Source organism: Crotalus tigris, unplaced genomic scaffold (genome assembly GCF_016545835.1).
Source record: "Crotalus tigris isolate CLP2741 ecotype Arizona unplaced genomic scaffold, ASM1654583v1 scf7180000018550.1270297659:1495590, whole genome shotgun sequence".
Classification (NCBI taxonomy): Eukaryota; Metazoa; Chordata; class Lepidosauria; order Squamata; family Viperidae; genus Crotalus; species Crotalus tigris.
In genome coordinates, this window is record NW_024097073.1 from 1,259,545 (window position 1) to 1,547,902 (window position 288,358).

The 288,358-nt window shown below is 41.8% G+C and overlaps 5 protein-coding genes across 10 annotated transcripts; 1 reads left to right on the forward strand and 4 right to left on the reverse strand.

Annotated features, from left to right (window-relative positions):
• Nucleotides 1-34,288: 34,288 nt before the first annotated feature.
• On the reverse strand, nt 34,289-52,797 carry GMPPA (GDP-mannose pyrophosphorylase A). Of its 2 annotated transcripts, XM_039354412.1 has the most exons (13): nt 50,538-52,797; nt 49,316-49,413; nt 49,062-49,165; nt 46,584-46,776; nt 46,326-46,385; nt 46,010-46,140; nt 45,867-45,881; nt 45,466-45,600; nt 44,072-44,169; nt 43,388-43,434; nt 42,472-42,564; nt 38,338-38,506; nt 34,289-38,161 (listed from the first exon to the last, which is right to left on the reverse strand). In XM_039354412.1, exons 1-13 carry the CDS (start codon nt 50,575-50,577, stop codon nt 38,061-38,063), a joined length of 1,284 nt encoding a protein of 427 aa, XP_039210346.1. In that variant the 5' UTR covers nt 50,578-52,797; the 3' UTR covers nt 34,289-38,060. The 2 variants fall into 2 exon arrangements, with proteins under 2 accessions (XP_039210346.1, XP_039210347.1); XM_039354413.1 differs by lacking the exon at nt 45,867-45,881 and having other exon boundaries at nt 50,538-52,794.
• A 1,088-nt stretch (nt 52,798-53,885) lies between these two features.
• SPEGNB (SPEG neighbor) lies at nt 53,886-60,730 on the reverse strand. Its single transcript, XM_039354414.1, has 5 exons — nt 60,581-60,730; nt 59,933-60,054; nt 57,722-58,029; nt 54,981-55,122; nt 53,886-54,522 (listed from the first exon to the last, which is right to left on the reverse strand). The coding sequence occupies exons 2-5, from the start codon at nt 60,052-60,054 to the stop codon at nt 54,384-54,386; spliced, it is 711 nt and encodes a 236-aa protein (XP_039210348.1). The 5' UTR covers nt 60,581-60,730; the 3' UTR covers nt 53,886-54,383.
• Nucleotides 60,731-68,640: 7,910 nt separating this feature from the next.
• Nucleotides 68,641-202,940, reverse strand: SPEG (striated muscle enriched protein kinase). Of its 5 annotated transcripts, none has more exons than XM_039354417.1 (43): nt 156,627-156,929; nt 153,540-153,579; nt 151,858-151,887; nt 147,807-147,896; nt 142,917-143,091; nt 134,255-135,621; nt 132,329-132,472; nt 131,330-131,512; nt 126,183-126,391; nt 125,843-125,931; nt 124,310-124,485; nt 119,849-120,109; nt 116,534-116,692; nt 115,558-115,747; nt 112,372-112,601; nt 108,958-109,077; nt 108,436-108,540; nt 105,118-105,324; nt 103,022-103,145; nt 101,591-101,763; nt 101,126-101,238; nt 100,495-100,663; nt 99,223-99,316; nt 96,088-96,288; nt 95,790-95,850; nt 93,810-93,887; nt 91,230-91,402; nt 90,145-90,171; nt 89,671-89,823; nt 88,087-88,129; nt 87,747-87,815; nt 84,613-86,773; nt 83,400-83,555; nt 82,483-82,599; nt 80,786-80,953; nt 80,534-80,656; nt 79,046-79,210; nt 77,358-78,084; nt 75,276-75,515; nt 74,332-74,555; nt 72,915-72,990; nt 72,470-72,619; nt 68,641-71,426 (listed from the first exon to the last, which is right to left on the reverse strand). In XM_039354417.1, exons 1-43 carry the CDS (start codon nt 156,657-156,659, stop codon nt 71,222-71,224), a joined length of 9,798 nt encoding a protein of 3,265 aa, XP_039210351.1. In that variant the 5' UTR covers nt 156,660-156,929; the 3' UTR covers nt 68,641-71,221. The 5 variants fall into 5 exon arrangements, with proteins under 5 accessions (XP_039210351.1, XP_039210352.1, XP_039210349.1 ...); XM_039354418.1 differs by having other exon boundaries at nt 151,858-151,892; nt 156,627-156,928; XM_039354415.1 differs by lacking the exons at nt 151,858-151,887; nt 153,540-153,579; nt 156,627-156,929 and adding an exon at nt 202,091-202,940 and having other exon boundaries at nt 142,749-143,091.
• Nucleotides 202,941-210,239: 7,299 nt separating this feature from the next.
• Nucleotides 210,240-221,867, reverse strand: DES (desmin). The gene is made up of 9 exons (XM_039354421.1): nt 221,244-221,867; nt 217,363-217,423; nt 216,354-216,449; nt 214,847-215,008; nt 214,591-214,716; nt 213,933-214,153; nt 213,259-213,302; nt 211,922-212,004; nt 210,240-211,559 (listed from the first exon to the last, which is right to left on the reverse strand). The coding sequence occupies exons 1-9, from the start codon at nt 221,795-221,797 to the stop codon at nt 211,518-211,520; spliced, it is 1,389 nt and encodes a 462-aa protein (XP_039210355.1). The 5' UTR covers nt 221,798-221,867; the 3' UTR covers nt 210,240-211,517.
• A 42,390-nt stretch (nt 221,868-264,257) lies between these two features.
• LOC120312989 (aspartyl aminopeptidase) lies at nt 264,258-285,002 on the forward strand. Its single transcript, XM_039354422.1, has 15 exons — nt 264,258-264,378; nt 264,598-264,676; nt 267,477-267,565; nt 267,740-267,853; nt 268,187-268,312; nt 273,162-273,292; nt 275,027-275,111; nt 275,417-275,521; nt 276,446-276,523; nt 279,623-279,706; nt 279,970-280,130; nt 281,742-281,781; nt 282,402-282,503; nt 284,142-284,309; nt 284,841-285,002. Exons 1-15 carry the CDS (start codon nt 264,373-264,375, stop codon nt 284,889-284,891), a joined length of 1,419 nt encoding a protein of 472 aa, XP_039210356.1. The 5' UTR covers nt 264,258-264,372; the 3' UTR covers nt 284,892-285,002.
• The last annotated feature ends 3,356 nt before the right edge of the window (nt 285,003-288,358 follow it).

Sequence of the window (288,358 nt, forward strand, 5' to 3'; positions counted from 1 at the left end):
AGAACAGAGAAAATAACATAGTACTTAATATATATATATATCTCCTAGCTTAGTAGTATTTATTTTCTTGAATTTCTAATTCTTTTTAATTGTAGTTAAATATATTTAATCTTTAAATATTCTATTCAATAAATCTAATCATCTAATCCCTTAACTCTAATTCAAAACATTTTATATGTATTATATATATTTTTCTTGAGTTCAGTCACCTTTAAATATCTAAAATATTTCATCCTTCTTAAAGTGTTCCAATATTCCTAAACAATCATCATCATATTAATACATTTCTTTTAAAAAAAGTGAAAAAGAAGAGAGGAAAGCAGTAATAACAAAACATAAGAAATAATATAGTACTTAGAATATATAGCCCTCCTAGATTAATTGTATTTATTTTCTCAAATTCCTTATTCTTTTCAATCATAGTTAAGAATATAGTTAATCTTTAGACATTCTATTTAAATAAATCTAGTCATCTAATACCTTAACTCTAATTCACTTATATATATATGTACTTTTCTTGCATTCAATCACATTTAAATATCTAAAACATTTCATCCCTCTTAGAATGGTGTGTTTCAAATTTTTTTCAATTTCTTGAACCATATTCAAACACGTTCAATTATCTTTTTTCTTAATCTCTTTTTTTTGCTCCGAATCTTTCTTGATCAATATACTTTGCTGGATCCAAAGATTTTCCCATACGATCATAGCTGATCCTGTAGATGTAGAAAGTAAATCAATATCTCTGTCCTGTGCACTTGCACTCTTTTTTCCATTAGAATCCCTTCTCTTGTCTTCCAATTTGTTTTGTGATGTTGAAGTATAAATTGTCTTTCCTTCCACTTGCATTAAGTCATACTTAATTTTGTAAAAGTCCATCTGTAAGCCTTTCCCCTCTGATTTATATTCCATCATCTCTGCTGTGTTCTCCTGAGGATTTTTTTTGAAGTGAGCTGAAATTGGAGATAAGTTGACTTATACTTTCAAAGTTGTTTTGTATTTCTTTATGGTGTAAGATCATTGTCCTTTGAATGGATTGCAGCATATCCTATATTTCCTCTTGTAAAACATCCATTGTTTCTGTAAATATCACTTTCTCTGAACAGCTGTATTTTAAGATTTTAAAAGCCACAAATAAAAGTTTTATAGCTCCTCATCCACCAGGTGCCAGTGTTGGATCATTTTTCAGTTTTCTTTCTCTCCTTAAAGAGTTAAATTCGCCGCTTGGAATAGCCAAAAAAAAGGGGGGGGAAATCCCTCCCCTTTTTTCACTCTCAGAGGTATTTATGCTTCTTGGGAGTTCTTTTTTTTCCCAGGAAAATAAGTAGGATAGAGAAAATTAGTTCTTACCCAGCTTCAAACACACTGTTTACAATAAGTTTAGGTCAGTGGTTCTCAACCTGTGGGTCGGGACCCCATTTGGGGTTGAACAACCATTTCACGGGGGTCACCAAACAATGCAGTCCGCCATTTTTTCCCCTTTTCCTTAGCTGTGCTACTCCCTTTTATTCTATTGGCTTTTGAAAGCCAATAGAATAGACTCTCTTGAATAGAGTCTAATTCTATTGGCTTTCAAAAGCCCATAGGAATTGTCCAGGCTGTCTCTGCCCTGCTGAGCCCGCCAAAAGTCCTATTCTGCAAACGGTGCTGCACCAGTTGAGTAGTCCTCGACTTACGACCGGTTGGGGGTCGTGACATTAAAAAGGTTGAGAACCACTGGTTTAGGTAGAGCTTCTTGACTTCCGTTTACTTACAGCTAGGACTAGACAAGGAATTAGCTAGCCTTTCTTCTATTGGTTTCTGGGAGGCTTCTCCTGGACCGATCGGAGAGACCGCCGTCTCTCCTAAGTCCCTGGAATTACCTTCCTTCATTGCCACCTCTCTGGGGTGGCTTCTGGCCCATTTAGGGTCCCCAAACCAGAAGAAACTCAACTGAAGAGCTCGCCATCCCAAGTCTCCCAGCCGATGCTGCTGCTGGCGGAAACAGGAAATCCAGACCTCTGGTCACTTCTATTGTCCTGAATTAATTTTCATCTTGATTTTTATGGTCTTGTGCTCTCTGCACTCTTGTGGTAAGTCAGTCCTGCTGCCTTACAAGACCTTCCTGCTCCTTCTGCTGAGTGATATGGTTCTAGACATTTGCTCAATGAAATATAATAAATACAATGGACAAATCTGCAAAACTAAAATGATTGTGAGAATAGCAGTAACAAATCCAAACACTCTTTCAAGTATTTGTGGGACCTTCCTTTTAATACAGATAGAAGTTCATTTATATACAGTCTACACCATTTGATTGATGTACATTTCATCTTTCCATTCCAGTTGCTAGTCCAGGTGGCTAACAAGTTTTTTTTTAAGCAAAGCAATATAAATGCATAAATTAAAATGAACACTTCGGGGGATACTATTTTAGAGAAAGAGATCCTAAAAATGAAGAGAAGGGTCTCTTCTAACTGCAAAAATGCAGAGCCTTGAAGACTGTTTTGATGATGCTGGACTGAGAGGTTCACCCAAAATGCCTACCTCATAGCTGACCAAAGCTACTCTTGCCAACCAAGCCAGGCTTTGAAGGAGGCTTTAATTGATTATTCCAACCTAATCAGTTAAAGTTAAAGTGGAATACTGATCCTGCTTTGATGTCTCCATTCAGAGTCCCAGATTAAGCAACATGTACAACCATTAATCCTTGGTTGCTTTAAGGGGGCAGGGGGGGTGGAAGGAACATAGCAGTAGAGAAGAAAAGACCAAAAGACGAATTTAGTCCCATTAAAAGGCTGCTTTTTTCTTCCATTCTTTCTCTTTCTCCCAATAACATACACACACATCTACCTACCTTCCTCATTGTACCACCTAGACTGATTGTTTTATGTACAGAAGATTTGCTCTAATTCAGAGGCTTCAAAACCAGGGCCAAATGCCCTTCACAAAGAGACATTTCAGCCAGATGCAAATAGCTGGGCTCTTTCCCCTGTGAATCTGCCTGTTTTGGATCTGCCAGATCCAGGCAGAATTACTTTATCAAGGCTGTGCTTGTACTGTACTTGCTGCAGAAAGAAACTCTCACACGTGCATGAAGGCCAATCCGATGGGGCCACTAAGATGATATTGCTTACTCTGCTCTGGTTTTCTCCCTTCAGATTCCACGCTTTCAGTTCCCTCTACGCAAAACATCATCTGCAAACTGCTTTTCCTGCTTTGATTAATTTCTTTGATACCAAGTTTGGACTGGAGCTTCTCGATCTGGTTATTTTTCCATGGAGGAGTGTATCTGGTGTATGTGCCATGGTCATCCTATAAGGCAGTATTTCTCAACTTCAGCAACTTTAAGATGTGTGGACTTCAACTCCCATAATTTCCTTCCCAGAAGATCAAGGACTCTGTGGATTGGGTATACTAGCTGTGAAGAAGTTCTGTCTAAAAGCTCATAAAAACTGAAGTCACCCTGAAGCTATGAAATTCAGTATCCAAAGAAAAGTCCATTTCAGTTCAAATTACAGACACAAAAAAACTAGACACATTTGTTTTTGTTCTGAATTTATGTTACAATCAAGTCTGCAATTGCTCTAAAGACCCTGCTAGCAAGATCTGAATAGTGATCAGCAATAAAGGAAGAAAGGGAGCTAGGATTTGCACAGGGTAACCAAGTGGGGCAGGAGACAACTGAGAGTGCTAGTTGGCTGTTGCCAAGATTGCATTAGCAATCTTCTTCCCCTTTCTCCTCTAATATTGCTCAATTGATACAACCATCTGTCCTGGAAAATGAGAGGGGTGAAATCCTAGCATATCTGGAGGGCAGCAGGTTGAGAAGATTGGGATAAAATGCAAGATGATAGAACAGCGAATGGCCTGCATCATCTCCAAGTGCAGAGATGGGAGGGGGAGAACCAAGTTACTGAATGCTGCCAGGTGCTAAAATCTCCTGGCAAATAGAAAGATAGAACAAGGGATTCATGACATGGCTGGAACTTTTCACTTCAAGATGTTAATTTTCTTTCTTATTTTCTATCTTCTATCTGATAGGGAAACATCAAAAAATATACCCTTGGAAGTCTAAAAGAACACTGTCAATTCTATTACTCATTCTGCTATTTTCTGTGAATAGTTCTGTTCCTATATTTCTTTCAACACAGGTGGTCCTGTCTTAGTGACCACAATTGGGATTGGCAATAGTCACTAAGTAAAACAGTCACTAAGTGAACCCCTGACTGTGCTTATGAACATATATCAGTTTTGCTTTGCTTTACAGACCTGCAAAGGCTTGGTCACAAAATTACTTTTCCATCACTGTCAAAACTGTGAACAGTTGCTGTGTGAGGTAGTCTCTAAACGAGGACTAGTTATATGGTATATAAACGGAGGAGAATTGTGGCAATTGGTTATATCTCCTAATGTTCATGGATTTAACATAGATTGTATTCAACCCTGTCTGGCTTATGCACATGCAGAGACTCCTTTTGCAGACTCTGTGAAATGTCAGGATGTCAGGCTTCCCTTATTTGATGTTAGAATTTGAAGTTGCACCAGATACGAATCTCCAATAGATCAATTAATTGCAAGACAAGGAAAGCCATTAAGAAAGGAGAGCAGTAACTGCTAGGCATAACATACAAGATTTATTTATAGTGAATTCACAATTTAGTTATTTTCTCAGTGTAATGGGCTCTTGGAGCCTCATTTTTGGACAAAAGAAGGAGATCAGTACCTATCTTTTGTTACTGGAATGGACTTGACTGATTTCAGGCTGGTGTTTCTGATATTGCCAGACCCAGCTCTCTCAAGTCAACATCTTTAACTTAATAGTCCTTTTTGGGTAGGATTCATATATTGAGCTAAACCATAATATAGATTAATTGTTTGCAGTCCCCTGTGTTTTCAACTGGTTTGTAATTTGTGCATTTCATAGAGTAATCATACTCTGGACTCAACAGTATAAAGAAGGAAATTAATCTCTTCAGCATCTCATATGGCCTTGGGAAAATTTATCTTCTGAAAAGTATTTGTTTTGAAGCTGGGAGAAATTGTAAATTGGCACAGAACCTTGATGTTGAAAGGAAAACTCCTCTTCCAGTTCAAATAATATTTTTTAGAAGAGGAGTTTTCGTAGGATCTCAATCATTATTACCCCCTCCTCAAATGGACCTCATTCATACATTTAATTATCTTCAGATGCCTTAACAATTCTGTAGAGCAATCCATAACAGCTAGTTACTATGGCTAAATTGTACCTCCAAGGGCAGAGGCAGTATACTTCACAAAAGCATTTGATTGGGTAGAGCAGTGGGGTAGAGAAAGGGCTGCCCCATTTGGGATCCTCCCAGGAACATCTAGGTCTCCAGGGTTAGAGAATAAGATGGCAAGACTATCCAAACTTCAGAAAACATCAGAATAGATATTTTGGCTCCCCGCTCCCTGAGGGGTGAACACAGCATCTTGCTGAAGCCCAGGAGAAAAAAGAACAAAAAAGAACTGTAGGCTACTTTAATGAAGCAATTGGGAGATAAGTTGGGATTTACGATTTTCCAGGGCAGAAATGAGGAAAATGTCAATAATCACCTGCCAGCTAGCATGAGAAGTGGCGTGTCTGATAAGTCAAGAAAAAAAATTGCCAAGTTTAAATCCAAGAGATAGAAGGTAAATGCAGGCCTTCCTTATCAGGAAATAGGAGGAGGAATGATACAAGAACTCCCATTGATAGGCCCTAAGACGGCCCACAAGACCTGAAAACTCACAGAAATCCAAAAGGAGAACCATTTTGCCTCCATTTTAAGTTAATTAGTCAAAAATAACTCAACTGGCTATGAGATTAAGCCAGTAAACACCTGGAGGAAAGCTCTTATTGGCAATGAAATAGCCAATGTTTGATTTTTCCCAGGTACAGCTCACAACCACGCTGAACTGAAAAAGGTCAGAGCAGATTTATGGATGAAAGGAGCGCAGAAGATAGAATTTGCATTTAAAAATTGGCCAAAGGAGAGAATCAGTGACAAATGAGTCAAGAATGAATCTCTATATAGTTCCCAAGTTGGGGTACATATATCTAAAAGATTTTACAGTCCCCCCAACACCTGAATAAATGTTTATGTCTTTTACCTCCTTGTGCGCTTCTCTGTCATGTTAATGAAAATAATTCCCAAGACCGATATTCATTGCTTGGACGCATAACGTGTAATTCCAGTTTCTTTCCATTTGCTAAAATTAATGCATTTTTCCCTCAGTGGGCCATTAATTAAGTATTAAGATGTAAGGATTGGTTTGCTAAAATTCAAACATTGTTTCTTAGGCTCTGTACGAAGGCATCATGAGGCTGTAATAATTGTCATTCAATTTAGGAAAAGAAGGTGAAGAAACTTCAATCTCAGAATGCCAGCCTACAGCACTTCTGATATGAAGGAATGAACTGTTTTTTCAACCAATGAATACTTCTATTCAAAACTCAGCTTCTTCTGGACATTTTGGATGAGTTCTAGGTTTTTAGGTTCCTAACTTTTAAAATAAGAACTTCTGATTGAATTTGCATGACTTGTGGAACTAATTTGTCAAGAGATTGACTATGGCTTGGGTCTACAATAGGCCTACTATTGCCAACACAAACATGTAAAATCAGAGTATCTTATATCCATGTCATCTTTTAACTAGTTGGCCTTCTTTTGCTTAGTTTTCCTGTTTATCCTATTAAATGTCTTACAAAACAACCCATTTAGGGGTACCAGAAAAGGGTGGCAAAATTCAAGATGACCATTAGATGGCAGCAAAGCCAAAAATGTACAGAAAAACCAGACATTTCTGACATCTAGTGGTTACTGAGATTTTTGCAGTTCAGATCTAGATGCCATTAGGGCTTTTGTTTCTGCCATTGGTCTCCTAGTTCAGGGGTCTCCAACCTCCGGTCCGTGGACCAGTACCGGGCCGTGGCATGCTAGCAACCAATCCACACAAACAAGCAAAGCCTCATCTGCGGGATCCAGGGAGCACACAAAACCACACACCCTCAGGCCCACAGAAAAACCTCTCTCCATGGAACCGGTCCCTGGTGCCCAAAAGGTTGGGGACCTCTGTCCTAGTTTCTGATATCCAGAGACAGCACTATGCTGACATGATCACACAGTATTGTGATTAGCTAGAAAACATGATTTTTATTACTTTTCTTGGAAACCCACCCATATCTTTCTTTTTCATCTGTGCTGTTCAATACATATGTGGCTTCATTGTAAATGGCTTGATATATATATATATATATATATATATATATATATATATATATATATATATATATATATATATCTGATGTTTTCGCGGGTATTTGTATGTAGGTCTTTGGTTGTTCGGGTTTTCTCCCGCGTAAAATTGGAAGTGTCTTGGCGACGTTTCGACGAAGTCCCATTCGTCATCTTCAGGCTGGTGTTTTCAGCTTCGTGCTTTGAGCAGCAATGTGTGGTCTTAGCTGTTTCTTCCTTTTAACTACCCCCACTGGCAGTTAAAAGAAGAAACAGCTAAGACCACACATTGCTGCTCAAAGCACGAAGCTGAAAACACCAGCCTGAAGATGACGAATGGGACTTCGTCGAAACGTTGCCAAGACACTTCCAATTTTACGCGGGAGAAAACCCGAACAACCAAAGACCTACACATATATATATATATATATATATATATATATATATATATATATATTCAAATTCAGAAATTCCCTAACCCTGTGAGCACAGAAAAGGAATGCAAAGTTTTTGCTTTGCAACTGGGAGACTGAAATTCCCTAACCCTGTGAGCACAGAAAAGGAATGCAAAGTTTTTGCTTTGCAACTGGGAGACTTTTCGTGCAAATCTATCAGTGATGCAATTCAGCCAGTTCACACTAGTGGTGCAATTCAGCCAGTTCGGTAGAACTGGTAGCTAATTTTTTGTTGCCCAGGCCCAGAATAGACTTCTGGAAGCGGCATCCACACAGAGAACCAGTAGTTCACATATTTGAATCCCACCACTGAAATTATGCTAATTGCAAATATTTTTTTCCTCCACTGAGATCTTCCTGTTCTCTTGTGTTTATGGCTGGCTGTACATTGCTCAAGAAATACTTGGGCTCCTGGGCAGCATGTGTTGGCTGGTCTTTGGGAAACACAGTTGGCTTTCATTGTACCTTTATTTCAGCTGACTGGCTGCTTAAACTACAAAGGATTCTCTCTAATTAGTCCATCTGTTACCTATGTGAGTTCACTTGGCCTGGTTTTATTGAACACTCTCCTTATTACAACACTTCTTGGGCTCATCTGGCACCTAGTTTCCTGGAAAGAAGTGGAGTTATTACTCCCTCTTCAGCAAGAGGAGCTATAGTGAAATTAAACTGGCCATAGACTTAAGACCCCAGGTGATAGCAAGAACCTCTCCACTGCACTTGCCCTGGAAACAAATGATACTGATGCCTCCAGATGACCAGGCTAACTGGTATTCAACAACTTCTGAATGGCCGAAGTTGGCTGTTAGCATCATGCATACGCCCTTTTGTTTAACTCTAATGTAAAATACCACATACACTTTACAATCTGAAGCAAACAAACATATTCAAAATAAACAAGTATCAAACCATTTTTTTCTTGTTTTTCTCATACTTACACCCATCCCTCATTGTTCTATTGTTCTAAATTCAATGTTTTCCTCCCTCTCTTTAGACAAGTTTTTGACTTTATCCTTTTAATCCTTCTTCCAAACTTCATTCAAGTTTTCTATGGTTGGTGATACTGAAGAGATCATTGTTGATTTCAGAAAAGGCAGGCACAGCCACACTTCTTTGTGCATAAATGATTCACCTGTGGAAATGGTTATCAGTATCAAATTCCTGGGTATGCAGTTAACATGTAGGCTGGCTTGATTGCTCTACAGCGAGACACTGGTGAAGCAGGCACAGCAGCGCCTGCATTTTCTGCGTCGCATGAGAAAAGCACATATTCCTTCTCCTATCCTTATGACTTTCTACAGCATCACAGTCTGGTTTGGAAACAACACTGCTTCAGACAGGAAGGTGGTGCAGAGAGTGGTGAGGATGGCCGAAAAGATCATTGGTAATTCCCTCCCTCCCATCCAGGACATAGCACAGAAGCATTGCTTGAGCAGGGTCCGTAAGATTGTCTGGGACACTACACATCCTCTTCACAACCTGTTTCCCTTGCTACCTTCTGGGAGGAGGCTCCGTGGTATCCAAAGCAGAACATCCAGATGAAGCCATAGTTTCATTCCATACAGTATAAACCTTGTGAACTCTCCAAGCTTTCTCCTTCCATTATATATTCAAGATGGACAGTGTTTAATATTCATATGTTATGTATATGTAGGGGAGAGCAACAAAGATGATTAGGGGACTGGAGGCCAAAACATATAAGGAACAGTTGCTGGAATTGGGTATGTCTAGTTTAATGAAGAGAAGGACGAGGGGGGACATGATAGCAGTGTTCCAATATCTCAGGGGCTGCCACAAAGAAGAGGGAGTCAAGCTATTCTCCAAAGCACCTGAAGGCAGGACAAGAAGCAACGGATGGAAACTAATCAAGGAGAGAAGCAACCTAGAACTAAGGAGAAACTTCCTGACAGAACAATTAACCAGTGGAACAACCTGCTTCCAAAAGTGGTGAATGCTCCAACACTGGACGTTTTTAAGAGAATGGACAGCCATTTGTCCAAAATGGTATAGGGTTTCCTGCCTGAAACTAGATGACCTCCAGATGACCTCCAAGATCCCTTCCAACTTTATTATTATTATTATTATTATTATTATTATTATTATTATTATTATTATTATTATATGTTGTATATAGTGCGTGTATGTTGTACATAGTATGTTTAGGTGTGTGTCATGTATGTGTTTCACTTTGAGAGCAGGCAACTAAATTTCATTTTTGATATGTGTCGTGCCCACAGTAAAAAATGACAATAAAGGTTATCTTATCTTATTAATCTATTTGTACATATTACCTTCATCCATACTTTCCCTTTCCTTCCATTCTCTTGTTATTTTATTGTAAGATGCTTGGATTAAGAACCTACTCAGTTTCTTGGTTTTCTATTTTTATTTAGTTTTGTTTTAAATATTTTAAACTATCACTTGGTTTAAGCCAGCATACAAGTTAAATAAATAAATAATGATAAATAAATAAATATTTGTCTATTTCATTTCTGGTGCCATTATAGTAATAATTTAATATTTTTACTGAAATTTAAAATTATAAAGAAAAAAATTGTAATACAAACCAAAGAGAATATAAACAAGAAAAAATAGAAAGTGGAAAAAGAGGGAAAAGGGGAGAGGGGGAAAGGGAAAACTATGTAAAAAATAAAAATATATAAAAGAAATAACTTTCCCTTTTATCAATATAAGTATACACATGTTCAATAGCTTAACACATCCTCTAATATTTCAACCAAACTCACTTCATCCATATCTCATCTTTTATCTATTGGCAAATAATAAAACTTTATATTTCAATCAGCAAAAGTCCATTAAGAGCTAACATAAATAACAATATTATATGACAGGGTGCACATTCAAGGTAAAATCTCCTCCCCCTGTCTCTCTCTCCTGATACAGCTGACAAAGTGAGAAAGAGCCTGTGGCCTAGAGGTTATAACAACTGCCTAACATGCATATAGCCCAGGTTCGAATCTCAGAAGAGTAAGTCTGGCTGAAGAGAGTTAAAGGAACTCGAAATAGCTATACCAGTTCTCTCTTTATTCTTTGTTAGCAACCTAAAAATGTAAAATGATGTCGCAGTTGGCGACTGCTGCTTGTGGATGGCTCTGGATTGAGCTGATACAGGCAAAAGAAAAGAAAAGAAAGAAGATTTCTTTCTCCCATATTTGGGCTGACAGGGTGCACATTCAAGTTTATATATATATATATATATATATATATATATATATATATATATGTGTGTGTGTGTGTGTGTGTGTGTGTGTGTGTGTGTGTGTGTGTGTGTGTAGGTCTTTGGTTGTTCGGGTTATCTCCTGCGTAAAATTGGAAGTGTCTTGGCGACATTTCGACGAAGTCCCATTCGTCATCTTCAGGCTGGTGTTTTCAGCTTCGTGCTCCTCGAAGCACGAAGCTGAAAACACCAGCCTGAAGATGACGAATGGGACTTCGTCGAAACGTTGCCAGACACTTCCAATTTTACGCGGAGAAAACCCGAACAACCAAAGACCTATATACAAACACCCGTGAAAACCTCAGAAAACACACACACACACACACACACACATATATATATTAACTCTCCTCTTTTGGATTACTACCTTGTCGTGGCGAAGGGGCTTGCGTACTCAATGAAGCTATAAGCTATGCCGTGCAGGGCCACCCAAGACAGACAGGTCATAGCAGAGAGTTCTGACAAAATGTGATCCACTGGAGAAGGAAATGGCAACCTCCAGGTATCTTTGCCATGAAACCCCATGGACAGTACTAAAAGGAAAAAAGATATGACGCTGGAAGATGAGCCCCTCAGGTTGGAAGGTGTCCAATATGCTACTGGGGAAGAGCAGAGGGCTAGTACTAGTAGCGCCAGAAAGAATGAAGCGACTGGGCCAAAGCCGAAAGGACGCTCAGCTGTGGATATATCTGGTGGTGAAAGGAAAGTCCGATGCTGTAAAGATTTTTTCTCCATAGGAACCTGGAATGTAAGATCCATGAATCAAGGCAAGCTAGACGTAGTCAAAAAAGAGATGACAAGACTGAACATCGACATCTTAGGAATCAGCGAACTAAAATGGACAGGAATGGGTGAATTTAACTCAGATGACCATCAGGTATACTACTGTGGGCAAGAATCCCTCAGAAGAAATGGAGTAGCCTTCATAGTCAATAAAAGAATAGGAAAAGCAATACTGGGATACAATCCCCAAAATGACAGAATGATCTCAATTCGAATCCAAGGCAAACCATTCAATATCACAATAGTCCAAATCTATGCCCCAACCACTGGTGCTGAAGAGGATGAAATTGACCGGTTCTATGAAGCCCTACAGCACCTTATAGAATTAACACCAAAAAATGATGTCCTTATCATCATGGGGGATTAGAATGCTAAGGAAGGAAGCCAAAAGATAACCGGAATAAAACAGGCAAGTTTGGCCTTGGAGTACAAAATGAAGCAGGGCACAGGCTGATAGAATTTTGTCAAGAGAATACGATGGTCATAACAAACACTCTTTTCCAACAACCCAAGAGAGGGCTCTACACATGGACATCACCAGACGGTCAACATAGAAATCAGATTGACTATGTGCTCTGCAGCCAAAGATGGAGAAGCTCTATACAGTCAGTAAAAACAAGACCAGGACCTGACTGTGGCTCAGATCATGAGCTTCTCATTGCAAAATTTAGGCTTAAATTGAAAAAAGTAGGGAAAAGCACTAGGCCACTACAGGTATGAACTAAATCATATTCCTGATGAATATACAGTAGAGGTGACAAATAGATTTAAGGAATTAGATCTGATAGACAGAGTGCCTGAAGAACTATGGATGGAAGTTCGCAACATTGTACAAGAGGTAGCAACTAAAACCATCCCAAAGAAAAAGAAATGCAAGAAAGCAAAATGGCTGTCTGAGGAAGCTTTGCAAATAGCTGAGGAAAGAAGGGAAGCGAAAGGCAAAGGAGAAAGAGAAAGATACACCCAATTGAATGCAGAATTCCAGAGAGTAGCTAGAAGAGATAAGAATGCCTTCTTAAATGAACAGTGCAAAGAAATAGAAGAAAACAACAGAATAGGGAGGACCAGAGATCTCTTCAAGAAAATTGGAGATATGAAGGGAACGTTTCATGCAAAGATGGGCATGATAAAGGACCAAAATGGCAGAGACCTAACAGAGGCAGAAGAGATTAAGAAGAGATGGCAAAACTACACAGAAGAACTATACAAGAATGAGCTTAACATCCCAGATAACCACAATGAGATGGTCACTGACCTCGAACCAGACATCCTAGAATGTGAAGTGAAATGGGCCTTAGAAAATCTGAGCAACAACAAAGCTAGTGGAGGTGACAGTATTCCAGCTGAGCTATTCAAAATCTTAAAAGATTTTGGCGCAGCAGTTAGAGTGCAGTACTGCAGGCCACTTTAGCTGACTGTGTTCAGCAGGTCAGCGGTTCAAATCTCACCAGCTCAAGGTTGACTCAGCCTTCCATCCTTCCGGGGTAGGTAAAATGAGGACCCAGATTGTTGGGGGCAATGTAAATATATATATACATTGCTTACTGGTGTACACTGCTTAGAGAGTGCTTGCATTTAAAGCGGTATATAAGTCTCATAAATAAATAAATAAAAGACGATGCAGTAAAAGTGCTACACTCAATTTGCCAGCAAATTTGGAAAACTCAACAGTGGCCACAGGATTGGAAAAGGTCAGTTTACATTCCAATTCCAAAGAAAGGCAATGCCAAAGAATGTTCAAACTATCGCACCATTGCACTCATTTCACATGCTAGTAAAGTTATGCTTAAAATCCTACAAGCTAGACTCCAGCAGTATGTGGATTGAGAACTACCAGAAGTACAGGCAGGATTTCGAAGAGGCAGAGGAACTAGAGATCAAATTGCCAACATACGCTGGATCATGGAGAAAGCTAGGGAGTTCCAGAAAAACATCTACTTCTGCTTCATTGACTATGCAAAAGCCTTTGATTGTGTGGATCACAACAAATTGTGGCAAATTCTTAAAGAGATGGGAGTACCAGACTATCTCATTTGTCTCTTGAGAAACCTATATGCGGGTCAAGAAGCAACAGTGAGAACTGGACACGGAACCACTGATTGGTTCAAAATTGGAAAAGGAGTCCGGCAAGGCTGTATACTGTCGCCCTGCCTGTTTAACTTATATGCAGAGCACATCATGAGAAAGGCAGGGCTAGATGAATCAAAAGTTGGAATTAAGATTGCCGGGAGAAATATCAACAACCAAAGATATGCAGATGATACCACTCTAATGGCAGAAAGTGAAGAGGAATTAAAGAGCCTCTTGATGCGGGTGAAGAAGGAGAGTGCAAAAGTTGGCCTGAAACTCAACATTAAGAAAACCAAAATCATGGCATCCGGCCCTCTCAATTCCTGGCAAATAGATGGGGAAGAAATGGAGGCAGTGACAGATTTTATTTTTCTGGGCTCCAAGATCACCTCAGATGGGGACTGCAGCCAAGAAATTAAAAGACGCTTGCTCCTGGGGAGAAAAGCTATGGCAAATCTAGACAGCATACTAAAAAGCAGAGACATCACCCTGTCAACAAAAGTGCGTATAGTCCAGGCCATGGTTTTCCCAGTTGCAATGTATGGCTGTGAAAGTTGGACCATAAGAAAGGCTGAGCGCCAAAGAATTGAGGCCTTTGAACTATGGTGCTGGAGAAGACTCCTGCGAGTCCCTTGGACTGCAAGGCGTTCAAACCGGTCAGTCCTAGAAGAGATCAACCCCGACTGCTCTTTAGAAGGCCAGATCCTGAAGTTGAAACTCAAATACTTTGGCCACCTAATGAGAAGGAAGGACTCACTGGAGAAGGGCCTAATGCTGGGAAAGATTGAGGGCAATAGAAGAAGGGGACGACAGAGAATGAGGTGGCTGGATGGGGTCACTGAAGCAGTAGGCATGAACTTAAATGGACTCCAGAAGATGGTAGAGGACAGGAAGTCCTGGAGGAACGTTGTCCATGGGGTCGCGATGGGTCGGACACGACTTTGCAATTAACAACAACATATTAACTTTAAACAAGTAAATCAGTTTTATAATTCTTTCCTGCAATTTACACAACCCTTTGTCACTTTCTCTAAAGCTCATTTTTCCATGTCTTATTATCATATCTGAAAACCAATCTTTAAAACTACATTTAAACTTAATCAAGAAAAATTCCATTAAGAGGTACTAGAAACACCAAATTGAAAATATTAATCCTTAATACCTTCAAATTATGTTCCACAAATTATTTTCTTATCATCTTCTCGTTCTCCTCTCAATTACATCACTTTATCTAAAAATACAACAAAATTCTTTTTTCCCCATATTTTATTCATAAACAATTTTTTAAAAACTTATTATTCAGTCTTAACCAAGAAAAACCATAGAAAAGCAAGGATCATATACCGTTCAACCATTTTGTATACCTTAGTTTTAAGGATCTTTATTATTACTTTTTAGGTCATGTCCCCAAAGCTGATTTCTTCTCTTTTTTGCTTTTCTCAGGAATTCCTTCAAACTTTAAAAACATCTTTTGTGTAACTCCAAAGGAAGAAAATTGTCCAAATCACTTTTCTGAGTTAAGATCCATGTGTCCAAGTCATTCTCCTGGTTTATTATTTATGAGTCACTTAACTATTAAAATTCACCAAATTTCATTTATTATTCTTATACAACATATAGTATTTGTCAATATTATTCTTATATCCCATCAATTTTAAATCCATATTCAAATCCATATTCAAATTCTAATTTTCAGCTAAGAAATCTTTTTTTAAGCACCTTGCTGCCAAATATCCTTAAAATCTACCAGAGTTAAAATATTTTTCTCCATTCTGTATTAGTGAGAGTTCTCCTATAATTATAATCTTTAATTCTAGTTGACTCACGCAGCTTTCACGGTCTCTTCTGATTACATTTTTCTCTCATCCAGAACATTTCCCAGGAAGAGATCTTTTTAAACTCAAAACTTACACATATTTAAATAGTATTTTAAGCAAACAAGAAATATTCTTATAATTTTTTTAAAGACTTGTTTCCAATCAATCTGGCCCCTTAGTCTATTTAAAAACTTTCCAAAATCAGCATTCCAATCACGCTTTTTGCTGCTTACTTCCAAATAAATAAAAGTTTTTCTTTAGCACCATCAGTTTTTAAACTTACATAAATCTTTCACTGCGGGTTGGAGGGAAATCACCTTGTGTAATAAAACTTGTCTTTCTAGGGGTTTTTAATGACCAAAAAGCAATTTATAAGCCATTTCAAATAAAAGTGATTAAGAAGGGAAGTCGGTGAACCCACTTTCCTTATGAAAGACTTTAACTGTAGCTTGGTTAAAGCTATTTCTCCCAATTCCCAGAGCTCTAAAACCCACTGAGGACTGCTCCTTTATGGTCCTGTCAAAGGGAACATCTGCAAGGAACACCCTGGGCGATCACAAGTCCCCTTCTTCTCTGGAGAGGAATTCAGGGAGCTGATTCTTTCACCATTTCCTACTTGATTGTTGGTTCTACTAAAAGCAAAGCTGTTTTAGTCTGCCACTACTCCCCATAGTCATCAATTTCTGGTTGATTAGTTGATTGATTGGTTATGTGACATCAAGTGAATGTCAATTCTTAGTGACTATATAGATTTTATCTAAGATGATCTGTGCTCAACCCGATCTTTTATGTCTCTCAATGAGGCACCCATTGCTGGTCAGGCTCAAGACCAAGAATAACATGTGGTAATTCTTCCAAGCTGAGTTCTTTTTTTTCTTTCTTTCACACCCATAGGCAAAATCTTACTAGACTGAGGATTCTACTATCTGCATCTACAATATACTCTGTGAACTATTAGGGAGGCACTGCTTCACCTCTTTCTCTCACATGTAACATCTGGACTGAGTTGCCGCTTACTCCTCTGGATTGCATCCCCTATTTCCTGGAAATCCACCTCTTTACTAATTCCATCACACTGTTGTCCTTATTGAGACCATCCACCTTGCGGCCAGTCATCCTCTTCTTCTATTTTCTTCCTTTTTTTCCCACCATTAAGAGTTTTCTCCAGAAATATATGTAGCGCTACCCCCAAAAGGGCCATTTTGTACCGGGCAAACTTTTATAAGTTTATTCTACTGCCCATACCATTGGAATAAGGAACTGGCCTTCATTGTTCCAGCCAATGGAAGGATTGTAAGTGGACTTTTGCAAAAGAACTGACAAAGGAACAGAATTAACTTGCAGGTGCAAGTGCAATGTTGATATTAAGACCATTAGAATAAATAATTGAAAAAAAAACCAAAGTTGGTTATTCTCTGAGGCATAAATCTCAGCCAGTGACTCTGTACCAGTTGCTCTTTCTCAGCTTATCTACTGCATGGATAAAGACAGGAGACTGGTAGTGTGGTTTATTCATAGATGCAGACACATTCACATGTGCACACATCCCAAAGCAAATATGAGATTAAAGAAATCTTTCATAGAGATGTTCTAAATACATGACACTACATTTCAACAGCATGGAGGAAAAGCTGAGCCAAGAACAGCTGCTGAGAATTGATATGGTGTGCTTTATTTTGCCACAAATCTTTTACAGAAAAGATTATTTAATTGTAGGGACTCTGGCATGTTGCTAGTAGGCGTACAGGTTTCCGTAAAGGCTTCCCCAAATGCCCCCCAAATCATAACACAGTGTTTGTTCTGCTCGCCAACTTTCCTACTCTCCTTTTCAAGGCACAAGGAACAAGTAGTTTCAGCCTTGAAATCTAGAGCTGAGAGATGAAATGAAAAAGAGGGAGGTTTTTTTGTGGTTGTTCAGTCTGAGACTGATGTCTGAGCTAAAGCAACATAGATATTGTAATCTAAGTACTATATTGTGGGGGGGAGGGGGAGAGAGAGATTAGTTACTTAGGGGTACTGTCAGGCCTGCCATCTTCCGCATACTCTACTTCACTGGCATCCTTCCATAAAATGAAAGGGAAGGGCAGGCAACTGGGAAAGTAAGAAATGGGCATGGGAATGAGCAGGAAAAGGGGAGGGGGATGACAGGGTGACAGGAACAAGAGGCATCTATCTGGACTAAACCAACAGATCAAGGATGAAGCCTGAGAATGGAATGCAAAACCACACCAGAGAGGCACCAACCTTCAACGCCATTCCCAAATCATCAAAAAGAAATGCTATTGGACACTGATGAACTGGTCAAGAGGGAGGGCCAGAGGAAGGGGGAAATTGCAAACTTTGTGCGGGAATACTCAGATCCAACTTTGCTTTCGCTGTGACCACTTGTCTTTAGTAAAAGAACCTTTCACTTCGAAGAATGGGAGTCGAGGGTCTTTCTTCCCTAAATGTCAAAGTCGGGACACATCTGACATCAAGCTAGAAACTGGGAGACCATGAATTAAATTGCAGGGACTGATCCAGCCAGTCACCAAGAGACAATACTGACTTGAAGGCAGATATACATACATAACACAAAAAAGCACTATAGAGATGTCTAACTAAAATACAGTTAAAAGAGAACAATATACAATGTATAGTCTTATTAAAGTAACTAATATTGAATTACAACGGAAACGGCCCTTTTCTTAATACTGCTTATGCAGTTTCAGATTGTAGTACTATTTTGGGCAGGATCTCTTAATTTCCCAAAGAGGCCAGCATGGCTGCTCAAAGTCAGAGAGAAGGTTCTTTATAGCACAGGGTTTGGGTGCAGTCAGGAAAGCAAACTGGGGCCTCTTATAGCTGTTTGAAAGGCCGTCGGAACAGGGAAAGCAGGAGAGCAGATGGATTACTCCATGGATGGCCAAAGTGGGGGTGAAGAATTGGTAATGGCAACAATAATTGACAACTTTCCTCAGGGATTGAAGGAAAAGCAATATTATATATTGTACTAATAGGATTGGGTTGGCTTGACTTAGCATGTTGTGTGAACCTAACCAGTTATAGTTTGTTTAATAAACTATGGCTGAGCAAACTAGCACGATGTATGAACTCAGACAGACCTCTTTCAAAAGGAAGATATTGAGTAATAATAGGATATTCATCAGCTAGAGAACATCTAGCAAATAGTACAGAATGTGTTTATAGATCATCACTCAGACCTTGCTCCCAAAATTCCCATACCCACCACCCAACAAAACATATTCAGATGCACAAAGACTTGACAAGTTGCCAAGATAGGAAGTTGATAATTTCCTGACTTTGCCTGTGACAAGCTGCAAGATGGGGATATTCAACCTCTCTATCTAATTAAAAAGTCATGCCTAAGATAAGTCTTATAACAATCTTTCTGATCTGTGGCCACATAAATCTAGATAACTTTTTCTTTCCATCTTGTTTTTGAGCACACCCTTAATCAAAAACCAATCCTTTAGGATGGGGGAGACAACTCAGACCAGGGATGATGAACCTGTGTGTTAAAGAAGACACAGCATGATGTTTTGGGTTACATTCCAGCAGACTCAAGTTAGGCATTTTCAGAATTTTTGACATACCAAGTCCAAAAGTTCACCATCACTGACTTAGACTTGAATTTCAATCATCTCTAATTAGCATCATCAGTGGCTTTGTGTTGCAACAATTGCATAATACATCTGGTGAGTACCAATGTGCCTATCATTGCTTTAAGGGAAAAAAAGTACCAATTTGTCTATCTCTATCTTCCCAGTTTTACATCATTTTATACAGAAGGCATTTGAGGTATCTTGTTATTTAATCAGTACTTTCCTCAGCAAACAATTGGCTAAGGCCTCCACAGCCTTACCACCAATAGTGAATATGTTAAGCAAAATCTCTTTTTCCTCTAACATGATAAAGGATTGCTTTCTCTGGCCAACTGCAGGCTCCTGTGAAATTGAAACAACCTGTTTCCTGGATAGCAATAAAATAAATCGGATTCACCCTGTTGCTTCATGTCTACAGGCCACATTAGAAAAGGTAAATGAGATTTATAATAGTCACTTCTGTTTCTTCATACATCTGTCTGCACTCACAAATTTAGATACCCTTGTATGATTTTTTTCTATGTTGATACAAAGTGTATATAACCACATATAACAAATCAGAAATGGATCTCCCCCCCCCCAGTATTCAATAACTGGATAAATAGTGAAAGAGGTAAAAAAATACAGAGAGTAATGTCAATAGTATTGTCAATTTTCATGTCTCTTTCCATGTTTGTTTCAGTCACTACTGTGGTGTTTTCCACTCCTGCATTCTTAGTGACACCTGTATTTCAGATGGCAGGTCTCTGAAGGCCAGGGGATTGAAATTGCTCTCATATTCCTCACTCCTCCTGATATACCAGTGGAATCATCGGTACTGACCCTATATACTTCCACTTTCTATGTTCATAGGTCTTATTTGTCCCCTTCTTGGCAGTACCATAAGTAGCAAACCAAGGGAAGGCCAAACTGTTGGCCTTGAGAGATGAAGTGGGGCAAGGTTCCATGAGTACTTTTCCCTTAACAAGTTTACACTTCTGGTTATTCGCCATGGGAAAGCAATTCCCACACACCAAGGCAGATGTCTGTGAAAGGGGCCTTAGGCCAGTCTTGAGAGAGAGGAAACATGTAGTGTTGCAAGAAAACTGGAGCTCCTTCTTCTCATTCTCTCCTCACCCCTCCCTCTGCCTCTGGCTGCCACTCCATTAACTCCGCTGGGATCAGTCGATAGCAGCGTAATTGTTCCCTGCTAAAACGCATTCCCGCTGTTTAGAAAGGCTAATCCAGAAGCTGCAAAGGTCAAGTGCTGACATTTCCCAGTGCGGTTCCTAATGCAGAGGCAGAGCCACTGGAGTGGGAGGGGGGAGGGAGCCCCAAAGGAATCAGCTCCACAGATGGGTGTCATAAGCATGCAGGCAATACTTTTCACTCCACCGTTTTGGGAGCCACAGCCTGCTTCTCTGACAGGCTCTGACAAAAGTTGTCTGTGCTCCAGGAAAGTGTTTCTCAATCTTGACAACTTTGAGCTGTGTGGACTTCAGCTCCCAGAATTCCCCACCCAACAATGACTGCGTGAAGTTCTGGGTGAAGTTCAGAATGCTGGCTGGGGAATTCTGGGAGTTGAAGTCCACACAGCTCAAAGTTGCCAAGATTGAGAAATACTGCTCTAGGAAAATTGAATTTTGCTTGGTATTTGGCAATTTGGGTTACTAAAGAGATGATGATGATGATGATGAAGATGATGATGATGATGATGATGGGTCAAAGGATAAGCCTGGGTGTCTAAGATCTGCTCAAATGCCTACTTTGTCTTAGGAATGTTTTGTTTACCCAATGTTCCTTCTAAACATATTGAAGGAACATTGGATGTGACGCCATCACATTTTACTATAAAACTGGACAAATGAATGATCAGCCACACCTATAAATGCTATGGACTGCTTTGATTTCAAGGGCACATACTTTCCTGGCAATAATTGCAAGATCAGCTGCTCCATCAGTGCCACTGAAATGCCGCTTTTACAAATAACTATCATTTAGTAGACTTATTTGTTTGATAATTTAAGAAATTTATATAGCCAACTATCTATCCAAGGAACTCCAGGGGATGGACAAGACTCAGGACCATCTAGGATCCATTAAAGGGAAACTTGACTGTGGCCCCTAAAAACCCGATTATTAATTCATCAAAACAAACCACATCCACACCAGAGCTCTATCAATATCCATCAACAATTTATCATTATCTCAGGTGAACCACAGGTGTCACTTCGGAGAAGTACAATCAGAAAATCAAGGGGAATTACAATCCTGTATCCTCCTAGGATATTGTGCTGTTAAATAGCCGATGGCTTAGTTAAGGGTAAGCATCCATAGAATTGCACTGAAAGAGTCTCTGTGTGTCAAGAGATGAAGGCAGCTACTTATGTCTTCATCCACCCCTCCTCTGGCTTATCTCAGCTTCTGCTGAAACCTTTTGCTCTTAATGGAACAAGGAAGGGGAAGCTAGCAGAGAGTGGTTTTATGCACACCCCTTTCATAGCAGCTCTGCTTTGGGTCCCATAGCCAGAAGGCAGGAAGGCTGAAGAATGGAACTGTCAGGCCCATCTTTTGAAAAAGCTCAAGACCTTCTTTGTACATAAAGTTTGAGTGCTTTTTGCACATTTTAAACTGTTTTTTTATTATTTTGGTGGGGACTTTTTTTTTTTTTTGCCTACTCTATCTTTGTTTCATGGCCCTCCATAAGTCCCATAAGAGTAAAACTGGGCTCCTTGCTGTTCCCATGTGGTTGAGGACAAGACTTGCTTGGCTTTGATTAATCCCTCCCACGTCAGCCGAGACCTTCCTCTGCACCTTGTGAGGTAGCTTATGTCTGGACACAAGTCCAGTGCTCTTTCAGAAGAGCGCTAAGCCTATGTTCAAAAATAGCATGACTGGCAGGTCCTGTGCATTGCTGGCTGTTCAGCAATTTGACAGGGAGCAAAACAGGCCATTCCAAGTGCCCACCCATCCTTGCCCATCTTAACCTGGTCCACATTGGTGGAAACACTTGGTATGTGAGAAAAAATGAAGGTGGGTAATGCACCAATCGCTTCCTTTAATTCATTCCACATTTAAGCAGTAAGGATAGCATCGGCTGGAGCCCTTATTCCTGAGTCAATATAGGACTTGCAATTGGGGCAGCAAATTTATGTAGCTCGAAGACTGGTGAATTGCACTCTAACTCAGCCATCTGGGCTGTTCCCTTATATTTCATGATTATACGAGGGATGATGAGAATCAATAATGCTGCTTGTTCGGGGGTGAGAAAGAAAGCAAGTAGTACAGAATTTAACTGTGTTTTCTGCTCCTGTATAGCTTGCTATACACAAAAATAAATAATACAATATATCAAAATTTGAAAGGTGTTTTATCCATTCTTCACTTGATTTAATCAATGTCCATTTCAGTTCCTCCTTTGTAATGACTCTGCATTCATCTAGCTCAGGTGTGTGTGCAATAAAAAGGCTGTGGGCTATTTCTGTGAGCCCCAAAGCCCCCAACATGTTCTCTGTCCTCAATGAATTGAAGTGAAAGGTCCTACTGTTTGGGGGAGCGGAGGAGTAAATCTAAAAAACAAAGAACACCCCCCCCCTTCAATCACTTGGAAATGCCAGCTTTGTGACACTGTGATCTCACAAACCCCCACAGTTTGCCTGCTTTAGAAAGTACTATAAACCCCCCTCCCCCCTTTCCCTCTGCCCTCACTTTTTCTGTGAGATGCAGAGCACCGACCCACACATCGCACCCACACCGCTGGGGCAGTCCTGCTTCATGGTCTCTGTGAGGTCATGCCCTCTGTACAATTGGAAAGGCTGACTCAGTTGCCCATCTCATTCCTAGAGCGGGGCAAGGATGTCTGCCACTTGTGGGGACCTAGTCAAAACATCTGCACCCCTTTCCAGTCCCCCCTCCCATATGACACATTGCAATAATTCTTGACTTGGATCCCAACTGGCACTTGCACTGCACAAAATCTCCCAGGGAGCATAGCTTGTCCGGCAGGCAGAGACTGATGCCCCCTGCCTGCTGTCATGGCAACCAGACTCTGTCAGCATGGGGGGGGGGGTCAGTGCAGGCCCATTGTCTTGGTGATCATCTCTGGTAAACTATTGCTGTCAGAAGATCTGCTGCAAGCCACTCCATTCGTATCGGGAGCATTTTACAGTCTTTTGGGTAGCCAAATCAAAGAGAACCCCCCCTCCCAATTGTCCAGGAAAGGCATTCTGCAGAAGCTACAAAGCTGGGACATACCACTCCATGGTGAGACGTCCAGATTTCACTGAGCTGTTCTGGGAAGGGATTTCCAGCTCCTCACAAGCAGTTCCCAAAGGGTTAACTCATCTGCACTCCGTGCCCAGCGCCAGCCAGGATTTTCACTTTTATGGGCTGAATTGGGCTTGGAAACTCTATTTGTGAGCCCCCCAATTATTCCTGGGGAGATAAACGCAGTGGCCTAGGCACCTTTAGATGGGAGTTTGCTGGTGCAATGTACATTGATAAAAGAAAGCAGCTGGGAGACACAGCAGCCACTACACTCCAAGCTATGTAAACACATGCACCTACACAATATAGCCACATGGATTAAGTCATGCACATGTACCCACACCTATTGCTTCGTGCAAATGGACTCACGCATCAGCCTTTTCCCCATACGTTTAGCTGAATCACGAGGAGAAGAGTACATAGGCATCTGTGGGGTGGGCAAATGGCAAAACATTTATGATGCAAATGTCATCTGCAAACACCTAATAGTGGTATTTGCATGATGACATTCCATATGGGGGTTATTATGCTTAGCTGTGAATGTCACTGGAAATGTACAGTGAACAGTCTATCCCAGACGACTAGCCCAGCACTTCAGTACATACTGTATGCCTGTCTGAAATCTTACCAAATCAGCAGTATTATAAGTTCAGGCATTGGGGGCAGAAATTTAAAATCCCCCATTTTCAAAAATGAAGGGACTAAACTTCTTTTCAAGAGCATGCCACGGTAGGAGATTATGCGTAAGCAGGAAAGGGTGGCTTCCTCCAGTCTGTGAAATGGCAGGCAGGACTCACTTGCCTGAAGGGTAAATTGGTTCTTCCATTGTGGCACTCCTCACTTCAATCTTTCTCTTCGTTGCTCTTCTTCTGCCTGTTGCTGCTTTGCTTGATTCCTTTCTCCAACCCTCTTCTTGACACTGCCATTTTTCCTGCCTCCATTCCACCCTTTGGTCACAGAAGTAGCCAAGACGCTGGTTTGATTTGTTGTGACAGCAAAGCGTCAAATTCTCAGTGGGGACCTGTGGCGTCTCCTTATATCTTGTCCCCATCATCAATCTGGGTAAAGTCAGCCCACGTTGGTCATGGGTGGAAAGCCAAGGTCCAGGATGGTACAGAGGTAGAAATGGCTTTTGAAGGGGCAGGGGCTGCTTGTTGCAAGGAGAAAAATATGAGGTCCACAGTGGGGGAATCAACCAAGTGGACTGTGCTATTCTGCCTTCCAGATCCCCACCTTTATTCACAAGCGTAGCAAGCAAGGAGGAACGTTTGAACTAAAGAGGCTCCCCCCCCCTCTGAAAGATGCAGTACTCAGACAGGGTACTCAGCCTGGGCTATGGGGGACAGGGGCCCCACTGCTTCTCCATACCTTCTGTTCCAGTTAGTGGTGGCCCAGTCTCCTGGAGCCAGCTAATGGATTCTGCTTTGCTGAGTACAGCCTATTGATCCAGCAGTAATTAAAGTTGCTCCAAATTCCTATGCACATTCAACTTTCCGCAGTTGGGATGTGTGCAAAACACACCTTGTCTATGGGGGGCGGGAGGGAGAGAGAAAGCTGATCCCGAGTTTCTTTGGATCTGCCGGAAGCATGGCCTAACGCTGTTCCTGCAATCCTTCTACAGCTCTTGGATCGTAATTTCCAGAATGCTGGCTTCACATCTGTGGATTTTATTCCAGAGGGAAGACTTTGGAAACTCTTTCCTATCTGGAAGAGGTGAGCATGGTTGCTTATGTTCCTTGAACCCCATGGACTAGGAGAGATCCCCCCACCCTGAACCCTGGTCTGATTCACATACTATATAGAGAAGGACGAGGGGGGACATGATAGCAGCGTTCCAATACCTCAGGGGCTGCCACAAAGAAGAGGGGATCGACCTGTTCTCCAAAGCGCCTGAAGGCAGACAAGAAGCAACGGATGGAAACTAATCAAGGAGAGAAGCAACCTAGAACTAAGGAGAAACTTCCTGACAGTTAGAAAAATTAACCAATGGAACAGCCTGCCTCCAGAAGCGGTGAATGCTCCAACGCTGGAAGTTTTTAAAAAGAGACTGGACAGCCATCTATCCGAAATGGTGTAGGGTTTCCTGCCTGAGCAGGGGGTTGGACTCGATGACCTCCAAAGCCCTTCCAACATCATCATCATATTATTATTACTATTATTATTATTATTATATTCACAAACATGCTGGAAGTAGGATGATGTAAATCCTTACGGCCTGCAAAGTGTTTTGTGATTATTACAACCACAACCTCGTTTTTTTTTTTCCTCTGAGGAGCTCATGGCTGTAAATGTTTATCTTCACAATAACCCTGTGAGGTCGATTTGAAAAGGAATGATTTGCTGTGCTCAGGGGCAAGCTGGTTTTCTATTGGAGAGCTGTTGCCAACTGCACAGCCCTGAAAAAGCCAACTATTTCAGGAAAACCGTGTTCCCTGATGTGGCCATTGCTTCTGCTGTTTCATATGAATACTCCTGAAAACCCTTGAGGAAACCTGCCCATATGGAGCCGCTGTGAAAGACAGCAACATGGAGCACCAGCTAAAAAAAGAGGTGACTTTTGACAAAAGGAACAAAGATGTCATGAATTTCATTCTAATAAGCATTAAGAAAAATAAGAACAAAAGCAAGCTGACAGGAGGTGTCATGGATGGGGAACAGTTTGAGGAGAACCTCATCCAAAATTCTCCCAAGAGCCGTTTTTTAAAATCTTAATTTGGAGTGAGTCATTGCATCCTTAAGGCTGGTGAGGGAAAGCGTTTTCTCCAATGGGACAATTAAAGCCAACTGAGAGGATACAATCCAAGAGCAGGCAAGGGATCCACAATTGAGGGATCAAATGGGTGTCTCAAAGGTGGACCATTGTGTGTGTGTGTTGGGTGTGCAGTATGGAATTGGCTCTTCATTGAAAGAGGAAAGGAGCCACCATGATTTATTACCTGTTTTGCAATGGGATAGGTTCCCCCTTTTTGCTCAGGTTGAAACCTTAAAGCAGGTGATGAGGTTAGTCCTCTCTATGTTGTAGAGAACCCTCCCCCCTTGCAATCCTTTCTATTGTGGCCAAGACACATAATGTTTCTATCCACTATCTCCCCCCCCCCCCCAGTTTACTCTTCTTTCAGAATAAGGGGGATTGAAATGAGAAGTATTTTGGAAGTAGAGCGAGGGGAATCTGAGGAATGTGAATGAAAATTGGAAGAGATGGAAGAGTCATACCTCACCATCCCCCATATATACCCATCCTGTTCTACTGTCCCTTCACGCAACCACTTATCATGCAGAGGGATGCCTGTCCCAGAGATGCCAGCCTCACTGGGGGCAAGCACGCATTGTTTCTGTGTGGCAGCCAACACAGCACTCAGCTCCAAGGACGACCTCTCCTCCAGACACAAAGCAAGGGCATTTGTCTCGTTGCCTTCCATGATGGAACCTCCGTCCAAAGGCCAGCCCTCTTCTAGGAGATCCTGGGGTTGGCCTAGATTCCCTCCGCTCCAATTCAGCAAGTGTCCTTTGTGCCATATGCTGCTTTTCCTGCCAAGCTGGAGCTTGAGGACTTTCCCTTCAGTTGGTTAGTTAGAGCATTGTTTCTCAACCTTGGTAACTTTTAAGACACAAAGACTTCAACTCCCAGAATTCATGCTGGCTGGGGAATTTGGGGAGTTGAAGTACATACATCTTCAAGTTGCTAAGGTTGAGAAATACTGAGCTAGAGGATGGAAAGGAGGGAGGGAGAGAGAGAGAGAGAGAGAGAGAGAGAGAGAGAGAGAGAGAGAGAGAGAGAGAGAGAGAGAGAGAGAGAGAGAGAGAGAGAGAGAGAGAGTTTTGAGGCTGGTCACTGGTGGCTTCTCACTGTTCTCAACAGCTGGCAGACTGCAGGAAGCTTGTAACGCCCCATGGCTAGATGAGAATCAATTAATTGTTTGGATCCTTTTTGTGTGTGGGTTCAGTTAAAGGTGGGATTGGGACAAACCATTCCTACTGTCACCCTGAACTACCTATTCCTTCTCCCCACCTCAAATTGTGCCATCAAAAGTGTTGAGCATCAAGGTAAGATCATTCTGTTTTCCTCCATGGCAATTAATACCCGATGACTATTGCTGTTGTGTGGTTTTGAGCTCACAATCACTTGCAGAGAGTCCAGTTGGAGAAATATAGCCCTAGAGCTCTTCTTTATCATCTTGATTGTACAACAAGGCTGATTAAAGTGTGTTAAGGAATAACTAATCTGTACTGGGAATTAGAGGGTGTACCTAAGAAAGATGTCTGCTTCTATCCTTCACTCTCGAATAATATGTCCAAAGAAGGTTAGTTGTATAACCCCAGTTAAACTGACATATAAGCCAGGGAAACAAAATAGCATGTGGTGTGTGTGTGTGTGTGTGTGTGTTTGTGTGTGTGTGTGTGTGTGTGTGTGTGTGTGTGTGTGTGTGTGTAGAAAGAAATGCACACAAGAGAAGCAGGCTGGTTGTGTTGTGCTATTGTGTAAGTAAAATTCAATACTCAACGAAAAATCTAATGTTTAGCGAATTGGCTAATAAAAATCTTAGTATGGCGATACTGCCCTCTGCTGGCACTTTGTAACATTGCCAATTCAAACCCAGTTTAGAAACTCATTTGGTACCTAAAAGCAAAGAGAGAAAAGAAGCAAAATGAGTTAGATGGGAAAGCATTTGCCTGTGAATCGAGGTGAATTTAATAGAATGGAATAGAATTCTTCTGATAAGCACAAAAGAAATTGCTGAAAACAAAGGAACGAGCAGCTATTCTAAGTTGCTGCTGAAAAGCATAGATTAGCCTGAAAATTAGACATGGGGGTGGAGATGGGAGCTGCCTCTCAGATGAATTAATTCCTTTTTGTATCTCTTAAACAGATCTTCCCCCTCCCGTTTTCTTCCCTTTCCATTTACCAGTTCCTTTCTCCACCCAGTTTTCTCCTTTCTCTTTCCATCACTTTATAGTGCAGCGTTCATTTTCCTCCCTGCATCTCCACTTGGTTAGGTTTTCTTTTCTCCTTCTCCTCCTCTTTGAGTGGTGTGCAAGCCAGAGTGTTTGGTTGGCTTAAGGAGATGGGAATCAATTGATTATGTAAACGGGGCGTTATACTTTGTGGGCTATTGATTTTAATTCATTCTTTTTTTCTCTTCCCTTTTTACAGTATATTCAGGCAAGAACACATACATACATACATACATACATACATACATACATACATACATACATACATACATACATACATAGTTACTTTCTATAGGATAGCTGGTTTTAGTTAAAGATGGTAACTCTGGTAGAGTGGGGAAGCTGGCCCTTGCTCACAAGATAGGAATGTTTGATAGATTAAAAGATCAACTTTCCACCTACTCTTCGTGGGGGGGGGGAGGAATCTTCCAGACAAATACTGCAAAGGTAAATTGAGATGGCTGAGTGCTGACCCAATCACGCCACCAATAATTTTTTAAACATTGCTTTGGCAAAAAAAAAAAAACCCTGCTGGAAAAGAAGAGAGCCAAGCCAAGCTTATTCCCCAAGTTTCCTTACTTGGGGAAAGGACTGATGTGATTGTCTGACTGTTCCCTCAACCATTTTGGCGGGAAAGATGCTAGTCTCCCAATGGCAGATGATGGTAAAGGTTTCATTCATGCACACAAGAGAAGCATGGCTGGAATCTCATTCTGGCTTGACAATCACTACGGTTGAATAACTTAGGTATGCAGATGGAACAGTAAGACTACATTCTGCTTTTTTATTTAACAACTCAAACATCAAGACAAAACCTCCCTAAGATTCATCTTTTGTTGCTTCATTGATATTTAATAGAGTTGAAAATGGCTTCATCTGAAAAATTGACGTCACGAAAAAGAGCTTTGAAAAGTCTTACCTTGAAAAGTCTTGTTCAAAATTTGGTCATATTTATTTATTGAATTAACAATATTTTTCTTAATGAATTGCCTTCCTTTGTACAATAAAAAGAAAGAAAACATTGTAACAGGATTTTTAAAAAATTATCCTTATGATCATATAGGTGAGCATGTGAATGCTTCACAGAACTGAAGGGCTGCTTCGTTTCAACGAAGAGGTTTCTTGTGAAGCAATGCATATGAGCCAGTGAAATCCCTTTGCTTCTGAAAGGGAATGTTACTTTTTTTGGGGGGGGGGGGGATATCTCTTCTGAGGAATGAATTGCCCACCAAAAATCCCAGAAGGAACATCAACCAACTTGTCAGAGGAAAGCATTTTTGCCCATTCAGTTATAATGCTCTCCCAAGCACTTTCCTGTATTTAATTTTTCAGAATTCCCTACTTTATTTGCTTTTCAATAAGTATCAGTTAATCTGACATGATAGTCTTTAAAACATATCCAACTTTCCAGTTTTAGGATTCCTTGCCTAGCATCATCTGATAAAAGAAAAAGAAGCTATAGAAAGTAGGTGAAAGTTATACAAATTTACCTCTTTCACTCTACTTTTTTGTTGTAGTTCAGAAAAAGTGGTCCTTCCTTCCTTCCTTCTTTCCTTCCCTCCTTCCTTCCTTCCTTCCTCACACTCCAGAAGATGACACTATAAGGCCAGAATATAAACCTTCCATATGGTTGGCAGTGACATGAGATTCACCCACAGATTAAATTGATGAAACAGTTCTCTTCTGCACTGTTTTTATTGAGAAAGATAAATTAGCTCCTTCATATGTATTAGAGCTCCAGTGTCTTTAGCAGCTTCTCGAAATGTTGAAATTTGAGACTGCAGTTTTCCCTAACAGATGCACAATACTGGAAAAGTTTCCCATCCTTGCTTTTTCCTACAGCTCTTGGACATAGCAAGGTAGTTCAATTATGCAGCAATATGTCATGTTATGCCATTCAGTTCCCAGTACAGAGACAATGTCAGGAGGCAGACACTGACTCAGAACTGGACTGATGGTTTCTTGCAACCTAATGTGATTTTCTTGAGTTATGTTTACACAGGAGAGGGTGGAGGGAGGGAGGGAGAGAGAGAGAGACAGAGAGAAAGAGAGGGAGAGGGAGAGAGGGAGATGGAGACAGAGAGAGGGGGAGAAGGAGAGGGAGGGAGAGGGAGATGGAGACGGGGAGGGGGAGGGAAAGAGGGAGGGGGAGAGGGACAGAGAGAGGGAGAGAGATGGAGACAGAGACAGGGAGGAGAGGGAGAGGGACGGAGACAGAGGCAGGGGAGGGGGAGGGAGGGAGGGGGAGAGGGAGAGAGAGAGAGAGATATTATGTGTTATACACAAGGGGAAATCCAAGGAAAGGAAGAAGAAATCCTGCTTGGAGTAATAATCCTCTATTCAAAATCATGCATTGTTACCCCTGATCCTATCCTAAATTCCTACAATTCCCCTATCCCATTACAAATCAACATTATTCCCCCCCCCCTAACAACTTTCTTTATAATGGTTGGTTATAAAAGGGGAGGGCAAATGCCAAGACCTTTATGCGGTTGTGGCCAAAGAATTCAAATTTTGTCTTAACATTTTAAAGTGTTTTTATTTCAAAATGTTTCAGCCTTACCAAGGTTTTTTCCTGCAAATTTAGACAATGACTGTTGAGGTTGGAGAAAGGGTTTCCTTCTGAAAATTTTTCCATGCAGATCACTGTGGGAGAAGCAACAACTGGTGGACGACCACCCCACTGCTAGCTTTTTAGCAGGTTGTTCCTGTGATGTATGAGTTCTGTTTTTGCTGATACAATCAGTTTGGGGGCAATTCTGGTAGATGTTTTTCTCAGTCTTCAATCTATTGTCCTAAAGTCAGTGAAGAAACTGAAGCAGCAAAGAGGCTGGATGTTTCAGCAAGACAAGTATTTACACTGTACCTCCAAATCAACCATGAAGTACAAGAAAGATAAGGGCATGCAAGAGGAACTAAGAATCCCAAAGGTGCTTTTTCAAAAGGCAGCTGGATTTTGCTTTTCCTTGAAGATGTTTCACTTCCAAGAAACTTCTTCAGTTCTGACTGATGATAACTGAGAATCCCCATAGGGCCTAAGAATATTTCTGAGCTAGGCAAGTTCTGCAAGGAAGAGTTGGAAAAAAAAACCCAGAGCAAGACTAGAATGACTCTCGCCTAGAAATACAAATCATTCGGAAATTATTGTTGTTTCTGCAAAAGGAAAGTGGTGACCGTCGAAGTGTCGCAACTTCTGTACCTGCTGTATTCACTGGGGTTTTTTTTCACCATTAAATGCACAAAAACCATCAACTATGCATTCAAATTTACAGATAGATATTAATTTTGCTCAGTGGAAAAGTTGTGTGAGCTTCTGTTCACTCAGGGAGTCAGTGGAATATACAAATCAATAAGGTTTACATAAACTTTTACATACAATGGTGTGTGTGTGTGTGTGTGTGTGTGTGTGTGTGTGTGTCTACCTGTCTGTGTTTCTGTGTGTAAAACTCGTATCCATTTCAGAAACTGCCCCCTTCTCCCCCACAGTGGAAAGAAGTGAGTGGAGGAAAATACAGTTGTTGGCAACTTTCCTTCCCTTATTCCTCTACCCTCTTTCTAGGTTTTGTTTTCACAGAAAGCAAAGACAAAGCTGTTGGTTTTATTTGAAGACTATTATTGTTCGTTTATTTTTATTTCGCCCAGCTTCTTTGCAAATGCCCTTGCTGGTTGGTTCTTTTTTTCAAGATGCTGGCAAATTGCCCCATCTTGATGGACTCTGGAATGAGCCATGGACTTAACTCTCTGTAAATATGCCTGGGACCAGAGTGCTGCTTTTCTTTTTATTAATGGACATGGCCAATTCTAAACACAGTAGCTGAAGCTATTCCCTCCTCCCCACCACCCGCCCCCATGCACTGTGCAGAATTTATCAACTCTGCATTTCATTATGCACTCTCCCACTGTTATAAGATCCCCATGGAACTCCTTACAATCTGCTTTAGATTTAACTATGTTGAATAATTTATCATCTGCAAATTTTGCTACATCCCTGTTCAATCCCTTTTCCAAGTCATTAATGAATGTGTTAAAAAAGTGCAGGTCCCATTATAGATCTCTGAGGCTCCCTACGGTTTATCTCTCTCTGCTGTGCAAATTGACCATTTATGCCTGCCTTCTATTTCCTATAATTCAGCCACTTGCTTATCCACAAAAGGATGTCTCCGCTTATACCAGAACGACTTAACCTGATACAGGGGCCTCTGATGGTGGACTTTATAGCCTGCTTTATGAAAAGTCTAATTATACACATCTTTGCTCATGTATTCACTGACATTCTCTCAAGCGTTCAGCAAAGTTCTGAGCCACGTTCACCTCATTTCAACCCCGCTCTTTCCTCACTTGCTAGATTTTGCACCTGGAAATCAGTTTATATTAGTTTATAAAAATAATTGCTATTCCCTCCAGGGTTGGCCTACCTAGATAAGGCTTGGCCTGATTATCAGAAGCACCCAGAGAGCCTGGTGGGCAAACAAGCCATTTGCCACATGGCCAGAGCTCAGAGCAGAGAAAGACTTGCCCACCCCAGCTCAATCCCCGGCATTTTATTTAATTCCTCCCCACCCTGAGCCTTAGCAGTGTGTTAAGTACTTTATAATCCCCCTCCCCTCCAGATTCACAGTCCAGCATTTTATAGAAGCCTGCATTTTAGGGAAGATAAAATTCATAATTCCATCAGCAGGGCAGTAGTGGCCAAGGATTAAAGCAGGCCAGCTGTCGAATAGGGCAGGGGTGGGCACTCATGAGATGATAGGAAAAGGATCAGATGGGGCTCGGGGAGGGTCAAAGGCCAAACTCACAACCAAGGACCCAAAGGCTCTGTCTGGGCAATGGGTGCAAGTAGGTCAACAGCTGCATTAGTCATTTCTGTCAAAATGCCTCTATCAGAAATAAAGGGGGAGGCGGCCTCAACCAAGATACCCATAATGTTATCATTTGTTCAAGAGTTTGGAGCACCCTTCCTACACTTTCTCCTGCCAACAACTACACTCCCTAACAATTACCCTGCAAGGTAGGTTGGGCTGAGAGTGCGACTGACCCAAATTCACCCAGTGATTTCTATGCAACCTGAAGCTGGCTCTCCCCGATGTCTGTCGACTTCATTACTGCTGATTAAATTTAGGCATTCGTATTGTTCCTTCTTATATATTTAGTTATTATACTGAATGGCCTGCGAACAATTCTAATGATCAGAATGTGGATGAGGTAGGCTTGCATGTTATGTTCAAGATGGCTATTAGTGACAGGAATCATTCAGAAACTGGTTCCCAGTTAACGTTTTGAGGATGGGATTTCTGAGGGCGAATGGCAGGCCGAAGGCAGCTCTGTGTATGAAGTGGAGCTGATGATTGTGGCTGAAAAGAGGGGCCGATGGGTAGATCAACTCCTTTAACCATCTCTGGTCAAAGAACGGACTCAAGATCTCCCAAGCTGCACTTCATATGGTTGCTTCTCATATGGAGCCTACACAGTAGGGGTTTCTGGAGCATGGGAAAACCAGGAGCACAAGGGAATTTGTCACATTTGCTCCATCCACAATCAGAGCCTTTCAGAGGACACCAAGCTTGCGCTTCCTTCGCTAATCACTTTTGGACATTGGCTATTAATTCTCTAAATAAGTTGGACACTTTCAAAATGACAAGGCTGAAACACCGAGTGCCTTCAATTCTTAATATAAGAAAGCGAAACTATCTTCATAAGCTTTAAGAATTTAAAATAAACAACAAAAATCAAGATAGGTTTTTTTGCTATAGAACGTTTTAAGCGGACTAAAAGCTCAGAACAAAATTAGAATATTTGATTTTGAATATTAAGATTTCAAAATTAATTTTTAAAAAATAAATGCACTTTTATGGGAGAGAAAAAATTAGTTTTGATATTGGAGACATAACAAGGTGACAAGTTCGGAGACATTTTTGAGGAATTGCGTCAGGACCTTTAATCAATAATGTCAGCTGTGTTGTGTGTTCTTAGGAACTGTTTGTTCCCAGAAGAATTTGTTACAGAAAAAGATTTACAGCAATATTTATCTGAAAGCAACATGGACAACAATTTGTCATTACACATACAAAAAAAATTGGATGAGGCTTTAAAAATTAATAGGAAATAAACATGCCAATCCCCAAGAGCAATTGGAAAAAAAATTCTTGCTAGACCTATAAAAGAGGCTTGTTAACATCTTGAAAAAAAATAGAGACAAGGATCAATAATCTAAATGGACTAAAGAGTAAGATTATTTTACGCAAATGGAAGGAACACAAACTTGGTTTATTTGATCAGGGTTAAAATGGGACATGTTATTTGGGGTGGGGTTTTTTGGGGGGAATTTGCTGACATTTGGACTGGAAAAATGTTGTGTATTGAATTTGCTTACAATTGACATAGCGCTTAGGCCTTTTCCCCTATACCAGTGTTTCTCAACCTTGACAATTTTAAGGCATGTGGACTTCAACTGTTGAAGTTGAAGTCCACATGTCTTAAAATTGTCAAGGTTGAGAAACACTGCCCTATACTGTAGTCATTTTATGTAATCTGATAGTATTTAAATTGCTTTGTATTGAATGGTCATTTTACTTAAAATAAATTTCTGTGAGCTTGTTCTTCTTAAAGGAGAATTTGTCCCTCTTGCTATCTTAAGTATCAATCTTTTCTTCATAGTAGGATACTGAGACCACTTATGCCTTCTAAATGTGCATCTGCTGTTAAGATTTGAGATATGGTGAGAATTATATCTGCTAATTAATGTTATCACTTTAGGGCAGTTTGGATTTTTTGCTAATACCCAGATTGGAGATGTTACTTATTGGATTTACCTATAATTAAGAGTTATGGAATGAGGTATTTTGTATCTGCTAATTAAGAGGAGGTGAAGAAATAATGAAATTGTTTATACTTGTCATGATTAAAATGGGAAATCACTTAAGGGTTTTTTAACATTTAATATTTTTTTTGCCTTCTTGCACCTTTTATTCTATTTTTTTCTTTTCCTTTTTAGTTTGTATTATTTTTTTTACTATTGTAATTAAAATATCCTTAATAAAATAATTAAAAAAAATGTTTTGAGGGTCACATTCTATTTTGATAAGGCCAAAGTTAAAGTAGCTAAGTATGTAGGTGTCATGTGTATGAATGCATCCAGAAACAATCAATAGCATTATTTGCATTTCCATGTCCTCTGCATGTCTACTCAGAAGTAAAAGCCAGGGCAGCCAGAAAAGGTCTGCAAACATATTCAGAAGTCTTACTAGCTTCAGTGTGATTTCCAGTGAAGCAAGTTGTAACCTCTTTGTAGAAAGTAAACAAAAAACAAACCCTCAATGAATTATAAGCCACAGGTCTTTGCATCATTCCTTCTCCAATTTTTCCATCTAGTACAAATCCATCTATGAACCTTCTATTTTCTTAGAGAAAGTTTGGAGATATTGCTACTCAAACGATACAATCTATTTAGAGGTGAATCCAATTAAGTTGGATTATTATCACATAAGAGAGTGGCAGGATTTCTGCTTTCTTAAACAGAATTAAATAACATGAGCAGAATCAGAAAGCGCTGATTATATTTACAACTCTGATGCAGCTCTTGTAAAAAAAAAAAAAAAGCATCCTTCACCACTATCTCCCCTTCTAACAACTGGCTTTGCAACAAAGCATCCTCGAGAATAACACATTGATAATGTGTGACTAATGCTGCAGGCATCAAACCCTTCCCAAGGATTGCTAGGCTCATTTGCCATATCGGCCTATTCTATTTCTAGTCATTACTTAAGCTCTGAGGCCTCAGAGGCAAATAGAAGGCAAATAGGAACCTCATTTGAATTGAGCCCGACTCCATCATGGGCTCCAGATAGCAGAAACTGCATTTCCTATGGGATGTTTTTTGACATCCCAGTCTAGGCTTCCCAGGCACTTTCCAGGACTAACCAGACACGACCTTGCTCAGCTTCAGAGCCCAAATGATATCAGAGGGTACTGCAGATTGGGGGAGGGGAGCAATGAAAGATTACAGGAAGCAATTAGCTAAACTTGCCAATTTACCATTATCGGGTTCCCTTTGCCATTAACCAACTACAAAGAAAATCATGCTTCCAATAGCAGGAGAAAGATAAATCCTCTTTTGATAAATGGGTATCCAATGATCACGCCAGGGGCTCCCTAGTGGGACTCGAAGAAAAACCAGCAGAGATGGATCAGCACAAACCTGATCAAGGGACAGGTATTGATTTCAGCTGTTTGGGACCCAGGATTCTGTAGTTTGCTGCAAAACATCACTTTGAAAAATGCCACCTCAGAACATTTGGGCTGGTCAGGGGGCTTCAATTAGCTTATTACAGGGACTCAAAAAAGCCAGTCAACATTTGGTTAGATTTAACCCAGAAAGCCCTGAAGGTACAGAGTTAAACTAAGCTCCCCCATCAGCCATGACTTTGAACATGATGAGAGTTAAACCAGGGTGACCATTCATTCATATTCTCACTGCTAGCACCGAGATGATAACATGGAGAATCCTTGCAAAAACAGGGTTTTTCTAGGCGTGGTTGTTTTAACTTTTCTGCTTACAACATGGACTCGACTCCATCATGGGCTCCAGATAGCAGAAACTGCTTACAACATGGATAACACAGGGTGGGGAGGAAAGAGAGATATATTTCTCCCCACCATCTATGTTTTTCAAAGGATATTTTTCTCCAAATAATAATTGAAAAAGAAGACAGCTAGATGCATTGCATTTGCAGCCTCAGTTCTTTTATGGAAAGGTAAAACTGATGGGTAAGGATTTCTTTCTCCAGGGCCACGAATGAAAGTCGGGCACCAAATGAATCTAACTGCAATGTGGTTCTGTGTTGGGAGTCCCTATCTGTTTCCTTTCCCAAAAGCCTCTGAATAGTAGCAGCTCTTGTTCCAGGCCCTATGGGAAGCCATTCCATTCACTGGGATGGAGGTAATACCACCCAAAGCTTTCCACAATATATGTTTATTATTGGTGATTTCTTACCACCACTTTCTCATTCATTTCAAAGTTTCAAATTGTATTAGAACAGGGAAACAAATCAGTTCCTCCACCTTGTAAACAACCAGAGGCAGACAGAGGTCTGGCATCTGGCAATTTCTTTAGTGCACAAGTTCACAAGGCTGGGGGGGGCGGAGGGGGGGAAGGGGACACTACATGGAAGGGAAGGGAGAATTACAGGTCTTTCTGCCATGTGAGCTGCAGTACTTGATCTGAAGTACTTGATCTGAAGTTGCCCCTAACTCTGTTTCATAGGTGGCATGAGGAATGGAGCTCTTGGGACTGATGGGATTTAACTGGAGGATGAACAAAGGCATCTGGGAGCCACAGAAGCCTGCAGAGATGCGTCCTCTCAGCTACACACCTTTCTGTGTCAATGGCCTTTAGTGAGGTAAAGTTCAGGCAGGCCTCTTCCTTGGAGAGGTTTACTGGCAATCAAGTCACGGGGAGAGGGGGCAAGTCAACTTCTTCCAGCCTAGAAAGAGGCTCATATTCATATTCCCATTCCCTGAAAAAGCCCAGAAGAACATTGCAGATGACACCAAAGCCGTAGATCTTGGCCTACCCAGATTGAATGAGGCTTGAGAGTTTAAGTCTGATGGTCACAAATTACATTATTATGACACTCTTGAACTTTCTGTCTGGAAGTCACCAGTGGTGAAGTCATGGCTCATTAAAGAATGATCTGATTCTTGAAGCTACGACTGAGTTCCTTGTGAGGAAGCACGATGGAGTTCAGGATGACCACTTCAGCGGGAATGGTCACATTGCATCCTGTTGGCGGGGTGGGGTGGGGTGGGGTGGGGTGGGGTGGGGGGAGAGGTTTCAAAAGGATTAGCTCAGAAAGCAGGCTGGGGAGGAGCTGTAATCCCACAAGGGACTCCTGCTTAAAAAGGCAGGAAGGTCCCAACTGTTTATTGGGGAAGGGAGAAACAGGATACAAAACTTACCCAGAATAGTGATAGATGGAGTCAGACGGCCATCTCGGAAGAGTGTCTCGCTGTTGATCTTGGCATAGGGATCATTTGGATTGGGATCACTGGGGGTACCCTCTACACGAGCCCAGCGTCCAATGGTGCTGTCCCAGCCGACAATGCTGTTGAGCACACACGTGTGATCCTATGGAAAAGAGAGTGGGGCATTCTATGGGGAGTCAGCCACACATTGCCCAGAGCTGCCAAAGTTCAGGTCTCCCACAAATCAAGCGCACCACAGCCCCTGCAATTTCTTTCCTTTTTGAAAGAACTGCAAATAACCGAAGCTTCCCAGGAAAGGCTACATCCCATGAAATTTCAGTGAACTTGTAGAAGAAAGAAAATTAAAAATTGGCTCCTTCCCAGCACTTGGGGCATTTTAAAATGAATGCCTTATGTTACTGAACCACAGACTTTTGCTAGGTCCAATACAGATTATCCTTGGATGTTGAAAAAGCAGTGCAAGGAGCAACTCTCCAACAATTCAGTCCATGCATTTAACAAGAAACAGGCAAAAAGGACAGAGGCCACAGGGGAAGAAAAAGGAGGAAAGACTTAGTTCTTTGATACATTTGCAGTTATCAGGCAACTGGGAAGCAATTCAGCCTTTATGAATGCCCCCCCCCCCACTGCCTGTGAAAAAGAGATTCCCGCCTCCGAAAGTGCAGTAGCAGACATTTTAAGGGCTTCAGTTCATTTCCTAAGACCCTACATCTGATCCAGAGAATTGTAGGCCACAGAACCTGGGCCACAAGTACATAGCCCCACAGGAGATAGGCAGCAAAATAATAAGTACCAATAGTAATAGGCTTCTTGGATACAATCCCAAAACAACTGGAGCACCACTTGGACACCATTGGCATTGACAAATTCACCATCAATCTATTGCAAAAGGTGGCCTTATTAGGAACTGCTTCCATCCTGCGACGATATCTGTAATGCTATCAATTCAAATATCTACGTCTGCCTATCCCAAGTCCTTGGTAAGGACTCGATAGATAGACAAAAATGCCAAATCCAGTTGAACATCTGGCTGACTGTGCAATGATCGATGATGATGATGATGATGATAATCTGTTAGCTTTGAAGAGAACCAACAAATGTCTTTGTTCATTCAGTACAGTACTCTTATAAACATTTACAGCACAGTAGCACCACCTGCTGGGCAGTAGAAAAATATGAAAAGCAAATAATCTGTGCAAATCCACAGTGGAATAGGACAACTTGCCACAGACAACTCACTGCGGGACAACTCATTGCAGGACAATTTATATCATTGTAACTCTTGTCCTGCAGTGAGTTGTCCTGGCTGTAGTGAGTTGCCTGTGGCAAATTGGCTGTGGTGAGTTGGCCTCAGCAAATTGTCATATAACCCTCTAGATCAGTGTTTCTCAACCTTGACAATTTTAAGGCATGTGGACTTCAACTCCTAGAATTCCACAGCCAGCAATGCTGGCTGTGGAATTCTGGGAGTTGAAGTCCACATGCCTTAAAATTGTCAAGGTTGAGAAACACTGCTCTAGATGACTTGTTATGAAAACCTGTTAGATATAGCATTAATCCCAATGTAACATTCCCATGTGATACAAGGCAAGATTATCATTGTGTTACTTCATTAATATCCTATCTTTTCTCTGAGTTTTCAGAGTACCGTAGGTTGTGATTCTCTCTTCATTTGTTCTTTTGAATAAGATTCCTCTCATTATGTGTTAACAACTCGTAGGTTGGACCAAGAAATAGGAACTGGCCAAAAGGCACCCAGCAGGTTTTATGGCTGAACGAGATTTGAACTAAGGTCTCCATGATTCCAGGCCATATTTTCAATGCTATATTATATTGATTCTATGTATAGACCTGTCCAATTATAGTGGATTTCATCAATTCCAGGCAACATTGCTTATGGTTAGGAATGACAACAGTTGCATCCATTACAAATTGTCCTTGCTTACTGACACTAACTAGGACCAAGAACTCCATTACTAAGTGATGTGATCATGAGATGCAGGGTCACGTGACCATGCCAGCCTATGAAAGCAGTTCTGGCAGTCCCAAGAGGCATTATTAGGCAAATCCTGTGCAGCTGCAGCATCCCACAGTCATGTGATCACCTTCTGTGACTTCCTGCCAGCTTCCCCATTGACTTTGTTTGTCAGACGCCAGCAGTGAAGGACCCAAATGGCAAATATGTGATTGTGGGATGATGTGACACTGTAACTGCGAGGCAGCTAACAGTACCTGATCGCAATCATATTTAACTATAGGAATGCGGTGATAACAGCAACTACTGTAGGACAGGTCATAAGTGTCCCTCATCCAATTCAGCTGTTGTTGCTGAATGAATGGATGTTAAAGGAGGATGATCAGGCTTGTAGTAGTACTCTGAGCAAAGCTGTGATCAAGAGTCTGGTGCAAAGCCTCTTATTTATTAAATGTATTAATTTTTTATGCCTCCAATCTCCTCTATAAGGTGGCTCTGGGCAGCTTACAAAACAAAAAATAATAATTAAAATATTAAAACTACACAGATTTAAGATGACAAAAACTAAACTAAAACCAGAACTGAGAGAGGGACGGGACAACTATGCTCAGGAGGCATTTTTGTTGAGCCACCCTCAGTGCTTCCAGGTGGGAGCATCTGCACAGGCAGCATCTCAAAGTAAAATGTTCCAGCACTCGCAACACCATTTCACTCAACATCTAACATACAGGTCGGCAACCTGCGGCTCCGGAGCCACATGCGGCTCTTTGAGCCTTCCCCAGTGGCTCCCAGCCTCCTCTGCCATTTGCAGAGAGAGACAGAGACAGAGAGAAGCAATTGCGCTTCCCTGCTTCTCTCTGTCTCTCTCTCTGTCTCTCTCTCTCTGTGTTTGTGTTTGTTTGTGTGTGTGTGTAAAAGAGAGTGCACTCACAGTGTTCTCCGAGGAGCTGAAAAGCTTATTGGGCAGAGCTCCTTCCTTTGCTGCATCTCTGCAGGAAGCAGGAAGGGCAGGAGAGAGCTAGCTAGCCCAGCTATGCTGACTCAGGAATTCTGAGAGTTGAAGTCCATGAGTCATAAAAGAGCCGAGATTGCCTACCCCTGAGCTTGTTGGAGAACAGCTTGAAGCCAGCTTGCCAGGTGAGCAGCAGATAGGAGAGAGGGAGACAGGGGGAGAGAGAAAGAGAAAGAGGAAAGAGAGAGAAAGAAAAAGAGTGGGGGAAGAGGACTGGCAGACCAAGGGCAGATAGAGAGAGAGGAAGGGAGAGAGAGACAGAGACAGAGAGACCCTTTTGACATCTAAAATGAAGTAACACTGCATATATCCTTTTTTACCTGTGTGTGTGTGTGTGTGTGTGTGTGTGTGTGTGTGTGTGTATACACATATACATACACACACACACACACACCTATAATAAAGGTAAAAAAGAATATATGCAGTGTTATCTTCATTTTAGATATCAAAAGGGTTTTGCGGCTCCTAGTGTTTTGTTTTCGGTGGGAAATGGGTCCAAGTGGCTCTTTGAGTGTTTTGAGTTGCCTACCCCTGATCTAACATATAAAGTGGGAGATGATGGATTATCTTTCCCCCCATTTCTTAAACGGGACGCATGGAGAGGAAATGAAAGTGGGGAAATGAAATTGCACTGTCTCAGAGAAGACAGGAGCTTTGTTTAATAATAGACATGCTTTTCTTTTTTATTGTTTCGTAAGTAATCCAGTATCTAAAGAACCCCAGAAGAACGCTCACTAATAAAACACACTAATATATTTTTTTTAAAGCATCAATGGGGCAACGCTTCTATAATTAGTGAAGACACGGCTATAGGTTAAGTAAGAATTAGACTGAGGAGGGTTGCCGTATGCTAAATAAATAAATAAATAAGGGATAAGGATTTAATTTTCCATAGATGACATGCCGTTATTTGACTTGCAGGAAGTTTATGGGATGCCCAGCAACAAGGATATAAAATGACTGCATAAATATCAATCCTAAAAATGCAAGTCATGCACATGCTAGGTCAGGGGTAGACAACCTCGGCTCTTTTATGACTCATGGACTTCAACTCCCAGAATTCCTGAGTCAGCATAGCTGTGCTAGGTTATGGCCCATAGGATTTTCAGACAATACCTACCTGGAGAGATGCTCCATGCAGAATGATGGATTCACGTACTCGCACTCCTGCACCAATGGTCACTCCTTTCCCAATTGAGACCTTGGGGCCCAGCTACAGGAAAAAGCCAAGGGAGAGATGCCGGTGGTCACTGACCTGGCAGGCAAGAGTCCCTCCTTAGCCCCCAGACTTCTTCTGTCCTCAGGGGCAAAGACAAGGACTGGATGGAACAGACTCTAAAACCCAGCCCTGCCCCACACCTGCTAAAGTGAGGGTGGTGAGGGGGATTCTTTTTAAGAAGTCTCTAAGTGTCAGCTGAGGCTTAGCCCTCCCCCCACCTTTAAACCCTCTACCAGTGCTTTTTAAAATCCTATTCTTGGGAGGGGAAAAGGGAGGGGAAAGGAAAGACCAGTCATCACTTCCTGTCAGCACTCTGAGGTAATCCAGACAAGAAACCAAAACCAGGAGTACTAATACCTTTATTGTGGATCTGGCCAGTCTGAAAGCACTTCTTCCTTTCCCTCCCTTTACTTTCCAGAGGAAGCTCCCTTCTGAGGCTCTTTCCCTGCCTCTGTTCCTTCTGTGAGCTGAGATAGCTTTGGTCTGAGTTTGCCTACACTCCTTTTCCTCCTGTCTGCCAAGGTTATTCTCGCAGCCTATTACACACACACCTTCCCGCCCCAATCCCCTCAAAGCATCCTTCCCTTAATACTGCAATTAAGCTTGAGGGGAAAGAACTAATTTGTTTATAGCATGCAAGCATACACAGGTGTAAATAACCTATTTGTGCACAGGGGAGGAAGGGAGGGAGGGGGGAAATGGCAGGCCTACCCTATAGCCCTGGCTCTGGCCCTGCTCATGCCCACCAAGACACTGTGACCCTGGGTCCTCATTCTTTTGTGGGAAGCAGCAGGTATCACCCAACCCACAGACTTACCACAGCACTGGCATCCACCGAGGCCGTTGGATGAATATAGACATTCTCTGTATGGAAAAGCAGCAGCAATTATTTCTGCTCTCCTCTCTCCTCTGTGAGACATTTCCATTCTTCTGAAGGCTTTGCTAGAGGAGGTCACCTGCTTTACAATGTGGACTTTCCAGCTCTAGCACTGAGTTATTTCGTGATCCCTGGACACACACCTCTCAACATCACTTCTGAATGCCTTTCCCCACACAGGGCTCAGCTGCTAAAATTACCTCACAACTGAAACTTGTGGCAAAGCAAGGAAGGTTCTTGCCAGAATACTTGAGATTTTGGAACCAATTATATGGGGAAAGCAAGACAAGTCCCCAACTTAGGTAAAAAAAAAAAACACTTTCAAAAACATTTCGTCCAAAACAATCCTAACAACAACAATGTAGTATTAATAAATGAAATCCCCTCTGATTCCCCCAGGAACTGAAGAAAATATGCCAGACATTTGGAGTCCTAGGACAGATAGGATAGCTTAAGAAACTGATCTGCTATTAAGGTCTCTCCAGCAAGACATCTACAGGACTGATGGAGCTGGATGAGATGACAGTTTTACCCATAGGGACCACCAAAAGTGTGTGCCTTGTTCCTGTCAACAGAATGTATTGCTGTTTTTGCCTCACAATGTAATGTGGAAGGAGGAGATACCTCGGATGCTGGGCCCACCGGGTTGGTTCTGGGCAAGTCTCTCCGGATGACACTGGCTGTAGCAGCTCAGATAAAGACGATTGGCATAGATGGCAGAGCTGGCAAAAAGAACATGGGAGCTATTATGTTTGGCCCCCAATTCTCAAACATCACACTTTACCTGTATTGCCAGCCTCATGTAGACAAAACAAGAAATCAAATGACTCTCATCAGGAACACGTAAACACACACACACACACTCAATTATAAGAAAATGACATCTACCTGGCACGGTATCCATATTTACATTCAAAAATTCAGATTTTCTTTCTTTTTTGCTGGGGTCCTGCCATTTCTCTGACAAGCCACAGATCTAAACCTGATGGATGCTAACCTACAAAACCAAGGCTTCACTTAAAGCAGTGTTTCTCAACCTTGACCATTTTAAGGCATGTGGACTTCAACTCCCAGAATTCCACAGCCAGCAATGCTGGCTGTGGAATTCTGGGAGTTGAAGTCCACATGCCTTAAAATGGTCAAGGTTGAGAAACACTGACTTAAAGTGATGCACATCTTAATTAATTTGGATACTCTTCCTTTTCTACAGACGATTTAGACAAGAAGAAGCAAGACAGAGATTTACAGGGGCTCTACAGTCCATGAAACAAAATGAGCAGCCAGGCTCATAGTCTCTCATTTGCTCTGACTTGTTACTTCAAACAAAGTGAATGGTTTCTCTTACCACTGCGACACATATTTTTCATAGTGCATTCTGAAGTCTCTCCCTCATTTGCATTATCTGCATGTTTGCTCAAGGAAGAAATAGTCAAGTTTTATACAACCCAAAGTCATACAAGACAGCTGAGTCAACCTGTGTTCACAGATACACTCAGCTCCAATTTGCAACCACTGCCTGTCCACTAAATGGGCCACTGAATACAGGGAATCCTTAACTGATAACTACAATTAGGACCAGAATTTCTATTGCTGGGCAAGGTGGTCGTTAAGTAAGTCACACCCAATTTTTACAACTTTTTTTTTTTTGCCATAGTTGTTAAGCAAATCACTGCAAAGGTTAACTGAATCGTGCAGTTGTTAAGCAAATCCAGCTTCCTCCATTAACTTTGCTTATTGGAAGCCAGTTGGGAAGGTTACAAATGACAAACACGTGACCCCAGAACACTGCAGCCATTGTAAATACATGCCCGTTGCCAAGCACCTGAATTATGACCACGTAAGGGTGGGGATACTGTGTCGGTTATAAATGCAGGGACTGGTTTAAGCCACTGTTTTCAGTACCATTGCAAACTTCAAATGGTTGCTAAATGAATGGTTATAAGTTGAGGACGACCATGTACGAGTCTGGCAACTGCTACCACCTTGGGTGTCAAATAAAGCCCCTCCCTCTTCCTCACCCAGCAGATTTGATCTGGCTCCAGAACCCTTCTGTTCTGTAGGCAAAGAGGCGTCCCTGCCCAGCAAGGCCTGTAAAGATGTCTTGCTCCAGTCGGATGGCTTCAGCCCTCTGCCAACCGTTTGTGCTCTCCTCTCTGTGGGAATGAGACAAAGACAAGCTGAGGGGCAGCATGTTGCTTCCTAGAAAAAGAGGTAGAGAGTACATATCCAACCAGAAAACGAAGGTCTCAAGCCATAGGAAGAATGAATCTGGGAGCAGCACAACTTCCTCCAGCAACTGGGAAACTGATAAAAAAAACCCTAGATTTCTATCTAGTGTCTAAGTTCTATGGAACCGAAAAGAACATCAATGACTCTTGAAAAATGCACATGCAGGATGAAGGGAGAGATGGACACTTACCCAAGGTATGAATACCTGCATGAGGGCAAAGGTTGGCAGGAGGAGGAGATGAACAGAAAGAGAGAGAGAGAGATGGTAGATGAGTGACCTGCCGTTATGCAGAGCAGGAAGGACCCAAACATAACGCTGGAAAGGACACTCACAAGAGCAGCTCCTGCTGGTTACGTTGGAAGACTTCCCCAATGTGATGGAAGATGGCTGGGGTAAATAGGTAGATGCCACAGTTGATGAGCTCGCTCACAAAAGTGCTGGGCTTCTCCACATAGTGCAAGACCTGCAAAAGGGGACGTAGGTGGAAGTGACAAGAGCCTTGTCAATGCTGTGCACGGTGCTGAAAAAGATTCCTGAGAGGAAACCTGGGATCTGGCAAGCAGAAGGCAGGCCTTCTCTTTTCGGCTCACTAGTGGGTCCTCCTTCTCAGACCTCCCCCCCCTTCTGCCTGGCTTCCTACCTTCATACCTCGTGTGTGTCAGCATTTGCCACAATACAGCCATAGTTCAGAGACTGCTTCCTATTGGCCTGCAGAAAAGAAGATTGGCATGGATGCACTGAGGGGACAGACACACTTGAAACTTCTGGAAGGTTTCAAAAGAAGATCTTAAGAAGGGCCCAGGCTCTCGTGCCTGGTGCCCTGGGACTCCCCAGTTAACTGAGCCTCTGTCTCCCAACCACTCCCTCATGACTGACCCAGTTTGGGAAGGCAGGGCTGTCTCCTACCGTGGTGCCCAGCATGAGGAAGCTGTCAGAACTGCCACGCTGACGATGGAAGGCAAGCATCTCTTCGAGAGGGAATTCAGAGCAGACATCAGCATTGAGCACAAAGAAGGCTGCAGGGTTACCTGAAAGGATCTGGTCACGGAAGTGGTAGATACCCCCACCTGTGCCAAGCGCTGCATATTCCTGGAGATACCTACAGAAATTAGAAATTAGACGGCCATTGGAGCCTCCTACTTCCAAATAGTGGAAGCTTATAGGCTGACTAATAATGGAAGCTTATAGACTGACTACTTTTTATTTCAGGATAATCGTTCAAATACTACATCTATTTCATCCAACATGAGGCACAGTTAGGGAAAATTACATATGGATACATCCAAAGGAATGAAAAACTTGGAATCAACTGGTAAAACAGAATTCAGCTCCTGAGAGTGATCGGGCCTAGCATATCTGGAAGGACCTAAGACAAGACAGATTGAATTACAGCTCAGATGTTTGCAAATATGATAACAATGTATTGGCCAATGCAACAGGGCATTTTTTTAAAAGGCCAGTATCTGAGTGACGGATAGCACTGGATCTGCTTTTACATTTTTCTTTTCAATAACCACTGGCCACCTTAAAATAATACAAGACATTCGTGAGAGAGGTGGACTCAAGGTACCGAATTTGAAACTGTACTATGATGCAGTGGTTTTAACATTAATTAGTGATTGGGTTAATCTAACAAATGTAGAAATACTCCTCCTGGAGGGCTGGGATTTACTTTTTGGATGGCATGCCTATTTAATTTTTAATAAAAAAGTTGATAGGGTTTTTAAATCTCATATTATAAGGATTTCTTTATTTCAGGTTTGGAGGAAATATTATAGAAGTGATTTTAAAATTCCATTATGGGTTATACCTGGGCATGCGATAGAGGGGATAAGGAGAGGAGTTAAGATGGATGGTGTTTCTTATTCACAACTACTTAGATGGGATGGTAAAAATTGGCAGTTAAAATCTTTGGAAAATCTAACACAAGAAAATATTAAATATTCATGGTTTCAGTATAGACCAGTGGTTCTCAACCTGTGGGTCGGGACCCCATTTGGGGTCGAATGACCATTTCACGGGGGTCGCCAAACCATGCTGTCCGCCATTTTTTTCCCTTTTCCCTAGCTGTCCTACTCCCTCTTATTGGTGGCCACACCCACTTGGGGGTCACCACAACATGGAGAACTGTATTATGGGGTCACGGCATTAGAAAGGTTGAGAATCACTGATATAGACAAATAGTGGATAGATGGAAGTTGGACTGTAATGTGGGTTTACTTAGAGAAGATGAAAATTTTCTTAAACAAGTAAAAGACCAAAGACGAACTCATATCAAGAGAATTTATGGGATGCTAGTAGAATTGGATTCAGAGGCAGAATTAATTAAAGATTGTATGATTAAATGGGCACAAAATTTTGGTGAACCAGTTTTATTAGATACTTGGGAAACTATTTGGGTGAGAAATGTTAAATTTACACAAGCCCAGAATTTAAGGGAGAATTTTTATAAAATGTTTTATAGATGGCACCTTGATCCACAAAAAATGTCTCGTATGTATCCTGACTTACAGCCTAAATGTTGGAGATGTGGATGTTTGGATGCTCCCTACTATCATATCTGGTGGTCGTGTAAAAATATAAAAGCTTTTTGGATTAAGATATGGTGGAATATTCAAAGAATTTTTAGAAGGAGGGTAAAATTTACACCACAATTATTTTTGTTAGGTATTGTTACTGATTGTGATACTAAAGAGATTATATTGATGTTAAATTTAATTACAGCCGCAAGGCTGTTAGTAGGGCAATGTTGGAAGAAGGAATCTTTGCCTACTTTGCAAGAGTGGTTTTTTAAAGTTTCTTATCTGGCGGAAATGGCAAAGATTTCGGCTTTCTTGAAGGATCAATCGCAGGAGAAGTATTTTGCGGTATGGAAAAAATGGATAGATTTTATACAATATAAGTTGGATATTAAAAAATACTATTTAGTTTTTCAATAACTTATATTTAAAATTTAAAATATTTTATAGATTTTATTCTTTTTCTTTTTATATATATATTTTCTTTTATCTTTCTCTTTTTTCTTTTTCTTTAGTCTTTTTTATTTTATTTTATTTTATTTTTTAAGTATTATTTTTCTGGTATTTATGTTTTTTTTATATACATATATTATCGTTAATTATCTTATAGTTTGTTTAATTAATGTATTCAGTATTTAGATTTACTCATGGTTTATATATATATATATATATATATATATATATATATATATATATTTAGATTATTTGAAGAAATCTTAATTAAGCCTATGTTCAGCTCTGGGAAGGTCGGGAGAGGGAATGGGAGGGTCGGGGAGGTTTGGGGATGGGTTGTTTTGTTTTTGTAAAATTTTAAAAACTTAATAAATATTTACAATAAAAAAAAAAATAACCACTGGCCACCCACCTGATTGGGATTTTGAACTCTTGCTGGGCAGACACCAGGAAGTGGTTGAGTGCCTCATTAGGTTGATAGAAGCCAATCAGAAGAATCTCCTTCATGTTGGGTACCTGTTAGAAATGGCAGGAAAAGCATCAGGCATAGCTGACTTCACTTTCCTGCTTGCTTCATTGCCGGACTATGTTTTGTTTAAGGTAAGGCAACAAACTGACAGGTGCTGCCCTGCCCTTCCAAGTTTAATCTGAATAAACCCCCCTTACCTTAGTGCATGCCTCAATGTGATGCTGTATCATGGGTACCCCTGCCACTGGAAACAAGGGTTTGGGCACTTCAAAGGACAAGGGCCGGAAGCGGGTCCCTGAAAAAGCAAGACAACGCTAGAATCAGGAGCCAACTCTGCCCAGAATTTGCCCTTCTTTTGGTCTGGCAATCTTCTGCCAGAAGCAGAGAATAGACAGTAAAACACAAAAGGGATTACAAAGTGTTATAAGAGGGAAAGGCATCATTGCTAAAAAAATATATATGCATCTTTTAGGGCAGTATTTCTCAACCTTGACAATTTTAAGGCATGTGGACTTCAACTCCCAGAATTCCACAGCCAGCATTGCTTAAAATTGTCAAGGTTGAGAAACACTATTTTAGGCAGTCCTCAAAAGAAGCATGGCCAGGATTGTGGAAATCAGTTCTGCACTCCACAGATTGCCCAGCATTTTAGGGAGCCCATTAACCAAGGGGAGCCTATCCAGTACGACTGTGAAGAAGGGTTAAAGACGCTGGGAATGTTTAGCCTGGAACAGAGAAGGTTCAGGGGAGACATTACAGCCATCTAAAGCAGTGGTTCTCAACCTGTGGGTCGGGACCCCATTTGGGGTCGAATGACCATTTCACGGGGGTCGCCAAACCACACTGTCCGCCATTTTTTTCCCTTTTCCCCAGCTGTCCTACTCCCTTTTATTGGTGGCCACACCCATTTGGGGGTCACCACAACATGGGGAACTGTATTATGGGGTCACGGCATTAGAAAGGTTGAGAACCACTGATCTAAAGGGAGGTCCTTCCGAAGAAGAGGCCCGGCTATGCTGGACAGGAGGAAAATCAGGGGTTAATAGTAATAATAATAAAGTTGGTCCAACCCCCTGCTCAGGCAGGACACGCAATACCATTTCAGACAAATGGCTGTCCAGTCTCTTCTTAAAACCTTCCAGTGTTGGAGCATTCATAGCTGCTGGAGGCAGGTTGTTCCACTGATTAAGGATTGGGAGGGCAGAAGTCAGCTAAGGGTTAAGTATACTCTTACACGTAAAAGCTATTGGCTAAAGAAACACGTGAAACCCGCACATCGTAGGCTCGCTTTTTGGGGGGGCTGGGGAAGAGATTTCAGCAAATTGTGGGCTCGCTTTTATTTCTGCAAAGGGGCTGCTCTACCGCCTCCAGCCCAAATGGGCATCAGCTTCCGGACGATGTCAAGGGGTATCAGCTCACCTTTCTGGGGACCCCCGATTAGGATCACGGCTTTCAGCATGGCCCTCTTGGGTCTGGGCGGTGGAGAACACGGTGTCAGATAGGCTCCTCGGCACTATCCCTAGGACAAGACCCCGAGGCGAGATCTCCCCGCTGGAACACGGCCTTCTGCTTCCGAGCACGTGAGAATGCCACGTCACCGGTTCCACCTCCTCATGGAACTAAGGCTAAGCTCAGACTCCGGGCGGAGTCGCACCCTTAAAGTCGCAGGAGAAGAGGCGCGGAGCGGGAGAATCGGGATTCTCCAGCCGAAATGCCAGGAAAGCGCAAAGCGTCCGCATCTTTTCCCGCTCGCTGCCGCATTCCGCCTTTGCATTCACGTCCCCGCGAAGTACCGGGGCCGCGGTGCGACTCACCCCGAAGCACCTGCCACGACTCCAGAAGGCCCATAATGCAGTGCGGGCACTGGCTTCGTTCTCACTAGCCCTTTTCGGTTTTTATTCCCTGGCTTCGACTCCTGGAGACTCAAGAAACAATAAACCGGGACTAAGAAGGTTTTGCCTGTTTCTGACTTCTCATCTAGCCTGTCGATTTGGGGCTATCAGGAATAACCCTACTTAACCCTACTTAAAATGTTTTGGACCCAGCCAAGATAAGGTAGATCAGGGGTAGGCAACCTTGGCTGGCTCAGGAATTCTGGGAGCTGAAGTCCACAAGTCATAAAAGAGCCAAGGTTGCCTACCTCTGAGGTAGATGATGCCACCTGCTGTAGATTCCCGCTCAAGAGGACTGATCAGGTTGACCTGGATCAAAGATGAAAGTGTCGGATTTATTTATTTTATATGCTACCTTTATTATTTCTATAAATAACTCAGAGCCATGAACTTATCTAATTCCTTCTTCCTTCCTATTTTCCGTACAACAAGCAATAACAACCCTATGAGGTGAGTTGGGCTGAAAGTGAATGACTGTCCGAAAGCCAGATTCCGAGTGGTGCTGATTCCTGTTGCTGAACTGGGGAGCACAATGAAGAATTGCTTTTCCCTGGATTGACTTCTCAGCCTTAACAAAGTCAGAAAGACAGAATAGTTTCCAAGCATGTGCAAATGGCTTTTCCTTCCCATGTTTAGCACTGAAGACAGCTAACTGCCACGTGTGAGATTGGGGGAAACAGAAGAGGCCTGCAGCAGTTCTAGATGGGAGTCTGCTGTGTCCTTTTTCTAGGATGTTTTTGCCAAACTCTTTCACTCACACACACACACACACATCCCAATAATTTGTCCATCAGCATTCCAAGGACATTTTCAGTCCTCAATGTTCTTGGGCTACCTCGCTTCATCCCCAATTTCCCCCATTCCACTTGGAATGATGGTGAAATATTTGGGTTTCAGTGGGCTTCCTACTACAGTATTTCATGAACTGTTTGTAAGTTTTTGCGTCCAGAGAAGACTAGCTTTGAATGGATATTACAAGGCATCTAGGGTGTCATGCAAGACAGATCACGTGATGTCAAGAACCATGAAAAAAAGCTTGCAAGAGGACAAGGAACAAATGTGCTATTTTGCCTATCCTGAAATGTCAGAAATAAATTCAAGTTGCTGAGGCTAGAGCCTTCTTTAAAACCTACCTTTAGTCTTTTCCCAGCTGATTGATCTCCAAGACTTGGCAGGCTTATTTGTAATAGATCATCCATTGGCTAGTAACACAATCTAAAGTGTGTCGTGAACGTTAAATCCCACTCCGCTAAGAGTCCTGTAAAGCTTTATGAGTATGAGAGAAGTTGCTAAGTGTTTTCAGACGAGGCTTTTATTATGCAGTTATCACTTTGCAAAATCAGGATTTTCTGAGGCGTGGGAAGGGTTCACCACTGTTAACTGTATGTTCTTGGTTCTGTGCCGTCTACAGGAAATCTTTTAAGTAGGGAAAGCAGGAGTAGCTTTGCGGTGTCTTTGAATTAACAGCATTAAGAAACTATCTGTCAGGAAATCTGCTTCTGGATGCAAGTCAAAATCCTGGTTATCACTTTTAAAACTCTACATGGCTGGGGGCCAGGTTATTTGAAGGACCGCCTCCTCCTTATTGAATCTACCTGGTCCACCATGGTAAGAAGGCAGGGCATATCACGGGTCTCATAAAATAGGGATTGTCATGAAAAAGAGCCTTCTTGGTGGTGGCCCCTTCATTATGGAACATCATTCCCCCCCTGCCAAAGGGCCCCCACCCTATTTTTCCAAAAAGCCCTAAAAAGATAGTTTTGTCAGCTGGCCCAAAACCCACTGATGGAGATGGAGCCGATCAAATAGTTGATTTGATTGTGTTGCTGCCATGGGGGTGGGTGGGATGGGTTGTTTTTAATGAGTTTGTATTCTATACATTTTATACCAATGTGTTTAATAAAGAAATAAAATAAATGTGCACTATTTGAACCCAAGCTTTGTCAAGGAGCGCTCATAGCACGATTTGGAAGGAATAGAGTTCATCTTCTCAACTTCCCCTCATTTCAGTCCTGTCATGTAGACAAGATGACGAGGAAAAGTTGGAGACTGAAACAATGCCCAATATGGTCAGGAAGAATTATTTATATCTCCAGAGCAGCTGACTGGAAAAGGGATCCTGCAGTGTTTCTGAGCAACGGCAGGAGGCAACATTGCCAAGAGAAAGAGGGCTAGCCTCTTAGCCTCCAGAAGGTGCCTTCTTCACTGAGAAGTCCCAAATGCTTTTGGTCTTCAGGAGCCTGCTGTAACCCACAGCCCTTTGCCCTAGATATTCTAGGGCTGCAACTCCCATCACCCCCAGCAAACATATACTAAGTGCACAGGTTGGGAAAGTCACAGAACATGGACTCGGAAGAACTGTAAAATGTTCTGATGAATCTGCTTAGGTTGCTTATCCAAAATGTAGGTTAAAATCTCAGCTAATATCATGGGCAACCGTGAAGCATTTATGCAAACTATTAATCCTAGTTGATTCCTACAATACACTAAGTCACAAAACCTTGGTTTTCAAGCCACACTGGGTTGACACATTACATAAAGCCAAGTCAAATCATTTCATAGCTCAGTGCAACATGGAAAACCAGTCCCAGCTATTAGGTTATTAGCAGCAGAGCAGATCCAACCACAAAGCCAAGGAAGCATACCAGTTCTTATCCATGGCAAAAGTTGTGTCAGGAAAAAAGGAAAAACGCTACAGCTCTGGAACAGCTAAGGATGACTTTTAAGTTGCCAGAGGTGTGGACTGGGACTGAGGTAAAAGTTATGAGGAAAAGTTTAATGATAATAATGACTCGGTAGATGGACAAATATGCCAAATCCAGTAACATCTGACTGACTGCAATGAATCGTCATCATCAAAACTCTCAAGACAGTATAGAGTCATTTGGTTTTATTTAATTTGTCAAGCAAGAAAATGGGCCCAGAAGAATCTGGAGGCTTCTGGGATGGCTTACTATCTTGGCAGCTCTGGGGAAAGACCACTGGTGTGTAGTCTCTGCGCTGCCCCTTTCATGCCCCCACCTAGATGACTTTTCAATGAACATTGCTTATGACATACTGATGGCAAAGCTATTGATAAGCTGATCATCCTGCCTGCCCAAGAAATGGATTGAGCCCTGGACCAAAGTGTGTGTGAGGGGGGGGTGTTGTAATCTTGCCAGCAAGTCGGGGAAAAGTTGTATCCTTATTGAAACTGTCCTGTCTGAGTGAGAGACCCAAAGCAGCAGTGAGAGGTGTAGCTGGGCTCTGGGGTATTGCAGGGGAACAAAATATCCCTATTGCTCCAGTTTGTTTGTTTTTAATTGCATTCCCCCAGCTGTGAAAGGAGAGTTTCTTTGGGGGGGGGCGTGAATCAGACTGAGGTGATGGGAGCTCAGTTCACGTCAAGGCGCGCAAAGGACTGATCCATGCCCAGGCTGTTCTCCACAAAGATCTCATACTTCCCAGCATCATCTGGTGTCACTTTCTTGATGGTGAGAGTTGTTGAGTCACTGCCAATGTTATAGTACACTCTGCAGAGGAAGGAAAGGGAATCAGAACTCAGGGACCCATTTTAAGACCTACAATAGAAAGAAGTTTCTTCCTGACTTAATCAGCAGCATATAAGAGTGCTCGCTACTAGGGAATCAGCAGTTATCTGGACTAGGTTGCCTTCTCCTTCATGGCCTGTCAATGCAAAGGATCCTCAACAAAGGGTAACAAGCTCTTTTTAACCTGACAATCACTAGAGAAAGAACTGGAGAAGGAGGAGGAATAATGATTATACTATTGGAAGTTCACATTATACACTGTACTATAAACTTTTAAGCTATGGCATCATCTATGCTTTTTCTCCGTGCCTAAACGTTACCAGTAAGGGCTTGTGTGATGAAGGAAAGAAGATCAGAAATTCTTATTATATCTCCATTCTAACTCGATTGCCTCTGATCTGAGGCTACCCATGTGGTACCCAGGGCTGGGCTTCACTCACCGATCATCCTCTTCAATATCCTCCCCATCCTTGGCCCAGCCAACATCAGGGGCTGGCTCCCCACTGATGTGAGCTGTCAAATTGACTGTGCTGCCTTTCTTGGCTTTTATACTCTCCGGGCCTTTTTCTATCTTGGCAGGTACTGAAAGAGAAAAAAAGGTAGGATCAGAGCTGGACCCTTTCACCAGACATCTACCTGGGAAAAACCTATCCTGGGACCCAGCACTCTAATGCTGTGAGATGTGAGTCTTCTTCCACATGTTGGCATTGCTTTTCTTGTAATGGTTGTTAACTGCTGAGTAATTGCAACTTACCATCGACAGATGTTGTTAGGGATTATATTGCAAAGAGAGCCACCATAGCCACTTCTCAGTGCATCAATCAGAAAAGATTTCTGCATACTTCGAGCTAATTTAACTATTTTCTCTGTCTCCCCTGAACACGATAGTGGCTATGGGCACAGAAAAAGGTGATTATCCATTTATTGCCTGTATAGTCTTCTTTTAAAAACAATTTAACTTGCATTCTAAAAGTGTGAAATAATCCAAGTATTCAATACAACTCCTTTTATGAATTCTTCTATCACTCTTATTTAAAACATAAGAGAGTGGAACTGCTATAAAGTACATTTGTCGAATGGTGCTTCTATTGCTAGTCTTTTCTGATAAATTGTTAAAAGGTAAAAGGGAGAAATAAGATGTTGGCTGATAATTAACAAAATGCAATATTTTTAAACGTCTCTATGACATTACTGGAAGAAACTATTGCCAGTTCATATTAAGACCCATCCGAAAGAAATTCTGAGATTATTGGGATTGTGAAAAGTGACTCTGCTAAACTTTTCCTGGGGGCAAAAGAGTTCCTCTTTAGAGCATGGCTAGCCTTTCCCAAAGATAAGGCAGGACAGGAATCCTGTTCTGGGGTTGCTGTTTTTTCTGCTAAGTGTTCCTGAAGGACACTTCCTAACAGTGAGAACAATTGATCAGTGGAAGGACTTGCCTCCAGAAGTTGTGGGTGCTTCATCACTGGAGGTTTTTAAAAAGAGACTGGACAGCCATTTGTTGGAATAGTATAAGGTCTCCTGCTTGAGCAGGGGGTTAGACTAGAAGACCTCCAAGGTCCCTTCCAACTCTGTTATTCTGTTATTCTGACACAATGGAGGGAAGTAAATTACAGTAGTAAATCCCATTTTCATTTTTTCTACAATGTTTTAGGGGAGACCTGGGTTACCTTGGGGCAAACTTGAATTAGTCTGCAGCTATTCTGAGTTATTTGGCTGCTTAAAAAGATGGATTGTGCAGTCCCTTTGCCTAACTCCATTTCCTCTCTCCATTGCTCTCTCTGTTCATCCAACCATTGCAACAGACAGATGCATGATTATGCAGAAACTATTCTTGGGACTTATACTGTAGTTAGAACACCCTAGAATTTAGGATACCTTCTTGAGATTATCACTCCATTTTGCTTGGTCGTATTCTTTTACTAAGTAATAAAAATTCCCATTGAATTGTTGGTATATCCACCAAGGAGCTTTCAAGACTTCAGGTTCAGTGCAATAACATAGAGCAGTGGTTCTCAACCTGTGGGTCGGGACCCCATTTGGGGTCAAACGACCATTTCACGGGGGTTGCCAAACAACGCAGTCCGCCATTTTTTCCCCCTTTTCCTTAGCTGTGCTACTCCCTTTTATTCTATTGGCTTTTGAAAGCCAATAGAATAGACTCTCTTGAATAGAGTCTAATTCTATTGGCTTTCAAAAGCTAATAGGAATTGTCCAGGCTGTCTCTGACCTGCTGAGCCTGCCAAAAGTCCCATTCTGCAAACGGTGCTGCACCAGTTGAGTAGTCCTCGACTTATGACCAGTTGGGGGTCGCGGCATTAAAAAGGTTGAGAACCACTGACATAGAGGAAGACACACTGGAGTTAGTTGCCTTCTCTTCTTCTGTAGCGTCTGGGCAACATTTAGTCATGTAGCACTCAAGGTGTGCCCACACAGCAGTTTTTTCAGTTAATTCAGAGTTGGAAAAGCAGGATATTACAGGATCTACATGCTTTGTAACTTAAGTATCAGCTTGTATAAATAAATACATACCTGTTTTGTTTGTAATGTTCCCTGCTGACTTAAGAATGATAGCTCATGTAAATCAAGACCTGACTCGAATATCAGTCTCAAAACTCAGTCTCTTCCCTTGGTGACTGAACTATTCTGAGAATTCATCAGCAAATTCTCCCACTGCCTATCCTGCATCTCCATAGGACCATGAATAGCTAGACCAGGGGTAGGCAACCTTGGCTCTTTTATGACTCGTGGACTTCAACTCCCACAATTCCTGAGTCAGCATGGCTCAGCTTGGAAACCGCTCCCTTTCCTCTCAGCATGGCTGGCTCAGGAATTCTGGGAGTTGAAGTCCACGAGTCATAAAAGAGCCAAGGTTGCCTACCCCTGAGCTAGACAAACAACATCATTAGAGGTAAAAAAAAAAAAAAAAAGAAGAGAAGAAGGAAGGCAGACAGGCTCTGTCTTGGCAGAGTCAGGGCTAGAGTTAGGAGGAGTTGGCTTTTTGCATTATGATTAGACAGACCTGGCCTTTGAATAGAAAATGGGCAGGGCTACAATTTGAAGCAGTGGAGGAGACAGTGAAGGGTGCCAAAGTGACAGACTTTCTTAGAGAATGTCTTCAATGCCCAGGAGATGCATGGCTCTATGTTTAGCAGGGAATGTGGGAAGAGGGTTACATTACCTTCTATGAGGATTCGAGCTGAGTCAGAGCACTCTCCAAAGGGATTCTTCACAGAGATGGTGTACTTGCCCAGGTCAGAAAGAGTTCCATCACGCACCACCAGGGCCACAATGTCAGGATCCTCAAAGATGTAGCGGTACTTGGGCCCATCCTTGAGTTCCACACCATCTTTGGACCAGCGGATAAAAGGATCAGGGAAGGCACTGATACGACATTCTAACTTGGCTGCGCTCCCTTCTATCATCATCACATCTTTGAGGTTCTGGAGTACACGTGGAGGACCTTTGTCTTTCAGTTCCTTGCGAGACCTGAGAGTGGAGAAGAGGAACTGGAACAGCAAGCATGCAGAACTTTGCTCACAATCTTATAGCTCCATTTTTCCCCCCAATCCAGTGGTCTCTGAATGAGTTAAGATTGCATCTCTCAGAATACCCACGTAGCATGTTCATCTAGTCGGTTGACTAGGAATTCTGGGAGTTGTAGTCTCAACAGATCTAAAGAATAACCTGCTGCCAAACTGTGTTCTCATTTCTCGTTCTCACGAATAGTGCAATGGCAAAGTGTCATGAAGAGTGATCTGCAAAAAAGGCGAATGATAACAGCTCCCGGGCAAAACAAATTATGTGGCCTTTTTTATATATATATTGGAATATTTGGAGGGGGTGAATTGAACACTTAGACAGCAACTTGTCTCTGCACTTAAAAATTAGCATTATTAAGCTGCAGTTAATTGAGCAACATTGACACCAAATGCTTTAGATATAAGTGGGCAAAACCCAACTAATTATAAATCCTCTTGTTAGATACCTGTTCTTCTCTGTTCCAAAGAATTAACACTAATAAAATTATGGGAGTAAATATTATTAATGAAGATTAACTTAAATTTTGTTGGAGTTTGAGCTTACTCTTGAAATGGAATGGCCCAGTTTGTTTATTTTCTATGGATAATTCTAAGCCTATAAGAGTGTTCAACAGTTATGTTGGGTGCTTAATTGTAAACGACTAAAACACTGGGTGTGTGATGATAAGAACTGGTCCTAAGGCTTCATCAAGGTGCTGCATTATAAATAAAGTATTCAGTCTAAATGCTGAAGTAAAGGAAAAACTCTTCAAGGAAGCAAAGTCTGTGTAATCCTCTCTCGGGGTGATCTCTCAATAACAGGAAGAATTTAGGATCTTTATGCTGTTGAATCCCAGATTTTGGAGAGTACACTGAATTGGATTCCTATCCTTCATGTCATCTCTCTTTTTTTTTCGATTTTTATTATTTTATTTTCATTACAATCATAAGAAAAAAAATTCAGATACATAAGAAGTTAAAATACAACCAAATTCCAATATTGCTCACCCATTTCCCCCCAGACCGCATCCCCCTCTCATCTCTTCACTTCCCCCTTCCTTCTACCTTCCTTCTCATGTCATATCTCTAACACTAGACATTACATCACAGAATTGAAAAAATTGGAAAGGGTCTTGGAAATAATCCATTCTAATCCTTTGCTCATGGCAGGAATTGAGGTAATTCCTGCCACTTTCCCAAAACATCAAGAGATATACTATCAATCTTCTAAATTTCCCTTTCATGTGCCTTGTATTTGTTGATCTTGTCCAAATGACTTTTGAGTCCAAAAGTATAATTCATACAAAGACAACAGTAGTCAATGATAAAAAAAAACTAGTAATAGCATAAAAAAGCAAGGACTGCAAAGGAATCGCTGATATAAATATCTTTCTCCAGACTCTGAAAGACTACAAAAGAAGCAAGGGTGTAAGCAATGGGCTGGAATGCTTCACATTTGGAATGCCTCCTTTGAGAAGATTCCCTTTTTGGTTGTAAAATGCTGGAGGAGGAGGAACTCCAAATTACAAGCTAACACAGAGGCAGGCTAAGGTGGAGACAAGTAATCCCAAACTTTGGAGAATGATGATATTAGGAAGCAGCACCAATCCTGCCCTGGAATTATTTCTTCATTTCTAAAATACTTGTGTACCACCCTGTAGCCCAGAAATGTATCTTATGGTTGCTGTAATTTTAAAAATGTGTGTGTGTGTGTGTGTGTGTGTGTGTGTGTGTGTGTGTGTTAGAGAGAGAGAGAGAGAGACAGACAGACAGACAGACAGACAGACAGAGTCCTCCCAGACTAATTTTTCAAGAACCCCTTTTCTTACTATCAGTGAAGATACCATCCTTCCACTGGCTACTCTCCTCACCTGTGTCCACGATAGGAGGCCTGGATGCGAATGGCGGCATTCTGCACCTGAGGATCATTAATGTCCAGGGAGCATCCTGGTGGGGGAGGGGCTACTGCTTTCTTGGGTGCAGCTTTTGACATCTACAGTGCAAAGAGGCGAGGAGAAGGAGGAGGAAGAATGACATGTTAACATGGGAGAGAAAATCCCCATTGCCAAATGGTACAAACTCCAGCCCTCTCTTTGCTTCCATCACCACTGACTCCTTCTGACTGTCTGGGGAGAACATTACATTTCCAAGTATGTATCCTCCATGCACTGCCAAGAAATTTCAGTGGGTGCTCTCTTCCCAGATCCAGAGTCTTCCAAAATCATCAAACTGGAAGGGAGTGACCTTCCAGGTTAGAGAGCTTCCTTTTGACATTCATACGGCAAACTTAGCATAACTTTGCATGAGGCAAGGCTGTTAAGGATCCCATCCATCTCCGACATCATGAGGGCAAAATTTCCTTTTGAAGCAAGGAAGAAGGATAAGACAAGGCTCCATCCGGACCCGCAATTGGAGAGGAAGGTTCTCAGGTAGGTTAATGTTTGGGGGAGAGTCATTAAATTGGGGCAGAAGTCCTAATGATCTATTCTTTTTCCACAAGAAAAGTTGGAATCTCTTACCGTCAATTCTACCAGTGTAGCTCTGCTGGGATGGAAAAGGCCACAAGCCTCTCATCCCACTCAAATTTATATCTCTGGAGGGGAGATCTCAAGTCTGTTCATGCCCCCAACTGCATTCCTGCCCAGGCATCTCCTTCTTTGGCTGGGGTGGGGGGTGGCAAGTGAGCCCCCTGCTCAGAGGGGAATCTTGGCACTCCCTTATATAGTCTGCTGCCAGGTACCTGTGAGAATTGGGGCCGCGCTGATTGCAACCCAGTGCTGTGTAATCACATTGACCAACCCAGAGAGACTGGAGCAGCTGTACCATTCCTGTCCTTTGCTGAGAGACAGAGAAGAGGAGTGGCAGACTGACAAATACACACCCTCTCCGGGTTGCTACCAATACATGCTGGTGTTGGAGGACCAAAAACACTGGACGGGAGCGAGCTCCAGGTATTAGGATCAAGGGCTAGTCAAACAGCTTGTAAAAGTCAAGAGATCTACTCCAATGCACATATTTGGTCCAGAAAAGTGACTGAAATTTGCCTTTCACAGATAAAATGGATGTCAACCTGCTTTCATCATACTGAATTATTTCATTGGACAGGTCAGCCTCAATAAGTGGTAATAACTATGTTATTGCAACGCTTCCAGTTATGTACTGTAATACGAGGCTCTCAAATGGAGGGTGTTTCCATACAGTATCTTTGCATATTCAGGGTCAGTTCTCATGAGCCAGTTAGATCCAGCAAGGAGTTACTTTATTGCTGGCTCAGCAATAATTGATGGGGTCTGCAATTTTGAAAAAAAAAAACCTACTATTTTTCCCTGAAGCCTTGCAGTTCAATAGAACGTTGGGGCAATCTCTTCTCTCCTTGATGGAAATTCTTGCTTCATTCTACCTCCTGGCCTCTGCTTCCTCATAGAAATCAACCTGTGATAGCATTAATTTCACTTTTTTCAAAGTTGTTGGGGGAAAGGCTACATTTGAAGGATTATGGAGCAGAAATAGTGATGACATAGTGGAATGACATAGGAGAGGCATGTGTGGTCAAAGAGTCTGTCATGCGGAGCTTCAATATGTCTCCCCTTACATTTTGTTCATTTATTCAATTTCTATAGCCACCCAATTCAACCACACGACACTTGGTTGTTTACAGTTCTAAAACTATAAAACAATTATACAATAAAAACATAAATACATACAGCAGCCAAGATAATTAACCAAGAAAAATACCATAAACAGTAAAGCCAAGAAATGGGACCCTTAACACACCTGAACCCCAAGCCCAGGTACGTAGCCAGGTTTTAAAGCCTTGAGAAAAGCCAAGAAGGTTGGGGCCATTCTAATTTCTAAGGAAAGGATATTCCACAAGATAGGCTAGAGCAGAGAAGGGCTGTCTTCTAGTTCCCATCAGTCAATACCCTTGACTGATAGAATCTGCAGCATGTCCAATCTGCTAGATTGAATTGGATGTGTAGAGAGATGGTCTACACATGGAAAAAGATGGTCCTCAGGTAACACAGTCCCAAACTGTCTAGGGCTTAAATATGACAACCAGCATCTTGAATTGCACCTGGAAACACACTGGCAACCAGTGCAATTCATGTAGTTAATTTAGGCAAGAAAAACCAAATGCACAGGTAGTATAGGTGTATAGGCTCAATAGTAGTAATTGTGAGAGGGATCTTGGAGTCCTAGTGGGCAATCATTTAAATATCAGCCAGCAGTGTGGTGTAGCTGTCAAAAAAGCCAAAACAGTCCTAGGCTGCATTAACAGAGGGATAGAATCAAGATTACATGAAGTGTTAGTACCATTTTACAGTATAATGCCCTCGTAAGATCACACTGGGAATATTGCATCCAGTTTTGGTCGCTACAATATAAAAAGATTTTAAGACTTTAGAGAAGAGCAACAAAGATGATTAGGGGACTGGAGGCTAAAACATATGAATAACAGTTCCAGGAATTGGATACGTCTAGTTTAATGAAGAGAAGGACGAGGGGGGACATGATAGCAGTGTTCCAATATCTCAGGGGTGGCCACAAAGAAGAGGGGATCGACCTGTTCTCCAAAGTGCCTGAAGGCAGGACAAGAAGCAATAGATGGAAACTAATCAAGAAGAGAAGCAACCTAGAACTAAAGAGAAATTTCCTGACAGTTAGAACAATTAATCAGTGGAATGACTTTGTGGATGTTCCAACACTGGAAGTTTTTAAGAAGAGATTGGACAATCATTTGTCTGAAATGTTATAGAGTTTCCTGCTTGAGCATGGGATTGGACTAGAAGACATCCAAGGTCCCTTCCAAATCTGTTATTCTATTAGTAGTGGTATTACATGTGTTGTGTATGTGGCATCATTTACTATATCTACAGTCACCTTCTGCACCAGTTGAAGTTTTCAAATACTCTTCAAGGGTGGTCCCATGTAAAGCATGTTGCAGTAATCTAAGGGCAATGAACAGGGCCTCCTGGTCCAAGAATGGATGCAACTGGCACACCACCTGAAACTGTGCAAAGGCTCTCCTAGCCACAGTTGCCACCTGTGCCTTGAGTAGGAGATGTGAGAATAGGAGAACCTCCAGACTGTATACTAGAGCTGTATACCCCATCCAGACTTAGAGATAGAAGCACCTTGTCTCCAGAAAGTCCAAATACCCATAGTTACTCAGTCTTGCTAGGGTTGAGTCGAGGCCCGTTTCTTCCCCTTTAAACCTGAAGAACCATCAGACACTGGGATAGGCTATCCACAGCACCACTCAAGGGGCCTGAAGCACAGATATAAAGCTGGGTATCATCCACATTAAAAAAACAACATAAACAAATCAAAAGGCCTAAGTCTACATATCAGATTAAAAATTTAGCCAAGGGTAAAACTAAGCAAGCTTAGCCTTCTGTGCAAATGCATCCACTATTGTTTAAAAACCAGCTTGGTAAATTTTATTGTGTGACATGTAGCCAACATATTGAAAAACTAATATCTATTTTGCCATCAAGTGAAATATTGAAAAACAGACACTAAAGGTGCCTTTTGAAAGATAAGTAAATTATGAAACTATATTTATCTAACTTTATAGATAAAAGTATATTATAGTTAGTGTGTGTGTGTATTTTCATTGATTCATCATTGATTGATTGATTGATTCGTTCATTCATTCCTGGATATTTATGTCCCTGAACAGTGGATCTACTGACTTATCTACACATTTCCAGGCCTCTCCCATTTTACCATCATCATAGATAAGAGAATACTCCATTGTCAGTCCACCATAGAAGGGGATTCTAATCCAAGAAATCCAATGTCATCATAAATGTATTGGCTTTTAGGATGCTAAAACATTTTGCTGAAGTTCCTCCAACATGGTTAATATGATTACTGAATTAACCATTGGGGTATGGGAGTTTCACAGCATGTTGTACCACAGTATAATCGTACAAGTTGAGTTCACCCAACTTACAAAAGCAGAAAAAAAGAAAAGAAAAACTGAAGACTAACCAAGCTGAGCATGTGTGCAATCTCAACCTTTGATCAACTGATTCACATAAGCTTGTTATGCAAGCCCATCCTTTGCTTCACCATGCAACAACAGATGAATGAAACAGTTCTTCTGAAGTAACTACTGTATGAGCTCTGGGGCTGTTTTTCAATTAATTCTGTTTTTTAGTTAAAAAGATAAAATAATTTGACTTGCTTAAGAAAACTTTTTCACTAGTTTGCAGTTTCAGTATAGCTTGTTTGATACTTTCCGGAATGTTCTTTGGTTCAAAAGTAAATGTAAAGGACATACAATAGTTCAAATGTCTTAAAGGTGTTTGAGAAGTGTTGAGTGTACCAGATTTCCAGAATGGCATCTGAGCCGCATTCCATCTGTCCTTGCAGATACAGCTTCAAAGAGTTGGAAGGCTACCTTTGATTTACTCATGTGAGTAGGAGAGTGGGCATGGGTGTCATAATGAGTTAGAATTTTGACTCATCTAGTTAGTGCTGAACTTTCCTGATTAGCAATTCTTAACATAGTAATAAAGAGAGTTCCCAGCATAATAATACATTGCCCTGGCTTCTTTGCTCCATCTGCTTTGCTGATTTCTTTTGTGGTACAGAAGATAACAGGGTAATGTTAAAGAAATGATGGCCTGAGAGGGAGACAGGACCGGGTCAAGGGGATATGGCAAAAATTGGGAAATTCATACTCTTCTCCATTAGTGTAAATGGAGTGTAAACCAAAGGCAATAGGCTCATTGCCTACTACACTAACTAATCGAACCTTTCCAGGATTTTAAACGGAAATTTAAAGGCCCGAGTCTGTCCGGAGTACTGTAAAGATTAACCTTGAGAACTTCTACATGCTAAAGGTGAAATCTCTAATACTGTGATGGAATGTGCACTGAAGAATCAGTGGAAGCAAGTCTAGGCAGCTCAGAACTTTTCAAGAGGGGGCAGTACATTCCCTCAAAGAGAAGCCTGAATTAAGAGACTTCGCAGTTCAGAGTTGAATGGGGAGGGGAAGCTGGATGGGGTCAGTTTAGCCACCCCCTAGAATATCAGGATATACAGTATCTGGTAGTTAGAGGGTTAGCGTGGCTCAGCTTGGAAACCTCTCCCTTTCCCCTCAGCATGGCTGGCTCAGGAATTCTGGGAGTTGAAGTCCACGAGTCATAAAAGAGCCAAGGTTGCCTACCCCTGCCCTAGAATATCAGGATATACAGTATCTGGTAGTAAGAGGGTTATAACTTGAGTTTGGCAAGACTCTGTCCCTTAGGTGTAAACCAGGGGTAGGCAACCTTAGCTCTTTTATGACTCGTGGACTTCAACTCCCAGAATTCCTGAGCCAGCGTGGCTCAGCTTGGAAACCTCTCCCTTCCCCCTCAGCATGGCTGGCTCAGGAATTTTGGGAGTTGAAGTCCACGAGTCATAAAAGAGCCAAGGTTGCCTACCCCTGCCCTAGAATATCAGGATATACAGTATCTGATAATTAGAGGGTTATAACTTGAGTTTGGCAAGACTCTGTCCCTTAGGTGTAAACCAGGAGTAGTCAACCTTGGCTCTTTTATGACTCGTGGACTTCAACTCCCAGAATTCCTGAGCCAGCACAGCTGGCTCAGGAATTCTGGGAGTTGAAGTCCACGAGTCATAAAAGAGCCAAGGTTGACTACTCCTGGTGTAAACAAATAAAGGATTTCTTAGACTTTATGGGATTTACCCACAGAAGCAAAGACCATGTGAACGCTAGCCCATGAAACACCTTTTTTCTTTCCCTTGGCATATCTGAGACAAGCTTGAGTACTGTGAAGAAGAGCCAATAATATGTGTTTGGGGTCCACTCAGAAACTAACTCCAGAGCAAAACATTCTTGTGTGGCACAGGCTGTTCCCACATCACAACAACACTCAATTAATTAGTCCTATATTTTCAGCCTCCATAGGTTTCCCCTGGATTTCTAGTGGCATCTTGAGTAAAAGTAGGAACTCTTGCCAGATGAAGGTTAAAAAATGTGTACTAGGAAGATGATTCAGGACTCTGAGCAGTGTAACTTTACTTACTTACTCATCCAGAGTCTATGAGAAATTAAAAATGCAAAGAGTATTTGTTTCACTATAGTACCTTTTAAAATCAGTTCTTGGATTATTGTACATCTAAATCTGACTTGGGTTATAGCTAATAACTGATTTTTTTTTTAACCAGTTTTGTGCTGATCTGACAAATGAAGGATTCTGTTAGGCCAAGTTACATAAGGTAGTGAGTGGGTAGTCCAATTTTGTTCCTTACTTGCCTGTTTGATCCCGGCACAGAACCTAATTTCAAAAGCCCTTCTTCCATAGGAGCCAGCCAATTTAAGGTCACCATGTTTCATCTCATAAGAAGAACCTCATACAAAATTGGGTAATTATTGAAAACGTGTAACAAAAGAATTGCCAACTGAGTTGTTTCCATTTATTCTGGAGAGGTGGGGCTAAAGAACCCTTTATTTATGCCTGAGCTCAAAGGCACGGATCATTGTGTTCCTTCAACCTGATTTAATTTAAAGCAGAACTTCTAACATTTCAGACTGGTGGTGGATAGATTTGTGTGCACAGGGAGCCTGAACTACTCAGAATCATGGAAGAAGGGGACTGGGCCATACCTTGCAATTGTGTAACTGTTGTCTCTTGTGCGAGATCCTTTTGCATGTGGGTGACGCTCAGCAAGTTCAGGGAAAGGAGAGGGTGAGGACAAAAAGAATGCGGTGAGGAACAAGTATGTTCAACAGGCTATGAAACCAGGAGACTATTAGAAAGCATGTAAAACCATGTTTAGGGGTAATAAGCTAATCTAAATGTCATGAATGGTTAAGAACAAATGGAGAATTATAAGCTGCCTCCATCCCTTGCACACATACCATTACTCCTGCCACCACTGCCACCCACTCCTCACCCCACTCACCCGCACACATGTACCACCAATACCAACACCACCTTCTACTTATGGTGGTGAACAAGATTTTCAAGAATCAGTTGAAGTTTTTCACAATAGGTTAAAGCAGACATGTCAAACACAAGGCCCGGGGGCCGGATGCAGCCCGCGAAGTGGTTTCATGTGGCCCACGAAGCCATCCTGGAAATAGTGAGGGAACGTCCCCCTTTGCCTTGGCCCTGGCTCAGGCCAGCCAGGAACCAATGTACAATTTTGTGGTGGCCATCTATGCTGAAACACATTCAATCTTAGCTCCTCAAGGTGAGGAACTAGGAGAACCTTGAGCAGCAGCCTTGAGGAAGTGGGGCTGGGCTTGGTGCCGTGGGTGCTCAAGGGCCAGGCTGGGCATTTGACCTCTGCTTCCCAGGTCTCCGGGCAGCCCGCACCACCAACCTCCTGAGAGGAACAGTGAGGCTCCTCCAATGGACTATACCTTGGTCCCACCCCCTTCTGCCAGAGACCCTCAGATTTGTCCCACTCCTGCCCAGGACCCCACAGGCACCCTTGACGTGAACAATGTAGAGCTGGCCACGCCCACCCAGTAGGCCACACCCACCCGGCCTCCTGAGGGCATCCTCAATGCTGATGTGGCCCTCAATAAAATTGAGTTTGACACCCCTGGGTTAAAGACACCAATTTTGGTTCTCTTGTTAAGTCCAGCATTACTATGGGCTATCTAAGTTTTGTCTCTACCTTTTTTGGAAGGGTTCATCCTGTGGGTTGAACTCAGCCTCACTTTCACATTGCAGAATGAAAACTTATTTTGCTTCCTTCTTCCCCATTAGTCACAGTGTGAATTTGTGTGTGCATTTTTTTGTATGCACTTAAAGTGCCATTTGTATTTATGGATTTAAAGTTAATTTAATACTACTGTATGTAGCCCTGGGTCAATTCTTTGATGATGCATTCTGAGAAAACGTGTTGCATTTCTCTCTCTCTAAATTTGTACCTAAAGGGGAAACAATGCATATCAGACCAAAAATAATTCCATGGCAACTCCACTCGTTTTTTTCTTTTTTATGATCCTTTAATGTCTTTATTCTGGGTGGAGTCAGGGCTCACATTCGCAACAGGTATTTCTTCTTTGCACCCTGGGAGAGAAATATCTGCCATTGCCTAGGATTGAACTCTCAACCTTCCAAGTGGGAGGTGAGCTTCTTCACCTCTAGGCCACTGTGCTGCTGAGCAATGCCATTCATATTTTTAGATAAATTCAAAGACATTCCGAGGGGTCTCTATTGGCATTCATCCTTGTCTTTAATAGAACATCTAGATCGGGGTAGGCAACCTTGGCTCTTTTATGACTCGTGGACTTCAACTCCCAGAATTCCTGAGATAGCATGGCTGGCTCAGGAATTCTGGGCATTGAAGTCCACGAGTCATAAAAGAGCCAAGTAAAGTTATAGCTTTACTTATAACTGACATTACAACTTGCTAGAGAAACAAGAAGGGTGAATTATGTGCTGGCTCAGGAATTCTGGGAGTTGAAGTCCATGAATCATAAAAGAGCCAAGGTTGCCTACCCCTGACCTAGATTAACCAGCTCAATATTTTTACTAAGAGAAAATACAAAAAATATACCTTTCATTTGTAAGCTTCCATTTTCTCCATGAATCACATCAAACCATTTAAATTATTGTGTCTTTATTTTTACTGGTGAACTGCTTCCACACAAGGCATTTATTGCAGATTTCCCCCTTTTCATTCACCCTTTGGGAAGGAATTCAAACATTTGTAACTTTTTCATGTTTCCCACTATTCATTCTTTTTCTTTCTTTCTTCCTTCCTTCCTTCCTTTCTTTCTCTTTCTTTCCGAAAAAAGACTAGCACAATGTCAAAATGTATAGAGGGTTGTTTTTTTTTTAGACCTATCTTCAGTTTGTGTAATAGGGTATTGGAAAAGCTGTACCCCTTAAATCTCAGCATACTTTTAATATAAACTGCGTGGTAAGCATCCATTTGTAAACCTTATTTTTTAAAAATTAGTGCCAAAATGCTTTTCCAATTATATATTTTAAAAATGTTAAAATACCGCTATACTAATTTTAAAAAGAAAAGCCTTTCCAAACTTTTTTGACATGTAAGAAGCGCTTAGCACTAATAAACGGTTTCTTTTAATAAAAAAGGTTACTAGGATATCCCATCCCATGATTGCTCAGGTGAATATAAATTTTTTTTCTTTCCACCTACAGCATTTATGCTGTAGCTTTGGATAGACCTAGAAAAGAGTGAGATGAGTTTACAGGAAGACTGCAATATCCATGATAATGTGGAAAGTCGTGTGTGGTTCCATTTATAGTTGTAGCAGAAGAACAGCGATTGATTCGTGATAAACCATCCATCTGGAAGAGGTTTGTTGTTTTGCTTTTCCTGTGCAAGAGGGAAAATGTGCATTGTCTCCATATTTAAAATATATTGGACAGGGTGAGAAATGAACTTGGGGGAATCAGAGGCGTGCATTTACACACCCAAGGCAAGACAGGATAGTTGCATTTACGCCCTAGATCAGGGGTAGGCAACCTCGGCTCTTTTATGACTCGTGGACTTCAACTCCCAGAATTCCCGAGTCAGCTCAGGAATTCTGGGAGTTGAAGTCCACGAGTCATATAAAAGAGCCAAGGTTGCCTACCCCTGCCCTAGATGCCTGGGTTCAATGTTCTCTTCTGATCAACTGTCAACATCTTATTTCCACTATCCTACCCAATCTAGGTTTGTAACTCCTCTCTACCCCAATACATCAGAGATTCTGTAGATATGAGAACCTGTAGATTCTAATGTTCAGAATGGCTTCCATCCTTTTCAGTAAGACCTGAAAGGTTGATTGCTATGGATACTATACAGGCCAGGCAGGGTAGAAAACAGACGACCTGCAACTTCATTCCTTGGGAAGGGAGACAGCTAGAAATATTCCCCTGACTATGTTAAGTGGCTTCATTAGTGAGTTTCTATGGCAGCGGAGATAGAGTCAGCTACCTTCACCACAGCAAGGCTAACAAGTATAAAGGACTGGGATGAGCACAGAGGCCATTCCATTCCCTTCCTTAACAATAAAACCAACACACAATGTTGTACATCCTGAGAAAGCCTACAGCAAAAGAAAAAGCTGCATAAAAGTGGAAGCTCTCTGCCTGTTTGACCAGGTGTTCTGCAGGTCCCAAGATGTACTTTGGCGAAAGAGCATTAAGGAAAGAGTCTTGTATAAGTGTAAATACTTTGAGGAGGTGGAGTTGTGTAGAAAGTCTATACTTGATTCATGAAAGTGGGCAAGAAGACAAAGTGTCTTCTGCACGAGTTCTGAAGGGGAAAAAAAGATTATACTTTCAGAAAAGCATGTGCAAAATGCAAAGGAGAGATTACGGTGAAAGTTCGAAGATGAAAGATCTTCTAATGGCTGTCTTAACATCAGTGTTTCTCAACTTTGGCAACTTTAAGATGTGTGGAGTTCAACTCTCAGAATTCCCCAGCCAACGTACATTGGGTTGCTGTAAAATCCTAAGACCACAAAGTTGGAAGAGGCCACTGAAACCCTTGAATCCAACCCTACTCAGTGCAGAAACACAAATTAAAGTTTCTCTATCTAACAGATGTAGACTTAATGCATGACCCTCCTTTCCTATTTCCTGCCTTGGGAAACAGAAACAGCCATGATGATGACAACAAATTATCCCACGACTGCATTGCGTATCGGTTACACGGGTGGCGGACAAAGTTTTCCCTTCCTGTTGTGCCTTCACACAAACCTAATCTAGCAGGGCTGATCCATCTTTTTTCTTTCCCAGTTCAGGTTACTTTGCAAAACAAAACAACGGGCCACTCCTCAGGGCTGTGTACCAAGGAACGGAGGGCTGTCCATTAGACACAATGCAGAAGGAGTCATCTGAATCTTCCAAGGAACTTTCTTCTGATGAGCAGAGGTCCCGGCTTTTGCCTCTTCAAAGCCCTTCTCAGATTTCCCAGACCACATCACCCCTTTGCGAACCAACCCCCACAGTCGCATGTCTTGTCACCAGGCACTATTTCATTCCCTCTAAACCAGCTTGCCCTGCTGTGAGGATTGTGGGAGAAGGGGAAGATCAGCAGCCAGTGCTGATGACTCTTTTTCATCCATGAGGTATATCAACCAGTCCCACCCTGGCTGGGAGGACAGGTACTTGGCCCATTACGCCCCCTGCTGGAATGTTTTGTGGCTCCTCCGGCAGGGCAGGCGGCTAGGGCACGTGGCTGCTAGCGCCATGGTAGGAGCGCAATAAGACCTTGTGCTTGGTAGCCACTTCATTGCGCCGACGCTGCTGCTCCACCAAGAACTCTTTCAGGCGACTCGTGGTGAAAGTGAGGGTCTGACGCCGCAACTTCATGAGATAGGCATCCTGGAGCCACGGATTGGCGAAGCAATCCTTGAGAGTGGGACGGCTCCTGCAAGAGATAGGTTTATGAGAAGGAGCTTGTTATATTCAGGATGGAAATAAAACCCCAGACTGAAAGTCAGGTAGAATGTAAAATGCACAGGGCGCCATTTTACACTAATGCAGACTCCTGGGCCTTCATCCACTTCTTTACACTGATGGGTTGCTGCAGCTCTCCAGAGTTTCCAACGAGAACTTTTCTCAGCCTTACCGGGAGATATCTCAGCCTGTACTTGAAACCTGATTTGTATAAATTATGCACTCTGATATTGAACCCAAACATGACATATCCAGAATTTGCAACAGAAATAAGGCACGACTAAGGCAGTTCCAACATCTTGCTCCTTTTTAAAGCCATGCCGCTCCCATTCCACAAAACCACTGGTGAAAGGTACACAGGATGGATTTTTAATTGCAGGAAAGGATATTTAGAATTATGCTACTGATGGATTTTGTTTGCAGGAAAGGATCTTGAGAATTATGCTACTGATCACATCTAATGACTGTTCTAATATTGGCCGTGAATTTCCCTGACCCTAGTGGTCTTCTGTAAGGTGCTAAAGATCAGGTTTTCTCCTTAAGCACTGGGACTGGAAACACTATTGGTTGGTTTGCCTGCTGCTTGTCTCTTTGCTATTGATTTGTAAGATGGAAGGATTTAGCTGGCCCTCTGGGACACGATAGATTAATTGTTGCCATAGCTTCTTTCTTTTTTTAAAAAAAAAACAAACATTGGAGTCTTTACACTTTTTATGCTCTTAATTCATTGTTAGCTGCTAAGTCCCAGTGGCGAGGCGAGGCGGGCAGCCATACACATTGTTTAAGTAAACATGCAAAGAAACGAACAATTATTTGCTTCCTCTTGCAATCCTCCAAGCAAAGCCCTGTGGATATCCTAAAGCTTATAGTATGTTTAATAACCTTCACGCTTACACTACGGTGATGCTATTTGGAGTTCTCAATCAAGGTAAGCTTCAGATGCTGCTCAACTAGGCTGACAAAACCTGCGCTGCTCTCAGGTTCCGTCATTTTCTTTCCCCACAATTCACTCACCACGGATGAGCAGAGAGGACTTTGCGGATGAAAAGTGCAGCACTCTGGGAGACGTTGGGGTAGAGCTTGAAGGCATCGTAACGCCCTGCAAGGATCCTGCTCTCTATCTCCAAGGTATCTGCTTCAAAGAACGGTGAGCGACCACTGAGCCTGATGGGAACAATTGAGAATGGGAGCAATGGACAACACAAATGATCCGCTTGTCTATGGAGCTAACATTCCACAGTGAGGTACCAATGTGTGATTGGAGGCTTTTGTAAGACGCTGGTGCCTTTAACACTTTACAGAGCATGTTATTTCCCAGCTCAACAGAATATCAAGGAAACAGAACTATGGGCTCCAATTTGGTATACTTTTAATGCAGGAAATTAATCAGAGTTAAGATCTTTAATTCCACTTGACACACTCAACTTCCTGCCATCACTCATCTCATTTCCATACTTACATAATATACGTGAGCACTCCTATGCCCCAGATGTCAGCTGCTGAGCCAACGGGATCCCCCTTCACCATTTCTGGAGCTGCAAAGGAAAGAAAGGACTATACTTCTTTCTTCTTTGCAGATGACATGCAAGGCCAAAATCCATATTGTGCCCACAAGGGCTTCCTCTTATTATTAAAAAGTTTTTATTTTCCATTTATTCATACAAAATAAAATAAATTCCTAACCATTGGTACCGTCTGCCCACTCCCCCCAGGCTGTGTCCACCCTCTCTAATCCTTCCCTACTTCCCTCCTCTTTCTCTCCTCCCCTCCTACTCTCTTCCCCTCCCCTTCTCCTCTAACCATCCTACTTCCTCCCTACTCCTTCCTCCCCTCTCATCCCTCTCACACACATGAACGCAGCACAGGAAGGGCTTCCTCTTAATATACTGAAGAAACCCGTGAGAGGCAGGGAGAGGGAAGGAGGGAGAGGGAGAAAGAGGATGAGAGTTCAGAGCAAAAATATTTCCTCAGGCCCATCAGAGACAGAGTAAAAAGGAACTCAGACTATAACCAAGTAAAGTGTGGTCACCAAAAGGCTGATACAGTGTTTTTGCACAGTTATCCGGTCAATCTTCAAAGGGGTATCATTCCACTGATTATTTATTTTTTTAGATTCATATCCTGCTTTTTTCCGTAGGCCCTCCAGCTGGTGTGTGTAGTGTTCTCTCCTCCCAATTTTCTTCACAACAGCAGACCTGTGTAGTAGTTGGGGTGAGAGAGAGAGAGCAACTGCCCAAAGTTATCCAGTGAACCTCTATGGCTGAAAGTGGACTTGAACCTGGATCTCCCGACCCCTAGTCCAGCACTTAACCATTGCTCCTCACTAGCTCTGGGTTATTCATGCTCAAATATTGCAAGCTGTCCAGAGTTGTGAGATGAGCAGCATATGCATTCATTAATCAATCAATCAATCAGAAATGTAAGACGTATGTATAAATTGTGGGATTTTCCATGCCTTGAGATTTCTGGCTACGAGAAGATAACCTTAGCAGGAAGGTATTTGCCTGGCAGCACAAGCTAAGTCCTTCTTCCACCTCCCAATGTCAACCATTCAGAAGAAAAGCATTTTTACCTCTGCCCTGGGCAAGATGGAACAAACGTAGAGTTAGGGTCTTACCAAATGCTCTGTAGCTAACTTTCATAGTTCTTTCCTTCCTGCTCTGCTTTCAGTCTCCTTAGCAATCTGATTGTCTGCCACTCCATTCCATTACCTACATTTCTAGATCAACCTAGGTATCTCATGCCTCTTCCAAAAGCGATTTGTTTTCCTCGTCCTCTTGCATGATATATCTGATATATATATATATATATATATATATATATATATATATATATATATATATATATATATATATATATAAAAAACACAGACTCACCCATGTATTCTAAAGTGCCAACACGACGCCCTAGCTGTCGCAAAACTATTGGATTGTATGTCTGGGCACTACCAAAGTCAATAATTTTTACTACATTTGTGGTGGAAACAATGATGTTTTCAGGCTTCAGGTCAAGGTGAATGATATGTCGTCCATGAAGATATTCTAGACCTTGAAGGATCTGCGTTATATACCCCACCACATCATCCTCTGAGTATCGGAACCTATGGGCATAGAAATGAAGTGAAAGGATGGTTGGGAATTCAAAAATCAATTCTAGATGTATGTCCTAGTATAATTGTACCATACTTCCTATTTGAAAACAATTAGCCCTAAATAAGCATATTGGAGGGTTTTTTTGCTAGCTTTCATCCACCCTTCAAGTATATTGAGAGTACAGCTCCTAAAATTCCCAATCTGTGGCCCCTTCTCGAGGGCCTTTGTTTGGGAAAACTTGCCATAATGTTTTTCAGTCATGGTCATTGTATTACAGTATAATTTGTCATCATCATATTACATAACTATTTTAAGATAAATGTAATGCTCCTTCCTGCCTTGCTAAGGTGAGATTTTCATTTTTCAGATTATGACCTTGCTAGTATTCTGCTTGACATCAGCTTAACCAGTTTATGTTTACATAGTTGGATCAAGCAGAAATTTCCCTTCAGTGGGACAATTCATTGCCCTGCCTTGAATAAATGATAATCTCCATTATCAATTTCCCTGCTAATTGAATCTGGTTCAGGTTGCAAAGGATTTGTTGAGAATAGCCAACACGTTTGCGACCATATTCTTCCAAAGCTCTTTAACCTTGGCCTGATGTATTTCCTTACGGAATTCTTTGCTTGCTGTCCAAATCCTGCAGATTCCTGTTTGCCTGTCTTGGACGCAAGGATCTTTCTAACCATCTGAAGTCTCATTCTCACCATTTGCCCCGAACAAACCTGTCCACAAGGTGGAAGAGGATCTCTTTCCCAGTGCAATATTCTGCGATCAGCACCAGATAGCGAGGAGTAATGTAGGCTTCGTGGAGGGTCATGATGCGTTCGTGGTGCAGACCCTTAAGGATCTCGTACTCCTGCAGGACATTTTGCTTGCCTTCTGCCTCATAGGGTACAATTTTGGCCAAAAAACACTTGCCTGTGGCATTCTCCTTACATTCCCGGATCACTCCGAAACGGCCTCTGCACAGAACCATGTAATATACATTTAGTGCATGGCTGGGTGCTGTTTAGTGCAATCTAGGACCACCTTCACATGCAAAATCGATCAATCAAGAGTCCGGGGCCATTCCATGTAAAAACTTGGTGAATCAGTATTGACTAGCTCAGGGGTAGGCAACCTTGGCTCTTTTATGACTCGTGGACTTCAACTCCCAGAATTCCTGAGCCAGCATGGCTGGCTCAGGAATTCTGGGCGTTGAAGTCCACGAATCATAAAAGAGCCAAGGTTGCCTACCCCTGGACTAGCTTTACTTATAACTGACATTACAACTTGCTAGAGAAACAAGAAGGGTGAATTACATAACCTGTTTGTCACACTTCTTTTTGATGTCCTAACATGTGTAATCCCACAGAGCCCATCAAAAGGGTGGAGATAAAATAATTATGTTCTGGACATTACGAAGGATAATACGAAATGGGAAACAGGAAATGTAAACCCCTGTTTTTGGTTTCTCTCCTACAAAACACATCTGAAGTTGTTTTGAGCCTTACAGCTCAAGGGCAATGTTGAAAATGCTTAGTTAAAGAAAAGGGTGATTGTGCAGCATATCAGCAGATCATACAAGCTCCTTGCAAACTGTGCATACTGCCGCACAGTTCCCAGAGACCGGTGAGGTCCCACAGATTGGGCCTCCTTCAGGTCCCGTCGGCCAGACAATGTCGGCTGGCGGGCCCTCGGGGAAGGGCCTTTTCTGTGGTGGCTCTGACCTGGTGGAATCAACTTCCCCCCGAGGTTCGAACTACTCCCACCCTGCCGGCCTTTAAGAAAGCCATTAAAACTCTCCTGTTCCGGCAGGCCTGGGGCTGATGTCCCCGGGGGGGGGGGGGCGGGATATGATCGGACACGCTGTATGAATGTATTTATTTTATTGTTTTATTGTCATATTATTGTTTTAATTTTGTACGCCGCCCTGAGTCCCTTGGGATTGGGCGGCATATAAATTTTAGAAATAAATAAATAAATAAATAAATTTTTGTAATACAGAACTATAGGTCAATAATCCCCACAGAATCTGAGAGATTAGCAACAGATTTCACATGGTTACTCATAAGCTCCCTGAGATTTTGGGAGCTGTAGTCTTATAAATATTCCTAATGAGGAAACTAGGTATTTATTTAGATATTCATCCTTAAAAAGCCTGGACAGAGGTGTGAGAATGCTCTTCCAAGTACCTGAAAGGATGCCAGAAGGAAGTTCTGCCTTCCTGAAGCACAGGGTATGAAATCATGGTAAGTTATAAAATAGCAAATTCCCACTGAATATTAAGAAAAACGGGTAAAGCAATTTCATCAGTGAACCCAATTATCACTGAGGGATCAAGTTGCCCTTTGCTAGATTTGTTCAAGAAGCTGGATAACTTCTGTCAGGCATTTTGATCTGGATTCCTGCATTTACTAAGGGACTGAACATGATGGAACCAAATTATCTTTGACTCATCCATGAAATAAACAAAGAGGGGAAACTTCTCTGGAGTTCAGTTCACAGTATTGCAATGATCTGGGAGCTACAACATCTATTCAACTCAATCAGCCCCACTGTGGCCATGGTAAAAAAAAACCCCTCTGTTATTATTTACAAAGGTCTGAGGCTGCATACCATCTAAAACACCGTATTGCAGAAATAATTCCATGAAAGATTTCAGTCTCAGTCTCTGACATCTCTGGCCAAAAAGCTCCAGGGGAAAGGAAAAATGTCATCTTATGAGCCTGTTGGACACCTTACTTGCATGTGGAATACTGGGCTAAATGGCCCAAGGTAGGATTCAATATAAGGCAGCTTTGTTATTGATATGAATAGCTTACCTCGCTTTCTCATCCAAGAAGGTATATGGTTTTTGAGGCACTCCTTGGCGCAAAGCAGATTCATCTTTTGAAGTAAGACTGCCCCGGGCTCCACTACTAGTATCCTTAATGGAGGTAACGTTCCGCCTTAGAAAACGTGTGCGGGAAGGCATTTCTTCTGTGGTGGGGGTGACCGAGGGGCTGGGGGCATCCTCTTTTGCGATAGGTGGTCTCGGTGGGATGGAGACAAAAGAGGTGGCAACATATGGCACGGTTTTAGGAGAGATGGTCCCTGGTGAGTCCACTGTAGACGTTGGAAGTGAAGGCTGGACTGGGGAGAACTCGGAGACAGAAGAACCAGGGGATGATGCTGGGGCAAGCAAACCCTTGGTGATAGTCGGGACATTGTGAGTGCTAAGGGAAGATATTGTCCTGGAAGACTTTAATGTTGGTTCTGGGAAAGGAGCCTTTGCCATGGATGGACCTTCCAAAGAGGGGGAATCCTGGGAAGATGGAAGGAGGGCTGTAATTGGGAGCTTTTCTTTCTCTGAAGCCACAGATGTCTCCTCACTGGCTCGAATCACCTGTGGCACTGCAGGAGCCTGTCCTAAAACTGGCTCAGGGATCGACAGAGGACCAGTGCTTTTCATCCTTGGTTGGGGAGTCTGATCAGGAAGTGTCTGAGTAGATCTGGTTGAAGCTGTTCTGTTCTTCTTGGCAGGAAGACCTGAATGGGCAGCTGTGGGTTCTGAATGGGAAGAACGCGAAAGTGAAAGTTTCTAGGCTCACTTTCCTTCCAAAAGCCAGTGAGAATGCTGAGTTGACTCCTCTCCAAGATAGGAATGCCAACTGTGATAGAACGGGATGAAGGAGGAAACATTCTCTGCATTAAAGGCAGCTGCATTTTGCTACCATGGGGATGGATTTACAGACAGTTGAAGGCACAATCCAGAATGTGGAACTATATGGCAAGCGCTAGCCACCCAGGCTGGAACAAGGGGTTGGCTGCTATAAGAAACAAGCTGGATGAGATGCCACCAAACAACCTCTACTGGTGTTTGCCTCCTGCTTTCTGAATGATTCACAGAAGGACTTCTCAAGAACTGTATATCACTCTGAAGTGTGGCGATAAGAACGTGGACTAAGCTTAAAACTTAAAAGGTATTGCCGCCTTGCAGCGAAGCAGACGGCAAGCAAATTCAATAAATAAGTAAAATAAATAAAAAGGTATTTACTTATTTAATAAATAAGTAAAATAAATAAAAAGGTATTAACAATAGAAGAGAAATTGCCAGTTCGGAAAGATAGAAGCAGGGCACATCTTATTTTTTAATATGAGTAGAATCAAATACAGAATAAGAAAATTCCCATCCATCCAGATAACTATCTCATCATGTTTCCCCCCTCCCCCTCAGTCCTTTTTGATAATGTCGTCTTTTTGACCAGGGGTCTTCAAACTTGGCAACTTTAAGACCTGTGGACTTCAACTCCCAGAATTCCTCAGCCAGCCCTGGCTGGCTGAGGAATTCTGGGAGTTGAAGTCCACAGGTCTTAAAGTTACCAAGTTTGAAGACCCCTGCTTTTGACTGTAAATTGGAGGATAAGGACTATTTTATTATGGATACTTGTAAATGGTTCTGGGAATTTTATTTCACTGGAGAAATAATGTAAGCTAGCATAATTTAATATGAGGCTTTCCTCTTTCTCACCTGCAGTCTCAATGAACACTTTCCCTGAAGGGTTGCTGTACGGGCCTTGTCCCGCTTTGTTGGCACAGGCAACACGGAACTTGATGGTGTTTCCAACGGGAAGAGCCGTTGCGTTGAAGTAACAGTCAGCAATGCCTGAGCTAATTGTTTTCCAATCATGTTCTCCTGAGGGGGAGAAAAAGGAATTAGTTTTTTTTAAAAAAAGCAGATCCCGTGAATGATCTTGACTGTCATGTTTCATTTTCAACCTCATTTGATTTGCTTTGCAAATCTAATGTGAATATGTACATTGGTGGGCAAATGGAGGTGAAGAGGCTGTGCCAAACAACAAAATATTTCTAGTCTCAGAAACTTCCAGCATTCCAGAGAGTTGGATTTTGTTTTTGGCCACTGGTCAAAATCTGCTCTTCATACTTGGACTTAGTCCACTGAATCAGAGATGATAACCCACAACCCCAGAGTTCTTTCTGTCACCAAATTTCAGAAGCACGATTGCTAAAAATGGACAGCATGGTTTTCTCCCATTCTGAAGCAGAAAACACCTCAGCTGCAACGTAACAGATAGTCAACTAAGATAACCTTTATTATCATTTTTTACTGTGGGCACAACGGCACACATCAAAAATGAAATTTAGTTGCCCGCTCTCAAAGTGAAACACATACATGACACACACCTAAACACACTATGTACAACATATATATATAGACCAGGGGTAGGCAACCTTGGCTCTTTTATGACTCATGGACTTCAACTCCCAGAATTCCTGAGCCAGCCATGCTGAGGGGAAAGGGAGAGTTTCCAAGCTGAGCTATGCTGGCTCAGGAATTCTGGGAGTCGAAGTCCACGAGTCATAAAAGAGCCAAGATTGCCTACCCCTGGTATAGACCCACACCCCTACATATACATAGCAAAAAAATATTAAATATTGTCCATCTTGAATATATAACGGAAGGAGGAAGCTTGAGAGTTCACAAGGTTAATGCTGTATGGAATGAAACTATGGCTGAATCTGGATGTTCTGCTACGAATACCACGAAGCCTCCTCCCAGAAGGTAACAAGGAATAACTAATACTTTGATTTAGACTGCAAAGAGCCACATCCCAAGTGCGGAAAACCCACCCCTTCCAATACACGACCATTTTGTGACACTGCTCTTTTCACTGTCGCTTCTCACACCCCTCCCCCCAAAATGGCACGAATTCCAGCCATCAAAGACTTGTGCAACAGATGAGTTTTACTGAATGCAAAGAGCCAGAGAAGGGAGACCATCCTCTCTTCTTTGTGTTGCACCACCAGTGGTTTGGAAAAGAAGAGAAAAATCAAATCAGATAGGAGGGGGCAAGCAATTAGTGACAGACTCATAAAAAAGAAACAGAATTCTTCAAATAAAAATGCAAGAATACTTTAGGTAACAGTTCAGGAGAACAGCTACTCTTGAGAATCTCTGTAGCGGATACACACTCTGCCACATCCAATAGGTACATACCATCTATCTTGCATTCCAGTGTGTATGTGCAGGGCGCCTGAGTGTCTGCTGGCCTCCACAACACCAGGACTGTGTTCCTGTACTTTTGTGGAATTTCTGGAGTGCCTGGTCTCCCAGGAAGACCTGTTCCAAATGGGTTTAAAAAAAAGAATGAACTGAGGAACACGAACAGCAACTATATATATGGCAGAAATACCAATATTGATTCGAGGGGGGGGGAGGAATTTTTAGAAAACCTTTGTTTATTCTTACGTGCCACAGCAATGGTGCAGGAACTAGTTGCAGTGCCCAAGGCATTTGTAGCATTACATTCATACAGGCCTGCATCCTTCTTGGAGACTTTGGAAATGGTGAGTAGCTGACGGCCATCCTTACATGCCACAATATTAAGAACTCCCTCTGAAACCAGGGCACGTTTATCTGTGGAAGACAGAAAATAGTCAGCTCAACCAAACTAGAGACACTGATGATTCAGACTGCGCTTTATCAGACTTTCACATTTATGCTCCATTGCTATGGCTTCCCACATCTGATAACAATGTAGTCAAACACATTTGATACAAAGCTGAAACATGTCCTCCCCCCTTACTCTTCAATTTCTGGTTCTGAGTTTGCCAGGTGGATTTGATCTAACACTGAATGACTACAGGAGTGAGTTAAGCTTAACAAGGTCATTTCTAGATCAGGATCAGTCCTCCCAGGTTACTGTTTCCATGTTACTAGTCTTAAATTAGCTAGTTTGTATCATATGAACTCAGAAGACTGGTTGATTGAGTTGATTCTCCTGTCCACCACATGGAGTTAGAAGCCTTGTGGCCTTATAGAATGGAGGGTTTCTTTTTATTGTGTTTCTTTAGTTGCTTTTGTTTTTAATCCCATATATGCACACATTTTTAATTACATACAGTTACATGAACCCAGACAGAAGGGTATCAAACTACAGGAAGGAAGGAAGGAAGGAAGGAAGGAAGGAAGGAAGGAAGGAAGGAAGGAAGGAAGGAAGGAAGGAAGGAAGGAAGGAAGGATGGAAGGAGGAAGATTATAAATAGCATAAAAGAGACAAGGCATTGGCCAAGATGACCACTGTCCATATAACAAAGAGAAGGACAAGGGGGGACATGATAGCAGTGTTCCAGTATCTCAGGGGCTGCCACAAAGAAGAGGGAGTCAAGCTATTCTCCAAAGCGCCCGAAGGCAAGACAAGCAGCAACAGATGGAAACTAATCAAGGAGAGAAGCAACCTAGAACTAAGGAGAAACTTCCTGACAGTTAGAACAATTAACTGAATGCTCCAACACTGGAAGTTTTAAAGAAGAGACTGGACAGCCATTTGTCTGAAATGGTGTAGGGTTTCCTGCCTGAGCAGGGGTTGGACTCAATGACCTCCAAGGTCCCTTCCAACTTGATGATGATGATGATGTGCTACGTCACAGAAAAAAACAGGGGTCATGGAGGCTGAGTCAGTTGTGTCATGTAAACCCACCCAGAAAATTGGATTTAACTGAAAGGGCTTGTTGTTCTTGATGCAATTTAATTCTGGATTCCAACTCTTTGCAGTCACTGGGATGGCAGTTCAAGCCAAGGATTCAAGACTTGTGCCATGGGATTCTAATTGAGCCACTTCATCTATTTGGGCTACAGTTAAGTCCCCTTTCTGATAAATTTCAGTTCAGTGATGAAGTTTCAAGGCTGAATACTACTCAGCTCGGCCAGCACCGCTATCACCTGCTGCCACCACAGCCAATGGCAGAGCTTGCAGAGGATGATGGGAGTTGCGTACTCCCACACATTTGGAGAACACGAGATTGGAGAAGGACAGTATAGTCCTTGCAAGGAGACTCAGAATGAATCAGGTTCCCCCTTTCTTGACCTTGCAAGATCTGGGTAGCTCCTTGGCCTATCACAGCCCACACGTAGGAGGCAGGTTCTCCTTGTGGTGCAGAACTTACCTTTCATCCACAGAATGCAAGGGGCGGGGCTGGCGGCAGGGAGGCAGCAAAGTTGCACTGCCTCTCCCTCCAACAATACCTGGTCCTTTAATTTTATGTGGAAAACAGGAGGGAAATCTGGTAGGAAAACAGATAAGAGGCATTCATTGGAAAAGGCTGTGAAATGCCACCTGGTTGGTCCTGAAGGATTTGGCAGGAATCTAATTACTGGGACAGGAATAATTCCCTCCAGTGAAGGCAGGTGATTTACAATCCTGAGCCTTTCTTGAGCTCCCTTCCTGAACTGCAGCCATAAAATTAAGTGGCAAATTGTGCAAAATTGCCATGCCGCTTCCTGCCAATTCCTGATGGGAAAAACTTAAAGTGGCCAAGTGTACTGGGGTGAACTTAGCGCACCTAAAATAGAACAGAAACAATGAAAAAAAAAATATCCTTAAAGTTTGGAGGAAGAAAAGCAAAACAAAAACGGTTCCATCCTCTTACGGGACACCCTACCGCAGTGTTTCCCAAACTTGACAATTTTAAGGCATGTGGACTTCAACTCCCAGAATTCCACAGCCAGCAACGCTGGCTGTGGAATTCTGGGAGTTGAAGTCCACATGCCTTAAAATTGTCAAGTTTGGGAAACACTGCCCTACCGTAATAGGATGACTCTGCCTCTCCTCTGGTGAAAAAAAAAACAAACCCATGTTTTCAAGAAGTGCAGGTTCCAGTTGCTAGCAAGCAAAAAAAAGAAAAAAAGTCACCTGTACAATTTCAGGTGACAAAAACAAACAGTGTGAAAAAAAGCACTTCCAAGGTGGAGCCTTCAATATTGAGGGGCTTCCTGCCACTGTGAAAACTTTGTAACACAGACAAAATAGAAGTGAGCAGCCCCGGCGCTCTCTCTCCCTGACACTAAATGACATAAGACTTACCCGATTCACTCAGCATGTAAGGTTGATTGACAATAACGACACCTTCCCCTCTCAGACTGGCAGGGAGGTTGGGCTGAGAGGCCACCTTGTCCTTCTTGGCACGGGATAAACTCCAGCGATCCCAACGAGAGCTGCGTCGGTGGCCATCGTTGGAAACTGTAGGGGCAACAAATACGGGCTGGCTCTTTCCTGACCAGAAGAACAGAATTAATGCCTCTGGAGGAGGGCAAGTCTGTCTGTCTGAAACCCTGGCTTTTCTTGTGGTGGATGTACAAAATCAAGGCTTACACACACTTGCTACCTGTGCTCTGCTCCACCATAGCTGTATTTTTATCTTTTGTATACCCAGTTCTTCACTTTTGTCCTTCAGCCCTTCATTTTTGCCCTAACATCACAACATAGGAGGTGCTACTCATAATCCTCCTTGGGGTATTAGAGTCTCTTCTGGGCTTTTACTTAATTGCATACTGTGGCCATCATTCCCAAAGAGCTGAAAGCCTGGGGAATATTTTCTCATATTTTTCTTATTGTGAATTGTGCCCTTCCAAATTTTGGGGACTGAATAATGCTTGACTATGTTTTGTGCTGATTGAAATTTATGGGGTAGAGTGCAAAACACATGGAGGCTTCACAGTGGCCTGTCAAACTCCAGGTGGCAAAACAAAGTAAAACAAAACATCCATTCGGGTCAGGTGAAGGCTTCTCACACTGCATTTGAACAGTATGCTGAGTGTGTTAGTGTTTACTATGGCTATTTTTGTAAACCACCACCAACTGCTGCCTCAGGAATTCTGGGAGTTGAAGTCCACGAGTCGTAAAAGAGCCACGGTTGCCTACCCCTGGTCTAGAGTATTATGTGAACCCCCCAAATAGTTAATTCAGCAGTCATTGTGCACCAAGATACAATGTTGGTTGCTAGACTACATCATTTCAATCTGCAAGGATATATATGGCTCGGGAATATTTGAATGTGGTCACAAAAAGTGCCTATACCTGCAAAATTAACACGTTGGGTACATTTGCTCTTCCCTGATAGGTCTTCAGGAATAAAGATTATTTGAATATGGTGAAAGATGTGAATCTTATCAAATGCATCTTCCAAAATACAGAACGCAATAGCAACAGCACTGAGGCAGAGGTGTGCCTGGCCATAAGTTCCATTTGCCGTCCTTCCTCTTTCCCTTCCCCTCCCAGGTAATGACGTGTAGCTCACCATTGCCTGTGGACGACTCAGACTGGAACGATTCTGTGGAGGGGACCTTAGCAGACTGGGCTGCCAGCTGGTTCTGTGGGATGCCCACCTGGCGCAGGTTTTCACCCTCAGAGGTTGCACGGCGTATCTGAGAGAGAAAGGGAGCTCTCTTCTCAAGCTGCCTGATCCGGTCACCAGTAGCAACAGGATGGTCGTCATCAGCCTGTTGCTGTGAGTGGCTACGTAGATGTGTGGAGAGGCGGCCTACTGTACTTCCAATCTTCCGGCGTACGGCCATAACAGGGGATTCACTGGAGCCAGGCTCTGTCTCCTTTTTGTCCTTGGAAGCCAAGCCCCAAGAAGGTCTACGCCCCTGGCCCATACTCCCTGAGTCCTCCTCCTTGACCTTCTTTCTCTCGGCAGGGGGAGTCCGACGCAGGCGCATTGACATCCTGCGAATGAAGCCTCCTTCCTTCTCCACTTCATGCAGGTCCTGTACTGAACGGGAGCGTGCTCCTAGCTGCTTGGGGGCCGTAGACTTGGAAAATTCTATTGGAGCACCCGCTGGTCCTGGCCGATAAATGCCTTCTTCCTGCACCAGAGGCTTGGCCAGGTATCGCTCCTCAGATCTGGAGATTAGCTTATAGCCTCTGCTGAAGGAGCCTTCCCTGCCTCTCTTGAATTTGGCTTCAAAGACTTCTTCAGAGTCAATGTCCGCAATATGTTCAGCTGAGGAAGGAAGTTCTTTCTCTTTGTTGGAGACCACAGCAGAAGGTGGCATTTCTGTGGGGGATTGCTGAGGCACACCTTCCGGAGCAGCAATGGAAGGTTCAGGGCTCTCCCTCTGAGGGCTTTGGGAAGATTCACCAACCAAGGATTTCATGACATCGGCATAAGCGGAACGTTTTGGAGCAGAGCTGCCGGGGATGGGTGAGATTTGCCTGGATGGTATCAATTCCCGTTTGGAGCTCATGGTTTTCCCAGCCATTGGAGTATCAAGTTTAGGAAATCTGACTGATGGCTTCTCCTCAGACTGTCTAGGGATAGGTCTCCTCAGGCTAGACCTAGTGAGGGACTTAGTTCCTACCTCCATCTCAAGGCTGGGCACTTTGGAGAGAGTTTCATGCGGTGTGTGAGGCCGGGACTCATTCAATGCTGAGAGGGATGGGGTCTCTTTTAATCTCTGAGTCTCTGCCTGTGGCAAGGGGATTTCCAATGGTGCCCCAGAGCGCCGGTGCAGGGTGACAGGCTCCCCATCACCCTGGCTGAAGGAGCTACTTTTTTGGAGGAGGCGTCCCTCTGGGGGCAAGTGCTGTGGGGCTGTCTCACTAGAAGCTGCACGCACCATTTTATGCCCTGGGGACATTTGTTTTTCTAACCGGGGAGGCCTCGGGACCTTCTTCTCAAGGCCAAGGGTCTCCAACAGGGGCCCCCGCAAGCCGCTCAGCTTGCCATCCACAGGACTGCCTCGCAGTAAGCGCTGACGCATGAGCTCCAGGCGCTGAGCATATTCTTCCTCAGGGAGGCCACCTTTCCTACGATACAATGTGCCAGGGCTGGGGCTGCGACGGGGCAGCTCCATGGAGGCCGCTTTGGTCAAGATTGGACGGGAGGGGGACTCAGCGTCATCTGAGGGAAGGTTGAGCAAAAGGGCACTATCTGCAGAACTGCCTCGGCGCAGCCCTCCCTTCTGTGAGGCTTTGTCAGATGCATCTGGAGAGTCCAGGCTGGAGCCTTTCTTCATTGCCCTCCTTTTCTCTGGCCTTTTCTGGATGTCACTAGTCTCCTCTTCAAAAGATCCCAGTGTGTCAGCCTCCGTGGAACGTTTTTGGGGCAACATGCTCGTATGCTTCCTCATGGATGACTCTACATCTTCCTTTCTCTGCTCTTCATCCTGCCAATCCATAGATGTATCCTCCTCCGTTAGAGCCCCATCTGGACCCGCAGACTCCTCCTCTGTGGGAATCTCGGTGAGGGACATGCGGGAACCCGAAAATTCAGGCTGGTGGGGCATAGGAATGTAGGGCAGCTCCTCAGGGTCATCAGAATCTGAAGAAGAGGACAGGACTGATGTTTCCTTTAGAAGACGTGGCACAGCAATAGATAAGTGGGTGGATGTGTCCTCAAGAAGCTCAGGGATCGGTCGTGGCACCATGTTACACTTGTAGCTAATCTGGGAGCGCTGTGTAAAAAAAGTATAGGAAGGACAGAGAGAAAGAGTGAGCTGGGATTCAGGCAAAAATGTAGAAATCTCCCATCTCTTCCGCCTTATAGGTTTGGTTGCTGTGCCTGTCCAGTAATAATATCCCCCATCCTGTTCTGTACAGACTTAAGCAGGCAAAATATTTGCTAGGCTAAAATATTTTTTCAAGACCCATTTAAACAGAATAAGCGGCCCATCTTTAAAACAACACAGTTTTGGTCAGCCTTGGAAAAAGCAAATATGTCTTCTACAAACAAGTAAAACCACGTTTGTACTTTTTCTGTATTAATGTTTTCTAAAGAGGTCCATGAAAAACACATGAAAAGTGTGACATATAATAGAGAATAAAAAGTACATGACCTATCAGCATTCTTGGTTATCAGAAGGTAGATTTGCAATTAAAAGTCATTGACCAGCTGTGCAATTCTGTATTTTGATCTTTTCTAATTAGTGGCTATCCACTACTTTTCTAATTCATTGTTTTATAGTATTTAACATCAAATTTAGCTACTTTTAGTCTACGTTACTCTGAATGCTGTCACCGCATACTTTAAAGATATATAAAATATAATTCAGAATTTTGTTTTGCTGTATTTAATGGGGCATTCAGGGTATGAATGAAAAATTGTGTTGGGAGAGAGGAAAAGTGGGTTTTTGCCTCTGTGATGCCATGCATTAATAATAAATTTGTAAACGAACACGAGGATTACAAATCGTTGCAATTTATTGGGATTTCTCAGTTTTCCCATTTCTCTGTATGAATTTTTCTAAAGTACAGCACGGATGTCAGAAACGGAATTCATTTTTTTCTTGAAGAGCAGCTGTGAGCTGCTGGAATTATGCCTAGTAGAATCTCTCTGTCTCATTCCTTCCTTCTTTCCCCATTATTTTTGGTTGAGCAAAATGGCAACCCCCAGTCAAACTGCCAAAGAAGGAGATATTTTTTCTTTACCTGCCACTTCCTGCGAGATATGAACAGCTTTAGATGATCTGTGCTGATACTCTTGCCCTTGGCCAGTGTCTGGAAGGGAAAATGTGTGGTAAAGAGTGAAGCAACTGGACACAGTGAGTTTTGTTCTCAGTGTTTATGGGAGAAACCCAAGCCTGCTGAGCTTCTGAGAGGGAGGGAGGGAGGGAGGGAGGGAGAGAGAGAGAGAGAGAGAGAGAGAGAGAGAGAGAGAGAGAGAGAGAGAGAGAGAGAGAGAGAGAGAGAGAGAGAGAGAGAGAGATCGCCCAAATAGGCTCCCCAGTTCTTTCCCAAGAGGCAGGCAGATTATTTTAATAGGACTCACCTTGAACCAGGGATGCTCCAGGGTCTGCTCCGCATTAGGCCTCCTATTTGGAAAAGGTAAGAAGGATTAATGTGCAGATTAAGTGGCATTCATTAGTACAGGCTAATGACAAAGTTGGAGTTGGCTGCATTCCAGCAAATTTGGTCATCCCCAGCTGAATATCTTCTTTGTTTTATCAAAAGGAGAATTTCTCCTTGCACAACTTTCCAGGGGTGGGAAAGAAATTGCATTATTTCTCACTGGACTGTGACTTTATTTCATGTCATATGTTATAACCCTAGTTAATGCATGGTTTTAAATGTTGTGACATTGTTTGCTAAAATATTAAGGAAAAAAATCTGTAAAATGTTTGTAAGAATATGCATCTGAGGTAAGACTGCTTGCTTTATTGTTTGTTTGTTTGTTTGTTCATTTAAACTTGTATGGTACCCATCTCACCAGAGGTGACTCTAGGCAGCTTACACACAATTAAAAAGCACTATTAAAATACTAAAACAGTCATGAGGGATCTTCAATTTAAAATTCAATTAAAATAAAACTGATATGGATGGAGAGGGAGGGAGCAAAGTATGCACAAGGAGGAGGTGGGTTGTTATATACTTATTAGCCATCTCCGAAATGCCACATCCCCATGCATATATTTGGGGAAATATTCACCGAACTTCATATAAAATTTAGCAAAAATTATTTTAAAAGATCAAGGCCGATGAACTGAAGTCAATAGTACGCAAAGGAATGAAAAACTGAGAGAAAACAAAGTTCATAAGCTCATCCAATCCTTCCTGAGGCTCCAATCAATTGACTTTATGAAATGTCTCTACCTTTTTAAAGGTACTTGAAAGTCCCAAAGTTTGGGACGATTATAATAAATCTCGCTTAAAACACGTTGATTTTTGATTTGTGTTTTATTAATAGACAAGATCAAATGGCAATAAAGGTAAAAGTAAAGGATTCTTCTGTCCAGTTGTATCCGATTCTAAGAGATAGTGCTCACCTCCGTTTCTTAGCCAAGGGAGCCAGCATTGTCCAAAGACACTTCTGTGATTATGTGGCCAACCTGACCAGCGGTATATGCTGAGGTGCACGGATTAATGTTTTCCTTCCCACCAAAGTGGTACCTATTTATCTACTTGCATTTGCCTGCTTTTGAACTGCTGGGTGGGCAGGAACTGGGGCAAGTAATGGGAGCTCACCCCGTAACACGGTGTCTTGAACCTGGGCTGTCAGCTTTCAAGTTGACAAGCTCAGCATCTTTAACTGCTGAGCCATCACACCCCTTAAATGACAGTAAATAAGTATGTAAATACTTTAAGTACTGATATATATTTATAAAAACCTGATATATATATTCAGCTAATGGGCGGCCAAAGAAATTGTAGTGAAAGTATCAGTTGTCAATACACTCGTCTTCTTTAGGATTTTAACCTCTGAATTATCTGGATTTTGTTTTCACCCAATTCAGAGCTTGTGGCCCTGTGACTTTGGGAGAAGTTTCCTTTCAACCCGTCTATTAGTATGGGGAAGTGATGCAATTTACACTCCCCCACACAGACCACCATATCCCCTGTAGCAACTGTTACTTACAGGCGATCATTAACCAGCACCTTGATAACAAAGCCTTTGGCCTCCCTGGTCAGTCCTGTGAACATGCTCTCCTCAAAAGCCACGTTGTAGTTGCGGATGTTCATGAGTGTGGTCTTGTCATTTTCACCCACAAATGGGGAGATCCCTGTGAGACTAGGAGAGGGAACAGTCAGCAAATCCTTAGCAGGCGCTCAAAATGCATTTGTGAGATAAAGTCTGGGGCTTCCTTATCTGCTCAATGTATACAGCAAATAATTCTAGACTGGGGCCAATAAATTGTAATAACTTTTCAAGGTTTCCCCAAGCCATAATCTGCAGCATGAGAACACTCCAAAGAGAAATGAATGCCAGGCCAGACTATAATCAGATGAACAAGGAAAACCCCAATCTTGCTCATTGTGCCACTTATTCACTATTATATGGGAGGTGGAAAGGTTCTGAGTGCTGGATTAACTCCCCAAACTTGGGGCTTACCATAGATATGTCATGACTCCCACAGGCCTGTAAAGAGAGATGAGAGAGAGAATTTCACTGCTTTGATAAGACCATCTAGTGATGGCATCTATATTTTTTTAAAGCTGATCAATATAAATTCAGAAGTCCTGAGTTCTGAGTCCCTGGGATTTTTTTTTAAAAGGTTTTGAAGGAAAAAAAATCCAACTCTTAATTCAAACAAGCACATTCTAGCATGGTGAAGAATGCTGTGTAGCATGATCTCATTCCGCAATCTTGTCTCACATTTCCCGAGGCGGTTTCAGTTCTGACATAAAAACCTGATTTATGTCACCCCCAACGGCGAAATTATGAATGCTAAATAATCTGTGGCACTGAGCCATTTGGCATTTTCTCCCATCACCTCCATCCCCCAAGCTCTTCATGAAGCTAGCGATCTTAAGCAGAAATACAAGAACATTGCCCTAAGCAGTCATCGCTCTACAACCATTTTTGAGCTGTGGTTGTTTTCCAATATCTTAAATATCTAGATCAGGGGTGTCCAACTCGCAACGTCACGTGACATGTTGCAACATATCGTGACTTTTTTCCATTGCTGGCAATGGGATGGGTGTGGTTTCGCCATGACGCATCCGGCCTATGGGCCAGCAGTTTGACACCCTTGCTCTAGATCAGTGGTTCTCAACCTGTGGGTCAGGACCCCATTTGGGGTCGAACGACCATTTCACGGGGGTCGCCAAACAATGCAGTCTGCCATTTTTTCCCCCTTTTCCTTAGCTGTGCTACTCCCTTTTATTCTATTGGTTTTTGAAAGCCAATAGAATAGACTCTCTTGAATAGAGTCTAATTCTATTGGCTTTCAAAAGCCAATAGGAATTGTCCAGGCCGCCAAAAGTCCCATTCTGCAAACGGTGCTGCACCAGTTGAGTAGTCCTCGACTTATGACCGGTTGAATAGTCCTCGATTTACGACCGGTTGGGGGTCGCGGCATTAAAAAGGTTGAGAACCACTGCTCTAGATGATACTCTTTAAGTCCCTTCTCCACATCTACATTCAGGGATGCGCACAAAGATAAACATCACATTGTATAAGTTGCCCCAATTTACCAGACATCGGTGACCACGGACACGGGACTCTGGCTGACAATCTCAGGACCAACAAATTCGGGGGTGCCATATTTGCAGTACTGTGGTTCATCTGGAGTCAGTTCCTGGGCATTGCCAAAGTCACAGATTCTCACCTGATCACTGCCTGGTTCAGCCAGCAGTATGTTTTCAGGCTACGGGGGAAAACAAAAAGGAAATAATTTTAAAAAGTTAAAATAGCACTCCAGTCAAAACCAGATATTAGATTCCTGTTAGCTGACCAGAGGTTACCACAGTTACTTAATTCTCCAGAGGATTTCCTACACCTTCTTTGCATTATTCAGCCCACGGACACTGATAAAGGTGCATTTCTTAATGTCTGTTTCTGATCAAAATTGGAGGGAGTAATAGAAATTATCATCGATTTTGTTTCTTCTATATCAGTGTTTCTCAACCTTGACAATTTTAAGGCATGTGGACTTCAACTCCCAGAATTCCACAGCCAGCAATGCTGGCTGTGGAATTCTGGAAGTTGAAGTCCACATGCCTTAAAATTGTCAAGGTTGAGAAACACTGTTCTATATCTTACTTAAAACTTTTAATGCCAAACCTTTTTTTACTAGAAAATCTCAGAAACTCCCTTGTCAAGCAACTTTTCATTTTCTCCCAGTATGCTGAACAATCCAAGCTTCTGCAATTTGACAAAAATGCTTTTGAACTATTAGTTTTCCTTGCTTCAGGGCTAATTAATTATTCCAAATCCACACTACCATTGCCATTTCTGATATCACAAACATCTGATAATGGGAAAGAAAAGAGGAGGCCAAAACTGTGAATTGTGCCATAGGCAAGAAAACATGACCAAAAAAATGTAACCTAGGTAGCAGGAGAAAAAGCCCTAGTTTCTTTCCCAAAAGAAAACTATTTATGATTGGCCATTTTTATATGTCAACCATTTGTGTGATTAATTCTACAGTCTGCTCCCGAAATTCCAAATGTATAATATTAGCTCAAAATGTTGGTGCGCTTCTTTCTCTACCAGTTATATTTCACCTTCATGAACTCTGTTTTTTTCCAGAACTCCCTGAAATTCTGCCTGTAAATGCAAATTAGTGCCTACTTGCCACAGGAGGCGTAATTCATATAACAGCTGAAACACTATTTCTATGTTATCCTGTTCTCTTAGAAACATTTATAGGAAGGAAAAAAAACAGGACATGGGTGAATAAAATGGTGACTCCATTTCAGTTCTACCATTCATCAAATAGCAGCCAAACCAGCAAACTATACTTCAGTTCTTCCTACATATCCATTTAGCTTTTCTCTGCAACCTTTAGCAATGTAATTTGAGGCAATAGTTCATAAAAGTGGTTGCCATCTTGAAATGAGAAAGAGTATTGCAATGCCCGTGTTCCTGAAGGCCCACTTTGTTCTGTTTGATAGACGTGAGGCAAAATTTCAATAAGCTTTATTTTAAAGCAAAAGCTTGCACAATAGCAACTAATTTTTTTCAGCCATTCAAGACCTGTTCCTTTTTGCTTATATTCAAATTACACTTCCCAACAAGCACTGTGCTCAGTCCTATTAAAAGGATAGACCAGGGGTGCAGAATTTCTAATTCTCTCTGCTTAATTTAAGATGCCTCTGCAAGGAATCGGCTTGTATATCTAGCCGTAGGAGTAATGTTACTTCCCCACTAACTCATAAGAGGAGATGAAAAAGCTCCAAAAGAAAAGAATATCAGAAAATGAACAAAAGATAAAAACCACCCAGTTTGGGTTTTGTTTGTGCCCTTTCTCACTCTCATACTGTATCTGAGGCAATATAGCCCTAGAAATAAGGAGAGAGAGAAGAAACAGAAAATCATTATTTATATTTATATACAATTGATTTTTAAAAGTGAAGTTTCATCATTAGCTTTGGAACCTTTTTTTTTCAGAAAACAAGTTAACATTAACTTCAGTTGGCTTTTATTTCCTATGTTGATCAGAACTTTTTTACAGACCATTCATTAGCCTAGTATTCCTCAATTTTTCCAAGTTTAAGATAAGTAGACTTCAACTCCCAGGATCCCCCAGCCTGCACACTGAGGTCCACACTTAAAGTTCTGAGGATGAGAAACACTGCATTAACCTACTGCAGATCTGGTGGAAAAGTGACATGTGTCCAACTGAGAGTAAATCCAGCCTATTTCTTCCTTTTGCTGAACAATGAAGAGTAAGAGAAACCACCCCAGATCCAAAGCTTAGGAAAGCAATAAGCTTTTCCAGATACTCCTAAGCAACTGAATTATTTACGGACTTGCCATGCCTGCCTGCTAGATTGTAGCTAGCATCATGGAACATTAAGGCATGCCCATTTTGACATATGGTTTCTCTGTGTGTGTGTGTTTGTGTGTGTGGTCAAAGATGCTAGCCAACCAAAAGTAAGATTTAGCTGGTAATTTCTACTGTCTCTGCAGAGAGAAGAACTGCATTCACTGAGTTCTTATGTAATATGCAGTGAATGTGTTAGCTAGCCAGGATATTATACTTTCATGCCAAAACAGGTTAAACGTTCAGAAAACCAAGTGAGGCTGCAAGCATGCTGGAGCAGACTCACCTTAATGTCAAGATGCAAGATGCCATTGCGGTGGAGGTAACAAATTCCCGCCAGGACCTGCCTCACGTAGCAGCGGATCTGCATTGGGGAAAAAAAAAACCCAATGGCATTAGAGGTGTCCATACGATCAAATGTAACTCCATGTTCACTTTCAAGAAAACAGGTGCTTCCCCTTCCTATCCCTCACTCATCTAATACTTTGTGCTGAGACTGGTGCTGAATTTACTTTGGTTGCCTAGCTGAAACCTTTTCCTTGAGGAGGAGGAGAAGAACAAGTGTTGCTTGTTTTTCCCCCCCAGCTATCTGCATTATTATCCTTTTGGATAACCTGTTTGCAATTGGAGCAGGAACTCTGGTTTGTCTGGACAGACCTTTCCAAAATTAGTGTCAACAGAGTGCTGTTCTGCCCAAAATTCAAAATGAGGCATCCTCAGTTCTTCTAAATATCTCCATCTCTAAATTTCCATTCGTAGGATGCAATTCATATGATGTCACCTAAAGTTAATCTACTGTCAGAGATTAGTCATAGAGACAAATAACAAGCAAACCAATCCTTAATCATGACGAGGCAGAGGTTATAATAGTAGTGGGAGCTTCATCCAGCATGAGAAATGGCACCGCCATCCCTCTGACCACATTCATAATCTTGAATGAGAGCGGATATGGGGCCTAGTTGTGCAGAAATAGCCTAAATGCTTAAGTTCTAGTAACCTTTTGGGGGGACTTTTGCAATATGTATTATCAGTTTTTAAAAGCCAGTTTGATGTAATAGTTAAAGGCACTGGACTAGAAAGCAGGAGACTGGCTGACTTTAGGCCAGCCACTTCTCTCTCAGTCTTGGGAAGAGGGAATGGCAAATCACTTTAAAAAATGTTGAGAGAAAATTGTATAGACCTGTCCAGGCAGTCACCAGAAGTAAAGACTGAGTTGAAGGAGGGAGGGAGGCAGGTGAGAGAGAACAACAACTCCAAGGGCTTCTGATCCATTCCCAACCAAAACCTAAATGACTCTGGATACTTAAAAACCACATCAAAATTAAGATCCTTCTTGGGTTTTTGACCAGGTCTTCCTGGCACTGAAAGTAGAGCAGATGCAGTGGTGGGATACAGCCAGTTTGCACCAGTTCGGCAGATTTTTTGTTGCCCAGGCCCAGAATGGACTTCCAGAAGTGGCATCCACACAGAGAACTAGTTGTTCACATATTTGAATCCCACCACTGAAAAGATAGTGTTATAGAGTGCTACACCTAGTATTTTCTTTGTTCTCTCTTTTTTGCACAAGATTAAACATCTTTTTAATTTATTAATTGCTGATTAGATCTATTAATCCTGAATATAATCTTACACAGGAAGATAATCTGCACGGTTTATATTGTGATTTGGCACAAAGGCTCTTTTGCATTCTCAATTTACTACTTGGGATGCTTTATTGATAAATACTGGGGATTTTTTTTTTATTAAAAGTTTTACAAATTACAATATAAACCCACCCATCCCCTCCCCCCCTCCCCCAGTTCCCAGAGCTGATTACAGGGTAACAAATAAACAAACATAATCTAGCTAACATAAACCAACTAAACTATCAATCAAAACCATAATACACTTTAACTCCTTCTCAAAACAAATATTAACAAATTAAAACAACAATAATAATACAATTAATACTATTAATAATTATCTAAAATCTATTCAAAAGCAAGATAATACTTTTCAGTTTCATACTTCTTCTGAATATAATCAATCCATCTTCTCCAAACCATAATATATCTTTCTTGTGAATGATCCTTCAAATAGGCGGAGATTTTCGCCATTTCTGCTAAATTAGATACTTTAAGTATCCATTCTTCCAAAGTAGGCAATAAGTTTTTCTTCCAATATTGCCCCACCAATAATCTTTTTTAAAAAAAAAAATTTTAAATTAATAATTTCCAAGACAATGAAAAAAGTAGAACCTATATTGATTATTTGAGCTGGCACTTACTTCAGATTCGCTCACAGAGGACTTCCTGGCAATGCGCTCAAGCAGTTCTTCTCCAGTGCAGCTAAAGAGTCCATTAAAGGAAACAGTGGCTTAAAAAAGCTAGTGGCTTCCTATAGAAGAGGCCCCACACAGTAAGTTTCCCTTGGCAGTGTCTTAACTTATAGATGCTTAGAAATGTCAGGGCCAGAAACAGCATATCCAGGAGCATATCCACATACTCCTACCCAAATGATACCAAAACAGGCTATTGCCCAGATCATTGCACTGCCCACACAGCCCTACAAATGAAAGAGGATACAGTTCTGTAATGATGATGAGGGCATTCCTTTTCTCAAAGGCATCATGGAAGTAAACAATACGTTCATGGTCCAACTGAGCTAAAATGCCAAGCTCACGACGGGCTGATTTTTTGGCTTTGGCCCGGCATGGGATGAACTTTGCAGCAAAAGCCAAGCCGGTGCTTTTCTGGGTCACTCGCCGCACGTATGAGAAGGCTCCCCTAGAAAACAAGACATCATGAAACATCAGGCAACTATGCTCCCTTATTGCTGTGCTAGTTTTGCTAAGCCATGTCACTCTGCTCTGGCTCCGTGCCAGTGAAGTGGAAGATGGAGTGAAAAGGTGGGGACGTTGAACAAAAGGTTACATTCAGTTTGGATGGAGCTTTGCTGGCTGAGGAATTCTGGGAGTTGGAGTCCACAAGTCTTAAAGTTACCAAGGTTGAGAACCCCTGGCTTAGAAGAGCACAAAATCCAGGTTATCCAGCCCTCACTAAGAAACCTCTGAACTGAAGGATTTCACAAAAATATTTTTCCCCCAGTGCGTCACATTCATTAATAGGTCAAATGACATTGCATAGGGCTTGAGCTATGAAGCACTGCCACTGTAGAAATAGCTCTAGAACAGTGTTTCTCACCCTTGACAATTTTGCTGGCTGTGGAATTCTGGGAGTTGAAGTCCACATGCTTTAAAATTGTCAAGGTTGAGAAACACTGCTCTAGAAAATGAAATGCTGGCCATCTTTCCTTTATTTTAGCCGAAAACTATATTAATTAAAACTATACTATATTATGTATTTAATCAGTGGAACAACCTGCCTCTAGAATTTGTATTTTTTTTTTTGTATTTAATTTTATTTATATGCCACCCAATCCCAAAGGACTCAGGGCGGCGTACAGAAGTTGTGAATGCTCCAACACTGGAAGTTTTTAAGAAGAGATTGGACAGCCATTTGTCTGAAATGGTATAAGGTTTCCTGCCTAAGCAGGGGGTTGGACTAGAAGACCCCCAAGATCCCTTCCAACTCTGTTATTCTATTCTGTTCTGTTCTGTTCTGTTCTAATACTATTAGTATGATTCCTGGTGACAACTAGGACAGGTTCACACAATTTTCTTGGCAATACATTTTCAGAACAGGTTTGTCTTTGCCTTGTTCTAAAGGCTGAGAGAGGGTGACTGTGCCCAAGGTATTTCATCTGGTTTCGTACCTAAGGCAGGACTAGACCTCATGGTCTCCTGGTTTGTAGTATGCTATCTTGACCTCTACACCACACTGGCCATCTCCATCATTGATACCTATTCTGCCTCTATTGGCTCTGTCTTAAGTCACTGCAAAACACTCGATTCCCCTCCAAAGCTATAGATGTGAAAGCCTGGCAGGTTTTATGTACCTTGAAGCTGATTTAAATGGTGTAACAAGAAGGGGGAAGATACCAGAAGTAGGCCTCACTTAGCAACCACAATTGTGTCCGGCAACTTGGTTGCTAAAGGACATTGCGCTAAGTGAAACATCGCCTGACCCTGATACGCTGACAACCTTACTTTGCCTTCGGCTATTTTTTTTTTAAAAAATGCCAAAGTCACTAACTGAAACATCATGTGACTGCAACTTATGATTTTATTTCTGCCTTCTCTATTTGCTTGTTATGAAGTTCCCAAATGGTGATCCCATGACTGTGAAATGCTGCAACAGTCATAAATGAAAGGAATTGTTCCAAAGCACTTGACGGTAGGACAAGAAGCAACGGGTGGAAACTAATCAAGGAGAGAAGCAACCTAGAACTAAGGAGAAACTTCCTGACAGTGAGAACAATTAATCGGTGGAACAACCTGCGTCCAGAAGCAGTAAATGCTCCAACACTGGAAGTTTTTAAGAAGAGGCTGGACAGCCATTTGTCCGAAATGGTGTAGGGTTTCCTGCCTGAGCAGGGGGTTGGATTAGATGACCTCCAAGATCCCTTCCAACTTTACTATTATTATTATTATTAAACAAGGCAATTGGTAAGTGAGGACTAACTGTATCTTTTTTTTTAACAAAATTTTATTAAATTTATATAGATGAGGAAAAATAGGAACAATACAGGTATGGTAAAGGGAGGGATGGAAGGAAAGGGGAATAAGGAATTAGGGTAAAATAAGGATAGGTACAATCACATATTTCAACAAACAAGCTACCGTCTGGATCATAATAATGAGTAAATATCATATTCAACCATTTTTACCGAAGCTTAGACTATAACATATTAAAAACAATTAGTAAATAAATACGTTGATCTATTAAGTAAACACTGCTAATAACATCTCAAAACATCCTAACAATCAAAAGTAACAAATGAAAATCAGTAAATCAGGAAAAATAATCATATCATCAAAATGTTAGTTAGAACTCGATTAAAAATCAGGACTAACTGTATCTTAATAGGAATGCAGTTATAGGTAGTCCTCAACTTACAACCATTTATTTAGTGACCGTTCGAAGTTACAACGGCACTGAAAAAAGTGACTTATGACCGCTTTTCATGATCATTGCAACATCCCTATGGTCAGGTGATCAAAATTCAGATGCTTGGCAACTGGCATGTATTTATGACAGATGCAGTGTCCTGGAATCATGTGATCCCCTTTTGTGACCTTCTGACAAGCAAAGTCAATGGGGAAGCCAGATTCACTTTACAGCTGTGTCACTAACTTTTAAGTAAGTTTTAAGTACTAACTATTTAAGTATGACTAGGGAAAAACTTTCAGTTATTATTCAGAAATCAAGTGGGAATACAGGTTAAAACGCAGTTTTTCTGAGTAACCCTATGCTTGAAGATGAGAAATATCAATTCAGATTCACCATGTATGTCTGAATCTACACTACTGGAAAACAGAAATGGATTTCACATTATTACTATCCAAGTGCTAGCTCAGGAGAATGGGACACTCCCAAGCCACACTGATTGACAGCTCTCCTACCCATTGATTAACATTTTTAGAATAGTTTGGAAGGAGGCGGGTTGTTGACACTCCCTAAACTTTAGAGTCCTAGGCCAGTGACTACTCAGCCTTAGCCTAAACCTGTCCCCATCTCCATCCCCAGTACAAAAAGTCCCAACCCAACTAGTCACAGTTGCTGCCTATCTGAGCTTCCTCCTTTCCCTCTTCCTCTCACCTGCTGATCTCCTCATGGACATCATAATAGTCAGCAAGACGGCGGGCTATGTGTGATTCTTCTTCTGCCCGTGCAGCATCCGAGTCTGGTATGGCTGGAGATCAATAAGACATCAAAGTGGTAAAGGAGAGATGGATGGATGAGAGGAAGAAAAGAATATTTATTACAAAAGCCCAGGAGTTTTCCCTCCAGCTTCTTTTTAAGTTCTCTTGGGCATCTTTAACTCTTACTACAGTATTACAGACGCATTCATTTGAATTCCAGCCTTCCTAAACCACATACAGTTGACAAGTTATGAATGGGATAGTGATGACATGAATCCTCTACAGCAGGGGTGTCAAACTCAATTTCATTGAGGGCCGTATCAGCATTGTGGTTGCCCTCAGGGGGCCAGATGGGTGTGGCCAGGGTGGGTACGGCCTACTGAGTGGGCGTGGATGGAATGGGCATGGCCTACTGGGTGGGTGTGGCCAGTTCTACATCATTCGTGTCAAGGGTGCCTGTGGGTGCCTGGGCAGGAGTGGGATTGATCTGAGAGTCTCTGGCAGAAGGGGGTGGGACCAGGGCAAGTGCCAAGACATGGTCCACTGGAGGAGCCTCACTATTCCTCTCAGGTCATGCGGGGGGGGGGGCTTATGGAGCTAAGACTGAATGCGTTTCAGCATAGATGGCCACCACAAAATTATACATTGGCTCCCGACTGGCCTGGACCAGGGCCAAGGCAGAGGGGGCCATTCCCTCTCTGTTTCCAGGATGGCTTCACGGGCCGCATGAAACCACTTCGCGGGCCGCATCCGGCCCCCGGGCCTTGTGTTTGACATGTCTGCTCTATAGGATATTTGTTAATTATCAGTGACTTGGCTGTAGAACTATGAATCTTATCACTTGCTTAAAGTTCAGTGAGAAAACCCACTATTTGATGTCTCAGTCAGGTTATAAAGAATTACCTCTGATATGCAAGAGAGCTGTCATCAGTCACTCTGTAGGTAAAACTAAGAAATTTAGGTGTTTCCACATTAATCTAATCTTCTGCCCTTAATAAAAATAATTGGAACTTTTACCCTCCAAATTCCGGTTTTGAGCATCTAGTTTCAATAACTGGCCTCAAAAACACTGGGTCCGATTAGAGCAGCAAAAATCTTCACACTTTCCTGATATCTATCATGCTCCAGGAGCAACTAGGAAACAAAGCTGTTTGCCTATTCTTGGTGTCCAGGGCTTCCAATGAGCTAACATTTGGATGCTCATCCCTGCTAGTACGATATCACATACTTGCATGAACCACAAGTTCAGCCTTGCAAGACACTTCTCCAGCCAGATTGCGCGCAGTGCACGTGTAGACTCCATTGTCCTGCTCTGTTGTGTTCAGCACAACTAAAGAACATTCGCTTTCCTCATATACGAAGCTCAGGTGATTACTTTCAGTCAGGAGCACCTCATTCTAGATAGATTTGGGAGAACAAAGGACCTGTAAAAAATAGTCTGGAAGACTGAACTCTTATATTGTTTTACTTTGCTCTCACACATCCACTGTTTTTTAGGAAGGTGCAGGAAATGGGTTCCTTGAATCCCACTGTCTAAAGGCTTCCTCGACTTTTGCTCCATTGTCTTCTCCCTTGAAAGATCTGGATCTTTCGGTTAATGTTTCATTATTCCCATTTCAGGGGAGAAGGGTATTAGAAATCAACCAAATAACATTTCCTCTGTGTCGGTGTTTTGATATGTAATGAAATTTCTCAGCCTGGCTGTTAACATCTCAACTGTGCTAATCCAAGAAAATCTAGTAGGAAACAGACCCCACTAGTTAATATTGAGAAGCACTATTAAGAACTTCTTAAAATCTGAGAACATTCTGCAGGTATTCTTAACCCAAAAATCTCCTCAAAATTAGACACGTACTCACCTTGTACCACATGATATCTGGAAGCGGTTTGCCCTCTACCACCACTGCAAACTGTGGTGTTTCACCTATTCCAACTTCAATATCTTCCATGATTGATTCAAAACGTGGTGCCTCTGGAAACAGAAAACGCATACTCAGTTGGAGCAGGGAGAAGTGGACTCAGCTCTTTGATTAAGCAAAAAAAATATATCTTCCAACAAGGTTTGCCAGAAAAGTTCTCACACCCTTCCATGGGGAGTATTATTCTAAAACGTGAGGAAGTTCAGGGCTTTATTAACAAACTGGATCAGGAATCTCTCATAGCTGGTTACTCTGTACTTGTGACATGGGTTTGTAGGGTGTGCATTGCCATAACCCTACTTATGCATTACAGAATATTTTGAAAAACAGCCATCTCCTAATAACTTGATAAAGAAGGATATGGGACAGTTTTCAGATGGAATGAAGTGGGATGATCTCCCATACCTGCCAACTCCATGCTGATGAAGCCATGGTCATATCCATGCTGGTTGCTCACCTCGCAGGTTATTTCCCCCACATCCCCCCTTCCCACCCGGAGGAATCGCAAGGTGTGCTGATCATCATCAGGCATGCTCATCTCACAGTTGGGATCACCATCCTTGAGCGCCATGCCAGCCCTGGGAGAAGTAAGGAAGAAGAGTTTTTGATAGAAAGCGAATGTGTTCAATATGCATCCTGTTGTTGAGCCTCTTCCATAAGCAGCAGGCTTCCACCAATGTGCTTTGTCAACAAGTATCACCACTTGACTTTAGGATCTGGAGCCTATTTGTAACTTCTCCTTTCACATGTCCCAAAACAGGCAGGGTTTCCAACCACCTTGGAAAGCCTGTCTAATTAATTCCACAACTAACTTGGTCCATGCTCCTGGAGAAACGCTGCACAATAGCTTCATAGCACTTCCCTGGAGCTGTAGGATGGAGTTGCTTCCGATTGGCAGACAGTCTTGCCTTATCCTGTCTCCTCTCCTTGGGATTCTACTCTCTGTCCAGAAGCCAGGGGACCATGGTACCTTGACTGGGGGAATGTGGAACCCCATTTCTGTACCAAACAGAGGAGTAGTGACAGTGATGGGCTCTTCCTACTTCCTTCCCATAAAAAGCTAACAAAAGAGGTAAAGTGTAAAAACAGACTTGGGGTGTAACTAGCTCCACTTTTTTAGCTCCACTGGCTAAATAAAGTGCTGGCTTCTGTGTGAAGGGGAAGACGAGGTGGGGGGACAATTACTAAGCAATTATAGTAAATACCAGTGTGGAAGAGACTTGAAGCTTCGTATGTATGAAAACTCAGCAATAATTTATTAATAAAATTTATTAATAAAATTTATATGCCGCCCAATCCCTAGGGACTCAATCCCAATCCCTAAGAACACAATTCACGATTCTTCTACATTTTAAGACCCTAAAAGGCACCGTTACTACTGCACCATCTTTCCCTGGATCTTTGCCACCCTCCTGCAAAGATGCATAACAGTTGCTCTGTCATCTCTAGCAGCTTCTGAGTCTCCTGCACACCTCACCAGGGCAAGCGTGAAGTAGACTTAAAATACAAGCGCCTGAAGGCAGGACAAGAAGCAACGGGTGGAAACTAAGCAAAGAGAAAAGCAACCTAGAACTAAGGAGAAACTTCCTGACAGTTAGAACAATTAACCAGTGGAACAACCTGCCTCCAGAAGCGGTGAATGCTCCAACACTGGAAGTTTTTAAGAAGAAACTGGACAGCCATTTGTCCGAAATGTTATAGGGTTTCCTGCCTGAGCAGGGGGTTGGACTAGATGGCCTCCAAGGTCCCTTCCAACTTTATTATTATTATTATTATTATTATTATTATTATTATTATTATTATTATTATTATTATTACATTGGGTGGCTGGCCTACCTCCTCCAGGTGACAGCAGCTTCAACATGGTTGAGAGTTATAGTGATGGAAGCCGACTGTGCTTCCACTGCATACACCACATCTGGCTTGTCCAAGATGATAGGAGCCTCCGCCATATACGGACCTGGAAACACAGCCCATTGCATTAGTGCCCCAGCACAGATCCAAGAAATTCTACACTATCACTGCAGGGAGAGATTTCATGCTTCTCAGTTCGCGGGGCTAAATTTCCTTGAACTACATAAAACAGGAATAAAGTTCACCCTGGATACCCCTTCCATATGCAGGTAAGCCCTCGACTTATGATCACAACTGAGCCCAAAATTTCTGTTATGAAAGTGAGACATTTGTTACGTGGGTTTTGCCCCATTTTATAACCTTTCTTGCCACAGTTCTTAAATGAATCACTGCAGTTGATGAGTTAGTAACCTGGTGGTTAAGTGGATCTGCCTTCCCCATTGACTTTGCATGTCAGATGGTCGTAAAAGGGGATCACATGATCCCGGGACTCTGCAACCATCATAAATACGAACCAGTTGCCAAGCATTCAAATTCTGAACACGTGGCCATGGGGATGCTGCGGTGGTCGTAAGTGTGAAAAATGGTCATAAGTCACTTTTTTCAGTGCGGTTGTAACTTTGAACAGTCACTAAATGAACTGTTGTGAGTCGAGGATTACCTGTATTTCCTTTTTCTTAGCCCCTGGGCCTGAATTATCTTTCTTAGATCAGATTGTACCAAAGGCATTCTTAGATGGCATCTCAGTCAAATACTGCGCTGGGGAAGACTTCTTACAATTCTTATATAAAACTTGCATTATAAGAAGAATGTGCTTCACAACTTTTTCTAATATGATGCATTCCAGACGTGGTGAGGACACTGGCTAAGAATTCTGGGAGGTGTAGTCCAACACACTTGAAAGGTGCCATTTGGAATGTCCGGTTTGAAGAAAACATTTTCAAAGGTCCATTTGAAAAGCAATATTATATATATTTGTGATAGAATTCTAGAAACAATGGGCTACTACTGTACTAAAAAGCTCCTGCTTGTAATGTTGACCACTCCTGTTTATAATTTAATATTCAGCTACCAGTAGGAATAAATTCCACAAATAGAAATAATCCACCTTCCCAACTAGGAAAGAAAACTTTCTATCCTCAAACAAACAATTGGATCAACCCGAGGTAAGGCAGACACATTTTTTTTTATTGCTTATTTAGAGCCTCCAGTTACTAATAATTTTTTTTATAAAACCAAGGCTCTCAGATGGCAAGAGTTCTCAAAATATTTGAGTACTGGCATCACCTTCATATTTCAACAAAGGAACAAAGAGCAAGTTTCTCTGAAGAAGGTGCTCGCAGTCTTTTGAGTGAAATCTGAAGTAACTGTGAATTCTTCTGAACTGGAACTTGTTCAAAATCTTTTAGGCTAGCTACAAACACATCTGAGAGAAAAAAATGAAGAAGGAGAAACATACATTTTTCTTCACTTGTTATAAATGCCTTTGATCCTCCCGGTTCTAAAAAGACATTTATTGGGTAATCATTAGAGTGTAGGAGCTGTGATTCCTGAGTTCAAATCCTCTTCCTAGCCAACAGTACGTAAATTTACTGTTAGTCACAATTCTGGCGACAGATGAAATGACACCTCTTCGTCCTCTCAATTCCATTCTTCACCATCTCTTCCCCTTCTCCTTCCTCTCCCCCCCCCCATTTTGCTCCTCTTCCACAGACTTACTCTGGGGCAGAAAAGGAACAATTTCCTTTTGCCAAGTGGTCCCATTTTTTTATCTTGGGCTCCCCTGTTACTTCAGCATGGACTACGAATCATTGGATTGTTTTCTTTGGTTTCCTTTGTGAACTTGGGCTCACTCCTGCCTCTGTGTGGACTTTTTAAAGGTCGCACTGTGTGGGGAAAGGGTGAGGATTTGAGAAAAGGAGTGGGGTAAGGAAAGAGGTGATGGAGGAGACTTGTTTTTTGTTCACTGCATTTTGTTAGCTCAGCTGTCTCTGCTTCCAGGAGAAAGTGGGAGGACTTTTAGGAGGGTTTTTATTCTATAATGAAAAATAGCCATTTACTCGCCCTTTATTCCTTACCATGATCAAGGAGCTGCACCGGTTCTGTGGGTGGAGAAGGCTTGCTGTTCGCCTTAGCCGTTGCTGTAAGTACACGGAACATATAGTAAATGTTTTTCTTTAGAGCCAGAATGGTGTGGCTGGTTTGTTGCAAGCCTGTAGTAACAACAGTCCAGTGGCTGGACCCCAGGATCTGCTGCTGGAGAATATAGGTGACAGAGGCAGGGTCTAAGAATAGAGGAAGGAAAATGCCGGTGAGCTAAAACTCGTACATGAGAGCATTCTGGACTAGATCACAGGAACACATGAGATAGATTAACATTTCATGAGTAGTAGGAACCTGCCACAGTCTGCAATATGGCAGTGCATGAGAGAAACTATACCAGTGATGGCAAACCTTTTAGAGACAGAGTGCCCAAACTGCAACCCAAAACCCACTTATGCATCGTCGGGTGCCGGGTGGGTGTGGCCCATTGGGTGGGTGTGGCCCATTGGGTGAGTGTGGCCCATTGGGTGGGCGTGGCTGCGGTGGTAACAGCAGATTGGGTGGGACTAAAAAGTTCAATCAATCAATCAATTCCAACTTTGCAAGATCTTTTTTTTTCCCACGAGAAGTTGAAATTGACTGATTGATTGAACCTTTTTATTTTTTTGTACACAGCAGCAGAGGCCTAAAGCGAAAAGGTTTTATAAAACCCAGCTGAAGGCCTAGGACTGGGGCGACGGCGCGCGTGCCCACAGAGAGGGCTCTGAGTGCCGTCTCTGGCACCCATGCCATAGGTTCGCCACCACTGAACTATACAATGCATATTCTGTATAAAGTGTTTCCTTTCCCCTAATGAGCACCCTTAGATCATTATGAACCTCAGGTTTTGGAAAAACAACAAGTTTACACTACAGACTACAAAGGTATGTTTAGAAATATGTAAATGCCTACTGAAATATTAGGATAGCTGAACAAGATTTCTGCTCATAAGATTTATTAGCCAGCCCTAACCATTCCTATAACAAGCAGAACCTAAATAAATAATGGACAACAGTGTTAACTGCAGAAAAATATATGAAATAATATAAATATTGCAAATGAACTTAATTTATGCCACTTGGTACAGGCCACAAATTTCATAACAAGGTAAGGAAGGCCTCCTGGATTAGTCCACTTGCTCTCTAGTGCAGAAAACTAAGGTACCAACGATAGTCCAATCCACAAAGAATTTGTCCAGTTCCCTTTTAAAACTATCTAAATATCTGATGGCAGTGAATTCCAGTTCAGCTAAGCATTATGTATAATAAGAATGGTTGATCCTGGAACTCCCTGCCATTCAGTTTTAATGGGAGATTCTCACTTCTGTCATTATGAAAGAGGGGCAAAACTATCCACGTACTTTATGCTTTTTCATGATGTTTTAATACGTCTATCATATTTCCCTTAGACATCTGTTCTCTGAGGGGGACTTCAGCCAGCTGGACCTATGGAAATAACTGAGGCATATCTTAGCTTGGTTATCTTGGCAAAGTCTCAGCTGGTTGGTCCTGAGGAAGTGAGTAGGATCCACAGACAGCGAGCTTGGCCACCTGTGCTCTGGACCCATGTTATCTTGGCTGGTCAAGGCCTTCTGAGACGTGGCATGTGGTTGGATGCAAGTATTGGTTAATGCCTCTTTGGAAGAGGGGGTGATTCTTCCTGTCTTGGAGAAAGCAGTGGTCTGCCTCCTTCTTCAGAGGCCTTTCTTTAACCCAGTGCTTCTCAATTATTTTCTATCATGCCCCCCCTAGGAAGAAGAAAACATTTCGCGCCCCCCCGCGCGACTGTCTATCCAATCGGATCCTTTGCGTGTGTCACGTGCGTCCAATATGACAGTATTTGCCGAGGTCAAACAAGCCCCCCTTTACGGAGCCTCGTGCCCCCCCACTATTTGAGAAGCACTGCTTTAACCCAACTATACTGCACTGTGTAATTTTCATCCAGTTTCCAACCTTCCCTTTTTAAAGAAAGTTTACTCACTCCAAACAGGAAGAAGATTTTCTGGATTCTTTTCAGTCAGGGCTCAAGCCAGGTTATAGTACACTGTGATAGGATATCTATGTGGATGACTTTTGGGAACCCGGGATGGAAGTGGTGCACAGATCTTAGCCCTGCTGGATCTCTCAATGGCCTTACTGCCTATCTCAAATCAGTGTTTCTAAGTGGTGAAGAAACATAAAATCATGGTATATTTCTGTATCAGCTTAGGGGGCTGGGAATGGGAGGTGCTGGTCTGTGGTCGTTCTACTTTCTCTGTAGTCATGCCCAGTTGGCTTTGGTGGGTGGTGAAATATCTAGGCCTGGGTTTTAACCATTCATCATTCTGTGTGTCATTTCTTTTTGTACTTTTCCAATTAAGTAAGGCGACAGGAACTTCATCTAAGGCAGTGCTGCTATACATTAAAGAAGAGCAATGCTCTCTTGGCTGCCTTGTATGCATTCCTCTTAATCATTCTAAGCAGGGAGTTTGTGTTTTTCTTAAAGCATCCTTACATAAGGCAGACATTTTCTAATCTGATTCCCAGAATCCTTTTCCCGATCAGAGACAGTTCCCATCCCATTAATATATCCAGGAAGTTTGATTTATTTTTTTTCTTCCCACCAATATCTACTCCTTGGCACTTTTTTTTTGCACTGAACTGTTTTTGTTATTTTGATGTGCATTTCTCAAGTTTGGAAAAATCCTTCAGACATTGTTTGCAATCCTGCTTTGATTTTATTATGCTGAATGGTTTTGTTTCATTAGCTAACCTGACTGCTGTGCTACTCAACTTCTAATTTCAGTTCATTTCTCAGCAAATTATATAGCTACCACCATATATCCTGTCCTTGTAAGCCAGGACTTCTGCTGAATCTGAAAGGAAGCCTTGGTGATGAACCTTATCAAAAGCTTTTTCTAAGTCCAAATGCACAGGATCCGTTAGATCACCCTTGCCCATAAATTTCTTGAAAGGTTCATATCTAGCAAAGACTAGACTATTAACAAGATTTTACTTTGCAGAAGGCATCATTTTGGAGAGCAAAAACCACTTATTGCGGATATGGACATATTTGCCAATTTAATGCTGCTGAGTAATGCCCTTTCCCTATCAGCAGGTTGAGAGGGATGCAAAACACACCTCAATGGCAGCTATCAATTAGTGGGGACCTTTGTCACAAAGAATACCACAGATTGTGCATACAAGTGCCCAGGAACAACCACCTGTTTCCTCAGCATATTTTATGGCCTGTCTTTGAAAATCCACTAAACTCTAGTAGAATCTGGGAGTAAAATTTTCCCTTTACATCCCTGTTGTCTTCCTGTCCCTGCCTACCAATAGCTGAATCCAGCCACTTTGGCGCGTTCCATTTCAGTGTGACACTTCTGCCAGTGACAGCTGCTACGGTGGGTGGACCATCAGGAGGCGTGGGTACCACATCTGTAAAAGACAAGACATAGGGAAAGGGGAAAAAAATAGGGCTTTACTTTCTAATCAGAATTACCTTTCATCTCTCCTCCTTCATCAGCTGTATCAGAATGCTATTGTTTCATTGCTAAGTCACTTCAACTATTTACTGTGCCCAAGTACTGTATACTAGGTGACTTTCTACAAAGATGAATCAAGAAGTAGAGAGCTAGGCAGAATCTCATGTGCTTTAGGAAGGTAATCTCTGCTAGGGTTACAGACCTCTGGCAGAAGGAGGACATATCCTCCTTTTTATCCTCCTTTTTCTCCATCCGGGAGGCATAGCCTTAAAATCAAATAGGTGTAGCCTAGCATACCTGGAATGCATAAGCAGAATCTTGTCAAAAATGAACAGGAACCTCTTCCCATGGTCCCAACTTCTTTCCTTACCTGTGACATAGAGGTGCGCATAGCAGGTAGCTTTGCCCACTTTGTTGGCAATAACACTTTTATAAACTCCAGCATGGGCATGACTGACAGAGCTGAAGACCAAACGGTGTACATCCTTATCTGCAAAGAGGAAAGAAACATAGAGAGGTGAAGGGGGGGAAAGGGACACAGAATGAGATTGTAATATTTGTAGGAATTGGTTACAAAAAGTTTTAGGAACAGGCAGCCAACGTAACAGATACAGAGAGACGGTAGGAAAATACTGCTGAGGAAATAGTATGAAGACTATACAGGCAAGCTGGCAAGAAAGGAGTATTTCCAGGGCTATTTTAAGAGCATTCTTCCTTACAAATTTGGAAGCTGAACCATAGAGTCAGGTGATAACAGAGCTGTGAGTTACGTTACTCGGCCAGCTATCCCTCATCCAATCCTGAAGCAAGTTGTAGCAGTAACAAACTCAGGCAATGAATTTTGAATGCCATGAATAGGAGCAAAAAATAAATAAATAAAAAAATTAAGGATACTTCCACATTCATCACCACTTCCATTCTTCATCCCTCAAAAGCAGCTTGCACTTTACCTGTGGTCATTTTCATTGTGGCCAGTTCTTGATATTTTCAAAGCACCATTAGCCAGTCAATATTCCCTCCAACTGACCAATCAGAGAATAGCATTCGTCAGTCCTCCAACCCCCTCCCATCTCTTTTTATTTTCTGTTGTATACAGTTTGGTTTGAGTTTGGAAGTCACTAGTCAAAATGTTTAAACTGACTAGAACTTTCCTTCCTATTAGCAGGGAATGCTGCATATGACTGAGGTGCAAGTAAGACTGAAAATCTAGAGCAGTGTTTCTTAACCTTGGCAACTTGAAGATGCATGGACTTCAATTCCCAGAATTCCCCAGTACAATTTTTATATGGTGAGTGCCATTCAGGTAAAATAGTAAATTTCTATTAGGAGAAAAACCATAGCATGTGCAAGATTGTGACCAATTTGGAAAGCTAGAGGACTAAATGTTAAAGAATTAATTAATCAATTAATTGATGAACTAGAAGGAAGGAAAACAGATATTTGCTATATTAGTGCAATAAGAGAAATAAGTAGGATGTAATAGATATGAATGAATCGATATGAATCTTGTAAAATGGAGTGATGGATATATATGCAGGAAAGTTAAGGCATAGATTTAATTATGAATGAAGGAGCTAAATTATATCAGGTGATATGAAGTGATATCACCTAATGTTGGGGAGATGCATATAAAAATAGGGATTCATAGGTTGGGGATAATTGTTTGTTAAACTCCAGTGAACAGTGATAATTAAAGGTGTGCAATATTTAGATACACGTAGACCAGGTTTATTTGAATCTAGCAGTGGGCACCCTAACTATAATTGGATGCTCTAAAGGAGCCAGATCTTTCACTAGATTTACAAAGGAACCACATGGGATCAGGAACATATATTTGAGTTACGGAACTGATGCTAAGATGGTGACTGTCACCTCTTTACTGCCTTCTAACTCAGAAGGTGACCTTGACAAGTATTCAGAGTGTGTTGAGGCTATCACAGAAGCCAATTACAAAAGTCACTGAAGGAGAACCCCAGCTCCTGAATGCTGCACACAATCTGATCCAGTGCCAGCACTTTGTCAAAGGCTACCCATGTCCATGCAGAATGGGATCAAATGTCACTCTCCTCAAATTTGCCAGCAATCCCTCAAAGGGATACAACTCACAGTTTGAGGACCAGAAGCAAGAACGTATACAAAAATTGCAGGAGTATTAGTTTATGAAGTATGCTTAGGGTAAAATTGTGTTTGAAAAGGTATAATAGGTGACAATGTGCAAGTCTGGGAAGTGGAGTGAGGCTTTATGCCAGGCAACAAATGTGCAGACTCTATTTTTGTTGTTCAGCAAATCATAGATAAATAGAATAATGTGTGAAAGAAAGTTTATTTTACATTTGTCAATTTGGAGAAAGACTATGATAAAGTATATAGACATGAATATGGCCTGTACAAATATGGAGTTGAAGATGGGGTGCTATCTGTGGTAAATGGAAATATAGCATATAAATGGAATGTTTACTGAATAGATAATACTAAACAGGAAGTAAAACTTGGATGTTTGTCACTCTTTGGTTATTGAATGGATTTATGGATGATTGTTTAAGAAATGCTTAGGATGTCATTAGAGATGCCTTGGTTGGGGGTGTGAAGCTATGTGTATTTTTGGATGCAGATGATATGGTATAGTTGGCTGAGAATTCAAATGATTTGCAGTGAATGGTCAAGTAGATTGTACGATGCATCAAAGAATACGGATCTGAAAATTAATATATCAAATAACAAGGAAACTATGTTGACAGGAAAGTGGAATAATTTGCAAATTACAGATAACGGGCAATATGTTAAGTAAGTAGATGACTTTGTGTAACTAGATAGAATATTTATTAAATATGGGGAAATAAAAAGTTTATGACTTGCAAATACTAGTTAAAATGTAACAGTATGGAGTCTGTTGCAAGAAATGAATGTATTAATATTTACATCAAATATAGACCAGCACCCATCTCACCAACTCAGTACAAAGTATAATTAAAAATATAAAAACCCTGTAAAAATATTATATTTCAATAGGAGGCAGTTAAAACAAGAATAGAATAATTAAAATTAAAAAGGCAAGAGGAGGGCTTTCAAAGTGCTAACTAACCCCAAGGTTGCATTATACTGAAAGAAGCAAAAATGGGCTACTTCTAAGAACTTGCTTCTGCCCATTTTACGTAAGGGAGTAGGGTATCTTAGAAAAACATACATGTAAATTCAATGCAGGGGAAATGGATACTGAAGACAGTGTAAGTGTGGGAAAAGAAGGAGATAGACTCAAGAACTCTAGTGAGTATGGAATACAATTGAGTGACTACACTTGGTGTGACAGATAGAATGAATGAAGAGCAGAGGTATTTATGAATGACAAGTGAATGGATACAGAGGAAGGCTGAGAAAGTCATAATTGGGTAGAGCTGATGAGATCCTATAAAAGGGAGAACTTAGAAATTTAAAGTAAAAAAAAATCAACACATGAATTGGCAGATGGATATATCTGTTCACTCAGTCCAGAGTACATACAAAAAAATGGTGGTATGAAGAAAGAAGCAGCTGCTATATAAGCCTAAATGTTATTGCTATTGCTACTGCTTGTTCATTCACGCCCAACCAGCTGGCAAGGAAGCAGTAGAGCTCAGGGCTAGAAGTAGACAAAAAAAATCTGATGGCTATTAATGACAAAGATGGCAGAGCCCTTGGGAGGTTGCTTGCCCAAGGGTGTCCCCAAAACCTGGAACTGACTATTTCATATAGGAATTCCCTAGTGTGCAAAAAAAAAAAAAAAAAAAACCTGTAGGATGGAACATACACTGTGTCATTCGACGGTCCTCAGAGCTCTCAATGCGCCGCCCATTGTGGAACCAGGTAATGGCTGGATAAGGAAGGCCAGCCACTTGACACTCTAGCCCAGCTTCTTTAGATTCCACCACATCCAGATCATGCAGGGGTCGCAAGAAGTCCGGCATGGTGAAGCGTTCAACTTCACTCTCCCCTTGTTCTGGTTCTTCAGGGATCGATGGCATCTTCTCCAGCTTGGAACTGCGAGAGAAAGGAAGAAGGGAAATCCCTCAAATGCATCAACCAATCCAGCTACTGGGTTGCTTGCATATGCATCTTATTTATCTGCCACTTAGATATAAATAAAAACTTTTCAGTGGTAAGATCTCTACAGCAATGGTACAGTCTACCTATGGAGGAAATGGTTCCCCAATCTGGGAGGCTTTAAAGAAGAGGCTGAATAGCCACCTCTTATGGATATTTTGAATAGTTCCTTGCACACTGTAGAAGGTTGGACAGGAGGATCCTTGGGGTCATTTCCAACTCTGTGGCTTCAGGTACAGGTGTGATGTTCCCTTTTCCTTTTGAGCAAAGAGAAAACCACCTCCTATGGACAAGCCATAACTATGCCTCAGAGGAACAAATATGGGAAAGGCAAATATCTATTTCTAAAATACATCATATAAAAAAGAAGAAAAAAAACAAAGGGAAATCTGTTGCAAACATTCCCCAAGGAGAAAAAGTATGAAGAGAAAAGAAATTGAAAGACTTTTCCTGGTTAATGGAAACTCAAGCAATCCCAAAGGGACTGAGTACGAGTCAAGTAAACGTGGGTTATGACATTGTCGTACGGAAAATATGCTGGATCAATCCTGTCCTTTAAATGGAGCATAAAGGCCTGGCTTTTCTCCCAACCTCTGGGTTAGATGCAGGATGTGTCCCCCATGTGTCATTATGTGTTCTGTTGGATATATTGGTTCCCTGGTTATCACCTTTTTAAATTTGTTTTGTTCTATTTTAAGTTTTAAACTTGTATGCTGTTGAGAATTACTGTGAATTGGGTGGCTTTATAAATATGATTTATCAACCAATACATTTTATCCTGTTTTGACTATGTGGGGATGGGATAGGGAACATGAATCCACAACTGATTTATTTGGCAATGTAGTAATATTAATAGTAATAGTAATATTAATAGTAGTAAAGTTGGAAGGGACCTTGGAGGTCATCTAGTCCAACCCCCTGCTCAGGCAGGAAACCCTACACCATTTTGGACAAATGGCTGTCCAGTCTCTTCTTAAAAACTTCCAGTGTTGGAAGTTTTTAAGAAGAGACTGGATATACGGAATTACAAGAAAAATCAACCAAGTTTGGGATTATATATTAATGTATATTAGGAGACTGATAGGAAAATCTTTAAGTGTTAAAAGATATTGATGTAATGTTGGAAGATGGAAAAACTAATTATATTAAGAAATTGGAAAAATGATATTATTCTAGATGTCAAGGAATGGTTGTAGGAACTGTCTCATCTGTTTTGGAAACGTCAACATTTTCTACCAATCAAAGGATGCAGCAATATATAATATTGTAGCAAAGATTTTAATCATATCTTACAGCAGTGGTTCTCAACCTTTCTAATGCTGCGACCCCATAATACAGTTCCCCATGTTGTGGTGACCCCCAACCACTTATACATCACCGGGTGCCAGGGGCGTGGCCAAAGAAAAGGGGGAAAAATGGCGGACAGCCTTGTTTGGCGACCCCCATGAAATGGTCATTTGACCCCAAATGGGGTCCCGACCCATAGGTTGAGAACCACTGTCTTACAGTAATATCTTGTATTGTTTATATTATTAGTGAATTCATTGGTTAACCAATGATCATTGATAAGTATAAATTATAAGACAGACTTTTTCCTTCTTAGTTTGTATCTTTAATTTTTTTTAAGTTTTAAAGTTTTCTGTATAATTATTGTTTGTTACAAACAATACAGCAGGTAAAGTCAATGCTGATGTTCCTCTCAAGCAACTCTTTAAAAAAAGGAAATTATAGTATTTTAAGATAGGAAAAAGTAGTCAGCATCTCCATATTTTCCTGGAATTATGGATAACATATAGCTAGTGAAGCTGTTTTCAATAGCTATAAGAGAGTATTCAATTGCATTCAGTACATGGATCCTATGACATCAAAATGATTTGATTGTTGTCCACACTGGAAAGGGGAACCATTGTCAATCAAAAATATTTGTTTTTAATACAAGATAAGGAGATTGCCCAACCAGATTGATTTTTTGATTATCTGACTAATACTTTCCATTATGCACACTACCTAGAAAACCTTGGTTTTTAGGCAGTGGCAAGGACATTCTTGGAGACAACTGATTCACTCTTCAGGGCTCTTTTTATATTACATGTAATTGGTTCAATTGGCCTTAATAGAAAATGTCTCTATTTTGTCTTGATAATCTCCCTGGTCTCAAGCAAGCTAATTATAGTTTGCTGATGCATCAGAGGTTCTATAAAATCTGGAACTGGAAAACAGGAAGGGAATCCCCTGAGAAAGCTTGTAAAACCCACAAGCAAAGCTGGTTCCCACAACTTCTGTCTGTCTGTCTGTCTTGGGGTTTTTGTGTGCATTTAAAAGCTACACACAGTATTTTAAGGCAAGCAGCTAGGGCCATGTTGAAGTCCATCTTCCAGAATTGCACATAAGGCTGTGTTAATCATAACAGTAGTCCAATTTGGTTCCCAGATTTGAGTACAGAGTGATCCCCAAATTTAAGAACTCTAATTTCAAGAGTTGTTATTAATTCTCCCATTGGTTTTATACCTGTCAACACAACAGCCTATTTTAATGCACGAGCCTTCCTATGGTTCACTGGCTAATGGAAAGGCAGAGATGGAATGAAAATATCACTGGGTCAAAACAGAAACCCAGTAAAACAAAGTACACTCATCTTTTACCTAAGAGAATTTAAAATAACCAAAGAGAATTAGAGCTCCATGACTGGGGATCAGATCATAAATGTCTTGCCATAACTAAGGATGCTTAGTTGACTTTCTGGCAATGTCATATTCAATTGCACACAAGTCTCTAGGACTTTCGTATATCTTCATTGGATGTTTCCATAACCAATCCCGTTTCACCCCTTTTTCCTCCTCCTCCTCCTCCTCCTCCTCCTCCTCCTCCTCCTCCTCCTCCTCCTCCCACTCACATCTGGGAGCTAGCTGCTGGCCGCGGCTCCTCCACATACAGCTCTGCGGTGCACTCAGCTCGGCCGTGCTTGTTGCTGGCACTCACCCCGTACTGACCCTCATCCTCGGAGCTCACATGCAGGATGACCAGAGAGTGGAGTCCCCCATCTTGCTGTATACGCATGGTTTCCCCCTCTTGTACAGGCTGGCCTACATCAGACACATGACAGTCAGAGTCTGACCCAAAAGGGAGGAGAAGAAACAGATGGGTGCCAATTTATATGAAAGTTAAAACCTAGCATTCAGGGCCCATGGGGGAAGATAATAAAATATAGCTCTCTAGGTCTTGGACCATAATTAAGACCACCGGCAGAATACAGCAAAAAGAATCTTCTTGTTCTCTTTCCACAACCTTGAGGGATAGAGAGCTATATTAAACTTTATGGCATGGCAGCAACCATATTTTTTCGGCAACTACTGTCATAGTCAGTGAGTGAACATATTCTCATTACCAACTGGTAGATTAACAGGTGATTTATCACCCCAGAATAAAAGCCAAGCTTTGCTGAGAAATGGCTATGCCGAAAGGCCACTGCAAAGAGACATGTTAACAGTGAAGGGAAGGCTGCAAGATGTGGATATGGGTAATGTGGAGACTTGTGATCTCAGTAGATTCTGGGGGGGATTCAGGCTCAATGATGTCTGTATACTGAAGCCAGGGCATTTTTTTCTTAACAGATACATTTGATCACCAGGAGACCAAAAACTGATTTATGATGTGGCAGCTTATTGCAAGTCTGGCTGTTCTACAGATGTTCCCACAGCCTTTTGAAAGAGAATAATAAGATTTTGGCTTCCTGCCTCTTTACCACCATGCCTGGCCCAAGTAAATGGACAACGATCCATATATATTGACACTCCCCCCGTAGCCATGCTGCCTGATCTTAGAATATCTTGTAATCCAGTGTCTCTGAGCTGCAGGGTGGAGACAATTACCAAAGTGGGTCCAAACGATGGTCGGTGGGGGTTCTCCACTGATCTTGCAGTCAAGCCGCGCTGTTCGTCCTTCCACCACAGCCACAGATTCCAGTTTGCGGGTGAAGAGGGGATGGCGTGAAGGCCACACTGTTAGCTTGGCACTGCAGGTCAGCTCATCTGCAAAGCACAGTGGACAGTCAACGAAGAATCCACAGGAATTCATCTTTTTCTTGCCTTTAAAAGCTTTGGAACCTAGCAAGACTATAGGGCAAGGAAAGCAGCTTGCTATGCAGTTGGCTTTTCCTGGTCTTGAGATATATGAGTAAGCATGGAAAGGTATTAGGAGGAAAAAAAAAAGAGCTAGTTTGGTGTAGTGCTGAAAGTGCTGGCCTAGAAACCAGGAGACAATAAGTTTTAGTCCCGTATTAGGTATGAAAGCCAGCTGGGTGACTTTCTCTCAGCTCAACTTACCTCAGCTCACCTCACCTCACAGAGGTTTATTGTGGAGAAAAAGGGGAAGAGGAAGGAGTATTATGTATGTTCATTACCTTGAGTTATTTGTAAAAGATATGAAAGGCAAGATATTTTTTTTAAAAAAAATAACCTCTCCAAAAGGCGAGAATATCCAGAAAATGAAATGAATTTTTTACCCTTTCTGTACCCTTCTTAAATGTTGTTTCTTGCTCTGAATCCCAAATTCTTCTTGGAAATTGAACTCTAGAGATTGGCATTTGGCTATGGGTCCACTCTTGTATTTTAAGTTACACTTTTCCTGACACATGAAATGAATTATCTGATAAATGTCGGCATGGCAGATTGTTAGTTAAGGCCAGATCAGAACTAATTTCATGGCAAACCTGCTTGGAGCATTTCTCCCAATTCAGAGCAACTCTTCCTCCATTTCTACAGTAACAGAATCCATTCATCCGGTTGTATTAAGACAGGCATAAAGTTTGCCAGATCCCTTCCAGCTTTCTGCTTTACAAGATTTCCCCCGCCCCCCTCCGTCTGGGAATCAAATGTAAATAATGTGTAAATTTTCTCCCTCTAAGAATGCTACAGCTGCCACTACCACAGCAAGCTTGTTTATTTAAATGATTTCATAATATTACTTAAATATGTAATCTCTAACTGAATTTATGTTTACCTGGGGTGGTCTGCATCAAAGTATAATGTTACAATAAAAATCAACCTGCTATAAAGCTGCTATAGCTTGTCACAAGATGAAGGAACTTTGAAATACAGTTTTTAGTATTTGCCTTGTTTTCTCATGCTGTATTGCTCCAATAATCTGTGAAACATATTTGACCAGGGGCAAAATCAGCATGGAATGTAGAATTATTTTCAAATGCTTGCACTTAAAGCGGTATATAAGTCTCATAGATAAATAAATAAATAAATCATTTTGAACTTCCTATAAAATCTACAGATGCCCTTCAGTTTGACAAGCTCTGGAGGTAATCACACTTCTGCAATATACTAAGCAGCTACACAGGAGATAAAGATTCCTAAGAGGCAACTTAGATGCTAGTTTTTTTAGTATTTTGTTTTATTATTGATCTGAACTTCTGTATGTGCCATGTATCAGACTAGAAGACACGTGAGGATGTTTATGGACACCTCTGCTTTCCAAAGGAATGTACATCTGATTCCAGTCTTGCTTTCAATCCACTTACTGTAATTGTTTGGTGCATTTTATTTAGGCTGTTTAGCCAAGCTACATGTTTTATACTGCTGCTTTAGTTCATGACCTTACAGAGTCTGTGTGCATGTACGTTTTAGTATACTTGATTGTAAGTTGACTTATGATGATTTCAGCTTCTAAAAAGGGGAATAATAATGGCTTTTAAAAAGCAGAAATAAGCAAGAGTGCAAAATCATTTCAAAATAGTGCTTTTACTCCAACATTTTCCAATGAAATAAAAAGTTGCCAGAAAAATACACTTTGAACTCTATTTCACAGAGCTTCTAATCAAGATGTTCTGTCTACTTTTTGCTTCCCAACTGATTTACTGCCCGGAAGGAGAGATACATAGAGAGGAGGAAGTTAGGCGTCTTGCATATGTATATTTGTTTTTAGTTAGATTTGGGCATGGGTGCATCGGAAGACCAAAATACAGTCAGCACAAACTCTAGATTCTGATAATAGCAGCAACTAATTGGTCTTGGCTATTTTTTCAAAAATAAAATCCCAGGGTTGTGAACTTGAATGGGAAGTTGACGAAGGAGTGTGGAAGAAGGAGACAGCAAGCTACTTTCCCACTAAGAAAACGATAGATGTGCTCCTGGAATCACTAAGACTTAAGCACAACTCAAAAGGGACATTGTTTTACCTTCAGTGTAAGCCGGTGAACTACAAAAGTCAAATGATTCCTTGTACAAATATGTGCTCAGGAATTTAACCTCAGAAATAATAATCTAAACATCCATTAATAAATTTAGTTCTGGCTATGGGAATCATTTTACTTTTCTCTTTTCTCAGTGTAACCCTTTTCATTTTGTAAACAAATGTCAAGGACTACCTATATCACAAAGATGGGGCTTTCCAGCTGTTGCTAAACTGTTCCCAGCTCCAATTCCCCACCCTTGCAGCATAACCTTTCACAATGTGCCCTGTCTACATCCATCAAACCACAGCTCAAACACTGTAAGAAGGATGGAATTATATGCTCCAGCATGACTGGAGGTGATTTGGTTCTTTACCAGCCCCCCCGCCCATTGAGCTTCTCTTTGCCCACATTCACAAGCTGCTCCTCCTCTGCAGCCTTTGCTACTTATTATTGGCATTCCAAAGCTGATGTTTGTATCTGTGAGTGTGTTTTAAACCATCACGGTTGCCACCTGGAAGTAAGGTTGCTATTTGATAGAAAGGGGAGAGAAACAAACCAGCCTGGCTTGCTCTTATGCTTTTATAATTGGAATTTGAAGTGGAAAAATCAACACCGACACTTTTTAAAAATAAAATAAAAAAAAACAACCTTGATTTATCAGACAGATGGAAAAGACAGGTTTAGTGACTAGATGGGAAGTTAACACCTCAACCCCCAAGTGTTCCATCTATGGCTTATTTTAGGGATAGGATTGATATCTCAAAGTTGGAGGGTTCTTGGGGTTTTGCTTAGTATGTTATGTGAACACAATCACTGATTTGTAAACTATGATTTGTGACTTACAAGAATTATGCGTCGAAGAGGCATAACCTCAGTTACATTTATTGTGTGAACCCGGTCAACAAATCATGATTACATCAGTTTGCCTTAGTTCAGTGTGTGAACCCAGATCCTTTCTCCTATGTCTTGACCTCTGCTTCCACAGCATTTCCACCATCCTTACCTTTAGCTGTGCTTAACTTGCAGGTGTAGATACCACTGTCATCTTCATGCACAGAGGTAAGCAGCAGCTTGCACTTGCGCCCGTCAAAATGCATCTTGCACTGGAGCAGGGCAGGCTGCAGAAGGCGCCCCCGCCACAGCCAGTCCACATCCACATCCGGTGGGCCAGAAACCAGGCATTCGAAGATCGCTGCATCCCCAGCCCCCACCACCACGTCCTGCAGCGGGGTCAGCACTGCCAGGGAGTGTGTCTCAGGGTGCACTGGGAAGAAGGAGGGAACAGGAAGAGGAAATGGAAAAAAGAGAGAAAGAGATGTGTCTCTGAGCAATGGAACAAAATGGGACAGGATGCAAAGGATAGGGTGTGAAACGCATGCAATGGATATTTTATGGTTAAATTAAATTGCCATGTTGCTACAACCGTTGATCTGTGAAGTTAAAGCCTGGATTATCCTACCCTAGCTGGCAACTGTTACACACTGCTCTCCTAAAGAAGTTAAATGCAAATCTGAATTTCAGAATTATTCTCTGGCCTCAGGTGCAGATCATTCACTTGCTACATTTCCAGGAATTCTGAATGTCAGTTCTTCAAAATCATAAGGGAGACAGAAATTTATGATCCTGCATTCTTCCAAGGCAGAGAAAACTATCACTCCCCCCCTCTTTGCAGATGACCTTAGATGTTCAAAATGCAAAGGAACAGGAAGCATGTACAACCTAACAGGCCCTTTTCTTCCTATACCAGTAGTGGCGAACCTATGGCACGGGTGCCAGAGGCAGCACTCAGAGCCCTCTCTGTGGGCACGCGCGCCGTCGCCCCAGTCCTAGGCCTTCAGCTGGGTTTTATAAAACCTTTTCGCTTTAGGCCTCTGCCACCGTGTGCAAAAAAAAAAAAAGGGTTCAATCAATCAATCAATTTCAACTTCTCATGGGAAAAAAAAAGATCTTGCAAAGTTGGAATTGATTGATTGAACTTTTTAGTCCCACCAGTCTGCCGTTACCACCGCAGCCATGCCCAGCCAATGGGCCACACCCACCCAATGGGCCACACCCAGCTGGCACCCGACGACGCATAAGTGGGTTTTGGGTTGCAGTTTGGGCATTCAGTCTCTAAAAGGTTTGCCATCACTGTCCTATATCCTAAATATCACAATACCTCACAAAAGGAAAATGTTATCAGTTTTCCAGTGAAGCCTTTCCTGAGCCAAGAGGAAACAACTAACTTACAAATTTCAAAACTGGAAGATTTAGAGCAAAACAGAGCAACATTTTATCTGTGTATGTACTCTATTTTCAATATCTCAGTTAAATGCTATGAACCAGGCTTGTTTCTCCTTTCTAAAAATGAACAGATTGTTCAGCTGTGGAAAAGCAGCACAGTTATTTATGTAGATCAATATTTCTACCCCGCACTTCAGATGCAAACAGACCAGTTAGAATGGTTTTATCCTAGTATAGCTGGCAACTCATTAACCACTGCAACAAAACATGAATGGAGACAAAGCGATCATAATCCAAGGCAAACTCAATCTGACTGGGAAACCATGACGGGGTATGGAGAACACAAGAGCATAATATGGAATAAGAAAGGGACGTGGGGAGAAGGGAAACAAGGATCTATGCTAAGAACAAACCACACAGTACTTTTACCAAACAAACAGACTTTATTTCATCTACAAAAAGAGGATTCTCTATAGCCCAGTTCCTGTGAGATACTCCCAGAGTGGGAGCAGAATGATGGAAAGAGACAGCATCCTTGGCCTCCACTGAAGATATCTGGAGAACAAAGTCTAGTGGCCTCCCATTATTTCCAAAAAAACCCTCTCCATTCTACATAGTTCTGGGCAAAAGGGTCTTTCTTGGTCACTTTATGTTTCCCAGAGGTCGTGGTTGGATAAAGATGCCGAACTAAGTGGCCTTCTAACTGACGGGTCTTGGAGCTGAGGCATAACAATGTCCAGATGTGGCCTGTTCATTTCAAAGCTACCTCATTTTAATGTGTTTGCTCCATGGATGAGCAGAAGCCTCTTGAGAGACCAGCAGGGAAGAGGACAAGCTAGCATTCTGCTCTAAGCCCCCAGGAAGAGGAGTGGGCAAAGGCAGAGGAGGCTAGGAGACATGGACACATGAAGAAAACAGCACCACACACTGGCCATAGTGTAGGCCAGACAGCAGTGAAGGCCAGAATGGGCACTGTCCACCATCAGCACCTGGGTGGGAAATGCCTGTTATGCAGGCCTGCTGTCCACTTCTGAGATTCTGTGCCTAGCACAGACCATATGGAGATTCATCTGGTTAAAAGCTCCCTGCCCAAACACTAAGGAGGTGCCACAGATTAATTCAGCTCTTGTACCCACAGGAAGCTCAGAACTGCTCAGACAGCTAAAGGGAGTCCCCCAACTACTTTCCCACCCACTGTGTCCCATTCCCCTAGCTGCAATCAGGCTTTGCATCCAAGGTGAGTCTCAGCGCTGGCCATCCAGAAGCCAAGCCTTGCCAGCCTGGTTTGTTCAGTCGTGCCGGGAGTAGAGGCAACTGCCCAGGTTGTCTGGCTAGAGTGGCCCAGGGGCCAGGAGTACCTTAGCTCACTCTCCCTGTACAGACAAAAACACAGTCAGCAAGCAAAGGATTAGTGTAGCATGATGGACATAAAACAAAGCACAGACAAATTCATACATGCTCAGTCTAAGCAAAAGATGGTCACCACAGCACAAACACATTTGTAGATAATGGCTGACAAAAGCAAATGCATCAACACAAAGCAGTTGCACACATAAACTCTCACACCTATCTCACAGTATCATCTTCTTCGTAAAAATCAACCCCAAACTGAAGCCGGGCAAAACAGTAGATTCTCCTATTGCTGGCTTGGAAACCATGTCATCGAGAAACGTTTTGCAGATCCACATAGTGGGTCCAGTAAGCACTTTTGTTCAAGTACTTGTAAGAGAGCCTGCTTCTATTTTCCCAAGAGAGATGCAATGAATCAGACTAATGGGCTGTTACTCAGCAAAAGAAGGCAACAAGAAAACAGGTTAAAATAGACCAGGGAAATCCTCAAAGGGCAGCGGCTAATTTAATGTAGGAACAGTTTCTATTTACTTATACTTCTATCCCACGTTTTTCATTTGGTTAATGACTCCAAAATGGAGATAGTGCAAACGCCAAATTTTCTTAACTGCTAGAAGAGTGCAGATCCAGCTCCTTTCTTGTTACACTGCTGTGGATCAGAGCTAAACCAAATATAGGATCGGGCAACTGAAACCAACCTTTTTTTTACTAGAAGCTATGAAAAAAGACAGACCTATGGTAGCTATGCATCACCCATTACACCTAATTTGGGGCTCCAGGCTCCCTTGCCTGAGGAAGATGATGCTCTACGAGGAGGATGGAAACATACTTAAGGACCTGATTCCTGATGAGTATTAACTGGAAGGAAAGAGGCAAACCTGGCATCCATCTCTTAAATAACAATAAATAAGTTGAACAGGAAAAAAAAATCCTGCTAAGTCGTGGGAAAATATGATGGGATATGAAGTCAGGCAGATTATTATGTACCCTACTTCTTTTTGCGAATGGAGCTCACTGATGTAGAAGGCATTATCAAAAGTGCCAATGAAAACTGGGAGACTACGAGTTCTAGTCCTGCCTTATGTTTGAAGCCATTTGATACCTTGGGATCAGTTACTCTCTCTTAACGCTAAGAAGCAAGCCATGACAAACTATTCCTGAAATCTTGCCAATTTAAACTGCAGGGGCTATCCAGGCAGTTGCCAGAAGTCAACACACCCAAATGTTACATCACATGTGTAACCAATATAGAAATTGACCTATGAGTAAAGTCATTCTTGCTTAAAATTTCTCTGTTGGTAGCAAGCACAAACTCTTATAAAGAAAAGAAGGAGGAGGAGGAGGAGGAGGAGGAGGAGAAGATAGTCCCTCTTAGACCTCCAAGTGCAATATGAGGGTGATCCTGAGCATTCCTCAAGGCTGTTGTGAAGATTACCAAAAGCTATTTTATCAAAGACTGTTTTATAAAATGGAATTTACTTTTGTACTCCTGAGTGTTTCCTTGTTTTCATGTGTTCCCCATCCTTGCCCTCAAGATGGCTTTAGTCCAGGGGTTTCCAACCTTGGCAACTTTTAAGACTTGTGGACTTCAACTCCCAGAATTCCTCAGCCACCCAAGCTGGATGAGGAATTCTGGGAGTTGAAGTCCGCAAGTCTTAAAGTTGCCAAGGTTGAGGGACCTCTGCTTTAGTCAATGGCCATGAAGCAGCTATTGGTGGCTAGAGAGATAGTACCAAGATTATGAGCAAACTGCAAGCATGTTCACATCGGGGGAGCAGGATGGTTGATGAGTGGAAGAAAGAAGCAGACATGCAGGGGGGGATCTCTGGGATCATCACATGACTGGCAAAGCATTACTATAATTCTCATGCTCTGGAATTCCCAAAGATACCTTGTATATCAAGCTTGGCTTCACACTGTTTGGTGCCATATTCATTTATGGCCTTGCAGGCATAATAGCCAGCATCTGTGCATTCCACCATGCGGATGTGGAGGCAGAACGATCCATCCTCTTCTTCCACAGCAGAAATGCGTCGTCCATATTTTACCGGATGCCTGTTCTTCAACCTAGAGTTCAGAACAGAGAGTCTGAAAGCTTGCAGCGCTTAACATCACCCACCTTTGAGAGATAATTCACACACTTGCTTCTCCATCACTGCATACCCAGAAGAATACTGCATATTTTGGTTCTGCCATTATCCCTGTTTTGTTACATTTTGTTCTTATACTTCAGGCAGGGCAATCCAAGCCAGAAGACTAGATGTTCATTTTTTTCTATTTCTTCTAGCCAACTTAATATATATCAGAGTTGAAACCACTATTTTAAAAAACAGGGTTAGGGTACCATTTGTGCCCCTTCTGGTAGCAGTCCAGATTCACATATTTCCAGGAGCACAAAACATTCACACCCTTTCCATCCACCTACTGCATCTTGCAAACATGGAGCAAAAGAGAAGGACCTCATTATGCTTCCATTATAAGCAACAATGGAAAACTAATGGGTTTGGCTCTTTGATAGGCTGAAGTGGGGAAGAAAACAGATCAGATACCTGCATTTCTGCTATTGCTGGCAGTGGAAATGCAACAAATTTGAATGCTAAAATGACTTTTTTGGGGGCATTTTAGTACCATTGCTGAATTTTACTGGCAACAGGGAATCCAAGATTACACTTTCTCAGGCTTATTCCTGTTCTAAAGATACACCAAATCTTTTTTTTCCTTTTGTATTTCCACCACACAGATATAAATTAACCTTTCTCATTGTGAATTAGTGCCTTCTGGGAATGAAAAACCAATAACATAATTCTACAAACCTTTTAAAACAGTGGTTCTCAACCTTTTTAATGCTGCGACCCCCAACCGGTCGTAAGTCGAGGACTACTCAACCAGTCGTAAGTCGAGGACTACTCAACTGGTGCAGCGCCGTTTACAGAATGGGACTCTTGGCGGGCTCAGCAGGGCAGAGACAGCCTGGACAATTCCTATTGGCTTTTGAAAGCCAATAGAATTAGACTCTATTCAAGAGAGTCTATTCTATTGGCTTTCAAAAGCCAATAGAATAAAAGGGAGTAGCACAGCTAAGGAAAAGGGGGGAAAAAATGGTGGACTGCGTTGTTTGGCGACCCCCGTGAAATGGTTGTTCGACCCCAAATGGGGTCCCGACCCACAGGTTGAGAACCACTGTTTTAAAATATCACGTCAACTGACACATTATATAATGGTTAATTAGTTGTGAAACACTGATGGATAGGTTGAGAGGGGGAAAAAAAGTATAAAGGCTTGCTTGGCTAAATGTCCGAAGGCAGTTGTTGTTTTGCGGGACTGGAGATACTCCCATCACTGCCATCTTATCCATTAAGAACAGTGTCTGGAAGACAGGACAGGAATACTTTTAAAATCATACTGAAACATGTGACCCACTTACCAGTGCACAATGGGTTTGGGCTCTCCTTGCACCCGAATGCGCAGGACCACATCTTGTCCTTCCAGTACCGTCTGGTCACTTAGTGCTATCTACAAAAGAGAGCACCCAAGATCATGACAATTGACAAAGGGAGTTCAAAAACTTCCTTCCTTCCATCCTTCTGGGGAAATATAAGAGGCTACAGCTTGTTTCTTGCCGCATGCAGCAAACAGACCCAGATTCCACTCCACTCACAATCCAGAGTATTGTTTACAGCCTTACACCCTTGGATGACTATTATCCAAGTAGGTCAAGGCTGCTGGCTTCTTTTCTTTGCTCTCATGCCATTTTCTAACCTCACCTCAAAACATGGTGCAGCCTTGAAGTTAAGGTCTGCGTGTGCTGCGGTCAGGCCACTCTCAGAGCGGGGTTGAACTTTCATAACAGGGTGGTGCTGAGGGGTGACCGACTCGGGGAACTCTTCCAAAGGGCTCAGGTACTCTTCATCTGAGGTGACAGGGCTGATGACTTCACGGCGGGGCATCAATCGGCTGTGGATCTCTGGGGGAGCTGGACAAAATCAGAAGAACGTAACAGTACAGATTGGGCAGAGCCCAGCAAAATAGGAGAAAACAGAGCCAACAGAGAGCCCAAACAAATAGCAGGCAACTGAGTCAGTCACATATCACAAGCAAAATCTAACTTCTTAAATGATATCCCACGGTATTTTTCTCCCCCATCCCACAGTTCTGAGAATTAAGGTATCTTCCTGCCTTATTTTATCTTATGATTTAATTTAACTGTATCTTATGATTTATGATTATTGTATTTTATGATTATGATCATGATTTATGCACCGGAGACAAATTCCTTGTGTGTCCAATCACACTCGGCCAATAAAGAATTCTATTCTAAAGAATTCTATTACTAAAACAGCATGCTTGGGAATGCAAACAAAACAAATGAGGGACTATTTGCCTGCCTGGACTCTTTTTGAAGTAACTAGAGTAATAATGTTCCCACACAGAAAACAGGAATTCATCATATCAAGGATGATTACTTGCTTATATCATGGTTAATGATTAATCAGAAAGGGCAAATCTCTTTCTCTTTCTTACAGAAGTACTACCCTTCACAAAGATAACTGTAGCTTTCCTCACTGCTGAGTTAATGCTCCCTACTTTGGCAGAAAATTATACCGGGATGAAATTTGCTGCACCTATTGCTGATCTGAATCTTGTCACTATTGCTTCTGTCTCAAGGCACTACAATCACCTGACTTCCCTCCATGAATAAAGGATTTTGCATCCTTTGAGCCTACTGTAAAGCAATGCTAGAATACAGAGGGAAATACTATTGAGCTTCAATACAGCTACTTAAGTTTGTCTCATTCATGAAATCTGAATTTCAAAAGAGTATCAAGGGGGCACAACAAGAAAAAAAATACGTTGCTAGGGAATGCTTATGCCATTCTTCAGTTCATGTGGGGAAAGCCCATAGTCATACATATGAACAGGTTCTTCAAAAGTGTATTTTTCTTCAACCATAAGAAAATTAAGGCATAATCTGCTCAGGTCTCATGCAGTGTCTTATTATATAAAAAAGTAAGAACTATGTGTGCCCTCCATAGTTCCCTATTTTACTCTGTGGGATACAATTATATTATTCACTCTTCCCACGTGAATTTCCCTACTTGACTATTTACCAGAGAGTTGTCATTGAGAGAAAGTCAGGAAGGCAGACACAGTATACTGTTACAATCCCTCTTAACAAACATTGGCCCGAAGAGCCTAGGCTAGATTGGCTTTGTTGCTTTTACTCTGTCCCTTTCCCAGGATGTTAACTGCCAATTTTTTTTTTTTAACCTCTCTTCAAGCCCCATGGCAATCATTCCCTTTCTTTCCTTTGAACTATTCCACTGGGTTTTAGGATGCAATTGAGTACGCTGTAAGAAAAATGTCCACCTTCAAGCATCCCCACAGGCCATTGTACTGCTATAAAAAATATTATCTCAACAAGACTATTTTCATTTCTATTAAAAGAAGTCTACTGGTCGATGTGAAGCAGAACAACAAAATCAGAAATGTTATACAATATGCAATCCTCCCAGGCCTGGATGTTTCATAGCTGAGATGCTCACCTGTTGAAATGCTACCTCACTGGAAAAGTAATCTTACCACATATGTACAAAAATTATATTTCAGATAAAAAGCTAAAGCTAAACGGCCTCTCCTAAATATACCAGTATTTGACAAACAGGTAGGGTTTTTTTTGCTAGACTATGACAGTACATTTAAACATGTCATTTCCTCCATCTTGATCCGTAAGTGATTATTGTAACATTTCCTAGTAAGACCTTTGTCTGAAGTAATAATAATACTAAACTTGGAAGGGACCTTGGAGGTCATCTAGTCCAACCCCCTGCTCAGGCAGAAAACCCTATACCATTTCAGACAAATGGCTGTCCAGTCTCTTCTTAAAAACTTCTAGTGTTGGAGCATTCACCGCTTCTGGAGGCAGATTGTCATCACTTCAAATTTATCAATTCATTTTTTGTAAACAAATTCACACTCTCATCTGATTACTGACAGTTCAGAATACTAGTTAACAACCAGGAAGTCTCCTCAACAAGTCAAGCTTCCTCAGTCAGACCTAATTTCGTCAGCAGATGTGAGGACTACCAAGAACTGGGAGAAAGACCAATGTCCTAAATTCTTCCAAGCAATGTATTCGGGGAAGTGTACAATACTATCGTCCATTTTTACACATCACTTCAGACTTCACACCAGCAGAGTTGACCCACACTCAGTAGCCAACTGCAGAAATTTCAAATACATGAGTTTTTTTTAAAGATTTTTTTATCTCACTTTTATTGTTTTTTATGAATAACTCAAGGCGGCAAACATACCTAATATTCCTTCATCCTCCTGTTTTTCCCACAACATTATAAAATGTTGGGCTAAAGAGCATGACAGGCCCAAGGTTACCCTACTGGCTTTCAGGCCTAAGGCAGAACTAGAACTCACCATCTCCTGGTATCTAAGCCAGCACCTTAATCATTACACCAAACTGGCTTTATTTTTTTATTGTACACAAAATAAACCAGACAGCTTAGTATAAAGTATAGGGATCAAGTATGTGTTTGTGTAGGTATCTGGAGAGAGAAAGAAAGAGAGGTTTCAGAGACAGGGTTTAAATCGTAGGCCTTTCCCCCCCTACCTTTTTGCATTGTATTTTAGCTGTTATTTTATCAAATCAGGAGGTCAACATCCACAACAGTCTTTTATCTTAGCCATAGTCCAGGCCTTGTTGGTGTCAGTCCTTATGTATGGGTATAAAATGAGAAACAACTTCTAATATAAATCTGATGTGGCTATAACGTCATGTGAAAATGTCGTCCTTTCAGAGCTACGTATATGAATTAGTCAACAGAATCTAATGTGATCAAATTACAATTTGGTATAAAAGTAGAAGTTTAGAACAAATGCAAAAATATGTAATTATAGAACTTGCCGTAAGGCCTTCGCTATTCAAGAAACAACATAAGCACTGTCAACAATTCCTTCTTGTAAAATATTTCAAAAGATACTACAGCCAATGCTTTCAGAGGTTTCCATTATTCATGGTTGGGTGGCAGAAAGAATTATGGCCAATCCATATCAGCAAAGAAAAAGATATCAGCCAAGAATAGGGCACTCCAATCTTGGATAACTAACATTATCTGTTCATGCTGGCAGCAGCATTTTTGGCGTGCTGTCCCTGAAAAGGGCCAAGGTGACATTAATAGTTTGGACAATGAAAGCTTGTACTAAACTGGTTGGGCAGAGGAGGAATAGTTCTGATCCTGAACTTGATGGGAGAAACCAGTATAGTGGATATAGCTGGGGGTATCAGGCCAAGAGAAAGCAGAATATTGTGATACTCCATGGTAATACTATCCAATGCTGCCCTATAAAAACAATAGGGAATTATTTAAAATAAATATTATTTATAGGGGCAGAGGAACAAAGAGGAGCAATATACTGATTCTACCTAAGATCCAAAAACTATATGACTTCTCAACTCTTTATTAAAACTGACTAGCAATCAGAGCATTTTCCTCAGATTACCCCCTTGTGACTTGGAGAAGTTGTGCTGTAATTTCCTTCATCCTCAACTCATCACTATAAGGTAAAAAGATTGGACTGCAAATCTCTCACAATTTGATGTACCCCAGCAGCAGGTGAAGTTAATCAGTTCACAAAATAAACTAAACCCTAAAGTTGAGATAAATAAGAAACCATAATTCATCGAATACGCCTTGCCCACAAAAGGTATATCTTGGCTTAACATGACAGCCATGTTTAAACAACAATATACTAAGGTAACAGATTCTGTTCCAAAAACCTAGCCTACTTTAACTATGTGGTGTTCTAGGTCGAATATACTGCCTTATTACTGAAGGTTTTGGAAATTCACTACGGTGGGTTTTTGCTTATAGGATATACGTTTTGCTACCACACATTCCTCACAATTCCCCTTCATCCAGGTGACTACAAAGCTACAATGAAAACAAAATAAACCCTCCTTCGCTCTTTCCCCTACTTCCTAAATCCACTTTCAGTAAATAAATTCCAGCTCCAAATTAACCTCACGATTGCCATGCTATGCAAACATACCTGAAGTTAAACGCCATTTAACCCAGCGGACTTTACTTTTGTGAAAACGAGCACAGGATTGCGCTGCGGCAAGAGCATCGGAAAGGGACGGCGCGTCCCTCCTGCGCCTGCCATCCCCGCAGTAAGCGGACTCTTGCAGACATCGCCGCTGTGCGATTGCTTTGAACTGAGGCCCCCGCTTCGAGCTGAAGCCCCGGCTCTCTTTATAGGGGATCTCCGCCACGAGGGGAGAAACGGATCCGGCTAACAGGGTGGAGGAGAGACGCCAGAGCCGGGCCAGCAGCCAGCGCGCAACCCCTTCCCTTTGCTCCTCAGCCGAGGGCGGCGTCCGCGCTCCAGAAAACCAGCCCAGCCCCGCTGGTCCCCTCTCTCACATTTCGGACCAATCCATGGAAGGGCTGATTTGCATCCTTTCACAAAGTTTACTCGCACGTGCCCAGAAATCACAACTCTCCGCCCTGCATTGTAGAATTGGCGGGCCAGGAGCGATAAAGACGCAGGCCAAGATATAGCGATCGCCGCCCCTCCCGATCCCGCCACCTCTGCTCTGTTGGAGCTGGTCGTCTCTTCCTTCTCTCTTCCAAGCCTGCTGGCTGTTCGTCAGACAGGCTGGCCTAAACCGAGCCTTGTAGGGTAAAGGCAGCCTCATGCCTCGTTATTCAGCGGGAGCAGAAATGCTGGCCTAAGCGCCCCCATCCAGGACACTGAGAATCAAGCCTGACGCTGCTTCTCACATGCTCATGTGGGAATATGAACCTCTTAACTCCTCTGGCCTTAAGGCACCGGCCTGGCTGCAGTCTCCATGGCAGACTGGCTGCTCTGGCATCTCCCCCCTCCTCTTTGCCCTTACCTGGCCGCACAGTTAAGATGGCACTGCAGCAGGTGTCAGCCACCTCATTGCTAGCACAGACGGTATAGAGACCGGCATCAGCCATGCGGGCACTCCTAACCAGCAGAGTGTGGCGTTCGCCCTCCGCTTTGATGGGACGAGTCGTGCTGCTCCGAAAGGGGATGCCATCTTTCCTCCAAGACACTGCAGAAAAGACCATAGTCAGGGGAGATGTGGTATGTGAAATCTAGTGATGATTCTGCATTTGTCAGTATTAGTTCTGTAGGAACAGTTGGTTATGAAATCACATATAGTTCTGCCTTCCCTACATTTCATCAAGAGACAGAATATACGTTTATCTTCTGTCTTTTTCCTAGAACATTTCCATGTCCTCACGAAGAACATAATTTTTGTTAAGGGTCATGTTGTAGACTTTGTGGAGGAATGCGGAAAGCTGAACTTGAATGAGGCAAGTGGAAAAATAGAATGGATCAAAATATAAAGTAGGGGTGTAAGAATATAAAACATGTTTTAATCCATTTTTCGTCAGTTCATAAACTGCTGAGTGTAATAGATATCAACAACAGCAGCGTATTGCTGCCAGATAAATAACCCTTGCCACAGGTTTGGGTGTGCACTTCTCTCAGCAGGTTTACTTTTTATAAGGATAGTGCTCTTTTGAAATAATAATTTACTAAATTTTTATTTTGAGGGAAAACTAAGTATTCCAGGAATGAAGCCCAACAGACAAAGTCCGGTATTTTCCATATGTAAGGTGAAGCATTATTGGAAGTAGATCAGAAATGTAGATAAAATAAAAATAGAAAAATGTGACATGTTCCTAAGCAGGATTTATCAATGCAAATTGGACAATATAAAAATCATGCTTGAAATAATATAGTATTTCTTATACCTATGGGAAGAGACAACTCTGGGCATGAGACAATCGGAGAGCTAGGAGTCTCCAGACTCCACACATTCTCATGATTTGCTCTGCGTGTGGTACCCCTATGCATTTACCTTGTGGAGAAGGGTTGCCCGTGACGATGCATTTGAACAGCACCTCAGTCCCTGCTATGACAACTACATCATGGATGGGGATTTCAAAAATGGGAGCCTCCAGGGGATCTTCACCCGCTGAAATGTAGGAGTCATCAGAAGATTCTGCACAAAATGATGGAGAAACAGCAATTACTAGAAGACCTGCAAGGAGGAGGACTAAGAGTCTGCAGACAGATCTTGCGCTCCCCTTGCATGAGGAATGTATTAAACCGTAGCATCTTTTCACAATAAGGAAGATAAAGGACTGCTTCCAAAATAAAATCCTGAAGGAATCCTTATTTTGGCTGGCATAGATGCTCAAAACGCTTAATCTCCTTCAATATGTCTTCAGTTTTTGAATCATAGTTCTTGATATGATGCTATCCTCTTGTAACCACTAAGTCCCCAAAAGCAATAAAGCTGGCTTATCACATTCTAAGTTACATATCACTTTTTAATTATGTGGAAAAGCATACAATCATTTTCAGTGCTATATATTAGTGCAGGGATGTCAAACTGTCAGCCTGCGGGTCGGATGCGTTACACCAAAACCCACCCCATTGCCGGCAATGGGAAAAAAGTCACGATACATTGTGACACATTATGTGACGACGTGAGTTTGACACCTGTGTATTAATGTATAAAATAGAGAAGAAGGCAAAGAAAATGATTCAGTCTGGAAATATAAAATTACTGATCTATAATATTGTTACCATATTTCTTGAAGCCAATTGATTCACAGTGGCTACATCTCTATACTGTACAGCAACGGACCCCAACCTTTGTGGCTTGGCGGCCTGACTGGGTGGGGAGGAGAGGGGAACTGGGCCATGCACACGCTCTGGTGACCCAATTCTGACCAGGGGTAGGCAACCTTGGCTCTTTTATGACTCATGGACTTCAACTCCCAGAATTCCTGAGCCCAATAGTGGGCCACAGCCCTGGGAGTTGGGGACCAATTCTGTACAGTACTTTCCCTCCCTGCTTTCGCTTCCACCCACCCCCCACACACAACTGATGAGTTGTGTTCTGATTCAGAGCTCTTAGTCCTCTTACCATTTTGAGCAACAATTTCTACTATTTTCCTAAATCTGAATTATAACTAGCAATAACAGGAGATAACTAAAAGGAACCTAGCACGACACAAACTTTTTCACCTTCACACACACAAGGACATTAAGAGGCTTGCCAGCAAAACTCTGTTTTTAAAACAAACAGCTGAAGTGCAATTGGGCTCAAGCTTGACATAGGCAGCTAAAAACAAGGGAGTATTGTTTAAGTCAGTGGATCTCAACCTGTGGGTCGGGACCCCATTTGGGGTCGAACAACCATTTCACGGGGGTCGCCAAACAACGCAGTCCGCCATTTTTTCCCCCTTTTCCTTAGCTGTGCTACTCCCTTTTATTCTATTGGCTTTTGAAAGCCAATAGAATAGACTCTCTTGAATAGAGTCTAATTCTATTGGCTTTCAAAAGCCAATAGGAATTGTCCAGGCTGTCTCTGCCCTGCTGAGCCCACCAAAAGTCCCATTCTGCAAACGGTGCTGCACCAGTTGAGTAGTCCTCGACTTAACGACTGGTTGAGTAGTCCTCGACTTACGACCGGTTGGGGGTCGCGGCATTAAAAAGGTTGAGAACCACTGGTTTAAGTATACAAATCTATATAGAGAACCCAAAGAGGTAGACAGTTGGGAAAGTGAAAAAATGAGGGAGGGAAGAGATGAGAACATGTCCTCAGCATTTGCTAATTTTTTTCGCAAGTGCATCCTAGGTACCTAGGATGCCATGTATTCAGTCTCTGCAGAACCCAGGGCCTCTTCATGTTGTGTGGGAAGATGAGCCATTTCTGCATGGCTTTGTCAGGTTCTTTCCCAATAGACACACAAAACTTATTCTTATTCCCTACCTGGTTCTGGTGACATTTGTCGTGACCGTCGGCCTTTGCCTCTGCTCCGTGCACTCGTCCCTTCTTGAGGTTGCAATGCATTGTCTTTTTTTTCTGTCACTTTTCCAATCTTTCTGTCAAATTCTCTGCTTGTACCATGGATCCCTGCTTTTCTTCTGTCTGGGCCAGTTTCTGTCTTGGCCCAAGGCAGAGAATGTCCATCCTGTCCTGATTCCCGTTTCCGGCCATGTGAAGCTTCACTTAGACCCTTTGATTCATAGCTGACTTTTGCTGCATTCAGAGGCCCTTTATCTGTGCTATCCTGGCTATTTAAAGCTGATGCATGCAGCAAGTTTTTGTGTCCCCCTGGAGTAGCACGGGAGAGTGGACACTGCTCCACTTTCTGCCGCAGATCTTGGCCATTCAGTTCAGGCTCCTTTTGACCTCTGTTCTGTTCTCCTACCTCCTCAGTCATGGCTGCACTCCTCGACAGAATCTTTTGGGGTTTTTTGGGCTTATCCTTAGGTCCCACTAGTCCCACACTGGACAGAACCAGCTGCTGTACACCATGTGCATTTTCTGTAGCTGGGAAAACTTTCATTGGTTTAAGTTTCCGTGGCGGGGGAACCTTGGGGACAGATGACTCTACGGAGGTAATTGTAGTGGGTGACTTGAACAATTCTTGGGATCGCCGCAGCTGCTGTTGAGACACGGTACGTTTGATGCGCCCCAGTTCCTCAGTAAACTTTTGTTCCATATCATGTACATGACTGGAGAAACGGCCGCGCTCATCCAAAGAGGCTGCTTTCTGATGGAAGATGCGACGTCGAGAAAATACATCTCCAAGTTCTGAGCGAGTATCCTCTTGAAGGTCTTCGTGAGAGCCAACCGAGAGGAAGGGACTGGCATCCTCAAAACCAGCCTGATCAAAAGAACGTGACTTGCGTAAGGGTTGCCATGTGTGACCTGCAAAAGGATTGTCATTCTGCTCCAGACTTTTCCGCCGCTCTTCAAAAAATTTGAGCTTGTCGACAATCTTGGAGCCTGACCGTGGCAGCTTGGGGGATGGGCGAAGGATGGACACACGACTAGAAGCCTCACTCAGTGGTGTCTGGGGCCGTGACTCTCCTGTGCCAACCTGAGAGTAGCCAGATGATTTAGGGCGCTTCAGCTTCTCATCAAATTCCTCAGATGCCGTGTCCTGGAATTCATTGGGCATCAAGAGTTTTCTTCGAGGAACCACAGGTGGTGTGGCACCATGGCTGGTTCCAGGTGGCTGGACTGGGCATTGCCCTGCTCGGGGGGTTACTGGGTGTTGGAGAATATCTGTGGTGGTTTTGCTGCTGCTATTGACATCATCCCTCCGATATCCACCATGGGGGAGGCTGCTGTGGTTGGAAAATAAGATAAGGTAAAGTTTGCTAAGGCAGGAGATCCTAAGAAATCGAGAGAAATGAGCAAAAAGGATCAGATACTTATAGGAACAATGAACTGTGATCATGAGGATCAGAGCTTGCAGTGACATCTGGGTTCAAATTACCTAGGTCAGTGATGGCAAACTTTTTAGAGGCCCCAAATCCACTTATTTATCGCAAAGTGCCAGGGCATTGTGGTGCCCTCAGGGGGGGCATGGGGGTGTGGCCTATTGGGTGGGCGTGGCCACCTTGATGCTGCTCATGAGGGACACCTTTGGGGGCCGGGCAGGGATGGGGGAGATCCAGGGGGTCTCTGGTAGGTGGGGTGGTGGGCAGGAAGCCCAGCATAGATGGGGGGGAAGTCATGCAATCCTAGCTGGGACTGGGGGGCCATGGCGCCGATGGGGATCCGGCTTTCCCTGCTCAGGGTGGCCTTTGATTTGCTGGGTGTGGACATGTTCTACCACCTCTACTCAAGCTCGCAAGCTGGCCGCTTTGCCTCCTTTGTGCTGGGTGTGGCTGCCGCCCAGGGCAGCAGAAGCAGCCTAATGGACCTGCGCAAGCTGTTGGCAGCGGCGGCACGCGTGCCCACAGAGAGGGCTCCGAGTGCCACCTCTGGCACGCGTGCCATAGGTTCGCCACCACTGACCTAGGTGAAAGAGAAAAAGGGCAAAGGAAATTGTCACTTCATTGAGAAGAAAAAGAGCTGTGACTATATTTTACATGAATACATTAACCTAAACTGAAATGTTAGTTCTGTGAGAATTTGTTTTTTTACAGCATCAGTGTGGCTTTGGAGTCATTTAAATGTTAAGTTTTTGCTTCGGATTCAGTCCTGTAAAGCTGCTTTGGTGCACAGGAAGAGGTGGATTCAGTATCTGTCTGCAACTCTTTAAAAAAACTGTCTTTTCTTGACTTTTAAGATTCCAGAAAAAGATGCAATAGATTTAACAAATTTCAGGCAGATGCCTGTACCTTTACCCACAACTTTTTAGAAATGACTAACTTAAGACTACACAGCCCTAATAAGTATGTATAAAAAAGGACACACTTATCTGTCTTCTTCTATATCACATAGTTTAGCTAGGTATGTGAGTCTCCAAAGTCTGTTCCTTCCACATTTAACATCCTGTAATTTGTATTAAATAAAGATAGGTTATGCTTTCTAACCAAAGCTTTTGTTCTCTTTGAACAATATCGTTCTATGAGTAAAGCAGGGAGAATCCACCTGTCAATCTTATTTGCTAAATGTGATGCATCCAGTTAGTATCCAAGTTGGAAAAAAATATGGAAATCAGCCAATTCAGCAGTGATATATTAAGTTATTGGGAGTAAGGCTGGATTGAGTTGTTTGGAAAGAGGGGAGATATAGGGAAGCCCTTGCACAGTCAGAAAGTCAACAGAAGGGAGGAGAATACACAGCTGTATCCTTTTCAAACATGGTTTTTTTCTACAGACACAATTAATTCAATGGTACATACAAACAGACATTCATTGCAATGTCATCTTAATATGTTCCAAGAAACATAAGTACATTCAGATATGTACACAGAGTCAAACAAACAAGGACAATGGTGCATGTGTCTATGATATCACAGCCTTTTCTTCACTTTGTTATAGCAGGCAGGCTGTATTGATGATAAGCACGAGGAAAAGGTGGGGAAAGCAACCTTAGGAAGGAAGAAGTGGCAAATGAAGGAGTCTTTAAGCATCACTTGTTCTTCTAGACCAGACATGTCAAACAGAAGGCCCGGGGGCCGGATGCGGCCCGCGACATGGTTTCATGTGGCCCGCGAAGCCATCCTGGAAACAGTGAGGGAACAGCCCCTGCTGCCTTGGCCCTGGCCCAGGCCAGCCAGGAGCCAATGTACAATTTTGTGGTGGCCATCTATGCTGAAACGCATTCAGTCTTAGCTCAATAAGGCAGTCTGGAAACAGTGAGGAACCAGCCCCTGCCATGTCGGCCCTGCCCCCTGGGTGCATGCTGGGGAGGTGTCATCCTTTGTGAGGAATGAAGAAATGCACCATGCCTTGGCACTTGCCCCGGTCCCACCCCCTTCTGCCAGAGACCCTCAGATCTGTCCCACTCCTGCCCAAGCCCCCACAGGCACCCTTGGCACGAACAATGTAGAGCTGGCCATGCCCACCCAGTAGGCCACACCCACTCCATCCACGCCCATCCAATAGACCGCACCCACTCTGGCCACACCTACCCGGCCCCCTGAGGACAACTACAATGCTGATGCGGCCCTCAATGAAATTGAGTTTGACACCCCTGTTCTAGACACATCACTTAGTTCTACCCACAATTAGATTCTAACTATATTTTCACTGCTTCTGCAGTTCATCAGCTTTATTGTCATTTTCAGTATCCACTGAATCTCATTTTTCATTTTTAAGGAAAACAGCTGGCCACTTATTATAACAGCATTGAAGAACATGCTAATAGCTCAGAAGTTAGAGGGAATCTTGAGGGGAAGAAATTTGGCCGTCATAGCTCCATCTTAATGAGCTCTTGATTTTGATTCCTTGCCTTGCTACTTTTCTGACATTGTATATAGATTTGTGTTTACCTATTTTATTTATTTGTATCCTGCCTTTATTATTTTTACAAATAACTCAAGATGGCAAACATATCCAATACACCTTCCTCCTTCTATTTTTCCCCACAACAAGGACCCTGTGATGTAAGTGGGGCTGAAAGAGTGACTGGTTCAAAGTCACCCAGCTGGCTTTCATGGCTAAGGTGGGACTTGAACTCATGGCCTTCCACTTTCTTCCACCAGTGTGCCTGGCTGAGGAATTCTGGGAGTTGAAGTCCACAAGTCATAAAAGGGCCAAGTTTGAAGACCCCTGCATTAGACCAAACTAGCTCACACAACTAACCTATGCTAACAATACTAAAATATCATGACTATTCAGGTTCATTGAGTCACATCTCTTAACTACCAGCAGCCAAACACTCTTCCTCACACTGACATTTTTGGAAAAAAAGTGATGAGAGTCTACCTAGTTAAAGTTCATCAAAGATTTCTTTCTCAAAGTTTATAGAATTTCCTCTTGACTTCATTTAAGCCAAGGGTAGACAATATGGTGTTTTCTGAGTGTTTTGACTAGAACTCTCATCATATCTAAGTACTATACATACATCGATGCTTCTTGGAATGTAGTCCAAAATATCTAATGGCCACTGTTCTCCAGGTCCACGAATCTTTAAGTCTGCAGTAACCCATTTTTTTTTACTTAGCTCAATAGAGCTCCTTACCGCATTGGGTAAATTGGTGACGGCATTCTGAAAACCCTGAATAAGCAAATTTTTTGTTTTTGTACCTCAGTATTCAATGCAAATGTAAGCAGTTTCCCACAATATATTATCCAGTCAAGATTGGCCTTTCTAATCATATAAATGCAGCATCCTTAAAAGTGGAGCTCAAACCATTCAATTACTTTCTGATTTGCTGGTATGAACGTTGACACTCGAAATGGAAGTTGGCATATTAATCAGCAAAGCAACAGTAAGAATTGCTTTTATGATGTCAGATCCCGACAATGTTGTTTCATTCTCTCTGAGGTCTGTATCTGACTGTGATCTGAAAGCCAATCTTTAATATTGTTGTTAAATGATATTTAGAGAGCCAGTTTGATGTAGTGGTTAAGGCATCAGGCTAAAAAGTGGGAGGACATGAATCCTAGTCCCACTTTAGACATGAAGTCACCTGGATGATCTTGAGCCAGTCATTATGTGGCTCATCTGATGCCAGCTGCAAAGCACAGGCAATTTGTTGCAAACTATCAAGAAGTCCAGGCAGCTGGTCACCCTTCGTAAAGCAGGATTAGCCTTCTCCTGGTACTTCAAGAATATTTGTTGGTCCATCTTTGTGTTTGTAGGGCAGAGTAGCTGCATGTTGAAAGCCCAAAAAAGTTCATATCTCTCCACCACGCAATGAGAAAAACGTGCGTGTGTGTGTTTTTCTTACAAAGTTCTCTGTCCTTCCTTTCCCATCTCAATCCAAAAACAGTCATCTCTATTGAAGTGTGATTTTGCCAGAAGGAAACATGGGTTTATAATACCTTTTGTTTGCAGTGTCCTGGCTATATGCTCAAAATCAGCTGGGTTGTGGGAGTGCAAGGCTCGTGAATTCTATAAAATGATTTGATTATGGATGAGAGGGCTAACCCTATTATCAAAATTTGGCTGGGCGTGTGGGGTGCGCGTGGGGATGCTTGCAGTCAGGCTGCATTCATGTCTCTTATAAAGCACCCTGGTTTAAAAGTAACTCTAGGAGATGAAACAATACAACAGGTATGTAGAACATTGCTGGTGGAAAACAAAGAGCAAATGCACTCCAACATAGGAGAGAGCCTTCATTGGGAATTATTTTGTGGCAGTAAGAGCAACAAAGAGGCCTCATTTCCCTTATTGCAGCCACAAATAGCCAGCTAAGGGCCCTGTTTCAAGTGACCAGGTCCTTGTAGAAAGGGACCAGGAGAACCCCTGTGGGGCTGCTGTGAGAGTTATTCTAAACATCTTTTGGATGCTTAGATAAAGTCACTTGGACTTTGCTTTTGAGTTGGACTCAAGCTGGATGGATCCTATGGGAATGACTTAGGCATGTCTTTATTTAATTATCTGGGCAGAGGTTCAGCCAGTTGGTCCTGAGAAAGTAGATAGGGTCCTTGAAATTCTGAGCTCTCTCCCCTGCATCCTGAACCAATGACCCTCCTTTTTGGTCAAGGCCTCCTGGGTCCAAGTGGTGCTTAATGCCAGTTTGTGGGAGTGGGAGAGGGAAGGTACATGTGTTCTGCCTACTTGAAAGAGATGGTGATTCACTACTTCCTTCTCAAGAGGTCAGCCATGAACTCAGTTGTATCTAATCCACTACTTTTAAGGAAGGTTGTTGAGAAAGTGTTTTTTAATTTCATGCAGGATCCAATATGAGTCAGCCACTGGGACTAGGGATTTAGTCCTCCAAGCTTTCAGACTTGTTCTAAACCAGTGGTTCTCAGCCTTTTTAATGCCGTGACCCCCAACCGGTTGTAAGTTGAGGACTACTCAACCAGTCGTAAGTCGTGGACTACTCAACTGGTGCAGCACCATTTGCAGAATGGGACTTTTGGTGGGCTCAGCAGGGCAGAGACAGCTTGGACAATTCGTATTGGCTTTTGAAAGCCAATAGAATTAGACTCTATTCAAGAGAGTCTATTCTATTGGCTTTCAAAAGCCAATAGAATAAAAGGGAGTAGCACAGCTAAGGAAAAGGGGGGGGGGGGAAATGGCAGACTGCATTGTTTGGCGACTCCTGTGAAATGGTCGTTCGACCCCAAATGGGGTCCCGACCCATAGGTTGAGAACCACTGTGCTAAACCCTTCTTTTTAATTTCATGTTTTTTTATTAATTGTACATCTGTATAGTATATCCCAGGATGGTCACAGGAGTATTTTATATAATACAGGCAGCCACAAAAAAAATTTCTAATGAATAAATAAAATTTGAGTCTGAATGACCAAGAACTGGGAAAGAAAGATCAGTGATAGAAGTTATCCAAAGAATCAGTGCCAATGCTATGCAGTTCAAGAATCATGAATACTGTATTGAAAACCTTTAATATTAAATACGAGAAATGCATAGCAAATGATATTTTTTTTGTTTCTTTTCCTATTTGTGGATTTTTATTCCAGACAGATATAATCTGATTTGGTTGGGAATTCTGACTTATCATACACTGTAATTTGCCGGTACAGTAATTTTGTGACCTCTTGATGTTTTGGACTTCCATAAACCTCAGCCAGTATGATCCATAATATCAAATCATAACATTTGCAATTCAAAATACCTGTTGGGTCCCAGTCCTTAATCTAGAGCAGAGGTGTCAAACTCAATTTCATTGAGGGATGCATCAGCATTGTGGTTGCCCTCAGGGGGCCAGGTGGGTGTGGCCAGGGTGAGTGTGGCCTACTGGGTGGGCCTGGACAGAGTGGGTGTGGTCTACTGGGTGGGCGTGGCCAGTTCTACATCATTTGTGTCAAGGGGGCCTGTGGGGGCCTGGGCAGGAGTGGGACAGATCTGAGGGTCTCTGGCAGAAGGGGGTGGGACTGGGGCAAGTGCCAAGGCATGGTCCACTGGAGGAGCCTCACTGTTCCTCTCAGGCCATGCAGGGGGGGGGGGGGGCTTATGGAGCTAAGACTGAATGGGTTTCAGCATATATGGCCACCACAAAATTATACACTGGCTCCTGGCTGGCTTGGGCCAGGGCCAAGGCAGAGGGGGCTGTTCCCTCACTGTTTCCAGGATGGCTTCGCGGGCTACATCCGGCCCCCAGGCCTTGTGTTTGACATGTCTGATCTAGAGCTTTTAAGGAATGCAGAAGAAAAGATGAAATAAAGCTTTAATCCTTAATACTTTAAACAAGTAACCTATGTGCGCTTAATTTGGCCTGGGATACAAATTGATATTATATGTTTGTTCATGTGCAAAGATACCCACACATTTCTAGATTGAAATGGTACATTTAGTCATAGCAATGTTTTTGTTGGCTCCCTCTACTATTATCAGGCATGTTAAGATTAAGACAGTTTACCACACTTGAATTCAAACCAGAATATAGCACCACCGTTTTATAGATATCTGGATTTCTTTTCTTTTTAGTTTGGAATGTGAGGTTTAATGAAAATAATGCAGGAACTAAACTACAAGAGCAAAGGAGGAGAGCTAGGGTGGGATTGATATGGGAGATGACAGGCTTGCAAGTGGGTGGGTGGAATAGTAATACCTACCTCTGTAATTTTTTTTGCCTCACAACCACAATCTTTAAGAGTGATAGCAGGACTGTAGGGGTAAAAAAAGAGACTGCAACAAAGGAGGGTGTAGCAGAATAAATGACATCAGAGTATAGGAAGCTTCAATGGGTTGAGAGTGCAGTCAGGGCTGTGAAAGGAAGGCGCTATGAAGTGTGGAGGAGAGTGAGATTGGGATTAGAATGAAGGGGCTCAGGAGGGATTTAGTGGTGCATAATTGGGGATTATGACTGGGGATTAGGGAAAATGATGATCCCAGCACAATGGCCCCTGCACCCCACTCCACGGCCCCGTGGCTACTTACACGTGCAGCGAGAGGGCACGGCCCCGGTACAGGCTGAAGGCACTGCCGTAGGGGTCGCTCCCCAGAGACAGGCTGTCCTCGGTCCCCGGGGCCACACCAATCAGCTCCGCCCGTGATGCCCGTACCAGCGGCTCCACCCCCAGGTGCCGGGCCTCGGCAGGTGCTTGCCTTGGAATGCTGGGGTGTAGATAAGGTCCTCCCACTGGGAGCCCAGCCTCTGGATCCTTTTCCAATACTGTGGTCTGGCTCTCTGACCAGCTGGCCTGCTCATCTGGCTGGGACAGACCTGGCACCGAGGTTGGCGTTGTCTTCATGGAGGCATCCACCAGTGTGTCCGACTCCCCTGCCGGAAAGACAATCAAGAGCTGGTCAAAGAGGCTGGAAACTGCCTTTCCTCTGAGGACCAATGCAGCTTTGGGCTAGAATTGGGAAGCCTCGAGAGTCATAGATGGAGGGGAGGAGCTAGGATTGCATTGCACTGATAGATAGAGCAGCAAGAATTAGGAGATAAGGACTTTTGCTTTTTCCCAGAAGGCCCCTGTGATATTTCATGATTTCATACATGTTGCTTCGTTCAGAATACCTATTATTTTCTAATGCAGTGGTTCTCAACCTTTCTAATGCCGTGACCCCATAATACAGTTCCCCATGTTGTGGTGACCCCCAACCACTTATACATCACCGGGTGCCAGGGGCGTGGCCAAAGAAAAGGGGGAAAAATGGTGGACAGCCTTGTTTGGCGACCCCCGTGAAATGGTCGTTCGACCCCAAATGGGGTCCCGACCCACAGGTTGAGAACCACTGTTCTAGTGGAACACAGCACCAGTGCAAAGTTAAGCCCCTGGCATTAAAATAAGTATTATTGTAATGCTTGAGAGAGACTGATCTCAAAACACAGGTGAGAAGAGCATGAAACGAAGTGCTAAGAACAAGAAAGTAATGGCTGCACTGAAGGTTGAATAGTGACTTAAGTTGTTCCTTCAGGGATGGGGGGGGGGGAAATAAGGGCAAAGCTGTGGGTCCAAAGAATTCTGGGAGTTGAAGTCCACGAGTCCAAAAAGAGCCAAGGTTGCCTACCCCTGGTCCAAAGGGAAGAGGTGATATTGGGAGGGCAGGACTGTGCTGTGAACCAATCACTGAGTTCCTTACTGCTTCCTGAATAAACCTGCAGTAATCTCACTTACTGAGAGCGCCTTACCAACATTATCTATTTTGGCTAAGTACAGTAGTCCTCCCCTTATGATCACAATTGAGCCCAAAATTTGTTTTGCTAAGTGAGAAATTTGTTAAATGAGTTTTGCCTCGTTTTACGATTTTTTTTGCCACGTTTGTTAAGTGAATCACTGCAGCTGTTCAATTAGTAACACGGTTGTTAAGTGAATCTGATTTCCCCATTGACTTTGCTTATCTGAAGGTCACAAAAGGTTATCAGGTAGCCATGGGACATTGCAACCGTCCTAAATATGAACCACTTATCAAGCAACCGAAGGTAAATCATGTGACCTTGGGGATGCTGCGATGGCCATAAGTGTGAAAAATGGTTATAAGTCACTTCCAGTGCCATTGTAAAGCGAGGACTATCTGTAGAGGGTTAAATTCAGCAAGGAGGAATCCTCAGTCCCCGTATACAGTAAATCACATAGCACTACTAGGCTTTGGAGATTATTTTACTCAGTATCCATGTTTTTAAATGGCACAGAAATAATGAAAAGAAAGGCAGACCTCTCTTATAACCGATTATGGCTCAGTAAACAGAATCCTGAGAAAGCACAGAAAGTACCATTTTCAAAATATTTCAAGGGGACTGATCCAAAAATATTCTTAGAAGACACCTTGAAAGACATACGGTAGATGGCTTAACTTGCCAATTAATTCATTTAGGAAATTCCATTATCACGGAGTTGCTACTAAGAACATCTGTATTATTTTGCTCTTTGAATGCATAACCAAAGGCATTTAAGACTTTAAGGAAATGAATCTATCATGCCGCGTTAAAAATCAGCAATAAACATGCTTGCCAAAAGCTATTCTTAACCAGTCATTTCTGGTTGATTAGCCTATGCTTAGGATGATATCCTATAGAAATATGTGCTCTGGTTTCCAAATCTCAGAGCAAAGTCCTTATGCAATTTTATTTGTTAATGCTATAAGTGAGGGAGCTCACTGACTCTCCCCCCACCCCCGTGACCAGCAAAACAAAAATTAAGGTTCCATTTCTTGGCTATACTGACAATTATTATGATAATTTGTGCAGCTGCTGTATATATTAATTTTTCTACTGTTTTTAAATTTTTACCACGCAGAGTCACTGAGTTGAGATGATCAACATAGAAAAATAATTAATTAGCTCAGTAAAATAATAACAGTAGAAAGACCCCCTGCAGGTTTATTGAGGATGCATAATTATGAATTTGTAAGTGTAGATAAGAACATAGATAAGGGTAAAAAGGACTATTTCTACAATAGATTATTTGTTCATCTAGACCAGGGGTGTCAAACTGCCGGCCCACGGGCCAGACGCATCATCCAGAAGCCGCACCCACCCCATTGCCAGCAATGGCGAAACCGTCCCGATATGTTGCGTGACGTCACGGGTTTGACATGTCTGATCTAGACCATGATTTCTCCTCCATTGGCAATAGCTTTCCAGAATCTCAGGTAGAAATTCTCTTCCATCCTTTGGTATTTAATCCTTCTGAATGAAAATGTAAGGAAGTGAAAGAGGAATTTTCTCCATGCAATAACATGTTCAGTCACTGGCTGTGGTCTTTCTTGTAGATGAAAGTCACCACAGTAGCTCAGTTACACTGTTTACGTATGCCTTATATGCAGTGGTGGGATTCAGCCAGTTTGCACCACTTCGGCAGAACCGGTAGCTAATTTTTTGTTGCCCAGGCCCAGAATGGACTTCCAGAAGTGGCATCCACACAGAGAACCGGTTGTTCACATATTTGAATCCCACCACTGGTTATATGTCACCTCTCTTTATCCAGAACAGTTTGATGCCTCATGCTTGATTTTCCAGTTTTAGGAAACCACAAACTCTGTAGGGACAATACTGTTACTTTCCTTAGAATAATGAATGGAGCTCATTCACTCAGTTGTATGGGTATACAGTATCTACGGGAACACTGAATTGGCAGCTAGGTTTAATATCTGACTGGTGATCTCAGCCCTTGATAATAAACCGGATTCTATCTGTGAAACCTTGTCCCTTAAGATGGCATGTTGGAGCAAGCTGGAACTTGTGTATGTTCTAAAGATAATATTTTCCAATTGATGACAATCTAAACTTTCTTAAAACCCACAAGCAGATCATGATCATTTTAGTTCCCATGAACTTACATAATTTCTTTTTTCATAATTACAAACTTCCTATATCAAATTACATCCTTCTATCAATCCCAAACTCTCCATTGGATTGATTCTGGGTTTCCCCATATTATGAAAATGAGAAGAAAAAAAAATTCTCAAAAGTTCTTCACATTTCAAACCAGTCAAAGAGACTGCCTTAATTAATTCACTAAAAAGGGGGTGGGAAATTTGTCTTCCAGTTTTCAACATTTTGTTTTTATGTCAGACTAGCCTTAAAGATACTTTTCTGAAATTGGTGTCGTTCCTGCTTCCTTGATCTTGCCCAGCTCTGTGAGGTTTGACAGTTGGCTTAATTCAAAACAGAAATCTGTTTAAAAACAAATTCCTCTCTGGGATGTGTAATTATCTTTCTGATATGTTGGAGAGATATGTGAAGTAATAGTAATAGTAAAGTAATAGTATTCTGCAGGGAATGTAAAGAAGCTATACCAGTGATGGCGAACCTTTTAGAGACCGAGTGCCCAAACTGCAACCCAAAACCCACTTATGCATCATTGGGTGCCGGGTGGGTGTGGCCCATTGGGTGGGTGTGGCCCATTGGGTAGGCGTGGCTGCGGTGGTAACAGCAGACTGGGTGGGACTAAAAAGTTCAATCAGTTCCAACTTTGCAAGACTTTTTTTTCCCGCGAGAAGTTGAAATTGATTGATTGAATCTTTTTTTTTTTTTTGTACATGGTGGCGGAGGCCTAAAGCGAAAAGGTTTTATAAAACCCAGTTGAAGGCCTAGGACTGGGGTGACGGCACACGTGCCCACAGAGAGGGCTCTGAGTGCCACCTCTGGCACCTGTGCCATAGGTTCGCCACCACTGAGCTATACTGTGATCTTCCCTTTTGAGTTCTTCAAAATCCATATGATTTGATATAAAATCACCTTATTTATTACAGTTCTGTGTGGTCAGTATGTCCTGGCTCTGAGGGAAGATGTTACCAAGTGAGTAGTCTCACAGGGAAGCAGTAACTCTCATTAGTGACCAGCAAGAGGCTGAGCAGAGGCTCATGGTCAAAGAAACCCAGATACTAGGGACAAAAATAGGTCAGAATAAATTAGTTTTCACATCCTTTTTGCCTGTGGTGGACAAGTCAAATATGTATGGTTTCTCTATATAGACACTGTGTAGCCTGTAATATCTACCGTATATGCTGGCGTATTAGGCGACCTGGCGTATAAGACGACCCCCGTTTTTATAGCCGGGCCGCATTCCTAGAACGTCGTCTTATACGCCAGAAACTACCAGTATTTCCGGCGTATAAGACGACTCGGTGTATAAGACAACCCCCGTCTTTGGCACCGATTTCAGTGCTCGCGGAAGTCGTCTTATACGCCGGCATTTACGGTATATAAGGTTCCATCTCCCAGGAGTTCAAGAAAAAAAAGATTTTAGACAAGGAATGGAAATTTGGATGGAAACCAGAGATTCCCAGAGCTGCCTACAGAACTGTAACCCCTTTTTGTGTGTGTGATTGTAACTGATGAAAATAAGTGTCAGTGTCTCACTTCATTTTGAGGTGGGAATCGCATCAAAACTGTTATGCAAATCATAAGGGAACAATAACAGGGAAGTTGCAGGCTGAATTACAGTGGCAGGCAGCCTGGGACATCAGCACAAATGTCTTCAGGGGGTTCAGATATACTTTTAGTTCTGCTCATAATACTTTGCAACTCCCTGCCTGGCTTCTACTCACCTGTAGGGGAGCTGTAGGTTGTCTCATCCTGGAAATGGCTGCGTTGGGTCACCTGTGTACTGCTGGCATCATCTTCTCCCGGCTCCGAGTCTAAGCAAGAGAAAGAACAAGGTGAATAGAGAACCTTAATGGGGAAGCTGGTGCATGTCTTTAACCTGGGTGCTCAATCAGATTTATCGGAACTAGACAAAACGGCTATAAAAGAGAGTCCATTTGGCTCAGATGTTCTTGATAAGATTTTGAAAGTCCATCTTTTAGCCCCTGGAAAAATGAAAGGATAAGGCAAATTTCTAACTCTGCAAATAAGTAAAATATGTGTGACAAAAATTAATTTGAAAGATCCAAGCATCTGCTGGCAAATCATAATTCTTAGATTTTGTAACACTTTTTTGCTTATGGCAGTGTTTCTCAACCTTGACAATTTTAAGGCATGTGGACTTCAACTCCCAGAATTCCACAGCCAGCATTGCTGGCTGTGGAATTCTGGGAGTTGAAGTCCACATACCTTAAAATTGTCAAGGTTGAGAAACACTGGCTTATGGGATTCTTTTAAATAATTAATTTAGGATTTCAGTGGTAACAGTTTTCAGGTGGCCAGCTTTTGATTAAGACAGCATACAAAACATTTAATATAAATTAGATAGATATACATATACATATGCACATGATACACACACACACACACATATAAACAAGCATGGAATAAAAGATAGAAATTCTTGCTTGCTTGGATAGGAAAAAAGCATCCAATAGATCATTTTCGGAAAGCATATGGTATTTATGATGTGTAAAAGGCTGTTTTAAACAAACAAGTATGAATACGTGAAAATAGACAGATAAACAGACGTAGATATAAGGACAGATAGATGGAGATTATTGCAAATGATTTTTTTTTTCATTTACAGTATACTGCCAATGATAAAAGACCTTTGGTGGCAAGCTTCTTCTTAGTTGTTATAGGATTAATGTTAAATTATCCCATAATTTCTCATCTTAATTCTGCTCAGAAATTCTAATATCAATCCAACAAGCTCAGCTAAAACTATTTTGGAATCTAGTGGTCACAGCTGAAATGTTGGCAGCAAAAATGTTTGTCTTTATAAAAAATGTCTAGCTAAATATTGGGAAGTTGACAAAAATGTCCAAACGTATGGAGAATGTTCAATTAAGAATTAGCAATCAACATTAATTGAATTAAATTGTCTCCTTTATTGATTTTATGTAGGGAAGACACATTTTCAAGGCCAATTATATATAATTGTTTTTCATTATTATAAACGAACCTTCATATTATTTATTTTGAGTGTCTTTTCTATTTTCTCTAAGAGTATTAATTGAGTAGCATCAGAAAGGAAAGTCGCTCTGGGAAACAAACCCCCATATAAAATAGTGTCAGGTAGCTCAGCACCCCGGATCTGATTTGGAAAATCCAAAACTGCCTCCAGAAAGGCTTTTTTTTTAGAAGGGAGAAAATGGCATCATTTTCCATTTGTAAATGTTCCATGTCCGCTTCTTCATCAGATGATCTTCCTTAATGAGGGAAAGACAGGGTAGGTGCAATACTTTTCATCTCCATGCACCCGACCAGGAGTTGACCTCTGCTCTTTTCATTGTGGCGCTTCCATTTTCATTTTAAATTTGCCCATTTTGAAACATGTTGGTGAACAACCACCTTGGCATTCTCCATAAAGAAGGAAAGGGGCTTACAACACGAATGGTGGCCTTACAGTTCATGCTTCCAACTCTCAACAACTTGTCCCCTACTAGGATCTTTGCATCTAAAATTGACTAGGGAGTGAAACTAGAAAATTAAACTGCAAGAAGCACAGGGGTCCTCTCTCCTTGGCAAGTATCCTCAGAATAAAGTGTGTGACGCATATCTCTTCCAAAACCGTGTGTGCACATTAAACAAAAATTTAAAATACCAAAAGCAGCAGGAAGAAAGTTATTAGAAGAAAATCTCTAGCAAGAGAAGACTTAGTCATTTCCTTTCTTCCTGCCTCTGTTCAGATCCAAATCATTACCTTTTAAACGTTTTTCACAAAGTCGGAGCTACTGTGGTCCAGACTAGAGATTGCATAACATCTCACGTCTGGAATAAACTGAATCAGAGGACTAACAGATGATTTAAAAGGCAGTTTTCCTGCTGCTTTTCAGTTCAGATCCACACCAAAGTTCTTACCTCCATATCAGAGGATCGAGAAAAAGAAGGGCCATACACTTTTTTTCCATGCAATGATTTTTGGGTTTGTTTTGTTTTGGGGATAGAAAAATAAGGAGCAGGAATTGAATGATGTTCTCTCCAACCAATTTTCCTCCATTTCATTTGTCTCTTTTGTGATATTTTTTTTCAATTGCATAAAAAGGTCAGAGGAAAATGACCCGGAACATATAGCTTGCTCTTTAGGTAAGCAGCAATTTCAGAAAACATAAGTCCATAAAAAACCCTGGTGGGATCCGGTCAACAATCAGTCTAGCCCAGCATGCTATGTCACATGTTGCAATCCACCAGATGAACACAAAAAAGCACAGGAAGGGAGTAGCTGTCCTCCACTGTTCTTTATGGTATGGCATGACTAGCAAGGTAAAAGAGTGTATTTGTTGTTTTGTTTTCCATTTCCTTAATAACTGCAGTTCTTTTCAGTGATTATGTACCACGTTTTCAGTGACTTACCAGTCCTGATTCTGGGATCCCTTTCTTGATCAGTGCATGTCAATTGTATTAATATACATGTCTGTGGCAATAACTTGGGAGGTGGAGTAACACACTTCTCTTGATACTTACTTGGACTAAATTGCATTTGCTACTTTGACAGCTATTAACCCAGTTAGAGAGATATTTTTGGAGTCTCAGAATCCCCCATTGATTTTATCACCCTGAACTGTTTTATATGAAGAGCAAATCTAGCCTCTTGGCAGCTCATTGTTGATTCCTAATTTGTTTCTACACAAACTAAAAAATAAGGATCCCAACTCTAATTCCAGATGAACTCCACTTTGAACTAGTTTTTCCACTTTGAAAGTTATCTATTTAATGCTACTCAGTGCTTTCAGTAACCAGTACATAAAAACTCCTGTCCCCCATCCTGAATTTGTTCAGAAGCCCTTATAAGGGGCTTTGTCAAAGTTGAACCATATACCTATTATATAATGCCATTCTTATTGATTTCATCCTCCTCTCCCTCTCAAAAATCTAGAAGGTTATTGAAGGAGATTCAGTGCATTCTTTAAAAGCATTTCCTTTCCAAGTTCAAGTTCGGAAAAAAAATACTACTGCAGATTTTCAGAGAAGAGCCAGAAGAATTATTAAAGTATTGAACTCCAAAGTTGAAAAACATATGCAGCTGAGTAAGCAGCAATGTCCCGGTGTCCCTTTTTTACACAATACTTTTGTATTGCACAAAAATACAATACATTTTTCTGGCAATTGCAGCCTTTTACTGAGCAAGGAGAATTCACAATGGGAAAGTTTAAATAATTGATAGGGAATGTGGCAGATGATTGCTCAGAAGCCACAGAAGTAAACAGTAATCAGATCAAGAACTGAGTATTTATGATACATTTAACAAAGAATTGGAAGAAAAAATATATGTCAAGTTGTTCCGTTCAGGTTTTCTCTCAAAACCTGAATTTTGTTGATCAAAGAAGTTTAAAAGTATGCCGCATATTTTGGCCTTATGGCTGCATTTGCACAAGCTGCTTACCCATGGCTTATACAACCAAGCATTCACATGGAACCATAAGCTGCCTATGTGAGCTGGATCTGCATAATACACTAAATAAAAATGTAGTTGCTTAATTTGCAATTAAGAGTATCATGCAAACATAGCATTCATTCATCTCTATTGCTGATAGAATCATCAACCTTAAATAATGAAAAAATTTAATGAGGAACTGATGCCCAAAAGGTTGGCTGTATGTTTACATAAACAGTATATTATCATAGCTTCTTCAGCATAAGAATCTTCCTCTCCACACATTCCAAAGAATGCATTCAAAACATAATAAAATACTATAAAACGACAAATTAGGAAAACAGCATGGTTCCTACCGTAACTTTGCTTTCTGCAGGAGCGGAAAACTTCGCTTCCATAGGGGCAGCAAGAAAGAGAGACACACGTCAATGAAGTGTGATTGCCAAACCAGCCCAGGTTTAGAATATCCCAAAATATTATGGAATGCAACATCTATGTCTAGTAAACCTCAAAGAAATCTGTAATGCTATATGCAGGGAACATTATTAGACCAGCACTGCATATAAATATAGCAAAAGAAGGCTCGGGTGCAATATGTAAAACCCCAAACATGTATTCATATAAGAGTACATATCTGAAAAATAGAATCTAATAGCTATGCTAATTTCCGAGAAAGCAAAACAAAGAAGCTAATGGTCCAAAAGGCATGGGCTGAAAGAAGGGGAAGTTTGAAAGACATGTCCCTAAGAATTTAATGAATGCTTTAGAGAGCCTATTCAAATATACCTATGGAAGTTAGATATTCTTCCCTCCCTCACACCATTTCCACCTCTCCCACAGATTGCACTTTCCCTTCTCAAGAAAGTACCATGCAAATAAAGTAAATGCCATTCTTGAAGGGGTGCTTGCCTCCACATTATTTGACTAATGGAATATTTTAGGTGCTGGCTCAGAAATAGGTTTCACTGATTCAGTGAGACTCTTTGAGAATGGGGATAGGATAACAGCCTAAACTTATTAGGTCAAGCCAGAATTCTCCTGTAGTATTTCATTTTCCAAACTGGCTAACCGTACACTATGATGAAATTCATAGAGAGAGAGAGAGAGTGAAGGTGAGAAGCAACCTGTGTATTTTATCCCCAACAACTAATAATGTAAATTGCACTGATTCTGATGACGTGGGTTCTATTTTTAGTTATTATAGCTAATAACCAGCTCTCTCTCTTCAAAACTGTCTAACCTAGAAGTGAGAAATCTTTGGCCCTCCAGACAAATTTTGGGGAGTAGTAATGTATCTACAGAATTACATATGCCAACTTTGTCTAGAAGTTGAATATGGAAGCTATTGTCACTCTGTGTAGAAATAAAAAGCAATCATTTTGCCCATAACATACACACATGGTCCAATTTCTATACTGTGGAAATACCTTTGTTAAGACTCAGATTCTGGAGAATTCAAAGACTTCCTCATTATTTTATTTCAATTGGAGTGGTCCTATTAGACCAAGGTTTTTCTAATTGTGATCCGTGAAACACTTGGGTCCTGCTGAAGCTGAACAGATATTTCTTATTTGTCCTAGATAAATTTGCTTGCTGATCACTTTATCATGCCACAAACTAACACATAGTTAACAAGGATTTATTGAATTAATTCAATTAATCAACCCATAGATTAACCAATGGATTTATACACACATACTAAACTACAAATCAATTACCTTTGGACTGGGGTGAAAATGGGTGTGACTTCTTTTTGCAAACACAAACAATGCGGATTGTTAAGGGAAGATATTTCAGAGCCTTAAAACCCATCTAGACTCTTCCTAGCCAATCTCTTCCATTAAGAAACATGGGTATTAAGAAAAAGAGAGGTTTTGACTTCTAATGGCAGTGCAGTAAATACAAGTGACACGTTACATTGTGTCTGCACAGACATGTAAAGGTGCAAAACTGCATCTTCTTTTGCATCTGGCCCCTGGCCACCCTTCTATTTTCCTCATCTACCCCAAAAGGGAAGGGCAGAAGTAATGCAACGCACCATGCGTGAAGCGTCCAAAACGCCGTGAGTGACTGCTTTTCTGCAAAGGAAAAAGAAGAAACAGTGGCATTACTCAGGATGGGCAAATTGAGCTGAAGAGACAAGTTGGAAGTGAGGTGACACAGGAAGGCTCACCCCCCCCCCCAAAATAGCCCATTCCCAATGAGAGCCAAATTCAAGTATAAGGGCAACCTCAGAGAAAGATCAAACACAGTCAGTTAGTTCTGCTTCTATATTACTTCTATATCACTATATCACTTCAGGGTCCCTTCCACATAACAAGTGGAGCTGTTCTCTAGGCCCTGGGTGAAGCCTTCTTAGACCTCTTTTTGCTACCATCTTGATACACTCTGGCCAGCCTTGAGCAGCTGAGAGCTTGCCTCAGTTGGTGGAATTCCCAAGACTCAGCAGAGTCATCCCAAACTCAGGAAGCGTGACTTTCCCCCAAAGTCCTTATCCTCTGTTCCTTTTCTCTTTCTAGGCACCCTAACAGACACTCTGCACACAACATCAGGCTTCCCCTGGTAAAAATCACTGCTCCCTCCAATCGCCAGGAAGTTCTCCAAGGGATCTCCATGCAGGAAGCAAGAATGCCAGGCTTCCTGTGGAAAAGAATTTCAACCCTGGCTAGCAACTCCATGGGACTGCTCAAAGGACAAACCAGTGGTGCTTTCCATCAGGAAAAGAACAGATTTTGTAATGCAGGAATAGTGACGGAACAGCATGTATGTGGTTGTAAACACATATTCATATGCACACATGCAGAGCAGCTCAGGCACAAAGCCACCCACTCCCCAGCTTTCCTGCTGTTCCATCTTCAGCAAATCTGCTCACTAACTTGATTTTCCTATGATACTAATGTTGAAGTGAACTACTCTGAGCAACAGTGAATGCAATAAAAGTGACAGCATCAGTCGGTGAGACTTGAGAGATAGGATACTGATGTCACAGAGAAAGAAACATCCACCTTGCACCCATTATACAGTGTCTAGTTTTCTCTCTTTTGCGTTGGAGTCCATTGGATTCAAAATTGTAGGAGGAGAGCTGTCTATGGTGACAACAAAAATAAAAATCAGGAGTTCAGTAGATGTCTGACTAGAACAGTGGTTCTCAACCTTTCTAATGCCACGACCCCATAATACAGTTCCCCATGTTGTGGTGACCCCCAACCACTTATACATCACCGTGTGCCAGGGGCGTGGCCAAAGAAAAGGGGGAAAAAATGGCGGACAGCCTTGTTTGGCGACCCCCGTGAAATAGTCATTCGACCCCAAATGGGGTCCCGACCCACAGGTTGAGAACCACTGGACTAGAACATGTTATTACAAGGCATAAGCTCACAAAAGCTTATGCCTTGTAATAAAAAGTATAACCAACCTCCTGATTTATTGGATTAGAAAACCTCCAATTCATGAAACTCCAACCCTAAGAACGAATGGCTCCCAGGATGCAGATGCAATGTCTGATTGGCTCCCCTTGGATTTGTATTCTGGTCAAGCCAGTTTGCCCCCACTGTGACCGGTGCTGGCTGGTAGCCCATGTGCCACGCCAGGAAGATATATGAACAGACAAGCTCTGGTGCTGATGGATAATTCCTCCATCAAGAAATGAAAATGCAATCAACAGCCATTAACAGATATCTGGCTAGCATCCCCATGAGTCAGACACATGGCAGAAAGCAGAGTCTGGCTTCAAGATTATATACAAGTGATGCGGCTTGCAATTCAAATACTGGAATATCAGAAATTGAGGCATCTGGGCAATAAACGTAAATCCATTCCATGGGAAACAGTTGCCCCAAAATTAAGGTGGCTATCTTCATATTCCAGAGAACCAGCTCAACTAAGGCAATACTAAAATGAAATAAAGCAGGGGGAAAATTGGCTTGATGGGTGAACAAGAAAGGTGTCATCCATACAGGCTTGAGGTTACCTTAAGGCAAATTCACTGACCTTGCTTAGTGTGAAAATTCCCAGGATTCTGAACCCTGGACATATCTACCAGCAATGACCACATCCCTTTCTTTGGAAAGTGACAATGAACCCAAATAATATAGTTTGCTCTTTTACCTAGCAGAAGGGACCAATCCCTTTTCTGCATGATTGTTTGGGGATGCCATCAATCTCAGCATTTCTTGAGATTAGCAGCATCTCAGCCTCGTCTGGCTAGAGACTGTTTTTATTCCTGGGTCACCCTTCCCAAACTTCAGGCACATCGGGTAAAAAGATCTACTCATTTGAGGATGTCTAATGGCCAAACAGGCGCTTTGCAGGAACTCGTAAGACCAAGGCAAACGACCACGCCCGACGCCCTCGCTTCCCTAGCGCTCCTCTGAAGAGCAGAAGCACCTAAGATGGTAGAGCAGCCAAGGAGCTCGGAAAGGGAAGGATAACAAGAGGTGAAATAAACTGAACGCAAAGGGGGTGGGCGGCGGGCATGTCCCCACGGCGCCCGGATTGCCTGTTCGATTCCCCTCTCAGGAGCAACAGGGAGCGACCCCTCCGCCCGGCTCGGAGGCCCCGAGTGACGTCCACCACCACGAGAAGCCGCGCTCCTGCCAGGTGCTGACGCACGGGACCCGATGACGCAGGTGCTCAGCCTCCGTAACCCCCGGGCTTTGGGCCGGAGCGGGACGGCCTGCCCTGCCTCCTCCGCTTTGGGCACCTGAGGCGAAGAGCCGGGTCCCCTCTCGAGGCTCCGGCTTCCTTCCACGCTCTCCAGAGCCAGAGCCCTCCGTTGCCACCCAACCTCACCCCGCCTGCCTAGCAGCGGGGCCAGTGGCGCTTCTGGCGGACGGGCAGAGCGCTATAGCCCCTCTCCCCGGCACAAACACGCACATAGGGGCGCACGCACCATGTTGTGGCGAATCCCACTCCTCAGAGAGGCAGCCGAGAAGCAAGCCCAGCAGGGAAAGCGGAGAGCCTCGCACCTGGGGAACCGGCCCAGCCCGATCCACCTTGGGTCGGGCCCCGTTACTCCCCCTCCCATGAGACGGGCACCTCCTATGACCTCCGCCTAAAAGCCCCGGGGATGCCCCGGTCGACTCCTCAGTGACCCGCCCCTCCTCCCCGGGGTGGGCTTGGTTACCTGGAGACGTTTCTTCACCCAGATCTTCTTCATCTCCCCCAACTCGCGCGCCCCGGGCGGCTCCCGCCCCAAGATCAGCGCGATGCGACTACCACGCGGTTAGCGGGCCCGGAGCAGGCGGGCGGCTGGGGAAGGAGGCGCATCCTTCGCCCGGGCGGCGGACCCTGGCTCGGTCCTTTGCCTCCCACGGAAGTGCCAGCCAGCCCGGAGCCTCGCCCGCCGAGACAATGACAGCGCAGGCGGAGAGGTGGGGTGCCGAGAAGAAGGAGGGGCCGGAGGGAAGGCTTGGAAGGAGGAGCCGGGGTGGAGAGGTTAGAAGGGGTGATGGCTGCCTCTCCCCCCCCCCGCCGGCGAGGTACCCCTTTGGAGCCATTCGCGGTCTTCTCCCCTTCTTGGGAGGGGAGGGTGGGAAGAAAGTGGTCTGGTGATACCTGCGCAAGGAAACACCCGGAGATCCAGCAGGCAGCACCCCCTTGCCCTGCGCCTGCCTCTTCCAAAGCTCACCTGGGAAAACAGGACCATTAAAAAAGGCATCTCCAGATCCGGAGGCAATATAGCCCTTCCCTGAATATTTTTTGGACGAAGAGGAGGGGGAACTGTTTATAGAAGCATCTCACAGACCGTGTTAACCATGGTTAGGAAACAGTAGTTCTTGGAAGAGATCTGCGGGTGGCCTTGGGAAAAGGAAGGGTGAGGGGAAGCTGTGGTTCAGTCCTGAGAAAATGAAAAGGACGAGAAAGAGACTCAGTAGTAGAAGATACAGGGGACCTTTTGGACAGAATCTCTTGTTCCTTTCTTGCCCACCAAAAAGTGTCTGTACACAAACATCCTCGAAGACATTCTACATGATACAGCTGTCCTATATTCACGCAACTGAGTTCTTGAGTAATATTAGTTTGTAGAACCTGCGCGTGCAAATTTATCTGCTATTGGGGAAAACGTTTTGGTTTGAGATTTTATGGATAGTAGCGGGCAAAAAAGAGAAAAGGGAAAAAAGGCTGGACAGGCTTTCAACGTTCTGTTATTTTATCTGATTGTAATAAAAAGCTTTTTCATTAGAGAAAGCTACCAACATAAGTTAATAGTGCAGACATGCCCAGAACATTGGGATCAAGTAAAGTCCTCCTGGAGGTATAGTCAGATGAAGAAGTCTTTGAGGTGATCAGCCTTCTCTTCCATGAAAAGAAAACAGTTTATGCAGGTTTCTTTTTCTACAAGAAACTTAGTTTGCACTGCACACTCTTGTAAGGTATCTTAGCTAGAGTGAACATCCTCAAAATAACTTTTGCCACAAAGTAATTTTTAACTAGAAAGTAACAAGCTAAGTCAGTTGATCAAATATGAAAACCCACTCAAGAAGGTATACACCATGGTTCCTGCCTTCAGACTAAAACAGCATCATCATAACCAAATATAGTATAAATGAGATGCTGATGACAAATAATTGAAGGGAAAAACTAATATAAAATAGATCCAGCAAAGAATATGTGAGTCAGGAATGTTACGTAAGTACAGAAAAAGGGCCTATCTTTGTGGGAGAGAGAAACTGAGGAGTAACTCGTATAAGTTCATATAGGACAGTGATGGCGAACCTTTTAGAGACCGAGTGTCCAAACTGCAACCCAAAACCCTCTTATGTATCGTCGAGTGCTGGGTGGGCGTGGCCCATTGGGTGGGCGTGGCTACAGTGGTAACGCAGACTGGGTGGGACTAAAAAGTTTAATCAATCAATTCCAACTTTGCAAGATTTTTTTTCCTGCGAGAAGTTGAAATTGGCTGATTGAACTTTTTTTTTTTTTGCACATGGCGGCGGAGGCCTAAAGCAAAAAGGTTTTATAAAAGCCAACTGAAGCCCTAGGACTGGGGTGACGGAACGCGTGCCCACAGAGAGGGCTCTGAGTGCCACCTCTGGCACCCGTGCCATAGGTTTGCCACCACTGATACAGGACATAAATACATTTACTTAACTTTGGATAGCGGTCTCTGATATACTTATAGCAGCCTCCCAGAGGGTAAAAGAAATTTACCATTTTACAAAGTACATGAAGTGTTCTTATTTTAAATCAATCCAGGATCTGGCCACTTGACTTAAGTCAGCTTTGATGTGAACTACCATCCAAGTTACCATTTAAGCTAAGGATAAAGTCAGTTATCTGCTTCATTGTTTTCTTTCTGCCACAGGTGTTTCTTATACACTGTACTATTATAAATCTTGACTCTCTTTACTACATATGTAAATATTCTCGCAGCCACGCTCATGCATGTTCACTTAAAAAATTACAAAAAGTCCTTTGGATTTAAACGGTCTTCATTCCTAATTAAGTGTATCTATGATTGAGGTTCCTACAATTAACAAGAAAATACCCTGCCAGTTGTTCATTATTTAACATGATTATGTTCTTATAATCATGACAGAAAGAGGCAATAATTGGGATTTCTGTCTCAGGTGCCAAAATAACGTAGCTGGCATTCATAGGACACCATTTGCTGTTCTGCCTTGTAAAATATTATGGGCTGGTTTTCATAAGCTTGTTCATGCTAAGAGCCACAGAATTGCTTAACATGGAATGTTATTGAGGATAAATGACCAGCAGCTCTTCCTCTGTTGTACTTTTATGAAGGAACATAGGCATCAAACCAAATTGGGCATCTTGGAATCCTCCTGAAATACTGATCTCAACTACCATACAGTATTTTCCAACCATCTTGCTGGATATAATTGCTGTTTATCATTCAAACCAGATCGGCAAAGGTAAAGATCATGCATATACTAATGATGCTGGCAAATGGTGCATTTAAACTAATTTATTCAGAGTCCCAAAGTTGTTTTTGCCCAAAAGGCAACTGGACTTCCTTTGTTCTTTTCTTTCTTTCTTTGAAAACATTTCATTTCTCATCCAAGAAGCTTCTTCAGTTCAACTGAAGAAACTTCTTGGATGAGAAGTGAAGCATTTTCAAAGAAAGAAAGAAAAAACAAAGTCAAGTTGCCTTTTGGAAAAAGCACTTTTGGGATAACCATGAGTGGGATGATTGAAAATCTCCATAGATAATTTATTCAGAGGTCCAAACCAGGTGACGAACTGAAGAGGACTCTAGATGTCAAGGTTTCTTCTTAGAAAAGATACCAATATGTCGGAATGGGCTTTATACACATCAGAAGAGGCTCCAGTTAAAGGGACGTTTTATGATTTTGTGCATGAATGCAGTGAAACTCTAAATCTTCCAAAAGTTACTATATCCACTTAGTGTTGATAACATCATCACCGTTATCTCTCTGCCATCACTGAATTTTCTGAGATGATGGAGATAGCATCAATGACCTGGTCATTTTGGGAAAAATGTAATGGATTGTAGTGCTTCTAGAATGGGACGTAGTCATCCCAAAGATACTTTTTCAAAAGGCAATTGGAATTTCTTTGTTTTTCCTTGAAGACGTTTCGCTTCTCATCTTGGATGAGAACCATGACCTGAATGATTGAGAATCTCCATAAACATTTGAGATGTAGTGGGTTTTTCATTCTCAGTAGCCTTGATGGTGTCCATTGGTCATTAATTTTATTTGGAGTCTGCTACTTCATACAAGATGGATTTGGACATTATCTAAAATCATAGCATGGCTTATTTTTAAGTTAAAGTGACACCTGAAAGCAGCCATTTTAGTCTGTAAATTATTCATTTCTTAATTTAATGTGTGAACTTAATCATCTTATCCAACAAAATATGGTTGAGCACAAAGTAAGTATCCAATCACAGACTTCACAATAAGATTGCAACAGATAGAAATATGCTCACGCACACAGATACACACATATGCTATACATATCTATATTTGTATGATTAAATATAATATATATATAAACACATCATATGTGAGTCATCTCTAAAGGAAAAATCAGGAAGTGTCAGATTATACAGATTACATAAATTGGATTTGAGAGAAGTTCCCCTCCCCACCCCTTACAAGTGATCATCTTGATTATTATTGTTTTATTTCAGGATACCCCCATACCAGGCTGATTGTAAAAATGGCCACTGCTTTGATGTTAGAAATATTTTAAATTGGAGAAATAATGACAAACAGAATTAGGCACATTAGCTATCTATGGTCTTGTTTACAGAAAACTTCTCAAAGTCAATCACTTCACAGTCCATCACTTTTTGTAACAGCGTAACAACTTGACTTGATGAGAAAAATGTATCCATGCAGGCTGAAAAGCTTTCAGAGGCACTTCCACAAGACATTTTTATATGGTCCCCAGAGAAATGTGGGTTAGACAAAACTGCCATCAGCCGAGTGCTCAGCTGGCTGAAAACAGCACTTCTCAAGCCTGTGTTAAGAGGATAATGGCAATCAATATTTATCTAGTCCTGATCGTTTCTCCTCATAATACTCCGTGTTCATTCGAGCAACACATCAGATTCAAGCAACATCACCTCTTTCTTGTATTACTCAGCATTCGTGAACAAAAAAGAGGTATATTCTCATTAGGCATTTGTTTTTCTCAGATCAAAACTCCCTGTGGTCAAGCTCAATTCCAAGTGACTACAGCATTTCCCATCATGCTATCTTTCAGGTTTCTATCAATTCTCCCTTGGCTTTACATACTATATTTCAAGCCAAGAGAGGATTGACCAAACGTGAAAGGTTTCAGTTTCTCATTCCAAATTTCACACATCATTTGAGATTCATTCTTGCCTCATTGTCAAGGTTTGGGGTGACATCGTCAAACTGCCCTTCAAAAACCAACTACCATGGCAAGCTCTACTAATGCAGAAGAATACTGAAAAGATTGCTGTTTACCATCTCTAGCCTTCTGCAGGATGCTCTGTACCTCTCGGCTAACATTTGACCTTTTTTTCCATGGAGAAAGAAATACATGTTGAGACGATGCACTGGGCTGCAGTTTACCCACCATGTTTATTTTCTAGGAGTGTCTATGATACAAAACCTTAAGGGAACAATAACACTGGGATCACACTAATATCATAGAGCAAGAAGTTACCAGCACAAATTTCTTCAGGTGGTTACAATATAAATTTAGTTCTGTTCATATTTTGAAATTCCCTGCCTGGCTTCCGCTGATTTGTAAAAGAGCTACAGTTCATGTCTCATCCTGGAAATGGGGAGACCCAGAGCAAAATTGACACTGGGGGCTGGCCTTTTGTTATCAGCATGCTGGCTTTTTGTTTAATTTATTTAAAATTATGATAATGTTTAAACCACTAGTCAAGCGGGCAAGGAGCTTTGTTGATGCCACATTCTTTGCAGACACACTGGTGCCAGCAGTAACAATCCATGATGATGCCAAAATAATAAAACAGACAATGACATCATCATGCAAATGTTGCAATTATATTGTGACTCAGATATCTAAGTCATGGAATTTGTAAATGTCAATACACAAACGTTGTCCTTTGCCCCCTCACCCTGAGTGCCCGTAATTGGTGCATGTAACACCCTGCTGCTTAAACCTCCCATATTCCTTAACCAAAAGAAGCATGTGTTGTTTCACATAAAAGTACTATTCTCTTTTTGGTGTCACTAATGCTAGATTACAGGTGAACCATTTTACAATACACTATATGTAACATTATATGAAGATAAACTGAATAATAGGTGTGTTTCTTCATCACAGTGGAAATAATGGGGAACCCCCCCTCCATGACGCATCAGCGTTTGTCAAGAGATGAAGCTAGAAACAGCTTGTTGTCCTGCTGCTTTTCCATGAACGAAGACATAAATCTGCCATCTGAAGTCGTTTACTTTTGCTTCTGGCAGAAGGTCCTGAAATAGCTACATCTAAGACAGGATTTCTCCCAAGCACTCTATCTCTATCCCTTACCTGCTGCTGTATTTCCTGGCTGCCATGCAACAATCAAAATTATTGTTGGGCCAAAAGAGACCTAAAACAAAACTGGCCAATCCTAATCCCGATGTAGCTCCCTTGGCAATGACTTTTAGAGGCATTGCACACACAAAGTGACAATCCTGGGTTCTATGGCAGGATGAAGAACCATTTTATTCCTAGGGACCCACTCAGTTTCCTAGTCCTCATGGTAATGGTGCTTAGAATGAAAGCCACCTTCTTTCTGCTTCTTCCCTTTTCTTTCACATAACCAGGCGCTTCCTTTCCATTGTCTTTTTTAATTTTTTTCCCCTCAGTCTTCTCCCCCCCCCCACGCACACACCCTGTTTTTGCCTTCTTTGCTTCAGAGCTGCCAACCCTCCCTGTTTCATTATTAGTTAAGCCATCTAGGACTGAAAGGAATTGGACTTTGTCAATATCAAGATGGCCACTCACCCTGCAGGCATCCCCTAGGTTTTGAGGCATGTTTTTCCAAGCCCCTCCTCTATGGCCGGGGTATGAATTTGGGACCTCTGCGAACCTGGTCACACATTGCCTCCTGGTGGTCAGTGTAGCTGACAATGCACCCAAGTTAAAAAAAAAAAAAATAGAGCAATTCCCCTCTCTTCAACAGGGAATGTGTGGAAGTCAAATTCCCATACGTGGGATCATGATGTAATGTAATATCAATACTTATCCTTTCTGAGAACTTAAGACAGTGTTTCTCAGGCTTGACAGCTTGAAGGTGTGTGGATTTCAGCTCCCAGAATTGCCGAGCCAACCCTGCTTGAAGATTTGTACATTTCAACTCCCAGAAGTGCCCAGTTGCCAAATTTGAGAAACATTGATTAAACTGTTGTAAGCAGCAGCTCCAATACCTTCAGAGGTACAGTAATTCAGACTAATTCACCAAGCACCACAAGCAATCAAAGAAACATCCTTCTCCTTACCACTTTCAATCATGCCCACATCAATCTGTTTTTCTTTTCATCTTTGGAACAATGTTATTAATTTTAAGTGTGCAATTAAGTGCTCTACCTATATTACATTATGCCAGTGGGAGTACTAATTCAGATCTAACAGCTTTAAAGACCGTTCCCACTGCTGAGTTAAAGTGCTAACTACCCATCCTTGAGTTGGCAGGAAGCCCTACTGGCATGAAATTTGCTTCTCCTATTGTCAGTCTCTACCCTGCAGTTACTACGTCTTTTCTGAGACATTGCCAAAAGATGTTATTCTGATTTTGCACTTGCAACATATGACAACCAGAGCAATTTGTCAACTTGTCTGGCTTGGCTGTCCTCTTCTTCTGCATTCACCAACTGGAAGGGAAAACCTGACAATCAGAGCACTGCAGGAACAATGAATAGAGTTTGACTACTAACTCACAGGAACATTAAAATGCTTTCTTCCAGTCCTTGAGGTTGCAAAAAGGATGGTAGCATATTTTGCATTGCCCTTCTTGGAGAGCTTTATCACCATAGAGAGTGGTGACACCCTTACAGTTTTATTTTGCACTAGTTTAGAAAAGCAATTGATGGATTATGCTCACCCATCAAATATCACTAGCAAATGAGAAAAGCATCCACCAATTTCTTTTCTTAATTCGAGAGTCAGTGGGGCTGAGGATCAGACACATTTCCACACATAGCTAGGCCAGCAGATTTAATTACCTTGCTTTGATAGTTGTGGATGCTGCCAGAATGTAGTCCCCCTCCCCTTCCATTCAATCATGTTCAATTCCCAGAGAATGCCTGGATAAGTCCCTGTAAAAGTTTTCGACATGGTTTTTCAGAAGTGATTTGCCATTGCCTCCTTCCTAGGGATGAGAGAAAGTGACTGGCCCTAGATCACTCAGCTAGCTTCATGGGCAAGGGGGACTACATCTCATGTTCCCCAGTTTGTAGCATGATGCCATAACCACAACACCAAACTGGCTCTATATGGCTATTCTAGAAAAGCCATAAATCTGTTTGAAAGTTACTGAAAAACTGGTTGATGTGAGTGAGAACTGCAAGTTGAAATGTGAAGGATCATTCAGTGGGATGGATGAAGTGTTGCTTAGTAAATTTCAGTGGTCCAAAAATGCAGACTGCTTTAAAAAAAGAAGTGATAAAATGAATGAAGAATGAGATAGTATAACATTGACAAATCCTATGAAGGGGTTATGGTGGGCATGTGTGCATGCTCTTCCTCTGCATTTAAATGTATGCATTGGCTGTTCCCTTCCCATTTGGTATTGGCATGGAAAAAATCCAGAATGGATTTCAACTTTGGGGAAGGGGAGAGCTTTTTCTCTGGTCAGTTTCTTTGCTTGGCCAACACACAAGCACTCAGATTTCCCAAAAGATTGTTACTCCTGTTTTGCAAAGGAAGGCTACTTTTTGTTTTTCCAAAAGATGGTAAACATGGGTTTACACATAGTACTTATTTAGCAACTGTTATGGGATACACAACCGCAGTCACTAAGTGGAAAAATCACATGACCCCAATTGTTCTTACTATTTTACACAGAATAACACAGATGAACTGATGGTAAAGGCACATAAGGGACTGAGAAAGATGCTGCAAAGGTCATAAATGTGGGCATTGATTGCAAAGTTACTTTTTCATCACTCCATAACTGCAAATAGTTGCTGTCCAAGAAAGGCACTAGGTGACAATCCCAAATAATACAAGTGTTCCATGATTATACTTGCATATACTTCCACAGAAACCAGACATTTGGCTTCTTCCTCAGCCTAAACCAAAATGTTTATTTGTCGCATAACCAGAGGAGAGAAACTGTGTCCAAACCAGCCTAAAGTAGCCAACAGAAGCTAGACAGATTCCAATCCCTAAAATTATCACCACCACCACAATTGATAGTATGTCTTAGATCACATCAGTGGTGGGATTCAGCCAGTTTGCACCACTTCGGCAGAACCGGCAGCTAATTGTTTGTTGCCCAGGCCCAGAATGGATTTCCGGAAGCAGCATTCACACACAGAACCAGTTGTTCACTTATTTGAATCCCACCACTGGATCATGTCCATGAAAAGATTTGAATCAAAACACTACTTTTAAGCTGAATTGCTGAAGACTAATGTATGTGGCCTCTATGGTTGGCTGAGGATGAAATGAGGTGTCAGGACAGGAGGTCCTTTGAGAACAATTACTGGTGCATCTTTACACCATAGTTAGAGGGATGTGAGAAGGAGCCTTCTGTCTATCATCTCTCAGCTCTTCCTGTGTCCCTTATCCTATGCTTCATTTTGTCATATGCCAAGTTACATGCAAACATTCACAAGTACGTACATATTCAGAGTCACAAGGGGAGCTGAGTCACAAGGTAGCACTTTTAGTTAGGATTTCTTTTCTTTTTATTTTATTTACAGGAAATGAAATTCTATATTCCTCTACTTGAGAAGCAACCCTGGGATCAGTCACATCATTCCATTGCTTGGCTATTTCATCCTTAAGAAAAATTAGTAACAACCATAGCTAAGCCAATACAGTACTGAGCTGAGTAATCTAGTGCTATTGTACAACTCTGATAGACCATCAGCACAGCACAGCCCTTTAGGCAGACAACAGTAGAAGGAGACCCTGTGAGGCTGACCAAAGAGGAGAAAATAGCCATATCAACCTGCCCTACTCTGTTCTCATCTACTCCTGGCAATAACTTCGCCTGTTGTCTAACAAATGGCAAGACCCAGCAGATTCTGGATCTGTCAACTTAAACAAGACAATAGTATCTGAGTATCTTCTTAGCACAGCTAAGAACCATTAAGGTTGTCTCACTCTGGGCCTGGGGATGAGGTGAAAGCAAGAAAAAAATGTTATTAGGGAAAATCTGGGTTAGTTGCAAAGAGGAGAAATGCTGTCAACTTTTGCCTCAAACAATTGCCACAAGGCTCATAATATGGCCAACTTGTATATTTAGCATCATCAAATGACAAAGGATTATTTTGTGGAGGAACAGCTAGAAGTGGTGAATTTACGTGTTTGGATATTCTTCCAATGGAAATATTCTCAGCCGGTATATTCATAACATTAACATTCAAAGGGAAAGTTTTGATTTAGTTTTGCTTTTTTAGTGTGCAGTAGTTTCCCCGACCCTTAGAAGGAATATTTAAATGTATACCTACTGTACACACCTATAATAGTACCATCTGGGAAAAATAATTGCTACTTTTGTTATTCTTTTTATTATGAAGCAATTAGTACATGAAAACAAAATAAATTACAAATTGCATTTTAGTACAGGAACCCTCCATTTGATGAACGTTCCAATTAGTGCTTCCTATTCTCTCTTAGCTGTTGATCACATTTAAAAAAAAAAATCTCTAATGTTTTTCTGGTTGTTCCTGCCAGCCAGGAAGAAGTGACATAACGTATGTGCTATGGAACCTTCTTGGCCTCTGGTAGCTCTCTAGTAATAGTAGTAAAGTTGGAAGGGACCTTGGAGGTCATCTAGTCCAACCCCCTGCTCAGGCAGGAAACCCTACACCATTTCGGACAAATGGCTGTCCAGTCTCTTCTTAAAAACTTCCAGTGTTGGAGCATTTACTGCTTCTGGAGGCAAGCTGTTCCACTGATTAATTGTTCTCACTGTCAGGAAGTTTCTCCTTAGTTCTAGGTTGCTTCTCTCCTTGATTAGTTTCCACCCGTTGCTTCTTGTCCTGCCTTCAGGTGCTTTGGAAAATAGCTTAATTCCCTCTTCTTTATGGCAGCCCCTGAGATATTGGAATACTGCTATCATGTCCCCCCTTGTCCTTCTCTTCGTTAAACTAGACATACCCAATTCTAGCAACCGTTCCTTATATGTTTTAGCCTCCAGTCCCCTAATCATCTTTGTTGCTCTTCTCTGTACTCTTTCTAGAGTCTCAACATCTTTTTTACATCGTGGTGACCAAAACTGGATGCAGTATTCCAAGTGTGGCCTTACCAAGGCATTGAAGAGTGGTATTAATACTTCACGTGATCTTGATTCTATCCCTCTGTTAATGCAGCCTAGCACTGTGTTGGCCTTTTTGGCAGCTGCAGCACACTGCTGGCTCATATTTAGGTGATTGTCTACTAGGACTCCGAGGTCCCTCTCACAGTTACTACTATTGAGCATGGTGCCACCTATGCTGTACTTGTGCATTTGGTTTTTCTTGCCTAAATGTAGAACCTTGGTTTTTTCACCATTGAATTTCATTTTGTTAGTTATTGCCCAGTGTTCAAGTCTGTCCAGATCCTTCTGTGTCTTAAGTCTGTCTTCTGGAGTGTTGGCTATTCAATGGGGAAGGCACATTCACTTAACAACTGTGTTGCTAATTTAACTGCGGTGGCAAGAAATGTTGTAAAATGGGACAGCATTCACTTAACAACTGTCTCAGCAACAGAAATTTTGGACTCATTTGTGGTCGTAAGTTGAGGACTACCTGTATTTACATATTTGAGGGGATGAGCATTTTTCCCATAATTGCTGAGTAGCATTTGCAAAGTGCAGTTCAAATACAGAATCTATCAATGGCTTCTTCTGAGTGCAACCTCATTTTGCTGGCCCCAATGCTTCCAGCGCAAACCCCCATCCTCTGGATCTAGCACAGACCTCTTTTCACGTCTCAATAATACAGATTTGAGTTTCCTCTAAAGAGGGCTAATGTTTCAATTCCCATTTATTTTTCTGTCATTCTGCCTCTTGATACAACAGATTAGGACACCATCTTACTGTTGCTACCTGCCAGGTTCTGCTAGATGTAGAGACAGATGCAGAGACATTTCTTATCCTACGACTGAAAGTACTGAAATGGTGGCAAGAACAGAGTCAAGGGCAAGGAGGATAGAGGAGAGGGCAGCCAGACCTTTTCTCAGACAGGGCCCTTAGAGAAAAGCCAAGATGCCTGAAGACCCAGTACAATGTTGCAAAGTAAGCTCTATATTTATCCCCCTTGTTGACCTGATACTTGCTCTCCGCCTGATGTGTAACACAAGACCTGATGGCCCTGCTAGAATCTAAGGGACTGGCACATTCCATGGCAAAAATAACCACCCAAATCCAAGAGGCTGACTGACTGGACAGCTGTACCAGGCACACTCCTCAAAGTGGGACCCACAGGGCCTTTGGTATCTCTTAACACCCCATCCAGAGGGCAACTCCTTACCTTTTCTGCCTGTGGCTAGCCAAGCAGGAGAGGCTAGCCACAGAAACACCACCAAAAGATCTCCATTTTATCCCTTATGCTCCAGGACCATCCTAGAGAATCTTTAGTCAAACCCCATATTTGTTCATGTGAAAAAGAGGAGGAGGAGGAAGAGAAGGAGGAGGAGGAGGAGGAGGTGGTGGTGGTGGTGGTGGTGGTGGAGGAGGAGGAGGCCTCCCAATGATGTGAATAAATGAAGTTTGAAAATGTCAAGACATTACATAAAGTATTTTATCCATGGTTTGGCCTTGAAGCACAGTCTTTTCATTAGAACTCTGAGGTTTTGCAGAAGGGCAATTGAAATGGATTATATGGCCCACTAGATCGAATAAAGAAGGCATACTGAACCTTGTTCCCCAATCAGTCACACACACATTGGCAGAGGAAAGATGTTGTAAATAAAGTTTTATTAATCACTGTTTAATCTAAAATTGGTTTCTTTGTATCTGAATCATAGAATCATGGAACTGGAGAAGATAGCAAAAGTCTTCTAGTCTAATCCCCTGCCTAAGACAAAAATCCTGATAGCATCCCAGATGAATGGCTGTCTAAGCTTTGCTTGAAAACCTCCAGTAATAAAGTCCTCATGAGTTCAGGAAGAAAGCTGTCCCATTGCTTAAGAGCATTCATGATCAGGAAGTTCCTCCTTATTTTTACTTTGGATCTACCTTCCTCTCTGGAGTTCTAGAAAATAAATTCACACTCTCTTCCTTGTGATAGTCCTTCAAAATTGGAAGACTATTATCATGTCTCCCCTTAGCCTTTTCTATTTTAGCCTAATCATACCTAGTTCCTTTAATGTTAATCATGCATTCTTCACTAGCTTCCAAGTCCTTCAGTATCTTCATAACTCTTCTCTTCACTTTTTCCAGGTCTTCAGCATCATTGTGGCAACCAGAAGTGGACATAGGATTCCAGATATAGTCTGACCAGTGCAATGCAGAGTGGAACTATCTATTACTGAATCCACAATACTAGTGTTTAATCAAAATACAATGACGCCAGCAGTATACTTACTAGCCCAGGATAGTTCCCTGAAATACTCCATTGGATCCTCTTTCTATGCTGGACAAAGAATCATTAAGGACTATGTGTTGGGCATGATTTGCTCAGCCAGCTGGAAATCCATCTACTTGTGGATTATCCATCCCACATTGTTCCATTTTATTAAGAAAAGAACCAGGGCTTTTTTTCTCATAGAACGCCCAGAACGGAGTTCCGGCACCTTTTTTGGGTAGGCAAGGCAGGTTGTATGATGTGTGTGAGTTCCAGAACCTTTCTTTTTTTTTTTTAGAAAAAAAGCACTGAAAAGGCCTATGGCCAACCTGTATTTAGATTTCAGTAAATGCCTTACTGAAATCTAAATACAGCACATCCATAGCATTCCCTTAGTCTATAAATCTGGTTACTGTTAAAAAAATGCACTAAGATTTATTTGGCATAATGAGTTTGTAACAAGCCTATGCTGGAGTCTAGTGATCACTTTGTTCCTTAAGTATTTTTAAACCCACCGTTTGTTTTTCTTTCCCAAGATTTTCCCAAATATTGAAGTTAAAGTGACAGATCTGTAGTTTTTTGGGACTATTTTTTCAAAGATTGGAACATTAGCTCTTCTCCAGTCTTCCGGCACTTTCTATGTTCTTTAGAAGTTGCAGTCAATGGCGCTAAGATCACATTTTCATTTTCTTTAGATCACTTTTTCCTTATACAAATAGAGACACAAAATAGGAATTATGCAGTTGAGCCTTCTCTTTGTTGCTCAGCACCATCTCAGCATCTTTTCCAACTAACTGCTCCCTTGATTTTCCACTTGTTCTACACATATGCTAAGAATGCTTTTGTTCCTGTTCTTATTTTTGGTGTTCATTGCAAACTTCAAGTCATTCTGCGCCTTAACTTTCCTGATGTGATCCTTACAGATTCAACCATTCTGCCCCTCCTTCCTTTTTTAAAAGATGTCCTTTTTGTTTCTCAGTTTATCAGAGAGCTCTTTATGCAACAATGCTGGTTTAATTCATGGGCTCCCATTTTTCTTTCTCTTTAATACCACGTGTGTTTGGACCTTAATTAACATATTTTTCAGAATTACTCAATCCTTCTGAACTTTGTTTTTCCTTCATGAAATTCATATTTTCCCTTGTCTTACTGAAGTCAGCTGTCTTGAACTCTAGAATACTATTCTGACTTCCTTCAATTCTCTCTGCCTGTAATATGGTGATTTCCAGGCTAGGTATGGTCACTGTCCCTCAAGGCCTCTGCAAATTCCACGTCCTCAATCTGTTAGCACGGATTAAGTCCAGTATAGCTGATCTCCTAGTCCCTCCTCCATCTTTTGGATGATGTCTGCAAGGTACGTCAAGAACCTGTTGGTCCTCTCTCTTGCTACACATCTTGATTCCCAGTTGATGACATCATGAATGTCCGTATATATATATATATAATGGTGCATACACACACACACACACACACACACACACACACACACGCACACACACACCTTATCTTCTGCTGTTTTTTTCCTTTTGAGTAAATTATATTGTTCTGGTGCTATATCTTGAGTTCCATCCCACATGCTTTGACCAACAATGTCCTATTTGCCCCCTAGATTAGGATTTCAAGTTTTTCCTGTTTGCTCCCCATGCTTTGGACATTAGGGTACAGGCATCACTGCCCTTCAGCATGATCTTCTAAGTTTGCCTACTACATTTCCTGGGGTATTCCTGAGCATCCCTTCTTTTCTTCTTTTGGGCTTAGTTTTGAGTGTGGTTCTATATATTGGTCTCCGTTTCCTGCCCTTTCAGATTAGTTTTAAAACCTACCAAGCAAACTGAGCAAAAGAATTAGACCAAAATTAAACAAAAATAAATAATTAAACCAAAACCATCTTGGCACTTCGAATACTAATTTTTAATTTGTTAATTGCATAACCCCATTTTGACTTATTGTTTTAAATATATGTATATTATTAAGCTGTAGTATAAACCATTTTTGCACTGTAGTATAAAGGTTTATGACAAACATGGAGTTATCCTGTTTTATCTTCATATTGAACCTATGAGGCAGATAGACCAAGAAAGTTCATTCAAGTACATCTTTGTGCAGAACTTTGAATAGAGCCTGCACTCCACTGCTACGGCTAGCTTGAAATATTACTGTATTATAATGACACTTTTTCATTATTTCTCTACCACTGCATTTACAAATTAAATTTTCAGAGATGGGCAACTAGATCAATCTGTAACCCAATTTTTTTGGGGGAAAAAAGATGAAATGTTAGATACATTTAGCCTGGATAAAGTTAAAATGAGACACAATGGCTATTTTTGAATATTTGTAGAACCGCTGTATAGCATACTGCAAATCATGTCTAAAAACTAATGTGCTTTTTTGTTCAGAAAGACAGAAGAGGGAGGGCACGTTAACAGCTGCAGGGAAAAGTATTGAATATTGCACAAAACTTTCTACAAGTTGTTTGATAATGAAACAAGCTACATTTGCAGGTTTTATTTACTTAAAATATGTGTCTGGCTGTCCATCTTGAGAGCACAATTTTGAGAGTTTCACAACAACACTAAAAGCCAATATATATATATAAAACAATGAAACTAAAAACAGAAACGTGGAGCTTCAGCCATCCTCCATGGATGCATCCTACAAAACAATCCATATGCACTTACCTGAGATATACAACACTTGGGAGAAGACCCAATTCTTTACTGGAAGGCTAAAAGATTAGGGGATCTCTTGCTGGATCCCAGGGAGAAGAGTTTATGAGACTTTCTAGAGTCTCAAAAGATGTTGAAACACTAGAAAGAGTATAGAGAAGAGCAGCAAAGATGATTAGGCAACAAGAGGCTGAAACCTATACAAAACAGTTGATGGAATTGGGTATGTTTAGTTTAATGTAGAGAAGAACTAGGGGATGACATGATAGCAGTGTTCCAATATCTCAGGGGTTGCCACAAAGAAGAGGGAGTCAAGCTAGTCTCCAAAGCACCTGAGGGCAGAAGAAGAAGCAATGGATGGAATGAATGGACTAAGGAGAAATTTCCTGACAGAACAATTAATCAGAGGAACGACTTGTCTCCAGAAGTCATGGTTGCTGCAACACTGTAAGTTTTTAAGAAGAGATTGGATAACCATTTGTCTTAAATGGTATAGGGTTTCCTGCCTAAGCCAGAGATTGGCCTAGAACAGTGGTTCTCAACCTGTGGGTCGGGACCCCATTTGGGGTCGAACGACTATTTCACGGGGGTCGCCAAACAATGCAGTCCGCCATTTTTTCCCCTTTTCCTTAGCTGTGCTACTCCCTTTTATTCTATTGGCTTTTGAAAGCCAATAGAATAGACTCTCTTGAATAGAGTCTAATTCTATTGGCTTTCAAAAGCCAATAGGAATTGTCCAGGCTGTCTCTGCCCTGCTGAGCCCGCCAAAAGTCCCATTCTGCAAACGGTGCTGCACCAGTTGAGTAGTCCTCGACTTACGACCGGTTGAGTAGTCCTTGACTTACGATCGGTTGGGGGTCGAGGCATTAAAAAGGTTGAGAACCACTGGCCTAGAAGACCTCCAAGGTCCTTCCTAGTCTGTTATTCCAAGTGTTGCACAGGACAGGGGCTGCTATGGGAAAAGCATGCTTCTTAGGTGCAATCACTAGATGGCAACTTGTAAGGGAAGACTGTGCCCATTCTATCCAATCTGGTGGGGTGGGCAGATACCCTCAGGAGGAGGAAGTCCTGCACATAACCTCATCCTGGTCCATATTGTACTTTAAAGATGATAGCCAGCACTTTGAATTTCACCCAGAAAGAAGCTGGGAGCCAGTGCAGCTCAAAGCAACAGCCAGGGGTGACAAACTCTTCATGCACAAACAAATGCCTTCTGGATGGGCTTCCTGATGGTCTGCCAAGTGGTTGATTTATCCCTTGGAGCTCCTCAGTACACAATAGTACTCTATGAGATCTGTGGCCATGGAGAATCCTCATGGATATGATGGGTCCAAAGCTCCTGCCACATGCTCATTCCAAGCTATGTCAAGGGCCTTGGCTGAACTGTTCACCAGAGTTTTGGGGAAAACCTGGAGGCTCCTTCACATCAGCCCTCAGGTTCTCTCCCACACCAATCCTCAGCATCTTTTTTTGCATCCCTGTGTGATACCTCACTTTTCTCTTCTGGAGCCAGCCTGTGTTCTATCTCCTTAAGTTGGCAGATGCCAACTTGGCAGTTGGCAGGAGAGTGTAGAGAATCACAGAGAATATATATCCCTAACTACTACTTCTTGAAAACACTCTGGTTGATGGGGGGGGGAAAGGTTGGCAAGACGAAATGGTGCTTTATCACATGCCAGGTGAGAAGAAAATTCCTGTTGAGAAGGGGACAATGTTGGTGCCCTGCCAGTGTAAACACCTGTCTTTTGCACTGCAGGAAATGTTGCAACATTTCCTCTGGAACACTACTAAATCAAAACATGGCTGAGTTTCTGAAACTCGCAGAAAACACAAAGTATAGGAACATATGGAGAATCTGGAGGATGGCACTGTGAATAGAAGGGTCAGATGCTCCTATGTGGGACTCAGAAATATTTAAGCAGAGAATTGACATTCACTTATCAGACATGCTATGGTTCCATCCTGTGGGGCTGATTTTGCCTTGAACAGGGGTTGGATGGACTCCAAGATCCCTCCCAACTACAGTACATTCTTAATAAAAAAATATATATATAGATACAGATGACATACTGTGTTTATCCATAAGGAAGACAACCATGAATTTAAAATGAATCTTCTGCAAATGGAAGATTAGTCAGAAAAAAATTATCTGCCTCCAGTATGGTATTCTCACAAAACTAATATGATCTTCTCACTTTTAAAAGTAAATTATTTAGGAAAAATCATTATTTTTCTTTCAAGTAAGTTATTAGTAGAAATATCTACAGATAGAGTTTGAATTATTGCAGATACAGTCTTAATAAATTTGCTAATGTTGGTTTCTGAAATCATCTATACCAAATGTGGGTTTATTGCAGAGATAAAATTTACCATATTAAACAGTGAAAAATGATATATTACAATAGGTACAAAGATAAGGAATGAGAATCTAATAGTTGGAAAACACTCTCCATGGCGAAATATTTAGTTTTTAGGTAAATAAAAGGCAAATAAAAGAAAGCCTAATCTTAATCTGTTGTCTATTGAGCAGCTCCATAAAAGTTAAAATTTTATTTGATCAGCTCTGGAGTCTAGCTCAGAGGTCCCCAACCTGTTGGCTACCAGGGAATGGTTCCATGGAGAAAGGTTTTTCCAAGGGCGGGAGAGTGCATGGTTTTGTGTGCTGCCTGCATCCCACAGATGGGGCTTTGCTTGTTGCTGGCATGCCTCAGACTGGGACCGGTCCCCAGACCGGGGGTTGGTGACCCCTGGTTTAGCCTATAATATTTTTTTTTATTGTAAATATTTATTAAGTTTTTTAAATTTTTACAGAAACAAAACAACCCATCCCCAAACCTCCCCAAACCTCCCATTCCCTCCCCCGAGCTTCCCAGAACTGAACATAGGCTTAATTAAGATTTCTTCAAATAATCTAAAAGAAAGTATAAACCATAATTAAATCTAAATACTAAAAACATTAATTAAACAAATTATAAGATAATTAACAATAATATATATATAAGAAAATATAACTATCAAAAGAATAATACTTAAAAGAAAAAAGAATAAAAAAATAAAAATAATAAAATCTAAAAAATATTTTAAATTTTAAATATAAGTTATTGAAAAGCTAAATAATATTTTTTAACATCCAACTTATATTGTATAAAATCTATCCATTTTTTCCATACCGCAAAATACTTCTCCTGCGATTGATCCTTCAAGAAAGCTGAAATCTTTGCCATTTCCGCCAAATAAGAAACTTTAAAAAGCCACTCTTGCAAAGTAGGCAGAGATTCCTTCTTCCAACATTGCCCTACTAACAGCCTTGCGGCTGTAATTAAATTTAACATCAATGTAGTCTCTTTAATATCACAGTCAGTAACAATACCTAATAAAAACAATTGTCGGGTAAATTTTACCCTCCTTCTAAAAATTCTTTGATTATTCCACCATATCTTAATCCAAAAGGCTTTTATATTTTTACACGACCACCAAATATGATAGTAAGTAGCATCCAAACAACCACATCTCCAACATTTAGGCTGTAAGTCAGGATACATACGAGACAATTTTTGTGGATCAAGGTGCCATCTGTAAAACATTTTGTAAAAGTTCTCCCTTAAGTTCTGGGCTTCTGTAAATTTGACATTCCTCACCCAAATAATTTCCCAGGTATCTAGTAGAACTGGTTCACCAAAATTTTGTGCCCATTTAATCATACATTCTTTAATTAATTCTGCCTCTGAATCCAATTCTACTAGCACCCCATAAATTCTCTTAATATGAGTTCGTCTTTGGTCTTTTACTTGTTTAAGAAAATTTTCATCTTCTCTAAGTAAACCCACATTACGATCTAACTTCCATCTATCCACTATTTGTCTATACTGAAACCATGAATATATAATATTTTCTTGTGCTAAATCTTCCAAAGATTTTAACTGCCAATTTTTACCATCCCATCTAAGTAATTGTGCGTAAGAAACACCATCCATCTTGACTCCTCTCCTTATCCCCTCTATCGCATGCCAAGGTATAGCCCATAATGGGATTTTAAAATCACTTCTATAATATTTCCTCCAAACCCGAAATAAAGAAATCCTTATAATATGAGATTTAAAAACCCTGTCAACTTTTTTATTAAAAATTAAGTAGGCATGCCATCCAAAAAATAAATCCCAACCCTCCAAAAGGAGTATTTCTACATTTGTTAAATTAACCCAATCACTAATTAATGTTAAAACCACCGCATCGTAGTACAATTTCAAATTCGGTACCTTAAGTCCACCTCTCTCACGAATGTCTTGTATTATTTTAAGTTTTACTCTTGGTTTTTTCCCCGCCGAAATAAACTTATTGATACCCTTCTGCCATTCATTTAAATTAATCTCATTCTTTAAAATAGGTATCATTTGAAACAAAAAAAGAAACTTTGGCAGGACATTCATTTTAATCACCGCAATTCTTCCCAAAAGAGATACCTAAATGCCGGCGTATAAGGCGACTTCCGCGAGCGCTGAAATCGGCGCCAAAGACGGGGGTCGTCTTATACGCCGAGTCGTCTTATACGCCAGAAATACTGGTAGTTTCCGGCGTATAAGACGACATTCTAGGAATGCGGCCCGGCTATAAAGATGGGGGTTGTCTTATACGCCGGGTCGCCTTGTACGCCGGCATTTACGGTAACTGCAATTTCTCCCAATTTTTCAAGTCTCTTTGTATCCTGACCCATAACCTTTCATAATTATTTTTGTACAATTTTGCATTGGAAAAAGATAAAGTAACCCCCAAATATTTTACCTTGTCAACAACCTCAAACTCTGTCAACTTAACCAAAGTCTGCTTATCCAAAATGGTCATATTTTTAGGTAATATTTTAGTCTTATTGTTATTAATTTTAAAACCCGAAACCCTTCCATATCGATATATCAATTGTAATAACTCTACTACAGAATAAGTAGGTTGGGACAGGGTGACCACTAAGTCATCTGCAAAAGCTCTTAATTTATATTCTTTTTTATTAACTTCTATTCCTTTTATTTCCTGTGATTCTCAAATTTTAATCAACAATATTTCCAAAGTTAAAACAAATAACAGTGGTGACAATGGACATCCCTGTCTGGTCCCCTTTTCAATTGTAAAAACCTCTGATAAACCCCCATTAACAATAAGTTGTGCCGTTTGTTTTTGATAAATAAGACCAAAAGCTTGTAAAATTTTTTCTCCAAAATTCATTTTCTCAATTAATCTTAACATAAATTGCCAATTCAATTGATCAAAAGCTTTTTCAGCATCTAAAAATATCAGTCCTGCAGGAACTTGATTATTTTTGTCTAAGTATTCTAATAAATTAATAATTTGTCTGACATTATTCTTCATATACCTTCCAGTGATAAAACCTGTTTGATCCTTATGTATAACCTGATGCAAAACCCTCATAAACCAATTAGCTAAAATTTTTGCAAAAATCTTATAATCTACATTTAAAAGAGATATAGGTCTGTAATTCTTTGGTAAAGTAAGATCCTGATCTTCTTTTGGGATTAAAGATATAAAAGCTCTACCCCATGACGGGGGAATCTCTAAACCCTGTAATATATTATTAAAAAGTTCTCTTAAAGGTTCAATCATCTCTTGCACCAAAGTTTTATAATAAATAGATGTCAAACCATCCGTACCCGGTGCTTTACCTAATTTTAATTCTTTAATCACTGTCTCAATTTCCTCACTAGTAACTAAACCATTAATTTCTTGTTTCTGATCTTCTGTTAATTTAGGGAAGTTGGCTTCATTTAAATAATCTAAAAAAGATTTCTTAATCAAATCCTTATGATATACTAATTTACCATTATAATTTATTTTATCTATAATTCTCTGTCTCTGTTTCTTTCTTAATTAATAAGCCAACCATCTCCCTGGTTTGTTAGCATTGAAAAATGTATTTTGTTTCATATACAGTAAGTTAGTTGCAGTTTGATCAGCCATCAACATATTGAATTGTGTTTTAAGCAATTTTATAGATTCTTTGACCTTTTCATCTGTGGGATTTGAAATCAAATTTTTTTCTTTTAATTTAATCTCATCTTCCAATTCCTTGTGTTTCTGAATCTGCTTTTGTCTATGAGCGTTATTCATTTGTATCAAAATCCCACGCATAAAGGCTTTACCTGCATCCCATACCATTGACACTGAAGTTCCCTTATACATGTTTAAAACAAAATAATCCTTTAAGTGCTCCTTTAATTTTTGGACATTCTTTTCTTGTCTAAATAAATTTTCATTCATCCTCCACGATCTCCTCTCCTCTCTTTCATCAACCAACTCCATCCAGACTGGACTATGATCCGTCAATGTCCTAGGAAAAATTTTAACATTCTTTACCCTAAAATATAAATCAGTTGTAATAAAAAAAGTCAATTCTTGAAAAGGATTGATGTCTATCTGAAAAGAAGGTAAAGTCTCTCTCCTCCTGATTGCGTTCACGCCAGTAGTCACGTAGTTCCCAGTCTTCTTTCAAATCAAAAAAAACTTTAGGTAATTTAGCCTGTTTAAAAGAAGTAGAAGATCCTTTTTTGTCTCTTCGTGTATCTAACACACCATTCCAATCACCCATTAATATCACAGATCTATAGTCCAACAAAGTTAATTTCTGATGTAATAATCTATAAAATTGTTCCTGTTGTTGGTTTGGTGCATACAGTCCCACTATAAGTATTTTCTTACCATATAAACCAACTTCAATCATAACATATCTCCCTTGAGGATCAGATTCTACCAAACAGGCTGATAAGTTTTGCTTAACATAAATGACTACACCCCCTTTTTTCCCAGGAGCAGAAGATACAAAATGAGATCCCAAACGAGAATTGACTAAATATTTTTGATCTTTAAGTATAATATGTGTTTCCTGCAAACAAATAATATCATTATTATGTTGCTTTAAATAATGAAAGATTTTCTTTCTCTTCTGGGGGGAATTAAGGCCGTTAACATTCCAGGTCAGGAGCTTTACCATCTCCCTTAACCAGAAGCCTGGAGAAGACTGCTTGAAGATCTGCCATTGAAGAATGTGCCGCAGAACTCTTAGGTCTTGCTCCTCCCACCGGCAACGAAGCACTTTCTTGAAGAGATTCTTTAGCCTCTTTCCTCTGTTGTTCCTTTTCCTTGCGTCTATGCGCTGCACGGGTCATTCTTTGCTCTTTAATCTCTGCTTGTCGGGACCACTCCAACTGTAACTCTCCAGCCGCCATCACACCTGGTCCTTCAGACTGCTGTTCAACCTCTTTACCATCCAGAACTTTCTGCAACATAGATGATGATGAGCCTGCTCCCAGGACCGAACTGTAAAACTCCTTTGCTTTAGTGACTGTATTAAGTCTATAACGCGTCCCCGCGTGGCTCAGAACAATACCCATCGGAATCTCCCATCTGAATGGCATCATTCTTTTTTTAAGTTCATTAGATAAGAAAGCAAAGTCTTTTCTCTTTCTTAAAATTTTAGATGGGATCTCCTTTAAAATAATAACATCTTGAGCAGCAATCTGGAATCTCTTATTATAAAAGGCTTGTATGATTTCATTGCGCAGAGATCTCTTTCCAAAATAAACCACCACATCTCTTGGTAAATTTCTCTGTTTTGCAATCCAGGAGTTAACTCTGAATAATTTTTCAACCTCTCTGCGTATTTCCTCTTTCTCCCTATTCAAAATAACAGCAAAGTCATTTACCACAATCTCTCTCAGGTCTTGCTGCATATCTTCTTTGAGACCCCTAATTCTTAAGGCATATTCCATTTCTCTGTACTGAGACATAACAATGTCATCCTGTGAAATTTCCATCTTTTTTTCCATGCCTTCAAATCTATCTTCCAAGATGTCAACCTTGTCTGCAACCTCTTCAGCTCTAGAGTCAAGCTTCTCAACCACAGAAGCAAGACCTGATAGAGCCATAACTGTATCTTGCCTCAAAATGGTGTTATTCTGCTCCAACAGATTCTTCACTTCCCCTCTAATTTCAGTTTTATTCTGATCTAGAAGCTCCTTCATTTCCCCTCTGATTTGAGTTACTGCATTTCCCATTATATCTTTCATATCTTGTACAGATATTACTGGCAGAGGAGGAGAAGATGGTGGTGTAGCTTTAGGTTGTTGTACCGGTAGAATCGCAGGAGAAGAAGCCACCTTAGGAACTGTAGAAGCTGCTTGCCTTTTTGAAGCCATTTTTTTTTTAAATTTTTTTTTCTTATTTCCACTTTGTAAAAAAAAAAAATGCTCAAAAAATTAAAAAAACAAAGGAGAGTTTAAAAGATATTTCAAAAACACAGGACCACTTTCAAAAAAAGAGGAAAAAGCTTAAAAAGAAAAAACTATATAATCCATAGCATTTCGTTTGACTCACTTTCTTTTTCCCCCGAAAAAAACTTTCAAATCGCCATTTTACTTTCACTCTCCACACGAACAAAAAAAAAAAAACAAAAAGAAAAAGATCAACCTAAACTAAAAAGCAAATAAAACTCAATAAACCAAATCCTTTATCCAGCTCTGTCCGCTTTATATATATATAAAAATCACTCACCCTGTCTCTTTAAACGCGGAGATGGTAGCGGCGTTTCACTTTGTTTCCCAGAGGAAACAAAGACAGCTGGGAGGCGGAGGCAACCCGAACTCTGAGGGAGCTCTCTTTCTACCCCCCCAAAAAAATCCCTGGGGGGTTTGAGATGCTCTACCTCTATTCGGGTGGTTCTCTCCCCCCTCCCTTCGCCCGGGAGGGAGATTTCGAGCTGCGGAACAGCTGGTGACTGCTGTATTCCGCGGTTCTCACGCTGTCCCAGGAGGACGGCTACAATGTAGCCGCCATCATCGACGCTAACCCGTTTAGCCTATAATATTATAAAAAATAATAAAGAACACATGTTTAACCATGCAACCATTCTCTTACTACGAAACAGTCATAATAAAACTACATATTTCTAGGATTAGATGATAGAATTTACTGGACAAAGGGTATTATCTATAAACAATTTGACTCCACCAACTCTTACGTGGGTAAGAGAATCAGCATCAACACTTTCCTTTCTTCCTAATTATACCTATTTTTCCTTTTTTTTTAGATGTGTGCACATAAAACTGCCTCACATTCTTGTGCAAGAATCCTGAGCACATATGCCCATGCACCCACTCATAAACATATGTTAAGTCACACACAACATACACGTTTATTGAAACCCACTGTTCTATTACATGAGGTCTCAACTTGATGGGAATCAAGTTAAAATTTCATCATGTCTTCTTGGTCTTAATTGTTTGTATACAATTCGGAAGGTTTTGTTGAGTTCAGCTAAGGCAGCCCTTGCAGAGCCCGAAGCCAAATTCTTAATTGCTAATTGTACTTCTTTGCCTGTCTATAAGGGAAGAAGAGAACATTACAGGTAGTCCTCGACTTAAACCACAATGGAGCCCCAAATTTCCGTTGCTAAGAGAGACAGTTGTTAAGTGAGTTTTGCCCCATTTTACAACCTTTCTTGCCATCATTGTTAAGTGAATAGCAGTTGTTAATAACACAGTGGTTAAGTGAATCTGGCTTCCCCATTGACTTAGCTTGTCAGAAGGTAGCAAAAGGTGATCACCTGACCTTGGGACACCGCAGCCATCATGATTACATGCCAGTTGCCAAGCATCCAAATTTTGATCATGTGACCATGAGATGCTGCAACAGTTGCACGTGTGAAAAACAGTCATAAGGTTACTTTTTTCAGTAACCTGTAAACATCACTAAACAAATGGTTGTTATGTTGAGGATTACCTGTTTGGACATGGTTTCAGATTTGTGCAGTGTGACAACTGTGGCTATCTTCACCTACCAATTTCTCATGTTAGGTACTAGCTTCCACCTGCAATCACTGGCACAAACTTTTGCCCACATACCAGCTAGAGGCCAGGAGCTGGCATAATGCTACTGACAGGTGGGTGATCAGGTCCCCACAGTTCTCTTCTATATACTTATAATATATAGTATTATATATTAGTATTATAAATGCTCTCCGTTTCCTATTCTTCTTCTATAGATAAACAGGTGAGTATAATTGAAGATTGCAAACTTGGTTTAAGATTTTTGGAGATCCCAACTGTTGTCTTTGTTGAGTTAAGAAAAACCTCCAAACTAGTTAAATAGAAATTTAAAAAGCATGGCAAGATTTCATGGATAATCCCCAGGAAAATTATCAACTGATTGGTGAGGCTGCAACTCATTTCCCAAGAAGATCTGAAGAGATTTCATAATTGAAATCTCGAGAAATCTATTAATCCCATAACTAATTGTTTCCCTTTGGTGTAATGATGGGATCTGTCAACCTGTTTGATAGACTGATTGAGATAAAGATATATAATTCTTTAAGGAGTGTATTTTCCACATATAATATCATGCATTTGGAATCAAGGGATTTTGCTAAATCAGTTACAAATTAGTGACTGTATTTGTACAATATTTGAAGTTTGGTTAATGTCTTAGAATTCAACCTATTTGGTTATTTCATTGCTCAACATATTGTTATGAACACAGGTTAAGTATACTGTGTGAATGCAACTATAAATCTAATTGGTTTAGAGCAGGAGTGTCAAACTCAATTTCATTGAAGGCCGCATAAGCATTGCGGTTGCCCTTGGGGGGGCAGGTGGGTGTGGCCAGGGTGGGTGCGGCCTACTGGGTGGGCATAGCCAGCTCTACATTGTTCGCATCAAGGGTGCCTGTGGGGGCCTAGGCAGGAGTTGGTCAGATCTGAGGGTCTCTGGCAGAAGGGGGTGGGACCAGGGCAAGCACCAAGGCATGGTGCATTTCTTCATTCCTCACAAAGGGTGACACCTCCCCAGCATGCACCCAGGGAGTGGGGCCGAGACGGCAGGGGCTGGTTCCTCGCTGTTTCCGGACGGCCTTGTGGAGCTAAGACTGAATGCATTTCAGCATAGATGGCCACCACAAAATTGTACATTGGCTCCCGGCTGGCCTGGGCCAGGGCCAAGGCAGAGGGGGCCGTTCCCTCACTGTTTCCAGGATGGCTTCACGGGCCACATGAAACCACTTTGCGGGCCGCATCCGGCCCCCGGGCCTTGTGTTTGACATGTCTGGTTTAGAGGGAGTTCCTGAGATAGATTTGAGTAATTTGGAATTAGCAGACTGGTTTACGGTACCATGCAGTTTTCTAGTAACCTATTTCCAGAAAAAGAATAAGGATGCTCTGTCAATAGGCATTTTGAGTCAGAATACATCAACCCTTCCAAAGTCCAAAGATACTTCCTGATATCCTCCCAATATTCTGATAAAATCACACTGGCCAGTGTTTTTCAACCTTGGCAACTTTAAGAACTGTGAGGTTCACTTGCCAAAATCCCCTATCATGCTGACTGGGGGATTCTGGGAATTGAACTTCACACATCTTAAAGTTGCCAAGGTTGAGAAATACTGCTCTACCCAGTAGGGCGCAGAGTAAATAATAAATTCCTGTTAAAATCTCAGATCAAGAGCAAAGCTGAACAGGCTAACAGTGAAATTTGAGGACCTACTGTATTTTATTTTATTTTATTTTTTGTGAAAATGTACTATCCTTCAGTCAAGCAATTTTACTGGCTTTTTGGCCTGAATACTACATTCATTAAATCATAATATATCCTCCCTAAACCAAGTTAAATCCAAAAACACTAGGCAATTCCTGGAAAGTTGGCATTCAGACAAGTCAGCCATCAATAGAGACATAGAAATAAATCACTTTTATGGACCTTTCAAAAGAGACATAAAAAACATAAGGAAGCAAAAAGACTAGAACACATTCTCACAGAAACCAACGCCCAGATAAGTAGAAATTAATACTAATACTAAATTAATTCTAAATAAACAGAAAATAATACCCTAATCAAGAAACTACAAGGAAAAAACTACCCCCCCCCCACCAGCACTGGCAAACTACAGTATATAAACAGGAAGAAATTTCACACTAACACTAAAGATGTTACCTAGTTGGGTAATGATGAGCAAACATGTTCAGAGAGTGTCAAGAACTACACAACTATAATATGGTTATGGTTTCTATCTTAATGTATCACCTAAATGTGCTTTATTCATGCTTACGCTGGTATCTTCTTTTGCTATTTTTTTAAACAAGAAGTTTGGAGGCAGAAACCCCACTAGCAGAAACCTTTGACTCACTCCATCACCTCGACCTGAAATCAGTGTAACCATTAGTCTGTTCTCTTACCCTCAGTCTCCCAAGAATTTTGTTTTGTAATGTATTTCTGGCTGTTTTTCAACAACAATTTTAAGAGCATCAAGTTGGCTGGTTCCCTGCTGCAGAAGAGAAAAATTGCAAGGCTCTGCAAAGTGTCAGAAGGCCTGGATCAATTCTGGCACCGTTCCCCCACTTATGCTGCTGCAGCAACAAACATCTGCATTTAGAAGTATTGTGAAAAATCACCTGGCTGCAAAAATGACAACACGTTCTCCTTCTGTTTGCTGTTTGTTCTCCTTTTAAACAGAAGGAGGAGTATATTTGCAGCTGGGTAGGTTCCCCTCATAGTAACCACTCAGAATGTTTGCAAATGGAGTTAACATGTACTAAAAACAAGGAGAGGTGGCATTAGTCCCCCCTTTTTTATGCTTCATGGGAATGGGAAGTCTTTTGTTACTAATATTGTAGGAACTGCAGCAGTTGGAAATAGTGATTGAGTGTCACTTTTTGTATTTTCCTGTCAGGTTGAGGGAATGCCTTGGGGCCTACATTGTCCTGTGCTTGTTTTCAGCACTTCTAACTTAGTCAAAGACCAGATGTTCAGACAATTGGCTTCAAATTATCTTTGAGGGACTGTGGAATTATGTTGCATGACACAGAAGTGCATATGTACATACAGTAGCTGCAAGTAAGTTTGACTTGTTAGTGATGGATTTGCTTCTCTCGCTGGAGGTATTCTTGGCTCACCTCACCTCACTGTTCCTGGGGCTCCATCTGTGCTGACAGGAATGACAACAGTAAGCATTAGGTATCTGGAAGGCAACAAAGGTTTGCAACCAAGGACAAACCCAGAAACAAGAAACAATATTCAATTGTATTTTAAATTATTAAATATTAAATATTTTATCTTCTATTATTTGGATGAAGAGTGGGGAAAGGCAATGGTGGGCTTCTGCCAGTTTGTACCAATTCGGCAGAACTGGTAGCTAATTTTTTGTTACCCAGGCCCAGAATGGACTTTCGGAAGCGGCATCCACATAGAGAACCGGTTGTTCGATATTTGAATCCCATCACTGGGAAAGGGTATTTATAAGTAGGCTCCAAACCTGAGAAATCAGGATGAGGCACTCAGTTATTGGCCCACAAGCAAGGTCTGATGGGCAGACAGTTCTCTGCACTGAACTTTGAGCTGGAAAGTGCAAGCACTTATTTGTTGGTATTCTCTAAAGCTCTGTGGACCTGGTATTACTGCAGAGTGTCCCCCGCTCACAAAATCCCAATGTCTAAATAGATAGAATGTAATTATAATAGTACAGATCCATCAGCAGCACATTCTAAGGAGAATTCAGAAAGACTGGGAGACAGAAAGGCTGGTTGTTTGGATGTGTCCATGGTGCAGGATGCTTAAAGTGGGATCTCACTTTTTTAAAAATTAAGTATTTTAAAGCAATAATGGAGGGAGGTATTTTTTATCAGAGCAGGGAAAGACAGACAGACATATGTTCATTTAGATCCCATCTCTCCAACTCTTAGCTAAATTGCTTATCCTAATGAGAAAAAAACCCTTTGCATATGCAATTGTGTATATATTTACATATTGTGAATGGCTCTGTGTTTGTTTTATCCCTTGCTTACAGCAAGCAGAAATCTGCAGGATTTATTATGCTGGCAGTTGTCCACAACATGGCAACTGTCCAATTATATATTCTTCATTTATGATTGTGGAGCCATTGGAGGCAGGCAAATTACTGAACTCCAGGGCTGTGCTCTAAAAATTCTCTCTCCCTTTCCTTCATTGCTAAACCTGAAAAAATGCAGATGGAGAAAGTGATTCTCTCAACCCAGTACACACAGACACACACCCACAGACACACCCATAGACAGGGAGAGAGGGAAAGGGAGAGGGAGAGGGAGGGAATGAGGAAGAGAGAGAGAGAGAGAGAGAGCGCTTATAAGACAATGGCAATAATATAAGGAGAGCGACTGAAGTTTGATATGGAAACACTACATCCAGCCAGAAATGTGGCCATTGTGCCTTATAACATTACAAAACCATGTGTTTTCCCATGGATAGGTATATTGGGAATGACTATGGTCCTGAGTGCAGAATTAAGGAAATATACATGGAAGCTTCTTCCTGCCACTCTTCTTCAACTAAGCCAATGAAGAATGAAGGTTGAGAGGACTTCGTCTGGAAGTAGGTGTTTCTGCTGTGTTTTCTATTAGGATGGTACTTCAATGGATAGATCCAATGGCTAGGTACCAAGTTGGAGGGCAAAAATAAAAGTCAGGTGAGTTCTCAGAAAAAGGAAAAAGCAAAGAGGCAAAATGAGGACATCAGTGATTGCTGGAAGCTCAGCAAGTAGAAACAAATTGGTGAGAGTTTCAGTACACATATACAAAAGATAGAGAGAGATTAAAAATATTGATATAATGAAAGAATCCTGCTCACAATTCCATTAAAAGGAATAGGTGTAGAGAACTATAATACCACAGAAGGCCTCTCACAACTTGCTTTTCACCCCAAGTAAGATGATTAGGGGACTGGAGGCTAAAACATATAAGGAATGGTTGCTGGAATTGGGTATCTCTAGTCTAATGAAGAGAAGGACGAGGGGGGACATGAGAGCAGTGTTCCAATATCTCAGGGGCTGCCACAAAGAAGAGGGACTCAAGCTATTCTCCAAAGCCCCTGAAGGCAGGACAAGAAGCAACGGATGGAAATTAACCAAGGAGAGAAGCAACCTAGAACTAAGGAGAAACTTCCTGACAGCTAGAACAATTAATCAGTGGAACAGCTTGCCTTCAGAAGTTGTGGGTGCTCCATCACTAGAGGTTTTTAAGAGATTGGACAGCCATTTGCCTGAAATGGTATAGGGTTTCCTGCCTGAGCAGGGGGCTGGACTAGATGACCTCCAAGGTCCCTTCCAAATCTGATCTGGTAATTCTGTTAATTTCCTTAGATTACCTAATTATTAAAAGGAATTATAGTTACGGGATCAATGAGCCAATACCTTATCTTCATTGTGAACCTTCCGCCTGTTTTGTTTTCCATTTAATAGTCTGCACAGAAGAGATTTTCATCTAAAAGACTGTGGTGATGATGGAGGAAAAAGAAGAGTTAAACTTCTGTTGCACACATCCTGTAGTCTTAATGACAATCCCCTCTTTCCCCTACTGAGTGTTATATTTAATAAACTGCAGTATGGTTACTAACCACACAGTTAAATTATATTTGTTCTGCTGTGATAATGCAGCTGAATTGCATGTGGGAATCCCACTTTCAATCTGATGTTATCTCAAGATTAAAAAAAAAAATCTGTGAGAGCTGGAAGGGACCTTGGAGGTCTTCTAGTCCAACACCCTGCTCAAGCAGGAGACCCTATACTATTTCAGACAGGTGGCTGTCCAGTCTTTTTTAAAAAAAACATTCTGTGATGAAGCACCACAACTTCTGAACACAAGCTGTTCCACTGGTTAATTGTCCTCACTGTTAGGAAGTTTCTCCTTAATTCCAAGTTGCTTCTCTCCTTGATTAGTTTTCATCCATTGTTTTTTGTCTTTCCTTCTGGTGTTTTGGAAAATAAATTGACCTCCTCTTCTTTGTGGCAGCCCCTCAAATAATGGAATACTGCTATCATGTCACCCCTTGTCTTTCTTTTCTCTAGACTGGCCATACACAATTTCTGCAACCATTCTTCAAATGTTTTTGTCTCCAGGCCCTTAATCTTCTTAGTTGCTCTTCTTTGCACTTTTTCCAAAGTCTCAACATCTTTTTTATAATGTGGTGACCAAAACTGGATGGCCTGTTCCAGGTGTGGTCTTACTAAGACTTTATAAAGCGGTACTAATACTTCACATGATTTTGATTCTAAGCCTCTGTTTATACAACCAAGGATTGTATTAGCTTTTTTGGCTGCTGCCACACACTACTGGCTCATGTTTAAGTAATCGTCAACTGGGACTCCAACGTCCCTCTACAGTTACTATTTTTGAGCAAAGTTTTGCCTAATCTATACTTGTACCTCTGATTTTTCCTGTCTAGGAGTAAAACCTTGCTTTTCTTTACATTAAATTTCATGTTATTGGATAGCGCCCGCTGTTCAAGTCTGTCAAGATCTTTTTGGATCCTGACCCTCACCTGGAAACTCACTGTCAATCAGAGAAGATCATAATGGGATGGCCTAACAATGAGTCTGTTTAAGTATGTGCAAAATTGAATGTTCCAAGCATTCTGGAATATTCCATCTCTCCTCCAGACCATCCAATCTGGATGTTCTGGGTTGGTTTCTTCATCTGAAGAACTCAATTCTCTGAACCCCAACTGTTCAGATGAAATAAGCCTATTTTAACACTGGATCATATCTGGAATGCCAATTCTGATTCAGTGGATTAATTTCTGAAAAACTGCTGGATTAGCTCAGGACAGCTGAATTGGCATAGTCTGAAGGAGGAAGAGAATGTCCCAAATCCTTCAGAACATTCCATTCCCACAACATAATTTATACACATCCTCATGGTTGTCTATATGGCATCTTTCTATATTCATTAAACTACTGCCCCTCCAACCTGCAATAAGCTGATTATGAGAATTGTTAAGTAACTGAAATCATCTAGTTTCTTTAAATGTTAGAATATATATATATATAATTAAATACATGGTCTCTGTGAAAATTGTACCCTTATTCATTATGTGTGAATGAGGACAGGATCCCTGACTATAAATAAAGCAGACACTGAGTTGACTAAAGTCACAGGGCACTTCCACATTGCCCTAGTTTCCAGTGTACAATCCTTGTAAAGCTTTTTGAAGGCAACCATCTGCACTGCTGCTGATTCTGAAATGTTGAAAATATCTGCTGCTCTTTCCAGCTGACCAATAAGAAATTGCAAAACACATCTTTAGTTAGTGCCCCCTTCCTATCTGTAAATTTTTTTTAAGTTTACATGTGTTTGTCTATTTTCTCCATTACTCCTCAAAGACCTAAGAAATAATAGCATCTCACAATGTCTAAGAAAGAGACTAGATTCAGCCCAAGGCAAGGTAAAAGTCCTTGCCAAAGAGGAAAAAGGTCCCCCATCACCTCAATAGAGCGTCAACATTTCAGACAGATTTTCTTTAGTGCAATTACAGAGACATCACAGCTAAGCCAAAAATAAATGAGTATGGCAGCTGAAACAGAAGAGGATGTATTGGGCCAACTTGTCAAATCTTAAATGATGCTCGTAAAACTAGTCTATGAGGAGCAGAAAAACTACAAAGCCTGAGAGTTTGAGGGTCACACTTTCCAACCCAACTTCAGAGATAGTTCTGGAGTAGTACAAAGGTCCTACGTGGAAATGGTCTTTTCCCCTTCACAGGGCCACAATTCTTCCTTCTCTTGGCCCTAAACTGTTCACATCTTGTTGCCTTCTTTGTGCTTAACTCATCTGGAGCTTATCTAATCTTCATTTCCAATATACATGTAATCGGACTATGTGTCTATCATTATGAACCTTAGGGTGATATCTATAACACTACATATGATAACACTTAGGCTGAATTCTTTCCCATAAAATTACTCACAGTGAAAGGTTGCACAAGAATTTCCAGCATGGCACCCATGGATACCAAGGCCATCCTTGAGGATTTCCATAGTGCCTGCCATGCCAGTTGCTTCCCTTAGCACCATGTTAAGTCAATATTTTAAATGCATGAGCATGATCTTTCTAGTTTCTGCTACTCGTATGCAGGAAATGTAAAAAAAAAAAAGAGTAAGAGATGGAAGGAAGTGTAAAAGAAAGAGAGAGAATAGGAGGGAGCAGAGATCCATTGTGAGAAGGATGCTATGTTAGGTGTACCACTGGGAGGGAGAGAACATAGTGGCTATGGGGTAAAAGGGAGAACCTAGATCAGGGGTAGGCAACCTTGGCTCTTTTATGATTCGTGGACTTCAATTCCCAGAATTCCTGAGCCAGCATTTCATTTTCCCAAAAGTCCCATTCCTTCTCTGCTGTATAAAGGTGTTGAAAGCCTTTTTTTTCCAGAAAGGCCACGTGCTAAGATGTTTGACAATGCTCTTGAGCAGTGATTGGTGAGAATGGCTGCAACTGTTTTTTAAACATACTTCCACATAATGCTGCTTAGTTTTTATACCTCTTGCATTCTGTTGGCTTTTACTGAGTTTTCAGTGTAACCCGTCATAAGTGTTTCCAATTGGATGGCCATTCAAGTCAAATCAACGAACAGAAAGAGAAATGGGAAACTCAGTTGCCTGGCTTGCAGGCTCACACAAAGAAGAAATAACTGTGGTGAATTGACTGGTCTTCTAGGAGAACATTGGACTGTCACAGGGGAAAGAAAGATGTGGAGATTATTTCTCTAAAGGAGATGGCTAAGTTCACACAACAAAGATGATCTAACCTGGCTTGAGCCAAAGTAAGTCACTTATCCATTATTTGGTGTCAGGTGATCTGGGAAGTTAAATGTGCTGTATAAGCCTAGATTCTGAGGCTATAACTATCTTAGTTAAGAGTTTTATGCAAACACAGCCACAATTTTGTGAAATATAGTGTTTTTTTTATTATGAGAATTAGGATTACACGTATACATTTACAGTGTTCTTTTTTAAAAAAATGAAAAGCTAAAAAGTTATTTTCTTATTTTTTAAAAATTCTATCCTTTGTTTCTTATGAATGTGGGGATAGTTGCATTTTTTTAGAGAAAAAAAGAGTTTATTGCTAATAATAGTGATTAGATCTCAGAATTCTGAGATTTCTAACATAAAGTATTGCAGCTTTCACTCCTTCTTTGGGATACCCAAGAAATATTCTCTCTTTCCCCAATGGGACAAGCCCATCCCATTCACACCAGCAGAAGAGGCCTGCTATGGATCCCGTGTGCTAAGGAAATGAAGCAGGCGGGGTCAAGGAGAAGAGCCTTCTCCACTGTGGCCCCACCCTTCTAGAACATTCTACCTCCAGGGATGAGAACGCCCCCCCCCTTTTGGCTTTGGGAAGGGTATAAAAACCTGGCTTTGCCAGTTACCTGGGGGCCTTGAGAGGAGCCCTTGCCACTGGAGGTGATTGATGGGATAGGAAGGCCTCATCCCTATCCCGTCCATCTCTTAGCTCTTTTAGTTTCAGTTTTAGTACAGTTTTTAATAATACGTTAATCTATATAGTTTAATATTTTCATATTTTAATTATTTACTTGTTTTACAATCTTGTAAGCCACCCAGGGTCACCTTGTGGGGGAGATGGGTGACATAAAAAAATAATAAAAATAAATAAAAATTAATAACTAGGGATTAATAGTTTATTAGCCATTAATATTAATGAGATAATAGGAGATAATAGCTGAAGGTTGAATTTTTCACAAATTATGTTTTCTTTATTCCTCTGAGTTATAAGGAGTAGTGTACAATAGCAACTAGTTATTTTTCTCTGTTGAAGTGGCATCAGAGTATCCTCTGCTGAAAATGAATTTGCCGTGCTGTTCTAAATGTTCTTGATTTAGAAAGTAATTGTTACACTTGGATAAATGATGTGCTGCTGCACAATCAATGAACCTTCAGGATCACCTCTATGTTATCGGTGTAAGCCAGGTTTCTGCCTGCAGTTGGAGGAATAATATTACTTTTGCACTGAATAGTTTTTCTAAATAAAGTAAACTGGCATGAGATGGAAAATTATTCCAACCCCAGGATATTTTTTTTTAGGTAAAACACACCACCACACTAATTAAAACAAGGCCTCCTCATTTCACACTCCCCCAGAGTTGAAGGATCTTAAGAAATGTAATTTACATATGAAGTTATGCGAAAATGTGTAAACCTTATAAAGAAGTGTTTTCAAAATTCATCTGACCACGGAGTATTCTGGAGCTTTGAATATATTGTTGGAATGGTTATGTTAGTACAGAGAAAGACTTTTATATTCAGGCACCCACCCAAAATTATCAGTTGCCAGGCGACCGAGGAATCAATTAACTTTTTCACAGAGCACTTATTCAGCTTTTGCAGAATCGTGATTCTCCACAGAATCAGAAATACATGATCTATGTATTTCCCTGGCTGACAGATGTTTATTAGACTTTGGGAAGATCAAATATGAAGAAGAGAGGAATCTCTTGAATGATGGGAAGAGTGGCAGGAGAGCACTTCATCGTCTCTGTGATCCTTACAAAGTGATTCAAACCATGGATCTTTTGGAATAGGATCATGAGATTTGGGGCTACAAAAATAGTTGGATCACCACATAGTTGGAGATATTATCTGGTAGCAAGAACAGCTAGTGTAGTCTTCTGCTAAAGATCAAGGAAGCCTAAACTCTTAAACACGATTATTTGATAATTTTAACTTATGGAGTAGGGTGTGCGTTCCTATCGCATGTTCTCTGTGTATAGATCAAGGAGAAGTGGAAATTATGAATGTCCCCAAAAAGGCACTTGGCAGTTTCTGTATGAATTAATTTCCTACATATCTAGCACTGCCCATGGCAAGAAGCTGTGTAGGCATTGCCACATGTGAATGTGTTTTCAGAATAATCTATGTTGCAGTGGCCATGGGGTTTGGGGCTATTGCCTACGGACTTTGCAAAACAGAAAGCTGCGCCTTTATTTCCATGTGCAGTGTTGTAGAGAAGCAATTTCCTTCACAGATGCAATCACCTAAATAAAGCAAGCCATGTGTGAAGCAGTAGCTATTAGTTAGAGTACTGTATTCAATAGAAAATACACAAAACCAAATTGGGAGTCCCAGTGGCCTTCTATAATCTGTCTTAATGGCTTTGGGGTGTTTAATGAAGATGCTGGAATCAGCATAAAAGAAATGTCAGCCAAGGAACCATGTAGATGTAGCAATAAGACTGGGAAGAAGGACTATCCTTCACAACCCGAAAGCAGAAAGTGAGTCTGCTAGTCTATTCACTCCTACCTTGCCAAGCAGGAACATAATTTGCTGAGCAGTCTCACCTCCACTCCTCATTCTGCAAACTTCACCTAATAAACTGCAGCCTTCATTACTTTACCTACCAGACGGATGTAGAATTCAGTGGACAAGGTGGGTGTAGATACATCATTAACCTTACAGCTCCACAAGGCAATTATAGTTATAATGAGGATAATAGAGTAAGGCATAGAGGACAGATTAATATCACTGGATCTTATCTTTCATCTCTCCCCTGGGAGTTCTCAAGTTCTTATCTGAGCATTGGTTTATCTGAACTGTCCACTGATCTGAAGTAGCTTTCCCTCTGAAATAAAAAGGCTACTATGTGAGCCAAGGAGGGCCAGTTTAGTGTAGTGGTTAAGGCTAGAAAATGGGAGAATATGAATTCTAGTTCCAGATTAGGCATGAACCTAGCTGGCTGACCTTGGGCCAGACATTCTATCCCACCCTAGGAAAAAGGCAATGCAAACCACTTCCAAAAACCCTTGGCAAGAAAATTTAGAGACATACCCAGGTAATCTCTAGGAATCAGCACTGACAATAGGTAGGAGGAGGAGGAGGAGGAGGACAACGACAACACAAGTGGGGGTGGAAATAGGAGGGAATAGGATGCAAGATGGATAGAGGATACAGTAAATCTGAAAGCAGTCTGTTTATTTTTGCCCTTGTATTCTTCCTTTTTCTGTGCAGCTGACTTTGAAGAACCTTGTTTTCATGGTCTACTGTAAATACTGATTCAGATATTCTACATGCACTGATCCCCTCATTGTTTCTATGGAGGCCTGATGGGCATTGTACACAGATATGTGGATTGTGCAGCCTCTCATAATTACAGTCAAAGCCCAACAGGTACCATTGCACCATAAAGGCCGGTTGATTTTGTTTTCAATGAACTGTAATGTGGACTTGCTGCTCCATCTTCTAACTTTACAAATGTCCTGTCCATCAGCCTTGTTGCCTCCAAGCCTTCCATTTCCATTCAATAACCCACTCAACTGTTTTGAGACTGTTTGGACAATTGGAATGCTACAAGAATGATGCAAATTTGCATGCAGGGAACCAGCAGCCAATCAGTCCTAAAGAGTCTTTTCCCTGCAGTAGCTGAGAACAAAGGGGTGCCACTCAATCAGTCCTTGTCTGCCATGCAGAAATTGACTGCATTGTTCTGTTCCCAGAGGTTTGTGCCTCTGTCCTTTTCCTCTCATTTGAGAAATCAAAGAAAATAAATGTATGCTCTTCATACCCTTGTGTCACTTTCTGAAATGAATGAAGCCATCTTTGTCGTTCTAAGTTGCCACGTAGTTTGGGGGAAGGGGAGGAAATGAAAGTATTGTTAGACTAAACACAGAGCAATCCCGTGGGAACCAGAGTCATTCCCACAGGAACTGGAAGGTGGAAAGAAGAAGTATCACAGAGCCCGCCAATTGCTCTCATTGGGTAGCATCATCACTAGCATAATAGAGGGGAGGGAACTGTTACATTTAGTTACATTGGATCCCTGGGGGGAATTTTAGAGTTGGTTTTACTTTTGACCATGTCGATATTATAAACATGTGCTTTGAGGAAACTTCAAGCCACTAGACATCAAACTAAAAAATAATCCATCGGCCCCAACTGCAGTCTGATCCAGAAATGTAGAACCGAACTGAAATCTGACCCTGGTTCAGAGACAACAGGCAATTGTTGACATACAGATATGAATTAGCATGGAAAGGTTCCAAATTGTACCTTTCTAGTACTCTCAGGGTCCAAGCCTTGCAACGAAGCCATGATGCCGAGCATGCTGATCACTTTGGATTTTTAAAGACTTTACACTTAGTAAGATGACAATTCCGGTAGTCCGGAATGAAAGAGGACATTGAAAGCTATCTGTGTCACCATGAAAAAAAGACCAGGAAAACGTCCTGGGCTGTTACAGCAGGTAATGGAACCATCCCAACCCAGGGAGGAAATCACAATGGACTTCATCGTAGAGCTCCCCAAAAGTAGCAGCCAACACCCTAATTTGGACTGTTGTTGACCTTTTCTCGAAGCAAGTTCATTTTATAACCTGTCCTGGTCTTCCTTCTGCCCAAAAACTTGTGAAACTGTTTCTAAAACAGTTCTACCAGCTCCATGGAGCATCCAGGAGAATTATATCAGACTAAGGTGTCCAGTTCACCGCAAAATTATGGAGGGAGTTCATGAAGCTGATCGGATCCACCCAGGGGCTCAGCTCGGCTTTTCATCTGAGTACAAATGGAGCTGCTGAATGAGTGAACATAATGGTGGAACAATACCTGAGATGCTATGTTAACTATCAGCAAACTAACTGAGCAGATCTCCTGCCTTTTGCTGAAGTGGTATACAACAACACTGTGCACAACAGTACTGGACTTACTTCTTTTAAAATAGCTACAAGCAGGGAGTTCGTTCCCATACTTGAATACCCTCAAGAGCCTCCCTCCTCACAAACACTGACTGAATGGGTAAACTCGCTGCAGAGTGCTTGAGTAAATGTCAAACGTGCCTTACCAATGCTGCAAGGATTCAAATTGAGCAAGCTGATAAGCGACAATTCCCTCAGAAACCCTTCCATATAGGAGAGAAAGTCTACCTCTGAACCAAATACCTAACGTTAAAACTACCATGTAAAAAGCTGGGTCCTAAATTTATTGGTCCTTTCCCCATCGTAAAAATCATAAATCCTGTTACAGTGGAGCTAAAGCTCCCACGACTCTTGGGGAAAATACATCCAATTTTTCATTGCAGTTTATTGAAACCAGTAATAGAATCAACAATGAGGCCAATACCTTGAACTGCCTCAGGTCCCATTATGGTAGAGGGTGACACCCATTATGAGATAAAATGAATTCTAGATTATATAAAGGAAAGCTACAGTATCTAGTTCAGTGGAAGGGGTATCCTTTGTCAGAAGTCACATGGGTGAAGAGTAGAGATGTAAAGGCAGAGAAATTAATTTGGAAATTTCATGATAAACATCCCTGAAAGCCTAGGGAACCTTCAGACTATAGAAAAGGAGACTAGCAAAACACTAATGTGTATCTATGCTTGTTATATTTCGGAAACTGCTTTCTCTTTAGGGGAGTCTGACTGTCAACTTCTGAAATGGCTGAAGCCATCTTTGTCGTTCTAAGTTGCCACATGATTTGGGAGAAAGGGGGGAAAATGGAAGTATTGTTAGACTAAACACAGAACGATCCCGTGGGAACCATGGTCATTGCCACAGGAGCTGAAAGGTGGAAAGAAGTGTCATGGAGCCCACCAATTGCTCTCATTGGGTAGCGTGGGGGGGAACTAGCATAGTAGGGGGGGGAACCATTGCATTTGGTTACATTGAATCCCTGGGGGAAGTCACTTCAAGCCTCGGAGTTCTGATTTATTTGGTTTAATTAGTCGGAACCTTGACACCTTGACTGTTTCCAAACTTCTTTTTTTTTTATTAAACATTTTTAAAATTTTACAATAAAAACCCCTTCCCCAATCCCTCCCAACCCACCCCAAAACCCTCCCCCGTTCTTCCCAGAGCTGAATACAGGTTTAACTAGATCTTAAAAGAAAAAAAAAGTTTTAAACCCAAATAAACCTTAAGCAAATATAATTACACTCAATAAACAAATTGTAAAATACTTTAACTCCATTATATATAAAAAACAAAAAGAGGAAAAACAAAAGAAAAAATAAAAAAGAAATAAAAAAATAAAAAATTAAAGAATAATAACAATTACACTTCTAAATAATATCTTAAACTTATATAAATTATTCAAAAGCTAGATAATATTTTCTTATATCATACTTATATTGTATAAAATTTATCCATCTTTTCCACACCGAAAGATACTTCTCTTGCGATTGATACTGTTTCCAAACTTCTTAAAACTGCAGATTGTAGCATGCCAGGATTGCCACATGTTTGGTTCCTTTATCCTAGTGTTTCTCGACCTCAGCACTTATAAGTTGAGTGGACTTCAACTCCCAGAATTCTGGCTGGGGAATTCTGGATGTTGAAGTCCACCCATCTTAAAGTTGCTAAGGTTGGAAAATATTGCTATTGCTAGATTAGCCAATGCATGGTAGGCACAGAAAGTCTAGGTCCTATTCCCTCAAGTTAAGGAGATGGAAAGTCCAGACAGCATAGAGCAAGATCAGAATGTAATACTTTCAATTACAATATCTGTGGGTGTCCTTGGTGCACTCTGAGTCTGGTTGCAGAAGCAAACCACCAGGCTCAGAAAGCACCAAGGACTCTACATTTCAACCCTGAGCTACAAATATTCCCTTCTATTAATTACAACATCGTTAAGGGATGGGGGGGGGGAAATCAACATGATCCCTTGCTGATTCTGCATTTCTGTCTGGAAGCCACTGCAGCCTTTTGTCTACCAGAATCAAAGCATACAGGGAGCAGAACTATCACCTTAACCTTTGCTTCTTCATTTGCAGATTAGTCACTAGCAAAAGAAAATCTCGCTCATATAAATTAATCCAAGAGCAATTTTCACACTAGAAAACAAAAAAATACAAAATCCAGGAACTTCTGACTCAATTGGTAGCAGAATAGACTTCAGAGAAATAAATATTTCTAATCATATAAACACACATTCACGTATGGTATTTGTATCATGTGTACCACAATACAGTTCATTAAAGAGGGTTTTTAAAAAAAAACAGTGAGAGATATTACTTGCTTTTTAATGTATCTAGTATGTTAACTTCCATGTTCTTGACTTACTTTCTGTCAGGTTGCCAGATGACTTCTCTATCTTAAGTGCAATGTGTCCTTACATTACTTCACCACTTGGAGCCCTTGAATCATCCCAAACACTAGAGAGTGGTTCTCAACCTTTCTAATGCCGCGACCCCATAATACAGTTCCCCATGTTGTGGTGACCCCCAACCACTTATACATCACCAGGTGCCAGGGGCGTGGCCATAGAAAAGGAGGAAAAAATGGCAGACAGCCTTGTTTGGCGACCCCCGTGAAATGGTCGTTCGACCCCAAATGGGGTCCCGACCCACAGGTTGAGAACCGCTGCACTAGAGCTACCACATCTGAACTGCAAAAATCCAGATAACCACTAGAGGGCAACAATGAGAGCATATCAGTTCAATGCCACCTAATGGTTGTTCAGCTTTTTACAGATTTTAGTCATACTGATGACTTTTTTTTATGAACCAAGAGTACAGCAACTCTGCCTTGCATCGCATTTCCCAAATCCACAATTATATTAATGAAATGGTCTCATGCTTCTTCTACCACACATGAAAAGGACAGGGTTTGCACCCTGGTTCATATTTTCTATTGGTTTACTGTAACTCCATGCGCTTCTTGGATGCTTCATAACATAATTCTTTCACTCTGTTCTAAGCAGTATCCATATCACCTTTCTTACTTCCATTCTGTATTCATTCCATTCAGAGAACAATCAATCTTTTACTATTTTTTCATACAGGAATCATTTTTTTCTTCCTGCAGTTGTATGAGTTTCACTATAGTTACTTTCATCTCTTTTTCTCCCTTGTCCAATTTTTCCCAAGACTCACTCTTAATACAATCTAAAATGATCTGCCCTAAAGTCATGACTTTCCATTAGGCATTTATCCTGCTTGACTGATGCTCTGTCTTTCAGCATAAACCATCGTGCTGTTATTTCAGCAACACAAATTTGGGAACAGAGGCAGCTGCAGGATTGGAGCCTCTTGTCCAAATGATGGAAGTAGTGTTGCAACACAAACCCCACCCCTTTCATGTGTTCATGTGGTACATTAGTGCATATAGGTAGTCCTCATTTAGCAACCAGAGTTGAGACTGGCAACTCAGTGGTAAAGCAAAGGAATTGCTAAGTGAAATCACATCTTACTTCAACTTTCCTTTGCTTTATAGACTTGCAAAAGTCATAAATGTAAAGACTCGTCATAAAACTACTTTTTCATCATTGCCATAATTGAAAATGATTGTTGAACGAGGCAGTTACTAGACAAAGCCTATCTGTATACAAATGGGGTACAACTTTGTTTTCATCACTGATTCATTAGCTCCTTGACCCCACAGATAACTCTGTCAAGAAATCTGGGGGGGGGGAGTGGAATACAGGCTTCCCACCAAACAACAAAGAAACTATTGCTGCCCTTTATTGGCTACTACACCATTAATTCCTCAGACATGATCATATATTAAATATATGGAGGATGCAAGACACAGCTGAAGAGTTATAAGGCTCTTCCTTTCCTATAATAACAGGACTTCTGTTAGGCTCTCAGATCTGGCTGCAGAATCAGGATGATCATAAGATGGCAACCAAGAGAAGAATTTCCTGTCTCTTTGCTGCCATCTGCTGACCACCTGAATTTCTGCAGCCTGGATCTGGTAGTCCTATAATCTGCACAATCTTTCTCTCTTTAGTGGAAACAATTGAGTACACTGGGCTTTCTGTAGATTACTGTCATTACATTATACATGTGGTAGTGTTTATGATGGATGAGAACTTCCAGATTCTGATTAGATGGCCATCTGTGCATGATTGCCCTCTCTTCCAAGTTTTGGACATACATACAAATAAAAGTTGGGTTTGAAAAGCCACCTGCAATGTTAAACTTCCCACAAACATAAAGCAATGAGAATTTGAACTTTGCTTATTTTAAGGTTCTGAGACAACGTGAGAATGCTCAGATCTTACCTTCGCAAATACTAAACATAGATTAGATTTGTAAGACTCTCATGTAGATAGGCTTATGATGTCCTTGCTAGAAACAGCCTTCTGAAACTTATTGGCTGTGTTCACACAACATAATATCCCTTGTTAATATGTTAGTCTAGCTGTAGTTCAGCTTATCATACAAATACGGTCCTTAGAACTGGCAAGGTTTTTTAGTTCTAACCTTTTCGAATCCATATAGGATATGACCTTCATCTGCTTGACTAAATGACTGTCAGTTCCATTTTGAAAAAATATATGCTGCCATGTGATTCTCTGGTTCATTGGACCATGCTCAGAGAAATACAATCTTGAGTGGGTGCTAAATCCAAATGCATTACAACACATATTGTAGATTTATCCCTGGAAAGGAACAGAATACACTAAGATGGCCAAACAGATCAAAATTAGACTCGTTGAACTTACAAGAGTTCTTCTGTCTTGGAGACATTTCAACCTAAATGTCTTCTTCTCTTGTTTTATGTGCGGAAATATTTTATGCTTCTGTGTAGTTAATGATTCAAGAAAGAGGAACTCCTTCTGGCTGTCAGTCTCATAATCTAGCACCAGGAGATTGTCAAAGCCATAGTGCAGGGTACTAGAGCCTCTCTGTGGGCATCTCTTTTGACCATGCTGAATTAGGAGTGACTTTACAATGTGTCCCTTTCAACAGAAGCTTCCACCATATTGTGTACAATGACAAGCACATCTGAAGTACTGTAGGTAGGAAAAGGGCCGTTGGTGAGTTGGTAGCAGTTTCTATCACACCCTTAGCACCGACAAGAACCAGATCATACGAAAGCTATGTGGGAAGGGGATGATTCAGATGACGAAGTAAGAAGCAGCCACAGCGGCAGTGTGCTGGCCAGACAGGAGGTGTTTTAATTTCCTGAAAGGGCTCAGGTTGCAGATGTTAATGATTGCTGCCCTAACTTGGGAAGGAGGGAAGAATGGATCTGGCTGCTGTCCCTCAGAGTTGCCCATTTGCCGGGCCACAAAAAAGATGTGCTTCGCCATCCCCTACATCAGTGTTTCCCAAACTTGACAATTTTAAGGCATGAGGACTTCAACTCCCAGAATTCCACAGCCAGCAACGCTGGCTGTGGAATTCTGGGAGTTGAAGTCCACATGCCTTAAAATTGTCAAGTTTGGGAAACACTGCCCTACATTATGTAATTCCCATCCTGTTTCTAAGGGCTTACCCAGCTTTCCCTAACTTCAAAATGGAGATGACTCCCTGATCCAATTTAGCTTTCAAGGTGCTTTACCCTAAGGCTAATTAAGCAACTGTGATTCTCTAGATGGGGGTGTTATTCTCCTCCTACCTATTAATGTTTAATTCTTATTCTGTCACACAAGGCAAGCGGTGAGATGAAGAGTACAGATTCTCAGGCTATGTCTTCCTCTGAATTAAGCCCAGGAACGGCATGCATTTGGGTTTTCCTTTTCCTCCCAGTTCTGTTCATGCCACAAAGTCCAAGGACTGGAAGAACCATGCTTAGATAAGGACAGGTGTTCAGTCAAGTCGCGTCTACAGAAGTCCCCATTCCTGCCCTACACTGTGACCCAGAGGGCTGTTTGATTTATGCCAGGGATTGATTTCTAGAAGAAAGAAGTACAGGAGCTAAGTCTAAGGACCAAACACCCTGCAACAGGAAACCCTGGCTCTCTGATTCATTGGGAGAAGCCGTATTTGCTTATTGATAAGGGTTATGAATTTGATACACAATCAGAGGCACTCAATTATTGGTTTTCCAGGCTGACACTGCTCTTTTGCAGTGCTGCTAAATATGAATCGGATGTTCTTGAGCTGAAGAACTGGGTCTCTTGGAAAAGCAGGGCTGCTTGTTCCCCCTTGGGAAGCTTAGTGGTCGTTGCTAATGCAGCAACTGCTCTGCCCAGGTAAGGGTCAGGTATTGCAGCCCCCCCCCAGATAACCCCCCCCTCCCACTTTATCCATACCTTCCATATCGGTGACTGTCACGATGGCTGTGCTGATGGCTTCACCATGCTTGTTCTTGGCCACACAGCTGTAGACTCCAGCATCAGCCACCTTGCTGTTGAGGATCTGGAGGCTGCCATAGTCCTCTTCTTCTTCCTTTTTGACCTTCTTGTTGGAAGCAAGAGGTACCTTCTCCTTGTACCAGGTCAGGTGTGGCTGGGGGTTGCCAGTCACGACCACCTTCAGCAGGAAGTCATGGCCAATGCTAACAGCTGTGTCTTTCAGCTCCTGCAGAAAAATTGGAGCTGCAGGGCCTCCATGCTCCGCTGTGACTTTGGCTCTCTTAGGAGGGATGGCAGGGCTTGGAGGAGCTCTGCCGGGGCCCCGTCCTATCTGCCCAGCTTCTTCGGTGCCATGGATGAAAATATTCTGTTCCTGAGCTTTCTGCATGGTTTAGGGCCTCACTGACTTTTACACGGTTTTTAGTTGCAGTGATGTTGCATAAGATCCCCCCCCAACCTAGGATTCTGCAATCTCTCAGTCAGATAGGGCCCCGTGCAGCCCCCCGGGAGCTGTTTCCCTTCCTTGATGTTCACCCTCTCTGTGTGAGACCCCCCAATTGCTGGGCATCTGCCAGGGGGCACTGACGCTGCTCCAGGTGCCTGCCCACCCAGCCTGACAAGTCCCAGAAGGTTGCTATGCTGCCAGGCAGGGGGTTATTTTTAGGATGGTCTCAGGTTGCAGCCAGCCCATCCCAACACACTGAGGGAGTTAGACTCTTTGCAGAGGGGCACAATCCTCCCAGTTCACACAACACCCATGCCCTCATTCTGAAACTCCTAACATCTTTACTGTCTTTTTATGGTCCCACTACTCCTCATTCCACTGAATTACCTCCCCCCCTCTTTTACAGGAAGGGAAATCCACAATGAAAAAGCCTCCAGCTCCAGTTTAGTTCCTCCCTCCCTTGCTTCCTCCCAAGTAGCAGCTGTTTTCTGACATGTCACATTCCTTGACCGAAGCTGAGAAGAGCAGAGTGTATGACTGGAGTAGCTTAGCTTCTCTAGCAAAGATAAAAGTGGGTGGATGCAGTTTGCCAAATCGGGACTGAGGGACACAGGGGGCCTCTTTGGCCCAGCCTCCCCCCTCTCTTTTCTCTTTTCTAGACAATTCACACTGGGCACACTTCAAATGCAGGATGGAGATACAGTGCTCCCTTCTAGGATCCCAGGGAAAATCTCTTCCCGAATTCTAAACAAAAGACCATTTTCCCCTCTATATTCAGTTTTTAAAAATTTACTAGGTTTATATATCCCACTTTTTGTGTAAGAGGAATTGCAGACTGTACATAGTGCTCTGTCCTCCTATTTTTCCCTACAACAACCCTGTGGATTGAGGAGAGAGGGGGGGAGGGGAGGGAGAGAGAGAGAGAGAAGCTGACACCACCGCCCCCCCCCCCCCCGCCGCAATCACCCTGTGAGCTTCCATGGTTAAGGGCAGACTAAAACCTGGGTCTCCTTATTTCTAGGCCTTAACTACTACACATTACACTGGCTCTCTCACACACAGTTGTGCCAAATATTCTCTGTGATCCATAGGATGCAGTAAAGAGGATCTAGGTCAGGGGTAGGCAACCTTGGCTCTTTTATGACTCGTGGACTTCAACTCCCAGAATTCCTGAGCCAGCATGGCTCAGCTTGGAAACCTCTCCCTTTTCCCTCAGCACGGCTGGCTCAGGAATTCTGGGAGTTGAAGTCCACGAGTCATAAAAGAGACAAGGTTGCCTACCCCTGATCTAGGGGCTTTAGGTCACAAAGAGAAGTATGATCCGATCTATGCAGGGTCAGCTTTCTGTTGGGCAAATGGAACATTGAGAATCCCGCCAACTGCACTGGCTGGAGAGTTTCTAGACAGCAGAGGTCTGGTGTTCTGGTGAAGAAAGAGGCAAGATGGTAGGGCCTAAAGCCAAAAGTATAAAAGGTGGCCTTGGCTCAATATTTATGTAGAAGAGAGGAGGAGAAGATAGGAAAGTGATCACCATCACCTCCATCACCCAGGAAGAAGACACTGGGCCATCTATGCATAGAAACAGAAGGATGCAAAACCAGTGGGCCATCAAGTCCCCTGGATCACAAGCACGAAATGTAGCTCTTTGGAGCAGCAGCACCCTTATAACATGTAAGAAAAAAGCAAGTAAGATCGGGGAGAGATGGGGAGTTTGGAAGATTCCAAGCTAGTGAAACTGAAAAAAAGGATAAACACAGTATGAGAAAAGTCTGCTAGGACTGGCTGAAAAAGAATTGACCTAAAACTAACACAGGGAGGACGCTCATATCACGCAAAGGGTGACTTGCATGAACCTGGCCTAATGACACAATAATGAATTTTCAGTCCTGGGCTTTGTGCTCTGTATCACAAACTCTTAGAGTTGAGAGACTTTCGAATTACGTTAGGGAAAAAGACATTTTGACATTATTCATTTAAAAGACAAACAGAAAGGAATTACAGCCTAGAGCAGGGGTCTTCAAACTTGGCATGCCTGGCTGAGGAATTCTGGGAGTTGAAGTCCACAAGTCATAAAAGGGCCAAGTCTGAAGACCCCTGGCCTAGAGAAAGGTTGCTTTATCGCTAGGGCATGAAAAATTTTGAATGATGCTGCCACCTGCTGGAGCGGAGAAATTTTGCTTTTCAAGTGGCTAAATAGAGCTGAGGAAAGCTTACTGCAGGGGTCCCCAACCCCCGGTCCATGGACCGATAGTGGGCTGCGGCATGCTAGCAACCAGTCCGCACAAACAAGCAAAGCCCCATATGTGGGATGCAGGCAGCACACAAAAACACGCACTCTCCGGTCTGTGGAAAAACCTTTCTCCACGGAACCAGTCTCTGGTGCCCAAAAGGTTGGGACTTCTGGGTTACTGTACTCAAGTATTGTACACAGACAAGGAAGCATGAAGTTGGTGAAATAAAATGCAACAAGTAAATTACACATTATAGTTAGTGCACTAATATTAAAACCTCTGCACTGGTTATCAGTTTGGATCCTAGGCACAAAATTGAATTTAAAAGGTAATGGTAAAAGTTTCCTCTGTCCAGTCATGTCTGTCTCTAGTCTATGGGATGGTGCTCATCTCTGTTTCTTAGCTGAGGGAGCCAGTATTGTCCAAAGACACTTCTGTTGTCATGTGGCCAGCCTGATTATATGCTGAGGCATACAAAATACTGGTACCTTCCCACCAAAGTGGTACCGATTTATCTACTCGCATTTGCATTCTTTTAAACTGCTGGTAGTCAGGCTTTGGGGCAAGGATGGGTGCTCACCCGATCATACTACGCTCTGGTGTTAATCCCAGGCTATCAGCTTTCCAATTGACAAGCTCAGCGTCTTTAACTCCTGAGCCATCTTGCCCCCTTTATACATCATGCTAAGCCATAATATGGTTTGATTTCGGTTTAATATTACACCCATCCATTGTAATTTGCAAACACTGCTTTATAGCTTAGCATGTGATACAACATTTATTCAGCAAACTGTAAGTTAAACAAGCCTGATCTGGTTTGCTGATAGCATATCATGTAGTGTCAACCTGGCTATTTTATTTTTAAATCATGGTTTATGACTTAATGTACAATATTGTGCAATGCCAGTTTATTTAAATAAAATGTGAAGTGTGAAATCAAACAATATATACAAAATACTTACAAGGCTTTCTATGACAGGGCTTGTCAACCAGTGGTACGCTACCACTTGTGGTACTCAACCACCTGGCTGGTGGTACGCGGCGTCGCCTTCCTCCCCCCCCACTCTGCTCTTTCCCACCTCACTTGTTTGTGGAAAATATGCTGCTTGGTGGCAGCCTGCACGAACTTTACCACCTGGGCTTGACAGGGAGAGAGGGAGGGAAGGAGGAAGGGACTCCTCCTCCTCTCCTAAGGTTCAAAGCATGATCAGCTTCCCAAGGGCGCCACAATCCCAATTCATGTGTTTCTACTGTACCTCCTCGGCGCTCCCGGGAATGGGGCGGGCGGAAGAAAGCTTGGCTAGGCTAGGCAAAGAAAAGTCACAGAGCCGCGAGCTCAGATCGCAGGGAGGCCAGGGAAGGGGGTGAAGAAGAGGAAGAGGATTGGGAGAGAGGAAACGCCAAGCTTGTCCTCACCTCTCCCAAGAACCTCCTGCGCCACCTCACAGGAACACCTGGTTTCAGATTCAGATTCAGATTTCCCAAGGGCCGATGACACATTTCCCGCAGCTGGCGACCATGCAAGCCCTGGCAACTGCTCCAGCCTCCTGCGCCCGTCAGCTGGCAATCCCCGGACCTACGCCTATCAGCTGGAATGTCAGGCAATGCTTTGGCCGGTGTGGAGGATGAAGGGGAGGCTGCCGCAGTGCAGAACTCCTGCACCCGTCAACTGGCGACCTCCGGACCTGCACCCATCAGCTGGGAGGTCTGGTGACGGAGCTGGCTGGCGTGGAGGGCGATGGGGAGGCAGTGGCTCAGCAGGCGGGGTCCTGCCTGCCCGCGAATGTCGGGCCCACCAGCCCCATCTGTAAAAGAAAAAATCTTCCACCCAAGCATAACTTTTAAGGATTTTAAGGATCTTTGAGAGGGAGAGAGAAATAGAGAGAGGAAGGGAAAGAGAAATGGAGAGAGAAAAAGAGAGAGGGAGAGAGAGAAAGAAGGAGAGGGAGAGAGAAAGGGAGAGAGAAAGGGAGACAGGGAGAGAGAAAAAGAAAGGGAGATGGAGAGAAAGGGAGAGAGAAAGAGACGGAGGGAGAAAGAAAGGGAGAGAGGGAAAGAGAAAGGGAGAAAGAAAGAGAGGGAGAGAGAGAAAGAAAGAAGGAGAGAGATTAAATTAGTAACATGATTGTTTAGTGAATCTGGTTTCCCCACTAACTTTGCTTGTCACAAGGTTGCAAAAGGTGATCACATGACCCTGGAACAATGTGACCATCATAAATAAGCATCGGTTGCCAAGCATCCGAATGTAAATCACATGACCCTGGGGATGCTGCAATGGTCATAAGTGTGAAAAATGGTCATAAGTCACTTTTTCCACTGCCGTTGTAACTTTGAACAGTCACCAAGCAAACTGTTGTAAGTTGAGGACTACCTGTACTTTATCACTTTTTTCCATTTTTTTTTTTTTTTTTGTCATCAAGCTTCTGACACCTTGCTGGGTGACTGCTGGTACTCAAATGTTGCCATATTCTAAAAGTGGTACAATCGGCGAAAAGGTTGAAAAGCCCTGCTCTATGAATGCTAATATTATTATATCTTGTCGAAGGAAATGGTGCAGTAAATTTTAAACAAAGAACAGAACGGAACGGAACAGAACAGAACAGAACAGAATAGAATAGAATAGAACTGGAAGGAACCTTAGAAGTCTTCTAATCCAGCCCCCTGCTCAAGTAGGAGGACCTGTCCTATACCATCTCAGACAGGTGATTGTCCAGTTTCTTTTTTAAAACTTCCAGCGATGGAGCACCCACAATTTCTGGAGGTAAGCTGTTCCACTGGTTGATTGTCATCACTGTCAGGAAGTTTCTCCTTAATTCCAGGTTGCTTCTCTCTTTGATCAGCTTCCAACCATTGTTCCTTGTCCTTCCCTCTGGTGCTCTGGTGAACAATCTTACCCCCTCTTCTTTGTGGCAGCCCCTCAGATACTGGAATACAGCTATTATGTCTCCCCTATTTCTTCTTTTCTTTAGACTGGCCGAATCCAAGTTCTGCAGCCGTTCTTCATATGTTTTGATCTCCAGGCCTTTGATCATCTTAGTTGTTCCTCTCTGAATTTTTTCCAGACTCTTAACATCTTTTTTGTGATATGATGACCAAAATTTACAGCAGTATTTGAGGTACGGTCTTATTAGGGCTTTATAAAGTGGTACTAGTACTTCATATGATCTTGATTCTATGCCTCTGTTTACACAGCCCAGGACTGTATTAGCTTTTTTTGGTTGCTGCTGACACTGCTGGCTCATAGTTAAGTGATTGTCCACCAGGACTCCAAGGTCCCTCTCACAGTTGCTGACTCCAAACCAGATCTCGCCCAATCTGTATTTGTTCCTTTGGTTTTTCCTGCCTAAGTGTAAGACTTTGCTTTTCTCCACATTGAAACTCATTTTGTTGGATAGGGCCCATTGTTCGAGTTTGTCAAGATCTTTTTGGATCCTGAGTTTGTCTTCTGCGGTGTTGGCTACTCCTGTCAGTTTGGTGTCACCTGCGAATTTGATGAGTTCCCCTTCAATTCCCGTGTCTAAATCATTTATGAAGATATTGAAGAGTATTGGGCTAGGAAAACTAAGGGAAAATATAAAGACATACATTTCCTTTACTTTAGTTCTGTGGGTTTACAATAAATTCTTCTTAAATTAAAAATGCCTTTTTTAAAAAAAGTCACCTAATCCCATTTTTAAAGTTTTTTAGTGCCTTCATGTCAGTGCCTGAACTATCCTGCAGTTTTCTTGGCAAAATTTCAGATGTGGCTTGCCATTGCCTCCATCCTAGGGCTGAGAGGGAGTGAGTGGCTTAAAATCATCTGACTATTTTGTGCCTCATAGTCTCCCTGTTTCTAGTCTGGTACCTTACACCTTATTCCAAACTGAGTAATCCCATAGCAATACAGCTACCGTAACTGCTTTGAAAATCCAGACAACCACTAGATGGCAAAATGATATTTTAGTTGGGTTAATGACATGATTATAGTCACACGGCTGTCTGCGGAAGTCAGGCTTCATATCTGTGCAGAAGTCAAAATAACCATGCAGGGCAGTGGCCTTCAAATAGAGGGGGCAGGGTGTGGTTATTGTATCCAATAGGACAGTGGTTCTCAACCTTTTTAATGCCGCGACCCCCAACCAATCGTAAGTCGAGGACTACTCAACTGGTGCAGCACCGTTTGCAGAATGGGACTTTTGGCAGGCTTAGCAGGGCAGAGACAGCCTGGACAATTCCTATTGGCTTTTGAAAGCCAATAGAATTAGACTCTATTCAAGAGAGTCTATTCTATTGGCTTTCAAAAGCTAATAGAATAAAAGGGAGTAGCACAGCTAAGGAAAAGGGGGGGAAATGGCGGACTGCATTGTTTGGCGACCCCCGTGAAATAGTTGTTCGACCCCGAATGGGGTCCCGACCCACAGGTTGAGAACCACTGCAATAGGAGCTGGGCAGACCCCTGCTTCTGACTCACTTTCTTCAGTCATGCTGTCTGAACACTAGATGTCATCCATGAAATAAGACTTATGTCAGGAGAAGATGGAAACCACCTTTCCACCTAAATCAGCTAAATATGTAGCTCGCCAGCCTCCGATATGGGCTGGAAATGAGAAGAGGACAGAACCATGAGCATAAGCTCTTAAAATATGTTTAGCAAAATATCTTCTAGCTACAGTTAGCGGGACATGTACATGAGTTAAAAGATCTTATTTGTATAGGTCCCTGTCTATCATTTACTGGTAATCTCTCACTCTCAGAGTCTCATGAGGTAGCAGGCCCTTCCTAAAGAATATGGATGAAGACACAATTTCTAAAATGGTGATTTGGGGCACATTTAGTGTGACTAGAGCACTGGTACATTTTGACTGTGCTAAAACAGACTTAAATATGATGGAGAAACCAAGCTGCAATCTCTGGGTTTATTTGGGATGTTTCTGGTACTGAAGAGAATGTAAGTGCGTACAGCGAACCAATGTTTAGATAACACCTGAGCAAAGAGCCCCATTTTAAGCATCCCTTCTCCTGTCTGTAGTACCATTAAGAGGTTGGATTTTGAAGCCAGTGCCAAGCAGAATCTGTAGAGGAGGCCCTTCCATATATGAGGGACTGTGGTGGTAGCACATTTCTAAAATGCCGCTGTGGACATAGAGCAGGAGTCTTCAAATTTGGCCCTTTTATGACGTGTGGACTTCAACTCCCAGAATTCCTCAGCCAGCGTGAGGCATAGAGTCTAGCGACTAGGAGGGTGCCTGGGGTAAATCAGGGATAATGAAAACCACGCCACCAAAATGGAAGAGAAGCAGGGCACATTAGAAATGCCTCTGCTATACAAAGCATGGAAGTCCCTTTGACTTCTGAATCTCCTTCTCCATTCTCCTTTCTCCTCAGTGTGCGATTAAATTGAATCAGATTTGCTCTGCAACAGCCAGCAAAAGAAGAACATCTCCACAACCAGTTTTGTGCTGCATAGTTTATTTATTTCTTTTGTAGGACCAGTACGTGTTGGGGTATAGGGCTAGGAGTATTCATTCTCTCTCCATGTCCTCTCTCTCCATTCATTCACAATGACAGACTGTTCTCTGCTGGCTCTCTCTCTCTCTCTCTCCATCACCTGATCACCTGCCAGTTCCTTCTCTTCTCTTCTCCACAATCTTTTGCAGGCCTTTCAACAGTCCCCGTGAGGCAGATTTGGGATGTGGCAAGGGATCATGCTCCAGGCAGGTAAGCTTGCATGTGTGGGTATATTGCTCCTGGCATCTTGCTCCTCTCCCCGGCGGCCATGATATCCAACCTCCCAAATTAGGAGCTTCACTTCACTTCACAGCAGGCATGGGGGAGGGCTTGTCCCCTTCTGGGCCCAAGTCATCTCCTCTCAGAGGCCTCACTCACTTTCCCCTTTAGAGATCCTCATTCTCCTAGCACTCTAGCCTACACTTGTAGGAAAAACCCCAAGACAGGAAGGGGGGAACCTTGTCCAAAAAGAGCTTCAGTAGCATAGCAAACGGGACAGACAATCACTGAGCTTAGAGATGCAAGCATCACCCATCCGCCCGCCCACAAGCAAGGAGTCCTGCTCCCTGAGGGTAGGGGCAACTCTGTGGCTTTGGTCCCGGAGGCAAGACTGGGCAGGTGACTCAGCCTCATTCTCTGGGCTATGCTCACACATCCCCCCACTTTCCTCTGTCTGTGCAGGGCCTGCAGGTAGCTCTCATTACTGCTGCAGCAGAAGGACCCAGAAGGGGCAGGGACCCACACTCAGGTTGGGAGTGTAACTACACATGGCTATCAGAGCACACATAGGTGACTCAGGGCACGTGTCACCATGTAAAGGCAGATGAGAGTTTTCTTTTCAGGCAATAGTCAGACCCCATACAGGGGCAGGAAGCCTCACCTCTAACACATGCATGCATGTACCACACACACACACACACACACACACACACACACACACACACAAAGCTGCAACTCTCTTTCTGCCCTCCTCCCGCCCAAGGGCAGGAAAAGAATAGAACAAAAAAGCAAAGGAAAGGGAGTGCAGAAAGGGAGCCGAAGGAGAGAGGCTTTGGGGAACACAGAAGGCTTCTTGTACATTCAGTTGAGCGGGTGAGGTTGTCCAGTGGTGCTCTTACAAAAGGAGGATGTGGGAGAAGGTGTGGGAACTGGCATCCCCTGATTTTTGCACATGAAAAGGAGCGGGTTGAGATGGGCCAAGTCGCTCTGGGGGTTACAAGACCTACAGCATTTCATGCTGTTGCTGCGTGGCTTCGCTGACCACCTGAGGAAAGACAGAGATTTCAGTTAGGGAAAGCCCTACTCCCACCCTCCTGGGCCTTCTCCCCAATCAGGTGGGGCGCCTTTGCTTGTTCCCACCATTGGCTTCCCTATTTCTGCTTTATAGGGACAGAAGAAAAAGGAAGACAACTACATCCAACTGTGTTCCTTCAGATGCATCTCCCATTCCTTATTCTCAGTCTCACATCAACAGGGTGAGTGGTTCTCAACTTAGAATGTTCCCCCTGCTCCATAATAGGACGGAATGACACACTCAAGACTACCTTTATTGACTTTTCCTGGGGTTTTCTATTGGGGTTGCTAACCCTTCTGATGTTCATCAACGCCCACAGCCTGTCAGCTTACCTCCCCATCACGTGTCTCGATGGTTTTGATGGTCACTGTTTTTTTGGTATGAACCTCAGCGCTCCTTTGCTCTGGGCTGGTCTCTGTGGGACAGAAAGAGGCATTGGTTGATAATGGGTGCACTCTGGCATGCATTTCATGGGAGAATCCCATGAAGAATTTGGAGTCCAGAGAATTTGGAGGGTGGGCTCTGTGATTAGGGATGTTTTCTTCCAAGCACAAGCTCACTGTTCTCCATGACTTGCTCACACCAAGACTTAAGAGGAGATGGGTACCATGTTCACTTCATGTCCCTGATACACATACACACACACACACCCCACCGGCACTTGCCAACCTAACCAAACAGTGTATATAATGCAATAAATATTGATGCCAAAACAAAACAATCTTCTAAGCTGTTATTCAGTTCTACTAAATTTGGCCACAGCATCAAGGCAGAACTTGAATTCAGAACTAGAATTACCACAGCTATGATATTTTGGCTTGATTGCCCTTATCTTTTAGCCTTTATAAGACTCTTTTTGGAGACAAGGGAGAGTTTATTCTCATTTTGATGCAATGCCGAGAAACTAATAGCTATCCTGTTTGGTTTTGTTAGCGGTATGTATGTTTGTAGTATTCATCATGCTTCATTTCTTAATACAGTCGTCTTTGTGCATGGTGTCTCACCCAAGAAACATGTCAGAAAGAAACGTAAGAGGAGAGATGGACTCATTCAGCTCATTTATACATTTCTGGATAGAACTGTATATTATTATGCCTGGTACCAACCCCCACCCCCAAAGAACCAACTGTAGAGAAAAGCAGCTTTAGGTGAGACTGGCTTGGAGGTGAAGGTAGGCTGGGATGTATCATCCTTTCTTTGTCTGAGTGTTTTGTTCTGAATCTGACCCTCCTCCTTGCAGAGTTGAGGGGTTTCAGATACATTTGTCCTTGCAGGCCCATTTCAGGAACTCCAGTTAGAATTAGAGAGGCAGAGAGGGAGAGTTATAGTTGCAGAGAGTGACTCTGTGAGTGGTTTCTAAGTTTGATAAATATATATATAAATAAATATAGGGAAGGGCGCTATTTTTAACTGAAAAGCAATCTCTTTCTCCCCTGCCTCTAAATGCCATCCTTTAAAATCAAAAAAGGGTTTAGTCGGGAATAAGCAGAACAGATTATGATAGGCATGAAACACGTAATTCCATCCTCATTTTAATCACTATTCTAAAATGAATCTTGGGGATGGGCTTTCGTCCATTTCTGCTCCGTTTTAGCATTACAAAACAATCCACGTGATTTGCATGCCCATAGATCTTTTTAACCACATAGACCAGATCCATGTCACGTACCTCGGAAGTTGATGGCAGAAAAAGTTTGAATGGGCAGTGAAATTCTGTAAGGAAGGGAAAGGAAAGGGAGATTAAAGTAGCCTTGTCTTTCTTTTCTGTTTTCAGATTTCCTATGTTCTATAGCAGCCTCCCCAATAACCCTCATTATCCCTTATGGTCCTTTTAGGAATAACAACAACACTTAAATCTGAACTAATTGTATTCTTCTGGCTTGCATACTGAAGTGTTGTTTCCAGTCTTCTTGTTGTAATTCTAACATGGCATCTTCATGCAAATTCAGCATTATTACAAAATGTAAGTCCCACTAGTCCAAACTGCTCAGCCAAAATGAAAAGTAATATTGGCTTCAAGAGAATCACTGGTCTATTTCTTTCCTAAGAGAAGATGAATGTCACCAACTGTCACAACAGAAGGATGCATTTCCTTCTTTGTTATCCTTTGCTGTCACCAAGCACAAAGGCAGAGTTCAGATACTGTCATAAGCCACGTCTCTTTTACTCAGTCCAGAATTGCGGTAGATTCTTGTGTAGCAGTAATACACTAACACTTCACAATCGGTGTACAAACCCTACTACTATTCCATCAGAACAAAACCCATCCCAGACCAATCATCTACCAACTTTAATGGATGTAAAGCTACCTTTACAGGACACACAGATGCAGATAGTGCTCACCTGCTCTCTTCACCCTCCAGCAGCTTGCGGTAAGTGGCAATCTCAACGTCAAGAGCCATCTTGACATTGAGCAGGTCCTGGTACTCGCGCAGGTGCCGTGCCATCTCATCCTTCAAATGCCTGATCTCCTCTTCAAGCCTCTGGATTGTGTCCTGGTAATTGCCAGCCTCGCCGGCAAAGCGCTCCTCCATCTCCCTCATCTGCCTCATCAGAGAGTCATTCTGGAAGTCAAGAGGAGGAAAGCAGTGAGGAGAAAGAAAAGAGGATTTCTACCCCCTCTTTTTTGGGTGAATATAAAAAAAGACACCCCCCCCATCTCCCATCCATTCAAGGGACATACTGTAAGAGATTGTTGATTGGGACCATAAGCTGAGATTTTACCAGTCAGCCTATATGAGGATCTTCAGCTGGCCATAGAACTTTCTCTGCATTAAACAGATCTTCTGTCAGTCTCCCTCAGAGATCATGAATGACCTCTCCATCTGACAGCTGTGCAAAACTGCAGCTGCCTGAGCAGTTTGCGTTCTCCATGCTTCCCTTGCATTTGCGTCAATGAGTGTAGGGAAGAAGAAAAATGTTCCTCCCTAAAATGGTTCAATGCAAGGTCCAGCATTCTGAATTTGACTCCATGATTAATCTGGCGTGGCAGCTCACTCACCGTGCCCTTGAGAGCATCAATCTCACAGGTGAATGATTGGATTTGATGCCGGTACTCCATCATCTCCTGCTTGGCTTGGCGAATGGCATCATTGTTTTTATTTGCTGCCTGAGTCAGGTCAGTCACCTGTAGACGGAGGGGGGAGGAGGAGCAAATAGAGCACACAGGTGGATTAACAGGAGTGAATCCCATGAGTGGAAACTAACTCCAATCACCCCTAGTCTTTTAGCTAAGTGAAACTGCTCTTTCTCCCGACCTTGGACTTGTACCACTCTTCTGCTTCAGAGATGTTCTTTGCAGCAATGTTCTCATACTGGGCACGGATGTCACGCAGTGCTGCGGTCAGATCTGGCTTTGACACGTCCATCTCCACCTGGATTTGTTGTTCCTGCAGCTGGGATTGCATTTCTCTAATTTCCTGGAGAGGTCACAAAGAGTGTACCATCAGGCCAATGCAGTAGGGAGAGGCTTACTAGCCACCTCCCCTAATCCATACTGGTTAGGCACCAAAATCCTTGTACTCAAAAATATTGGGAACCATCGAAGTGAAAGGCGGCTTTCAGTTGTGACAAAACCTTCTCCAACATGATCTTTCAAGAAGATATAAACTATTTCTCACTAATGTATGGTGGATTAAACCATTGGGTTACTAAATTAAGCCAGTTCCCAGCCAAGAAGGACATTCAGCCAGAGTTTACTTCTTTATTTGCTTAGACACAATAGGCAGAATCTTGACAGACTAAACCAGGGGTAGGCAACCTCAGCTCTTTTATGACTCATGGACTTCAACTCCCAGAATTCCTGAGTCAGCATAGCTGACTCAGGAATTCTGGGAGTTAAAGTCCATGAGTCATAAAAGAGACGAGGTTGCCTACCCCTGGACTAAACCCTTACTCTCTCACCTTAATTGATACACCCTGGGAGCTTCTAGGGCAGTGGTTCTTAACCTTTTTAATGCCGCGACCCCCAACCGGTCGTAAGTCGAGGACTATTCAACCGGTTGTAAGTCGAGGACTACTCAACTGGTGCAGCACCATTTGCAGAATGGGACTTTTGGTGGGCTCAGCAGGGCAGAGACAGCCTGGACAATTCCTATTGCCTTTTGAAAGCCAATAGAATTAGACTCTATTCAAGAGAGACTATTCTATTGGCTTTCAAAAGCCAATAGAATAAAAGGGAGTAGCACAGCTAAGGAAAAGGGGGAAAAAATGGCGGACTGCGTTGTTTGGCGACCCCCGTGAAATGGTCGTTCGACCCCAAATGGGCCCCGACCCACAGGTTGAGAACTACTGTTCTAGGGAGTAGCTAGTCTTACTTTCTCCTATCCAGCTCCAGGCTGTGCTGCCTTTTGTCTCCTCCCCACCACCCTTTGTGAAATGTGTTCTTTCCTTCCTTCCTTCCTTGGAAACTGCTGTTTCACTGTAATCCATCACATCAGCTCCCCCTCTATATGCACCATCTCTTACAGAACCCCAAACTAACAACAATAGCTTGATTTACATCGCAGGTTGGTAGGGTTTGCCCAACATGTTGTGCCATCGTACCAAAACGTGGTGCAACCTAGCAGGAGAAGGCTGGTCTGGTGACATGCAACTTTTGATACTTGATACCATCTTCCATATTTTTTTTCAATTAAAGCTGCTATTATAGCTAAATTCTGGGCTTGATTTTCACCATCCCCTTCAGCAACCTCACCCCTCCTTCCCTTCTAGAAGCCATCGTTTTGAGAAGCCCCAAGACACATGTACAAGACAGCTGCTTACTTCTTCATGCACTTTTTTGAGGAAAGCAATTTCTTCCTGCAATGTTTCGATACGCCTCTCCAAGTCAATACGGGCCAGAGTGGCTGCATCAACATCCTGTAATGGCAGAGAAAAGAGGAGCATAACCTCAGCAGTAATAATAGACCCAAGAGGTTGGTCCTCATTAAAAGAGCACAAATTCACTGAATAAGGAAATGAGCTCAACTGCCATTTAACTGTGTGCTCCTGAAAAGGCCGAGAGGTTATGCCCACCCCCCCTCTGATTTTTGACTGACATCATCTGGGAATCTGACCAATGAAAACAATAGTGGAAATTCTGAAAGCCCAGGAAATGAGTGGGAAGGACCCCAACGGAATTAATTCACATGATCCTTGAACAAAAGGGCTACTAACATTTTCTAACATCTCTCCAGTTTCTAGCAATATTGACAATGGCAGGGCAGTTGCCCTCATCTTAATTCCAAATTCCTTGAAATTCAGGGTAAATGCTGCTCCATTGTATTGTATGCATCCCTGAAGGAGTACTTAAACTATTCCCTCTGGCATATTGATTCTACTACTATGAATGATTCAAAACATTGTATCATTTAGAATATGCTAAATATTCTAATAACATGTTAAATGTTCATGTGCACCTAGATTGCACAATGTTGTAGACAAAACAGGAGCCGGTGTTGCAATTATTCAAAAGGGGCTACACAGTATAGAAGGCTGGCGACTTGATGTTCTCCAGAAATCTTGTTTTAACTATAATCCTAATAATTCCTTATATTTTGAAATCCAAATACCAATTGTCTACCACTTTGGAAAAGATCTGAGAAAGCGCTAATAGCTGGGGGGAAAGGCACAATATGTCCTCTCAGAAATGAAGGGGCAAAAAAAAAAAAACCAAAAAAAAAAACAGCTAAGCATGCAACTTTTAAGTATACAAAGTGATATTCCTTTTGTGCTATTTCACAAATCTTTTCCTCATTTTCCCAGACATGCTGGAGGAAACATTTGAACTTACAGCTCTGAAAGCAGCTAAGTTGTTTTCTGCTTCTTCTTTAAGATGAATCTCCTCTTGCAACCTGTGAAAAAGGGGCAGAAAAATGAGCATTGGGAAGACTGGGAAATCACCGATTGGTCTACATAAACAGCATTTCTCATGCTTTAGAAGTCAAGGCCAGTGCCTCACCCTAAACCTCTGACATGCTACCAAGCCACTTTAGTAAGATATGCATCAGGAACGGGCAATTCTCCTACATTCCAAAGGGAAGGGGTGGGATCTGGCTGGTGGCCAGGCTGGGAATGGAGCAAGAACATGTCCTCTCATTGCCTGTTTTAGTCAAAGCCTTAAGCACAAAGGCATGAGCTCACTGATGGATAATGCTTACTCCCCCTTCCCTTTTAGGGTAGCACAGCTTTGCTCTACTGAGAAAAGCTGAAGCAGGAGCCAGAGACTTGCAAAGAAGCAGCATGCAAACTCTTGGGATGACCCTCAGCCTGGGATTCTGGAGATGACTCGATATGAAAGATACATAAGGTGTGGGAGACAGGTGGAAGGCTACCAAGATGCTGAAATTCAAAATCTGTTTTCCAGGTATTTTGACATGGGATTAGTGTAGCATCACCCAAGTCGACTTTTTCTCACATATATTCAGAATTTGGGATTATAAGGTCTAATCACAATCAGCCAGGATGGTTATTGTTTGTAATGGCTGAAGAAATTGAAACTGTAATCTAACATTTCTGTGGGGTTTGAGATTGGGAAAGGCTCAGCTTCAGGATTTGGACACTAAAGTTAGTGAATCATGGCCCTGGAGTTCTAGTTTCTATATCCTCAACTACTGTATCCATAGTTGTGTTTTTTTATGTTTATAAACACAGCACCCTCAAACCTTCAGTTCTAAATTGTCCAAGTTCCTGACATCTTAAACTACAATTTCAATAGTTGTTAGTTGCAGCTGTTGTCATATAGAGATAAGGCTTGCAGAGGCGGTCTTCTGTATAAGATTCTTGCATCAGCTTGACCCTATCTCATGCCTCCTGATGTTGGCATGGATGCTGGGAGATGTGATTCCCCAGATCTTAAGGACGCCAAGTTAGGAAAGGCTGTTTGGTACCCACTTCCATTTCTTTTTATGTGGTTTGGTGGGAAAGAGCACAAGAAAAGGACAAGTGATGCCATTTGCTACCTGATTATAAGTCTTGGACATTCAATTTGCTACGATCCAAATGAGAAAGAAAGTTCATTTTTGCTTCTCCACAGCAATAAACACTCAAGCCAAAGATCACACTTGGTGTATGCTATAAAGAACCAACAAATAAAATGATGATCCCCAAATTTAGTGCACATCTGCTCACAGATCCAGGAGAACATTTGAATGATATATTTATGTTTTTATTCTTCTGTAAGCTACTCAGGGTCACTTTGGATAATGAGATGAGATTAATTTATTTCATTAATAAATAAAATACATATCTGATTGGAAGACATTGACCCCTGGATTTCTTTGCCTAAATTTCCCCCTCTCGTGTATATGCACTTCCTGTCAACATGCTCAACCTTGCTTATCTGGCTGTTGCTTTCTTCTGGCAGGGTCCACTTGTGCCCTGTCAATCACAAGGGAGTTAAATCTGGAGGAAAAGAGAAAGCTTCCAAGAGGACTGGCCACAGAGTAAAGGCCTAAGGATTATCCTTCCAGAAGCAGGATACAAAGGGCCCTCCTACTGAACAGCCCAGTTTCCCCCTCAAAGTATTGTACTATTTTCATCTCTCTCCTGTTGTTATAGCATTAACCTGTTCCATTGCTAGTATAAGGTGTGCCAACGCACGTCCTGTGAACCCAACTATTGAACTCTCCAGAGAAAGCAAACCATGACTTAGCATGATTTGTGAGCCCATCTATTACGTAAATCAAGCTGAGCAGCGATCATTAGGGCTGCAAAAGCTGTAATTATACTGGTACAAACTGTAGGGGGTTATGAAGAATCCGCTGACATACAATGAAGAGCAATATCAGATGACTTCCTGGGAGTCACTTTTCCTAATAAACTGAAACTGGATTTTTTTCTCCCTTGTGAGTAGAAGAGAAATTCTAGAACAGGGGTCTTCAAACTTGGCCCTTTTATGACTTGTGGACTTCAACTCCCAGAATTCCTCAGCCAGGCACACAGGAATCCTGGGAGTTGAAGTCCACAAGTCATAAAAGGGCCAAGTTTGAAGGCCTCTGTTCTAGAACTAAGATTTATAGACTTGGAAGATGTTCTGGGTAACATGGAATCTTGACCACCTGCACCCGCTTCAGTTCTGTAATGTACATTTTTTTAAAGGATAACGGCACTGTTGAAGAGGGATTCTGTTACTATACCACTAATATATTTAATGTGCAATCCCAGAAGAAAATTGGTTTCTGGCTCTCACATGGAACTAATTAATTTAAAAGTTTTAAATCCACCCTATTTCTAATCATCAGGATATCATTTTTCTTTATTTCAGCTCTTTAAAAACTCCTAGAAATAGATCATCAACATAGACCCGTGGCACATATATCCTGAGCTAGTCAAGGGCTTGCTTAGTTGGGACATAAATAGACAATTTACATCATGCAGGAAAAAAACCCAGAGCTACCTCATGGAAAGAGGCAACCATCAGTCATCCTCACCCTACCAAAAGGAGTCAAGAGTTGATCTGACAAGAACTTGCAACAATTGTTTAGAGTATCACACCTCCTACCTCCACCCCATCCCCTGTGTGCAACTACAAGGAAAAAGCAGACCTAACTGGTGTGGAATTAAACTAAAGAGATCCCAGTATTTGATAAGGAAAAGCCCAGTATTTGATAAGGAAAAATTATCCACTCCCTGCATAAATAAAATTACATGTGTAATTTTTCCACGAAGTCAAATCCAAACAAAATGTTTCACAAATATAATTTAGTCTTTTCATCCAATTTTTTTCTAAAAAGGCAGGGATTGGTGACCTTACTACTGATTTCTGAACCAGTACGGATCCCCGTGCCAAAATAAACCTCACAAATATTTTCTCAGCAGACTTAAATACTGTGCTAGGGTTTTTTTTTTTTAGATATTAGCCTTTCTCTTCAGGATGAAGATTTTAGCCCCCAAAAGCTTTCTTAAATTTCTAAAGATGGAAAGGTTTATAAGGAGAGAGTGGTATGTCAGGAAGTCACTGGACACATTCTGAGCCTTAAGAAGAGGGAGTCAAGCTATTCTCCAAAGTTCCTGAGGGCAGGACAAGAAGCAACGGATGGAAACTAATCAAGGAGAGAAGCAACCTAGAACTAAGGAGAAACTTCCTGACAGTTAGAACAATTAACCAGTGGAACAACCTGCCTCCAGAAGCGGTGAATGCTCCAACACTAGAAGTTTTTAAGAAGAGACTGGACAGCCATCTGTCCAAAATGGTGTAGGATTTCCTGACCAAGCAGGGGGTTGGGCTCAATGACCTCCAAGGTCCCTTCCAACTTTATTATTATTATTATTATTATTATTATTATTATTATTATTATTATTATTATTATTATTTTGTTGGGCCCAATGAGATAGATTGTCTCTTATTAGTTATGATGGCAATTTCAGATCAGAGGACAAGAAGTTTGCAACTTCAAGGTGAATGTTGCTCAGTGCCATTTACCCAGGGCCTAGCAAATGTGACATTTGATAAGAGAGCTTTGGCATTGCTATTTGGAAGGTCAGGGCTGGAAGGCCACTCACCCTGGCTGTGATTAGCATTACCCTTCCCTGTTTACTCCATCTCTGGCCAGGGAAGCGTTGTACCTGCTCGTGACTAGGAAGAAACCTTAAATTTACAGATCAACATAAATAGACAGGGATGAGCTTAGAGAAAAAGAAAACATGGTAGCAAATCATGGGCCTCAGTCTCACCTCTGCTTCAGCTTCTGGAGATCATCCAGCAGATTGTCCCTCTCCACATCCACCCGTGCTCGCTGGTTGGTCAGCAGCTCCACCTGGCGCCTCAGCTCCCTCAGCTCTTCCTCATACATCTCAGCAATGCGCGTGGGCTCCTTGCCCTTGAGTCGATTGACTTCAGCCACCATGAGGGCATTCTGCTGCTCCAGGAAACGGACCTTCTCAATGTAATTGGCGAAGCGGTCGTTGAGTTCCTGCAGCTCCACTTTCTCATTTGTACGGGTTTGCAGGAATTCCTGGTTCATGGCATCAGCTAGGGAGAAGTCAAGGACCTCGCCGGCACCTTGATAGGCTGAACGCAGCGGGGCTGAGTAGCTTGCGCGGAAGCTAGAAAGGGTGGGCATTGCAGCACCACGGGACACTTGGTATACCCGAGAGGACATGGAGCTGGAAGAAGAGCCCTTGGTGCCGAAAGAAGCCCGTGGGAAGGAAGGAGATGGGAAGGAAGGGGCAGCTGTCCCGCCGAAGGTACGGCGGTACGAGGAGACCCTCTGGGTGGAGAAGCTCATGGTGGCAGCTTGGTAGGACAGGCAGGAAGGCAGCAGCTACTCTGGGTGAAAAGGCAGAGTCGGGATGACAGCCGGAGCTCTGTCTATTTGTATCCCTGAGTCTTGACATCATCATCCAACAGCCCCCTCCTTCTCCTCTCCCAGTTTGGAACAGCTGTGGATTCCTCTGTTGAGTAAGGGAGGAGGGAGATAGATGGCAGCAGCCAGCAAATAATCACTGGACTCAAGTCGTTTTTTGGGTTCTGCTTGGTAACCGCAGCTGGTTCTTTCTCCAGGAGTAGGCCTAGAAATTGACTCAGAATTCCAGAGAGGATGATGATGGTTAAGAGATATGAAATAGAAGCAAGGAGGGGATATAGAAAGTGGAAGGGATGTATGGAAAGTGGAAAGGGAGTGGAACAGAGATTGCTGTACAAGACAGAAGAGAGCAGGAGATATATTAGGGGGCTTTTATGGTTCCCCCAAAGCCAAAGAAATAAACCTCTGTACAATCCACACACATGTGCACAGATACAAAGACCTCCCAGGCCAGCAAGCTCTCCCACACTGGAATGAAGTCAATCTGAGAAGTATTTATAAAAGACAATGCATAAAGTTTTCCCAGAAAAGTGAAATCTCAGTGAAGCTACACACAGCACAAGTCTAAAAAAGAATGGAGCACAGGGGCTCTGCAGCCATCTCCTAATTACAAAGTGATGACAGCTAATGCCTATCCTGTCCTGGAGCCACTTCTATTACCTTTTAAACCACAGCTGAAACAGCTTTTTTCCAGCAAGCAGAAAAAGAAAAGCCCACCCATCCCCAGGCCTCCTTTGTAAGTGTTATTTTAAATGGAGCAATTTCAGAGAAGCTGAATCACTAACAATTACCCAGCAAGATCATTGCAGAGTGAGGTGGATCACCCTGTTTATCCATGCATCCAGAATGGAGCCTGACAACTAGCAGTCAGAAGTTCCTGACTCACCTCCTCTTTGCATTCTCCCAGGTAGTAGCTACAAGACCTAAATAGCTCTGCCTCTCCGAGCTGTCAGAGCCTATTCAGAGCCAGGAGGAAGGAGCAATGTTAACTCTTTCCGCTCTTAGCTCATAGGAAGACTCAGGATGCCATCTTCAGCCCAGATAGCTACTCAGCTTGTTGAGGTTCAGGCATTCATGTGTCCCCCTTCACAGCATACACTCCCATTCTTCTCTCTGATCCCAACATCATGCTGCCCTTATTTCCCACTTAAACCCACTCATGGGATATGAAGCAAAAAGGCCTCTTCCCGCTGTATTTTCTGGTTCTATGGAGCCTAGAGATTAACCAATAGCTGTCACCCAGTTGGTATGTAGCCTCCCTATCCTCCAGTTCTTTGTTTAAGACCAGCAAAACTGCAGCTATCAATTCACCTTAAGAAAGTGAATCCTGTAATCTGTCTGTAAAATGGATAAAAGAGTACATCCTTCTACCTGGCCTTGAATCTTCCCTCAAGTTCATGGAATGGCTGATGGATGCCCTCAAATTCTTGAAGAAAGTTTAAAAATAAGGCAGATTGGGATCTCAGTCTGGCTATTAACATTCAGATCCACCCACTAGTGACTTTTGTAAATGCACAATAAGACTCTGAGAGAGAATCAAGTCATGTTCAATAAAGCACCCCCACTCCACCCCAAGAGAAACAGGCTACTTTGGGGGAAAATATGAGTAGGTGGCTTTGGCAGCAGATTTGCTGGGAAACTTTAGTAGCCTATCTGGGAAACTAAACTAGCATGGATTTAATAATTTTCAAAAGACATTTTGCATTCAGATTTAATCACCCTCAAATCCTGGAATCTATTATGAACCCTACCATATAGCCTTCTATGTGACAGCTGCAATACACCCTTGTAGATGTTCAGGTATTCTAAGTATAAATATTAGGGATTCATTGGCCAGAAGAACATATGCCCAAATAACAAACTAAATCATAACATAATGTTCAAATTCTTAAGCAAAAAGATTAGATGAATTAAAAACGCTTCCCTCTTTCTCACACTTAACTTTTTCTATACAAAATCCAATAATATGCACAGGCATATTGAGACTTTAATGCAGAGTTTAGATTTCACAAGGTTCCATACAATGCAGTATACATTCCCTTTCTTCAGTGGTGGCTGTAACTTCCTTTCCTATCTTGACCTGAGTAACATCATATAGCCTTTTATTCTTTTCCCAAATTCAAAACTCCATTCCATCTCATCCCATACTTGTCCCTAGCTTTTATGGCATTAAAGCATAACTTGGTACTTGGAAATCCAAAATCTTGCAAATTAAAGGCAAATGGATTAGGGTGGGTGAATCAATAAGCTACTCAAGGACTTAAGAAACAAAATAAGAACAAGGTCACTTGACACCTTAATTCAGCTGAGCAATCCTGATTTGCTTTGTAAATATAGCATATTCTAATGATTGTGTAGTAGTTGTAATAGAAGATAGTAGATAAGAGCATGTTGAAAGAAAAATCTTCATCAGGGTCCAGTCCAAACTGGGAATAAACAAAATGGAGACTGCTTTGGAAAGAAGGTTGCAGTTTATTGAAGAGGAGAGCCAGACAGAAAGATAGCTCTGGGAAAAACTGACCACAGGTAGCTGGGAGTGGTGGGTTTTTATACCTGGGGCTTATGTTCTGGGGCTTTTGAAGTTGTTTCCTGTTCCTGTTTGAGACTTTGTATTTCCTATGTCATGTACTTTGACCTCAGTCTGAGTGTGCCCTTTTGGTATTGGTGGGTTAATCTTATTATGTTTCCTGTCCTTAGAACTTGGATGGGGGTATGTAGATTTTAGGGGTCTTTATCTTCCTAATTTCTTCAGTTTCTAGCTGAAAGGATTATTGAATTTGCATTTCTAAAAGCTGGCTTTGGCCAAGGGGGCTGGGGCTGATTTCTGGGGGCTAGTTTCTGTCTTTTTTAAAGATCTTTTCCATTATTCCTTTGGGGAAATATATTCTGCCTTTTTACTATTTCCCAAAATATTTCTTTCTCTGGATTCTTCCCACAAGCATAAAGAAAAAACAATGTTGATATAGATAAAGAGTTGGTAATTTGCAGCCTGTAACTTCAACCACCTGTTTATACCATCTGACAGCATCTAAAATCATACTATGGAGCTTTATGGTCAAAATGATTGAATTTAAGCAACATGGGTTTTGTTTTGCTTGACTTCACAAAATCAAGGATAAAAACGAGGAAGTAGGAACATTTCCACCTTTAAACTACTCCCAAGGTCTTCAAAATGAGTTGAAATCATTATTTTTCAGGACACTTTCAGCCTGTAGGGTAGAATGTGTCAGCCCTCCCAGGTAAGCCAGACAGGAAACGTGACTAGATGCACTACTTCTACTTTATTGTAAGGCTACATGAGCAGAATCTTGCAAGTCTGAAAGTGAAAACTTCCTGCTGCTACTTTTACCTGTTTGATCAATTAGAGTGGATCCTTCCTGAGTTTTTTTCTCTGACCCTTTAGCCCCTGGCCTCCCGCCTCTCTTGTCTGAGTGCTTCCTAGCATTTCTTCCCCCATTTCCGCAAGGTCATCCTTGTGTTCCATTACAGTTGAGTTCCCCAACCTTTCCGGCTTTGTGGATCAATGGGGTGGGGGTGGGGATGGTTCTGTGTGAGTAGTGGGCAAGTGAGTGCATGCATACAGCTACATTTCCATGAGCGGCGGGCACACACACCTGCCGTTTGTGCAAATAGAGCATGTGCCCATGGGCTCGCCCGTTGCTTGTGCAAGCGGGGATGCACGCACACTCGCCCTCTACTTCCACAGCCTAGTTCCGAACAGCTCAAGACCCGGTAGTGGGCTGCAGCCTGGGGTTTGGGGACCCTTGTGTTACAGAATAGAAGCTCCCTTTCTCACAACTAACTGCCCCCAAATCGCTGAAAAAAAGCTTCTCCTTCTGATAATATCACCATATCAACAGGTATCCTGGGCCTATCCAGAAAGACAAGGGCCTCTGATGCTCTCAAACATTGCCTGGCCCACTTCATAAGCATCAAGATCAAATCTTCCACTAAGTAAATTCAAGCTAGTACAATGAAAGCTTGGATTATTGGTCTTTCCACACACATAGTATTCCCATATTTTATTTTTTATTGCTGGATCAAATAAAATCCTTCTTAAATTTCTGAACCCACAGTTGTGGAATTGTTATTCTATATATATGAAGACTGAAATATTTGTTGGGGAGGATGTGGAGCAGAAACACTACTATGTGGAAGTATTCTCTGTACTTCTCTATATTTGTGATGTACAATGAATTGTTCAGTTCCTCATTTTCTGAAGAAGATAATTATTCAAGGAAACGTGTTCAAAACTGGCAATTTGAGCAAAACGGTTTAGGGTTGCTTACTTGGAAGGCATTCCTCACTCATCTGCTCAACGAAAACCAAGAAAAGACTACAATATAGTTGCAAAGAAACCATCTGTTAGCAAAGATTTTGTATGATTTGCTAATGTGGCCCTGGATTAATCTTCTGTATTACATTTTCACAAAGAAGAACTGTGGAGGTAGAGTGTTGTGCATCAGCCCAGCCTCTGTAGCATATTTTACATTCTCCATCATATCTAAAACCGTGACACTTTGCTAATTGCCTCCTTACATCCTTGACCCCTTTAGTCAACTAGAGCACCTCCAAAGAAAGGCTAAGACTAAGCTCATCCCCCTGGGGCAGTCTGTGCTTTCTTTCTTACTGTAAAAGGGAAGGTATTTCCTAATGAGGATTGCCTCATTCCAACATTGTATGTGAGGAGGAAAGAATGGAGACGAAGGCAAGTTGCTATCATGAACACTCCCGCCCTTCCATTCAGCCTTGATCTTTTCCTTATTTCCTTTCTTTCTTTCTTTCTTTCTTTCTTTTTTCCTTCCTTCCTTCCTTCCTTCCTTCCTTCCTTCCTTCCTTCCTTTCTTTCTTTCTTTCTTTCTTCCTTCCTTCCTTTCTTTTTCTTTCTTTCTTTCTTTCTTTCTTTCTTTCTTTCCTTTCCTTCCTTCCTTCCTCTGTCTCTTTTCTTTTTTTTTCTTTTTCTTTTTCTTCAAGCTTTATCCTTTGGCTAAAACTATCACCTCTCCTTTATCCTGTTTTCTTCTTCTAAAATACAATAAAGAAGGCCCTCTAATAAAAAAAAAAAAAGGTCTGATATTCCATATAGCCATTGTTTTCAACACAGCTTTCACAACTAAATCTTTCAGGGAAAAAAATAAAAACTATGACACTCATTAAACATGAGAAAATGCATCCTTATATAGTTACCAGCAATCGTGCTCTTAGTGTTTTTCATAACTCAATGCTGCAAAAGCAAAGAGATGCAACTAAACAAGGCAATATTATTGATATATGGTAATTAATTCGTGAGTTGCAGTTCTTACTATGATTTATGTGCTGGTTAAGTTGTATATTCATAGATTCCTCTGATGTTGCTGAATGCCACTGTGAATAACTCAGCAACTCATTCTGGATATTTTCAATGATTTAACAAACATTTAAATGTTAAGGCAACCCCCCCCCAGTCTAACCTAGAAAAGAAGAACAAAAAGAAGTTGTTTAATTATAAATAAAGCATTTTATGTACATGAAAGGAGATTCTGACCTGATTTCTTGGAATTAATTTTGTTGCCTTTTATGGACTTTTAACAGTTGTCTCTTTTAAACAGATTGCTCTTTTATCATTTAGTTTTCTTAAGCTGTATTTTAAAGATTTCTTGTTTGATTAATATTTATATTATCCCCCCATTCAGTGGTTGAATGCTAAACATTATGATGACAGGATGAGATTGGGCAGAGTGGCTTGCACTGAAGAGTATTATTGGAAGGCTGGTTGATGGTTCCTATTTTCTGCTATGTTCCTATATGCAATTTGCACCATAGGTTACTGCTTGATAGTAATTACATTTCTGACTCAGAAGTCCAAGAAACGTTTACAAAGGTATTGTGTTAAGAGCTAGTGAAGCAAAGACATGCAGAGACTGTGATGCTAATCAAGTAATTCCTCAACCCATGAATGAAGGTAGCCTTAAAATGTCACTCTGTAAATCTTCCCTTTGATCCACTGTTATTGCTTCTTTGAAATTTTGCATCTATTTTATCATACTGTTTTTGAATTTGTTCCGTCTCTGTATCATATTTAAATAGCAATTTCTAGATACATCCTAATACATTATCTTGATTATGTATATGTATTTTATTTTGTCATCTTCCTCATGCTCCCTCCTTCTTCTTTAAGATTGTTTTGTATTATTTTGTATACATTAACCCTGTCAGATTTCTTCCTTCACTGAGCAATTTTTGTGGTTAATCTATGTCTTGTATCCAGATGTATCATGTCGGCATATATAATCCAATCTTTCTGATTATAATTATCTTAGAAAAATTTGATGGTGATGCTATTGCTGAAATAATTGGACTTATCCTTGCTTTTAGGGAATCCCAATTCTTTAATAAACTTCCTCTTACATGTCCTTTCTGATTCTTATGATCATTGTTTTCTTTACATGATGAGTATCTATGTAGCCCATTGGCTAAAACTGCTCCTTTTATAGATGCTATTCTGTTATTAGAAAATATTGTCCATACTGATATCCACGATGGACAATTTGCTCTAAAACTACATCAGCATGGACTTTCCCGCCTCTGTTGCACCAGTTCTGCACTGCCCAAAGGGCTACTTGAGTATGCACGTACAGTCCATGATAAGCAGGGCAGATGGTTATTTCCTCCAGCGTTGTTGCCTCTCCTGTTCAGCACTCCATTCATGAATGAATGAGACAGAGGCAGGACAGGGGTTGGCAATGGGAACAGTGCATTTGAGTCCAGCATTGTTTATTCTGGTCCAAGGAGGAGCTGAGGGCAGGAACTCTATAGTGAGGAAAGGCCTCAGCACCCGTCTTTCCAAGCCACAACAATCTCTACCTGCAAAATGGGGTAATAATGTAAAATGTTGTGAACTGTTGCATAAATTCAAAGTATTCTGTATCACTCAACACAGCACTGGGGATGGGAAAGATTTAATCCTGAATATATCTAAAAATATGTAATCAACCTTCTCTGTGAATTTCCCCATTCTTAGCCCATGTTCTAGAGCAGAGGTAGGCAACCTTGGCTCTTTTATGACTCATGGACTTCATAACTGGCTCAGGAATTCTGGGAGTTGAAGTCCATGAGTCATAAAAGAGCCAAGGTTGCCTACCCCTGCTCTAGAGTAAACTATGGCATTAACATTATCTTAGCTCTGATTTAAAATGGGATTACATTATCCTTGACCATTTAGGTAGAGGCCAGTGACGGAAAGTCACCATTTTTATTGTTTTTTTATCTTTCACAGATGGCCTGATTGTCTTAGAACAGGACAGAATGTTCTGTCCTTTAAGACAAGCAAAAGTTCATGGTTTTGTCAGAATCCCAAGAGGCAAGAAAGGATATTGGGGGAGAGAGATGGAAGTAAACCCCTTTATGTAATTCTACTTTTGTTCCCGAAAGGGGCTGGGGAAAGTAGACATGTCAGGAAGTGTGAAAGGGCTGTCTATGAGGAAGGCTTGAAATGAGAACCTAGGAGCCATCATATTCCTTCCAGCAACAGGTCTCAGGGCCAGGCAGGAAGATTGCTCTCAACTAGGGATGGAGGCTGATTTATGGGAAAGGATTAATGTGTCGATCTTGGGAATGGTGTCAAAGGATGAAGCCATCAAATCCTGCAAGAAGTGTAGTTGCTGCTAGCAGTGGCATATCTTAAGGAACCCCATGGCCATGATTTCAGGCCTCAGGCTCCTCAGAGCTGCCACTTAGGCCAGGGGTAGGCAACCTTGGCTCTTTTATGGTTCATGGACTTCAACTCCCAGAATTCCTGAGCCAGCATGACTGGCTCTGGAATTCTGAGAGTTGAAGTCCACAAGTCATAAAAGCCAAGGTTGCCTACCTCTGACCTAGGAGGATTAAAAGCTGCATCTAGGAGGGAGATATGGAAGAATTGTGAATGGTTGTAAGTTGAGGTCTACCGATATTCTATTACCTCATGGCAAACTTGTAATAGTAAAAAGAGTTGACAGAGGGATTTTAGCTTCTGGCCATGTGGCGTGAGGATTGGTATTTGCAACATATCTATAAGGCACAAGATTGGGGAAACTGGGTCTAAAATATTCAATCTGCTGCATAGCACTCTTAGTATGCACCTCACAGTTCATATTTCACAGTCCTTTACATGCAGCCTCTAGCTGCATCTGTTTTTTTTTTAATCCACTTTATTGACATCATTATCGTAGGTAGTCCTCAATGTACAACAGTTCGTTTAGTGACCGTTCAAATTACAGTGGTACTGAAAAATGTGACTTATGACCGTTTTTCCACAGTTACGAGCCTTGCGGCATCCCCCATGCTTATGTGATCAAAATTCATTTGCTTAGTAACTGGTTCATATTTATGACCATTGCAGCATCCCAGGGTCATGTGATCACTTTTTGCAACCTTTTGACAAGCAAAGTCAATGGGGAAGTCAGATTCAGGTTACTAATTTATTAACAGTGCAGTGATTCACTGAAGAGCTGTGGCAAGAAATGTCATAAAAGGGGGCAAAACTCATTTAACAAATGTCTCACATAGCAACAATTGTGGTCGTAGGCCGAGGACTACCTGTATACTCTTCCCATCATTTGGGTTGACTTCTAAGTATACCACTATCAAAGTGAGTGAATATAATATTTAATATGCACAAAATCTTTCTCCTTGCCAGATCATTCAAAACAGCAGGTAGCATAGATGGATCGAGAGTTGTCCAAAGAGGGGGCAAATGATGAAAGAAGAGTTGTCCTATCATGATACAAGCTCCACCTTGTCCTATAACATACAAAAAGGATGGAACTCACGACATGACATTGCCTTTGTCATTTTGATTACGATCCTGTAAATGCCTCTGGACGACTCCAATCATTAAATCAATGAGAAAAAGCAAAATACATATGATCATCAATCCTGCTGCTTTTCCTCCCCATGTAGGAAGCTAATGTGTAATCACCTATTCATTCAGTACAAGAAGACAGTATTCTTTGTGAAAACTCTGCAAGGAACAATGGTTGGGAAATGTTCTCCAGTCCCTGCTCTGGCTTCAGAGACTCTCACATATAGACAATAATAAGGAGAGAACAAGGCAGCAGAGACATTTCCAACTTAGGGAAATGTTGTTAATGGTTCTTCATGTCTCTAAAAGGAATGAGAACCAGGGGTTGAAAAGGAGTCAAGTTGGAAGACAGCAGACCATGCTCCATCTCTTTGAAATGATGCATGCAGCCTAGATAAGCCAAAGGAAGCATCATTTTTGTCAGGGAGCATAGCAGGGTTTAAAATACTGGCCCTTAAATCATTGTGGCTGCCTCTTATGTGAGGGGAAAAAATGGTCAAAGGTCAGAAAGGGGTGTTATGAACCAAAGAATCTTGGAATGGAAGGGTTAGAAAGAGACTTAAGGATCCTCTACTCCGTGTTTCTTAAACATTTTTTTCTCTGAAGGCCACTTCCCTCCTTTAAAAAATATGGATGACTACAAAAGAGCTTTTTCCCCCTCTTTTGGGGGGGGGGTATATTTATTCACCATAATGAAAATTAAAATAGACTCCTTCATAGAATATTTATTTTTAAAAATATTTTAAAGCGGTGTGATATGGGCAGATGTAACAGTATGTGGGAGTGACCTTGGGAGACAGAAAGAAGATCCACAGTCTGTAGACAACCATCATGCAAGGGGTATCTCAGCCCGCAGAACCAGAACGGGCAGGGGAAATGCCTCAGGAGGCATCCTTCCTAGTTTTTTTTAAAGTAGAAGCAGAGGAGAAGAGAAATGCCTTCAGATGTGCAAGATTCTGTTACTGTAGCCTAATAATAAAGGTAGCGTTAGAATCCATGATTTGTGCTTCTTGTCTGGACCATCTCAAAGGGCTGACAGCAAATGTGAAATACCGGTACTGCTCCCACCTCACAACCTCCCCCTCATCTTCCTCACCTCTTTCCATCCCCAAACTAAAAGGGCCCATCCTCCACCCAACCGTAAACAACAGGGCATGGATTAGACCCACCCAGTTTACCTATGCTTCTGAAATCATTCTTTGATCACTAACTTCCCTTTCATCACTAACTCTTCCAAACATAATTGCTTTCTCCTGTAAGACATGGCCAAAGTAAGTAAGATGCAGTTTTGTGATGTTGCCTTCCAGTGACTTGTCTGGTGTTATGTGTTCCACTACTTGCTTGTTAGTCAACCTTTGCTATCTACAGAATATGCAGGAGCCTTCTACAGCACCACAGCTCAAATGAGTTGATTTTCTTCCTGTTTTCCTTTTTTAAGGTCCAACTTTCACAACCATAGGTAGCCAAAGGGGACACAATAGAGCAGATCAACCTACATTTGGTTGCCAGACTGATGTCCCTGCTTTTCCATATTTGGCTCATGTTCATCACTGCTGGGCGACCCAGTACAATCTGGCATTTTATTTCTGTGCGCTGCATTCTCCGCTTTGAGCTATCCAAGGAAAGTGAATTTTTCCATGCATTCTATCTCTTCACTGTCAATTTCCATTTTGATGTTTCCATTCCCTGAAGTGGTCATAAGCTTGGTAATTTTGATATTCAGAAAGAGATGAAAACTCTCACTTTCTTCTTTGATTTTCTTGATCAGACTTACCAAGCCTTCTTTGGTTTCTGAGAGGAGAGTTGTATCATCAGCATATCAAAGATTGTGGATGTTTGTTTCACTAATCTTTATCCTGATTTTCTATTCTTCAAGATTTAGCTTCCTTGTGATCATTTTGGCATACAGGTTAAATGAGAAAGGGGACAGATCTCAGCCTTGTTGGACTTCTCTATCTTAAACCAATCGGTGTCTCAATATGGCCTTCTCACAGTGGCTTTCTGATCTGTGTATGGTGATTGCACCAATTTGACCAGATGTGCTGGTACCCCCAGGTCATGTAGGGCTCTCCATAGCTTCTCATGATCAACATAATTGAAGATTTTCTTGCAGTTGATGAACCACATGTAAATGATCTTTTGATATTAACAATATTTTCCATGATCCAGCACAAATTTGCCGTACAGTCACGTGTACCATGACCTCTACAGAAGCCAGTTGGACATCTGGTAATTCCCTTTCGATGGTTGCTATTAGATGTTGTTGTATAATTTTAAGCAAATCTTGCTGATGAGAGCAACTGTGCAATAATTAGAGCAGTTTTTAGAGTCACCCTTTTTCAGCAGTGGAATGAACACAGAGCATTTCCAATCCTAAGGCCACAGATTGGTTTTCCAAATTTTCTGGCATAGGTCTTTAATGATCGTGGGTGGTAAGGTCTCAGTAATTCTCGGGGATAATGGAGCAGGGGTAGGCAACCTTGGCTCTTTTTATATATATATATATATATATATATATATATTAAAAAGTTTTATAAAAATTACAATATTTAGTCCCATATTTATTCTGAATATAATTTATCCATCTTCTCCAGACCGAAATATATTGTAAGGACCCACCCCACTTTGCATCTTAAGAAGACAGAACTCTTGGAATAGCTCTTCCAACAGGAACCCTTTATTAAGAGAAAATGGTTGCAGGCATGCTAGACAGGACTTGGGGTTCAAGCTCTCCCATTCAAGGTTTTAAGGGGTTCCCCAGTAGTCCCACCCAATCAACCCCCCTTCCAGTGATAGTTTCAAGTATCACAATTCCATCCCATTTCTTCTTCCGTCTGGATGGAGACTTCAGATAACTACATGAAAGGCAATTACTCTTCTTTGATATGTTAAAGCGTAGAGGCCACAATAAACACACATTCAGTCCTTTGAAGTGTGCTGAAGGAAGTGAGGGCCATAAAGCCCCTTTGCTCTCCCCCTTTTCTCCCTCTTATGGCAGAATCCAGAAAAGGCAGAATTGGGAGTTTCTATGTTTGATAATTAAAGATGAAATATAATTGGATTCTGACATCCGGCCCCTCTTAACAATAAGAGAGATCCACCTGAAAGAAAACACAAGTAAAAAATTTAGTTAGGCTTGTTAGGATACTCTGTGTTAAACTTCTTCAATAGCTTCGGGGCTCTGACGTGACGTTTATGGACCCACTCATTTTGTGAGGCAGGGAGGTGTTTCCAGGCAACTAGGTACTGAGTTGTTCCACGATATCTCCTAGAGTCAAGGATCTCTTTTATTTCGACGTGTTGTTCCCCCTCCACCAGGATTGGAGGTGGTGGGGGGGGGATTTTTGGCCGTAGAGGTGACTGATGCTCTCTTTTCAGCAAGCTGCAATGAAAAATTGGGTGTATTTGCCTGAGGTTTTTGGGTAATTCTAATTCTACTGTTACTGGATTTATGATCCTTTTAATTGGAAAAGGTCCTATATATTTTGGTCCAAGTTTTTACAGGGCTGTAGGGACTTTAGGTATTTTGTAGATAAGTACACCATTTCTCCTATAATGAATGGTGTAGGCTCAACCCTTTTTTTATCGGCTTGTGCTTTGTATGCCCGCCTAGCTTCCTCTAGTGATTTTCTGACTATTGGCCAGGTGTTTTGTAGGCTTTCCATCCATTCTTTCAGTGAAGGGATCGTTGGTTCTTTTGGGGTTAACTCTGGCATAGGGTTGAAACTTTGGCCGTTGGCTATTTGAAAAGGAGTGTAGCCTGTGCTGGAGTGGACTGCATTATTGTAGGCAACTTCTGCAAAAGGAAGTAAGTCCGTCCAATCACTCTGTTGGAAATTTAAAAAACATCTCAAATATTGCTCAAGTACCGACTGGCAGCGTTCCGCTTGTCCATCTGTCTGAGGGTGATGGCTAGATGTCAGTCCCTGAGTGGTCCCTAAGAGGGATAAAAATTCCTTCCAAAATGCAGACGTAAATTGCACTCCCCTATCAGAGATGATGCGTTGGGGTGCCCCGTGCAATCTGTAAATGTGCTGGATAAAAAGTTTTGCTAAGGCCTTTGCAGTGGGAATTTTTGGCAAGGGATAAAGTGCACCTGTTTGGAAAATAGGTCCGTGACTGTCCAGATAACAGTATTCCCATTGCTTTCTGGCAATTCCACTATAAAATCCATGGCTATTTCCCTCCAGGGGCTGAGGGACTTGCCACTGGTTGTAATAGCCCTGGCGATTTCCCTTGCAACCTCTTTGCTGATGCACAGGTTGGGCAGCTGGCAACATAACTTTCTATGTCCTTTTTTATTGATGGCCACCAAATTGCCGTTTAATTAAGTGTAAAGTTTTTACAAATCCAAAATGCCCTGCTGATTTTGTGTCATGGCAAAGTTGCATGAAAGTTAGTCTTTGAGTTGTTGGTATATATACCCCTACCCAAGGCAATCCGTCTCTCATTGTGCACACATGTTTGTTTTTCTGGAACCATCATCTGTTTCCAAACTTTTTCTGAATTCAATCCCAGTTTGGCTGTCCAGTTGTGGTTTTATTTTGGCTTGGGTTCTTGTGGTTACTGGCGCTGCCAGTTGTGACTCTGCCATTATTGGTCTAGAGTCTGTGGTTCGTGCGCTGTTATATTGGGGCATGCGAGATAGTGCATCTGCCAGGAAGTTCTTTCTTCCTGGTAAATGTTTGAGCTTAAATTGGAATTGGTGAAAATGCTGGGACCAGCGGGCTTGTTTGGGATTGAGTTTCCTGGAAGTTTTCAGGGCTTCTAAATTTTTGTGATCAGTCCACACCTGGAAGGGGATTTTGTTGCCTTCCAGGAACTGTCGCCACGTGAGTAATGCCCAACGTATCCCATAAGCCTCCTTCTCCCATACGGGCCAGCGCTGTTCTGTTTCCGTGAGTTTCTTGGATGTATATGCACAGGGTTGCAATACTGCATCATCATTTTCTTGTAATAGCACAGCCCCCACTGCCACATCACTTGCATCTGCCTGTATTATGAAGGGCTTGTCCATGTCTGGGTGCCTTAGTACTGGTTCGGCAGAAAAAAGTCTCTTTAGTCTCTCAAACGCTGCTTGGCACTCCATTGTCCATGTTAGTGGCTGGCTAGGTTTTACTGAGGATGTTCCCTTCGTTTTTAGTAAGTTAGTGAGGGGCAAGGCTATCTGTGCAAATGAGGGGATGAATTGGCGGTAAAAATTTGCAAAGCCCAGGAAACTTTGTAGTTGCTTTCTTGTGCGGGGTGGTGCCCATTCTAATACTGCTTGACCTTCTCTGGGTCCATTTCAATGCCCTGTGGGGATATGCGATAGCCTAGGTAGTCTATCCTTTCCTGGTGGAATTCGCATTTTGAGAGTTTGGCATATAGGTGAGCGCTCGCAGCTTCTTTAAAACCGCTCTGACAAGTTTGACGTGTTCTTCTTTTGTTTCGGTAAAGATAAGAATGTCGTCCAAGTAAACAAGGACCCCCTTAAACAGGTGCTCCCTTAGAACGTCATTGATTAATTGCATAAGACTGCAGGGCCCCCTTGTAATCCAAATGGCAAGACTTTGAATTGATAGCACCCCATGGGGCAGTTAAATGCAGTCTTCCATTCGTCCCCTTCCTTGATTCTCACGCGATAGTAAGCTTCCCTTAAGTCTAGTTTAGAAAAAATTTTCCCTTTCGATAGGTGTGACAGCATGTCTTTCATGAGGGCAGCGGGTATAAGGTTGCTTTCACTGATTGTATTCAGGGCCCTATAATCCACGCATAACCGTAAAGATCCATCCTTCTTCTCTCTAAAAAGGACCGGGGCAGCCACTTTAGGCTTGGCTGGCTCAATGAAACCTCTCTCCAGGTTTTTTTTTATAAATCTTTCCATTTCCTCCTTCTCCTTTGGGCTCATGGAGTATAATCTGGGCTTCGGGAGTTTTGCCCCAGGCTTGAATTCAATGGTACAGTCTGGGGGTCGGTGGGGGGGAAGCTCATTCGCCCTCTCCTCACTGAAGACTTCAGCAAGGTCCCTATATTCCTCTGGTATTTCTGTTATTCTTTTTTCCTCTCCTATGGATGCTTTTTCTATTCTTGATTCTGGTAGCCTCTCTTGGGGTTTTAAGTCCATAGGGTCCCCCTTCGGGAATTTGATTTCTGTCGTCCTCCCATTTACCCAGGGGTTCCATTTTTTCAACCATTCCATCCCTAGAATCATTGGGCATTCCATACCTGGGGTCACCACAAACGTTAAGTCCTCTTCATGGTTGCCCAGGGAGAGATGTATTGGCAAAGTGGCTAGGGTAGCTGGCACCCCCCCTGCTATGGATCCATCTAGCTGTCCAAATGAGATTGGTTGTTCCAGTCTCCTGGATGGGATGCCCAGATTCCCCACTAGTGTTGGGCTAATGAGGCAGCGGGTGCAGCCAGAGTCTATTAAGGCTTTCACCTTCACAGCTTCGGGCATGGGGGGGATTAATATAGTCACTGTTTTGAAGATGGGTGTGATGCGTCCACTTACCAGGGGTTCGCCTTCCGAGCTGTCATCTGAGGCATCCACCGTCCCTGTGGTGTAGGCTGGAGTTCTTTCCCCTTGGTGAGCAGAGGTGGGGTTTTCTGCAATTTCCATCATTTTCATGGCTGTTTCTTTTGGCTTAGCTGAATACCCTCTGGGTTTGTTGATTGGGGATCTGTCTGGGTTGTGCTGGGGGGCCTTTGAGCGGCATTCTACAGCTCGATGCCCTTCTCTTCCGCACTTGAAACACCCCATCTGCTTCTTGGCTGTATCCGATGATTTCACCGGTTGGTGTGTCAGCTCAGGCGGGGGGCGGCTCCATTGTTTTCCTCGGCGATGCCTCTTCAATATGTCGATCTCTGCTTCCTCTGCCAAGACGTACCATTCCTCAAGTCGATGTGGGTCTCCTCGGGGCAGGCAAGCATCATATAGATCATAGTTTAGTCCGTCTTTGAAACGGCCAAGGAGGATGTCTTCTGGCCAATTCAGTTTGCTGGCAATGGCTCGGAATTCTTGTGTATACTCAGCCACTGGGCGTTTGCCCTGCCTCATCGTTGTTATTCTTTCACGGGCTTTGCGATCAGCCAGGGGGTCTTCAAACCGTCTTCTCAACGAGGACATGAAACGGTTGAAGTTACTGAGTTCTGGGGCATTGGAGTCATGCAGGTTCACCACCCAATCTGCAGCTGGTCCATCCAGGGCAGATTGCACGATCCGGATGCGGGCTTTGTCGCTGGGGATGTCCTGCCCATATTCCTCCATGTAGCTGAGGACTTGGGTTAGGAAAAACCCCAAGCGTGTTGGCTCCCCTTTGAATTTCACCTCCAACGGTGGACGTCTTGGAATGGATCGGTGCCTCCATTGTGGGTGGTAGTGTCTTCCGTCCAGATTTCCATCTGTGGTCCGGTAGGGGGTGGGAGCTCCTGGATCAGTAAATGTCCCTGGGGTTGCAGGTTCCACGTCCCCCTCGGTGTCTCTCCCTTTGTGGCTCCAGGAACTGGGGCGGGCGTAGGGCTCAGGAATCTCCTCTCCTAGGGAGCTGAGAGTTCTCTTCATCAGGTCAATAGCTCTCTCTAGGATCCAGTCTGAGTACGGCATACAGCTTCCTCCCTCTTCACTTGCGTGCAGGGATTTCTCCATCTCCTGCTTCCATTCTGGTTGCTTGGTCCCCGTCTCAGGGTCACTTTTCTTGATTCCTTTCCCCACTCGCTTTTCTTTCCAACGCCCATCGACCAGCGAGGCTTGTGGTCCTGTGTCTCCACCACTTCTTCTTCTGAGAAATCTGGCCTCTCGGATCCCAACATCTGGCAAGGTTCCAACTGGGTCAGCGGCTCTCTTTCCAGGGAGTTTTCTCCCTCTCTTGCTTCGTTGTCTGACATGGTAAATTTTTGCAAAATCCCCCGGCAAGGGTCTACCTTCCAGGTGGATTAATTTTGCAAGTCCTGTCTAATGTAAGGACCCACCCCACTTTGCATCTTAAGAAGACAGAACTCTTGGAATAGCTCTTCCAACAGGAATCCTTTATTAAGAGAAAATGGTTGCAGGCATGCTAGACAGGACTTGGGGTTCAAGCTCTCCCATTCAAGGTTTTAAGGGGTTCCCCAGTAGTCCCACCCAATCAACCCCCCTTCCAGTGATAGTTTCAAGTATCACAATTCCATCCCCTTTCTTCTTCCGTCTGGATGGAGACTTCAGATAACTACATGAAAGGCAATTACTCTTCTTTGATATGTTAAAGCTTAGAGGCCACAATAAACACACATTCAGTCCTTTGAAGTGTGCTGAAGGAAGTGAGGGCCATAAAGCCCCTTTGCTCTCCCCCTTTTCTCCCTCTTATGGCAGAATCCAGAGAAGGCAGAATTGGGAGTTTCTATGTTTGATAATTAAAGATGAAATATAATTGGATTCTGACATATATCTTTCTTGTGAATGATCCTTCAAATAAGCAGAAATCTTAGCCATTTCTGCTAAATTTGACACTTTAATCGTCCATTCTTCTATAGTAGGCAAGCAATCCTTCTTCCAATATTGCCCTACTAATAACCTTGCAGCTGTAATCAAATTCAACATCAAATTAATTTCTTTAACATCCCAATCTGTAATAACACCCAATAAAAATAATTGTGGGGTAAATTTTATCTTTCAACCTTGGCTCTTTTATGACTCGTGGACTTCAACTTCTAGAATTTCTGAGCCAGCCATGTTGGCTCAGGAATTCTGGGAGTTGAAGTCCACGAGTCATAAAAGAGCCAAGGTTGCCTGACCCGGAGTCTTGTGGTTTGGTAGTTGGCTCATTGTCTATATGATCTCTTCCTCAAGGATTGCCAGTTCTATTTCTACTTTCTATCCTTGCCATCCTGAGGCTGGGCCTCTTTGCAACCTGCGCTCAGCTCTTCTGTATAATGTTGCTATCTGTTCTCGATGCCTTGTTGGTCAGATGGCTCTTTTCCTTGCTCATTTTTAATGATGACTTTACAAGCAATAAATGGTGCTCACATCTTTTTGGCTTGCATAAACACATTCCTGGTGTGTCCGTTCATGTAGTCCACTTCAAACGGTTTACATTGTTTGTCCCAGTAAGCTTCATTATCTTTCCTTGCTCCTTTCTGGAAAGCTGCACCTCAGTCTTCTTATATTTCACAGAAGACATAGAAGAAGATACATGCCTTTGCAGACAGCAGTTATTCTAAAACCATGTTGACAATCCTGTTAAATCCAGCCTAAAATATGACCATAATAGATAATTACAAATTCATCTATGCAAGTTATTGTTCCATCTCCCAAATTACATCCTTAAGAACAAGATCTGTAGTGCCAATGCACAAGATCTGCTGAAATGCCAATGCATTTTTACTGTACAGTACACTAGTATTTAGCAGATTGAATGTTTATTTCAGTGCTTGATTTAGAAAAAAAATATTATTCGCACAAGAGGATGTTTCTAGAGCCTTTTTTCTACTGGCACTTCATCAGCATAAACATGCCTGGAAACCTTTTTTCTGTGCAATATCACTATCTGGTCTTCAGCTCAAGTCCTTAGCTATTCTGGTTTTAAAGTAGTGTTTCCCCTTTTATTCTGATACTATTTGTCTGTAATACCTCATTGAGGTGATTCGACCAGCACCAATTGACCATTTTAGGTCAAGTGGCATCCTCCTTTCCTGTGGTCCCTGGGCATTGTGTTCCAAAACATTCTGGTTAAGTCAACCAGGAGAGTCCAGTTTCTTTCAATCTAGTCTCTCTCTTAACACCTGCCAGGTCTCCAAGCCAATCCCCAGTTCAGTCTGTATGGTAGCTGACCAGCAGCGGTGGGGCTGCATAGTAAAATGCACATCAGCTGTTGTTTGGGCTGCTTCTGAAGATGAATTTAGTATTCTATTAGAAGTACTAGTTAATGTCCCTCTGAACACACTCATGCAAAACCTTTGTGCAAAACCAGAGTAAATCTTGACAAATGTCTAAACCCACTAATCTTGCCAAGTGTCAAAATTCACCTCCTGCCCTTGACCCGTCCCACATAAAGGAGAGTGATTGGTGAATGTTTTCACTCTGGCTGATAGAGAAACAAATCTCTGGAGCCCCCCAGTTCCTGTCCTTAACATGCCTTGTACTATGTAACATAAATAAGGAGAACATCTTTTGTTAGCATCATCTTGGCGATGGCATATGAATCACCAATGGAGGCAGTAAACTTTTATACTATAATATTTTTTGTGGATGATAATATTTTAAGCTGGCTATGATAAAGAGCGTCTGGACAATATTTCTATTTTGCAATCATCCAGCCTCAAATAAGGGATCCAGATAATAGTCCAGATAATATCTGCCTTTTAAATCCTTTATTGTTCACTTGTTGCTTCATCCCTCTTCTTTCTAGCCAGAAAACAAGCTTTTAAGGAGAAAGAGCAAATCACAGAATTATGGTATGATAGTGCTAAGAACCATTGACCTGAAAGCAGCCTGTTTATTGGAAATGTGTTCTGACTGTTTATGAAATACCTAATTTCATGCGATCTTCTGGGCTTGCCAGTTTGTCTGGAAGAATTATAAATTTTCACCCTGTGTCATTCAAAGGCCTTATTCTTGAATATCAAATGATCGACAACTCATGTAATACTTCTGCTGTGATATGGAAAAATCTGTTTCATTTCTAGCCACAGATGGATTCTATATGATTGACTCATTGAGTTATGTTTCTGAAGAAACTATTATGGATAACGAAACTGACATCCTATGCCATGGAAAATGTAACTTGATTATTACATGGCATGAAGCCAACTAAGAAGGCATTTGAATTTCTATGTCTGCTAACCTAGAACAACTGTGACAGACAAATGTCCAAATCAGAATGTGTCTAGATTGCTCCAAAGCAGGACTGGTGAGTTTTAAAGTATAGCACTCTAATAGTGAATAATAAATAGCTATTGAAATTCTGCCTTTCTTTTAGAGAGATATAAAATGGGAAATTAGTTCCATATGAAAGAAGAAAATGGCTGGAAGAGAATGGTTTTAGCAATTGGATATTCTGGAGAATATTCTGCATAATTTGGTTATTATTTTTCCCACTGTGTGTGTGTGTGTGTGTGTGTGTGTGTGTGTATGTGTGTTTTCTGAGGTTTTTGCGGGTGTTTGTATGTAGGTCTTTGATTATTCGGGTTTTCTCTTGTGTCAAATTGGAAGTGTCTTGGTGACATTTCGACAAAGTCGAAGTCCCATTCGTAATCTTCAGGCTGGTGTTTTTGGCTTCTTGCTTCCTGGAAGCACGAAGCCGAGAACACCAGCCTGAAGATGACAAATGAGACTTCATTGAAACGTCGCCAAGACACTTCCAATTTGATGCGGGAGAAAACCAGAATAACTAAAGACCTACATACAAACACCCGCGAAAACCTCAGATATATATATATATATATATATATATATATGCAGGAAGTTTTTCAGACAGATGTCTAATTGATTACACCTTGACATTTTTTAACTGCTATACTGCAGTTTTTTACAATCTCTTTTGCCTTACAGCCCCCCAACTAGGGGCATTAAGCAGGCTCAAGTCGCAACTGCGAAACATTACAAATCCAAATTTCTTTTTCTGACAAAGAATTAAAGAATTAAATTGGGAGACTAAGATGGCCATTTCGAGCTCATTCTGCTCTCTTCAGTTAGCCACACCCTTTATGGGATTCGAACCTGGGCAGTTTTTCTGACAAGAATAAATTTGGATTTGTAATGTTTCGCAGTTGCGACTTGAGCCTGCTTAACGCCCCTAGTTGGGGGCTGCAAGGCAAAAGAGATTGTAAAAAGTAAAACTGCAGTATAGTAGTTAAAAAATGTCAAGGTGTAATCAATTAGACATCTGTCTGAAAAACTTCCTGCATATATATATATATGTTTTCTGAGGTTTTCGCGGGTGTTTGTATGTAGGTCATTGGTTATTCGGGTTTTCTCCCACGTAAAATTGGAAGTGTCTTGGCGACGTTTCGACGAAGTCCCATTCGTCATCTTCAGGCTGGTGTCTTCAGCTTCGTGCTTCGAGGAGCAATGTGTGGTCTTAGCTGTTATATATACACATGCTTATTTATGTCTGTAGGGAATGTGAGAGAAGAACAGAAAATGTGAAATGTGTTTTTCTTTAGGTATGTAGAATCTAGCTAGTGATGATTGATTGGCATCAAAGAAATACAGAAAACATCAACACTTTCTGAAATTAAGCTTATCCATTATTAAGGTTCATTTTTGATTAGGCTCCTATTGGATACAGTGTTATGCTATTTGAGTGCTGAATGTGATCTGAGATTCAGTTGGGAAAAAGTAGCCATAGGCTATAATAAGGAAGCATCAAGCCTCTGCCGTTACTTTACCTGGAAGCAAAATCAGATGTAAATAGCAATAATGATAGGTACTTTACAAATATTCCCTATCCATCCCTTTTAAGGCAAAGATAGTAAGAATGAGGAAAAAAACCAATACAACAACCTCCAAATTGTCCAACAAAGCCCAAAGTGTCCAAATTAAAAAATAAAAATGTTTGAAATTTATAAAAAGTAAAAAAAAAAATTACCATTTGCTGGGGGTGGATAGGCTTACTTGAGCAAATGCTTTGTTACTTCTGATCACTGGGTGTTGTGATATACCAGAATGGTTGGCATAACTATTACTTGGTGGGTGCAGGGCTCAGTTAGAGTCGTGGCTAGGGTTGTAGCTTGCATTATGCTAGGCTAGTGAGTTAGTAGAGATGAAAAGAGCCAAAACAGACTGGCACAGTGTGTTAGAAATAGGCAGGCAGTGAGAAAAAAGCTAATATCAAGAAAATGGCTTTTGAAGCCTTACTGCTCAATATTCAGAATGTATAAGCAGATATAATGGTATGTGAGAATGACTTGGGAGGCAGGGAGAAGAGACACAGGTAGGGGAACAATCGGACAAGAGGCAGCTTAACCTGCAAAAGAAAAGTGAGTACGGCAAATATCTCAGAAGAGATCCTCCCTAGTTTCTTGGACTGTAAAGATGACAGGGGAAATTCTGTTAATGTAACCTAACAGTAAAGCAGAATTAGTCCATCTGTTCCTGCTTCCTGTCCAGACTATCTTACTAGGCTGACAGTAGCAGAGGGAAGAGGGGGTAAGATTCCATATTCAGATAGAACAACTGAGGCTGCTTTGTGTGTCTTTTTATATGAATTGCATTATCTGTGCTCCAATTAAATGCTTCTGCTCTTAACAAGCCACCTGGGGATGGTGTGGAATATCTTATCTTGCTTGATTGGATGAGATTGGATCTGATATTTTGATCTTTGATAAAAGAGAGGAACCCCTTTATGGATTACTGCCTTGTTGTAGCGAAGGGGCTTGCGTAACTCAATGAAGCTATGAGCTATGCCGTGCAGGGCCACCCAAGACGGACAGGTCATAGCAGAGAATTCTGACAAAATGTGATCCACTGGAGAAGGAAATGGCAAACCACTCCAGTATCTTTGCCATGAAAACCCCATGGACAGTACTAAAAGGCAAAAAGATAGCATCTGGCCCTCTCAGTTCCTGGCAAATAGATGGGGAAGAAATGGAGGTAGTGACAGATTTTATTTCCTGGGCTCCAAGATCACCTCAGATGGGGACTGCAGCCAAGAAATTAAAAAATGCTTGCTCCTGGGGAGGAAAGCTATGGCAAATCTAGACAGCATGCTAAAAAGCAGAGAGATCACCTTGCCAATAAAAGTGTATATAGTCAAGGCCATGGTTTTCCCAGTTGCAATGTATGGATGTGAAAGTTGGACCATAAGAAAGGCTGAGCGCCAAAGAATTGAGGCCTTTGAACTATGGTGCTGGAGAAGACTCCTGTGAGTTCCCTGGACTGCAAGGCGATCAAACTGGTCAGTCCTAGAAGAGATCAACCCCGACTGCTCTTTAGAAGGCCAGATCCTGAAGTTGAAACTCAAATACTTTGGCCACCTAATGAGAAGGAAGGACTCACTGGAGAAGTGCCTAATGCTGGGAAAGATTGAGAGCAATAGAAGAAGGGGATGACAGAGAATGAGGTGGCTGGATGGAGTCACTGAAGCAGTAGGTGTGAGCTTAAATGGACTCCAAAAGATGGTAGAGGACAGGAAAGCCTGGAGGAACGTTGTCCATGGGGTCGCGATGGGTCGGACATGACTTCGCAATTAACAACAACAAAAAAAGAGGAAAAGAGATAAAATAGTAAGGTTTGACCCAAAATCAAACTTTTAAAAACTGAGTTGTTTTGGAGGACTACTCCTTGAGTCTGAACATGATACCATCTAGTTTTCTGTTTCTTGTTTTATTCTTTGTTGTAACTTTTCTGTCCTTAAGTTAGGACTGAATGTGGTTATCATTATCATTGTTACGATTGGTCCCTAAATTCCCTGTGGATCTTTTAATGTGTTTACAAAGCTTGTAAGCTGCTGTAGGTCATTGGATTGCAGCAGCGTAAAAGTACAATAAATAAAATTAAATAAAATTGGATATTGCACTGGTCAATCTTGAGCCTGTATTCAATGCTGAGAGAAAAGTTGAACACCCAACTGGGCTGCCAGAACCTTCTCAGAAGTGTCCCTTTCCATTAGCACAACAGAGGGCATTTAAGAAGTGGCAAGTCGAGAAAATGAATGAAACCAGTGGTGGGATTCAAATATGTGAACAACCTGTTCTCTGTGTCAATGCCGCTTCCAGAAGTCTATTCTGGGCCTGGGCAACAAAAAATTAGCTACCAGTTCTGCCGAAGTGGTGTGAACTGGCTGAATCCCACCACTGAATGAAACCCAAAGTAATGTCAGCCTTTGCACTGCAAAACAGCCAGAGGCAGAGAGTTCAGTGAAATGCTAAACAAATTGGCTTCTGGCTGCTCATATCACTGAAAGCCCATTGCATCTGCAACCTGTCCTTCCTTGGTAAAAGTGAGGCTGCAACAGTTGGGCATTGTCTGCTATAACTCCAGAAGCTCCACAAAAGCCACCAGATGTGAAGTGCTGTACAGCTACTTGGTTCAAGCATATCCTGCTTAAGTCTGCAAACCACTTTGATCACATCTTCAGAAAAAGTTGTATTTTATCTCTTACTGGAATCCACCTGGATCAGATTCTCTGACCTTTCACCCTCCAGGATCCAGTGCTGGGATTCAGCCAGTTCACACCACTTTGGCAGAACCGGTAGCTAATTTTTTGTTGCCCAGGCCCAGAATGGACTTCTGGAAGCAGCATCCACACAGAGAACCGGTTGTCCACATATTTGAATCCCACCACTGCCAGGACCTCATAGCTTATATTGCTTTAGTAAAATTAGTTGCTGTTTCCTGATATGTTAAACTCCTTGCATTCTGGACTTTAAGGAGCGTTTCACTGACTTAACTGGTTATTTCAAGAGAGCTGATTCCATGATATCAATCAGTCCTAAATATTTCTGCTGTACCAATCAATGTTACCCGCAGGAAAACCACAGTTTGAACCAGAAGACATTGTGAATGAAGGTAAATAATACATGTCCCAGGAAAAGTTTGTAGAAACTTTGGTCCCAGTCCAGTTCAGACTGGATCCTGCAGAAGAAGTTTTCTGCTTCATTGGGAGAGAGGACTTTGACAACCAGAGACATATATGTGGGGCTTACCAGTGCCATCTGAGGTAGGGAGAAAAGAATATATTCTTTCAGAAGGTTGAAAGAGATGAAAAAATCCAGGAGAAGGAAAGGACTGACCAGGGAGGCAAGTAGGCAGCAGAAGGATAGAAATTTTTTACAAAACTCAGACACATTTCTCTTTCCAAATTAAATCTGGGAATAGCTGATAACACTGTCAGCAAATGTCCAGGGATGATGAATGAGTTATCCAAAATATCTTTCTAGCCTCAGGCTGGGATGTTCTCCATGAGGCAATAAAAAAATTGAAACCAGCAAGCAAGGAAAGATAATCTGAAAAGAGAAGATTCTTTTTGGAGGATGGGGGAGCAGGAGAAGGCATTCCTGGAAGCAATTTTTGTTTAACTGTCTGTGGTAGAAGCAATAAAAGTTGGACATCAAGGGCATTGAGAAGTCGGTTGCTATGTGAGGTGATAGCTGTGTTTTGGAAACTGGTGTGCAAGTCTTGTATATATATGCGCATTTCACTGCTGAGGTTGCCAGATACCTTTTATCTTCCTGATGAACAGGTGTCCCTTATTTTATCACTTTCATAGAGCAGGCTGGTCACCCACCCACCCACCCCCGCACCCTTATTTTGTTTCAAATACTACTATTCTAAAATGTCCCTCTGGATAGTTAGCTTTTCAGATCCCAGTAGGGGTCTGTAGATTACTCTGGACTAGTGACAGATAGGGGACAGCCGTGAATGGTGGAGGTGAGAGTTCTGTTTTTGGCAGCTTCTCCGCCTTTGCCTTAAAATAGCTGCCAGGGCAGGGCTGCAGCAGCTGCTGCCAATCACCTCTGGGCGGTAGAATCCCGGAAAAAGAATTTCCCATTGGGATTGATATACTTGGAAATTAGCAAGTCATTGAACAGACATTCAGAGCCAGACTAGGAATTCCCTCAAAGAACCATCACCCACCCAGATAATCCTCCCCTCCAATCCCTCATTGCCATGCATTTTCAACTAGTTTGGATGCCTTAACCAAGACTCAGAAATCAAATTCAGGTAGACCTTGAGTTATGAGGGTAATCGGAAACAGGATTGCTGTCACTAAGAAATGCGGTCAGAAAGGACTATGTCATGAGACTACATGCTTAGCACAGCAATCCCAGCAGCCCCGGTTGCTGTTGTAACTCCAGGACACACAGGTTGTTAAATGGGAAGAGGCAGAAGACACAGGCAAGGAGTATGTGGGTGTGCCATGGGGAGGGACTAGGTGGTGAACCTATGGCACGGGTGCCAGAGGCGGCACTCAGAGCCCTCTCTGTGGGGCACACATGCCGTTGCCCCAGCCTTGCCTCCACCCACGACCCCCTTCTCACCAGCAGCCTCCCTGGAGGAGAATTACCCTTGAGCATGGCCCACACGGAGCAGCGCAACCAAGGACATGGCAGCCAGGCAGCAGACAAGACTCTGCCCTCACACCCCAACACACACAATTGATGCTGCAGGGTGCGGGAGAGGGTGTGACTGCCGTGGTGCTTCTGGGCTGCCTGGGCAATCTGCAGTGGCCCCTGGAGGTGGTGAGTGGCCCTGCGTGCAGGCAGGGTGGGGCAGAGTTGGGGCAGGGCAGGGGGCGGGGCAGGGACAGGGGCAGAGCCAATTTTTGGGCACTTGGTCTCTAAAAGGTTTGCCATGACTGGACTAGGGAGAATGGGCAGGTCCATTGGGTCATGAGAGAATAGACAGAGACTGCAAAAAGTTGTTGAAGCCTATGGAGTGGGGGAATGGGTGGTGGGGGGGTGCTACATAGTATTAGATCCCTGGGATCCGCAGTGGGCTCCTCAAAAAACAACAACAATTTACTGGGGCAACTTGTGACCTTCCCTGCTTGCTTCCCCATTGACTTTGCTTGTGGGGAGATAGCAGGGAAGGTCACAAATGAGAATCACATGACATAACTCACTACAATGTTGTAATTGCAAGTTGAACATGTGAGTGTCTGGATCATGATCATGAGATGGTCCGAACTTCAAGGGCCAATCATTAAGTCCATTATTTCAGGATCACCATCGAACAATTGCTGAATAAATAGATGTAAACAAATCCATTTCAGTGAATACAAAAGAAATACATCACAGGCTCAGAAAATTCCATTTCATTATAATGTCTGTTAAAATTAAAAGTGTTCCAAAGAGATGCTTCACAAAATGAACCAAGAGTGAACAAACCATCTTTCTTTCTTTTTTTTTTGTAAAAATTTTTATTTTCAACTTTACAATCCATAACAATCTTACAAATACTTCAGATAAAAAATAAAACAAATTGAAACACACCACATTCGGTCTTGCCCGCCCATTTCCCCCCAAACCGCATCCCACCTCAAACCAACTTACTTCTTTCCCTCCTTTTCTTCACTCACCCCCTCTCCTCCTTCACCTCAACCTTCCTACTTACTTCTCACCTTCTTCTCCTCCCTCTTGATGCGGTCCAGGGGAAATGCCCGAGCAGTTCCTCTCTCAAAATTAAAACATTAATATTATATACAATTATTTCTACTTTATCTGAACTACTTAAACTTCAACCCATCCACCCCCCACCCCCCCTCCCCCCACCCCGACTTCCCAGAGCAAAATACAGGATTATGCAAACATATTAAACATAATCTATTTAAGTTTACTAATTATACAATGAACAAAATCATAAAAACCCTTAACTCTCTTCAAACTTTAACATCATAAGTTTATAAACAAAATCATTACTCATAGAATAAGTGAAACTTTGTTCCATATTTCTTCTGAACATATTCTATCCATCTTCTCCATACGTTAAAATATCTCTCTTGTGAATGGTCCTTTAAATAAAGACCATTTCTGCTAAATTAGAAACCTTAAATACCTATTCTTCTAAAGAAGGCAGAATATCCTTCTTCCAGTATTGACCCACCAGTAATCTTGCTGCTGTTATTAAATTCAACATTAAAATAGTTTCTTTAACATTAAAGTCCACAAAAATTCCCAAAAGAAACAGTTGGGGAGTAAACTTAATCTTCCTTTTAAAAACCTTTTGAATGTTCCACCAAATCATAATCCAGAAGGCTTTAATAACTTTACAAGTCCACCAAACATGAAAATAGGTTGCATCCAAGCAACCACATCTCCAACATTTAGGTTGCAGGTTCGGGTACATACAGGACAACTTTTTAGGATCCAGATGCCATCTATAAAACATTTTGTAAAAATTTTCCCTCAAATTCTGGGCCTGCATAAATTTAACATTTCTAGTCCAAATTACCTCCCATAAGTCCAACGAGATCGGTTCTTGAATATTCTGGGCCCATTTAATCATACAATCTTTAACTAACTCTGTTTCTGAATCCAATTTTATTAACTCATTATAAATTCTTTTAATATGGGCACATTTCTGATCCTTGATCTGAATTACCAAATTTTCATCTACTAAAGTAATTCCCACTTTCTTATCCAAAATCCATCTCTGCACAATTTGCAAATACTGAAACCACGATTGTAAAATGTTTTCTTGCCTTAACACATCAGAAGACTTTAATTGCCAATCAGTACCCGACCAAGTATGTAACTCTTTATACGAAATGTTGTCAAAATTCACCCCTTGTAAACCCCCTGGATTGCTTGTCCAGGGATCCCCCAAATAGGTATTTTATAATTTAACTTATAATAATATTTTTTCCAAACTCGAAGTAAAGCATATTTTAAAATATGTGACTTAAAGACCAAATCTACTTTCTTATCAAAAATTAAATATGCATGCCAACCATATAATAAATCCCACCCTTCAAGAACAAGAATATCTCTATTTGTTAAATTGAGCCAGTCACTTACTAAAGTTAAAGTGGCCGCATCATAATATAATTTCAAATTTGGTGCTTTAAGTCCACCTCTTTCTCGAGCATCTTGTAAAATCTTAAACTTTACCCTTGATTTCTTCCCGCCCCAAATAAATTTATTAATACCCTTCTGCCACTCATCCAAATTAGCATCCTTCTTTAAAATGGGTATCATCTGAAACAAAAAAAGAAACTTTGGTAAAACATTTATCTTCACTACTGAAATTCTCCCCAATAACGATAGTTGTAGCTTTTGCCAATCATTTAAAAAACCATCTTTCTTTGAAGCATTAAAATAACCATCTTGTAGGAAATGACCAGGCTGTGGCTGAGGGAGAGATCAAATGCGTCATCAATCTCAAGTCCCTTCATGCTGACAAAAGATGTATGTCCAGCCCACCTGGAGTTCCTTTGACTCTTCTCTACCTCCAATTTGCTTTGACTGTTAGTAGTTCAGATTCTTGTAGAGACTGGAAGCTTGCAATAAACCTATATATTTATTTTAACTGCCTGGACTTCTGATTTCCCACGCTTGAACACATCCTTTGCAAAGATGCCGCAGCTGCTTTGAAGATTGTCCTTGACTATCTGCACGGTGTATCCATGTCCAGCTCTTTCTTGCTCTGCTAGTATCAGTGGAAAGAGTGACACTGGAGACGATCAGGGACATTCTTCAAGGGAGCGTCATAGATTTTCAAAGGATACTGCTGCTTTAATACTTCAGAACTGGATACTTAGTTCACCATAATGCATTTTGCAAACCACCTTTTCCAAGCATTTTGAACAATCCTAAATATCAATTTGTACCATATTTGCCTTTTAGATCCCACCCTGCTTCTCTTAAAAGAGCCTCTAAAAAGTCTGTCTTGCCAAAGATTTGTGACATTATCAACATTTCTCTGAGACAGGTAGAGTTTCCTGCAAGCTAAAAGGTGGTGATGGGGAGCACTTTACAGCACTCAAAAGCAGCTTTGGATGCAGCCAATTTGAACAACCATAGGCTGGTATCCAATATTCTATATTTAGCCAAGCTGATGGCAAAGAAACTGGCACAGAAGCTTCAGGAACTGAATTATCTAGACCCTCTTCAGATGGAGACTTGGCAGATAGACAGTTGTGGAGCTTCTGTGCATGCAGCCTTCAGCCACTTGTCTCCCATGCTTAAACTGACTGGAAATGATGCCAATTTATGAAATCCCTTTCTGGATTTCAAATCTTTCCTCCAATTTTGACCATAGTAATGTGTTCTGGCCAGAAAACATAGCCCCCAGTTGCTGGATTACTCTGTATCCTTTCCCTTCCTTTCCCATCCATTGCTTTCCATTCTGTGGATATGCCTCTCAATGACCAGTAAAACCAACAGCAATAGGTCTATATCAGGTTAGAAGGAGAACCTTGGCAGAACTTTTGCCAATTTCACTGTGTTTTTTTTTTTTAAAAAAAACACACACAAAGAGAGCAACAGTCAGCATTTCACCTTTCTGCTACTGAATCTTGGGAGAAAATGTCTACTCTTTCATGGCAGGCACCCAGCAGCTCTGTATGAAATAGCTATGGAGGGCAAAGAGCCAGGACGGGGTGGGTCATGCCAACAGAGCATATACAAGCCAATTGGTAGGGAGGCACATGACATAACATAGAAAGGAATGAAGAGCAGCCAGCAGACCAGACTGTTCTCATTATGCTGGTAGAAAAAAGAAAAACCCATTTCACTTTCTGATGAAAACTCAGATGCAGGCCCCCTTCCCAACAGTCTAAGATTGGGCCAAGCATGATTTTATCTGTTCCTGCTCTCCCAAAATGGTAGAGGGTCCATCCTCACACTGGGCAACCAGGAAGATGGTTCAGTTCTTGGTCATCCTGATGGGCGACAATATGGCAAGCAAGGAAGAAAGACAGAGGAGCAGAGGATCTCTCAGTGGTTTTTGATACCACTGATCATAGGGACAGCTCAAATGATTGAGAGCAAGATATGCTATTTTGCAGTGATTCCATTTTTGTCTCTTTGGATGGAATGGAGTAGAGTAGAGTAGAGTAGAGTAGAGTAGAGTAGAGTAGAGTAGAGTAGAGTAGAATAGAATAGAATAGAATAGAATAGAATAGAATAGAATAGAATAGAATAGAATAGAATAGATAGAATAGAATAGAATAGATCACACAAGGAATTTGGCTCCAGTGCATAAGATCTCAATGTACCTGCAAAACAACAAATAATAATATTATTAAAGGTAACAATAAGACAATTAACTGTGGGCGTTAAGTGTCTTAATAAGACAAAACTGTGGGCATTAAGTGTTCAGCAGAATGATGCATGATTGATAGGAGTGATGGCACTATCAATCTATCAAAAAATGATGACATGATTGATAGGACACAGTGCCAAGAATGTCATCAAGTTTTCAATTATTTCTTTCTAGGCTTCAGACTTTATTTATGAAAATAATTGGTCTTTGGTACATAAGCTCTCAGTATACATACAAGCAACAAAGTAATAAATCATAAATTATAAATAAATCATATTAGAAGGTGATAGTGAGAAGCATCAGTTCAAGGTCCCAGAAACCTACAAGATTCCATCTTCTCTCATAGGTTACCTACAGTCTACATAAAGCTGCTGGCAAGGATCATTTACAGATCTGGAGCTATTTGCTATCTGTACACTGATGATATTCAGCTATACTTTTTTCTGTGAGATCAGGATTGGATGTTTCAAGACTAAACACATGCTTTCAGATTGCTAAGGACTGGGTGCAAGAGAATAAGTTGAAGCTGATTTGGATTTCAGGTTTCAGGTAAGTAGATAGGGTTTACTTCCCCTTAAATAACAGCTTCACAGTCGGGATTTTCCTGGATCTAGCACTGATACAGGATAATCACATAACAATGTCAGGAGTTGTTAACCAGCATTGGCTTACCTGGAGGAGAACGACCTGATTTCACTCAAACATGCACTGGTAAACTTGTGGCTGGTTTAATGATGTCAGCCCTCCCAGGTAAACCAGACAGGGAACAGAACTAGATGGAGTAATTCTACTTTATTGTAAGGCTGCATTAATAGAATATTGCAAGCCTGAAAATATAAACTTTTCCCCTGCCACTTTTAACGCCTGATCCATTAGGGCGGATCCTTTCTCAATTTCTTTCTGTGACTGTTAAGCAATTGTGGGTTCCTAAGATTGTTTCCCAAGCAACATCTCTCCTTCTCTTTCCACAAGTGTTTCCACTGCATGCCATCTCAACTGAAATGCACTTTTCATGGGACAGCCTTTGAAGATAGGCTGGAAAAGGAAGCTGGCTTGGAATGTGCTAACCTGGATGGTGAGTGATATATTACCTCCATGTTGAAATGGCTAGTTGCTCTCTGAGCCCCATTCAACGTCCATAATTGGGTATATAAAACCTTACATATCTTAGGTCCATTTCATGCAGGACCAAGAATATCTGTGCTGTCTCCTCACACTCTTAGGTTCTCAGGCTTGGCCATAGTTAAATGTAACATAAACAACAAAATCAGTTTTTTTTTCTACAGTGGGGAATCCACAGAATAAATAGCTGTTGGGGTTGAAGTACCCCCTCCCTTTGGGAAGACGATTGAGCCTATTCTTTTTTTGTCTGGCACTTTTAGAGTTTTAAAGTCTTTGGATTTTGTAGTGTTTAGCTAAAGCACTAAAATTATACTATAATTAGCTGCACAATTTTTAAATATATTAAAGGGGTTATATAGAGAGCTGAGAAGAGACACTGAAGGGGGGGCATATAAATTTATAACTGAATAAGAAACATTATTTACAGTTATTAATACCAAAAGCAAAAATTATAAGACATTTGCGTAATTTAAAGCAAAGATTATTCTGTACCCTTTATTTGTTATTCAGCTATTCCCCTGCTTATGGCAAAGTATTCAAACTATGCCTCCGCTCTCTTTCTCAAAAAAAAAAGGGGGGGGCATCAGCAAACAGGGAATAACCCTGAGGCCAACAGAAGGATGATAAGGAAAGGAAGCTCATTTTATTATTTAATTATGTATCACACTTTTTGCACTGCTGTAATCTATTAAGGACTCCTGATGATTCACAACAATAAAAACATTTACATAATAAAACATCCATGATACAGATTTAAAACTTCCACAGTAAGTACACAAAATCAATTAAAAACAATAAAACTCTAAAGCATAAAATGAAGCCCTCGTTCAAAACAGTATAATATAGATCTTACCGACAGTTCCACCATCAATCCTCTAATGCTTTGCGGAAGAGCTCATTTTCTTTCTCACTTGGGGCTGATGTAGCTGCTCCTTATCCCTCACAATTTATAATTCCCTCTTTTGTTCTTCTGCAGGGCATTAAAGCTTACACTGAACCTGGAGGCGTTGCCATCCTCCCTCCTGGTTAGGACCATTGCTTATCCTCAATTTACAATCATTAGTCAACAAATACTGTTACACTCTAGTTCAGTGGTTCTCAACCTTTCTAATGCCTCGACCCCATAATACAGTTCCCCATGTTGTGGTGACCCCCAACCACTTATACATCACCGGGTGCCAGGGGCGTGGCCAAAGAAAAGGGGGAAAAAATGGCGGACAGCCTTGTTTGGCGACCCCAGTGAAATGGTCGTTCGACCCCAAATGGGGTCCCGACCCACAGGTTGAGAACCACTGCTCTAGTTCATCAAACAATGAATTTGGGAAAAGAGTTCCAGAAGAGAAAATCCCAAAACTCACACATGAAGAATTAGAAAGGGGCAACTTTATTGTCTACTGAGCTTAAAAAATATTAACCAGAACATTAGCAGAGCTTCAGCCTCAGCTTTATGGGGCCATAAGCAAGATAGTCTAAGCTCAAAATGTAGAGCAACTCGCATCCACAGAAGTTCTTAGGTTCAATCTGCAATACTGGCACACACAAATGTTTCAATAATGTCCATATAGGAGACTATGGCAGGATAAAGAGGATCCAACACAATGATATAATCCAGTGGTGGGATTCAGTCGGTTCGCACCACTGTGGCAGAACCGGAAGCTAATTTTTTGTTGCCCAAGCCCAGAATGGACTTCCGGAAGTAGCATCCACACAGAGAACTGGTTGTTCACTGATATAATCCCTTCTAGTTGCTCCTACTACACAGGTGGTAGGCTGCCTTAGACTCAGACAATCTAGTGTAGATTAATATTCAAAACCTGACATGTATTGCTAAGGTGAGATGGGGAAGTGGGCCTAGTGAAGATTGGCTGCCTCAGTTACAACACCAATTTAATTTAATTTAAAACCCAACATAACTTCTCTTGACTTATATTGATTACCAGAGTCAGGTTGCTGGAGTAAAGGCCTCTCTGGATGAAGGAAAAAAGCTGTCATTATATCTGATACATAATAATTTTTTCCACTGCTAGGAAATGTCAATAGAGAGAACTGACTGTAGAGAGCCACAGAGATGACCTTGAGAAAATAAGCAGAAGCAAAACAATATTCAAAAATAAAAAATAAAAGTATGCTTTAAGCCTGAGAAACAGACAAGTGGTTAAAAAGAAGCTCAAACTGGTTCTCCCCCAGTTTACTAGGTTATTAGTCAAAGACATCTTCCATCTGTGCCCTCAATTTTCATCAATTTTCATTTAGCACTTTGTGTATCATTGTATATTCATATATGAATGGCATAAAAAAGGCTTGCACTGTTCTTAGCAGCTCTTGTACCATTACTCAGAAGTTATGTGACTGGAGCAAGAGGGAAGGCCTGCTTCTTCACCATCAGTCCTAGCCATATGATTTAGGTCCCTCATATTCTGCCGTTCTTGCCTTCCTCTTCTTCAGAAGGAAAGAGCCCACTGGTTTCTGCTTGGGCAATGAACGGCAATATGGCCTATTTCTGTCTCTTTGATGTTTGTCCGGGTTGTCTTTGGTTGTCATGGAGATCTAAGCAGCTGAAATGACATCTTGAGTGGCAGCAGAGGATGTCCCATGGAATGAAAGCTGGTGGGCATAACATGTATGTGTGTGTGTGTGTGTCTCCAGCATCTGAGGGAAGACTTCTCTGCTTGAAATGGATTGGATTTCAGGGTTGGTCTGCTATTCTGAGTTCTTCAAAGAGTGGCACTTTGCCCTCTGCTCCACTCCTGGCTTAGATGTAGCATTGATTTTTGAGAATTATAAAGGGTGACATCTATCATAGCTGAGATAGCTAAAGACACCCTTTGCATGGATAGATAACAGAAAGTTAATGAGGTGGATACTCTTGGAACTGAAATGTGTGAACTCCAGATCAACATCCTACTTTTTCTTCTGTGCCGCATACAGTATTGCCTTCTTTAATCCAATTAGAAAATTGAAAATCAAGAAGCAAATGAATACTATATAGGCTTTTATTCACCTACTGTCTATAGCAGGGGTGTCAAACTGCCGGTCCATGGGCTGATTGCATCATACGAAGACCGTGCCCACCCCAGCTCCGGCAATGCAAAAAAAGTCGCGATACATCATGACACGTCACGTGATGTGGTGAGTTTGACACCCGTGGTCTGTAGGATACTAGATTGGTGAATGAGTCAATCTTTGGAGTCCTGAAAAATATGATTAGTTCTCTGTGAATTCCCCCAGATACTAGATCCAGGTTAGAGGGTCTAAATTCTCCACAATTTCCAATACTCCTTTCTCAATTATCATTTGTGAACTGTGGTCTGAGAGAACTCTTGATAGCAAAACCTGTTGCGCACGCTGTTGTTTAAATGTTGAAAGTTGAACTCGGCATTTGGTGGGCTAACATTTGTGGCATGAGAGTTTTAGCGATTGAAAAAGCTCACATAACTCTGTTCTAGATTTTCTAGGTTATTGTTAAAGCAAAGTTTCCTCTGAGATAAACTTTTGAGTCTTTTTGTACTTACTGTAGTATTTGTACCAAACTCATGTCAATGCCACACAGACCATTGTGTCTCACAATGTTTGAGCTGTGGCTCATCTCAATTTACAAAGATTCTCTTTAGCAAGGTACAGTGCTCTATGGCAGGGGTCCCCAATCCCCAGTCTGTGGACCAGTACTGGGCTGCGGCATGCCAGCATCTGGTCTGCACAAACAAGAAAAGCCCCATCCACAGGATGCAGGCAGCACACAAAACGACGTCCCCTCCGGTCCATGGAAAAACCTCTCTCCATGTAACCGGTCCCTGGTGCCCAAAAGGTTGGGGATCTCTGCTCTATGGAACTGGGACATGGCTGTCCAGACAGATGGGAATTGACATCATGAGCATCATGGTATCATCATGCAAATGATGCAATTGTATAATTTGAATCAGTTGTGGAATGTGTTTGGTGCAAATCCAATAAATGCATCGTAAAGTTACAGCAATTTCTAATGGATACCTATGGCTTGGAAGCAGGTTGTTTTTCCATTAGCTGGCACTCTTGTCTTACCTTAGTGTTTCCTGGTACCTGAATTTAGATTTCTTTAGGAGATTTCATAGTTAAATTTATCATCAGCTATTATTATTTAAACAATAATGACAACCCAGGGCAGTTTACAACAATAAAAAGTACGCTTAAAGCAGTTAAAAATATAAGAACAAAATGAAACAGTCTGCACTAAAAAGCAGCCATAACAATATAAAGACACAACAAATACACTACCCCTGATCTGGGACCAGAGATAGGTCTTAAGGGCCTTCCAGAATCCCAGAATAGTGGACAGTACAAGTGGTCCTCCTTTAGCAACCACAATTAGGACCAGTAATTCATTCATATAGCCAAGTAGTTGCAAAATGAAGCCGCAACAATGCTTATGAACTTACTTCAGCTTCTTGCAAAAGTCATACATCTGAGGATTGGTTGCCAAGGTTTTTCATCATTTTCACATCTGTGAATGGTCACTGTCTGAAGCAGTTACTAAACAGGGATGAGGAAGAAAATATGGGGCAACCTTTGTCTGAGATGGTATGAGGACTCCTACCTAAGGTAGGGGGTTGGATTAAAAGAGCCCAAGATCCCTTACGACCCTATGATCTGATGATTTTATTGCTACCTATATTAGGTGTCCAAGAGATGCTGTTCCAGAGGATGGGATAGCTAACTTTAGCCTTTCTAATCAATTTCACAATCCCTATGAAAACCTACCCAGCTTGGTTTTCTCTTCTTAAAACAACATTATGCATTAAATTCACCCCATGTCGCAGCCTTTGGTCTCAGTAAGCCATTTCTCTATATTACCATCCGTGTAGTGTAAAGGCTGTACACGGCAACCTAAAGCCATGACTGCAGCTGTTGGGGGGGGGGGGGAATGCTGGCTGCAGTACTATGGTGATGCATCATCCTTCCAGCATTTAGTGGGAATTTATATGCAGAAAGAATGGCAGATTGATGACCAGACAGGCCTCCCATCATACCAACAGCTTAGGTTTCTTGGAAAACTGCCAAACACACACACACGCACACACACACACACACAAACTCATATTGTTAGTCCTTGATTTATGAACATAATGGAACCTGCCAATTACGGTTGTAATTTGTGACAATCATAATGCGGTTCGTCATGTGAATGATCCAATTTTATGATTTGGGCAGTGGTTGTTAAATGAATGCTCCAGTAAAGATTGTAAAATGACTGCCATGGTCATTAAGCAAATACCACAGTCATTAAGCAAACCCATGGTTTTCTGGGTCTTGGACAACTTACTGCAGCCAACTCACCATGTCCAACTTACTGTGGCCTATTTGCCGCAGGACAACTTGCCGCAGAACAATTCAGTGCTGCATTCATTGTTTCATTCAGGTATTTTTAATTTACTTATTTTTATTAATAATAATTAATAAATAATATATTTATTATCGGCAACCACAGTTTTGTCAAAATTACTGTAATTCTTGCATTTCTGGATTGACATTATTTTATCATTATTGGCCATGGTTCTGTCAAAATTAATTTAACTTTGGTATTGGTTGAATTGTCCAGCAGTGAGTTGTCCTGCTACTAATTCTCATCGCAAGTTGGCCGTGCTGAGTTGTCCCCTTCCTGGTTTACTACAGGACATTTTGTGCCAAAAACTGGAAGTAAACGCTGGTTTTCAGCAAAAATACTGTGATTTACAGTCATGACTACAAACAGCTGTAAATGCAGGCAGGTTGTCGAGTACCCAAAATGGGGTTACTTGACCACAGGAGGTGGGGGTGCATGGATTACCATTGGAACTTCAGAATTGGGTTTTGGGGAAAAGGGGGCATCCGCCATAACTTTGAATGGTTGCTAAATGATCTGTCATAAGTCAAGGACTACCTATACTTTTCCCCAGGAATGAGGGATTTTTGTTTGTTTGTTTGTCTGTTATTTCTACAGCTGAAATAACTCAGAGAGTGTGGCATTGACTAAATTTCTATTCGTCGATCCTTCTATTGATATGCTGAAACAAGATTTCAGGACATCAGGAGTGGAGACCAAGGTAGGCTGGTTCAGAATAGTCTGGTGACCTTCACAAATAGACAGGATGCTTTACAAAATGGCCTTATCCTATAACAACTACTCTCACTTACTCATTGCTAGGGGAAATAGGGTTGCAAAATTTAAATGCTACACTTTGATGTTGGGAATGTATACGGAAGAAAGGCGATTCTTGAGAAGAAACAGTAGAAATGTTGGAATTTATGCCTTTTACAACTTTTCCTCTCTGGGTCACATTTCCTGATTATTTTTCCTCACCATATAAATTGTCAAAATTTGCTTGTTTGTGCCAGTAAAGTATCCAAAATCAAAGTTAGATTGATATGAAGAATGTGCAGAAATGTTAGTTTCCTAGAATTTACCACTAGGAAAAATTATTATTGCAACAGCAGCTCCCCCAAGTGGGCACTAAAGCCAGCCTTAGGGAACAAGAAGCAATTTTTAATTTTTCCTTAATTTATTATATTTTTTAAATTGCCCAATAGCCGAAGTTATTGAGAAAATGATTTCTTAAACAGCTTTTTAGAATATCTGTAGCTTTGCAGTTTGCTTGATCCAGAACTGAATGTATCCCTCATTTATTATCTTCCCAAAGTTGCCACAGAATTGTATTTTCAATATGATCAAAAGAGAAAATGAATTAACATGCATGGAGCCATCATGCTGAATTTTATGAATTAAAATTAAATTGAAGTTGCTTCATTAATCCAAATTTAGTTTTTGGAAGCATCTTCCCTGTGTACGTGTCTGCTGCTGTGTAGGTTACTTTTTCCAAGGACTGAAGACAATATATGCAGATCCTAGATCAAGATATATATTGTTAAGAATTAAAATAGCCAAAAAAATAATCTACTATCTCTACCAGTATATTCTGCTCAGTTCTGTAGGTTAGTGGGTAGGAGTTGCCTTGCAATAGTTGTGATTTGAATTCTTTTCTTTTGCCCTTCCTGCTGCTGCTATTGGTTTGAACATGCAAATCCCAAAGTGATGGAAAGTCATGTACCTTCTTTTTAGCGTGGGAGGGCTAGCAGAGCTGGTCTGCAAGAATCCAGTTAGCCACTAGATGGAAGCAGAGTTAGACATTTCAGAAGCTCTAGCCCTAATTCAGTTTATTGTTTCTTTTTCGACCAACCATTTTTTTCCCTTGCTTAAAAAAGTCACTTCCTTCCCACAGTGGGTTTTCTTTCAAGGCTGATGGTTCTCTCTGCTGTTCTTATACACAATGAACTATCAAACTATACACAGGTTTTCTAAATCAAATTGTCATCATGAGGGCCACATGAGGACTACTTCATTAGTATGAGAGCTGCAATACTGAGACTTTCTTTACATTCACACAAATGTCTGTAGTGAGTCAGAAATGAAGAGAATTATAATATACCATTCAACATACATTTATTACATTTTTAAAAAATATTACTGCAAAACTTTCCATACTTATTGGGAAGGGACTTGGATGACTATTTTAATATTCGAAGCTCTATTTGAATAGTTTGAAACTTCAGGTTCAGTTGACTGTGAATGCAAAGGCAAATTCCATGGATTTTTTGATTTTTATCTTTGTTGTCGATCTATAATCCTGCTTATTTCCAGAGTGAAATGTTAGCATCAAATACTCTCTACAGTACTGTATAAAATTATAAGACGAGATTAAATTAAGACAGATGCTGCTTTTTATGAATGAATCAAGCCCACTGCTCAAGATAGAAAAGAATAAGATAAGCTGACAGTATGGAAAGAGTAGAATGCTAGATGGATGGAAAGATTTAATGAACTGTTCCATAATAATTGCCAGCCCCTAAAACTACATTTTATGGATATCACTTGAATCAATCAAGATTGTTAAGTGTGAAAATTTTGAAAGCTAAATATTGTATGGTTACATGTTAGAACTTGGGCAGAAAAAATATTTGGGCAGCTGGACAAGAAAAGATCCACAGATGAGGCAATTCTCTGGTAGCCTCAAATAACTATGAATGGCATAGCGGTGGTGCTTCTACACACACACACACACACACACACACACACACCGTGCGATTCTGTATAAAATGGCTTTCATCTTTTTATCAGTGTCTCTATTCCAGATTTCCCTGAAATGTGCTGCCACTGCTGTGTTTTTACCTACGCTGTTGGATGCTCAAATCATAGGCTTTTAACAAATCATATGTGAAGTGGCTCAAGACGTGTTGCCTAGGCATATGTTGTTGCATATTGTATTTTATATATTGTTGTTTATTTTAAACCGTGACCTATCCAGAGTCCCTCTGGAGTGGGATAGTGTCTAAATCTAAAGAAAGAAAGAAATTAGAAGAAAAAGTACTATTATGGTGAAACGTTCATAAGAGGAAATTCAGATCACTCCTTTATCCTACAGGCTCTCTTGTTCCCTTGGCTTACAGGCGTGGGGCACGGGAGTATTGTTGTAGTCTTAACTTGTTTGTTCCATTTGATGAGAAGGGGACTGACTAATTTGATTTCCAGTACAGGCGTGACTGCAAATGAAGCAATGATGACCCGCTGTTATCATGTCTACCGAGGAGAAAATGCTGATTTTCTGCACAAAACCGAGGCACAAGTGCTGGATGTGATTGACTGTTCAAGTGTTTCCATGTGCTATTCCCCCCTTCACATAAGAATGCATATACATAAGCCAGTTCTTCCTTATTCAGCATTAGCACTTGGCAGCAAACATGTTGACCTAGATCATAGATTTTGGGGTGAGTGGACAAACTGCTCTGAAGCAAAACTAAGTGTCACAGCTACCTTTTAAATGCAGAAGATGCCAAAATCAAGTTGTGAATATGGAGGTAAAATTTACACTGCCTAGAAAAAATTACTATCTGTTCTGACTAAATTACTATATATCAAGACCTCTGCTTCTTCTATTTTTACCCTTTAATTTAAATACATTAACTTTTTATTAGCAAACTGCATGTTTTTTGCCTATTCTTCCTTTTTTATGTGAGCAATCTTTATTAAAGCTTAGAAACATTACTAATAGAAATTATCATCTTGGGTAACCTAGGCTTTTACAATTGCCCATATTCTGACTCAATGCAAATAATATAAGCATTTTTATAATTTCTGGAAGAATAGCATGCTAATCTACTGCAGAAAGCAAAATTTTGTAGTGCTGTGAAGATTTAACCATTCATGATAAATAATTCCCTATGCTAATTAATGTCATAAAATAGTTATTATTACATTTGTTTCAGCTGGGGAGAGGGAGAATCTATTGAATTCAGCAACATAGCTCAGTTATTGCCTTTTTAAACCATATCTGATACCTCTAGCAATGCAAGTTTTGGATTAACTGTGAGCTGGGTGGTCTTCTGTTTCTTTAAATAGAAAGGGTTTGTTAGGCATTCTCATCTTTTAATTCTTCCCAGAAACTGCAGCTGACAGTGAGAAAGAAAAAGATTTAAGTCCATTCCTATTAAGATGAAGTCATCTATGATTTAGGAATTCCATATACTCAGATTTTTAGTTGAATATAATCAATCATTAGAATTTTGAATTTTTTTTTGAGGGGGGATATTCTTGGATTTTGTCCAAATTTTGTCCAGTTTGTTTCGAAAGACAATTTTGGTGTCAGTGTTGTAACCTTATCACATGCCTTAGAAGGTTTAAAGCAGATTAACTACCACTGACTACCGTATATTGGTTGAAGATACATTGGTATTTCTCACGCAAAAGAAAGGTGAAAGAATATTTCTTCTTTTGGATTTGCTGCTAAGATTACTCTGGATGAGAAAAAAGTGGTGGCAGGGAATAGCCTTTTATGACAATAACTCTACTTCACCGTGGGCCATCCTATTTGGATGAGAGACTCTGTAAACTTTACAAGTGCTAGAAACAAGCTTTATAGGTGCTCCTGAAGACACTTGGTGAGAATACATAATGTTAACACAATAGAAAATGTGATGAATAAAGCAGATCTAAAGCAGAACTATGAATTGGCAATCTTTGGAGCCAGAAAACATATGGTGGTCAGACTACAAAAATGGCACCATAGGCATTGAAGGATAAGCAAGTTTTTTACCATGGTGAACATGGCAACTTTCCAATTATTTCCTTAAGCTGGAAAATGAAGTAGCTCTCTATACATAACACCTTTTTTCCACGCTGAAGACATTGGTGCTACATGACATGAGAGGCCAGTACTCTGCAGCTTCCTAAATCAGCTTAAAAAAATTAAAACGGGTCTTTATAAAAACCAGAGAGGGAAAAGAGATTAGGAGAGACCAAGGCAGGTATTCGGGTCCCATGGATAGTATGTTTCCTACCCTTGATTTGAAGGAATGCAGTGGCACCAAAAGTAAGCAGGGCGTAATTTGTTCATTTCCAAAAGGCTTCTAGGCACTCCGAGTAGGATGGAGGTGAAAGCTGTACTGTAAATGTCTCTTGAATCAAGTTTAATTCCTTGTGACTTCATATAGCTTTGGAGGCAGAATATTCTAGTACTTTGCCACTGCCTTTCACCCTGGTTGTCTCCCATCCAAATTCATACCAGATCTGACTTGCATAGCTCTTTTGAAATCAGCCAAAATCGGCCAGCTTCTGTAACCTTACACCGAAACCAGTCATTCATTAGGAATCAGACGCGCTTACAAGAAGATAGGCCTTAGCTTCGGGAATCTCCTTCCTTGGTTAAATCTAATAGCCCTCGGTCGTACCAAGGGACACCTGCAGAGGGCTCCGACCCACAATTTCCCTTCCCAAGTCCCCAGCAGGCCGAGCGGTGTGGGGTGGAGCCGATCGCACTCTTTCCGAGGCGGGGTGGCCCGGGCAGCGGCGTCCTGTTCGTTTGGGGGTTGTACAGGCGGTAGAGCATGCAGGTAGAGGAGCACCGAGAAGCGCTTTTCGCGCCCCCGGCTCTTCCGTCAGGCCGCTCGCTGCGGGAAATAGCGGGCGCTCGGAAGACCTCGGAGGGCGGACTCCATCTGGGTGGGCGATCTGTCGGGTCGCGTAGTTCAGCCGAGAGGCGCGGAAGACCCCTTTGGAGGGACTGGGATGGGGCGCATCCCACCTAATTCGGCTGTGTTTTTCCTTTCCAGACCAGCTCCAAGCAAGCGGTGCAGGCGGCGGCGCAAGAGCTGCTGAAGTTTGTGCACCGCAGCCCGTCCCCTTACCACGGTAAGAAAGAGGGATTCGGCGAAATCGGGAGCTTTGCCGCCGACCCGGTGTCACCAGAGGCCTTCCCGGGTGGCTGTGCACCTTTGCCCGGCTGTTGCCGGGCTTATTATGCCTTTTCTTGAATCTTAGGCCTGGCCTCACAGTTAACATGTAAAAACTCCTGTATAGGCTTGATTTTTAAACATTGTCCCTTTTTTAGACTTTTACCCAGCATTAGAATATTCACTCAGGACACAGATAGTGCAATACAAGTTCATTTTTTTAATGTGCTAAAAGCAAGTTGAATGAGGATGTTTCAGCATTTGATTTGCCAATATAGTTACATTTCTTTTTCTTACTCCTGTGTTTTTTTTCCTACTATTGTCTTTCTCCACCTCCCAAAGTAATGTTTTTTAGTGTCCCAATTCTTCTGTGCCACTGCAGTGTGAGAAATTATTAACTTTTATTATACTTGGTGAGCATAGGTAGACTAAAAGATAACTTTCCCATTTTCTTAGTTTCCTAAGTTTCCTATCTTCCTGAGCCTTCATAATCTTTTTTGCAGAACTTTGGTCCCTGTCTTTGCTCCCTGCAAGCTATGATTAGCATAATTTGATATTGTTGAATCATTAACAGCACCTTAATTACTTCTTTGAAGCAGAAGCTTGCTCTTTTGTAATACACGGAGACAGCAAATACAATTTTAATGTCCTTAATCTTCTCTTCCATACACCCGTAGGATTTACTTTAATAGTAGACTTAACGGTCCATATTTAGAATACTTCTTGACAAACAACAAATTATCTTAACTATTTAAATAAAATTCATAATTTTGCCCAATTCATTGCTTTTTTCTCTGTTTAAAAAAAGTTAGAAATTATATGTGCATTTTGCTGACAGATCTTAATATTCCTATCTTTTGCTAATAGAATGTTCTCGTGTACTTTCAATATTAACTTTTGCATCTCCATCAGAATTACAGAACTGTAACCTCTGAAGCAAAATAACACTATTTTCAATGGCCAAACATAAGTTGCGTATTATACAGGTATTGTGGGCAGGAGCATCTGCAAGGGAGGTCAAAAAAGTTAGATGATGTAAGCATTGTGCAGCATATTCCCCCCTTTTGTATGTGTATTGTACCACCACAATGTATGAAAAGGGTGAAGCTTGCAGTAAAAACCTACTTTCATCATTTTGACAAAAGTATCAGATTCTGCAGACTCTTCTGACTGCAGGCACATTCACACAAAAGATTAAATTACTCAGGCTGTGTAACATGAGCATGTGCCATGGATACAAATTCCAACTAATGTTAATCAGAAATGGTGGCTGCTTCAAAATAGTCAAGAAGCTTAACACAAAAGCCACAAATTGGTATTAAGGAGTTGTGTGGAAATGGTCCTAGATGTTCATATTAAATAACTTAACTGGTTTATTAATATTTGCATCCATGTTTAGCATGCAGTGGTATTGGTTAAGGTCCTCTCCCCTATATTAAAATGTCATTTTTTTATTTATTAAACCTGTATGCCGCCCATCTCACCAGCAGCAACTCTAGGTAGCTTATAGACATTCAACTAAAATGCACTATATAATGTTAAGACAATAAATAAGGACCATAAATTTTAAATTCAAATAAAATTAAATTCAAATAAATTTGAATTCAATTAAAATTAAATTCAAATAAAACTAATTGGGATGGAGAGGGAGGGAGCAAAGTGTACACACAGGGAGGAGGTGGGATGTTACCTACTTCATTAGCCACCTCCAAAGTACTATATCCCCAATGGGACCCCAGGCTAGTTGGCATAGCCATATCTTCAAGGTCTTTTGGAAGGCCAAAACAATCCACTTCAGGGAGCCATAGTGGAAAAGGCTCTTCTTCTGGGCCTTGCCAGCCCAAAATCCTTGGCTGGCAGAGTCCAAAGCATGCCACTTCTGCTAGTGTGACTGGGGTGGACTATTCCCATCAGGATTATACTTCTACACTCTTTTTAAAGCATGGCTTCAGAGAGTCATTAAAATATAAAAAGCTCTGTTCTTAGAATTTTTTAAAAAATTTTGGATTAAGGTACTGAAATTATATGGGGAAAATTTGGGAGGAACTTTTAGCAATTCATTCTCTAACACGAGGCACAGAGTAAATATTCAGATTCCATGCTAATGAGGATCTATTTAGAAATTATGTATAAAATGTATCATATTTGCACTGTATGTATATGCATTTCTTGCATGCACAGACATATTTCTGATGTAACAGCTTTGTTTCTGTCTAGCCTCTTTGCTTCTTAAATAATTGTCTTATTTCCTTGGGTAAGCATCTTGTACATTCTGTCTTGATCTGCAATCCAAAGTGTAATAAACCAAAAGTAAGTGCAGAGGAAGACTTGCAGAGGAAGATCACATCTTGAGGCCTTAGGGCCAAAGTTGTGTTGACAGTCTCAGGACAACCTTCCTAATAATTATAACCCTAAAATTGCTCTTCGGTTTTATTGACCTCCAACTTTGTTGGGATGGCAACTTTCAGAATTCTCAACTAGCTAGGCCAAAAGCTAAGGACAATTTGGGGAATTGCAGTCCCAGCCCAAGTGGGGGAAAGCTGCCTGAAGGTACCCAGGATAAGATCACCATCACACCACCTGTTCCTGAGGTGTGTCAAACAATTCTGATGAGCATCAGTAGAGTTGCATCGCATCCTGTTAATTTGGAGGTCACTCAGGATTGTGGATCTCTGGAGGAATTTTACAGCAAGCTTTCTTGCCAGATGCCTTTGCTGTTTGTTTCCTTTTGTGATTGCTTCTCCTCTTCCTTCCTGCAGTGGTTGCTGAATGTCGGAACCGCCTGCTTCAGGCTGGTTTCCAGGAACTGAAAGAAACTGAACACTGGGATATCAAGCCTGACAGAAAGGTGAGGAGGATGAACATAATGACATTTCTGTACCTTCCTTCTGATTTATAGTTGTGTTGCCTTTATTTTGAAAGAGATGGAGGGTGGGGTGGAAGTCCCTCCAGATATTTCCCTGGAGAGACAAAGCAAAATATTGATGTCTCTCTTTCTTTCTGTACTTTTTTTGGGCCTCAGTATTTTGTGACCCGAAACTTTTCAACGTTGGTTGCTTTTGCTGTGGGAGGACAATTCCAACCAGGTAATGGCTTCACATTGGTTGGAGCTCACACTGACAGTCCCTGTTTGCGGGTAAGCAATGATATAATCCTTGTCTGATATTTTTGCTCTTGGCTGGATTTTTCTTTCCTGCTTCTACTAATTATCTTAATTTTCCCTGCTATCACATTCCTAAGCTAACACATTCCTAAGCACATTGGTCTGGTTGTACTTCAACCAGTAGAGCTTCATCCTCTTCTCCTCAGCTACAATTTCCTATATGGTGGCACTATTTCTTACACTTCTTGGAAGGATTTCTGTTTTTGTATTCACAGCCTATTTCTTTTAAAAATGACATTAAAGTGCCACATAGCAATTGAACACGACTCTTGGGGAGACGTGAGGTTATGGTTGTGTCTCTTCCAGGTGAAACGGTCTTCAACATGTAATCAGGAAGGTACAGTCCAGGTGGCTGTGGAAACATATGGAGGCGGTATCTGGAACACCTGGTTTGACCGTGATCTCTCTGTGGCGGGAAGAGTAATTTTCAAGGTCAGTCCTGCCTGAATTACTCTTGTTCTACATTCTTAGATTCGTACAATTGGAAAAGAACTTGAGACTCATTTCTTTCTCCATCTAGTATTATAAGGATGTCACAAAAAGATCTACTTTTATATTACCGTATATGCCAGCGTATTAGGCGACCCGGCGTATAAGACGACCCCCGTCTTTATAGCCGGACCGCATTCCTAGAACGTCGTCTTATACGCCGGAAACTACCAGTATTTCTGGCGTATAAGACGACTCAGCGTATAAGACGACCCCCGTCTTTGGCGCCGATTTCAGCGCTCGCGGAAGTTGTCTTATACGCCGGCATTTACGGTACCTCAATGCATGGCAACAACTGTAGTCGATTTCTTCCCATGGACCCCAAGAAAACATAAGAAAAAAACCAGATATTTCATAGCAAAAAGTTAACAGCAATTTTCCCATCTAAGGTGCCTTGAGATGGTTAAGTAACCTGATTTACAGAACCAGAACCAACTCATGATTTTTAGTTGACTTTTTAGTAGTTGCTTTGTGAAACAGTCACTGTTCTCTGGGACTGAAGATGTTGGAGGGTTAAATGCAAACATGTATAAATGTGTGTTGGCATTTAATCCTCCATCCAAATGTCAATGTTTGTGTTATAAAATAGATTTCTAGGGCCTTGTGTAGAATACAATGTTTTCTATTCATTTCGTGATTGGAAATGGAAGCAATAATATTACAGAAAGAGCCCATAAGAATGTTAAGCCTCAGCACTTCTATGAATTACTGGATCAGGCTTTCAGTCCTGGTGTAATCAGTACGCTCAGAGGACCCGGATGCCTAATATTATTTATAAATGATTGGAGAGTCATTTAAAGTGTGTAATGCAGCATTTTGCTCGTTGACTTTGCGTATGGTGCAAAGCCAAATTTTAATATTTTCTGAGTGGAACTAAAAACCACAAATGACTAATACACTCAAAATCTGATGTTACTTCTTATCAGAGATGCAAATCTGTCTACCTCCACCTGAGCACAGAGCTTTTGAACAAAGCAGATTTTGCTTTTGTATAGAATTGCATTATTAAGATGTTATAGGTGTGATTACTAATGTATTGGAACATATCATTTGCACATGTTCAGAGAAGTTAATGTTCTCTTCATTTAACGTGCCTGGAAACAAAGATTGCTATTGCTGCTGTTTGCGATTTGAAATATACGGAGAAGTGACAGAAACCAAAATATGTCTGTTCCTTTTCTGTCTGTCTGGGATGAGAAAATTGTTCTTAAGTTATATTAAAGTAGAAAAAGTAGATACATTTTTTCTTTAAAAAAAATTCCGTTTCTCCAAACACTCATTTTTAAACTTAAACTTTTAAAGAGTTTTTTTAAAGGGGTGCTCTAGAAAAAAATCTGCATACCTAATAAATAGATATTAACTTTAGATAGGTAAATTTGTGTATTTAAAGTTGCAAGACTGCTGTAACTGCAGGTTTAGTTCTGAATCTACTATGTGACATCAACAAAACCTCTCAAGGGTTTCTTGGGAATTAATTAAAACTAACTGAAATTTTAAAGTATTTGCCTTTTAGTGTCCTCTCTCTAGCTCCCTTGCCACTTTAGTTTCTAAAATTAGTTTTCCTATGTTACTTAAATGAACAAAGCATATATTCTGCTATCAGAAATACTCCTGAAGTGTTGAATGTTACTTGGATCTCAAAACTTAAGAGCAAAAGGACAGGAAAATCTTGCCACATCTTAAAAATAAATTCAGCAAGGCTGTGTTTGATTGCTCTTGGAAGAATGGTGGGAAGTTAATTTTATCGATTTAGGTTTGAAAAAGTAGTACAAATTGCACATTGCATCTCATAATAAATAAGGAAAATAAAATTGAGGCTAAAACCCGTTTATTATAAACAGACTACTTCTGAGAAGACTTGCACTCAGTGGTAATTTTCCCAGATTATGAAATGGGTTTTGCCTTTATTCACATAAGTTTCTTGTTCTCATGTTTTTAAGAACATCTGAAAATACATTTAAAATGTACCCCTAGGGCAGTAATGGTGAACCTTTTAGAGACTGAGTGCCCAAACTGCAAACCCAAAACCCACTTATGCATCGTTGAGTGCCAGGTGGGTGTGGCCCATTGGCTGGGCATGGCCAATTGGATGGGCGTGGCTGTGGTGGTAACGGCAGACTGGGTGGGACTAAAAGGTTCAAGCAATCAATTCCAACTTTGCAAGATCTTTTTTTTCCTGCGAGAAGTTGAAATTGACTGATTGAATCTTTTTTTTTTTTTTTTTTGCACATGGCAGCGGAGGCCTAAAGCAAAAAGGTTTTATAAAACCCAGCTGAAAGCCTAGGACTGGGGCGACGGCGCACGTGCCCACAGAGAGGGCTCTGAGTGCTGCCTCTGGCACCCGTGCCATAGGTTTGCCACCACTGCCCTAGGCATACGCAGTGCTTTGCATTGGAAGCAGAAGGGAACACAAAAGTGCATATTGTGCATAAGGCTCTGTGTCCCTTGCAAAACACTTTTTTCTGCTTCAGATTTAAATTGCTGCACACCCATGCAAAACAGTAGAAGGCTAAAAGGGCAGATTTCAGCAGTTGGCAAAGATGCATTCCGTGAGCTGCTAGTTTCTTTGTGTGCCAACACTTGTCCCTCTTGATATGTGTTTTCCCAGGTAGATATTGGATTCTTATTTCTTTAGGCCTGCTGTGTGAGAAGGGGACTCTTGAAACCTCTAGCTTTTCAATATGTATAAGGGATGTGGAGAAGTAGAAAATACTGAATCAGGTATTTGGGGCTTCACGCATACAAGAAACATACCAAGAGTTTGTTTATATGAACAGCAGACTTATGCGTCACATTATTTAAATTGGGACATATTGAAAAACATGGTTCACACATGATAAGGAAGTATAAATTAGGACTTACAAACCATAATGGTTTAATTCGTGCAATATGCATTCCTTTGGGACCGGCTAACCTGAAGGATTGTCTTTTTTCCAAGAGTCTCTACCTGTCCAACTCAATCTAGCAGAATGGGCATACTCTAGATCCCATCAATTGAAGGGGACCAGTTCCTGCCCTATGAAACATCCTCCTTTTGGAGATTAGAATGGCCCCAATCCTGATAGCCTTTTGTAAAGCCCTAAAATGCTGGCCATGTTCCTGAGCCTGCAGTGCTGAATGTGTCAAGAGCCCCCTTTCCTGTTTTTATTGCAACAGGCCAACTGTCTTGGCTGCTATGTATATTAATTTGGATGTTTTTCATTGTTTTTTCTTGTTTTAAAATGTTTTTCATGTCTTAATTGTAATATATTTTTTGAATTGTAAACTTTCCAGACTTATTGATTGAGTGGCTATAGAAAATGAATGAATGAGTGAGTGAGTGAGTGAGTGAGTGAAGGAAGGAAGGAAGGAAGGAAGGAAGGAAGGAAGGAAGGAAGGAAGGAAGGAAAACCTAAAGAAGCCCTGTTACCAGCCAGCCTATAGTGTGTCAATAAGAAGCCTGCAAGTGTAGATTATCTCTTCCTTGCATTCTCCAGATATGATTTCCAAAATTTCATGCCATCAAGATGGCTGGCAATCATGGGAACTCCATTCCCAATATTTCTGGATCACCCAATTATGTGAAACTGATTTATTAAGGACTTGAGAGTTTATTAAACAGTGGATAACTTCTAGATGAAGAGCTGAAGGCACTAAAGTATGGTAATATCCTTGCTGAATGGAGGTAGATAAAGATTGGATCTAAAACTTGATATTTCTTCCTGTGTTGAAACCAGCACACATTTCCTTATGTGCTACCTCGAGTATTTGCTTAAGCAGACTAGTCTCTGAAGAATAAAGTGAATTGCACAAAAAATAGAATCCTGTGGAATTTTTGTAGTTTTGTTGTAAAGTCAATAACAGTCAATGAAAAGTTCATCTTGAAAGCACTTGAGGCTGAAATAGATATAATACAAAGGATCTCTCTTCAAATCTCCAGTTTCTTATTTGGCAGCAGTGTTGTTAAAGATTACTACATTTCCTCTTTCCCGGCCACTAAACACTGGGGCTGGGACATTAAAAATAAAACTATTGGGATAAAAATCAGAGCCATGAAATTCTCCACCTGTTCTTAGTTAAAGTTCAATGATACATTTATTTGGGCCATTGGAGTTGGTTTTCTTTTGATAACTGCTAAGACAGAGTTACTTGCTGGAACTGTTTCCTGTATAGCAGACATGTCAAACACAAGGCCCGGGGGCCAGATACGGCCTACGAAGTGGTTTCATGTGGCCTGTGAAGCCATCCTGGAAACAGTGAGAGAACGGCCCCCGCTGCCTTGGCCCAGGCCTGCCGGGAGCCAATGTACAATTTTGTGGTGGCCATCTATGCTGAAACGCATTCAGTCTTAGCTCCACAAAGCCATCTAGAAACAGCGAGGAACCAGCCCCTGCCGCATCAGCCCCGCCCCCTAGATGCATGCTGTGGAGGTGTCACCCTTTGTGAGAATGAAGAAATGGACCATGCCTTGGCACTTGCCCCAGTCCCACCCCCTTCTGTCAGAGACCTCAGATCTGTCCCACTCCTGCCCAGGCCCCCACAGGCACCCTTGATGCGAACGATGTAGAGCTGGCCATGTCCAGCCAGTAGGCCACACCCATTCCATCCATGCCGACCCAGTATGCTGCACCCACCCTGGCCACACCCACCCGGCCCCCCAGGGCAACCGCAATGCTGATGCAGCCCTCTATGAAATTGAGTTTGACACCCCTGCTGTATAGCTTTCCTCTATTCTGTCCTTTTTTTTAATCATGAGATTTACTCATTCAATTCAAACAACAATGGTTTTATACTGCTTTCTGTTTCATTGCAGGACCTGTCCACAGGGCGGCTGGAGCAACAGCTAGTGCGGGTGGAACAGCCACTTCTCCGTATCCCAAATTTAGCCATCCATCTCCAGCGCAACGTGAATGAGAGCTTTGGACCAAATACCGAGCAACACCTGTGAGAGAGTAAACAGTCCTTGTCCTGCACTGTCTCAAACAAGGAGCCTTTCTTGGAAGCTGTTATGTTAGGGCTAATCAGTTAGTCAGTCTTTAGGAAAAGAGATCCCAGGAGCCCTGTTTATTGACTTTTTTCTAGCAAGGCCTGCAGTGCAAAGGAGCTTTGCTGGGATTGGACCAAAGCCTTAATTATTGCAGTATGCTGTTCCCGCACTGTCAAACTAAATGGCTCTAGGAAATCCATAACAAGCTTGGCACAAGTGTGGAAGTCCAGTCTCCCTATTATTCCCCACCAATTGGGGAATAAACATCCTTGTTTATTTCTTAACTCGGTGCTATGTCTTGCAGTACTGAATTCCATAGATTAACTTTGTGCTGTGGACAAAAGTTCCGATTGTGCTGCACGCGCACATACACATAACCACACTGAGTAACCTTTTATTGCGTACAATTCTGGAGAAAGGATGTTGCAGTTTTATCAAAATTTGTAAGTGGGATTCAGGAAGGGCTTTTGCCAATGTGGCATTTTGAGTTGGTAAACACTTTTACAAGAGATTTGCCTGAAGGCTTTCTCCTGCACCTTATTGCTTCTCTTTTAATAAAGCCAAATAATCATCTGGCAAATGAAGTATGAATTCTCTGCTTTCAATATACTGTATACGACACTGCTTTTATTATGAGTCCCTTTGATTTCCCTTGGTTAAGGTAGTTACTATTAAAGTAGAGTCCACCTTAAAATAAACATAGGTGAAGTTATAATGTTGGTCCAGATTTACTCAGAGCAGATTTCTTGAATCTGTGGAGTATGGTCCAGTTCCCTACTTGATAACAGGAAATCATGAGCAAGAATGTCCTCATTCAAGAGCACCCAGCTAAAATACTGCTAGAAAGGGAGGGCTTGATATACTTCTTGGCCATTCACTCCCTGGGTTGAATGCTACTTTTCTGCTGCTCAGTGTGCTCCCATCAATGGAAGCGATCTTTAGTGATTTCCCATCTCCTTGCCTTGCAATTTCTCTTACTATCCTAGAGGACCTACCGTCCTTTGGAACCGTTACTGAGGTGGGTATAGAAGACTATAAGTTCAGGAAAAAGTTATGAAGGTTGTCTCTTCTGCCAGTCAGCCATCAGAATCCTTTCTTCTCTGACTTGGAACTCTCAGAACCTGACCATGACCTTCAGACTTTTACTTGAAGGCTTAGTTTGTATTAGTAGTAACTGAATAGTAGGATGGAGTCTGCCAGGGGAGTAGAGTTCGCCTCACAATGATGGGGAGGGGGGGGGAACATCCATGCTCACATTTTCTTTCAGAAAAGCTGCATCTGGAGGCAAAGGAGCCTTCTTCTGTCTAGAAGTGCTGAACAAGACCTCTTATACTACCCAGGCTGTTCTCTAGCTCTTGGATGCTTTAGCAGTATTCTGAACGTAATGATGGGAGAACATCCTGAGAAAAATAGGAGAAATATCTAGAGCAGTTTTCCAAACATCACGCCCTTTAGGTGGGTTGGACTAGATTCCCATCCCTCCCCAGTATTTTGCAGATTGAGAATAATAGATGATGTAATCCGGGATTTCTGGACACTACCTCCATGGGGATGAGAAGTATGTGACCTATTAGCTACATGCAGGATGCTCTGCTTGCTTCCTCAGCTCTGAATTCTGCTGGCTCTGTATTTTTAAGTTCTAAGATTCTCCAGGGAGCAACTATAACAGCCAGTTCATTGGCTTTTCACAGGGTTCCAATTCTGGCCACTCAAGCGCAGGAGATATTGGAGAAGGGAGACTCCATAACAGAAGACAGCTGCACCCAATCTTTCCAGGTAAGATAATTGGATAGGACAGGGGTCTTCAAACTTGGCCCTTTCATGACTTGTGGACTTCAACTCCCAGAATTCCTCAGCCAGGCACGCTGGCTGAGGAATTCTGGGAGTTGAAGTCCACAAGTCATAAAAGGGCCAAGTTTGAAGACCCCTGGGATAGAGGGTGCAGTAGACTCATCAGTCTGTATCGGTCATAAGCTATTGGTTGGGAGCAATAGGGCTGCAAGTGAGAGAAAGCCTGTCTCTGTCACTGTAGGATGTTCGCCAGAGTGTTGCACATTCCTAACTTCTCTCTTGTCTACCAGAATCGTCATTCTCCCATTCTGATCTCCCTTCTCTGCTCCCATCTGGAAGTGAAACCTGAACAACTGGTGGAGATGGAACTGTGTTTAGTAGATACGCAGCCCCCGGTAAGCAGTTTTATTTTTATTTTTGCATTGCTACATAATGAGTTGGGGTGGCTTGTATTTAGGCAGTCCCACGTTTTAAAGGGCAGGTTGCAAGAGGGAGATAAAATTGTGTTCTTCTGTAATGTAGCTTGATTTTCTAGAAATGCCCTGAAGTGAGATTTGTCAAGAGGTTGAGACTTGCTCCAGCTTCGTACTCTGCTTTGTTTTCATTTATTTGCTCACATGTAGGCAGTATGAGAGATATAGAGATGGGGATACACTAGGAAGGGCAAAAACATTTCCCAAATTATGGTGATGCAGCTGCCAAAAAGGCAACTGATGTTTGAGAAAATATTAACAAGAGTATAAGAGTCCAGATTATGGGAAATAATTCTTGTATTTTATTCTGCCTTGGCTATACCACATTTAAGGTGCTATGTCCAGTACTGAGCATTGTAATCAAAATGGATCTGGAACAACTTAAAAGAAGGAAGTGAAGGGACTGGAAATCCAAGTCCTGCGAGGAAAGTTTATTTGTTTGCTTATGAGATTTGTCCACTGTTTGAAATCTAATGGATTCTAGGCAGCTCACAGAACTGGTTTAAGATTGAGAGGAAGTATAATAGCAGCCCTTGGGATTGCCAACTAGACTTCTTTGTCATTTCTGAGGGAAAGAGGGGAGCCCTTGAGTTAAATCTGTAGGGATTTAGGCTCAATTTAGATAGTCTGAGGAATTTCCTGACAATAGCAGTAGTCAGCCAGTGGGATGGGCTATATCTCATAAAGTGGTACGTTTCCCTTCGGTGGAGTCTTCAGAAAGAGACAAGGTAGCCATCAGATCAAAGTGCTTTAACAAATCCTATAAGCAGGGACTGGATGCCCTTCAAGGATTCTGTCAATTGTATCATTTTATTTTATTATTTTTTGCCCATGACTTCCCAATAGACACTGGGTGGTGCCTTCAATGAATTTATATTCTCTCCTCGCCTGGATAACCTCCACAGCTGCTATTGTGCCCTGCAGGTGAGTAACTTAATACCAAGAGCTTTCTTGTTGCTGTGCTGCTACCTCAGCACCCAGGAAAGAGCTACACTGGAACATACAGGTAGCCCTTGACTTACGACCATTCATAGTTAGAATAGCGCTGAAGAATGTGACTTACGGTGAGTCCTCGCACTTATGACCATTGCAGCATCCCTGTGACCATGTGATCAGAATTCAGGCACTTGCCAACTAGCATGTATCTACTACGGTTGCAGCATCCCAGAGTCACATGATCACCATTTGCGACTGCACTGGGAGCTTCTAGCAAGGAAAGTCGAGAGGGGGGAGAAGCCAGATTTGCTTAATGACAGTGATTTGCTTGACCATGGTAAAAGGTTGTAAAATCTCTAAGCATCGGAAGTACCCTCTCAGTTGTCATAAGTTTGTAGATGCTATTTGCTCTCCATGCATTGTCTGGCTTTCTGCTATGCACGCCATCAGGTTCTAACAGAAAGTCACCCTGGAGGCCCTTATGCACCAGCATCTTCCTGCAGGTTGAGCTGAACAGGAGAGGTGAGGCTCAGAAGCCCAAACCCTCTTGTCAGAGCATGCGCAGTCTTAGTGCGCTGAGATAACCCAGGAGTAAACACTAAAGTAAACAGTTGTCTATATTAAATGGTGATTTATCTTACACTATCTACAATATCCTACACCAGGAACAATATACATACACGTGCTAATACAGCAGGATCCAATACACAGCAGTTACAGCAGGAAAAGGAAGAGAGGAAGAACACATCAGCAGAGTCTTCCCTTTATACAAAGGCTCTTAAAGAGACACAGACCCTGCTGAGTCATTCCCATAATTACATCTTACATTACATAAGCTGGTTAGTTGTTAAATCAATACCTTGACACCTCTGGTGACCCAAAAATTCCTGGTGTTCAAGAGGGCTATATGTCCTTCATTTTGTGCTCCTGGCAGAGGTCTCAGCTCAAGAGGTGGCCATCTCTCCTGAGCTTTAAAAGAATGGCTCTGTATCTGCGCATTCCTTTCCTTGAAGGAGACTGCTGCTTTAGAAGCCTCTTAGAAAAGCCATGCAGCTGAGATTACCTCACTCTGTTTTGTACATATGTGCATGCCGGGAAAAGGCTTTTAATATGAGGGATTGGGAACCTAGTCTGTTGTTTTTAACTGGGCTTGATGCTTGAAGATAGGCCAGACTGATAAGTGCAGGGGAACACAGAGGGAAAAATGTCCTGCCGACAAACAGAAGGGGTAAAAATGACACAAGGGAAGGTAAGCCACCAATTGGTCTCCCTGTTGGGTCCATTCAGACTTAGTCTAATGAAGGAAGTCAAGTTAACCATGAAGATGACTCCTCCAACCAAACCATCCTGTTCCTCAGTGCTGAGTCAGTTACTGATTAAAACATATAATGCACATATTGCTGAAGCCTGGCTGAATTGAGTTATTCTGTTAACTCACCAAATCCAGCTTTGTCTCCATGTTGTAGCATCCTGAGATTTGACAGCAGGGAGTTAGAATATCAGCATCCACAGCATCCTCAGGAGAGTTAGCTGGGTTTGAATATGTATTGCTGCTTTTGGCAGCCAGGAAAGTATGCTTGTTATTTGCTCTACTTTTCACAGTCTCCTCCTGAGCTCTGGAATGACCTTGGATGACCTATTCTTTCTGTTCTAGAGCATCTCTAACAGAAGATGTGTGCTTCAAATCCATGCATAGACCAAATGTACTTTTACTGGGTCTGCACAGATGAAACATATGGCTGGATCCAGGGAAGGGTCATCATGTACATGCAGATCTTGTACCTGTTCTGTGCACAAAAATAGCCTGTGGGATCAGGCCAAGGCCCATCTTACTCTAGCATCTTGTTTCTGTGCAGTACTCATAAGTGGGAGATGGCAACATGTTCCTTATTTCTGCTGTATTCCTATAACATTTTGAGGAATGCTGTCCGCAACCTGGGGGGGGGCGTATTTTTCCAATCCTGCTTTTTAAAAACGAAGTTAGTGGCCTAAAGGTTGAATCATGGCAAATGGACCAATCTATGTTAATCTGAGACATTTCATTTGATTAAAGCGATGAATGAAGGCAAATATGTGTGTCCCAGGATAATGGTGCAGGATCCAATCTGGGTCGGTCACCGGGACTATGCGCTAGAGTAACCCAAAGCACACATTCTGGTGAGAAAGAAGTTCCCTGAGGATGGAGTCCAGCATATGTCTGAAAGCTTGGAAGACTAAACCTTTGGTCCCGGTGACCGACCCAGACTGGATCCTGCAATAAGTTAAGAGTGCAGTCAAGAGACTCACTTACCTGGCAAAAAGGAGACCTTCTCCAGTGTCCCTCCTAAACTATGGAATGCATCTCTCTCATATACACAGGCACGCTTGGTGTCCACAAATTTCATGAAGGTTGAATGTGTAGAGACCAGCAGAGCATCCCACAAAGGTTGATCGACTGAACAGATATTAAAATCATATTTTTCTAGGAAACAGAGAGCAAAAGGGAATAATCGTGCCATTTAAATGTGGAAGTGAAAGTAATTGTGCATTTACGCAAACAGCATTAACATTTAACAGCATCTTTAGAAGGACAGGAGATAAACAGTACAAACTGAAAGATTTGGAGGAATTTAACAAATCTAGTTGGCCAACTTAGATACAGGTCAGCATTTTTTAGCAATTAGTATCTATTATTTACAGTTTTATTACCCTCTTACTTCTACCACTGCAATGAATTTCTGACATAGAAGAGGGTAGTGTTAAGAATTGGGCTTAGAGGAGATGTTTCTGTAACTGTAGCTACAAAGAGCTTAAAGGAACTGGAGAGAAATCAAAGCTCTCTATTTTCCTAGGCTGGTATATTTTTCCAGATGGGCATTTTGGAAGAACACTTAGTCAAGACTTACAAATAGACTTCCTTGTTGAGTGGGAGGTCTAATTCAGGTTTCTTCTTGTATGGATGATCTAGCTATGAACTGCAGATCCTTCCGGTCCTAGGCTTTAAGCTTCCAGCATTCTGACAGATACTAACTCATAAACCCGGGAGAAAGTATCCTTAGGTGTTTCCTATCTTATCTGTTCACTTTGGTCCTTTGTCTACCTCTTCAGGCTTTGATTGAATCTACCGATGAGCCTGACGTTCTTGCTCAAGAGCCCAATGTGCGCCTGGTTGCACTTTATGACAATGAAGAGGTTAGTGGTAAGCTCTTTTTCTGGATAGGAGGTCAAAGGAGCCTATCCTGTTCTGATCTGAAGGGATACTTACCGTAACATGGTTTAAATCTAATAGACCACATGGTTTGGGAGATTTTTTTTTGACCACTCTTTCAACCCTTTGACATCCAAAACTGATGAGCGGGAATAAAGCTGATCTCCAAATTGGGATGGCAATTAAAATTCTGGTAGCATCAAAACGCTTCTTCATACTTCACCTTTTAAATGCATCTTTGTGGCAGGTTGGTTCAGAAAGCGCTCAAGGGGCTGCCTCCCTCCTCACGGAGCTTATTCTTCGTCGCATTTCATCTTCGCCCCAGAACCTTACAGCATTTGAGGAAGCAGTTCCCAAATCGTGCATGATCAGTGCAGATATGGCTCATGCAGTGCACCCCAATTATGCGTAAGTATGTTGCTAATGGAAAGCGTGAGATAGTGTACCGGGGCTGGAGAAGTATGTCGTTCAGTATTGGACATTCTTATATACAGTTTGTCACAAGGATGCTTGCTGCTTTCAAAAAACTTATTTTCATTTGTTACCCACAATTCCATCCTTCAGACTGTATGAATCTTAACGGGGAAAGCTACTTGAATAATAAAAACCTCAGACTCTCTTGTAAGCTGCCTGTTGTACTTTCCCCATATCTGAAGAGGCAAAGGGCTATTTAAAATCTCCTTATCACTTTGGGTTATTTGTATATCACAGGGTAGATGACTGATACTCCTCTCCAAATTATAGATGATTCCCCAATATAGGTATGTATTTAATTTCTATGGGAATCCATATCTTAAAACAAGAGACTCTATGTATGTATATATTTAATTTCTATAGGCACCCATATCTTAAAACAAGTGATTGTATGTATGTATTTAATTATTATAAGCACCCTCATCTTAAAACAAGTGACTATATTTAATTTCTATAGGCACTCATATCTTAAAACAAGTGACTCTGGGCAGCCAACAATCATAAAACAAGAACAGTTCCAATATCATACAAAAATAAATATATATAGCAAGAGGGGGAAAAAAAATGTCATCATAGATGTTAATATATCCAGGAAACGGGACCCTTCATGCACTTGGGGGCCCAGGGACAAAGCTAGGCCTTCAGGTCCTTATGAAAGGCCAACAGGGTCAGAGTCAGCTCTGAGGGGAGAATGTTCCAGAGGACAGAAGCTACGGCAGAGAAGGCACATCTCCTAGTCCCCACCAGCTGACATTCCTTGGCTGACAGAACCCACAGCATATCCAGCCTGTTGGATTGAATTGGATGTGTAGAAATCATTTTGTTCCTGGGTTTTGGGTTCCTCTGAAAGTGACTAACTTTTTAGAATGGATCTGTTTACCTATTTTGTAAAAGATTGAACCAGATTTCGGGGCAGAGTCATTCTTCCAAAGCCTTGAAGTTGCCAAAAGGAGTACAGGTAGTTTTCAATTTATGACCACAATGGAGCCCAGAATTTCCATCATGCCAGTCATAAGTCAAGGCGCTCAAGTGACCATTTTTGTGACCTTTTTTTTTTTTTTTTTGGAGCTCTCATTAAACAAGTGGGGCAGTTGTAAATCAAACCAGGTTGTAAGCACTGCCATAACCTCAAATTGGTACTAGGTAACCAGTCGTTAAGCGAGAACAGCCTGTATGATAAAAAATCAACCTGAATACGCAAGTGGGTCCGTGCAGCCCTCCATGCCGTGTGCTTTCAAGCTTGAAACATCTTTCAGAACTGGTGCTGAGATGGCCTCCTTCATCCTGTTGCTGATGTGCTGCAGAATAAAGTAATTTCATTCTAATTGTTTGAAGCACTTCTCTCTCCAGGCCAGAGGTTCTGTGCTAATGAAAGATCTCTGCACAAAGACTTCTTCCTTGGTTCTCTCAAAAGGGCTAGTCTGTCTCATCTATTAAAAATGGTTTGAATGCATTATGGCGACAGCTCCTCTTTCCTTCTGTCCTCTGATCTTTGAAATTCAGGCCCAAGCGGAAGTGCTTATTATAGGCTTGTTCTTTTTGCAGGGACAAGCATGATAAGAACCATCGGCCACAGTTTCACAAGGTAGGTAACACGGGCTAGTTGGCCAGGGCGTGTTTTTGAAAGCTAGGCATCTCAGCAAGCAACACAGGAACAACTCACTGAGGGGCAGATTCAAATGCAAAACCCGTTCTTGAAATGGAGATTTCTTTTTCTTATTTGAGAGCCCGCTGTGGGAGTGCTCAAAACAATGATAGATTGTTGAATTTTGAATAGATTCGGGATTGGGGAGGGCTCAGAAGATACTCCATATGGCAGATGACTGGTAGAAAAGCACTTTCTGGAGATTATGCTGCTGTTTTGGTGGCCTAGATGTGGGAAAGTATACTAAAGGCAATTATTTTGATTATTGGAAGCTATATCTTCCTTCCTGTTGAGCAAAACAATTGTACTTCACCCAGATGAAGAGATGGGAAGAGAGTTGGAGAAAAGCACACAGATAGGAAAGAAAGTTCTCTTTTTATATATTTTGTATCTTAAATAAGTAAATTATTTATGTGAAGAGATCTATCGTTTTTAAGAGTTTTAAGAGTTCAGAATGTGGTGGGAAGCACCAGTCGAACCCTGGAACCATTGGACATCTCAAGAAAGCCCAGGAAGAATTAACAAATAACAGATTTTCAAACGGGTGATTTCCTGTGCAGGGACCTGCTCTGAAAATAAACAGCAACCAGCGCTATGCCTCCACTGCTGTCACGGAGGCATTGATTCGTGAGATTGCCACTCGTGTCAACGTTCCTTTACAAGTAAGCATTTTAAAAAGTACAGATTCCCTTTATCCATGCACTTTAATTGGCAACACTACACAGACTCCCAGTCTAGCCTGTATCTCTGGTATACCCTGGTGTTTTCTGTCCCAAGTACTAAGCAGGCCTGATCCACTTAATTTCCAAGCTTAAAGAAGGTTGACTGCATGCTGCCAATGCCTGCATGCTGCTTCAGCCATTAGGAACTGCCACTGCGCTACATCAGTGTACACTCTCTGGGGGCAAATCATTCTACTTGCCAGGAACGGGGGAAATAAGACCAGGGATGCTGGGCTTTATTTATTGATGAGATTTATATACCGCTTTAAATGCAAGCACTCTCTAAGCCAGTGTTTCTCAACGTTTGTGTGACGGCGACCCCCGTCACACAAACGTGCCGCACATGCGCGGCGCCCCCCATGCGCGATGGCGTCCTCATGCACGGCATGCATGCACGATGCCCCCATGCGCGGCAGCGCCCCCGGGGGGGGAAATGGCGGATTGCATTGTTTGGCGATCCCCGTAAAATGGTTGATCGACCCCAAATGGGGTCGCGACCCATAGGTTGAGAACCGCTGCTCTAAGCGGTGTACACCAGTAAGCAATGTATATATATATATATATGTAACAACTGCCTAACATGCAGATAAGCCCAGGTTCGAATCTCAGAAGAGTAAGTCTGGCTGAAGAGAGTTAACGGAACTCGAAATAGCTATACCAGTTCTCTCTTTATTTTTTGTTAGCAACCTAAAAATGTAAAATGATGTCGCGTTGGCGACTGCTGCTTGTGGATGGCTCTAGATTGAGCTGATACAGGCAAAAGAAAAAGAAAAGAAGATTTCTTTCTCCCATATTTGGGCTGACAGGGTGTACATTCAAGGTAAAAATCTCCTCCCCCTGTCTCTCTCCTGATAGCTAACAGAGTGGGAGAGAGCCTGTGGCTTAGAGGTTATAACAACTGCCTAACATGCAGATAAGCCCAGGTTCGAATCTCAGAAGAGTAAGTCTGGCTGAAGAGAGTTAACGGAACTCGAAATAGCTATACCAGTTCTCTCTTTATTCTTTGTTAGCAACCTAAAAATGTGTATGTATGTATGTGTGTGTGTATGAAAACACCAGCCTGAAGATGACGAATGGGACTTCGTCGAAACGTCGCCAAGACACTTCCAATTTTACGCGGGAGAAAACCCGAACAACCAAAGACCTATATATATATATGTAGGTCTTTGGTTGTTCGGGTTTTATATATATATATAACAATCTGGGTCCTACCCCGGAAGGATGGAAGGCAGAGTCAACCTTGAGCCGGTGAGATTTGAACCGCTGACCTGCTGAACACAGTCAGCTAAAGTGGCCTGCAGTACTGCACTCTAACTGCTGCGCCACCTCGGCTCATTATAGTTAAATGCTAAATGAAGGGCTTCTCCCTCTAAAGATGTTCCCATCTCCTTTTTTATTTGGTGGTTCAGTCCACATTAGAAACTTCAGCTTGATTGTTGAGTTGGATTGGCCAGTACCAAGGATCTGAGAACCCCATTCAAAAGATTCAGTTCTATATTCTGCTCTCCCTCCTTCATTGCTATCAAAGAGATTGTCAGCTGTCTGCTCTTTTCTCTCTCGCTCTCATGTCGGTTATAGGAATTTATGGTTCGAAATGATTCTCCTTGTGGCACAACCATTGGACCCATCCTGGCTTCCCGCCTTGGTTTGCGTGTTCTTGATATGGGTTGCCCACAATTAGCTATGCACTCCATTCGTGAGATGTGCTGCACCTCAGGGGTTCTTCAGACCATCACTCTCTTCAAGGTAGGTGACAGCTTGGGTGCTTCTGCCCTGTGAATGGGGCTGCAGACAACATGCAAAGTTATAGCCTGCCTCTTCTTTCCTTTGCCCTCTACCTCCCAGTGAAGATTGGTTAATCTAAGCGAATATACTAAGCACCTAGGTAGGGTAGCAATGCCCTTTTTCAGATAAGCATCCTCCGAGCAGATCTCGGGTAGCAGATTTGAGGGTGCGAAAGGAAAGAAGCAAATGGGTTCTTTGTGAGATGGGAGCAGGTCCTAATCCCTGCCTTCCTCCACTCCCAGTTCCTGGGTTGAGGTTTGGGCTTTGATTCTTGTAACTCGCTAGCTCTTCTTTGTAATCTTGTCTTCATGTTGCCATGGCTACAATGGTAGCCTTGAATCAGTGATGGGTTTCTATGGTAACAGTGCCTCACGATTCTGTGGCTGCCATGGTGACACCATTGTATGTATTGATAGCTGCCTGCTTTTTTCTCTTTGAGAGCCGTTCTCTGCATCCCCTCTGACCCTGACTTCTCTCTTTTCTCCTTCCCAGGGCTTCTTCAATCTGTTTCCCACCTTGGATCAGGCACTTCTGAGCAGCTGATGGGCAGCCTGAATGCTGAAAGAGGCTCTCCCTTTTCCTTAGGCTGGATAATAATTAAAGCAGCTTTAATCCAGTGACCTCTGTGCAGTTCAGAGGCTTGCTGAGTTTTGATTTGTTTTTCTGTCTCGCTTCAGAACAGAAATTACCTCCTAGTCATATTTACACTATTATGGCTGAGCCCGAGAGGCATAAAATAACCTTTGAACCCTTCGTTTTTTCTGTCAACAGTAAGACGGTGAAATTTAAATACTGGGCCCCAGAATAATTTTAATATTTCAAGTGGGAAGTAAAATTACAGATGACATTCTGGTGTTGGTTAAATGCCGAATGATGCAGATCTCAGTTTCTCCTTCCACTCCCACACCCCCTGCTTGCACAGGCTGTGTGAAGTTAGCAAGGCGATGCTGACTCCTCAACTAACATACCAAGGTCACGTATGCAGAACTGCTCCACATAGATTACTTTCTTAGATGACCGTTTTAAGTATGCAATTAGATCGTAATGGTAGGGTGGGGCTATTGCATATTGTACTTCTTTGCATATCTCAAAAGATTTTAAAATATAGCTGTGTGGGGGAAAGAGCAATCCAGAGTCAGAAATCTGGCGGATACTAGCAGAAGTAGGGCTACAAAGATGCTGGCAGAACATTTCCTGCCACTGTCGCCCCATTCTATTCATCTGTTATCAGAGATGAGCGTTCCCCAACATGATACTCTCTAGGTGTGTTGATTCAACTCCCTAGTTCTCTAGCCAGCAGAAGTATAGATTTTCTTCACAATTTACTGGTATCACAACCAGTTTAAAAATCGGTCTTTGTGCTCTCTAGAAGATATTAAGTCGCATACAAGATTGAAGGAAAATTGCTGTGAGTTTTATGGTATTTATTTTTCCACCATTGAGAGTAAAAAGCCAATATTGTAGGCACTACTTTACTGTCAACATCCAGCTCTAGAATCCAAATAAAACTCCAGGTTCATTCCGTCTACGAAAATCTTAACAACCGCATTTTAATGTTGAACCAAAAGTAACTCTGAGGTTCCAATACCAAATCATAGACTTCAGCAATAATTTTCCCAGCCAAACCCCCAATGTCTTACATAGTCCATGTAAAAAATTCACTTTGTTATCGGAACCGTCTGCTTCAAATCCACACCTGATGTGGTGTCCTTGAAAAGATATGAGTCTCTCACGGTCTTCAGCGGAATCATAGAAGTTTTGTTTCTCCATCTAATCCACTCCAAAGTAACACTTCCCCCCTTACTCTAAAGGCATGTTGACACACACAGGCATGTACCTGCCATAGTTTCATCCTTGACATGCTAACACACCTCCCCACAAGAAGAATGGATCTAGAAAGGCATAAAACAAACATATACATTGCTTAACATTCCTATTACCTAATCTTCCCCCTAACTCGGGTTGATCAGGGTATCTAGAATGGAATTTCTTTATTAACGGCTCTAGCATTAGTCGCTGCTACCCACTGTGCCTCCGTAAGGGTGTATCCTTTCCACCTTACCCGATATTGCAGCTCTCCCCCTACAATATCTAGAATCCAAAATTTCTTCAATCTCATAATGCCTTTTTCCCTTGGCCAGAATTGGGAGGGGAGGTAGTTTCTCAATTGTTCTCATTCTTGAATCTCGAACAGGCTTTAATAAGCTATAATGGAACACTGGATAAATCCGTTTAAAATCCCTTGGTAATTGCAATTTTACAGGAACTGGGTTGATTCTTATGACAGTAAAAGGACCTATAGTTTTAGGACCTAGTTTTTTACAAGGTATTTTAAGGTTCAAGTATTTTGTGGAAAAATATATCTTGTTGCCCACTTTAAACTCCTTTTGAGTAGCTCTTATCTGCCTGTCTTTTTTTACTTTTTTGTGCTTTTTCTAACGCTTTGAGTACTCCAGGCCATGTGCTCTTTATAGTATCCATCCACTCTCTTAATGTTGAGGAAAGGATACCTTGAGGGATCTCGGGCATAGCTACATACTTGAACCCTGTAGCCACTTTAAAAGGGGTAAGTCCAGTGCTGCTATCTACCACATTATTATATGATACTTCAGCAAATGGTAATAATTCAGCCCAAATATTTTGTTGATAACTTACATAGAATTTTGTATATTCTATCATTGCATTCATACATTCCGCCACTCAATTTGTGCACGGATGAAATCCAGAATTGAGTTCTTGGGATGATGATCCTATTGATCAAATGAACTTCCAAATTTTGTGGTGAAGTGCACCCCCCTGTCTGAGATGATTCTTTTAGGGACTCCATGCAGCCTATAAATATGCTGCAGAAACATTATGGCCAAACTCTTAACTGAGGGGAGCTTTGGGCAGGCTACAAAAGGTGCTTGTTTTGAGAATAGGTCAACTACGGCTGATATTACAGTATTTCCAACACTCAGGCAATTCCACAATGAAATCCATGGCTATTTCTTACAATGGTCTTCTAGGGTTAGCCACTGATTGTAATAAACCTGGGGTTTCCCCAGGTAATTGCTTCATGGAAGCACAAACTGAGCAACTAGTAACATATTCATTCATGTCTCTTTTCAGTTTTGGCCACCAAAATAGTCTTCACAAGATGAAGGGTTTTTACAAACCCAAAGTGGCCTGCTAATTTTGCATCATGTGCTCTTTCTAACACTATTATCCTTTGACTATCTGGGATGTGCACTTTTGTCCCTTTCCATGTCATATCATGTTTTATCATTAGAGCATCTTTATGGTTTTGGAACCAAGTATCTTGTTCCAAAGCCTCTTTAAACTTTTGCCTCCGCCTCAGTGAACCTAATATGGGAGGTTTTCCCCTGCATGGAACCCCTCAAGCTGATGCGAGCTGGCTGGAAAGGATTATAGAATTTACTACTTCCTTGGTACTTTTGTACTGAGGCATATGTGAAAGCATCAGCCAATTCCCCCCCCCCCCAGTATATAATGGAGACTGAAATTAAATTGATTGAAATATTGAACCCTGTTTCAGGGACAATTTTCTTGGGGTCTTTAAAGCCTCTAAGTTCTTATGTCCATACTTCAAATGGGATTTTACTAGCCTCTTTAAAATGTCTCCATGTTAGGAGAGCCCAGCATACAGCAAAGGCCTCCTTTTCCCACACAGCCTATCTTATCTCAGTGTCTGATAACTTTTGAGAGGTGTACATGGTTGTAACTCTCCCTTCTCATTTTTTTTGTAGCAACACTGCTCCCACTGCCACATCACTTGGATCTACTTGAATAACAAGCGGCTTCTCTGGGTCTGGGTCTGTCTTAATAGTGGTTCTGCAGCAAAAAGCTTTTTTATTTTTTCAAATGCCATTTGAAATGCAAGGGTCCAACCTAAGGGGTGACTTGGTTTGGGCTTCATCTTTTCCTGTCTTTAATAAATTTGTTACGAGTAAAGCAATGTGCAAATATAGGAATAAATTGTCTATAGAAATTTGCAAATCCCAAAAAAA

Excerpts from the sequence above, each read along its gene's own strand:
- GMPPA (XM_039354412.1), bottom strand. The coding sequence starts at position 50,577 with ATGCTGAAAGCCGTGATCCTAATCGGGGGTCCCCAGAAAG. Across the intron at positions 49,414-50,537 it reads AATCGGGGGTCCCCAGAAAG|GGACCCGCTTCCGGCCCTTG; the intron begins GTGAGCTGATAC and ends TTGCTTTTTCAG. Across the intron at positions 44,170-45,465 it reads AGCCAGATCAAATCTGCTGG|CTCTGCCATCTATGCCAATC; the intron begins GTGAGGAAGAGG and ends TCTTTTTGCCAG.
- DES (XM_039354421.1), bottom strand. The coding sequence starts at position 221,797 with ATGAGCTTCTCCACCCAGAGGGTCTCCTCGTACCGCCGTACCTTCGGC. Across the intron at positions 217,424-221,243 it reads CTCCAGAAGCTGAAGCAGAG|GTTGCAAGAGGAGATTCATC; the intron begins GTGAGACTGAGG and ends CCTTTTTCACAG. Across the intron at positions 215,009-216,353 it reads TCAAAAAAGTGCATGAAGAA|GAAATTAGAGAAATGCAATC; the intron begins GTAAGCAGCTGT and ends TGACCTCTCCAG.
- SPEGNB (XM_039354414.1), bottom strand. The coding sequence starts at position 60,054 with ATGTCAAAAGCTGCACCCAAGAAAGCAGTAGCCCCTCCCCCACCAGGA. Across the intron at positions 58,030-59,932 it reads GCCTCCTATCGTGGACACAG|GTCTCGCAAGGAACTGAAAG; the intron begins GTGAGGAGAGTA and ends CTCCACTCTCAG. Across the intron at positions 54,523-54,980 it reads GATATTGAAGAGGATGATCG|AGTGTACTATAACATTGGCA; the intron begins GTGAGTGAAGCC and ends CTTCCTCTGCAG.
- SPEG (XM_039354415.1), bottom strand. The coding sequence starts at position 202,520 with ATGCAGAAAGCTCAGGAACAGAATATTTTCATCCATGGCACCGAAGAA. Across the intron at positions 147,897-202,090 it reads GACAGTCACCGATATGGAAG|ACTCGGAGCCGGGAGAAGAT; the intron begins GTATGGATAAAG and ends TCTCTTGCTTAG. Across the intron at positions 91,403-93,809 it reads TCTTGCATCTTGACATTAAG|CCTGAAAACATACTGCTGGC; the intron begins GTGAGTCTGCTC and ends TTTCCCCCGTAG.
- LOC120312989 (XM_039354422.1), top strand. Across the intron at positions 267,566-267,739 it reads ATATCAAGCCTGACAGAAAG|TATTTTGTGACCCGAAACTT; the intron begins GTGAGGAGGATG and ends TTTGGGCCTCAG. Across the intron at positions 280,131-281,741 it reads GCAGTGCACCCCAATTATGC|GGACAAGCATGATAAGAACC; the intron begins GTAAGTATGTTG and ends TTCTTTTTGCAG.